The sequence below is a fragment of the Pleurodeles waltl genome, chromosome 1_2 (assembly GCF_031143425.1).
Source record: "Pleurodeles waltl isolate 20211129_DDA chromosome 1_2, aPleWal1.hap1.20221129, whole genome shotgun sequence".
Classification (NCBI taxonomy): Eukaryota; Metazoa; Chordata; class Amphibia; order Caudata; family Salamandridae; genus Pleurodeles; species Pleurodeles waltl.
In genome coordinates, this window is record NC_090437.1 from 301,004,628 (window position 1) to 301,292,985 (window position 288,358).

The following is a 288,358-nucleotide window of genomic DNA, read 5'->3' on the forward strand; positions in this document are numbered from 1 at the left end:
GGTTCAGCAAGCAGATTTAAAGCCTCGCTTTGGATTTATCTTGATGCTGCTGCCCTCTAGTAATGTTATATGGCAACTGCAGCATAATCACAGGATTGAGAAAGGGGCAGTCCTATGCAAATAATCTCCTCCCATGATTACTTCTCTGAGCTTCTGTAGTGGTACGATGATAGGATCTTCAACAAATGGTCTTCAGCAGATTTCTAAAGTTGCCAAATTGTCTTAGGCTAAGGATTGTTCCAGTCGAAGGCCTTCAGATAAGGACCCCACCCTCACTTAGCAGTGTCCAGATTTACCTGCAGTAATGCTCTATACAGAACATGGGCGTTTGTGGGCTTACTGTAAAGGTTGCATGCTTAAACCGGGATGTCTAATGTCCCAGTCCTGGTCTCATTGTCAGAGGCACAGCATAACATAGCATGCCAGACATGGCCATGCAGTGCCATGCCAAGCCAACTGCCCCTTCCCCACGCTTGCTGCATCATGCATTTTCAAGGCATAGTCAATCAGAGGCCTGACTTTGTCTTTTTCTATCACTTCAAAATTCAACATGCTACCTTCTGACTGCAGCTTATAAGGGCTCTTTCACCTGCACAACATTTTACCCTGCATTAAATCAAAACCATTCAACCTATTTTATTATCTGCATGGCACCTTCCTCACATAATACAGCTCAATTCTGGCCCCCCTTAGGCCATATTTGTGCTCTCCAGAACACCAATTTGAAGAAAAAACGAATTCATTCATAAATGAAGATAAGACCTTGCTCCTATTTAAACTACTTGAGCAAAAAGAGGGAGGTGGCAGGTGGGGGTGGCAAGATTTGTAAATGTGCCCAACTAATGCAATCAAATAATGAGTTAAATTGTTCCGGTATTTTTTTAAGTAAAAATAACCTTTTTACGTGCAAAAAATCAAATACTTGATTTTTTTCAATCTAAAGATACTTTAAAGGCTGTGGCTGGATTCAAACCCCTGTCCATGAGTATCTTCCTGCACCAAAGGCACTAGACTTTGCCACTGAGCTAGAGGCCCTTGATGGGCTTCACTTGTGCAAGAGACCCTATCAGCATCTGACAGGCCTTGGTGTCATTGCTAATGGCTTCCCCTGCACAGGACACATCAGAGCCATGATATAGCGAAGATTTGACAAGTTAGAGATAGGGAAGCCCGTCTGGTCCAGTGGGTAAGTTCCTGCCTTCCACCCAGACAAGCAGGGTTCGATTCCCATGCCTGGCAGATGTGACACTCAATTTCTCAGCAAGCAACTGTGAGTTAACCCCTTTTTTCTTGTAGTTTACCTTCCAAATCCTGCAACACCTTCACCACAAATACAGTCCAATCATTCCTCGATACTCATTCACTCAGTCATTCCACTTCTCCATTCTACAGGCTCAACAAAAACCAACAAGAACAAGAGCTGGTTCAGCAAGCAGATTTAAAGCCTCGCTTTGGATTTATCTTGATGCTGCTGCTCTCTAGTAATGTTATATGGCAACTGCAGCATAATCACAGGATTGAGAAAGGGGCAGTCCTATGCAAATAATCTCCTCCCATGATTACTTCTCTGAGCTTCTGTAGTGGTACGATGATAGGATCTTCAACAAATGGTCTTCAGCAGATTTCTAAAGTTGCCAAATTGTCTTAGGCTAAGGATTGTTCCAGTCGAAGGCCTTCAGATAAGGACCCCACCCTCACTTAGCAGTGTCCAGATTTACCTGCAGTAATGCTCTATACAGAACATGGGCGTTCGTGGGCTTACTGTAAAGGTTGCATGCTTAAACCGGGATGTCTAATGTCCCAGTCCTGGTCTCATTGTCAGAGGCACAGCATAACATAGCATGCCAGACATGGCCATGCAGTGCCATGCCAAGCCAACTGCCCCTTCCCCACGCTTGCTGCATCATGCATTTTCAAGGCATAGTCAATCAGAGGCCTGACTTTGTCTTTTTCTATCACTTCAAAATTCAACATGCTACCTTCTGACTGCAGCTAATAAGGGCTCTTTCACCTGCACAACATTTTACCCTTCATTAAATCAAAACCATTCAACCTATTTTATTATCTGCATGGCACCTTCCTCACATAATACAGCTCAATTCTGGCCCCCCTTAGGCCATATTTGTGCTCTCCAGAACACCAATTTGAAGAAAAAACGAATTCATTCATAAATGAAGATAAGACCTTGCTCCTATTTAAACTACTTGAGCAAAAAGAGGGAGGTGGCAGGTGGGGGTAGCAAGATTTGTAAATGTGCCCAACTAATGCAATCAAATAATGAGTTAAATTGTTCCTGTATTTTTTTAAAGTAAAAATAATCTTTTTACAAAGAAGAAATCAAATACTTGATTTTTTTCAATCTAAAGATACTTTAAAGGCTGTGGCTGGATTCAAACCCCTGTCCAAGAGTATCTTCCTGCACCAAAGGTACTAGACTTTGCCACTGAGCTAGATGCCCTTGATGGTCTTCAGTTGTGCAAGAGACCCTATCAGCATCTGACAGGCCTTGGTGTCATTGCTAATGGCTTCCCCTGCACAGGACACATCAGAGCCATGATATAGGGAAGATTTGACAAGTTAGAGATAGGGAAGCCCGTCTGGTCCAGTGGGTAAGTTCCTGCCTTCCACCCAGACAAGCAGGGTTCGATTCCCATGCCTGGCAGATGACACACTCAATCTCTCAGCAAGCATCTGTGAGTTAACCCCTTTTTTCTTGTAGTTTCCCTTCCAAATCCTGCTACACCTTCAACACAAATACAGTCCAATCATTCCTCGATACTCATTCACTCAGTCATTCCACTTCTCCATTCTACAGGCTCAACAAAAACGAACAAGAACAAGAGCTAGTTCAGCAAGCAGATTTAAAGCCTCGCTTTGGATTTATCTTGATGCTGCTGCCCTCTAGTAATGTTATATGGCAACTGCAGCATAATCACAGGATTGAGAAAGGGGCAGTCCTATGCAAATAATCTCCTCCCATGATTACTTCTCTGAGCTTCTGTAGTGGTACGATGATAGGATCTTCAACAAATGGTCTTCAGCAGATTTCTAAAGTTGCCAAATTGTCTTAGGCTAAGGATTGTTCCAGTCGAAGGCCTTCAGATAAGGACCCCACCCTCACTTAGCAGTGTCCAGATTTACCTGCAGTAATGCTCTATACAGAACATGGGCATTCGTGGGCTTACTGTAAAGGTTGCATGCTTAAACCGGGATGTCTAAAGTCCCAGTCCTGGTCTCATTGTCAGAGGCACAGCATAACATAGCATGCCAGACATGGCCATGCAGTGCCATGCCAAGCCAACTGCCCCTTCCCCACGCTTGCTGCATCATGCATTTTCAAGGCATAGTCAATCAGAGGCCTGACTTTGTCTTTTTCTATCACTTCAAAATTCAACATGCTACCTTCTGACTGCAGCTAATAAGCGTTCTTTCACCTGCACAACATTTTACCCTGCATTAAATCAAAACCATTCAACCTATTTTATTATCTGCATGGCACCTTCCTCACATAATACAGCTCAATTCTGGCCCACCTTAGGCCATATTTGTGCTCTCCAGAACACCAATTTGAAGAAAAACCGAATTCATTCATAAATGAAGATAAGACCTTGCTCCTATTTAAACTACTTGAGCAAAAAGAGGGAGGTGGCAGGTGGGGGTGGCAAGATTTTTAAATGTGCCCAACTAATGCAATCAAAAAATTATTTAAATTGTTCCTGTATTTTTTTTAAGTAAAAATAATCTTTTTACGTGCAAAAAATCAAATACTTGATTTCTTTCAATCTAAAGATACTTTAAAGGCTGTGGCTGGATTCAAACCCCTGTCCATGAGTATCTTCCTGCACCAAAGGTACTAGACTTTGCCACTGAGCTAGAGGCCCTTGATGGTCTTTAGTTGTGCAAGAGACCCTATCAGCATCTGATAGGCCTTGGTGTCATTGCTAATGGCTTCCCCTGCACAGGACACATCAGAGCCATGATATAGGGAAGATTTGACAAGTTAGAGATAGGGAAGCCCGTCTGGTCCAGTGGGTAAGTTCCTGCCTTCCACCCAGACAAGCAGGGTTCGATTCCCATGCCTGGCAGATGACACACTCAATCTCTCAGCAAGCATCTGTGAGTTAACCCCTTTTTTCTTGTAGTTTCCCTTCCAAATCCTGCTACACCTTCAACACAAATACAGTCCAATCATTCCTCGATACTCATTCACTCAGTCATTCCACTTCTCCATTCTACAGGCTCAACAAAAACGAACAAGAACAAGAGCTAGTTCAGCAAGCAGATTTAAAGCCTCGCTTTGGATTTATCTTGATGCTGCTGCCCTCTAGTAATGTTATATGGCAACTGCAGCATAATCACAGGATTGAGAAAGGGGCAGTCCTATGCAAATAATCTCCTCCCATGATTACTTCTCTGAGCTTCTGTAGTGGTACGATGATAGGATCTTCAACAAATGGTCTTCAGCAGATTTCTAAAGTTGCCAAATTGTCTTAGGCTAAGGATTGTTCCAGTCGAAGGCCTTCAGATAAGGACCCCACCCTCACTTAGCAGTGTCCAGATTTACCTGCAGTAATGCTCTATACAGAACATGGGCATTCGTGGGCTTACTGTAAAGGTTGCATGCTTAAACCGGGATGTCTAAAGTCCCAGTCCTGGTCTCATTGTCAGAGGCACAGCATAACATAGCATGCCAGACATGGCCATGCAGTGCCATGCCAAGCCAACTGCCCCTTCCCCACGCTTGCTGCATCATGCATTTTCAAGGCATAGTCAATCAGAGGCCTGACTTTGTCTTTTTCTATCACTTCAAAATTCAACATGCTACCTTCTGACTGCAGCTAATAAGGGCTCTTTCACCTGCACAACATTTTACCCTTCATTAAATCAAAACCATTCAACCTATTTTATTATCTGCATGGCACCTTCCTCACATAATACAGCTCAATTCTGGCCCCCCTTAGGCCATATTTGTGCTCTCCAGAACACCAATTTGAAGAAAAAACGAATTCATTCATAAATGAAGATAAGACCTTGCTCCTATTTAAACTACTTGAGCAAAAAGAGGGAGGTGGCAGGTGGGGGTAGCAAGATTTGTAAATGTGCCCAACTAATGCAATCAAATAATGAGTTAAATTGTTCCTGTATTTTTTTAAAGTAAAAATAATCTTTTTACAAAGAAGAAATCAAATACTTGATTTTTTTCAATCTAAAGATACTTTAAAGGCTGTGGCTGGATTCAAACCCCTGTCCAAGAGTATCTTCCTGCACCAAAGGTACTAGACTTTGCCACTGAGCTAGATGCCCTTGATGGTCTTCAGTTGTGCAAGAGACCCTATCAGCATCTGACAGGCCTTGGTGTCATTGCTAATGGCTTCCCCTGCACAGGACACATCAGAGCCATGATATAGGGAAGATTTGACAAGTTAGAGATAGGGAAGCCCGTCTGGTCCAGTGGGTAAGTTCCTGCCTTCCACCCAGACAAGCAGGGTTCGATTCCCATGCCTGGCAGATGACACACTCAATCTCTCAGCAAGCATCTGTGAGTTAACCCCTTTTTTCTTGTAGTTTCCCTTCCAAATCCTGCTACACCTTCAACACAAATACAGTCCAATCATTCCTCGATACTCATTCACTCAGTCATTCCACTTCTCCATTCTACAGGCTCAACAAAAACGAACAAGAACAAGAGCTAGTTCAGCAAGCAGATTTAAAGCCTCGCTTTGGATTTATCTTGATGCTGCTGCCCTCTAGTAATGTTATATGGCAACTGCAGCATAATCACAGGATTGAGAAAGGGGCAGTCCTATGCAAATAATCTCCTCCCATGATTACTTCTCTGAGCTTCTGTAGTGGTACGATGATAGGATCTTCAACAAATGGTCTTCAGCAGATTTCTAAAGTTGCCAAATTGTCTTAGGCTAAGGATTGTTCCAGTCGAAGGCCTTCAGATAAGGACCCCACCCTCACTTAGCAGTGTCCAGATTTACCTGCAGTAATGCTCTATACAGAACATGGGCATTCGTGGGCTTACTGTAAAGGTTGCATGCTTAAACCGGGATGTCTAAAGTCCCAGTCCTGGTCTCATTGTCAGAGGCACAGCATAACATAGCATGCCAGACATGGCCATGCAGTGCCATGCCAAGCCAACTGCCCCTTCCCCACGCTTGCTGCATCATGCATTTTCAAGGCATAGTCAATCAGAGGCCTGACTTTGTCTTTTTCTATCACTTTAAAATTCAACATGCTACCTTCTGACTGCAGCTAATAAGCGTTCTTTCACCTGCACAACATTTTACCCTGCATTAAATCAAAACCATTCAACCTATTTTATTATCTGCATGGCACCTTCCTCACATAATACAGCTCAATTCTGGCCCACCTTAGGCCATATTTGTGCTCTCCAGAACACCAATTTGAAGAAAAAACGAATTCATTCATAAATGAAGATAAGACCTTGCTCCTATTTAAACTACTTGAGCAAAAAGAGGGAGGTGGCAGGTGGGGGTGGCAAGATTTTTAAATGTGCCCAACTAATGCAATCAAAAAATGATTTAAATTGTTCCTGTATTTTTTTTATGTAAAAATAATCTTTTTACGTGCAAAAAATCAAATACTTGATTTCTTTCAATCTAAAGATACTTTAAAGGCTGTGGCTGGATTCAAACCCCTGTCCATGAGTATCTTCCTGCACCAAAGGCACTAGACTTTGCCACTGAGCTAGAGGCCCTTGATGGGTTTCACTTGTGCAAGAGACCCTATCAGCATCTGACAGGCCGTGGTGTCATTGCTAATGGCTTCCCCTGCACAGGACACATCAGAGCCATGATAAAGGGAAGATTTGACAAATTAGAGATAGGGAAGCCCGTCTGGTCCAGTGGGTAAGTTCCTGCCTTCCACCCAGACAAGCAGGGTTCGATTCCCATGCCTGGCAGATGACACACTCAATTTCTCAGCAAGCAACTGTGAGTTACCCCCTTTTTTCTTGTAGTTTACCTTCCAAATCCTGCAACACCTTCACCACAAATACAGCCCAATCATTCCTCGATACTCATTCACTCAGTCATTCCACTTCTCCATTCTACAGGCTCAACAAAAACCAACAAGAACAAGAGCTGGTTCAGCAAGCAGATTTAAAGCCTCTCTTTGGATTTATCTTGATGCTGCTGCCCTCTAGTAATGTTATATGGCAACTGCAGCATAATCACAGGATTGAGAAAGGGGCAGTCCTATGCAAATAATCTCCTCCCATGATTACTTCTCTGAGCTTCTGTAGTGGTACGATGATAGGATCTTCAACAAATGGTCTTCAGCAGATTTCTAAAGTTGCCAAATTGTCTTAGGCTAAGGATTGTTCCAGTCGAAGGCCTTCAGATAAGGACCCCACCCTCACTTAGCAGTGTCCAGATTTACCTGCAGTAATGCTCTATACAGAACATGGGCGTTCGTGGGCTTACTGTAAAGGTTGCATGCTTAAACCGGGATGTCTAAAGTCCCAGTCCTGGTCTCATTGTCAGAGGCACAGCATAACATGGCATGCCAGACATGGCCATGCAGTGCCATGCCAAACCACCTGCCCCTTCCCCACGCTTGCTGCATCATGCATTTTCAAGGCATAGTCAATCAGAGGCCTGACTTTGTCTTTTTCTATCACTTCAAAATTCAACATGCTACCTTCTGACTGCAGCTAATAAGGGCTCTTTCACCTACACAACATTTTACCCTGCATTAAATCAAAACCATTCAACCTATTTTATTATCTGCATGGCACCTTCCTCACATAATACAGCTCAATTCTGGCCCCCCTTAGGCCATATTTGTGCTCTCCAGAACACCAATTTGAAGAAAAAACGAATTCATTCATAAATGAAGATAAGACCTTGCTCCTATTTAAACTACTTGAGCAAAAAGAGGGAGGTGGCAGGTGGGGGTGGCAAGATTTGTAAATGTGCCCAACTAATGCAATCAAATAATGAGTTAAATTGTTCCGGTATTTTTTTAAAGTAAAAATAACCTTTTTACGTGCAAAAAATCAAATACTTGATTTTTTTCAATCTAAAGATACTTTAAAGGCTGTGGCTGGATTCAAACCCCTGTCCATGAGTATCTTCCTGCACCAAAGGCACTAGACTTTGCCACTGAGCTAGAGGCCCTTGATGGGCTTCACTTGTGCAAGAGACCCTATCAGCATCTGACAGGCCTTGGTGTCATTGCTAATGGCTTCCCCTGCACAGGACACATCAGAGCCATGATATAGGGAAGATTTGACAAGTTAGAGATAGGGAATCCCGTCTGGTCCAGTGGGTAAGTTCCTGCTTTCCACCCAGACAAGCAGGGTTCGATTCCCATGCCTGGCAGATGACACACTCAATCTCTCAGCAAGCATCTGTGAGTTAACCCCTTTTTTCTTGTAGTTTCCCTTCCAAATCCTGCAACACCTTCAACACAAATACAGTCCAATCATTCCTCGATACTCATTCACTCAGTCATTCCACTTCTCCATTCTACAGGCTCAACAAAAACCAACAAGAACAAGAGCTGGTTCAGCAAGCAGATTTAAAGCCTCGCTTTGGATTTATCTTGATGCTGCTGCCCTCTAGTAATGTTATATGGCAACTGCAGCATAATCACAGGATTGAGAAAGGGGCAGTCCTATGCAAATAATCTCCTCCCATGATTACTTCTCTGAGCTTCTGTAGTGGTACGATGATAGGATCTTCAACAAATGGTCTTCAGCAGATTTCTAAAGTTGCCAAATTGTCTTAGGCTAAGGATTGTTCCAGTCGAAGGCCTTCAGATAAGGACCCCACCCTCACTTAGCAGTGTCCAGATTTACCTGCAGTAATGCTCTATACAGAACATGGGCGTTCGTGGGCTTACTGTAAAGGTTGCATGCTTAAACCGGGATGTCTAATGTCCCAGTCCTGGTCTCATTGTCAGAGGCACAGCATAACATAGCATGCCAGACATGGCCATGCAGTGCCATGCCAAGCCAACTGCCCCTTCCCCACGCTTGCTGCATCATGCATTTTCAAGGCATAGTCAATCAGAGGCCTGACTTTGTCTTTTTCTATCACTTCAAAATTCAACATGCTACCTTCTGACTGCAGCTAATAAGGGCTCTTTCACCTGCACAACATTTTACCCTTCATTAAATCAAAACCATTCAACCTATTTTATTATCTGCATGGCACCTTCCTCACATAATACAGCTCAATTCTGGCCCCCCTTAGGCCATATTTGTGCTCTCCAGAACACCAATTTGAAGAAAAAACGAATTCATTCATAAATGAAGATAAGACCTTGCTCCTATTTAAACTACTTGAGCAAAAAGAGGGAGGTGGCAGGTGGGGGTGGCAAGATTTGTAAATGTGCCCAACTAATGCAATCAAATAATGAGTTAAATTGTTCCTGTATTTTTTTAAAGTAAAAATAATCTTTTTACGTGCAAAAAATCAAATACTTGATTTTTTTCAATCTAAAGATACTTTAAAGGCTGTGGCTGGATTCAAACCCCTGTCCATGAGTATCTTCCTGCACCAAAGGCACTAGACTTTGCCACTGAGCTAGAGGCCCTTGATGGGCTTCACTTGTGCAAGAGACCCTATCAGCATCTGACAGGCCTTGGTGTCATTGCTAATGGCTTCCCCTGCACAGGACACATCAGAGCCATGATATAGGGAAGATTTGACAAGTTAGAGCTAGGGAAGCCCGTCTGGTCCAGTGGGTAAGTTCCTGCTTTCCACCCAGACAAGCAGGGTTCAATTCCCATGCCTGGCAGATGACACACTCAATCTCTCAGCAAGCATCTGTGAGTTAACCCCTTTTTTCTTGTAGTTTCCCTTCCAAATCCTGCAACACCTTCAACACAAATACAGTCCAATCATTCCTCGATACTCATTCACTCAGTCATTCCACTTCTCCATTCTACAGGCTCAACAAAAACGAACAAGAACAGGAGCTAGTTCAGCAAGCAGATTTAAAGCCTCGCTTTGGATTTATCTTGATGCTGCTGCCCTCTAGTAATGTTATATGGCAACTGCAGCATAATCACAGGATTGAGAAAGGGGCAGTCCTATGCAAATAATCTCCTCCCATGATTACTTCTCTGAGCTTCTGTAGTGGTACGATGATAGGATCTTCAACAAATGGTCTTCAGCAGATTTCTAAAGTTGCCAAATTGTCTTAGGCTAAGGATTGTTCCAGTCGAAGGCCTTCAGATAAGGACCCCACCCTCACTTAGCAGTGTCCAGATTTACTTGCAGTAATGCTCTATACAGAACATGGGCATTCGTGGGCTTACTGTAAAGGTTGCATGCTTAAACCGGGATGTCTAAAGTCCCAGTCCTGGTCTCATTGTCAGAGGCACAGCATAACATAGCATGCCAGACATGGCCATGCAGTGCCATGCCAAGCCAACTGCCCCTTCCCCACGCTTGCTGCATCATGCATTTTCAAGGCATAGTCAATCAGAGGCCTGACTTTGTCTTTTTCTATCACTTCAAAATTCAACATGCTACCTTCTGACTGCAGCTAATAAGCGTTCTTTCACCTGCACAACATTTTACCCTGCATTAAATCAAAACCATTCAACCTATTTTATTATCTGCATGGCACCTTCCTCACATAATACAGCTCAATTCTGGCCCACCTTAGGCCATATTTGTGCTCTCCAGAACACCAATTTGAAGAAAAAACGAATTCATTCATAAATGAAGATAAGACCTTGCTCCTATTTAAACTACTTGAGCAAAAAGAGGGAGGTGGCAGGTGGGGGTGGCAAGATTTTTAAATGTGCCCAACTAATGCAATCAAAAAATGATTTAAATTGTTCCTGTATTTTTTTTAAGTAAAAATAATCTTTTTACGTGCAATAAATCAAATACTTGATTTTTTTCAATCTAAAGATACTTTAAAGGCTGTGGCTGGATTCAAACCCCTGTCCATGAGTATCTTCCTGCACCAAAGGCACTAGACTTTGCCACTGAGCTAGAGGCCCTTGATGGGCTTCACTTGTGCAAGAGACCCTATCAGCATCTGACAGGCCTTGGTGTCATTGCTAATGGCTTCCCCTGCACAGGACACATCAGAGCCATGATATAGGGAAGATTTGACAAGTTAGAGATAGGGAAGCCCTTTTGGTCCAGTGGGTAAGTTCCTGCCTTCCACCCAGACAAGCAGGGTTCGATTCCCATGCCTGGCAGATGACACACTCAATTTCTCAGCAAGCAACTGTGAGTTAACCCCTTTTTTCTTGTAGTTTACCTTCCAAATCCTGCAACACCTTCACCACAAATACAGTCCAATCATTCCTCGATACTCATTCACTCAGTCATTCCACTTCTCCATTCTACAGGCTCAACAAAAACCAACAAGAACAAGAGCTGGTTCAGCAAGCAGATTTAAAGCCTCGCTTTGGATTTATCTTGATGCTGCTGCCCTCTAGTAATGTTATATGGCAACTGCAGCATAATCACAGGATTGAGAAAGGGGCAGTCCTATGCAAATAATCTCCTCCCATGATTACTTCTCTGAGCTTCTGTAGTGGTACGATGATAGGATCTTCAACAAATGGTCTTCAGCAGATTTCTAAAGTTGCCAAATTGTCTTAGGCTAAGGATTGTTCCAGTCGAAGGCCTTCAGATAAGGACCCCACCCTCACTTAGCAGTGTCCAGATTTACCTGCAGTAATGCTCTATACAGAACATGGGCGTTCGTGGGCTTACTGTAAAGGTTGCATGCTTAAACCGGGATGTCTAATGTCCCAGTCCTGGTCTCATTGTCAGAGGCACAGCATAACATAGCATGCCAGACATGGCCATGCAGTGCCATGCCAAGCCAACTGCCCCTTCCCCACGCTTGCTGCATCATGCATTTTCAAGGCATAGTCAATCAGAGGCCTGACTTTGTCTTTTTCTATCACTTCAAAATTCAACATGCTACCTTCTGACTGCAGCTTATAAGGGCTCTTTCACCTGCACAACATTTTACCCTGCATTAAATCAAAACCATTCAACCTATTTTATTATCTGCATGGCACCTTCCTCACATAATACAGCTCAATTCTGGCCCCCCTTAGGCCATATTTGTGCTCTCCAGAACACCAATTTGAAGAAAAAACGAATTCATTCATAAATGAAGATAAGACCTTGCTCCTATTTAAACTACTTGAGCAAAAAGAGGGAGGTGGCAGGTGGGGGTGGCAAGATTTGTAAATGAGCCCAACTAATGCAATCAAATAATGAGTTAAATTGTTCCGGTATTTTTTTAAGTAAAAATAACCTTTTTACGTGCAAAAAATCAAATACTTGATTTTTTTCAATCTAAAGATACTTTAAAGGCTGTGGCTGGATTCAAACCCCTGTCCATGAGTATCTTCCTGCACCAAAGGCACTAGACTTTGCCACTGAGCTAGAGGCCCTTGATGGGCTTCACTTGTGCAAGAGACCCTATCAGCATCTGACAGGCCTTGGTGTCATTGCTAATGGCTTCCCCTGCACAGGACACATCAGAGCCATGATATAGCGAAGATTTGACAAGTTAGAGATAGGGAAGCCCGTCTGGTCCAGTGGGTAAGTTCCTGCCTTCCACCCAGACAAGCAGGGTTCGATTCCCATGCCTGGCAGATGTGACACTCAATTTCTCAGCAAGCAACTGTGAGTTAACCCCTTTTTTCTTGTAGTTTACCTTCCAAATCCTGCAACACCTTCACCACAAATACAGTCCAATCATTCCTCGATACTCATTCACTCAGTCATTCCACTTCTCCATTCTACAGGCTCAACAAAAACCAACAAGAACAAGAGCTGGTTCAGCAAGCAGATTTAAAGCCTCGCTTTGGATTTATCTTGATGCTGCTGCCCTCTAGTAATGTTATATGGCAACTGCAGCATAATCACAGGATTGAGAAAGGGGCAGTCCTATGCAAATAATCTCCTCCCATGATTACTTCTCTGAGCTTCTGTAGTGGTACGATGATAGGATCTTCAACAAATGGTCTTCAGCAGATTTCTAAAGTTGCCAAATTGTCTTAGGCTAAGGATTGTTCCAGTCGAAGGCCTTCAGATAAGGACCCCACCCTCACTTAGCAGTGTCCAGATTTACCTGCAGTAATGCTCTATACAGAACATGGGCGTTCGTGGGCTTACTGTAAAGGTTGCATGCTTAAACCGGGATGTCTAATGTCCCAGTCCTGGTCTCATTGTCAGAGGCACAGCATAACATAGCATGCCAGACATGGCCATGCAGTGCCATGCCAAGCCAACTGCCCCTTCCCCACGCTTGCTGCATCATGCATTTTCAAGGCATAGTCAATCAGAGGCCTGACTTTGTCTTTTTCTATCACTTCAAAATTCAACATGCTACCTTCTGACTGCAGCTAATAAGGGCTCTTTCACCTGCACAACATTTTACCCTTCATTAAATCAAAACCATTCAACCTATTTTATTATCTGCATGGCACCTTCCTCACATAATACAGCTCAATTCTGGCCCCCCTTAGGCCATATTTGTGCTCTCCAGAACACCAATTTGAAGAAAAAACGAATTCATTCATAAATGAAGATAAGACCTTGCTCCTATTTAAACTACTTGAGCAAAAAGAGGGAGGTGGCAGGTGGGGGTAGCAAGATTTGTAAATGTGCCCAACTAATGCAATCAAATAATGAGTTAAATTGTTCCTGTATTTTTTTAAAGTAAAAATAATCTTTTTACAAAGAAGAAATCAAATACTTGATTTTTTTCAATCTAAAGATACTTTAAAGGCTGTGGCTGGATTCAAACCCCTGTCCAAGAGTATCTTCCTGCACCAAAGGTACTAGACTTTGCCACTGAGCTAGATGCCCTTGATGGTCTTCAGTTGTGCAAGAGACCCTATCAGCATCTGACAGGCCTTGGTGTCATTGCTAATGGCTTCCCCTGCACAGGACACATCAGAGCCATGATATAGGGAAGATTTGACAAGTTAGAGATAGGGAAGCCCGTCTGGTCCAGTGGGTAAGTTCCTGCCTTCCACCCAGACAAGCAGGGTTCGATTCCCATGCCTGGCAGATGACACACTCAATCTCTCAGCAAGCATCTGTGAGTTAACCCCTTTTTTCTTGTAGTTTCCCTTCCAAATCCTGCTACACCTTCAACACAAATACAGTCCAATCATTCCTCGATACTCATTCACTCAGTCATTCCACTTCTCCATTCTACAGGCTCAACAAAAACGAACAAGAACAAGAGCTAGTTCAGCAAGCAGATTTAAAGCCTCGCTTTGGATTTATCTTGATGCTGCTGCCCTCTAGTAATGTTATATGGCAACTGCAGCATAATCACAGGATTGAGAAAGGGGCAGTCCTATGCAAATAATCTCCTCCCATGATTACTTCTCTGAGCTTCTGTAGTGGTACGATGATAGGATCTTCAACAAATGGTCTTCAGCAGATTTCTAAAGTTGCCAAATTGTCTTAGGCTAAGGATTGTTCCAGTCGAAGGCCTTCAGATAAGGACCCCACCCTCACTTAGCAGTGTCCAGATTTACCTGCAGTAATGCTCTATACAGAACATGGGCATTCGTGGGCTTACTGTAAAGGTTGCATGCTTAAACCGGGATGTCTAAAGTCCCAGTCCTGGTCTCATTGTCAGAGGCACAGCATAACATAGCATGCCAGACATGGCCATGCAGTGCCATGCCAAGCCAACTGCCCCTTCCCCACGCTTGCTGCATCATGCATTTTCAAGGCATAGTCAATCAGAGGCCTGACTTTGTCTTTTTCTATCACTTCAAAATTCAACATGCTACCTTCTGACTGCAGCTAATAAGCGTTCTTTCACCTGCACAACATTTTACCCTGCATTAAATCAAAACCATTCAACCTATTTTATTATCTGCATGGCACCTTCCTCACATAATACAGCTCAATTCTGGCCCACCTTAGGCCATATTTGTGCTCTCCAGAACACCAATTTGAAGAAAAACCGAATTCATTCATAAATGAAGATAAGACCTTGCTCCTATTTAAACTACTTGAGCAAAAAGAGGGAGGTGGCAGGTGGGGGTGGCAAGATTTTTAAATGTGCCCAACTAATGCAATCAAAAAATTATTTAAATTGTTCCTGTATTTTTTTTAAGTAAAAATAATCTTTTTACGTGCAAAAAATCAAACACTTGATTTCTTTCAATCTAAAGATACTTTAAAGGCTGTGGCTGGATTCAAACCCCTGTCCATGAGTATCTTCCTGCACCAAAGGTACTAGACTTTGCCACTGAGCTAGAGGCCCTTGATGGTCTTTAGTTGTGCAAGAGACCCTATCAGCATCTGATAGGCCTTGGTGTCATTGCTAATGGCTTCCCCTGCACAGGACACATCAGAGCCATGATATAGGGAAGATTTGACAAGTTAGAGATAGGGAAGCCCGTCTGGTCCAGTGGGTAAGTTCCTGCCTTCCACCCAGACAAGCAGGGTTCGATTCCCATGCCTGGCAGATGACACACTCAATCTCTCAGCAAGCATCTGTGAGTTAACCCCTTTTTTCTTGTAGTTTCCCTTCCAAATCCTGCTACACCTTCAACACAAATACAGTCCAATCATTCCTCGATACTCATTCACTCAGTCATTCCACTTCTCCATTCTACAGGCTCAACAAAAACGAACAAGAACAAGAGCTAGTTCAGCAAGCAGATTTAAAGCCTCGCTTTGGATTTATCTTGATGCTGCTGCCCTCTAGTAATGTTATATGGCAACTGCAGCATAATCACAGGATTGAGAAAGGGGCAGTCCTATGCAAATAATCTCCTCCCATGATTACTTCTCTGAGCTTCTGTAGTGGTACGATGATAGGATCTTCAACAAATGGTCTTCAGCAGATTTCTAAAGTTGCCAAATTGTCTTAGGCTAAGGATTGTTCCAGTCGAAGGCCTTCAGATAAGGACCCCACCCTCACTTAGCAGTGTCCAGATTTACCTGCAGTAATGCTCTATACAGAACATGGGCATTCGTGGGCTTACTGTAAAGGTTGCATGCTTAAACCGGGATGTCTAAAGTCCCAGTCCTGGTCTCATTGTCAGAGGCACAGCATAACATAGCATGCCAGACATGGCCATGCAGTGCCATGCCAAGCCAACTGCCCCTTCCCCACGCTTGCTGCATCATGCATTTTCAAGGCATAGTCAATCAGAGGCCTGACTTTGTCTTTTTCTATCACTTTAAAATTCAACATGCTACCTTCTGACTGCAGCTAATAAGCGTTCTTTCACCTGCACAACATTTTACCCTGCATTAAATCAAAACCATTCAACCTATTTTATTATCTGCATGGCACCTTCCTCACATAATACAGCTCAATTCTGGCCCACCTTAGGCCATATTTGTGCTCTCCAGAACACCAATTTGAAGAAAAAACGAATTCATTCATAAATGAAGATAAGACCTTGCTCCTATTTAAACTACTTGAGCAAAAAGAGGGAGGTGGCAGGTGGGGGTGGCAAGATTTTTAAATGTGCCCAACTAATGCAATCAAAAAATGATTTAAATTGTTCCTGTATTTTTTTTAAGTAAAAATAATCTTTTTACGTGCAAAAAATCAAATACTTGATTTCTTTCAATCTAAAGATACTTTAAAGGCTGTGGCTGGATTCAAACCCCTGTCCATGAGTATCTTCCTGCACCAAAGGCACTAGACTTTGCCACTGAGCTAGAGGCCCTTGATGGGTTTCACTTGTGCAAGAGACCCTATCAGCATCTGACAGGCCGTGGTGTCATTGCTAATGGCTTCCCCTGCACAGGACACATCAGAGCCATGATAAAGGGAAGATTTGACAAATTAGAGATAGGGAAGCCCGTCTGGTCCAGTGGGTAAGTTCCTGCCTTCCACCCAGACAAGCAGGGTTCGATTCCCATGCCTGGCAGATGACACACTCAATTTCTCAGCAAGCAACTGTGAGTTACCCCCTTTTTTCTTGTAGTTTACCTTCCAAATCCTGCAACACCTTCACCACAAATACAGCCCAATCATTCCTCGATACTCATTCACTCAGTCATTCCACTTCTCCATTCTACAGGCTCAACAAAAACCAACAAGAACAAGAGCTGGTTCAGCAAGCAGATTTAAAGCCTCTCTTTGGATTTATCTTGATGCTGCTGCCCTCTAGTAATGTTATATGGCAACTGCAGCATAATCACAGGATTGAGAAAGGGGCAGTCCTATGCAAATAATCTCCTCCCATGATTACTTCTCTGAGCTTCTGTAGTGGTACGATGATAGGATCTTCAACAAATGGTCTTCAGCAGATTTCTAAAGTTGCCAAATTGTCTTAGGCTAAGGATTGTTCCAGTCGAAGGCCTTCAGATAAGGACCCCACCCTCACTTAGCAGTGTCCAGATTTACCTGCAGTAATGCTCTATACAGAACATGGGCGTTCGTGGGCTTACTGTAAAGGTTGCATGCTTAAACCGGGATGTCTAAAGTCCCAGTCCTGGTCTCATTGTCAGAGGCACAGCATAACATGGCATGCCAGACATGGCCATGCAGTGCCATGCCAAACCACCTGCCCCTTCCCCACGCTTGCTGCATCATGCATTTTCAAGGCATAGTCAATCAGAGGCCTGACTTTGTCTTTTTCTATCACTTCAAAATTCAACATGCTACCTTCTGACTGCAGCTAATAAGGGCTCTTTCACCTACACAACATTTTACCCTGCATTAAATCAAAACCATTCAACCTATTTTATTATCTGCATGGCACCTTCCTCACATAATACAGCTCAATTCTGGCCCCCCTTAGGCCATATTTGTGCTCTCCAGAACACCAATTTGAAGAAAAAACGAATTCATTCATAAATGAAGATAAGACCTTGCTCCTATTTAAACTACTTGAGCAAAAAGAGGGAGGTGGCAGGTGGGGGTGGCAAGATTTGTAAATGTGCCCAACTAATGCAATCAAATAATGAGTTAAATTGTTCCGGTATTTTTTTAAAGTAAAAATAACCTTTTTACGTGCAAAAAATCAAATACTTGATTTTTTTCAATCTAAAGATACTTTAAAGGCTGTGGCTGGATTCAAACCCCTGTCCATGAGTATCTTCCTGCACCAAAGGCACTAGACTTTGCCACTGAGCTAGAGGCCCTTGATGGGCTTCACTTGTGCAAGAGACCCTATCAGCATCTGACAGGCCTTGGTGTCATTGCTAATGGCTTCCCCTGCACAGGACACATCAGAGCCATGATATAGGGAAGATTTGACAAGTTAGAGATAGGGAAGCCCGTCTGGTCCAGTGGGTAAGTTCCTGCCTTCCACCCAGACAAGCAGGGTTCGATTCCCATGCCTGGCAGATGTGACACTCAATTTCTCAGCAAGCAACTGTGAGTTAACCCCTTTTTTCTTGTAGTTTACCTTCCAAATCCTGCAACACCTTCACCACAAATACAGTCCAATCATTCCTCGATACTCATTCACTCAGTCATTCCACTTCTCCATTCTACAGGCTCAACAAAAACCAACAAGAACAAGAGCTGGTTCAGCAAGCAGATTTAAAGCCTCGCTTTGGATTTATCTTGATGCTGCTGCCCTCTAGTAATGTTATATGGCAACTGCAGCATAATCACAGGATTGAGAAAGGGGCAGTCCTATGCAAATAATCTCCTCCCATGATTACTTCTCTGAGCTTCTGTAGTGGTACGATGATAGGATCTTCAACAAATGGTCTTCAGCAGATTTCTAAAGTTGCCAAATTGTCTTAGGCTAAGGATTGTTCCAGTCGAAGGCCTTCAGATAAGGACCCCACCCTCACTTAGCAGTGTCCAGATTTACCTGCAGTAATGCTCTATACAGAACATGGGCGTTCGTGGGCTTACTGTAAAGGTTGCATGCTTAAACCGGGATGTCTAATGTCCCAGTCCTGGTCTCATTGTCAGAGGCACAGCATAACATAGCATGCCAGACATGGCCATGCAGTGCCATGCCAAGCCAACTGCCCCTTCCCCACGCTTGCTGCATCATGCATTTTCAAGGCATAGTCAATCAGAGGCCTGACTTTGTCTTTTTCTATCACTTCAAAATTCAACATGCTACCTTCTGACTGCAGCTAATAAGGGCTCTTTCACCTGCACAACATTTTACCCTTCATTAAATCAAAACCATTCAACCTATTTTATTATCTGCATGGCACCTTCCTCACATAATACAGCTCAATTCTGGCCCCCCTTAGGCCATATTTGTGCTCTCCAGAACACCAATTTGAAGAAAAAACGAATTCATTCATAAATGAAGATAAGACCTTGCTCCTATTTAAACTACTTGAGCAAAAAGAGGGAGGTGGCAGGTGGGGGTGGCAAGATTTGTAAATGTGCCCAACTAATGCAATCAAATAATGAGTTAAATTGTTCCTGTATTTTTTTAAAGTAAAAATAATCTTTTTACGTGCAAGAAATCAAATACTTGATTTTTTTCAATCTAAAGATACTTTAAAGGCTGTGGCTGGATTCAAACCCCTGTCCAAGAGTATCTTCCTGCACCAAAGGTACTAGACTTTGCCACTGAGCTAGATGCCCTTGATGGTCTTCAGTTGTGCAAGAGACCCTATCAGCATCTGACAGGCCTTGGTGTCATTGCTAATGGCTTCCCCTGCACAGGACACATCAGAGCCATGATATAGGGAAGATTTGACAAGTTAGAGATAGGGAAGCCCGTCTGGTCCAGTGGGTAAGTTCCTGCCTTCCACCCAGACAAGCAGGGTTCGATTCCCATGCCTGGCAGATGACACACTCAATCTCTCAGCAAGCATCTGTGAGTTAACCCCTTTTTTCTTGTAGTTTCCCTTCCAAATCCTGCTACACCTTCAACACAAATACAGTCCAATCATTCCTCGATACTCATTCACTCAGTCATTCCACTTCTCCATTCTACAGGCTCAACAAAAACGAACAAGAACAAGAGCTAGTTCAGCAAGCAGATTTAAAGCCTCGCTTTGGATTTATCTTGATGCTGCTGCCCTCTAGTAATGTTATATGGCAACTGCAGCATAATCACAGGATTGAGAAAGGGGCAGTCCTATGCAAATAATCTCCTCCCATGATTACTTCTCTGAGCTTCTGTAGTGGTACGATGATAGGATCTTCAACAAATGGTCTTCAGCAGATTTCTAAAGTTGCCAAATTGTCTTAGGCTAAGGATTGTTCCAGTCGAAGGCCTTCAGATAAGGACCCCACCCTCACTTAGCAGTGTCCAGATTTACCTGCAGTAATGCTCTATACAGAACATGGGCGTTCGTGGGCTTACTGTAAAGGTTGCATGCTTAAACCGGGATGTCTAAAGTCCCAGTCCTGGTCTCATTGTCAGAGGCACAGTATAACATAGCATGCCAGACATGGCCATGCAGTGCCATGCCAAACCAACTGCCCCTTCCCCACGCTTGCTGCATCATGTATTTTCAAGGCATAGTCAATCAGAGGCCTGACTTTGTCTTTTTCTATCACTTCAAAATTCAACATGCTACCTTCTGACTGCAGCTAATAAGGGCTCTTTCACCTGCACAACATTTTACCCTGCATTAAATCAAAACCATTCAACCTATTTTATTATCTGCATGGCACCTTCCTCACATAATACAGCTCAATTCTGGCCCCCCTTAGGCCATATTTGTGCTCTCCAGAACACCAATTTGAAGAAAAAACGAATTAATTCATAAATGAAGATAAGACCTTGCTCCTATTTAAACTACTTGAGCAAAAAGAGGGAGGTGGCAGGTGGGGGTGGCAAGATTTGTAAATGTGCCCAACTAATGCAATCAAATAATGAGTTAAATTGTTCCTGTATTTTTTTAAAGTAAAAATAATCTTTTTACGTGCACAAAATCAAATACTTGATTTTTTGCAATCTAAAGATACTTTAAAGGCTGTGGCTGGATTCAAACCCCTGTCCATGAGTATCTTCCTGCACCAAAGGCACTAGACTTTGCCACTGAGCTAGAGGCCCTTGATGGGCTTCATTTGTGCAAGAGACCCTATCAACATCTGACAGGCCTTGGTGTCATTGCTAATGGCTTCCCCTGCACAGGACACATCAGAGCCATGATATAGGGAAGATTTGACAAGTTAGAGATAGGGAAGCCCTTTTGGTCCAGTGGGTAAGTTCCTGCCTTCCACCCAGACAAGCAGGGTTCGATTCCCATGCCTGGCAGATGACACACTCAATTTCTCAGCAAGCAACTGTGAGTTAACCCCTTTTTTCTTGTAGTTTACCTTCCAAATCCTGCAACACCTTCACCACAAATACAGTCCAATCATTCCTCGATACTCATTCACTCAGTCATTCCACTTCTCCATTCTACAGGCTTAACAAAAACCAACAAGAACAAGAGCTGGTTCAGCAAGCAGATTTAAAGCCTCGCTTTGGATTTATCTTGATGCTGCTACCCTCTAGTAATGTTATATGGCAACTGCAGCATAATCACAGGATTGAGAAAGGGGCAGTCCTATGCAAATAATCTCCTCCCATGATTACTTCTCTGAGCTTCTGTAGTGGTACGATGATAGGATCTTCAACAAATGGTCTTCAGCAGATTTCTAAAGTTGCCAAATTGTCTTAGGCTAAGGATTGTTCCAGTCGAAGGCCTTCAGATAAGGACCCCACCCTCACTTAGCAGTGTCCAGATTTACCTGCAGTAATGCTCTATACAGAACATGGGCGTTCGTGGGCTTACTGTAAAGGTTGCATGCTTAAACCGGGATGTCTAATGTCCCAGTCCTGGTCTCATTGTCAGAGGCACAGCATAACATAGCATGCCAGACATGGCCATGCAGTGCCATGCCAAGCCAACTGCCCCTTCCCCACGCTTGCTGCATCATGCATTTTCAAGGCATAGTCAATCAGAGGCCTGACTTTGTCTTTTTCTATCACTTCAAAATTCAACATGCTACCTTCTGACTGCAGCTAATAAGGGCTCTTTCACCTGCACAACATTTTACCCTGCATTACATCAAAACCATTCAACCTATTTTATTATCTGCATGGCACCTTCCTCACATAATACAGCTCAATTCTGGCCCCCCTTAGGCCATATTTGTGCTCTCCAGAACACCAATTTGAAGAAAAAACGAATTCATTCATAAATGAAGATAAGACCTTGCTCCTATTTAAACTACTTGAGCAAAAAGAGGGAGGTGGCAGGTGGGGGTGGCAAGATTTGTAAATGTGCCCAACTAATGCAATCAAATAATGAGTTAAATTGTTCCGGTATTTTTTTTAAGTAAAAATAATCTTTTTACGTGCAAAAAATCAAATACTTGATTTTTTTCAATCTAAAGATACTTTAAAGGCTGTGGCTGGATTCAAACCCATGTCCATGAGTATCTTCCTGCACCAAAGGCACTAGACTTTGCCACTGAGCTAGAGGCCCTTGATGGGCTTCACTTGTGCAAGAGACCCTATCAGCATCTGACAGGCCTTGGTGTCATTGCTAATGGCTTCCCCTGCACAGGACACATCAGAGCCATGATATAGGGAAGATTTGACAAGTTAGAGATAGGGAAGCCCGTCTGGTCCAGTGGGTAAGTTCCTGCTTTCCACCCAGACAAGCAGGGTTCGATTCCCATGCCTGGCAGATGACACACTCAATCTCTCAGCAAGCATCTGTGAGTTAACCCCTTTTTTCTTGTAGTTTCCCTTCCAAATCCTGCAACACCTTCAACACAAATACAGTCCAATCATTCCTCGATACTCATTCACTCAGTCATTCCACTTCTCCATTCTACAGGCTCAACAAAAACGAACAAGAACAAGAGCTAGTTCAGCAAGCAGATTTAAAGCCTCGCTTTGGATTTATCTTGATGCTGCTGCCCTCTAGTAATGTTATATGGCAACTGCAGCATAATCACAGGATTGAGAAAGGGGCAGTCCTATGCAAATAATCTCCTCCCATGATTACTTCTCTGAGCTTCTGTAGTGGTACGATGATAGGATCTTCAACAAATGGTCTTCAGCAGATTTCTAAAGTTGCCAAATTGTCTTAGGCTAAGGATTGTTCCAGTCGAAGGCCTTCAGATAAGGACCCCACCCTCACTTAGCAGTGTCCAGATTTACTTGCAGTAATGCTCTATACAGAACATGGGCATTCGTGGGCTTACTGTAAAGGTTGCATGCTTAAACCGGGATGTCTAAAGTCCCAGTCCTGGTCTCATTGTCAGAGGCACAGCATAACATAGCATGCCAGACATGGCCATGCAGTGCAATGCCAAGCCAACTGCCCCTTCCCCACGCTTGCTGCATCATGCATTTTCAAGGCATAGTCAATCAGAGGCCTGACTTTGTCTTTTTCTATCACTTCAAAATTCAACATGCTACCTTCTGACTGCAGCTAATAAGCGTTCTTTCACCTGCACAACATTTTACCCTGCATTAAATCAAAACCATTCAACCTATTTTATTATCTGCATGGCACCTTCCTCACATAATACAGCTCAATTCTGGCCCCCCTTAGGCCATATTTGTGCTCTCCAGAACACCAATTTGAAGAAAAAACGAATTCATTCATAAATGAAGATAAGACCTTGCTCCTATTTAAACTACTTGAGCAAAAAGAGGGAGGTGGCAGGTGGGGGTGGCAAGATTTTTAAATGTGCCCAACTAATGCAATCAAAAAATGATTTAAATTGTTCCTGTATTTTTTTTAAGTAGAAATAATCTTTTTACGTGCAAAAAATCAAATACTTGATTTTTTTCAATCGAAAGATACTTTAAAGGCTGTGGCTGGATTCAAACCCCTGTCCATGAGTATCTTCCTGCACCAAAGGCACTAGACTTTGCCACTGAGCTAGAGGCCCTTGATGGGCTTCACTTGTGCAAGAGACCCTATCAGCATCTGACAGGCCGTGGTGTCATTGCTAATGGCTTCCCCTGCACAGGACACATCAGAGCCATGATAAAGGGAAGATTTGACAAATTAGAGATAGGGAAGCCCGTCTGGTCCAGTGGGTAAGTTCCTGCCTTCCACCCAGACAAGCAGGGTTCGATTCCCATGCTTGGCAGATGACACTCTCAATTTCTCAGCAAGCAACTGTGAGTTAACCCCTTTTTTCTTGTAGTTTACCTTCCAAATCCTGCAACACCTTCACCACAAATACAGCCCAATCATTCCTCGATACTCATTCACTCAGTCATTCCACTTCTCCATTCTACAGGCTCAACAAAAACCAACAAGAACAAGAGCTGGTTCAGCAAGCAGATTTAAAGCCTCTCTTTGGATTTATCTTGATGCTGCTGCCCTCTAGTAATGTTATATGGCAACTGCAGCATAATCACAGGATTGAGAAAGGGGCAGTCCTATGCAAATAATCTCCTCCCATGATTACTTCTCTGAGCTTCTGTAGTGGTACGATGATAGGATCTTCAACAAATGGTCTTCAGCAGATTTCTAAAGTTGCCAAATTGTCTTAGGCTAAGGATTGTTCCAGTCGAAGGCCTTCAGATAAGGACCCCACCCTCACTTAGCAGTGTCCAGATTTACCTGCAGTAATGCTCTATACAGAACATGGGCGTTCGTGGGCTTACTGTAAAGGTTGCATGCTTAAACCGGGATGTCTAAAGTCCCAGTCCTGGTCTCATTGTCAGAGGCACAGCATAACATGGCATGCCAGACATGGCCATGCAGTGCCATGCCAAACCAACTGCCCCTTCCCCACGCTTGCTGCATCATGCATTTTCAAGGCATAGTCAATCAGAGGCCTGACTTTGTCTTTTTCTATCACTTCAAAATTCAACATGCTACCTTCTGACTGCAGCTAATAAGGGCTCTTTCACCTACACAACATTTTACCCTGCATTAAATCAAAACCATTCAACCTATTTTATTATCTGCATGGCACCTTCCTCACATAATACAGCTCAATTCTGGCCCCCCTTAGGCCATATTTGTGCTCTCCAGAACACCAATTTGAAGAAAAAACGAATTCATTCATAAATGAAGATAAGACCTTGCTCCTATTTAAACTACTTGAGCAAAAAGAGGGAGGTGGCAGGTGGGGGTGGCAAGATTTGTAAATGTGCCCAACTAATGCAATCAAATAATGAGTTAAATTGTTCCGGTATTTTTTTTAAGTAAAAATAATCTTTTTACGTGCAAAAAATCAAATACTTGATTTTTTTCAATCTAAAGATACTTTAAAGGCTGTGGCTGGATTCAAACCCCTGTCCATGAGTATCTTCCTGCACCAAAGGCACTAGACTTTGCCACTGAGCTAGAGGCCCTTGATGGGCTTCACTTGTGCAAGAGACCCTATCAGCATCTGACAGGCCTTGGTGTCATTGCTAATGGCTTCCCCTGCACAGGACACATCAGAGCCATGATATAGGGAAGATTTGACAAGTTAGAGATAGGGAAGCCCTTTTGGTCCAGTGGGTAAGTTCCTGCCTTCCACCCAGACAAGCAGGGTTCGATTCCCATGCCTGGCAGATGACACACTCAATTTCTCAGCAAGCAACTGTGAGTTAACCCCTTTTTTCTTGTAGTTTACCTTCCAAATCCTGCAACACCTTCACCACAAATACAGTCCAATCATTCCTCGATACTCATTCACTCAGTCATTCCACTTCTCCATTCTACAGGCTCAACAAAAACCAACAAGAACAAGAGCTGGTTCAGCAAGCAGATTTAAAGCCTCGCTTTGGATTTATCTTGATGCTGCTGCCCTCTAGTAATGTTATATGGCAACTGCAGCATAATCACAGGATTGAGAAAGGGGCAGTCCTATGCAAATAATCTCCTCCCATGATTACTTCTCTGAGCTTCTGTAGTGGTACGATGATAGGATCTTCAACAAATGGTCTTCAGCAGATTTCTAAAGTTGCCAAATTGTCTTAGGCTAAGGATTGTTCCAGTCGAAGGCCTTCAGATAAGGACCCCACCCTCACTTAGCAGTGTCCAGATTTACCTGCAGTAATGCTCTATACAGAACATGGGCGTTCGTGGGCTTACTGTAAAGGTTGCATGATTAAACCGGGATGTCTAATGTCCCAGTCCTGGTCTCATTGTCAGAGGCACAGCATAACATAGCATGCCAGACATGGCCATGCAGTGCCATGCCAAGCCAACTGCCCCTTCCCCACGCTTGCTGCATCATGCATTTTCAAGGCATAGTCAATCAGAGGCCTGACTTTGTCTTTTTCTATCACTTCAAAATTCAACATGCTACCTTCTGACTGCAGCTAATAAGGGCTCTTTCACCTGCACAACATTTTACCCTGCATTACATCAAAACCATTCAACCTATTTTATTATCTGCATGGCACCTTCCTCACATAATACAGCTCAATTCTGGCCCCCCTTAGGCCATATTTGTGCTCTCCAGAACACCAATTTGAAGAAAAAACGAATTCATTCATAAATGAAGATAAGACCTTGCTCCTATTTAAACTACTTGAGCAAAAAGAGGGAGGTGGCAGGTGGGGGTGGCAAGATTTGTAAATGTGCCCAACTAATGCAATCAAATAATGAGTTAAATTGTTCCGGTATTTTTTTTAAGTAAAAATAATCTTTTTACGTGCAAAAAATCAAATACTTGATTTTTTTCAATCTAAAGATACTTTAAAGGCTGTGGCTGGATTCAAACCCCTGTCCATGAGTATCTTCCTGCACCAAAGGCACTAGACTTTGCCACTGAGCTAGAGGCCCTTGATGGGCTTCACTTGTGCAAGAGACCCTATCAGCATCTGAGAGGCCTTGGTGTCATTGCTAATGGCTTCCCCTGCACAGGACACATCAGAGCCATGATATAGGGAAGATTTGACAAGTTAGAGATAGGGAAGCCCGTCTGGTCCAGTGGGTAAGTTCCTGCTTTCCACCCAGACAAGCAGGGTTCGATTCCCATGCCTGGCAGATGACACACTCAATCTCTCAGCAAGCATCTGTGAGTTAACCCCTTTTTTCTTGTAGTTTCCCTTCCAAATCCTGCAACACCTTCAACACAAATACAGTCCAATCATTCCTCGATACTCATTCACTCAGTCATTCCACTTCTCCATTCTACAGGCTCAACAAAAACGAACAAGAACAAGAGCTAGTTCAGCAAGCAGATTTAAAGCCTCGCTTTGGATTTATCTTGATGCTGCTGCCCTCTAGTAATGTTATATGGCAACTGCAGCATAATCACAGGATTGAGAAAGGGGCAGTCCTATGCAAATAATCTCCTCCCATGATTACTTCTCTGAGCTTCTGTAGTGGTACGATGATAGGATCTTCAACAAATGGTCTTCAGCAGATTTCTAAAGTTGCCAAATTGTCTTAGGCTAAGGATTGTTCCAGTCGAAGGCCTTCAGATAAGGACCCCACCCTCACTTAGCAGTGTCCAGATTTACTTGCAGTAATGCTCTATACAGAACATGGGCATTCGTGGGCTTACTGTAAAGGTTGCATGCTTAAACCGGGATGTCTAAAGTCCCAGTCCTGGTCTCATTGTCAGAGGCACAGCATAACATAGCATGCCAGACATGGCCATGCAGTGCCATGCCAAGCCAACTGCCCCTTCCCCACGCTTGCTGCATCATGCATTTTCAAGGCATAGTCAATCAGAGGCCTGACTTTGTCTTTTTCTATCACTTCAAAATTCAACATGCTACCTTCTGACTGCAGCTAATAAGCGTTCTTTCACCTGCACAACATTTTACCCTGCATTAAATCAAAACCATTCAACCTATTTTATTATCTGCATGGCACCTTCCTCACATAATACAGCTCAATTCTGGCCCCCCTTAGGCCATATTTGTGCTCTCCAGAACACCAATTTGAAGAAAAAACGAATTCATTCATAAATGAAGATAAGACCTTGCTCCTATTTAAACTACTTGAGCAAAAAGAGGGAGGTGGCAGGTGGGGGTGGCAAGATTTTTAAATGTGCCCAACTAATGCAATCAAAAAATGATTTAAATTGTTCCTGTATTTTTTTTAAGTAAAAATAATCTTTTTACGTGCAAAAAATCAAATACTTGATTTTTTTCAATCTAAAGATACTTTAAAGGCTGTGGCTGGATTCAAACCCCTGTCCATGAGTATCTTCCTGCACCAAAGGAACTAGACTTTGCCACTGAGCTAGAGGCCCTTGATGGGCTTCACTTGTGCAAGAGACCCTATCAGCATCTGACAGGCCGTGGTGTCATTGCTAATGGCTTCCCCTGCACAGGACACATCAGAGCCATGATAAAGGGAAGATTTGACAAATTAGAGATAGGGAAGCCCGTCTGGTCCAGTGGGTAAGTTCCTGCCTTCCACCCAGACAAGCAGGGTTCGATTCCCATGCCTGGCAGATGACACACTCAATTTCTCAGCAAGCAACTGTGAGTTACCCCCTTTTTTCTTGTAGTTTACCTTCCAAATCCTGCAACACCTTCACCACAAATACAGCACAATCATTCCTCGATACTCATTCACTCAGTCATTCCACTTCTCCATTCTACAGGCTCAACAAAAACCAACAAGAACAAGAGCTGGTTCAGCAAGCAGATTTAAAGCCTCTCTTTGGATTTATCTTGATGCTGCTGCCCTCTAGTAATGTTATATGGCAACTGCAGCATAATCACAGGATTGAGAAAGGGGCAGTCCTATGCAAATAATCTCCTCCCATGATTACTTCTCTGAGCTTCTGTAGTGGTACGATGATAGGATCTTCAACAAATGGTCTTCAGCAGATTTCTAAAGTTGCCAAATTGTCTTAGGCTAAGGATTGTTCCAGTCGAAGGCCTTCAGATAAGGACCCCACCCTCACTTAGCAGTGTCCAGATTTACCTGCAGTAATGCTCTATACAGAACATGGGCGTTCGTGGGCTTACTGTAAAGGTTGCATGCTTAAACCGGGATGTCTAATGTCCCAGTCCTGGTCTCATTGTCAGAGGCACAGCATAACATAGCATGCCAGACATGGCCATGCAGTGCCATGCCAAGCCAACTGCCCCTTCCCCACGCTTGCTGCATCATGCATTTTCAAGGCATAGTCAATCAGAGGCCTGACTTTGTCTTTTTCTATCACTTCAAAATTCAACATGCTACCTTCTGACTGCAGCTAATAAGGGCTCTTTCACCTGCACAACATTTTACCCTGCATTACATCAAAACCATTCAACCTATTTTATTATCTGCATGGCACCTTCCTCACATAATACAGCTCAATTCTGGCCCCCCTTAGGCCATATTTGTGCTCTCCAGAACACCAATTTGAAGAAAAAACGAATTCATTCATAAATGAAGATAAGACCTTGCTCCTATTTAAACTACTTGAGCAAAAAGAGGGAGGTGGCAGGTGGGGGTGGCAAGATTTGTAAATGTGCCCAACTAATGCAATCAAATAATGAGTTAAATTGTTCCGGTATTTTTTTTAAGTAAAAATAATCTTTTTACGTGCAAAAAATCAAATACTTGATTTTTTTCAATCTAAAGATACTTTAAAGGCTGTGGCTGGATTCAAACCCCTGTCCATGAGTATCTTCCTGCACCAAAGGCACTAGACTTTGCCACTGAGCTAGAGGCCCTTGATGGGCTTCACTTGTGCAAGAGACCCTATCAGCATCTGAGAGGCCTTGGTGTCATTGCTAATGGCTTCCCCTGCACAGGACACATCAGAGCCATGATATAGGGAAGATTTGACAAGTTAGAGATAGGGAAGCCCGTCTGGTCCAGTGGGTAAGTTCCTGCTTTCCACCCAGACAAGCAGGGTTCGATTCCCATGCCTGGCAGATGACACACTCAATCTCTCAGCAAGCATCTGTGAGTTAACCCCTTTTTTCTTGTAGTTTCCCTTCCAAATCCTGCAACACCTTCAACACAAATACAGTCCAATCATTCCTCGATACTCATTCACTCAGTCATTCCACTTCTCCATTCTACAGGCTCAACAAAAACGAACAAGAACAAGAGCTAGTTCAGCAAGCAGATTTAAAGCCTCGCTTTGGATTTATCTTGATGCTGCTGCCCTCTAGTAATGTTATATGGCAACTGCAGCATAATCACAGGATTGAGAAAGGGGCAGTCCTATGCAAATAATCTCCTCCCATGATTACTTCTCTGAGCTTCTGTAGTGGTACGATGATAGGATCTTCAACAAATGGTCTTCAGCAGATTTCTAAAGTTGCCAAATTGTCTTAGGCTAAGGATTGTTCCAGTCGAAGGCCTTCAGATAAGGACCCCACCCTCACTTAGCAGTGTCCAGATTTACTTGCAGTAATGCTCTATACAGAACATGGGCATTCGTGGGCTTACTGTAAAGGTTGCATGCTTAAACCGGGATGTCTAAAGTCCCAGTCCTGGTCTCATTGTCAGAGGCACAGCATAACATAGCATGCCAGACATGGCCATGCAGTGCCATGCCAAGCCAACTGCCCCTTCCCCACGCTTGCTGCATCATGCATTTTCAAGGCATAGTCAATCAGAGGCCTGACTTTGTCTTTTTCTATCACTTCAAAATTCAACATGCTACCTTCTGACTGCAGCTAATAAGCGTTCTTTCACCTGCACAACATTTTACCCTGCATTAAATCAAAACCATTCAACCTATTTTATTATCTGCATGGCACCTTCCTCACATAATACAGCTCAATTCTGGCCCCCCTTAGGCCATATTTGTGCTCTCCAGAACACCAATTTGAAGAAAAAACGAATTCATTCATAAATGAAGATAAGACCTTGCTCCTATTTAAACTACTTGAGCAAAAAGAGGGAGGTGGCAGGTGGGGGTGGCAAGATTTTTAAATGTGCCCAACTAATGCAATCAAAAAATGATTTAAATTGTTCCTGTATTTTTTTTAAGTAAAAATAATCTTTTTACGTGCAAAAAATCAAATACTTGATTTTTTTCAATCTAAAGATACTTTAAAGGCTGTGGCTGGATTCAAACCCCTGTCCATGAGTATCTTCCTGCACCAAAGGAACTAGACTTTGCCACTGAGCTAGAGGCCCTTGATGGGCTTCACTTGTGCAAGAGACCCTATCAGCATCTGACAGGCCGTGGTGTCATTGCTAATGGCTTCCCCTGCACAGGACACATCAGAGCCATGATAAAGGGAAGATTTGACAAATTAGAGATAGGGAAGCCCGTCTGGTCCAGTGGGTAAGTTCCTGCCTTCCACCCAGACAAGCAGGGTTCGATTCCCATGCCTGGCAGATGACACACTCAATTTCTCAGCAAGCAACTGTGAGTTACCCCCTTTTTTCTTGTAGTTTACCTTCCAAATCCTGCAACACCTTCACCACAAATACAGCACAATCATTCCTCGATACTCATTCACTCAGTCATTCCACTTCTCCATTCTACAGGCTCAACAAAAACCAACAAGAACAAGAGCTGGTTCAGCAAGCAGATTTAAAGCCTCTCTTTGGATTTATCTTGATGCTGCTGCCCTCTAGTAATGTTATATGGCAACTGCAGCATAATCACAGGATTGAGAAAGGGGCAGTCCTATGCAAATAATCTCCTCCCATGATTACTTCTCTGAGCTTCTGTAGTGGTACGATGATAGGATCTTCAACAAATGGTCTTCAGCAGATTTCTAAAGTTGCCAAATTGTCTTAGGCTAAGGATTGTTCCAGTCGAAGGCCTTCAGATAAGGACCCCACCCTCACTTAGCAGTGTCCAGATTTACCTGCAGTAATGCTCTATACAGAACATGGGCGTTCGTGGGCTTACTGTAAAGGTTGCATGCTTAAACCGGGATGTCTAATGTCCCAGTCCTGGTCTCATTGTCAGAGGCACAGCATAACATAGCATGCCAGACATGGCCATGCAGTGCCATGCCAAGCCAACTGCCCCTTCCCCACGCTTGCTGCATCATGCATTTTCAAGGCATAGTCAATCAGAGGCCTGACTTTGTCTTTTTCTATCACTTCAAAATTCAACATGCTACCTTCTGACTGCAGCTAATAAGGGCTCTTTCACCTGCACAACATTTTACCCTGCATTACATCAAAACCATTCAACCTATTTTATTATCTGCATGGCACCTTCCTCACATAATACAGCTCAATTCTGGCCCCCCTTAGGCCATATTTGTGCTCTCCAGAACACCAATTTGAAGAAAAAACGAATTCATTCATAAATGAAGATAAGACCTTGCTCCTATTTAAACTACTTGAGCAAAAAGAGGGAGGTGGCAGGTGGGGGTGGCAAGATTTGTAAATGTGCCCAACTAATGCAATCAAATAATGAGTTAAATTGTTCCTGTATTTTTTTTAAGTAAAAATAATCTTTTTACGTGCAAAAAATCAAATACTTGATTTTTTTCAATCTAAAGATACTTTAAAGGCTGTGGCTGGATTCAAACCCCTGTCCATGAGTATCTTCCTGCACCAAAGGCACTAGACTTTGCCACTGAGCTAGAGGCCCTTGATGGGCTTCACTTGTGCAAGAGACCCTATCAGCATCTGACAGGCCTTGGTGTCATTGCTAATGGCTTCCCCTGCACAGGACACATCAGAGCCATGATATAGGGAAGATTTGACAAGTTAGAGATAGGGAAGCCCGTCTGGTCCAGTGGGTAAGTTCCTGCTTTCCACCCAGACAAGCAGGGTTCGATTCCCATGCCTGGCAGATGACACACTCAATCTCTCAGCAAGCATCTGTGAGTTAACCCCTTTTTTCTTGTAGTTTCCCTTCCAAATCCTGCAACCCCTTCAACACAAATACAGTCCAATCATTCCTCGATACTCATTCACTCAGTCATTCCACTTCTCCATTCTACAGGCTCAACAAAAACGAACAAGAACAAGAGCTAGTTCAGCAAGCAGATTTAAAGCCTCGCTTTGGATTTATCTTGATGCTGCTGCCCTCTAGTAATGTTATATGGCAACTGCAGCATAATCACAGGATTGAGAATGGGGCAGTCCTATGCAAATAATCTCCTCCCATGATTACTTCTCTGAGCTTCTATAGTGGTACGATGATAGGATCTTCAACAAATGGTCTTCAGCAGATTTCTAAAGTTGCCAAATTGTCTTAGGCTAAGGATTGTTCCAGTCGAAGGCCTTCAGATAAGGACCCCACCCTCACTTAGCAGTGTCCAGATTTACTTGCAGTAATGCTCTATACAGAACATGGGCATTCGTGGGCTTACTGTAAAGGTTGCATGCTTAAACCGGGATGTCTAAAGTCCCAGTCCTGGTCTCATTGTCAGAGGCACAGCATAACATAGCATGCCAGACATGGCCATGCAGTGCCATGCCAAGCCAACTGCCCCTTCCCCACGCTTGCTGCATCATGCATTTTCAAGGCATAGTCAATCAGAGGCCTGACTTTGTCTTTTTCTATCACTTCAAAATTCAACATGCTACCTTCTGACTGCAGCTAATAAGCGTTCTTTCACCTGCACAACATTTTACCCTGCATTAAATCAAAACCATTCAACCTATTTTATTATCTGCATGGCACCTTCCTCACATAATACAGCTCAATTCTGGCCCCCCTTAGGCCATATTTGTGCTCTCCAGAACACCAATTTGAAGAAAAAACGAATTCATTCATAAATGAAGATAAGACCTTGCTCCTATTTAAACTACTTGAGCAAAAAGAGGGAGGTGGCAGGTGGGGGTGGCAAGATTTTTAAATGTGCCCAACTAATGCAATCAAAAAATGATTTAAATTGTTCCTGTATTTTTTTTAAGTAAAAATAATCTTTTTACGTGCAAAAAATCAAATACTTGATTTTTTTCAATCTAAAGATACTTTAAAGGCTGTGGCTGGATTCAAACCCCTGTCCATGAGTATCTTCCTGCACCAAAGGCACTAGACTTTGCCACTGAGCTAGAGGCCCTTGATGGGCTTCACTTGTGCAAGAGACCCTATCAGCATCTGACAGGCCGTGGTGTCATTGCTAATGGCTTCCCCTGCACAGGACACATCAGAGCCATGATAAAGGGAAGATTTGACAAATTAGAGATAGGGAAGCCCGTCTGGTCCAGTGGGTAAGTTCCTGCCTTCCACCCAGACAAGCAGGGTTCGATTCCCATGCCTGGCAGATGACACACTCAATTTCTCAGCAAGCAACTGTGAGTTACCCTCTTTTTTCTTGTAGTTTACCTTCCAAATCCTGCAACACCTTCACCACAAATACAGCCCAATCATTCCTCGATACTCATTCACTCAGTCATTCCACTTCTCCATTCTACAGGCTCAACAAAAACCAACAAGAACAAGAGCTGGTTCAGCAAGCAGATTTAAAGCCTCTCTTTGGATTTATCTTGATGCTGCTGCCCTCTAGTAATGTTATATGGCAACTGCAGCATAATCACAGGATTGAGAAAGGGGCAGTCCTATGCAAATAATCTCCTCCCATGATTACTTCTCTGAGCTTCTGTAGTGGTACGATGATAGGATCTTCAACAAATGGTCTTCAGCAGATTTCTAAAGTTGCCAAATTGTCTTAGGCTAAGGATTGTTCCAGTCGAAGGCCTTCAGATAAGGACCCCACCCTCACTTAGCAGTGTCCAGATTTACCTGCAGTAATGCTCTATACAGAACATGGGCGTTCGTGGGCTTACTGTAAAGGTTGCATGCTTAAACCGGGATGTCTAAAGTCCCAGTCCTGGTCTCATTGTCAGAGGCACAGTATAACATAGCATGCCAGACATGGCCATGCAGTGCCATGCCAAACCAACTGCCCCTTCCCCACGCTTGCTGCATCATGTATTTTCAAGGCATAGTCAATCAGAGGCCTGACTTTGTCTTTTTCTATCACTTCAAAATTCAACATGCTACCTTCTGACTGCAGCTAATAAGGGCTCTTTCACCTGCACAACATTTTACCCTGCATTAAATCAAAACCATTCAACCTATTTTATTATCTGCATGGCACCTTCCTCACATAATACAGCTCAATTCTGGCCCCCCTTAGGCCATATTTGTGCTCTCCAGAACACCAATTTGAAGAAAAAACGAATTCATTCATAAATGAAGATAAGACCTTGCTCCTATTTAAACTACTTGAGCAAAAAGAGGGAGGTGGCAGGTGGGGGTGGCAAGATTTGTAAATGTGCCCAACTAATGCAATCAAATAATGAGTTAAATTGTTCCTGTATTTTTTTAAAGTAAAAATAATCTTTTTACGTGCAAAAAATCAAATACTTGATTTTTTGCAATCTACAGATACTTTAAATGCTGAGGCTGGATTCAAACCCCTGTCCATGAGTATCTTCCTGCACCAAAGGCACTAGACTTTGCCACTGAGCTAGAGGCCCTTGATGGGCTTCACTTGTGCAAGAGACCCTATCAACATCTGGCAAGCCGTGGTGTCATTGCTAATGGCTTCCCCTGCACAGGACACATCAGAGCCATGATATAGGGAAGATTTGACAAGTTAGAGATAGGGAAGCCCATCTGGTCCAGTGGGTAAGTTCCTGCCTTCCACCCAGACAAGCAGGGTTCGATTCCCATGCCTGGCAGATGACACACTCAATTTCTCAGCAAGCAACTGTGAGTTAACCCCTTTTTTCTTGTAGTTTACCTTCCAAATCCTGCAACACCTTCACCACAAATACAGTCCAATCATTCCTCGATACTCATTCACTCAGTCATTCCACTTCTCCATTCTACAGGCTCAACAAAAACCAACAAGAACAAGAGCTGGTTCAGCAAGCAGATTTAAAGCCTCGCTTTGGATTTATCTTGATGCTGCTGCCCTCTAGTAATGTTATATGGCAACTGCAGCATAATCACAGGATTGAGAAAGGGGCAGTCCTATGCAAATAATCTCCTCCCATGATTACTTCTCTGAGCTTCTGTAGTGGTACGATGATAGGATCTTCAACAAATGGTCTTCAGCAGATTTCTAAAGTTGCCAAATTGTCTTAGGCTAAGGATTGTTCCAGTCGAAGGCCTTCAGATAAGGACCCCACCCTCACTTAGCAGTGTCCAGATTTACCTGCAGTAATGCTCTATACAGAACATGGGCGTTCGTGGGCTTACTGTAAAGGTTGCATGCTTAAACCGGGATGTCTAATGTCCCAGTCCTGGTCTCATTGTCAGAGGCACAGCATAACATAGCATGCCAGACATGGCCATGCAGTGCCATGCCAAGCCAACTGCCCCTTCCCCACGCTTGCTGCATCAAGCATTTTCAAGGCATAGTCAATCAGAGGCCTGACTTTGTCTTTTTCTATCACTTCAAAATTCAACATGCTACCTTCTGACTGCAGCTTATAAGGGCTCTTTCACCTGCACAACATTTTACCCTGCATTAAATCAAAACCATTCAACCTATTTTATTATCTGCATGGCACCTTCCTCACATAATACAGCTCAATTCTGGCCCCCCTTAGGCCATATTTGTGCTCTCCAGAACACCAATTTGAAGAAAAAACGAATTCATTCATAAATGAAGATAAGACCTTGCTCCTATTTAAACTACTTGAGCAAAAAGAGAGAGGTGGCAGGTGGGGGTGGCAAGATTTGTAAATGTGCCCAACTAATGCAATCAAATAATGAGTTAAATTGTTCCTGTATTTTTTTTAATTAAAAATAATCTTTTTACGTGCAAAAAATCAAATACTTGATTTTTTTCAATCTAAAGATACTTTAAAGGCTGTGGCTGGATTCAAACCCCTGTCCATGAGTATCTTCCTGCACCAAAGGCACTAGACTTTGCCACTGAGCTAGAGGCCCTTGATGGGCTTCACTTGTGCAAGAGACCCTATCAGCATCTGACAGGCCGTGGTGTCATTGCTAATGGCTTCCCCTGCACAGGACACATCAGAGCCATGATAAAGGGAAGATTTGACAAATTAGAGATAGGGAAGCCCGTCTGGTCCAGTGGGTAAGTTCCTGCCTTCCACCCAGACAAGCAGGGTTCGATTCCCATGCCTGGCAGATGACACACTCAATTTCTCAGCAAGCAAATGTGAGTTAACCCCTTTTTTCTTGTAGTTTACCTTCCAAATCCTGCAACACCTTCACCACAAATACAGTCCAATCATTCCTCGATACTCATTCACTCAGTCATTCCACTTCTCCATTCTACAGGCTCAACAAAAACCAACAAGAACAAGAGCTGGTTCAGCAAGCAGATTTAAAGCCTCTCTTTGGATTTATCTTGATTCTGCTGCCCTCTAGTAATGTTATATGGCAACTGCAGCATAATCACAGGATTGAGAAAGGGGCAGTCCTATGCAAATAATCTCCTCCCATGATTACTTCTCTGAGCTTCTGTAGTGGTACGATGATAGGATCTTCAACAAATGGTCTTCAGCAGATTTCTAAAGTTGCCAAATTGTCTTAGGCTAAGGATTGTTCCAGTCGAAGGCCTTCAGATAAGGACCCCACCCTCACTTAGCAGTGTCCAGATTTACCTGCAGTAATGCTCTATACAGAACATGGGCGTTCGTGGGCTTACTGTAAAGGTTGCATGCTTAAACCGGGATGTCTAAAGTCCCAGTCCTGGTCTCATTGTCAGAGGCACAGTATAACATAGCATGCCAGACATGGCCATGCAGTGCCATGCCAAACCAACTGCCCCTTCCCCACGCTTGCTGCATCATGTATTTTCAAGGCATAGTCAATCAGAGGCCTGACTTTGTCTTTTTCTATCACTTCAAAATTCAACATGCTACCTTCTGACTGCAGCTAATAAGGGCTCTTTCACCTGCACAACATTTTACCCTGCATTAAATCAAAACCATTCAACCTATTTTATTATCTGCATGGCACCTTCCTCACATAATACAGCTCAATTCTGGCCCCCCTTAGGCCATATTTGTGCTCTCCAGAACACCAATTTGAAGAAAAAACGAATTCATTCATAAATGAAGATAAGACCTTGCTCCTATTTAAACTACTTGAGCAAAAAGAGGGAGGTGGCAGGTGGGGGTGGCAAGATTTGTAAATGTGCCCAACTAATGCAATCAAATAATGAGTTAAATTGTTCCTGTATTTTTTTAAAGTAAAAATAATCTTTTTACGTGCAAAAAATCAAATACTTGATTTTTTGCAATCTACAGATACTTTAAATGCTGAGGCTGGATTCAAACCCCTGTCCATGAGTATCTTCCTGCACCAAAGGCACTAGACTTTGCCACTGAGCTAGAGGCCCTTGATGGGCTTCACTTGTGCAAGAGACCCTATCAACATCTGGCAAGCCGTGGTGTCATTGCTAATGGCTTCCCCTGCACAGGACACATCAGAGCCATGATATAGGGAAGATTTGACAAGTTAGAGATAGGGAAGCCCATCTGGTCCAGTGGGTAAGTTCCTGCCTTCCACCCAGACAAGCAGGGTTCGATTCCCATGCCTGGCAGATGACACACTCAATTTCTCAGCAAGCAACTGTGAGTTAACCCCTTTTTTCTTGTAGTTTACCTTCCAAATCCTGCAACACCTTCACCACAAATACAGTCCAATCATTCCTCGATACTCATTCACTCAGTCATTCCACTTCTCCATTCTACAGGCTCAACAAAAACCAACAAGAACAAGAGCTGGTTCAGCAAGCAGATTTAAAGCCTCGCTTTGGATTTATCTTGATGCTGCTGCCCTCTAGTAATGTTATATGGCAACTGCAGCATAATCACAGGATTGAGAAAGGGGCAGTCCTATGCAAATAATCTCCTCCCATGATTACTTCTCTGAGCTTCTGTAGTGGTACGATGATAGGATCTTCAACAAATGGTCTTCAGCAGATTTCTAAAGTTGCCAAATTGTCTTAGGCTAAGGATTGTTCCAGTCGAAGGCCTTCAGATAAGGACCCCACCCTCACTTAGCAGTGTCCAGATTTACCTGCAGTAATGCTCTATACAGAACATGGGCGTTCGTGGGCTTACTGTAAAGGTTGCATGCTTAAACCGGGATGTCTAATGTCCCAGTCCTGGTCTCATTGTCAGAGGCACAGCATAACATAGCATGCCAGACATGGCCATGCAGTGCCATGCCAAGCCAACTGCCCCTTCCCCACGCTTGCTGCATCAAGCATTTTCAAGGCATAGTCAATCAGAGGCCTGACTTTGTCTTTTTCTATCACTTCAAAATTCAACATGCTACCTTCTGACTGCAGCTTATAAGGGCTCTTTCACCTGCACAACATTTTACCCTGCATTAAATCAAAACCATTCAACCTATTTTATTATCTGCATGGCACCTTCCTCACATAATACAGCTCAATTCTGGCCCCCCTTAGGCCATATTTGTGCTCTCCAGAACACCAATTTGAAGAAAAAACGAATTCATTCATAAATGAAGATAAGACCTTGCTCCTATTTAAACTACTTGAGCAAAAAGAGGGAGGTGGCAGGTGGGGGTGGCAAGATTTGTAAATGTGCCCAACTAATGCAATCAAATAATGAGTTAAATTGTTCCGGTATTTTTTTTAAGTAAAAATAATCTTTTTACGTGCAAAAAATCAAATACTTGATTTTTTTCAATCTAAAGATACTTTAAAGGCTGTGGCTGGATTCAAACCCCTGTCCATGAGTATCTTCCTGCACCAAAGGCACTAGACTTTGCCACTGAGCTAGAGGCCCTTGATGGGCTTCACTTGTGCAAGAGACCCTATCAGCATCTGACAGGCCTTGGTGTCATTGCTAATGGCTTCCCCTGCACAGGACACATCAGAGCCATGATATAGCGAAGATTTGACAAGTTAGAGATAGGGAAACCCGTCTGGTCCAGTGGGTAAGTTCCTGCCTTCCACCCAGACAAGCAGGGTTCGATTCCCATGCCTGGCAGATGACACATTCAATTTCTCAGCAAGCAACTGTGAGTTAACCCCTTTTTTCTTGTAGTTTACCTTCCAAATCCTGCAACACCTTCACCACAAATACAGTCCAATCATTCCTCGATACTCATTCACTCAGTCATTCCACTTCTCCATTCTACAGGCTCAACAAAAACCAACAAGAACAAGAGCTGGTTCAGCAAGCAGATTTAAAGCCTCTCTTTGGATTTATCTTGATGCTGCTGCCCTCTAGTAATGTTATATGGCAACTGCAGCATAATCACAGGATTGAGAAAGGGGCAGTCCTATGCAAATAATCTCCTCCCATGATTACTTCTCTGAGCTTCTGTAGTGGTACGATGATAGGATCTTCAACAAATGGTCTTCAGCAGATTTCTAAAGTTGCCAAATTGACTTAGGCTAAGGATTGTTCCAGTCGAAGGCCTTCAGATAAGGACCCCACCCTCACTTAGCAGTGTCCAGATTTACCTGCAGTAATGCTCTATACAGAACATGGGCGTTCGTGGGCTTACTGTAAAGGTTGCATGCTTAAACCGGGATGTCTAAAGTCCCAGTCCTGGTCTCATTGTCAGAGGCACAGTATAACATAGCATGCCAGACATGGCCATGCAGTGCCATGCCAAACCAACTGCCCCTTCCCCACGCTTGCTGCATCATGTATTTTCAAGGCATAGTCAATCAGAGGCCTGACTTTGTCTTTTTCTATCACTTCAAAATTCAACATGCTACCTTCTGACTGCAGCTAATAAGCGTTCTTTCACCTGCACAACATTTTACCCTGCATTAAATCAAAACCATTCAACCTATTTTATTATCTGCATGGCAACTTCCTCACATAATACAGCTCAATTCTGGCCCCCCTTAGGCCATATTTGTGCTCTCCAGAACACCAATTTGAAGAAAAAACGAATTCATTCATAAATGAAGATAAGACCTTGCTCCTATTTAAACTACTTGAGCAAAAAGAGGGAGGTGGCAGGTGGGGGTGGCAAGATTTTTAAATGTGCCCAACTAATGCAATCAAAAAATGATTTAAATTGTTCCTGTATTTTTTTTAAGTAAAAATAATCTTTTTACGTGCAAAAAATCAAATACTTGATTTTTTTCAATCTAAAGATACTTTAAAGGCTGTGGCTGGATTCAAACCCCTGTCCATGAGTATCTTCCTGCACCAAAGGCACTAGACTTTGCCACTGAGCTAGAGGCCCTTGATGGGCTTCACTTGTGCAAGAGACCCTATCAGCATCTGACAGGCCGTGGTGTCATTGCTAATGGCTTCCCCTGCACAGGACACATCAGAGCCATGATAAAGGGAAGATTTGACAAATTAGAGATAGGGAAGCCCGTCTGGTCCAGTGGGTAAGTTCCTGCCTTCCACCCAGACAAGCAGGGTTCGATTCCCATGCCTGGCAGATGACACACTCAATTTCTCAGCAAGCAACTGTGAGTTACCCCCTTTTTTCTTGTAGTTTACCTTCCAAATCCTGCAACACCTTCACCACAAATACAGCCCAATCATTCCTCGATACTCATTCACTCAGTCATTCCACTTCTCCATTCTACAGGCTCAACAAAAACCAACAAGAACAAGAGCTGGTTCAGCAAGCAGATTTAAAGCCTCTCTTTGGATTTATCTTGATGCTGCTGCCCTCTAGTAATGTTATATGGCAACTGCAGCATAATCACAGGATTGAGAAAGGGGCAGTCCTATGCAAATAATCTCCTCCCATGATTACTTCTCTGAGCTTCTGTAGTGGTACGATGATAGGATCTTCAACAAATGGTCTTCAGCAGATTTCTAAAGTTGCCAAATTGTCTTAGGCTAAGGATTGTTCCAGTCGAAGGCCTTCAGATAAGGACCCCACCCTCACTTAGCAGTGTCCAGATTTACCTGCAGTAATGCTCTATACAGAACATGGGCGTTCGTGGGCTTACTGTAAAGGTTGCATGCTTAAACCGGGATGTCTAATGTCCCAGTCCTGGTCTCATTGTCAGAGGCACAGCATAACATAGCATGCCAGACATTGCCATGCCAAGCCAACTGCCCCTTCCCCACGCTTGCTGCATCATGCATTTTCAAGGCATAGTCAATCAGAGGCCTGACTTTGTCTTTTTCTATCACTTCAAAATTCAACATGCTACCTTCTGACTGCAGCTAATAAGGGCTCTTTCACCTGCACAACATTTTACCCTGCATTACATCAAAACCATTCAACCTATTTTATTATCTGCATGGCACCTTCCTCACATAATACAGCTCAATTCTGGCCCCCCTTAGGCCATATTTGTGCTCTCCAGAACACCAATTTGAAGAAAAAACGAATTCATTCATAAATGAAGATAAGACCTTGCTCCTATTTAAACTACTTGAGCAAAAAGAGGGAGGTGGCAGGTGGGGGTGGCAAGATTTGTAAATGTGCCCAACTAATGCAATCAAATAATGAGTTAAATTGTTCCGGTATTTTTTTTAAGTAAAAATAATCTTTTTACGTGCAAAAAATCAAATACTTGATTTTTTTCAATCTAAAGATACTTTAAAGGCTGTGGCTGGATTCAAACCCCTGTCCATGAGTATCTTCCTGCACCAAAGGCACTAGACTTTGCCACTGAGCTAGAGGCCCTTGATGGGCTTCACTTGTGCAAGAGACCCTATCAGCATCTGACAGGCCTTGGTGTCATTGCTAATGGCTTCCCCTGCACAGGACACATCAGAGCCATGATATAGGGAACATTTGACAAGTTAGAGATAGGGAAGCCCGTCTGGTCCAGTGGGTAAGTTCCTGCTTTCCACCCAGACAAGCAGGGTTCGATTCCCATGCCTGGCAGATGACACACTCAATCTCTCAGCAAGCATCTGTGAGTTAACCCCTTTTTTCTTGTAGTTTCCCTTCCAAATCCTGCAACACCTTCAACACAAATACAGTCCAATCATTCCTCGATACTCATTCACTCAGTCATTCCACTTCTCCATTCTACAGGCTCAACAAAAACGAACAAGAACAAGAGCTAGTTCAGCAAGCAGATTTAAAGCCTCGCTTTGGATTTATCTTGATGCTGCTGCCCTCTAGTAATGTTATATGGCAACTGCAGCATAATCACAGGATTGAGAAAGGGGCAGTCCTATGCAAATAATCTCCTCCCATGATTACTTCTCTGATCTTCTGTAGTGGTACGATGATAGGATCTTCAACAAATGGTCTTCAGCAGATTTCTAAAGTTGCCAAATTGTCTTAGGCTAAGGATTGTTCCAGTCGAAGGCCTTCAGATAAGGACCCCACCCTCACTTAGCAGTGTCCAGATTTACTTGCAGTAATGCTCTATACAGAACATGGGCATTCGTGGGCTTACTGTAAAGGTTGCATGCTTAAACCGGGATGTCTAAAGTCCCAGTCCTGGTCTCATTGTCAGAGGCACAGCATAACATAGCATGCCAGACATGGCCATGCAGTGCCATGCCAAGCCAACTGCCCCTTCCCCACGCTTGCTGCATCATGCATTTTCAAGGCATAGTCAATCAGAGGCCTGACTTTGTCTTTTTCTATCACTTCAAAATTCAACATGCTACCTTCTGACTGCAGCTAATAAGCGTTCTTTCACCTGCACAACATTTTACCCTGCATTAAATCAAAACCATTCAACCTATTTTATTATCTGCATGGCACCTTCCTCACATAATACAGCTCAATTCTGGCCCCCCTTAGGCCATATTTGTGCTCTCCAGAACACCAATTTGAAGAAAAAACGAATTCATTCATAAATGAAGATAAGACCTTGCTCCTATTTAAACTACTTGAGCAAAAAGAGGGAGGTGGCAGGTGGGGGTGGCAAGATTTTTAAATGTGCCCAACTAATGCAATCAAAAAATGATTTAAATTGTTCCTGTATTTTTTTTAAGTAAAAATAATCTTTTTACGTGCAAAAAATCAAATACTTGATTTTTTTCAATCTAAAGATACTTTAAAGGCTGTGGCTGGATTCAAACCCCTGTCCATGAGTATCTTCCTGCACCAAAGGCACTAGACTTTGCCACTGAGCTAGAGGCCCTTGATGGGCTTCACTTGTGCAAGAGACCCTATCAGCATCTGACAGGCCTTGGTGTCATTGCTAATGGCTTCCCCTGCACAGGACACATCAGAGCCATGATATAGCGAAGATTTGACAAGTTAGAGATAGGGAAACCCGTCTGGTCCAGTGGGTAAGTTCCTGCCTTCCACCCAGACAAGCAGGGTTCGATTCCCATGCCTGGCAGATGACACATTCAATTTCTCAGCAAGCAACTGTGAGTTAACCCCTTTTTTCTTGTAGTTTACCTTCCAAATCCTGCATCACCTTCACCACAAATACAGTCCAATCATTCCTCGATACTCATTCACTCAGTCATTCCACTTCTCCATTCTACAGGCTCAACAAAAACCAACAAGAACAAGAGCTGGTTCAGCAAGCAGATTTAAAGCCTCTCTTTGGATTTATCTTGATGCTGCTGCCCTCTAGTAATGTTATATGGCAACTGCAGCATAATCACAGGATTGAGAAAGGGGCAGTCCTATGCAAATAATCTCCTCCCATGATTACTTCTCTGAGCTTCTGTAGTGGTACGATGATAGGATCTTCAACAAATGGTCTTCAGCAGATTTCTAAAGTTGCCAAATTGACTTAGGCTAAGGATTGTTCCAGTCGAAGGCCTTCAGATAAGGACCCCACCCTCACTTAGCAGTGTCCAGATTTACCTGCAGTAATGCTCTATACAGAACATGGGCGTTCGTGGGCTTACTGTAAAGGTTGCATGCTTAAACCGGGATGTCTAAAGTCCCAGTCCTGGTCTCATTGTCAGAGGCACAGTATAACATAGCATGCCAGACATGGCCATGCAGTGCCATGCCAAACCAACTGCCCCTTCCCCACGCTTGCTGCATCATGTATTTTCAAGGCATAGTCAATCAGAGGCCTGACTTTGTCTTTTTCTATCACTTCAAAATTCAACATGCTACCTTCTGACTGCAGCTAATAAGGGCTCTTTCACCTGCACAACATTTTACCCTGCATTAAATCAAAACCATTCAACCTATTTTATTATCTGCATGGCACCTTCCTCACATAATACAGCTCAATTCTGGCCCCCCTTAGGCCATATTTGTGCTCTCCAGAACACCAATTTGAAGAAAAAACGAATTCATTCATAAATGAAGATAAGACCTTGCTCCTATTTAAACTACTTGAGCAAAAAGAGGGAGGTGGCAGGTGGGGGTGGCAAGATTTGTAAATGTGCCCAACTAATGCAATCAAATAATGAGTTAAATTGTTCCTGTATTTTTTTAAAGTAAAAATAATCTTTTTACGTGCAAAAAATCAAATCCTTGATTTTTTGCAATCTAAAGATACTTTAAAGGCTGTGGCTGGATTCAAACCCCTGTCCTTGAGTATCTTCCTGCACCAAAGGCACTAGACTTTGCCACTGAGCTAGAGGCCCTTGATGGGCTTCACTTGTGCAAGAGACCCTATCAACATCTGACAGGCCTTGGTGTCATTGCTAATGGCTTCCCCTGCACAGGACACATCAGAGCCATGATATAGGGAAGATTTGACAAGTTAGAGATAGGGAAGCCCTTTTGGTCCAGTGGGTAAGTTCCTGCCTTCCACCCAGACAAGCAGGGTTCGATTCCCATGCCTGGCAGATGACACACTCAATTTCTCAGCAAGCAACTGTGAGTTAACCCCTTTTTTCTTGTAGTTTACCTTCCAAATCCTGCAACACCTTCACCACAAATACAGTCCAATCATTCCTCGATACTCATTCACTCAGTCATTCCACTTCTCCATTCTACAGGCTCAACAAAAACCAACAAGAACAAGAGCTGGTTCAGCAAGCAGATTTAAAGCCTTGCTTTGGATTTATCTTGATGCTGCTGCCCTCTAGTAATGTTATATGGCAACTGCAGCATAATCACAGGATTGAGAAAGGGGCAGTCATATGCAAATAATCTCCTCCCATGATTACTTCTCTGAGCTTCTGTAGTGGTACGATGATAGGATCTTCAACAAATGGTCTTCAGCAGATTTCTAAAGTTGCCAAATTGTCTTAGGCTAAGGATTGTTCCAGTCGAAGGCCTTCAGATAAGGACCCCACCCTCACTTAGCAGTGTCCAGATTTACCTGCAGTAATGCTCTATACAGAACATGGACGTTCGTGGGCTTACTGTAAAGGTTGCATGCTTAAACCGGGATGTCTAATGTCCCAGTCCTGGTCTCATTGTCAGAGGCACAGCATAACATAGCATGCCAGACATGGCCATGCAGTGCCATGCCAAGCCAACTGCCCCTTCCCCACGCTTGCTGCATCATGCATTTTCAAGGCATAGTCAATCAGAGGCCTGACTTTGTCTTTTTCTATCACTTCAAAATTCAACATGCTACCTTCTGACTGCAGCTAATAAGGGCTCTTTCACCTGCACAACATTTTACCCTGCATTACATCAAAACCATTCAACCTATTTTATTATCTGCATGGCACCTTCCTCACATAATACAGCTCAATTCTGGCCCCCCTTAGGCCATATTTGTGCTCTCCAGAACACCAATTTGAAGAAAAAACGAATTCATTCATAAATGAAGATAAGACCTTGCTCCTATTTAAACTACTTGAGCAAAAAGAGGGAGGTGGCAGGTGGGGGTGGCAAGATTTGTAAATGTGCCCAACTAATGCAATCAAATAATGAGTTAAATTGTTCCGGTATTTTTTTTAAGTAAAAATAATCTTTTTACGTGCAAAAAATCAAATACTTGATTTTTTTCAATCTAAAGATACTTTAAAGGCTGTGGCTGGATTCAAACCCCTGTCCATGAGTATCTTCCTGCACCAAAGGCACTAGACTTTGCCACTGAGCTAGAGGCCCTTGATGGGCTTCACTTGTGCAAGAGACCCTATCAGCATCTGACAGGCCTTGGTGTCATTGCTAATGGCTTCCCCTGCACAGGACACATCAGAGCCATGATATAGGGAAGATTTGACAAGTTAGAGATAGGGAAGCCCGTCTGGTCCAGTGGGTAAGTTCCTGCTTTCCACCCAGACAAGCAGGGTTCGATTCCCATGCCTGGCAGATGACACACTCAATCTCTCAGCAAGCATCTGTGAGTTAACCCCTTTTTTCTTGTAGTTTCCCTTCCAAATCCTGCAACACCTTCAACACAAATACAGTCCAATCATTCCTCGATACTCATTCACTCAGTCATTCCACTTCTCCATTCTACAGGCTCAACAAAAACGAACAAGAACAAGAGCTAGTTCAGCAAGCAGATTTAAAGCCTCGCTTTGGATTTATCTTGATGCTGCTGCCCTCTAGTAATGTTATATGGCAACTGCAGCATAATCACAGGATTGAGAAAGGGGCAGTCCTATGCAAATAATCTCCTCCCATGATTACTTCTCTGAGCTTCTGAAGTGGTACGATGATAGGATCTTCAACAAATGGTCTTCAGCAGATTTCTAAAGTTGCCAAATTGTCTTAGGCTAAGGATTGTTCCAGTCGAAGGCCTTCAGATAAGGACCCCACCCTCACTTAGCAGTGTCCAGATTAACTTGCAGTAATGCTCTATACAGAACATGGGCATTCGTGGGCTTACTGTAAAGGTTGCATGCTTAAACCGGGATGTCTAAAGTCCCAGTCCTGGTCTCATTGTCAGAGGCACAGCATAACGTAGCATGCCAGACATGTCCATGCAGTGCCATGCCAAGCCAACTGCCCCTTCCCCACGCTTGCTGCATCATGCATTTTCAAGGCATAGTCAATCAGAGGCCTGACTTTGTCTTTTTCTATCACTTCAAAATTCAACATGCTACCTTCTGACTGCAGCTAATAAGCGTTCTTTCACCTGCACAACATTTTACCCTGCATTAAATCAAAACCATTCAACCTATTTTATTATCTGCATGGCAACTTCCTCACATAATACAGCTCAATTCTGGCCCCCCTTAGGCCATATTTGTGCTCTCCAGAACACCAATTTGAAGAAAAAACGAATTCATTCATAAATGAAGATAAGACCTTGCTCCTATTTAAACTACTTGAGCAAAAAGAGGGAGGTGGCAGGTGGGGGTGGCAAGATTTTTAAATGTGCCCAACTAATGCAATCAAAAAATGATTTAAATTGTTCCTGTATTTTTTTTAAGTAAAAATAATCTTTTTACGTGCAAAAAATCAAATACTTGATTTTTTTCAATCTAAAGATACTTTAAAGGCTGTGGCTGGATTCAAACCCCTGTCCATGAGTATCTTCCTGCACCAAAGGCACTAGACTTTGCCACTGAGCTAGAGGCCCTTGATGGGCTTCACTTGTGCAAGAGACCCTATCAGCATCTGACAGGCCGTGGTGTCATTGCTAATGGCTTCCCCTGCACAGGACACATCAGAGCCATGATAAAGGGAAGATTTGACAAATTAGAGATAGGGAAGCCCGTCTGGTCCAGTGGGTAAGTTCCTGCCTTCCACCCAGACAAGCAGGGTTCGATTCCCATGCCTGGCAGATGACACACTCAATTTCTCAGCAAGCAACTGTGAGTTACCCCCTTTTTTCTTGTAGTTTACCTTCCAAATCCTGCAACACCTTCACCACAAATACAGCCCAATCATTCCTCGATACTCATTCACTCAGTCATTCCACTTCTCCATTCTACAGGCTCAACAAAAACCAACAAGAACAAGAGCTGGTTCAGCAAGCAGATTTAAAGCCTCTCTTTGGATTTATCTTGATGCTGCTGCCCTCTAGTAATGTTATATGGCAACTGCAGCATAATCACAGGATTGAGAAAGGGGCAGTCCTATGCAAATAATCTCCTCCCATGATTACTTCTCTGAGCTTCTGTAGTGGTACGATGATAGGATCTTCAACAAATGGTCTTCAGCAGATTTCTAAAGTTGCCAAATTGTCTTAGGCTAAGGATTGTTCCAGTCGAAGGCCTTCAGATAAGGACCCCACCCTCACTTAGCAGTGTCCAGATTTACCTGCAGTAATGCTCTATACAGAACATGGGCGTTCGTGGGCTTACTGTAAAGGTTGCATGCTTAAACCGGGATGTCTAATGTCCCAGTCCTGGTCTCATTGTCAGAGGCACAGCATAACATAGCATGCCAGACATTGCCATGCCAAGCCAACTGCCCCTTCCCCACGCTTGCTGCATCATGCATTTTCAAGGCATAGTCAATCAGAGGCCTGACTTTGTCTTTTTCTATCACTTCAAAATTCAACATGCTACCTTCTGACTGCAGCTAATAAGGGCTCTTTCACCTGCACAACATTTTACCCTGCATTACATCAAAACCATTCAACCTATTTTATTATCTGCATGGCACCTTCCTCACATAATACAGCTCAATTCTGGCCCCCCTTAGGCCATATTTGTGCTCTCCAGAACACCAATTTGAAGAAAAAACGAATTAATTCATAAATGAAGATAAGACCTTGCTCCTATTTAAACTACTTGAGCAAAAAGAGGGAGGTGGCAGGTGGGGGTGGCAAGATTTGTAAATGTGCCCAACTAATGCAATCAAATAATGAGTTAAATTGTTCCGGTATTTTTTTTAAGTAAAAATAATCTTTTTACGTGCAAAAAATCAAATACTTGATTTTTTTCAATCTAAAGATACTTTAAAGGCTGTGGCTGGATTCAAACCCCTGTCCATGAGTATCTTCCTGCACCAAAGGCACTAGACTTTGCCACTGAGCTAGAGGCCCTTGATGGGCTTCACTTGTGCAAGAGACCCTATCAGCATCTGACAGGCCTTGGTGTCATTGCTAATGGCTTCCCCTGCACAGGACACATCAGAGCCATGATATAGGGAAGATTTGACAAGTTAGAGATAGGGAAGCCCGTCTGGTCCAGTGGGTAAGTTCCTGCTTTCCACCCAGACAAGCAGGGTTCGATTCCCATGCCTGGCAGATGACACACTCAATCTCTCAGCAAGCATCTGTGAGTTAACCCCTTTTTTCTTGTAGTTTCCCTTCCAAATCCTGCAACACCTTCAACACAAATACAGTCCAATCATTCCTCGATACTCATTCACTCAGTCATTCCACTTCTCCATTCTACAGGCTCAACAAAAACGAACAAGAACAAGAGCTAGTTCAGCAAGCAGATTTAAAGCCTCGCTTTGGATTTATCTTGATGCTGCTGCCCTCTAGTAATGTTATATGGCAACTGCAGCATAATCACAGGATTGAGAAAGGGGCAGTCCTATGCAAATAATCTCCTCCCATGATTACTTCTCTGATCTTCTGTAGTGGTACGATGATAGGATCTTCAACAAATGGTCTTCAGCAGATTTCTAAAGTTGCCAAATTGTCTTAGGCTAAGGATTGTTCCAGTCGAAGGCCTTCAGATAAGGACCCCACCCTCACTTAGCAGTGTCCAGATTTACTTGCAGTAATGCTCTATACAGAACATGGGCATTCGTGGGCTTACTGTAAAGGTTGCATGCTTAAACCGGGATGTCTAAAGTCCCAGTCCTGGTCTCATTGTCAGAGGCACAGCATAACATAGCATGCCAGACATGGCCATGCAGTGCCATGCCAAGCCAACTGCCCCTTCCCCACGCTTGCTGCATCATGCATTTTCAAGGCATAGTCAATCAGAGGCCTGACTTTGTCTTTTTCTATCACTTCAAAATTCAACATGCTACCTTCTGACTGCAGCTAATAAGCGTTCTTTCACCTGCACAACATTTTACCCTGCATTAAATCAAAACCATTCAACCTATTTTATTATCTGCATGGCACCTTCCTCACATAATACAGCTCAATTCTGGCCCCCCTTAGGCCATATTTGTGCTCTCCAGAACACCAATTTGAAGAAAAAACGAATTCATTCATAAATGAAGATAAGACCTTGCTCCTATTTAAACTACTTGAGCAAAAAGAGGGAGGTGGCAGGTGGGGGTGGCAAGATTTTTAAATGTGCCCAACTAATGCAATCAAAAAATGATTTAAATTGTTCCTGTATTTTTTTTAAGTAAAAATAATCTTTTTACGTGCAAAAAATCAAATACTTGATTTTTTTCAATCTAAAGATACTTTAAAGGCTGTGGCTGGATTCAAACCCCTGTCCATGAGTATCTTCCTGCACCAAAGGCACTAGACTTTGCCACTGAGCTAGAGGCCCTTGATGGGCTTCACTTGTGCAAGAGACCCTATCAGCATCTGACAGGCCGTGGTGTCATTGCTAATGGCTTCCCCTGCACAGGACACATCAGAGCCATGATAAAGGGAAGATTTGACAAATTAGAGATAGGGAAGCCCGTCTGGTCCAGTGGGTAAGTTCCTGCCTTCCACCCAGACAAGCAGGGTTCGATTCCCATGCCTGGCAGATGACACACTCAATTTCTCAGCAAGCAACTGTGAGTTACCCCCTTTTTTCTTGTAGTTTACCTTCCAAATCCTGCAACACCTTCACCACAAATACAGCCCAATCATTCCTCGATACTCATTCACTCAGTCATTCCACTTCTCCATTCTACAGGCTCAACAAAAACCAACAAGAACAAGAGCTGGTTCAGCAAGCAGATTTAAAGCCTCTCTTTGGATTTATCTTGATGCTGCTGCCCTCTAGTAATGTTATATGGCAACTGCAGCATAATCACAGGATTGAGAAAGGGGCAGTCCTATGCAAATAATCTCCTCCCATGATTACTTCTCTGAGCTTCTGTAGTGGTACGATGATAGGATCTTCAACAAATGGTCTTCAGCAGATTTCTAAAGTTGCCAAATTGTCTTAGGCTAAGGATTGTTCCAGTCGAAAGCCTTCAGATAAGGACCCCACCCTCACTTAGCAGTGTCCAGATTTACCTGCAGTAATGCTCTATACAGAACATGGGCGTTCGTGGGCTTACTGTAAAGGTTGCATGCTTAAACCGGGATGTCTAAAGTCCCAGTCCTGGTCTCATTGTCAGTGGCACAGCATAACATGGCATGCCAGACATGGCCATGCAGTGCCATGCCAAACCAACTGCCCCTTCCCCACGCTTGCTGCATCATGCATTTTCAAGGCATAGTCAATCAGAGGCCTGACTTTGTCTTTTTCTATCACTTCAAAATTCAACATGCTACCTTCTGACTGCAGCTAATAAGGGCTCTTTCACCTACACAACATTTTACCCTGCATTAAATCAAAACCATTCAACCTATTTTATTATCTGCATGGCACCTTCCTCACATAATACAGCTCAATTCTGGCCCCCCTTAGGCCATATTTGTGCTCTCCAGAACACCAATTTGAAGAAAAAACGAATTCATTCATAAATGAAGATAAGACCTTGCTCCTATTTAAACTACTTGAACAAAAAGAGAGAGGTGGCAGGTGGGGGTGGCAAGATTTGTAAATGTGCCCAACTAATGCAATCAAATAATGAGTTAAATTGTTCCTGTATTTTTTTAAAGTAAAAATAATCTTTTTACGTGCAAAAAATCAAATACTTGATTTTTTTCAATCTAAAGATACTTTAAAGGCTGTGGCTGGATTCAAACCCCTGTCCATGAGTATCTTCCAGCACCAAAGGCACTAGACTTTGCCACTGAGCTAGAGGCCCTTGATGGGCTTCACTTGTGCAAGAGACCCTATCAGCATCTGACAGGCCGTGGTGTCATTGCTAATGGCTTCCCCTGCACAGGACACATCAGAGCCATGATAAAGGGAAGATTTGACAAATTAGAGATAGGGAAGCCCGTCTGGTCCAGTGGGTAAGTTCCTGCCTTCCACCCAGACAAGCAGGGTTCGATTCCCATGCCTGGCAGATGACACACTCAATTTCTCAGCAAGCAAATGTGAGTTAACCCCTTTTTTCTTGTAGTTTACCTTCCAAATCCTGCAACACCTTCACCACAAATACAGTCCAATCATTCCTCGATACTCATTCACTCAGTCATTCCACTTCTCCATTCTACAGGCTCAACAAAAACCAACAAGAACAAGAGCTGGTTCAGCAAGCAGATTTAAAGCCTCTCTTTGGATTTATCTTGATTCTGCTGCCCTCTAGTAATGTTATATGGCAACTGCAGCATAATCACAGGATTGAGAAAGGGGCAGTCCTATGCAAATAATCTCCTCCCATGATTACTTCTCTGAGCTTCTGTAGTGGTACGATGATAGGATCTTCAACAAATGGTCTTCAGCAGATTTCTAAAGTTGCCAAATTGTCTTAGGCTAAGGATTGTTCCAGTCGAAGGCCTTCAGATAAGGACCCCACCCTCACTTAGCAGTGTCCAGATTTACCTGCAGTAATGCTCTATACAGAACATGGGCGTTCGTGGGCTTACTGTAAAGGTTGCATGCTTAAACCGGGATGTCTAAAGTCCCAGTCCTGGTCTCATTGTCAGAGGCACAGTATAACATAGCATGCCAGACATGGCCATGCAGTGCCATGCCAAACCAACTGCCCCTTCCCCACGCTTGCTGCATCATGTATTTTCAAGGCATAGTCAATCAGAGGCCTGACTTTGTCTTTTTCTATCACTTCAAAATTCAACATGCTACCTTCTGACTGCAGCTAATAAGGGCTCTTTCACCTGCACAACATTTTACCCTGCATTAAATCAAAACCATTCAACCTATTTTATTATCTGCATGGCACCTTCCTCACATAATACAGCTCAATTCTGGCCCCCCTTAGGCCATATTTGTGCTCTCCAGAACACCAATTTGAAGAAAAAACGAATTCATTCATAAATGAAGATAAGACCTTGCTCCTATTTAAACTACTTGAGCAAAAAGAGGGAGGTGGCAGGTGGGGGTGGCAAGATTTGTAAATGTGCCCAACTAATGCAATCAAATAATGAGTTAAATTGTTCCTGTATTTTTTTAAAGTAAAAATAATCTTTTTACGTGCAAAAAATCAAATACTTGATTTTTTGCAATCTACAGATACTTTAAATGCTGAGGCTGGATTCAAACCCCTGTCCATGAGTATCTTCCAGCACCAAAGGCACTAGACTTTGCCACTGAGCTAGAGGCCCTTGATGGGCTTCACTTGTGCAAGAGACCCTATCAACATCTGGCAAGCCTTGGTGTCATTGCTAATGGCTTCCCCTGCACAGGACACATCAGAGCCATGATATAGGGAAGATTTGACAAGTTAGAGATAGGGAAGCCTGTCTGGTCCAGTGGGTAAGTTCCTGCCTTCCACCCAGACAAGCAGGGTTCGATTCCCATGCCTGGCAGATGACACACTCAATTTCTCAGCAAGCAACTGTGAGTTAACCCCTTTTTTCTTGTAGTTTACCTTCCAAATCCTGCAACACCTTCACCACAAATACAGTCCAATCATTCCTCGATACTCATTCACTCAGTCATTCCACTTCTCCATTCTACAGGCTCAACAAAAACCAACAAGAACAAGAGCTGGTTCAGCAAGCAGATTTAAAGCCTCGCTTTGGATTTATCTTGATGCTGCTGCCCTCTAGTAATGTTATATGGCAACTGCAGCATAATCACAGGATTGAGAAAGGGGCAGTCCTATGCAAATAATCTCCTCCCATGATTACTTCTCTGAGCTTCTGTAGTGGTACGATGATAGGATCTTCAACAAATGGTCTTCAGCAGATTTCTAAAGTTGCCAAATTGTCTTAGGCTAAGGATTGTTCCAGTCGAAGGCCTTCAGATAAGGACCCCACCCTCACTTAGCAGTGTCCAGATTTACCTGCAGTAATGCTCTATACAGAACATGGGCGTTCGTGGGCTTACTGTAAAGGTTGCATGCTTAAACCGGGATGTCTAATGTCCCAGTCCTGGTCTCATTGTCAGAGGCACAGCATAACATAGCATGCCAGACATTGCCATGCAGTGCCATGCCAAGCCAACTGCCCCTTCCCCACGCTTGCTGCATCATGCATTTTCAAGGCATAGTCAATCAGAGGCCTGACTTTGTCTTTTTCTATCACTTCAAAATTCAACATGCTACCTTCTGACTGCAGCTTATAAGGGCTCTTTCACCTGCACAACATTTTACCCTGCATTAAATCAAAACCATTCAACCTATTTTATTATCTGCATGGCACCTTCCTCACATAATACAGCTCAATTCTGGCCCCCCTTAGGCCATATTTGTGCTCTCCAGAACACCAATTTGAAGAAAAAACGAATTCATTCATAAATGAAGATAAGACCTTGCTCCTATTTAAACTACTTGAGCAAAAAGAGGGAGGTGGCAGGTGGGGGTGGCAAGATTTGTAAATGTGCCCAACTAATGCAATCAAATAATGAGTTAAATTGTTCCGGTATTTTTTTTAAGTAAAAATAATCTTTTTACGTGCAAAAAATCAAATACTTGATTTTTTTCAATCTAAAGTTACTTTAAAGGCTGTGGCTGGATTCAAACCCCTGTCCATGAGTATCTTCCTGCACCAAAGGCACTAGACTTTGCCACTGAGCTAGAGGCCCTTGATGGGCTTCACTTGTGCAAGAGACCCTATCAGCATCTGACAGGCCTTGGTGTCATTGCTAATGGCTTCCCCTGCACAGGACACATCAGAGCCATGATATAGCGAAGATTTGACAAGTTAGAGATAAGGAAACCCGTCTCGTCCAGTGGGTAAGTTCCTGCCTTCCACCCAGACAAGCAGGGTTCGATTCCCATGCCTGGCAGATGACACATTCAATTTCTCAGCAAGCAACTGTGAGTTAACCCCTTTTTTCTTGTAGTTTACCTTCCAAATCCTGCAACACCTTCACCACAAATACAGTCCAATCATTCCTCGATACTCATTCACTCAGTCATTCCACTTCTCCATTCTACAGGCTCAACAAAAACCAACAAGAACAAGAGCTGGTTCAGCAAGCAGATTTAAAGCCTCTCTTTGGATTTATCTTGATGCTGCTGCCCTCTAGTAATGTTATATGGCAACTGCAGCATAATCACAGGATTGAGAAAGGGGCAGTCCTATGCAAATAATCTCCTCCCATGATTACTTCTCTGAGCTTCTGTAGTGGTACGATGATAGGATCTTCAACAAATGGTCTTCAGCAGATTTCTAAAGTTGCCAAATTGACTTAGGCTAAGGATTGTTCCAGTCGAAGGCCTTCAGATAAGGACCCCACCCTCACTTAGCAGTGTCCAGATTTACCTGCAGTAATGCTCTATACAGAACATGGGCGTTCGTGGGCTTACTGTAAAGGTTGCATGCTTAAACCGGGATGTCTAAAGTCCCAGTCCTGGTCTCATTGTCAGAGGCACAGTATAACATAGCATGCCAGACATGGCCATGCAGTGCCATGCCAAACCAACTGCCCCTTCCCCACGCTTGCTGCATCATGTATTTTCAAGGCATAGTCAATCAGAGGCCTGACTTTGTCTTTTTCTATCACTTCAAAATTCAACATGCTACCTTCTGACTGCAGCTAATAAGGGCTCTTTCACCTGCACAACATTTTACCCTGCATTAAATCAAAACCATTCAACCTATTTTATTATCTGCATGGCACCTTCCTCACATAATACAGCTCAATTCTGGCCCCCCTTAGGCCATATTTGTGCTCTCCAGAACACCAATTTGAAGAAAAAACGAATTAATTCATAAATGAAGATAAGACCTTGCTCCTATTTAAACTACTTGAGCAAAAAGAGGGAGGTGGCAGGTGGGGGTGGCAAGATTTGTAAATGTGCCCAACTAATGCAATCAAATAATGAGTTAAATTGTTCCTGTATTTTTTTAAAGTAAAAATAATCTTTTTACGTGCAAAAAATCAAATACTTGATTTTTTGCAATCTAAAGATACTTTAAAGGCTGTGGCCGGATTCAAACCCCTGTCCATGAGTATCTTCCTGCACCAAAGGCACTAGACTTTGCCACTGAGCTAGAGGCCCTTGATGGGCTTCACTTGTGCAAGAGACCCTATCAACATCTGACAGGCCTTGGTGTCATTGCTAATGGCTTCCCCTGCACAGGACACATCAGAGCCATGATATAGGGAAGATTTGACAAGTTAGAGATAGGGAAGCCCTTTTGGTCCAGTGGGTAAGTTCCTGCCTTCCACCCAGACAAGCAGGGTTCGATTCCCATGCCTGGCAGATGACACACTCAATTTCTCAGCAAGCAACTGTGAGTTAACCCCTTTTTTCTTGTAGTTTACCTTCCAAATCCTGCAACACCTTCACCACAAATACAGTCCAATCATTCCTCGATACTCATTCACTCAGTTATTCCACTTCTCCATTCTACAGGCTCAACAAAAACCAACAAGAACAAGAGCTGGTTCAGCAAGCAGATTTAAAGCCTCGCTTTGGATTTATCTTGATGCTGCTGCCCTCTAGTAATGTTATATGGCAACTGCAGCATAATCACAGGATTGAGAAAGGGGCAGTCCTATGCAAATAATCTCCTCCCATGATTACTTCTCTGAGCTTCTGTAGTGGTACGATGATAGGATCTTCAACAAATGGTCTTCAGCAGATTTCTAAAGTTGCCAAATTGTCTTAGGCTAAGGATTGTTCCAGTCGAAGGCCTTCAGATAAGGACCCCACCCTCACTTAGCAGTGTCCAGATTTACCTGCAGTAATGCTCTATACAGAACATGGGCGTTCGTGGGCTTACTGTAAAGGTTGCATGCTTAAACCGGGATGTCTAATGTCCCAGTCCTGGTCTCATTGTCAGAGGCACAGCATAACATAGCATGCCAGACATGGCCATGCAGTGCCATGCCAAGCCAACTGCCCCTTCCCCACGCTTGCTGCATCATGCATTTTCAAGGCATAGTCAATCAGAGGCCTGACTTTGTCTTTTTCTATCACTTCAAAATTCAACATGCTACCTTCTGACTGCAGCTAATAAGGGCTCTTTCACCTGCACAACATTTTACCCTGCATTACATCAAAACCATTCAACCTATTTTATTACCTGCATGGCACCTTCCTCACATAATACAGCTCAATTCTGGCCCCCCTTAGGCCATATTTGTGCTCTCCAGAACACCAATTTGAAGAAAAAACGAATTCATTCATAAATGAAGATAAGACCTTGCTCCTATTTAAACTACTTGAGCAAAAAGAGGGAGGTGGCAGGTGGGGGTGGCAAGATTTGTAAATGTGCCCAACTAATGCAATCAAATAATGAGTTAAATTGTTCCGGTATTTTTTTTAAGTAAAAATAATCTTTTTACGTGCAAAAAATCAAATACTTGATTTTTTTCAATCTAAAGATACTTTAAAGGCTGTGGCTGGATTCCAACCCCTGTCCATGAGTATCTTCCTGCACCAAAGGCACTAGACTTTGCCACTGAGCTAGAGGCCCTTGATGGGCTTCACTTGTGCAAGAGACCCTATCAGCATCTGACAGGCCGTGGTGTCATTGCTAATGGCTTCCCCTGCACAGGACACATCAGAGCCATGATAAAGGGAAGATTTGACAAATTAGAGATAGGGAAGCCCGTCTGGTCCAGTGGGTAAGTTCCTGCCTTCCACCCAGACAAGCAGGGTTCGATTCCCATGCCTGGCAGATGACACACTAATTTTCTCAGCAAGCAACTGTGAGTTACCCCCTTTTTTCTTGTAGTTTACCTTCCAAATCCTGCAACACCTTCACCACAAATACAGCCCAATCATTCCTCGATACTCATTCACTCAGTCATTCCACTTCTCCATTCTACAGGCTCAACAAAAACCAACAAGAACAAGAGCTGGTTCAGCAAGCAGATTTAAAGCCTCTCTTTGGATTTATCTTGATGCTGCTGCCCTCTAGTAATGTTATATGGCAACTGCAGCATAATCACAGGATTGAGAAAGGGGCAGTCCTATGCAAATAATCTCCTCCCATGATTACTTCTCTGAGCTTCTGTAGTGGTACGATGATAGGATCTTCAACAAATGGTCTTCAGCAGATTTCTAAAGTTGCCAAATTGTCTTAGGCTAAGGATTGTTCCAGTCGAAGGCCTTCAGATAAGGACCCCACCCTCACTTAGCAGTGTCCAGATTTACCTGCAGTAATGCTCTATACAGAACATGGGCGTTCGTGGGCTTACTGTAAAGGTTGCATGCTTAAACCGGGATGTCTAATGTCCCAGTCCTGGTCTCATTGTCAGAGGCACAGCATAACATAGCATGCCAGACATGGCCATGCAGTGCTATGCCAAGCCAACTGCCCCTTCCCCACGCTTGCTGCATCATGCATTTTCAAGGCATAGTCAATCAGAGGCCTGACTTTGTCTTTTTCTATCACTTCAAAATTCAACATGCTACCTTCTGACTGCAGCTAATAAGGGCTCTTTCACCTGCACAACATTTTACCCTGCATTACATCAAAACCATTCAACCTATTTTATTATCTGCATGGCACCCTCCTCACATAATACAGCTCAATTCTGGCCCCCCTTAGGCCATATTTGTGCTCTCCAGAACACCAATTTGAAGAAAAAACGAATTCATTCATAAATGAAGATAAGACCTTGCTCCTATTTAAACTACTTGAGCAAAAAGAGGGAGGTGGCAGGTGGGGGTGGCAAGATTTGTAAATGTGCCCAACTAATGCAATCAAATAATGAGTTAAATTGTTCCGGTATTTTTTTTAAGTAAAAATAATCTTTTTACGTGCAAAAAATCAAATACTTGATTTTTTTCAATCTAAAGATACTTTAAAGGCTGTGGCTGGATTCAAACCCCTGTCCATGAGTATCTTCCTGCACCAAAGGCACTAGACTTTGCCACTGAGCTAGAGGCCCTTGATGGGCTTCACTTGTGCAAGAGACCCTATCAGCATCTGACAGGCCTTGGTGTCATTGCTAATGGCTTCCCCTGCACAGGACACATCAGAGCCATGATATAGGGAAGATTTGACAAGTTAGAGATAGGGAAGCCCGTCTGGTCCAGTGGGTAAGTTCCTGCCTTCCACCCAGACAAGCAGGGTTCGATTCCCATGCCTGGCAGATGACACACTCAATTTCTCAGCAAGCAACTGTGAGTTACCCGCTTTTTTCTTGTAGTTTACCTTCCAAATCCTGCAACACCTTCACCACAAATACAGCCCAATCATTCCTCGATACTCATTCACTCAGTCATTCCACTTCTCCATTCTACAGGCTCAACAAAAACCAACAAGAACAAGAGCTGGTTCAGCAAGCAGATTTAAAGCCTCTCTTTGGATTTATCTTGATGCTGCTGCCCTCTAGTAATGTTATATGGCAACTGCAGCATAATCACAGGATTGAGAAAGGGGCAGTCCTATGCAAATAATCTCCTCCCATGATTACTTCTCTGAGCTTCTGTAGTGGTACGATGATAGGATCTTCAACAAATGGTCTTCAGCAGATTTCTAAAGTTGCCAAATTGTCTTAGGCTAAGGATTGTTCCAGTCGAAGGCCTTCAGATAAGGACCCCACCCTCACTTAGCAGTGTCCAGATTTACCTGCAGTAATGCTCTATACAGAACATGGGCGTTCGTGGGCTTACTGTAAAGGTTGCATGCTTAAACCGGGATGTCTAATGTCCCAGTCCTGGTCTCATTGTCAGAGGCACAGCATAACATAGCATGCCAGACATGGCCATGCAGTGCCATGCCAAGCCAACTGCCCCTTCCCCACGCTTGCTGCATCATGCATTTTCAAGGCATAGTCAATCAGAGGCCTGACTTTGTCTTTTTCTATCACTTCAAAATTCAACATGCTACCTTCTGACTGCAGCTAATAAGGGCTCTTTCACCTGCACAACATTTTACCCTGCATTACATCAAAACCATTCAACCTATTTTATTATCTGCATGGCACCTTCCTCACATAATACAGCTCAATTCTGGCCCCCCTTAGGCCATATTTGTGCTCTCCAGAACACCAATTTGAAGAAAAAACGAATTCATTCATAAATGAAGATAAGACCTTGCTCCTATTTAAACTACTTGAGCAAAAAGAGGGAGGTGGCAGGTGGGGGTGGCAAGATTTGTAAATGTGCCCAACTAATGCAATCAAATAATGAGTTAAATTGTTCCGGTATTTTTTTTAAGTAAAAATAATCTTTTTACGTGCAAAAAATCAAATACTTGATTTTTTTCAATCTAAAGATACTTTAAAGGCTGTGGCTGGATTCAAACCCCTGTCCATGAGTATCTTCCTGCACCAAAGGCACTAGACTTTGCCACTGAGCTAGAGGCCCTTGATGGGCTTCACTTGTGCAAGAGACCCTATCAGCATCTGACAGGCCTTGGTGTCATTGCTAATGGCTTCCCCTGCACAGGACACATCAGAGCCATGATATAGGGAAGATTTGACAAGTTAGAGATAGGGAAGCCCGTCTGGTCCAGTGGGTAAGTTCCTGCTTTCCACCCAGACAAGCAGGGTTCGATTCCCATGCCTGGCAGATGACACACTCAATCTCTCAGCAAGCATCTGTGAGTTAACCCCTTTTTTCTTGTAGTTTCCCTTCCAAATCCTGCAACACCTTCAACACAAATACAGTCCAATCATTCCTCGATACTCATTCACTCAGTCATTCCACTTCTCCATTCTACAGGCTCAACAAAAACGAACAAGAACAAGAGCTAGTTCAGCAAGCAGATTTAAAGCCTCGCTTTGGATTTATCTTGATGCTGCTGCCCTCTAGTAATGTTATATGGCAACTGCAGCATAATCACAGGATTGAGAAAGGGGCAGTCCTATGCAAATAATCTCCTCCCATGATTACTTCTCTGAGCTTCTGTAGTGGTACGATGATAGGATCTTCAACAAATGGTCTTCAGCAGATTTCTAAAGTTGCCAAATTGTCTTAGGCTAAGGATTGTTCCAGTCGAAGGCCTTCAGATAAGGACCCCACCCTCACTTAGCAGTGTCCAGATTTACTTGCAGTAATGCTCTATACAGAACATGGGCATTCGTGGGCTTACTGTAAAGGTTGCATGCTTAAACCGGGATGTCTAAAGTCCCAGTCCTGGTCTCATTGTCAGAGGCACAGCATAACATAGCATGCCAGACATGGCCATGCAGTGCCATGCCAAGCCAACTGCCCCTTCCCCACGCTTGCTGCATCATGCATTTTCAAGGCATAGTCAATCAGAGGCCTGACTTTGTCTTTTTCTATCACTTCAAAATTCAACATGCTACCTTCTGACTGCAGCTAATAAGCGTTCTTTCACCTGCACAACATTTTACCCTGCATTAAATCAAAACCATTCAACCTATTTTATTATCTGCATGGCACCTTCCTCACATAATACAGCTCAATTCTGGCCCCCCTTAGGCCATATTTGTGCTCTCCAGAACACCAATTTGAAGAAAAAACGAATTCATTCATAAATGAAGATAAGACCTTGCTCCTATTTAAACTACTTGAGCAAAAAGAGGGAGGTGGCAGGTGGGGGTGGCAAGATTTTTAAATGTGCCCAACTAATGCAATCAAAAAATGATTTAAATTGTTCCTGTATTTTTTTTAAGTAAAAATAATCTTTTTACGTGCAAAAAATCAAATCCTTGATTTTTTGCAATCTAAAGATACTTTAAAGGCTGTGGCTGGATTCAAACCCCTGTCCATGAGTATCTTCCTGCACCAAAGGCACTAGACTTTGCCACTGAGCTAGAGGCCCTTGATGGGCTTCACTTGTGCAAGAGACCCTATCAGCATCTGACAGGCCGTGGTGTCATTGCTAATGGCTTCCCCTGCACAGGACACATCAGAGCCATGATAAAGGGAAGATTTGACAAATTAGAGATAGGGAAGCCCGGCTGGTCCAGTGGGTAAGTTCCTGCCTTCCACCCAGACAAGCAGGGTTCGATTCCCATGCCTGGCAGATGACACACTCAATTTCTCAGCAAGCAACTGTGAGTTACCCCCTTTTTTCTTGAAGTTTACCTTCCAAATCCTGCAACACCTTCACCACAAATACAGCCCAATCATTCCTCGATACTCATTCACTCAGTCATTCCACTTCTCCATTCTACAGGCTCAACAAAAACCAACAAGAACAAGAGCTGGTTCAGCAAGCAGATTTAAAGCCTCTCTTTGGATTTATCTTGATGCTGCTGCCCTCTAGTAATGTTATATGGCAACTGCAGCATAATCACAGGATTGAGAAAGGGGCAGTCCTATGCAAATAATCTCCTCCCATGATTACTTCTCTGAGCTTCTGTAGTGGTACGATGATAGGATCTTCAACAAATGGTCTTCAGCAGATTTCTAAAGTTGCCAAATTGTCTTAGGCTAAGGATTGTTCCAGTTGAAGGCCTTCAGATAAGGACCCCACCCTCACTTAGCAGTGTCCAGATTTACCTGCAGTAATGCTCTATACAGAACATGGGCGTTCGTGGGCTTACTGTAAAGGTTGCATGCTTAAACCGGGATGTCTAATGTCCCAGTCCTGGTCTCATTGTCAGAGGCACAGCATAACATAGCATGCCAGACATGGCCATGCAGTGCCATGCCAAGCCAACTGCCCCTTCCCCACGCTTGCTGCATCATGCATTTTCAAGGCATAGTCAATCAGAGGCCTGACTTTGTCTTTTTCTATCACTTCAAAATTCAACATGCTACCTTCTGACTGCAGCTAATAAGGGCTCTTTCACCTGCACAACATTTTACCCTGCATTACATCAAAACCATTCAACCTATTTTATTATCTGCATGGCACCTTCCTCACATAATACAGATCAATTCTGGCCCCCCTTAGGCCATATTTGTGCTCTCCAGAACACCAATTTGAAGAAAAAACGAATTCATTCATAAATGAAGATAAGACCTTGCTCCTATTTAAACTACTTGAGCAAAAAGAGGGAGGTGGCAGGTGGGGGTGGCAAGATTTGTAAATGTGCCCAACTAATGCAATCAAATAATGAGTTAAATTGTTCCGGTATTTTTTTTAAGTAAAAATAATCTTTTTACGTGCAAAAAATCAAATACTTGATTTTTTTCAAACTAAAGATACTTTAAAGGCTGTGGCTGGATTCAAACCCCTGTCCATGAGTATCTTCCTGCACCAAAGGCACTAGACTTTGCCACTGAGCTAGAGGCCCTTGATGGGCTTCACTTGTGCAAGAGACCCTATCAGCATCTGACAGGCCTTGGTGTCATTGCTAATGGCTTCCCCTGCACAGGACACATCAGAGCCATGATATAGGGAAGATTTGACAAGTTAGAGATAGGGAAGCCCGTCTGGTCCAGTGGGTAAGTTCCTGCTTTCCACCCAGACAAGCAGGGTTCGATTCCCATGCCTGGCAGATGACACACTCAATCTCTCAGCAAGCATCTGTGAGTTAACCCCTTTTTTCTTGTAGTTTCCCTTCCAAATCCTGCAACACCTTCAACACAAATACAGTCCAATCATTCCTCGATACTCATTCACTCAGTCATTCCACTTCTCCATTCTACAGGCTCAACAAAAACGAACAAGAACAAGAGCTAGTTCAGCAAGCAGATTTAAAGCCTCGCTTTGGATTTATCTTGATGCTGCTGCCCTCTAGTAATGTTATATGGCAACTGCAGCATAATCACAGGATTGAGAAAGGGGCAGTCCTATGCAAATAATCTCCTCCCATGATTACTTCTCTGAGCTTCTGTAGTGGTACGATGATAGGATCTTCAACAAATGGTCTTCAGCAGATTTCTAAAGTTGCCAAATTGTCTTAGGCTAAGGATTGTTCCAGTCGAAGGCCTTCAGATAAGGACCCCACCCTCACTTAGCAGTGTCCAGATTTACTTGCAGTAATGCTCTATACAGAACATGGGCATTCGTGGGCTTACTGTAAAGGTTGCATGCTTAAACCGGGATGTCTAAAGTCCCAGTCCTGGTCTCATTGTCAGAGGCACAGCATAACATAGCATGCCAGACATGGCCATGCAGTGCCATGCCAAGCCAACTGCCCCTTCCCCACGCTTGCTGCATCATGCATTTTCAAGGCATAGTCAATCAGAGGCCTGACTTTGTCTTTTTCTATCACTTCAAAATTCAACATGCTACCTTCTGACTGCAGCTAATAAGCGTTCTTTCACCTGCACAACATTTTACCCTGCATTAAATCAAAACCATTCAACCTATTTTATTATCTGCATGGCACCTTCCTCACATAATACAGCTCAATTCTGGCCCCCCTTAGGCCATATTTGTGCTCTCCAGAACACCAATTTGAAGAAAAAACGAATTCATTCATAAATGAAGATAAGACCTTGCTCCTATTTAAACTACTTGAGCAAAAAGAGGGAGGTGGCAGGTGGGGGTGGCAAGATTTTTAAATGTGCCCAACTAATGCAATCAAAAAATGATTTAAATTGTTCCTGTATTTTTTTTAAGTAAAAATAATCTTTTTACGTGCAAAAAATCAAATACTTGATTTTTTTCAATCTAAAGATACTTTAAAGGCTGTGGCTGGATTCAAACCCCTGTCCATGAGTATCTTCCTGCACCAAAGGCACTAGACTTTGCCACTGAGCTAGAGGCCCTTGATGGGCTTCACTTGTGCAAGAGACCCTATCAGCATCTGACAGGCCGTGGTGTCATTGCTAATGGCTTCCCCTGCACAGGACACATCAGAGCCATGATAAAGGGAAGATTTGACAAATTAGAGATAGGGAAGCCCGTCTGGTCCAGTGGGTAAGTTCCTGCCTTCCACCCAGACAAGCAGGGTTCGATTCCCATGCCTGGCAGATGACACACTCAATTTCTCAGCAAGCAACTGTGAGTTACCCCCTTTTTTCTTGTAGTTTACCTTCCAAATCCTGCAACACCTTCACCACAAATACAGCCCAATCATTCCTCGATACTCATTCACTCAGTCATTCCACTTCTCCATTCTACAGGCTCAACAAAAACCAACAAGAACAAGAGCTGGTTCAGCAAGCAGATTTAAAGCCTCTCTTTGGATTTATCTTGATGCTGCTGCCCTCTAGTAATGTTATATGGCAACTGCAGCATAATCACAGGATTGAGAAAGGGGCAGTCCTATGCAAATAATCTCCTCCCATGATTACTTCTCTGAGCTTCTGTAGTGGTACGATGATAGGATCTTCAACAAATGGTCTTCAGCAGATTTCTAAAGTTGCCAAATTGTCTTAGGCTAAGGATTGTTCCAGTCGAAGGCCTTCAGATAAGGACCCCACCCTCACTTAGCAGTGTCCAGATTTACCTGCAGTAATGCTCTATACAGAACATGGGCGTTCGTGGGCTTACTGTAAAGGTTGCATGCTTAAACCGGGATGTCTAATGTCCCAGTCCTGGTCTCATTGTCAGAGGCACAGCATAACATAGCATGCCAGACATGGCCATGCAGTGCCATGCCAAGCCAACTGCCCCTTCCCCACGCTTGCTGCATCATGCATTTTCAAGGCATAGTCAATCAGAGGCCTGACTTTGTCTTTTTCTATCACTTCAAAATTCAACATGCTACCTTCTGACTGCAGCTAATAAGGGCTCTTTCACCTGCACAACATTTTACCCTGCATTACATCAAAACCATTCAACCTATTTTATTATCTGCATGGCACCTTCCTCACATAATACAGCTCAATTCTGGCCCCCCTTAGGCCATATTTGTGCTCTCCAGAACACCAATTTGAAGAAAAAACGAATTCATTCATAAATGAAGATAAGACCTTGCTCCTATTTAAACTACTTGAGCAAAAAGAGGGAGGTGGCAGGTGGGGGTGGCAAGATTTGTAAATGTGCCCAACTAATGCAATCAAATAATGAGTTAAATTGTTCCGGTATTTTTTTTAAGTAAAAATAATCTTTTTACGTGCAAAAAATCAAATACTTGATTTTTTGCAATCTAAAGATACTTTAAAGGCTGTGGCTGGATTCAAACCCCTGTCCATGAGTATCTTCCTGCACCAAAGGCACTAGACTTTGCCACTGAGCTAGAGGCCCTTGATGGGCTTCACTTGTGCAAGAGACCCTATCAGCATCTGACAGGCCTTGGTGTCATTGCTAATGGCTTCCCCTGCACAGGACACATCAGAGCCATGATATAGGGAAGATTTGACAAGTTAGAGATAGGGAAGCCCGTCTGGTCCAGTGGGTAAGTTCCTGCTTTCCACCCAGACAAGCAGGGTTCGATTCCCATGCCTGGCAGATGACACACTCAATCTCTCAGCAAGCATCTGTGAGTTAACCCCTTTTTTCTTGTAGTTTCCCTTCCAAATCCTGCAACACCTTCAACACAAATACAGTCCAATCATTCCTCGATACTCATTCACTCAGTCATTCCACTTCTCCATTCTACAGGCTCAACAAAAACGAACAAGAACAAGAGCTAGTTCAGCAAGCAGATTTAAAGCCTCGCTTTGGATTTATCTTGATGCTGCTGCCCTCTAGTAATGTTATATGGCAACTGCAGCATAATCACAGGATTGAGAAAGGGGCAGTCCTATGCAAATAATCTCCTCCCATGATTACTTCTCTGAGCTTCTGTAGTGGTACGATGATAGGATCTTCAACAAATGGTCTTCAGCAGATTTCTAAAGTTGCCAAATTGTCTTAGGCTAAGGATTGTTCCAGTCGAAGGCCTTCAGATAAGGACCCCACCCTCACTTAGCAGTGTCCAGATTTACTTGCAGTAATGCTCTATACAGAACATGGGCATTCGTGGGCTTACTGTAAAGGTTGCATGCTTAAACCGGGATGTCTAAAGTCCCAGTCCTGGTCTCATTGTCAGAGGCACAGCATAACGTAGCATGCCAGACATGGCCATGCAGTGCCATGCCAAGCCAACTGCCCCTTCCCCACGCTTGCTGCATCATGCATTTTCAAGGCATAGTCAATCAGAGGCCTGACTTTGTCTTTTTCTATCACTTCAAAATTCAACATGCTACCTTCTGACTGCAGCTAATAAGCGTTCTTTCACCTGCACAACATTTTACCCTGCATTAAATCAAAACCATTCAACCTATTTTATTATCTGCATGGCAACTTCCTCACATAATACAGCTCAATTCTGGCCCCCCTTAGGCCATATTTGTGCTCTCCAGAACACCAATTTGAAGAAAAAACGAATTCATTCATAAATGAAGATAAGACCTTGCTCCTATTTAAACTACTTGAGCAAAAAGAGGGAGGTGGCAGGTGGGGGTGGCAAGATTTTTAAATGTGCCCAACTAATGCAATCAAAAAATGATTTAAATTGTTCCTGTATTTTTTTTAAGTAAAAATAATCTTTTTACGTGCAAAAAATCAAATACTTGATTTTTTTCAATCTAAAGATACTTTAAAGGCTGTGGCTGGATTCAAACCCCTGTCCATGAGTATCTTCCTGCACCAAAGGCACTAGACTTTGCCACTGAGCTAGAGGCCCTTGATGGGCTTCACTTGTGCAAGAGACCCTATCAGCATCTGACAGGCCGTGGTGTCATTGCTAATGGCTTCCCCTGCACAGGACACATCAGAGCCATGATAAAGGGAAGATTTGACAAATTAGAGATAGGGAAGCCCGTCTGGTCCAGTGGGTAAGTTCCTGCCTTCCACCCAGACAAGCAGGGTTCGATTCCCATGCCTGGCAGATGACACACTCAATTTCTCAGCAAGCAACTGTGAGTTACCCCCTTTTTTCTTGTAGTTTACCTTCCAAATCCTGCAACACCTTCACCACAAATACAGCCCAATCATTCCTCGATACTCATTCACTCAGTCATTCCACTTCTCCATTCTACAGGCTCAACAAAAACCAACAAGAACAAGAGCTGGTTCAGCAAGCAGATTTAAAGCCTCTCTTTGGATTTATCTTGATGCTGCTGCCCTCTAGTAATGTTATATGGCAACTGCAGCATAATCACAGGATTGAGAAAGGGGCAGTCCTATGCAAATAATCTCCTCCCATGATTACTTCTCTGAGCTTCTGTAGTGGTACGATGATAGGATCTTCAACAAATGGTCTTCAGCAGATTTCTAAAGTTGCCAAATTGTCTTAGGCTAAGGATTGTTCCAGTCGAAGGCCTTCAGATAAGGACCCCACCCTCACTTAGCAGTGTCCAGATTTACCTGCAGTAATGCTCTATACAGAACATGGGCGTTCGTGGGCTTACTGTAAAGGTTGCATGCTTAAACCGGGATGTCTAATGTCCCAGTCCTGGTCTCATTGTCAGAGGCACAGCATAACATAGCATGCCAGACATTGCCATGCCAAGCCAACTGCCCCTTCCCCACGCTTGCTGCATCATGCATTTTCAAGGCATAGTCAATCAGAGGCCTGACTTTGTCTTTTTCTATCACTTCAAAATTCAACATGCTACCTTCTGACTGCAGCTAATAAGGGCTCTTTCACCTGCACAACATTTTACCCTGCATTACATCAAAACCATTCAACCTATTTTATTATCTGCATGGCACCTTCCTCACATAATACAGCTCAATTCTGGCCCCCCTTAGGCCATATTTGTGCTCTCCAGAACACCAATTTGAAGAAAAAACGAATTCATTCATAAATGAAGATAAGACCTTGCTCCTATTTAAACTACTTGAGCAAAAAGAGGGAGGTGGCAGGTGGGGGTGGCAAGATTTGTAAATGTGCCCAACTAATGCAATCAAATAATGAGTTAAATTGTTCCGGTATTTTTTTTAAGTAAAAATAATCTTTTTACGTGCAAAAAATCAAATACTTGATTTTTTTCAATCTAAAGATACTTTAAAGGCTGTGGCTGGATTCAAACCCCTGTCCATGAGTATCTTCCTGCACCAAAGGCACTAGACTTTGCCACTGAGCTAGAGGCCCTTGATGGGCTTCACTTGTGCAAGAGACCCTATCAGCATCTGACAGGCCTTGGTGTCATTGCTAATGGCTTCCCCTGCACAGGACACATCAGAGCCATGATATAGGGAAGATTTGACAAGTTAGAGATAGGGAAGCCCGTCTGGTCCAGTGGGTAAGTTCCTGCTTTCCACCCAGACAAGCAGGGTTCGATTCCCATGCCTGGCAGATGACACACTCAATCTCTCAGCAAGCATCTGTGAGTTAACCCCTTTTTTCTTGTAGTTTCCCTTCCAAATCCTGCAACACCTTCAACACAAATACAGTCCAATCATTCCTCGATACTCATTCACTCAGTCATTCCACTTCTCCATTCTACAGGCTCAACAAAAACGAACAAGAACAAGAGCTAGTTCAGCAAGCAGATTTAAAGCCTCGCTTTGGATTTATCTTGATGCTGCTGCCCTCTAGTAATGTTATATGGCAACTGCAGCATAATCACAGGATTGAGAAAGGGGCAGTCCTATGCAAATAATCTCCTCCCATGATTACTTCTCTGATCTTCTGTAGTGGTACGATGATAGGATCTTCAACAAATGGTCTTCAGCAGATTTCTAAAGTTGCCAAATTGTCTTAGGCTAAGGATTGTTCCAGTCGAAGGCCTTCAGATAAGGACCCCACCCTCACTTAGCAGTGTCCAGATTTACTTGCAGTAATGCTCTATACAGAACATGGGCATTCGTGGGCTTACTGTAAAGGTTGCATGCTTAAACCGGGATGTCTAAAGTCCCAGTCCTGGTCTCATTGTCAGAGGCACAGCATAACATAGCATGCCAGACATGGCCATGCAGTGCCATGCCAAGCCAACTGCCCCTTCCCCACGCTTGCTGCATCATGCATTTTCAAGGCATAGTCAATCAGAGGCCTGACTTTGTCTTTTTCTATCACTTCAAAATTCAACATGCTACCTTCTGACTGCAGCTAATAAGCGTTCTTTCACCTGCACAACATTTTACCCTGCATTAAATCAAAACCATTCAACCTATTTTATTATCTGCATGGCACCTTCCTCACATAATACAGCTCAATTCTGGCCCCCCTTAGGCCATATTTGTGCTCTCCAGAACACCAATTTGAAGAAAAAACGAATTCATTCATAAATGAAGATAAGACCTTGCTCCTATTTAAACTACTTGAGCAAAAAGAGGGAGGTGGCAGGTGGGGGTGGCAAGATTTTTAAATGTGCCCAACTAATGCAATCAAAAAATGATTTAAATTGTTCCTGTATTTTTTTTAAGTAAAAATAATCTTTTTACGTGCAAAAAATCAAATACTTGATTTTTTTCAATCTAAAGATACTTTAAAGGCTGTGGCTGGATTCAAACCCCTGTCCATGAGTATCTTCCTGCACCAAAGGCACTAGACTTTGCCACTGAGCTAGAGGCCCTTGATGGGCTTCACTTGTGCAAGAGACCCTATCAGCATCTGACAGGCCGTGGTGTCATTGCTAATGGCTTCCCCTGCACAGGACACATCAGAGCCATGATAAAGGGAAGATTTGACAAATTAGAGATAGGGAAGCCCGTCTGGTCCAGTGGGTAAGTTCCTGCCTTCCACCCAGACAAGCACGGTTCGATTCCCATGCCTGGCAGATGACACACTCAATTTCTCAGCAAGCAACTGTGAGTTACCCCCTTTTTTCTTGTAGTTTACCTTCCAAATCCTGCAACACCTTCACCACAAATACAGCCCAATCATTCCTCGATACTCATTCACTCAGTCATTCCACTTCTCCATTCTACAGGCTCAACAAAAACCAACAAGAACAAGAGCTGGTTCAGCAAGCAGATTTAAAGCCTCTCTTTGGATTTATCTTGATGCTGCTGCCCTCTAGTAATGTTATATGGCAACTGCAGCATAATCACAGGATTGAGAAAGGGGCAGTCCTATGCAAATAATCTCCTCCCATGATTACTTCTCTGAGCTTCTGTAGTGGTACGATGATAGGATCTTCAACAAATGGTCTTCAGCAGATTTCTAAAGTTGCCAAATTGTCTTAGGCTAAGGATTGTTCCAGTCGAAAGCCTTCAGATAAGGACCCCACCCTCACTTAGCAGTGTCCAGATTTACCTGCAGTAATGCTCTATACAGAACATGGGCGTTCGTGGGCTTACTGTAAAGGTTGCATGCTTAAACCGGGATGTCTAAAGTCCCAGTCCTGGTCTCATTGTCAGTGGCACAGCATAACATGGCATGCCAGACATGGCCATGCAGTGCCATGCCAAACCAACTGCCCCTTCCCCACGCTTGCTGCATCATGCATTTTCAAGGCATAGTCAATCAGAGGCCTGACTTTGTCTTTTTCTATCACTTCAAAATTCAACATGCTACCTTCTGACTGCAGCTAATAAGGGCTCTTTCACCTACACAACATTTTACCCTGCATTAAATCAAAACCATTCAACCTATTTTATTATCTGCATGGCACCTTCCTCACATAATACAGCTCAATTCTGGCCCCCCTTAGGCCATATTTGTGCTCTCCAGAACACCAATTTGAAGAAAAAACGAATTCATTCATAAATGAAGATAAGACCTTGCTCCTATTTAAACTACTTGAACAAAAAGAGAGAGGTGGCAGGTGGGGGTGGCAAGATTTGTAAATGTGCCCAACTAATGCAATCAAATAATGAGTTAAATTGTTCCTGTATTTTTTTAAAGTAAAAATAATCTTTTTACGTGCAAAAAATCAAATACTTGATTTTTTTCAATCTAAAGATACTTTAAAGGCTGTGGCTGGATTCAAACCCCTGTCCATGAGTATCTTCCAGCACCAAAGGCACTAGACTTTGCCACTGAGCTAGAGGCCCTTGATGGGATTCACTTGTGCAAGAGACCCTATCAGCATCTGACAGGCCGTGGTGTCATTGCTAATGGCTTCCCCTGCACAGGACACATCAGAGCCATGATAAAGGGAAGATTTGACAAATTAGAGATAGGGAAGCCCGTCTGGTCCAGTGGGTAAGTTCCTGCCTTCCACCCAGACAAGCAGGGTTCGATTCCCATGCCTGGCAGATGACACACTCAATTTCTCAGCAAGCAAATGTGAGTTAACCCCTTTTTTCTTGTAGTTTACCTTCCAAATCCTGCAACACCTTCACCACAAATACAGTCCAATCATTCCTCGATACTCATTCACTCAGTCATTCCACTTCTCCATTCTACAGGCTCAACAAAAACCAACAAGAACAAGAGCTGGTTCAGCAAGCAGATTTAAAGCCTCTCTTTGGATTTATCTTGATTCTGCTGCCCTCTAGTAATGTTATATGGCAACTGCAGCATACTCACAGGATTGAGAAAGGGGCAGTCCTATGCAAATAATCTCCTCCCATGATTACTTCTCTGAGCTTCTGTAGTGGTACGATGATAGGATCTTCAACAAATGGTCTTCAGCAGATTTCTAAAGTTGCCAAATTGTCTTAGGCTAAGGATTGTTCCAGTCGAAGGCCTTCAGATAAGGACCCCACCCTCACTTAGCAGTGTCCAGATTTACCTGCAGTAATGCTCTATACAGAACATGGGCGTTCGTGGGCTTACTGTAAAGGTTGCATGCTTAAACCGGGATGTCTAAAGTCCCAGTCCTGGTCTCATTGTCAGAGGCACAGTATAACATAGCATGCCAGACATGGCCATGCAGTGCCATGCCAAACCAACTGCCCCTTCCCCACGCTTGCTGCATCATGTATTTTCAAGGCATAGTCAATCAGAGGCCTGACTTTGTCTTTTTCTATCACTTCAAAATTCAACATGCTACCTTCTGACTGCAGCTAATAAGGGCTCTTTCACCTGCACAACATTTTACCCTGCATTAAATCAAAACCATTCAACCTATTTTATTATCTGCATGGCACCTTCCTCACATAATACAGCTCAATTCTGGCCCCCCTTAGGCCATATTTGTGCTCTCCAGAACACCAATTTGAAGAAAAAACGAATTCATTCATAAATGAAGATAAGACCTTGCTCCTATTTAAACTACTTGAGCAAAAAGAGGGAGGTGGCAGGTGGGGGTGGCAAGATTTGTAAATGTGCCCAACTAATGCAATCAAATAATGAGTTAAATTGTTCCTGTATTTTTTTAAAGTAAAAATAATCTTTTTACGTGCAAAAAATCAAATACTTGATTTTTTGCAATCTACAGATACTTTAAATGCTGAGGCTGGATTCAAACCCCTGTCCATGAGTATCTTCCAGCACCAAAGGCACTAGACTTTGCCACTGAGCTAGAGGCCCTTGATGGGCTTCACTTGTGCAAGAGACCCTATCAACATCTGGCAAGCCTTGGTGTCATTGCTAATGGCTTCCCCTGCACAGGACACATCAGAGCCATGATATAGGGAAGATTTGACAAGTTAGAGATAGGGAAGCCTGTCTGGTCCAGTGGGTAAGTTCCTGCCTTCCACCCAGACAAGCAGGGTTCGATTCCCATGCCTGGCAGATGACACACTCAATTTCTCAGCAAGCAACTGTGAGTTAACCCCTTTTTTCTTGTAGTTTACCTTCCAAATCCTGCAACACCTTCACCACAAATACAGTCCAATCATTCCTCGATACTCATTCACTCAGTCATTCCACTTCTCCATTCTACAGGCTCAACAAAAACCAACAAGAACAAGAGCTGGTTCAGCAAGCAGATTTAAAGCCTCGCTTTGGATTTATCTTGATGCTGCTGCCCTCTAGTAATGTTATATGGCAACTGCAGCATAATCACAGGATTGAGAAAGGGGCAGTCCTATGCAAATAATCTCCTCCCATGATTACTTCTCTGAGCTTCTGTAGTGGTACGATGATAGGATCTTCAACAAATGGTCTTCAGCAGATTTCTAAAGTTGCCAAATTGTCTTAGGCTAAGGATTGTTCCAGTCGAAGGCCTTCAGATAAGGACCCCACCCTCACTTAGCAGTGTCCAGATTTACCTGCAGTAATGCTCTATACAGAACATGGGCGTTCGTGGGCTTACTGTAAAGGTTGCATGCTTAAACCGGGATGTCTAATGTCCCAGTCCTGGTCTCATTGTCAGAGGCACAGCATAACATAGCATGCCAGACATGGCCATGCAGTGCCATGCCAAGCCAACTGCCCCTTCCCCACGCTTGCTGCATCATGCATTTTCAAGGCATAGTCAATCAGAGGCCTGACTTTGTCTTTTTCTATCACTTCAAAATTCAACATGCTACCTTCTGACTGCAGCTTATAAGGGCTCTTTCACCTGCACAACATTTTACCCTGCATTAAATCAAAACCATTCAACCTATTTTATTATCTGCATGGCACCTTCCTCACATAATACAGCTCAATTCTGGCCCCCCTTAGGCCATATTTGTGCTCTCCAGAACACCAATTTGAAGAAAAAACGAATTCATTCATAAATGAAGATAAGACCTTGCTCCTATTTAAACTACTTGAGCAAAAAGAGGGAGGTGGCAGGTGGGGGTGGCAAGATTTGTAAATGTGCCCAACTAATGCAATCAAATAATGAGTTAAATTGTTCCGGTATTTTTTTTAAGTAAAAATAATCTTTTTACGTGCAAAAAATCAAATACTTGATTTTTTTCAATCTAAAGATACTTTAAAGGCTGTGGCTGGATTCAAACCCCTGTCCATGAGTATCTTCCTGCACCAAAGGCACTAGACTTTGCCACTGAGCTAGAGGCCCTTGATGGGCTTCACTTGTGCAAGAGACCCTATCAGCATCTGACAGGCCTTGGTGTCATTGCTAATGGCTTCCCCTGCACAGGACACATCAGAGCCATGATATAGCGAAGATTTGACAAGTTAGAGATAAGGAAACCCGTCTCGTCCAGTGGGTAAGTTCCTGCCTTCCACCCAGACAAGCAGGGTTCGATTCCCATGCCTGGCAGATGACACATTCAATTTCTCAGCAAGCAACTGTGAGTTAACCCCTTTTTTCTTGTAGTTTACCTTCCAAATCCTGCAACACCTTCACCACAAATACAGTCCAATCATTCCTCGATACTCATTCACTCAGTCATTCCACTTCTCCATTCTACAGGCTCAACAAAAACCAACAAGAACAAGAGCTGGTTCAGCAAGCAGATTTAAAGCCTCTCTTTGGATTTATCTTGATGCTGCTGCCCTCTAGTAATGTTATATGGCAACTGCAGCATAATCACAGGATTGAGAAAGGGGCAGTCCTATGCAAATAATCTCCTCCCATGATTACTTCTCTGAGCTTCTGTAGTGGTACGATGATAGGATCTTCAACAAATGGTCTTCAGCAGATTTCTAAAGTTGCCAAATTGACTTAGGCTAAGGATTGTTCCAGTCGAAGGCCTTCAGATAAGGACCCCACCCTCACTTAGCAGTGTCCAGATTTACCTGCAGTAATGCTCTATACAGAACATGGGCGTTCGTGGGCTTACTGTAAAGGTTGCATGCTTAAACCGGGATGTCTAAAGTCCCAGTCCTGGTCTCATTGTCAGAGGCACAGTATAACATAGCATGCCAGACATGGCCATGCAGTGCCATGCCAAACCAACTGCCCCTTCCCCACGCTTGCTGCATCATGTATTTTCAAGGCATAGTCAATCAGAGGCCTGACTTTGTCTTTTTCTATCACTTCAAAATTCAACATGCTACCTTCTGACTGCAGCTAATAAGGGCTCTTTCACCTGCACAACATTTTACCCTGCATTAAATCAAAACCATTCAACCTATTTTATTATCTGCATGGCACCTTCCTCACATAATACAGCTCAATTCTGGCCCCCCTTAGGCCATATTTGTGCTCTCCAGAACACCAATTTGAAGAAAAAACGAATTAATTCATAAATGAAGATAAGACCTTGCTCCTATTTAAACTACTTGAGCAAAAAGAGGGAGGTGGCAGGTGGGGGTGGCAAGATTTGTAAATGTGCCCAACTAATGCAATCAAATAATGAGTTAAATTGTTCCTGTATTTTTTTAAAGTAAAAATAATCTTTTTACGTGCAAAAAATCAAATACTTGATTTTTTGCAATCTAAAGATACTTTAAAGGCTGTGGCCGGATTCAAACCCCTGTCCATGAGTATCTTCCTGCACCAAAGGCACTAGACTTTGCCACTGAGCTAGAGGCCCTTGATGGGCTTCACTTGTGCAAGAGACCCTATCAACATCTGACAGGCCTTGGTGTCATTGCTAATGGCTTCCCCTGCACAGGACACATCAGAGCCATGATATAGGGAAGATTTGACAAGTTAGAGATAGGGAAGCCCTTTTGGTCCAGTGGGTAAGTTCCTGCCTTCCACCCAGACAAGCAGGGTTCGATTCCCATGCCTGGCAGATGACACACTCAATTTCTCAGCAAGCAACTGTGAGTTAACCCCTTTTTTCTTGTAGTTTACCTTCCAAATCCTGCAACACCTTCACCACAAATACAGTCCAATCATTCCTCGATACTCATTCACTCAGTTATTCCACTTCTCCATTCTACAGGCTCAACAAAAACCAACAAGAACAAGAGCTGGTTCAGCAAGCAGATTTAAAGCCTCGCTTTGGATTTATCTTGATGCTGCTGCCCTCTAGTAATGTTATATGGCAACTGCAGCATAATCACAGGATTGAGAAAGGGGCAGTCCTATGCAAATAATCTCCTCCCATGATTACTTCTCTGAGCTTCTGTAGTGGTACGATGATAGGATCTTCAACAAATGGTCTTCAGCAGATTTCTAAAGTTGCCAAATTGTCTTAGGCTAAGGATTGTTCCAGTCGAAGGCCTTCAGATAAGGACCCCACCCTCACTTAGCAGTGTCCAGATTTACCTGCAGTAATGCTCTATACAGAACATGGGCGTTCGTGGGCTTACTGTAAAGGTTGCATGCTTAAACCGGGATGTCTAATGTCCCAGTCCTGGTCTCATTGTCAGAGGCACAGCATAACATAGCATGCCAGACATGGCCATGCAGTGCCATGCCAAGCCAACTGCCCCTTCCCCACGCTTGCTGCATCATGCATTTTCAAGGCATAGTCAATCAGAGGCCTGACTTTGTCTTTTTCTATCACTTCAAAATTCAACATGCTACCTTCTGACTGCAGCTAATAAGGGCTCTTTCACCTGCACAACATTTTACCCTGCATTACATCAAAACCATTCAACCTATTTTATTACCTGCATGGCACCTTCCTCACATAATACAGCTCAATTCTGGCCCCCCTTAGGCCATATTTGTGCTCTCCAGAACACCAATTTGAAGAAAAAACGAATTCATTCATAAATGAAGATAAGACCTTGCTCCTATTTAAACTACTTGAGCAAAAAGAGGGAGGTGGCAGGTGGGGGTGGCAAGATTTGTAAATGTGCCCAACTAATGCAATCAAATAATGAGTTAAATTGTTCCGGTATTTTTTTTAAGTAAAAATAATCTTTTTACGTGCAAAAAATCAAATACTTGATTTTTTTCAATCTAAAGATACTTTAAAGGCTGTGGCTGGATTCCAACCCCTGTCCATGAGTATCTTCCTGCACCAAAGGCACTAGACTTTGCCACTGAGCTAGAGGCCCTTGATGGGCTTCACTTGTGCAAGAGACCCTATCAGCATCTGACAGGCCGTGGTGTCATTGCTAATGGCTTCCCCTGCACAGGACACATCAGAGCCATGATAAAGGGAAGATTTGACAAATTAGAGATAGGGAAGCCCGTCTGGTCCAGTGGGTAAGTTCCTGCCTTCCACCCAGACAAGCAGGGTTCGATTCCCATGCCTGGCAGATGACACACTCATTTTCTCAGCAAGCAACTGTGAGTTACCCCCTTTTTTCTTGTAGTTTACCTTCCAAATCCTGCAACACCTTCACCACAAATACAGCCCAATCATTCCTCGATACTCATTCACTCAGTCATTCCACTTCTCCATTCTACAGGCTCAACAAAAACCAACAAGAACAAGAGCTGGTTCAGCAAGCAGATTTAAAGCCTCTCTTTGGATTTATCTTGATGCTGCTGCCCTCTAGTAATGTTATATGGCAACTGCAGCATAATCACAGGATTGAGAAAGGGGCAGTCCTATGCAAATAATCTCCTCCCATGATTACTTCTCTGAGCTTCTGTAGTGGTACGATGATAGGATCTTCAACAAATGGTCTTCAGCAGATTTCTAAAGTTGCCAAATTGTCTTAGGCTAAGGATTGTTCCAGTCGAAGGCCTTCAGATAAGGACCCCACCCTCACTTAGCAGTGTCCAGATTTACCTGCAGTAATGCTCTATACAGAACATGGGCGTTCGTGGGCTTACTGTAAAGGTTGCATGCTTAAACCGGGATGTCTAATGTCCCAGTCCTGGTCTCATTGTCAGAGGCACAGCATAACATAGCATGCCAGACATGGCCATGCAGTGCCATGCCAAGCCAACTGCCCCTTCCCCACGCTTGCTGCATCATGCATTTTCAAGGCATAGTCAATCAGAGGCCTGACTTTGTCTTTTTCTATCACTTCAAAATTCAACATGCTACCTTCTGACTGCAGCTAATAAGGGCTCTTTCACCTGCACAACATTTTACCCTGCATTACATCAAAACCATTCAACCTATTTTATTATCTGCATGGCACCTTCCTCACATAATACAGCTCAATTCTGGCCCCCCTTAGGCCATATTTGTGCTCTCCAGAACACCAATTTGAAGAAAAAACGAATTCATTCATAAATGAAGATAAGACCTTGCTCCTATTTAAACTACTTGAGCAAAAAGAGGGAGGTGGCAGGTGGGGGTGGCAAGATTTGTAAATGTGCCCAACTAATGCAATCAAATAATGAGTTAAATTGTTCCGGTATTTTTTTTAAGTAAAAATAATCTTTTTACGTGCAAAAAATCAAATACTTGATTTTTTTCAATCTAAAGATACTTTAAAGGCTGTGGCTGGATTCAAACCCCTGTCCATGAGTATCTTCCTGCACCAAAGGCACTAGACTTTGCCACTGAGCTAGAGGCCCTTGATGGGCTTCACTTGTGCAAGAGACCCTATCAGCATCTGACAGGCCTTGGTGTCATTGCTAATGGCTTCCCCTGCACAGGACACATCAGAGCCATGATATAGGGAAGATTTGACAAGTTAGAGATAGGGAAGCCTGTCTGGTCCAGTGGGTAAGTTCCTGCCTTCCACCCAGACAAGCAGGGTTCGATTCCCATGCCTGGCAGATGACACACTCAATTTCTCAGCAAGCAACTGTGAGTTACCCCCTTTTTTCTTGTAGTTTACCTTCCAAATCCTGCAACACCTTCACCACAAATACAGCCCAATCATTCCTCGATACTCATTCACTCAGTCATTCCACTTCTCCATTCTACAGGCTCAACAAAAACCAACAAGAACAAGAGCTGGTTCAGCAAGCAGATTTAAAGCCTCTCTTTGGATTTATCTTGATGCTGCTGCCCTCTAGTAATGTTATATGGCAACTGCAGCATAATCACAGGATTGAGAAAGGGGCAGTCCTATGCAAATAATCTCCTCCCATGATTACTTCTCTGAGCTTCTGTAGTGGTACGATGATAGGATCTTCAACAAATGGTCTTCAGCAGATTTCTAAAGTTGCCAAATTGTCTTAGGCTAAGGATTGTTCCAGTCGAAGGCCTTCAGATAAGGACCCCACCCTCACTTAGCAGTGTCCAGATTTACCTGCAGTAATGCTCTATACAGAACATGGGCGTTCGTGGGCTTACTGTAAAGGTTGCATGCTTAAACCGGGATGTCTAATGTCCCAGTCCTGGTCTCATTGTCAGAGGCACAGCATAACATAGCATGCCAGACATGGCCATGCAGTGCCATGCCAAGCCAACTGCCCCTTCCCCACGCTTGCTGCATCATGCATTTTCAAGGCATAGTCAATCAGAGGCCTGACTTTGTCTTTTTCTATCACTTCAAAATTCAACATGCTACCTTCTGACTGCAGCTAATAAGGGCTCTTTCACCTGCACAACATTTTACCCTGCATTACATCAAAACCATTCAACCTATTTTATTATCTGCATGGCACCTTCCTCACATAATACAGCTCAATTCTGGCCCCCCTTAGGCCATATTTGTGCTCTCCAGAACACCAATTTGAAGAAAAAACGAATTCATTCATAAATGAAGATAAGACCTTGCTCCTATTTAAACTACTTGAGCAAAAAGAGGGAGGTGGCAGGTGGAGGTGGCAAGATTTGTAAATGTGCCCAACTAATGCAATCAAATAATGAGTTAAATTGTTCCGGTATTTTTTTTAAGTAAAAATAATCTTTTTACGTGCAAAAAATCAAATACTTGATTTTTTTCAATCTAAAGATACTTTAAAGGCTGTGGCTGGATTCAAACCCCTGTCCATGAGTATCTTCCTGCACCAAAGGCACTAGACTTTGCCACTGAGCTAGAGGCCCTTGATGGGCTTCACTTGTGCAAGAGACCCTATCAGCATCTGACAGGCCTTGGTGTCATTGCTAATGGCTTCCCCTGCACAGGACACATCAGAGCCATGATATAGGGAAGATTTGACAAGTTAGAGATAGGGAAGCCCGTCTGGTCCAGTGGGTAAGTTCCTGCCTTCCACCCAGACAAGCAGGGTTCGATTCCCATGCCTGGCAGATGACACACTCAATTTCTCAGCAAGCAACTGTGAGTTACCCCCTTTTTTCTTGTAGTTTACCTTCCAAATCCTGCAACACCTTCACCACAAATACAGCCCAATCATTCCTCGATACTCATTCACTCAGTCATTCCACTTCTCCATTCTACAGGCTCAACAAAAACCAACAAGAACAAGAGCTGGTTCAGCAAGCAGATTTAAACCCTCTCTTTGGATTTATCTTGATGCTGCTGCCCTCTAGTAATGTTATATGGCAACTGCAGTATAATCACAGGATTGAGAAAGGGGCAGTCCTATGCAAATAATCTCCTCCCATGATTACTTCTCTGAGCTTCTGTAGTGGTACGATGATAGGATCTTCAACAAATGGTCTTCAGCAGATTTCTAAAGTTGCCAAATTGTCTTAGGCTAAGGATTGTTCCAGTCGAAGGCCTTCAGATAAGGACCCCACCCTCACTTAGCAGTGTCCAGATTTACCTGCAGTAATGCTCTATACAGAACATGGGCGTTCGTGGGCTTACTGTAAAGGTTGCATGCTTAAACCGGGATGTCTAATGTCCCAGTCCTGGTCTCATTGTCAGAGGCACAGCATAACATAGCATGCCAGACATGGCCATGCAGTGCCATGCCAAGCCAACTGCCCCTTCCCCACGCTTGCTGCATCATGCATTTTCAAGGCATAGTCAATCAGAGGCCTGACTTTGTCTTTTTCTATCACTTCAAAATTCAACATGCTACCTTCTGACTGCAGCTAATAAGGGCTCTTTCACCTGCACAACATTTTACCCTGCATTACATCAAAACCATTCAACCTATTTTATTATCTGCATGGCACCTTCCTCACATAATACAGCTCAATTCTGGCCCCCCTTAGGCCATATTTGTGCTCTCCAGAACACCAATTTGAAGAAAAAACGAATTCATTCATAAATGAAGATAAGACCTTGCTCCTATTTAAACTACTTGAGCAAAAAGAGGGAGGTGGCAGGTGGGGGTGGCAAGATTTGTAAATGTGCCCAACTAATGCAATCAAATAATGAGTTAAATTGTTCCGGTATTTTTTTTAAGTAAAAATAATCTTTTTACGTGCAAAAAATCAAATACTTGATTTTTTTCAATCTAAAGATACTTTAAAGGCTGTGGCTGGATTCAAACCCCTGTCCATGAGTATCTTCCTGCACCAAAGGCACTAGACTTTGCCACTGAGCTAGAGGCCCTTGATGGGCTTCACTTGTGCAAGAGACCCTATCAGCATCTGACAGGCCTTGGTGTCATTGCTAATGGCTTCCCCTGCACAGGACACATCAGAGCCATGATATAGGGAAGATTTGACAAGTTAGAGATAGGGAAGCCCGTCTGGTCCAGTGGGTAAGTTCCTGCTTTCCACCCAGACAAGCAGGGTTCGATTCCCATGCCTGGCAGATGACACACTCAATCTCTCAGCAAGCATCTGTGAGTTAACCCCTTTTTTCTTGTAGTTTCCCTTCCAAATCCTGCAACACCTTCAACACAAATACAGTCCAATCATTCCTCGATACTCATTCACTCAGTCATTCCACTTCTCCATTCTACAGGCTCAACAAAAACGAACAAGAACAAGAGCTAGTTCAGCAAGCAGATTTAAAGCCTCGCTTTGGATTTATCTTGATGCTGCTGCCCTCTAGTAATGTTATATGGCAACTGCAGCATAATCACAGGATTGAGAAAGGGGCAGTCCTATGCAAATAATCTCCTCCCATGATTACTTCTCTGAGCTTCTGTAGTGGTACGATGATAGGATCTTCAACAAATGGTCTTCAGCAGATTTCTAAAGTTGCCAAATTGTCTTAGGCTAAGGATTGTTCCAGTCGAAGGCCTTCAGATAAGGACCCCACCCTCACTTAGCAGTGTCCAGATTTACTTGCAGTAATGCTCTATACAGAACATGGGCATTCGTGGGCTTACTGTAAAGGTTGCATGCTTAAACCGGGATGTCTAAAGTCCCAGTCCTGGTCTCATTGTCAGAGGCACAGCATAACATAGCATGCCAGACATGGCCATGCAGTGCCATGCCAAGCCAACTGCCCCTTCCCCACGCTTGCTGCATCATGCATTTTCAAGGCATAGTCAATCAGAGGCCTGACTTTGTCTTTTTCTATCACTTCAAAATTCAACATGCTACCTTCTGACTGCAGCTAATAAGCGTTCTTTCACCTGCACAACATTTTACCCTGCATTAAATCAAAACCATTCAACCTATTTTATTATCTGCATGGCACCTTCCTCACATAATACAGCTCAATTCTGGCCCCCCTTAGGCCATATTTGTGCTCTCCAGAACACCAATTTGAAGAAAAAACGAATTCATTCATAAATGAAGATAAGACCTTGCTCCTATTTAAACTACTTGAGCAAAAAGAGGGAGGTGGCAGGTGGGGGTGGCAAGATTTTTAAATGTGCCCAACTAATGCAATCAAAAAATGATTTAAATTGTTCCTGTATTTTTTTTAAGTAAAAATAATCTTTTTACGTGCAAAAAATCAAATACTTGATTTTTTTCAATCTAAAGATACTTTAAAGGCTGTGGCTGGATTCAAACCCCTGTCCATGAGTATCTTCCTGCACCAAAGGCACTAGACTTTGCCACTGAGCTAGAGGCCCTTGATGGGCTTCACTTGTGCAAGAGACCCTATCAGCATCTGACAGGCCGTGGTGTCATTGCTAATGGCTTCCCCTGCACAGGACACATCAGAGCCATGATAAAGGGAAGATTTGACAAATTAGAGATAGGGAAGCCCGTCTGGTCCAGTGGGTAAGTTCCTGCCTTCCACCCAGACAAGCAGGGTTCGATTCCCATGCCTGGCAGATGACACACTCAATTTCTCAGCAAGCAACTGTGAGTTACCCCCTTTTTTCTTGTAGTTTACCTTCCAAATCCTGCAACACCTTCACCACAAATACAGCCCAATCATTCCTCGATACTCATTCACTCAGTCATTCCACTTCTCCATTCTACAGGCTCAACAAAAACCAACAAGAACAAGAGCTGGTTCAGCAAGCAGATTTAAAGCCTCTCTTTGGATTTATCTTGATGCTGCTGCCCTCTAGTAATGTTATATGGCAACTGCAGCATAATCACAGGATTGAGAAAGGGGCAGTCCTATGCAAATAATCTCCTCCCATGATTACTTCTCTGAGCTTCTGTAGTGGTACGATGATAGGATCTTCAACAAATGGTCTTCAGCAGATTTCTAAAGTTGCCAAATTGTCTTAGGCTAAGGATTGTTCCAGTTGAAGGCCTTCAGATAAGGACCCCACCCTCACTTAGCAGTGTCCAGATTTACCTGCAGTAATGCTCTATACAGAACATGGGCGTTCGTGGGCTTACTGTAAAGGTTGCATGCTTAAACCGGGATGTCTAATGTCCCAGTCCTGGTCTCATTGTCAGAGGCACAGCATAACATAGCATGCCAGACATGGCCATGCAGTGCCATGCCAAGCCAACTGCCCCTTCCCCACGCTTGCTGCATCATGCATTTTCAAGGCATAGTCAATCAGAGGCCTGACTTTGTCTTTTTCTATCACTTCAAAATTCAACATGCTACCTTCTGACTGCAGCTAATAAGGGCTCTTTCACCTGCACAACATTTTACCCTGCATTACATCAAAACCATTCAACCTATTTTATTATCTGCATGGCACCTTCCTCACATAATACAGATCAATTCTGGCCCCCCTTAGGCCATATTTGTGCTCTCCAGAACACCAATTTGAAGAAAAAACGAATTCATTCATAAATGAAGATAAGACCTTGCTCCTATTTAAACTACTTGAGCAAAAAGAGGGAGGTGGCAGGTGGGGGTGGCAAGATTTGTAAATGTGCCCAACTAATGCAATCAAATAATGAGTTAAATTGTTCCGGTATTTTTTTTAAGTAAAAATAATCTTTTTACGTGCAAAAAATCAAATACTTGATTTTTTTCAAACTAAAGATACTTTAAAGGCTGTGGCTGGATTCAAACCCCTGTCCATGAGTATCTTCCTGCACCAAAGGCACTAGACTTTGCCACTGAGCTAGAGGCCCTTGATGGGCTTCACTTGTGCAAGAGACCCTATCAGCATCTGACAGGCCGTGGTGTCATTGCTAATGGCTTCCCCTGCACAGGACACATCAGAGCCATGATAAAGGGAAGATTTGACAAATTAGAGATAGGGAAGCCCGTCTGGTCCAGTGGGTAAGTTCCTGCCTTCCACCCAGACAAGCAGGGTTCGATTCCCATGCCTGGCAGATGACACACTCATTTTCTCAGCAAGCAACTGTGAGTTACCCCCTTTTTTCTTGTAGTTTACCTTCCAAATCCTGCAACACCTTCACCACAAATACAGCCCAATCATTCCTCGATACTCATTCACTCAGTCATTCCACTTCTCCATTCTACAGGCTCAACAAAAACCAACAAGAACAAGAGCTGGTTCAGCAAGCAGATTTAAAGCCTCTCTTTGGATTTATCTTGATGCTGCTGCCCTCTAGTAATGTTATATGGCAACTGCAGCATAATCACAGGATTGAGAAAGGGGCAGTCCTATGCAAATAATCTCCTCCCATGATTACTTCTCTGAGCTTCTGTAGTGGTACGATGATAGGATCTTCAACAAATGGTCTTCAGCAGATTTCTAAAGTTGCCAAATTGTCTTAGGCTAAGGATTGTTCCAGTCGAAGGCCTTCAGATAAGGACCCCACCCTCACTTAGCAGTGTCCAGATTTACCTGCAGTAATGCTCTATACAGAACATGGGCGTTCGTGGGCTTACTGTAAAGGTTGCATGCTTAAACCGGGATGTCTAATGTCCCAGTCCTGGTCTCATTGTCAGAGGCACAGCATAACATAGCATGCCAGACATGGCCATGCAGTGCCATGCCAAGCCAACTGCCCCTTCCCCACGCTTGCTGCATCATGCATTTTCAAGGCATAGTCAATCAGAGGCCTGACTTTGTCTTTTTCTATCACTTCAAAATTCAACATGCTACCTTCTGACTGCAGCTAATAAGGGCTCTTTCACCTGCACAACATTTTACCCTGCATTACATCAAAACCATTCAACCTATTTTATTATCTGCATGGCACCTTCCTCACATAATACAGCTCAATTCTGGCCCCCCTTAGGCCATATTTGTGCTCTCCAGAACACCAATTTGAAGAAAAAACGAATTCATTCATAAATGAAGATAAGACCTTGCTCCTATTTAAACTACTTGAGCAAAAAGAGGGAGGTGGCAGGTGGGGGTGGCAAGATTTGTAAATGTGCCCAACTAATGCAATCAAATAATGAGTTAAATTGTTCCGGTATTTTTTTTAAGTAAAAATAATCTTTTTACGTGCAAAAAATCAAATACTTGATTTTTTTCAATCTAAAGATACTTTAAAGGCTGTGGCTGGATTCAAACCCCTGTCCATGAGTATCTTCCTGCACCAAAGGCACTAGACTTTGCCACTGAGCTAGAGGCCCTTGATGGGCTTCACTTGTGCAAGAGACCCTATCAGCATCTGACAGGCCTTGGTGTCATTGCTAATGGCTTCCCCTGCACAGGACACATCAGAGCCATGATATAGGGAAGATTTGACAAGTTAGAGATAGGGAAGCCCGTCTGGTCCAGTGGGTAAGTTCCTGCCTTCCACCCAGACAAGCAGGGTTCGATTCCCATGCCTGGCAGATGACACACTCAATTTCTCAGCAAGCAACTGTGAGTTACCCCCTTTTTTCTTGTAGTTTACCTTCCAAATCCTGCAACACCTTCACCACAAATACAGCCCAATCATTCCTCGATACTCATTCACTCAGTCATTCCACTTCTCCATTCTACAGGCTCAACAAAAACCAACAAGAACAAGAGCTGGTTCAGCAAGCAGATTTAAAGCCTCTCTTTGGATTTATCTTGATGCTGCTGCCCTCTAGTAATGTTATATGGCAACTGCAGCATAATCACAGGATTGAGAAAGGGGCAGTCCTATGCAAATAATCTCCTCCCATGATTACTTCTCTGAGCTTCTGTAGTGGTACGATGATAGGATCTTCAACAAATGGTCTTCAGCAGATTTCTAAAGTTGCCAAATTGTCTTAGGCTAAGGATTGTTCCAGTCGAAGGCCTTCAGATAAGGACCCCACCCTCACTTAGCAGTGTCCAGATTTACCTGCAGTAATGCTCTATACAGAACATGGGCGTTCGTGGGCTTACTGTAAAGGTTGCATGCTTAAACCGGGATGTCTAATGTCCCAGTCCTGGTCTCATTGTCAGAGGCACAGCATAACATAGCATGCCAGACATGGCCATGCAGTGCCATGCCAAGCCAACTGCCCCTTCCCCACGCTTGCTGCATCATGCATTTTCAAGGCATAGTCAATCAGAGGCCTGACTTTGTCTTTTTCTATCACTTCAAAATTCAACATGCTACCTTCTGACTGCAGCTAATAAGGGCTCTTTCACCTGCACAACATTTTACCCTGCATTACATCAAAACCATTCAACCTATTTTATTATCTGCATGGCACCTTCCTCACATAATACAGCTCAATTCTGGCCCCCCTTAGGCCATATTTGTGCTCTCCAGAACACCAATTTGAAGAAAAAACGAATTCATTCATAAATGAAGATAAGACCTTGCTCCTATTTAAACTACTTGAGCAAAAAGAGGGAGGTGGCAGGTGGGGGTGGCAAGATTTGTAAATGTGCCCAACTAATGCAATCAAATAATGAGTTAAATTGTTCCGGTATTTTTTTTAAGTAAAAATAATCTTTTTACGTGCAAAAAATCAAATACTTGATTTTTTTCAATCTAAAGATACTTTAAAGGCTGTGGCTGGATTCAAACCCCTGTCCATGAGTATCTTCCTGCACCAAAGGCACTAGACTTTGCCACTGAGCTAGAGGCCCTTGATGGGCTTCACTTGTGCAAGAGACCCTATCAGCATCTGACAGGCCTTGGTGTCATTGCTAATGGCTTCCCCTGCACAGGACACATCAGAGCCATGATATAGGGAAGATTTGACAAGTTAGAGATAGGGAAGCCCGTCTGGTCCAGTGGGTAAGTTCCTGCCTTCCACCCAGACAAGCAGGGTTCGATTCCCATGCCTGGCAGATGACACACTCAATTTCTCAGCAAGCAACTGTGAGTTACCCCCTTTTTTCTTGTAGTTTACCTTCCAAATCCTGCAACACCTTCACCACAAATACAGCCCAATCATTCCTCGATACTCATTCACTCAGTCATTCCACTTCTCCATTCTACAGGCTCAACAAAAACCAACAAGAACAAGAGCTGGTTCAGCAAGCAGATTTAAACCCTCTCTTTGGATTTATCTTGATGCTGCTGCCCTCTAGTAATGTTATATGGCAACTGCAGCATAATCACAGGATTGAGAAAGGGGCAGTCCTATGCAAATAATCTCCTCCCATGATTACTTCTCTGAGCTTCTGTAGTGGTACGATGATAGGATCTTCAACAAATGGTCTTCAGCAGATTTCTAAAGTTGCCAAATTGTCTTAGGCTAAGGATTGTTCCAGTCGAAGGCCTTCAGATAAGGACCCCACCCTCACTTAGCAGTGTCCAGATTTACCTGCAGTAATGCTCTATACAGAACATGGGCGTTCGTGGGCTTACTGTAAAGGTTGCATGCTTAAACCGGGATGTCTAATGTCCCAGTCCTGGTCTCATTGTCAGAGGCACAGCATAACATAGCATGCCAGACATGGCCATGCAGTGCCATGCCAAGCCAACTGCCCCTTCCCCACGCTTGCTGCATCATGCATTTTCAAGGCATAGTCAATCAGAGGCCTGACTTTGTCTTTTTCTATCACTTCAAAATTCAACATGCTACCTTCTGACTGCAGCTAATAAGGGCTCTTTCACCTGCACAACATTTTACCCTGCATTACATCAAAACCATTCAACCTATTTTATTATCTGCATGGCACCTTCCTCACATAATACAGCTCAATTCTGGCCCCCCTTAGGCCATATTTGTGCTCTCCAGAACACCAATTTGAAGAAAAAACGAATTCATTCATAAATGAAGATAAGACCTTGCTCCTATTTAAACTACTTGAGCAAAAAGAGGGAGGTGGCAGGTGGGGGTGGCAAGATTTGTAAATGTGCCCAACTAATGCAATCAAATAATGAGTTAAATTGTTCCGGTATTTTTTTTAAGTAAAAATAATCTTTTTACGTGCAAAAAATCAAATACTTGATTTTTTTCAATCTAAAGATACTTTAAAGGCTGTGGCTGGATTCAAACCCCTGTCCATGAGTATCTTCCTGCACCAAAGGCACTAGACTTTGCCACTGAGCTAGAGGCCCTTGATGGGCTTCACTTGTGCAAGAGACCCTATCAGCATCTGACAGGCCTTGGTGTCATTGCTAATGGCTTCCCCTGCACAGGACACATCAGAGCCATGATATAGGGAAGATTTGACAAGTTAGAGATAGGGAAGCCCGTCTGGTCCAGTGGGTAAGTTCCTGCTTTCCACCCAGACAAGCAGGGTTCGATTCCCATGCCTGGCAGATGACACACTCAATCTCTCAGCAAGCATCTGTGAGTTAACCCCTTTTTTCTTGTAGTTTCCCTTCCAAATCCTGCAACACCTTCAACACAAATACAGTCCAATCATTCCTCGATACTCATTCACTCAGTCATTCCACTTCTCCATTCTACAGGCTCAACAAAAACGAACAAGAACAAGAGCTAGTTCAGCAAGCAGATTTAAAGCCTCGCTTTGGATTTATCTTGATGCTGCTGCCCTCTAGTAATGTTATATGGCAACTGCAGCATAATCACAGGATTGAGAAAGGGGCAGTCCTATGCAAATAATCTCCTCCCATGATTACTTCTCTGAGCTTCTGTAGTGGTACGATGATAGGATCTTCAACAAATGGTCTTCAGCAGATTTCTAAAGTTGCCAAATTGTCTTAGGCTAAGGATTGTTCCAGTCGAAGGCCTTCAGATAAGGACCCCACCCTCACTTAGCAGTGTCCAGATTTACTTGCAGTAATGCTCTATACAGAACATGGGCATTCGTGGGCTTACTGTAAAGGTTGCATGCTTAAACCGGGATGTCTAAAGTCCCAGTCCTGGTCTCATTGTCAGAGGCACAGCATAACATAGCATGCCAGACATGGCCATGCAGTGCCATGCCAAGCCAACTGCCCCTTCCCCACGCTTGCTGCATCATGCATTTTCAAGGCATAGTCAATCAGAGGCCTGACTTTGTCTTTTTCTATCACTTCAAAATTCAACATGCTACCTTCTGACTGCAGCTAATAAGCGTTCTTTCACCTGCACAACATTTTACCCTGCATTAAATCAAAACCATTCAACCTATTTTATTATCTGCATGGCACCTTCCTCACATAATACAGCTCAATTCTGGCCCCCCTTAGGCCATATTTGTGCTCTCCAGAACACCAATTTGAAGAAAAAACGAATTCATTCATAAATGAAGATAAGACCTTGCTCCTATTTAAACTACTTGAGCAAAAAGAGGGAGGTGGCAGGTGGGGGTGGCAAGATTTTTAAATGTGCCCAACTAATGCAATCAAAAAATGATTTAAATTGTTCCTGTATTTTTTTTAAGTAAAAATAATCTTTTTACGTGCAAAAAATCAAATACTTGATTTTTTTCAATCTAAAGATACTTTAAAGGCTGTGGCTGGATTCAAACCCCTGTCCATGAGTATCTTCCTGCACCAAAGGCACTAGACTTTGCCACTGAGCTAGAGGCCCTTGATGGGCTTCACTTGTGCAAGAGACCCTATCAGCATCTGACAGGCCGTGGTGTCATTGCTAATGGCTTCCCCTGCACAGGACACATCAGAGCTATGATAAAGGGAAGATTTGACAAATTAGAGATAGGGAAGCCCGTCTGGTCCAGTGGGTAAGTTCCTGCCTTCCACCCAGACAAGCAGGGTTCGATTCCCATGCCTGGCAGATGACACACTCAATTTCTCAGCAAGCAACTGTGAGTTACCCCCTTTTTTCTTGTAGTTTACCTTCCAAATCCTGCAACACCTTCACCACAAATACAGCCCAATCATTCCTCGATACTCATTCACTCAGTCATTCCACTTCTCCATTCTACAGGCTCAACAAAAACCAACAAGAACAAGAGCTGGTTCAGCAAGCAGATTTAAAGCCTCTCTTTGGATTTATCTTGATGCTGCTGCCCTCTAGTAATGTTATATGGCAACTGCAGCATAATCACAGGATTGAGAAAGGGGCAGTCCTATGCAAATAATCTCCTCCCATGATTACTTCTCTGAGCTTCTGTAGTGGTACGATGATAGGATCTTCAACAAATGGTCTTCAGCAGATTTCTAAAGTTGCCAAATTGTCTTAGGCTAAGGATTGTTCCAGTTGAAGGCCTTCAGATAAGGACCCCACCCTCACTTAGCAGTGTCCAGATTTACCTGCAGTAATGCTCTATACAGAACATGGGCGTTCGTGGGCTTACTGTAAAGGTTGCATGCTTAAACCGGGATGTCTAATGTCCCAGTCCTGGTCTCATTGTCAGAGGCACAGCATAACATAGCATGCCAGACATGGCCATGCAGTGCCATGCCAAGCCAACTGCCCCTTCCCCACGCTTGCTGCATCATGCATTTTCAAGGCATAGTCAATCAGAGGCCTGACTTTGTCTTTTTCTATCACTTCAAAATTCAACATGCTACCTTCTGACTGCAGCTAATAAGGGCTCTTTCACCTGCACAACATTTTACCCTGCATTACATCAAAACCATTCAACCTATTTTATTATCTGCATGGCACCTTCCTCACATAATACAGATCAATTCTGGCCCCCCTTAGGCCATATTTGTGCTCTCCAGAACACCAATTTGAAGAAAAAACGAATTCATTCATAAATGAAGATAAGACCTTGCTCCTATTTAAACTACTTGAGCAAAAAGAGGGAGGTGGCAGGTGGGGGTGGCAAGATTTGTAAATGTGCCCAACTAATGCAATCAAATAATGAGTTAAATTGTTCCGGTATTTTTTTTAAGTAAAAATAATCTTTTTACGTGCAAAAAATCAAATACTTGATTTTTTTCAAACTAAAGATACTTTAAAGGCTGTGGCTGGATTCAAACCCCTGTCCATGAGTATCTTCCTGCACCAAAGGCACTAGACTTTGCCACTGAGCTAGAGGCCCTTGATGGGCTTCACTTGTGCAAGAGACCCTATCAGCATCTGACAGGCCTTGGTGTCATTGCTAATGGCTTCCCCTGCACAGGACACATCAGAGCCATGATATAGGGAAGATTTGACAAGTTAGAGATAGGGAAGCCCGTCTGGTCCAGTGGGTAAGTTCCTGCTTTCCACCCAGACAAGCAGGGTTCGATTCCCATGCCTGGCAGATGACACACTCAATCTCTCAGCAAGCATCTGTGAGTTAACCCCTTTTTTCTTGTAGTTTCCCTTCCAAATCCTGCAACACCTTCAACACAAATACAGTCCAATCATTCCTCGATACTCATTCACTCAGTCATTCCACTTCTCCATTCTACAGGCTCAACAAAAACGAACAAGAACAAGAGCTAGTTCAGCAAGCAGATTTAAAGCCTCGCTTTGGATTTATCTTGATGCTGCTGCCCTCTAGTAATGTTATATGGCAACTGCAGCATAATCACAGGATTGAGAAAGGGGCAGTCCTATGCAAATAATCTCCTCCCATGATTACTTCTCTGAGCTTCTGTAGTGGTACGATGATAGGATCTTCAACAAATGGTCTTCAGCAGATTTCTAAAGTTGCCAAATTGTCTTAGGCTAAGGATTGTTCCAGTCGAAGGCCTTCAGATAAGGACCCCACCCTCACTTAGCAGTGTCCAGATTTACTTGCAGTAATGCTCTATACAGAACATGGGCATTCGTGGGCTTACTGTAAAGGTTGCATGCTTAAACCGGGATGTCTAAAGTCCCAGTCCTGGTCTCATTGTCAGAGGCACAGCATAACATAGCATGCCAGACATGGCCATGCAGTGCCATGCCAAGCCAACTGCCCCTTCCCCACGCTTGCTGCATCATGCATTTTCAAGGCATAGTCAATCAGAGGCCTGACTTTGTCTTTTTCTATCACTTCAAAATTCAACATGCTACCTTCTGACTGCAGCTAATAAGCGTTCTTTCACCTGCACAACATTTTACCCTGCATTAAATCAAAACCATTCAACCTATTTTATTATCTGCATGGCACCTTCCTCACATAATACAGCTCAATTCTGGCCCCCCTTAGGCCATATTTGTGCTCTCCAGAACACCAATTTGAAGAAAAAACGAATTCATTCATAAATGAAGATAAGACCTTGCTCCTATTTAAACTACTTGAGCAAAAAGAGGGAGGTGGCAGGTGGGGGTGGCAAGATTTTTAAATGTGCCCAACTAATGCAATCAAAAAATGATTTAAATTGTTCCTGTATTTTTTTTAAGTAAAAATAATCTTTTTACGTGCAAAAAATCAAATACTTGATTTTTTTCAATCTAAAGATACTTTAAAGGCTGTGGCTGGATTCAAACCCCTGTCCATGAGTATCTTCCTGCACCAAAGGCACTAGACTTTGCCACTGAGCTAGAGGCCCTTGATGGGCTTCACTTGTGCAAGAGACCCTATCAGCATCTGACAGGCCGTGGTGTCATTGCTAATGGCTTCCCCTGCACAGGACACATCAGAGCCATGATAAAGGGAAGATTTGACAAATTAGAGATAGGGAAGCCCGTCTGGTCCAGTGGGTAAGTTCCTGCCTTCCACCCAGACAAGCAGGGTTCGATTCCCATGCCTGGCAGATGACACACTCAATTTCTCAGCAAGCAACTGTGAGTTACCCCCTTTTTTCTTGTAGTTTACCTTCCAAATCCTGCAACACCTTCACCACAAATACAGCCCAATCATTCCTCGATACTCATTCACTCAGTCATTCCACTTCTCCATTCTACAGGCTCAACAAAAACCAACAAGAACAAGAGCTGGTTCAGCAAGCAGATTTAAAGCCTCTCTTTGGATTTATCTTGATGCTGCTGCCCTCTAGTAATGTTATATGGCAACTGCAGCATAATCACAGGATTGAGAAAGGGGCAGTCCTATGCAAATAATCTCCTCCCATGATTACTTCTCTGAGCTTCTGTAGTGGTACGATGATAGGATCTTCAACAAATGGTCTTCAGCAGATTTCTAAAGTTGCCAAATTGTCTTAGGCTAAGGATTGTTCCAGTCGAAGGCCTTCAGATAAGGACCCCACCCTCACTTAGCAGTGTCCAGATTTACCTGCAGTAATGCTCTATACAGAACATGGGCGTTCGTGGGCTTACTGTAAAGGTTGCATGCTTAAACCGGGATGTCTAATGTCCCAGTCCTGGTCTCATTGTCAGAGGCACAGCATAACATAGCATGCCAGACATGGCCATGCAGTGCCATGCCAAGCCAACTGCCCCTTCCCCACGCTTGCTGCATCATGCATTTTCAAGGCATAGTCAATCAGAGGCCTGACTTTGTCTTTTTCTATCACTTCAAAATTCAACATGCTACCTTCTGACTGCAGCTAATAAGGGCTCTTTCACCTGCACAACATTTTACCCTGCATTACATCAAAACCATTCAACCTATTTTATTATCTGCATGGCACCTTCCTCACATAATACAGCTCAATTCTGGCCCCCCTTAGGCCATATTTGTGCTCTCCAGAACACCAATTTGAAGAAAAAACGAATTCATTCATAAATGAAGATAAGACCTTGCTCCTATTTAAACTACTTGAGCAAAAAGAGGGAGGTGGCAGGTGGGGGTGGCAAGATTTGTAAATGTGCCCAACTAATGCAATCAAATAATGAGTTAAATTGTTCCGGTATTTTTTTTAAGTAAAAATAATCTTTTTACGTGCAAAAAATCAAATACTTGATTTTTTTCAATCTAAAGATACTTTAAAGGCTGTGGCTGGATTCAAACCCCTGTCCATGAGTATCTTCCTGCACCAAAGGCACTAGACTTTGCCACTGAGCTAGAGGCCCTTGATGGGCTTCACTTGTGCAAGAGACCCTATCAGCATCTGACAGGCCTTGGTGTCATTGCTAATGGCTTCCCCTGCACAGGACACATCAGAGCCATGATATAGGGAAGATTTGACAAGTTAGAGATAGGGAAGCCCGTCTGGTCCAGTGGGTAAGTTCCTGCCTTCCACCCAGACAAGCAGGGTTCGATTCCCATGCCTGGCAGATGACACACTCAATTTCTCAGCAAGCAACTGTGAGTTACCCCCTTTTTTCTTGTAGTTTACCTTCCAAATCCTGCAACACCTTCACCACAAATACAGCCCAATCATTCCTCGATACTCATTCACTCAGTCATTCCACTTCTCCATTCTACAGGCTCAACAAAAACCAACAAGAACAAGAGCTGGTTCAGCAAGCAGATTTAAAGCCTCTCTTTGGATTTATCTTGATGCTGCTGCCCTCTAGTAATGTTATATGGCAACTGCAGCATAATCACAGGATTGAGAAAGGGGCAGTCCTATGCAAATAATCTCCTCCCATGATTACTTCTCTGAGCTTCTGTAGTGGTACGATGATAGGATCTTCAACAAATGGTCTTCAGCAGATTTCTAAAGTTGCCAAATTGTCTTAGGCTAAGGATTGTTCCAGTCGAAGGCCTTCAGATAAGGACCCCACCCTCACTTAGCAGTGTCCAGATTTACCTGCAGTAATGCTCTATACAGAACATGGGCGTTCGTGGGCTTACTGTAAAGGTTGCATGCTTAAACCGGGATGTCTAATGTCCCAGTCCTGGTCTCATTGTCAGAGGCACAGCATAACATAGCATGCCAGACATGGCCATGCAGTGCCATGCCAAGCCAACTGCCCCTTCCCCACGCTTGCTGCATCATGCATTTTCAAGGCATAGTCAATCAGAGGCCTGACTTTGTCTTTTTCTATCACTTCAAAATTCAACATGCTACCTTCTGACTGCAGCTAATAAGGGCTCTTTCACCTGCACAACATTTTACCCTGCATTACATCAAAACCATTCAACCTATTTTATTATCTGCATGGCACCTTCCTCACATAATACAGCTCAATTCTGGCCCCCCTTAGGCCATATTTGTGCTCTCCAGAACACCAATTTGAAGAAAAAACGAATTCATTCATAAATGAAGATAAGACCTTGCTCCTATTTAAACTACTTGAGCAAAAAGAGGGAGGTGGCAGGTGGGGGTGGCAAGATTTGTAAATGTGCCCAACTAATGCAATCAAATAATGAGTTAAATTGTTCCGGTATTTTTTTTAAGTAAAAATAATCTTTTTACGTGCAAAAAATCAAATACTTGATTTTTTTCAATCTAAAGATACTTTAAAGGCTGTGGCTGGATTCAAACCCCTGTCCATGAGTATCTTCCTGCACCAAAGGCACTAGACTTTGCCACTGAGCTAGAGGCCCTTGATGGGCTTCACTTGTGCAAGAGACCCTATCAGCATCTGACAGGCCTTGGTGTCATTGCTAATGGCTTCCCCTGCACAGGACACATCAGAGCCATGATATAGGGAAGATTTGACAAGTTAGAGATAGGGAAGCCCGTCTGGTCCAGTGGGTAAGTTCCTGCTTTCCACCCAGACAAGCAGGGTTCGATTCCCATGCCTGGCAGATGACACACTCAATCTCTCAGCAAGCATCTGTGAGTTAACCCCTTTTTTCTTGTAGTTTCCCTTCCAAATCCTGCAACACCTTCAACACAAATACAGTCCAATCATTCCTCGATACTCATTCACTCAGTCATTCCACTTCTCCATTCTACAGGCTCAACAAAAACCAACAAGAACAAGAGCTAGTTCAGCAAGCAGATTTAAAGCCTCGCTTTGGATTTATCTTGATGCTGCTGCCCTCTAGTAATGTTATATGGCAACTGCAGCATAATCACAGGATTGAGAAAGGGGCAGTCCTATGCAAATAATCTCCTCCCATGATTACTTCTCTGAGCTTCTGTAGTGGTACGATGATAGGATCTTCAACAAATGGTCTTCAGCAGATTTCTAAAGTTGCCAAATTGTCTTAGGCTAAGGATTGTTCCAGTCGAAGGCCTTCAGATAAGGACCCCACCCTCACTTAGCAGTGTCCAGATTTACTTGCAGTAATGCTCTATACAGAACATGGGCATTCGTGGGCTTACTGTAAAGGTTGCATGCTTAAACCGGGATGTCTAAAGTCCCAGTCCTGGTCTCATTGTCAGAGGCACAGCATAACATAGCATGCCAGACATGGCCATGCAGTGCCATGCCAAGCCAACTGCCCCTTCCCCACGCTTGCTGCATCATGCATTTTCAAGGCATAGTCAATCAGAGGCCTGACTTTGTCTTTTTCTATCACTTCAAAATTCAACATGCTACCTTCTGACTGCAGCTAATAAGCGTTCTTTCACCTGCACAACATTTTACCCTGCATTAAATCAAAACCATTCAACCTATTTTATTATCTGCATGGCACCTTCCTCACATAATACAGCTCAATTCTGGCCCCCCTTAGGCCATATTTGTGCTCTCCAGAACACCAATTTGAAGAAAAAACGAATTCATTCATAAATGAAGATAAGACCTTGCTCCTATTTAAACTACTTGAGCAAAAAGAGGGAGGTGGCAGGTGGGGGTGGCAAGATTTTTAAATGTGCCCAACTAATGCAATCAAAAAATGATTTAAATTGTTCCTGTATTTTTTTTAAGTAAAAATAATCTTTTTACGTGCAAAAAATCAAATACTTGATTTTTTTCAATCTAAAGATACTTTAAAGGCTGTGGCTGGATTCAAACCCCTGTCCATGAGTATCTTCCTGCACCAAAGGCACTAGACTTTGCCACTGAGCTAGAGGCCCTTGATGGGCTTCACTTGTGCAAGAGACCCTATCAGCATCTGACAGGCCGTGGTGTCATTGCTAATGGCTTCCCCTGCACAGGACACATCAGAGCCATGATAAAGGGAAGATTTGACAAATTAGAGATAGGGAAGCCCGTCTGGTCCAGTGGGTAAGTTCCTGCCTTCCACCCAGACAAGCAGGGTTCGATTCCCATGCCTGGCAGATGACACACTCAATTTCTCAGCAAGCAACTGTGAGTTACCCCCTTTTTTCTTCTAGTTTACCTTCCAAATCCTGCAACACCTTCACCACAAATACAGCCCAATCATTCCTCGATACTCATTCACTCAGTCATTCCACTTCTCCATTCTACAGGCTCAACAAAAACCAACAAGAACAAGAGCTGGTTCAGCAAGCAGATTTAAAGCCTCTCTTTGGATTTATCTTGATGCTGCTGCCCTCTAGTAATGTTATATGGCAACTGCAGCATAATCACAGGATTGAGAAAGGGGCAGTCCTATGCAAATAATCTCCTCCCATGATTACTTCTCTGAGCTTCTGTAGTGGTACGATGATAGGATCTTCAACAAATGGTCTTCAGCAGATTTCTAAAGTTGCCAAATTGTCTTAGGCTAAGGATTGTTCCAGTTGAAGGCCTTCAGATAAGGACCCCACCCTCACTTAGCAGTGTCCAGATTTACCTGCAGTAATGCTCTATACAGAACATGGGCGTTCGTGGGCTTACTGTAAAGGTTGCATGCTTAAACCGGGATGTCTAATGTCCCAGTCCTGGTCTCATTGTCAGAGGCACAGCATAACATAGCATGCCAGACATGGCCATGCAGTGCCATGCCAAGCCAACTGCCCCTTCCCCACGCTTGCTGCATCATGCATTTTCAAGGCATAGTCAATCAGAGGCCTGACTTTGTCTTTTTCTATCACTTCAAAATTCAACATGCTACCTTCTGACTGCAGCTAATAAGGGCTCTTTCACCTGCACAACATTTTACCCTGCATTACATCAAAACCATTCAACCTATTTTATTATCTGCATGGCACCTTCCTCACATAATACAGATCAATTCTGGCCCCCCTTAGGCCATATTTGTGCTCTCCAGAACACCAATTTGAAGAAAAAACGAATTCATTCATAAATGAAGATAAGACCTTGCTCCTATTTAAACTACTTGAGCAAAAAGAGGGAGGTGGCAGGTGGGGGTGGCAAGATTTGTAAATGTGCCCAACTAATGCAATCAAATAATGAGTTAAATTGTTCCGGTATTTTTTTTAAGTAAAAATAATCTTTTTACGTGCAAAAAATCAAATACTTGATTTTTTTCAAACTAAAGATACTTTAAAGGCTGTGGCTGGATTCAAACCCCTGTCCATGAGTATCTTCCTGCACCAAAGGCACTAGACTTTGCCACTGAGCTAGAGGCCCTTGATGGGCTTCACTTGTGCAAGAGACCCTATCAGCATCTGACAGGCCTTGGTGTCATTGCTAATGGCTTCCCCTGCACAGGACACATCAGAGCCATGATATAGGGAAGATTTGACAAGTTAGAGATAGGGAAGCCCGTCTGGTCCAGTGGGTAAGTTCCTGCTTTCCACCCAGACAAGCAGGGTTCGATTCCCATGCCTGGCAGATGACACACTCAATCTCTCAGCAAGCATCTGTGAGTTAACCCCTTTTTTCTTGTAGTTTCCCTTCCAAATCCTGCAACACCTTCAACACAAATACAGTCCAATCATTCCTCGATACTCATTCACTCAGTCATTCCACTTCTCCATTCTACAGGCTCAACAAAAACGAACAAGAACAAGAGCTAGTTCAGCAAGCAGATTTAAAGCCTCGCTTTGGATTTATCTTGATGCTGCTGCCCTCTAGTAATGTTATATGGCAACTGCAGCATAATCACAGGATTGAGAAAGGGGCAGTCCTATGCAAATAATCTCCTCCCATGATTACTTCTCTGAGCTTCTGTAGTGGTACGATGATAGGATCTTCAACAAATGGTCTTCAGCAGATTTCTAAAGTTGCCAAATTGTCTTAGGCTAAGGATTGTTCCAGTCGAAGGCCTTCAGATAAGGACCCCACCCTCACTTAGCAGTGTCCAGATTTACTTGCAGTAATGCTCTATACAGAACATGGGCATTCGTGGGCTTACTGTAAAGGTTGCATGCTTAAACCGGGATGTCTAAAGTCCCAGTCCTGGTCTCATTGTCAGAGGCACAGCATAACATAGCATGCCAGACATGGCCATGCAGTGCCATGCCAAGCCAACTGCCCCTTCCCCACGCTTGCTGCATCATGCATTTTCAAGGCATAGTCAATCAGAGGCCTGACTTTGTCTTTTTCTATCACTTCAAAATTCAACATGCTACCTTCTGACTGCAGCTAATAAGCGTTCTTTCACCTGCACAACATTTTACCCTGCATTAAATCAAAACCATTCAACCTATTTTATTATCTGCATGGCACCTTCCTCACATAATACAGCTCAATTCTGGCCCCCCTTAGGCCATATTTGTGCTCTCCAGAACACCAATTTGAAGAAAAAACGAATTCATTCATAAATGAAGATAAGACCTTGCTCCTATTTAAACTACTTGAGCAAAAAGAGGGAGGTGGCAGGTGGGGGTGGCAAGATTTTTAAATGTGCCCAACTAATGCAATCAAAAAATGATTTAAATTGTTCCTGTATTTTTTTTAAGTAAAAATAATCTTTTTACGTGCAAAAAATCAAATACTTGATTTTTTTCAATCTAAAGATACTTTAAAGGCTGTGGCTGGATTCAAACCCCTGTCCATGAGTATCTTCCTGCACCAAAGGCACTAGACTTTGCCACTGAGCTAGAGGCCCTTGATGGGCTTCACTTGTGCAAGAGACCCTATCAGCATCTGACAGGCCGTGGTGTCATTGCTAATGGCTTCCCCTGCACAGGACACATCAGAGCCATGATAAAGGGAAGATTTGACAAATTAGAGATAGGGAAGCCCGTCTGGTCCAGTGGGTAAGTTCCTGCCTTCCACCCAGACAAGCAGGGTTCGATTCCCATGCCTGGCAGATGACACACTCAATTTCTCAGCAAGCAACTGTGAGTTACCCCCTTTTTTCTTGTAGTTTACCTTCCAAATCCTGCAACACCTTCACCACAAATACAGCCCAATCATTCCTCGATACTCATTCACTCAGTCATTCCACTTCTCCATTCTACAGGCTCAACAAAAACCAACAAGAACAAGAGCTGGTTCAGCAAGCAGATTTAAAGCCTCTCTTTGGATTTATCTTGATGCTGCTGCCCTCTAGTAATGTTATATGGCAACTGCAGCATAATCACAGGATTGAGAAAGGGGCAGTCCTATGCAAATAATCTCCTCCCATGATTACTTCTCTGAGCTTCTGTAGTGGTACGATGATAGGATCTTCAACAAATGGTCTTCAGCAGATTTCTAAAGTTGCCAAATTGTCTTAGGCTAAGGATTGTTCCAGTCGAAGGCCTTCAGATAAGGACCCCACCCTCACTTAGCAGTGTCCAGATTTACCTGCAGTAATGCTCTATACAGAACATGGGCGTTCGTGGGCTTACTGTAAAGGTTGCATGCTTAAACCGGGATGTCTAATGTCCCAGTCCTGGTCTCATTGTCAGAGGCACAGCATAACATAGCATGCCAGACATGGCCATGCAGTGCCATGCCAAGCCAACTGCCCCTTCCCCACGCTTGCTGCATCATGCATTTTCAAGGCATAGTCAATCAGAGGCCTGACTTTGTCTTTTTCTATCACTTCAAAATTCAACATGCTACCTTCTGACTGCAGCTAATAAGGGCTCTTTCACCTGCACAACATTTTACCCTGCATTACATCAAAACCATTCAACCTATTTTATTATCTGCATGGCACCTTCCTCACATAATACAGCTCAATTCTGGCCCCCCTTAGGCCATATTTGTGCTCTCCAGAACACCAATTTGAAGAAAAAACGAATTCATTCATAAATGAAGATAAGACCTTGCTCCTATTTAAACTACTTGAGCAAAAAGAGGGAGGTGGCAGGTGGGGGTGGCAAGATTTGTAAATGTGCCCAACTAATGCAATCAAATAATGAGTTAAATTGTTCCGGTATTTTTTTTAAGTAAAAATAATCTTTTTACGTGCAAAAAATCAAATACTTGATTTTTTTCAATCTAAAGATACTTTAAAGGCTGTGGCTGGATTCAAACCCCTGTCCATGAGTATCTTCCTGCACCAAAGGCACTAGACTTTGCCACTGAGCTAGAGGCCCTTGATGGGCTTCACTTGTGCAAGAGACCCTATCAGCATCTGACAGGCCTTGGTGTCATTGCTAATGGCTGCCCCTGCACAGGACACATCAGAGCGATGATATAGGGAAGATTTGACAAGTTAGAGATAGGGAAGCCCGTCTGGTCCAGTGGGTAAGTTCCTGCTTTCCACCCAGACAAGCAGGGTTCGAGTCCCATGCCTGGCAGATGACACACTCAATCTCTCAGCAAGCATCTGTGAGTTAACCCCTTTTTTCTTGTAGTTTCCCTTCCAAATCCTGCAACACCTTCAACACAAATACAGTCCAATCATTCCTCGATACTCATTCACTCAGTCATTCCACTTCTCCATTCTACAGGCTCAACAAAAACGAACAAGAACAAGAGCTAGTTCAGCAAGCAGATTTAAAGCCTCGCTTTGGATTTATCTTGATGCTGCTGCCCTCTAGTAATGTTATATGGCAACTGCAGCATAATCACAGGATTGAGAAAGGGGCAGTCCTATGCAAATAATCTCCTCCCATGATTACTTCTCTGAGCTTCTGTAGTGGTACGATGATAGGATCTTCAACAAATGGTCTTCAGCAGATTTCTAAAGTTGCCAAATTGTCTTAGGCTAAGGATTGTTCCAGTCGAAGGCCTTCAGATAAGGACCCCACCCTCACTTAGCAGTGTCCAGATTTACTTGCAGTAATGCTCTATACAGAACATGGGCATTCGTGGGCTTACTGTAAAGGTTGCATGCTTAAACCGGGATGTCTAAAGTCCCAGTCCTGGTCTCATTGTCAGAGGCACAGCATAACATAGCATGCCAGACATGGCCATGCAGTGCCATGCCAAGCCAACTGCCCCTTCCCCACGCTTGCTGCATCATGCATTTTCAAGGCATAGTCAATCAGAGGCCTGACTTTGTCTTTTTCTATCACTTCAAAATTCAACATGCTACCTTCTGACTGCAGCTAATAAGCGTTCTTTCACCTGCACAACATTTTACCCTGCATTAAATCAAAACCATTCAACCTATTTTATTATCTGCATGGCACCTTCCTCACATAATACAGCTCAATTCTGGCCCCCCTTAGGCCATATTTGTGCTCTCCAGAACACCAATTTGAAGAAAAAACGAATTCATTCATAAATGAAGATAAGACCTTGCTCCTATTTAAACTACTTGAGCAAAAAGAGGGAGGTGGCAGGTGGGGGTGGCAAGATTTTTAAATGTGCCCAACTAATGCAATCAAAAAATGATTTAAATTGTTCCTGTATTTTTTTTAAGTAAAAATAATCTTTTTACGTGCAAAAAATCAAATACTTGATTTTTTTCAATCTAAAGATACTTTAAAGGCTGTGGCTGGATTCAAACCCCTGTCCATGAGTATCGTCCTGCACCAAAGGCACTAGACTTTGCCACTGAGCTAGAGGCCCTTGATGGGCTTCACTTGTGCAAGAGACCCTATCAGCATCTGACAGGCCGTGGTGTCATTGCTAATGGCTTCCCCTGCACAGGACACATCAGAGCCATGATATAGGGAAGATTTGACAAGTTAGAGATAGGGAAGCCCGTCTGGTCCAGTGGGTAAGTTCCTGCTTTCCACCCAGACAAGCAGGGTTCGATTCCCATGCCTGGCAGATGACACACTCAATCTCTCAGCAAGCATCTGTGAGTTAACCCCTTTTTTCTTGTAGTTTCCCTTCCAAATCCTGCAACACCTTCAACACAAATACAGTCCAATCATTCCTCGATACTCATTCACTCAGTCATTCCACTTCTCCATTCTACAGGCTCAACAAAAACGAACAAGAACAAGAGCTAGTTCAGCAAGCAGATTTAAAGCCTCGCTTTGGATTTATCTTGATGCTGCTGCCCTCTAGTAATGTTATATGGCAACTGCAGCATAATCACAGGATTGAGAAAGGGGCAGTCCTATGCAAATAATCTCCTCCCATGATTACTTCTCTGAGCTTCTGTAGTGGTACGATGATAGGATCTTCAACAAATGGTCTTCAGCAGATTTCTAAAGTTGCCAAATTGTCTTAGGCTAAGGATTGTTCCAGTCGAAGGCCTTCAGATAAGGACCCCACCCTCACTTAGCAGTGTCCAGATTTACTTGCAGTAATGCTCTATACAGAACATGGGCATTCGTGGGCTTACTGTAAAGGTTGCATGCTTAAACCGGGATGTCTAAAGTCCCAGTCCTGGTCTCATTGTCAGAGGCACAGCATAACATAGCATGCCAGACATGGCCATGCAGTGCCATGCCAAGCCAACTGCCCCTTCCCCACGCTTGCTGCATCATGCATTTTCAAGGCATAGTCAATCAGAGGCCTGACTTTGTCTTTTTCTATCACTTCAAAATTCAACATGCTACCTTCTGACTGCAGCTAATAAGCGTTCTTTCACCTGCACAACATTTTACCCTGCATTAAATCAAAACCATTCAACCTATTTTATTATCTGCATGGCACCTTCCTCACATAATACAGCTCAATTCTGGCCCCCCTTAGGCCATATTTGTGCTCTCCAGAACACCAATTTGAAGAAAAAACGAATTCATTCATAAATGAAGATAAGACCTTGCTCCTATTTAAACTACTTGAGCAAAAAGAGGGAGGTGGCAGGTGGGGGTGGCAAGATTTTTAAATGTGCCCAACTAATGCAATCAAAAAATGATTTAAATTGTTCCTGTATTTTTTTTAAGTAAAAATAATCTTTTTACGTGCAAAAAATCTAATACTTGATTTTTTTCAATCTAAAGATACTTTAAAGGCTGTGGCTGGATTCAAACCCCTGTCCATGAGTATCTTCCTGCACCAAAGGCACTAGACTTTGCCACTGAGCTAGAGGCCCTTGATGGGCTTCACTTGTGCAAGAGACCCTATCAGCATCTGACAGGCCGTGGTGTCATTGCTAATGGCTTCCCCTGCACAGGACACATCAGAGCCATGATAAAGGGAAGATTTGACAAATTAGAGATAGGGAAGCCCGTCTGGTCCAGTGGGTAAGTTCCTGCCTTCCACCCAGACAAGCAGGGTTCGATTCCCATGCCTGGCAGATGACACACTCAATTTCTCAGCAAGCAACTGTGAGTTACCCCCTTTTTTCTTGTAGTTTACCTTCCAAATCCTGCAACACCTTCACCACAAATACAGCCCAATCATTCCTCGATACTCATTCACTCAGTCATTCCACTTCTCCATTCTACAGGCTCAACAAAAACCAACAAGAACAAGAGCTGGTTCAGCAAGCAGATTTAAAGCCTCTCTTTGGATTTATCTTGATGCTGCTGCCCTCTAGTAATGTTATATGGCAACTGCAGCATAATCACAGGATTGAGAAAGGGGCAGTCCTATGCAAATAATCTCCTCCCATGATTACTTCTCTGAGCTTCTGTAGTGGTACGATGATAGGATCTTCAACAAATGGTCTTCAGCAGATTTCTAAAGTTGCCAAATTGTCTTAGGCTAAGGATTGTTCCAGTCGAAGGCCTTCAGATAAGGACCCCACCCTCACTTAGCAGTGTCCAGATTTACCTGCAGTAATGCTCTATACAGAACATGGGCGTTCGTGGGCTTACTGTAAAGGTTGCATGCTTAAACCGGGATGTCTAAAGTCCCAGTCCTGGTCTCATTGTCAGAGGCACAGCATAACATGGCATGCCAGACATGGCCATGCAGTGCCATGCCAAACCAACTGCCCCTTCCCCACGCTTGCTGCATCATGCATTTTCAAGGCATAGTCAATCAGAGGCCTGACTTTGTCTTTTTCTATCACTTCAAAATTCAACATGCTACCTTCTGACTGCAGCTAATAAGGGCTCTTTCACCTACACAACATTTTACCCTGCATTAAATCAAAACCATTCAACCTATTTTATTATCTGCATGGCACCTTCCTCACATAATACAGCTCAATTCTGGCCCCCCTTAGGCCATATTTGTGCTCTCCAGAACACCAATTTGAAGAAAAAACGAATTCATTCATAAATGAAGATAAGACCTTGCTCCTATTTAAACTACTTGAGCAAAAAGAGAGAGGTGGCAGGTGGGGGTGGCAAGATTTGTAAATGTGCCCAACTAATGCAATCAAATAATGAGTTAAATTGTTCCTGTATTTTTTTTAAGTAAAAATAATCTTTTTACGTGCAAAAAATCAAATACTTGATTTTTTTCAATCTAAAGATACTTTAAAGGCTGTGGCTGGATTCAAACCCCTGTCCATGAGTATCTTCCTGCACCAAAGGCACTAGACTTTGCAACTGAGCTAGAGGCCCTTGATGGGCTTCACTTGTGCAAGAGACCCTATCAGCATTTGACAGGCCGTGGTGTCATTGCTAATGGCTTCCCCTGCACAGGACACATCAGAGCCATGATAAAGGGAAGATTTGACAAATTAGAGAAAGGGAAGCCTGTCTGGTCCAGTGGGTAAGTTCCTGCCTTCCACCCAGACAAGCAGGGTTCGATTCCCATGCCTGGCAGATGACACACTCAATTTCTCAGCAAGCAACTGTGAGTTAACCCCTTTTTTCTTGTAGTTTACCTTCCAAATCCTGCAACACCTTCACCACAAATACAGTCCAATCATTCCTCGATACTCATTCACTCAGTCATTCCACTTCTCCATTCTACAGGCTCAACAAAAACCAACAAGAACAAGAGCTGGTTCAGCAAGCAGATTTAAAGCCTCTCTTTGGATTTATCTTGATGCTGCTGCCCTCTAGTAATGTTATATGGCAACTGCAGCATAATCACAGGATTGAGAAAGGGGCAGTCCTATGCAAATAATCTCCTCCCATGATTACTTCTCTGAGCTTCTGTAGTGGTACGATGATAGGATCTTCAACAAATGGTCTTCAGCAGATTTCTAAAGTTGCCAAATTGTCTTAGGCTAAGGATTGTTCCAGTCGAAGGCCTTCAGATAAGGACCCCACCCTCACTTAGCAGTGTCCAGATTTACCTGCAGTAATGCTCTATACAGAACATGGGCGTTCGTGGGCTTACTGTAAAGGTTGCATGCTTAAACCGGGATGTCTAAAGTCCCAGTCCTGGTCTCATTGTCAGAGGCACAGTATAACATAGCATGCCACACATGGCTATGCAGTGCCATGCCAAACCAACTGCCCCTTCCCCACGCTTGCTGCATCATGTATTTTCAAGGCATAGTCAATCAGAGGCCTGACTTTGTCTTTTTCTATCACTTCAAAATTCAACATGCTACCTTCTGACTGCAGCTAATAAGGGCTCTTTCACCTGCACAACATTTTACCCTGCATTAAATCAAAACCATTCAACCTATTTTATTATCTGCATGGCACCTTCCTCACATAATACAGCTCAATTCTGGCCCCCCTTAGGCCATATTTGTGCTCTCCAGAACACCAATTTGAAGAAAAAACGAATTCATTCATAAATGAAGATAAGACCTTGCTCCTATTTAAACTACTTGAGCAAAAAGAGGGAGGTGGCAGGTGGGGGTGGCAAGATTTGTAAATGTGCCCAACTAATGCAATCAAATAATGAGTTAAATTGTTCCTGTATTTTTTTTAAGTAAATATAATCTTTTTACGTGCAAAAAATCAAATACTTGATTTTTTGCAATCTACAGATACTTTAAATGCTGAGGCTGGATTCAAACCCCTGTCCATGAGTATCTTCCTGCACCAAAGGCACTAGACTTTGCCACTGAGCTAGAGGCCCTTGATGGGCTTCACTTGTGCAAGAGACCCTATCAACATCTGACAGGCCTTGGTGTCATTGCTAATGGCTTCCCCTGCACAGGACACATCCGAGCCATGATATAGGGAAGATTTGACAAGTTAGAGATAGGGAAGCCCATCTGGTCCAGTGGGTACGTTCCTGCCTTCCACCCAGACAAGCAGGGTTCGATTCCCATGCCTGGCAGATGACACACTCAATTTCTCAGCAAGCAACTGTGAGTTACCCCCTTTTTTCTTGTAGTTTACCTTCCAAATCCTGCAACACCTTCACCACAAATACAGCCCAATCATTCCTCGATACTCATTCACTCAGTCATTCCACTTCTCCATTCTACAGGCTCAACAAAAACCAACAAGAACAAGAGCTGGTTCAGCAAGCAGATTTAAAGCCTCTCTTTGGATTTATCTTGATGCTGCTGCCCTCTAGTAATGTTATATGGCAACTGCAGCATAATCACAGGATTGAGAAAGGGGCAGTCCTATGCAAATAATCTCCTCCCATGATTACTTCTCTGAGCTTCTGTAGTGGTACGATGATAGGATCTTCAACAAATGGTCTTCAGCAGATTTCTAAAGTTGCCAAATTGTCTTAGGCTAAGGATTGTTCCAGTCGAAGGCCTTCAGATAAGGACCCCACCCTCACTTAGCAGTGTCCAGATTTACCTGCAGTAATGCTCTATACAGAACATGGGCGTTCGTGGGCTTACTGTAAAGGTTGCATGCTTAAACCGGGATGTCTAATGTCCCAGTCCTGGTCTCATTGTCAGAGGCACAGCATAACATAGCATGCCAGACATGGCCATGCAGTGCCATGCCGAACCAACTGCCCCTTCCCCACGCTTGCTGCATCATGCATTTTCAAGGCATAGTCAATCAGAGGCCTGACTTTGTCTTTTTCTATCACTTCAAAATTCAACATGCTACCTTCTGACTGCAGCTAATAAGGGCTCTTTCACCTGCACAACATTTTACCCTGCATTACATCAAAACCATTCAACCTATTTTATTATCTGCATGGCACCTTCCTCACATAATACAGCTCAATTCTGGCCCCCCTTAGGCCATATTTGTGCTCTCCAGAACACCAATTTGAAGAAAAAACGAATTCATTCATAAATGAAGATAAGACCTTGCTCCTATTTAAACTACTTGAGCAAAAAGAGGGAGGTGGCAGGTGGGGGTGGCAAGATTTGTAAATGTGCCCAACTAATGCAATCAAATAATGAGTTAAATTGTTCCGGTATTTTTTTTAAGTAAAAATAATCTTTTTACGTGCAAAAAATCAAATACTTGATTTTTTTCAATCTAAAGATACTTTAAAGGCTGTGGCTGGATTCAAACCCCTGTCCATGAGTATCTTCCTGCACCAAAGGCACTAGACTTTGCCACTGAGCTAGAGGCCCTTGATGGGCTTCACTTGTGCAAGAGACCCTATCAGCATCTGACAGGCCTTGGTGTCATTGCTAATGGCTGCCCCTGCACAGGACACATCAGAGCGATGATATAGGGAAGATTTGACAAGTTAGAGATAGGGAAGCCCGTCTGGTCCAGTGGGTAAGTTCCTGCTTTCCACCCAGACAAGCAGGGTTCGAGTCCCATGCCTGGCAGATGACACACTCAATCTCTCAGCAAGCATCTGTGAGTTAACCCCTTTTTTCTTGTAGTTTCCCTTCCAAATCCTGCAACACCTTCAACACAAATACAGTCCAATCATTCCTCGATACTCATTCACTCAGTCATTCCACTTCTCCATTCTACAGGCTCAACAAAAACGAACAAGAACAAGAGCTAGTTCAGCAAGCAGATTTAAAGCCTCGCTTTGGATTTATCTTGATGCTGCTGCCCTCTAGTAATGTTATATGGCAACTGCAGCATAATCACAGGATTGAGAAAGGGGCAGTCCTATGCAAATAATCTCCTCCCATGATTACTTCTCTGAGCTTCTGTAGTGGTACGATGATAGGATCTTCAACAAATGGTCTTCAGCAGATTTCTAAAGTTGCCAAATTGTCTTAGGCTAAGGATTGTTCCAGTCGAAGGCCTTCAGATAAGGACCCCACCCTCACTTAGCAGTGTCCAGATTTACTTGCAGTAATGCTCTATACAGAACATGGGCATTCGTGGGCTTACTGTAAAGGTTGCATGCTTAAACCGGGATGTCTAAAGTCCCAGTCCTGGTCTCATTGTCAGAGGCACAGCATAACATAGCATGCCAGACATGGCCATGCAGTGCCATGCCAAGCCAACTGCCCCTTCCCCACGCTTGCTGCATCATGCATTTTCAAGGCATAGTCAATCAGAGGCCTGACTTTGTCTTTTTCTATCACTTCAAAATTCAACATGCTACCTTCTGACTGCAGCTAATAAGCGTTCTTTCACCTGCACAACATTTTACCCTGCATTAAATCAAAACCATTCAACCTATTTTATTATCTGCATGGCACCTTCCTCACATAATACAGCTCAATTCTGGCCCCCCTTAGGCCATATTTGTGCTCTCCAGAACACCAATTTGAAGAAAAAACGAATTCATTCATAAATGAAGATAAGACCTTGCTCCTATTTAAACTACTTGAGCAAAAAGAGGGAGGTGGCAGGTGGGGGTGGCAAGATTTTTAAATGTGCCCAACTAATGCAATCAAAAAATGATTTAAATTGTTCCTGTATTTTTTTTAAGTAAAAATAATCTTTTTACGTGCAAAAAATCAAATACTTGATTTTTTTCAATCTAAAGATACTTTAAAGGCTGTGGCTGGATTCAAACCCCTGTCCATGAGTATCGTCCTGCACCAAAGGCACTAGACTTTGCCACTGAGCTAGAGGCCCTTGATGGGCTTCACTTGTGCAAGAGACCCTATCAGCATCTGACAGGCCGTGGTGTCATTGCTAATGGCTTCCCCTGCACAGGACACATCAGAGCCATGATATAGGGAAGATTTGACAAGTTAGAGATAGGGAAGCCCGTCTGGTCCAGTGGGTAAGTTCCTGCTTTCCACCCAGACAAGCAGGGTTCGATTCCCATGCCTGGCAGATGACACACTCAATCTCTCAGCAAGCATCTGTGAGTTAACCCCTTTTTTCTTGTAGTTTCCCTTCCAAATCCTGCAACACCTTCAACACAAATACAGTCCAATCATTCCTCGATACTCATTCACTCAGTCATTCCACTTCTCCATTCTACAGGCTCAACAAAAACGAACAAGAACAAGAGCTAGTTCAGCAAGCAGATTTAAAGCCTCGCTTTGGATTTATCTTGATGCTGCTGCCCTCTAGTAATGTTATATGGCAACTGCAGCATAATCACAGGATTGAGAAAGGGGCAGTCCTATGCAAATAATCTCCTCCCATGATTACTTCTCTGAGCTTCTGTAGTGGTACGATGATAGGATCTTCAACAAATGGTCTTCAGCAGATTTCTAAAGTTGCCAAATTGTCTTAGGCTAAGGATTGTTCCAGTCGAAGGCCTTCAGATAAGGACCCCACCCTCACTTAGCAGTGTCCAGATTTACTTGCAGTAATGCTCTATACAGAACATGGGCATTCGTGGGCTTACTGTAAAGGTTGCATGCTTAAACCGGGATGTCTAAAGTCCCAGTCCTGGTCTCATTGTCAGAGGCACAGCATAACATAGCATGCCAGACATGGCCATGCAGTGCCATGCCAAGCCAACTGCCCCTTCCCCACGCTTGCTGCATCATGCATTTTCAAGGCATAGTCAATCAGAGGCCTGACTTTGTCTTTTTCTATCACTTCAAAATTCAACATGCTACCTTCTGACTGCAGCTAATAAGCGTTCTTTCACCTGCACAACATTTTACCCTGCATTAAATCAAAACCATTCAACCTATTTTATTATCTGCATGGCACCTTCCTCACATAATACAGCTCAATTCTGGCCCCCCTTAGGCCATATTTGTGCTCTCCAGAACACCAATTTGAAGAAAAAACGAATTCATTCATAAATGAAGATAAGACCTTGCTCCTATTTAAACTACTTGAGCAAAAAGAGGGAGGTGGCAGGTGGGGGTGGCAAGATTTTTAAATGTGCCCAACTAATGCAATCAAAAAATGATTTAAATTGTTCCTGTATTTTTTTTAAGTAAAAATAATCTTTTTACGTGCAAAAAATCTAATACTTGATTTTTTTCAATCTAAAGATACTTTAAAGGCTGTGGCTGGATTCAAACCCCTGTCCATGAGTATCTTCCTGCACCAAAGGCACTAGACTTTGCCACTGAGCTAGAGGCCCTTGATGGGCTTCACTTGTGCAAGAGACCCTATCAGCATCTGACAGGCCGTGGTGTCATTGCTAATGGCTTCCCCTGCACAGGACACATCAGAGCCATGATAAAGGGAAGATTTGACAAATTAGAGATAGGGAAGCCCGTCTGGTCCAGTGGGTAAGTTCCTGCCTTCCACCCAGACAAGCAGGGTTCGATTCCCATGCCTGGCAGATGACACACTCAATTTCTCAGCAAGCAACTGTGAGTTACCCCCTTTTTTCTTGTAGTTTACCTTCCAAATCCTGCAACACCTTCACCACAAATACAGCCCAATCATTCCTCGATACTCATTCACTCAGTCATTCCACTTCTCCATTCTACAGGCTCAACAAAAACCAACAAGAACAAGAGCTGGTTCAGCAAGCAGATTTAAAGCCTCTCTTTGGATTTATCTTGATGCTGCTGCCCTCTAGTAATGTTATATGGCAACTGCAGCATAATCACAGGATTGAGAAAGGGGCAGTCCTATGCAAATAATCTCCTCCCATGATTACTTCTCTGAGCTTCTGTAGTGGTACGATGATAGGATCTTCAACAAATGGTCTTCAGCAGATTTCTAAAGTTGCCAAATTGTCTTAGGCTAAGGATTGTTCCAGTCGAAGGCCTTCAGATAAGGACCCCACCCTCACTTAGCAGTGTCCAGATTTACCTGCAGTAATGCTCTATACAGAACATGGGCGTTCGTGGGCTTACTGTAAAGGTTGCATGCTTAAACCGGGATGTCTAAAGTCCCAGTCCTGGTCTCATTGTCAGAGGCACAGCATAACATGGCATGCCAGACATGGCCATGCAGTGCCATGCCAAACCAACTGCCCCTTCCCCACGCTTGCTGCATCATGCATTTTCAAGGCATAGTCAATCAGAGGCCTGACTTTGTCTTTTTCTATCACTTCAAAATTCAACATGCTACCTTCTGACTGCAGCTAATAAGGGCTCTTTCACCTACACAACATTTTACCCTGCATTAAATCAAAACCATTCAACCTATTTTATTATCTGCATGGCACCTTCCTCACATAATACAGCTCAATTCTGGCCCCCCTTAGGCCATATTTGTGCTCTCCAGAACACCAATTTGAAGAAAAAACGAATTCATTCATAAATGAAGATAAGACCTTGCTCCTATTTAAACTACTTGAGCAAAAAGAGAGAGGTGGCAGGTGGGGGTGGCAAGATTTGTAAATGTGCCCAACTAATGCAATCAAATAATGAGTTAAATTGTTCCTGTATTTTTTTTAAGTAAAAATAATCTTTTTACGTGCAAAAAATCAAATACTTGATTTTTTTCAATCTAAAGATACTTTAAAGGCTGTGGCTGGATTCAAACCCCTGTCCATGAGTATCTTCCTGCACCAAAGGCACTAGACTTTGCAACTGAGCTAGAGGCCCTTGATGGGCTTCACTTGTGCAAGAGACCCTATCAGCATTTGACAGGCCGTGGTGTCATTGCTAATGGCTTCCCCTGCACAGGACACATCAGAGCCATGATAAAGGGAAGATTTGACAAATTAGAGAAAGGGAAGCCTGTCTGGTCCAGTGGGTAAGTTCCTGCCTTCCACCCAGACAAGCAGGGTTCGATTCCCATGCCTGGCAGATGACACACTCAATTTCTCAGCAAGCAACTGTGAGTTAACCCCTTTTTTCTTGTAGTTTACCTTCCAAATCCTGCAACACCTTCACCACAAATACAGTCCAATCATTCCTCGATACTCATTCACTCAGTCATTCCACTTCTCCATTCTACAGGCTCAACAAAAACCAACAAGAACAAGAGCTGGTTCAGCAAGCAGATTTAAAGCCTCTCTTTGGATTTATCTTGATGCTGCTGCCCTCTAGTAATGTTATATGGCAACTGCAGCATAATCACAGGATTGAGAAAGGGGCAGTCCTATGCAAATAATCTCCTCCCATGATTACTTCTCTGAGCTTCTGTAGTGGTACGATGATAGGATCTTCAACAAATGGTCTTCAGCAGATTTCTAAAGTTGCCAAATTGTCTTAGGCTAAGGATTGTTCCAGTCGAAGGCCTTCAGATAAGGACCCCACCCTCACTTAGCAGTGTCCAGATTTACCTGCAGTAATGCTCTATACAGAACATGGGCGTTCGTGGGCTTACTGTAAAGGTTGCATGCTTAAACCGGGATGTCTAAAGTCCCAGTCCTGGTCTCATTGTCAGAGGCACAGTATAACATAGCATGCCACACATGGCTATGCAGTGCCATGCCAAACCAACTGCCCCTTCCCCACGCTTGCTGCATCATGTATTTTCAAGGCATAGTCAATCAGAGGCCTGACTTTGTCTTTTTCTATCACTTCAAAATTCAACATGCTACCTTCTGACTGCAGCTAATAAGGGCTCTTTCACCTGCACAACATTTTACCCTGCATTAAATCAAAACCATTCAACCTATTTTATTATCTGCATGGCACCTTCCTCACATAATACAGCTCAATTCTGGCCCCCCTTAGGCCATATTTGTGCTCTCCAGAACACCAATTTGAAGAAAAAACGAATTCATTCATAAATGAAGATAAGACCTTGCTCCTATTTAAACTACTTGAGCAAAAAGAGGGAGGTGGCAGGTGGGGGTGGCAAGATTTGTAAATGTGCCCAACTAATGCAATCAAATAATGAGTTAAATTGTTCCTGTATTTTTTTTAAGTAAATATAATCTTTTTACGTGCAAAAAATCAAATACTTGATTTTTTGCAATCTACAGATACTTTAAATGCTGAGGCTGGATTCAAACCCCTGTCCATGAGTATCTTCCTGCACCAAAGGCACTAGACTTTGCCACTGAGCTAGAGGCCCTTGATGGGCTTCACTTGTGCAAGAGACCCTATCAACATCTGACAGGCCTTGGTGTCATTGCTAATGGCTTCCCCTGCACAGGACACATCCGAGCCATGATATAGGGAAGATTTGACAAGTTAGAGATAGGGAAGCCCATCTGGTCCAGTGGGTACGTTCCTGCCTTCCACCCAGACAAGCAGGGTTCGATTCCCATGCCTGGCAGATGACACACTCAATTTCTCAGCAAGCAACTGTGAGTTAACCCCTTTTTTCTTGTAGTTTACCTTCCAAATCCTGCAACACCTTCACCACAAATACAGTCCAATCATTCCTCGATACTCATTCACTCAGTCATTCCACTTCTTCATTCTACAGGCTCAACAAAAACCAACAAGAACAAGAGCTGGTTCAGCAAGCAGATTTAAAGCCTCGCTTTGGATTTATCTTGATGCTGCTGCCCTCTAGTAATGTTATATGGCAACTGCAGCATAATCACAGGATTGAGAAAGGGGCAGTCCTATGCAAATAATCTCCTCCCATGATTACTTCTCTGAGCTTCTGTAGTGGTACGATGATAGGATCTTCAACAAATGGTCTTCAGCAGATTTCTAAAGTTGCCAAATTGTCTTAGGCTAAGGATTGTTCCAGTCGAAGGCCTTCAGATAAGGACCCCACCCTCACTTAGCAGTGTCCAGATTTACCTGCCGTAATGCTCTATACAGAACATGGGCGTTCGTGGGCTTACTGTAAAGGTTGCATGCTTAAACCGGGATGTCTAAAGGCCCAGTCCTGGTCTCATTGTCAGAGGCACAGTATAACATAGCATGCCAGACATGGCCATGCAGTGCCATGCCGAACCAACTGCCCTTTCCCCAAGCTTGCTGCATCATGTATTTTAAAGGCATAGTCAATCAGAGGCCTGACTTTGTCTTTTTCTATCTCTTCAAAATTCAACATGCTACCTTCTGACTGCAGCTAATAAGGGCTCTTTCACCTGCACAACATTTTACCCTGCATTAAATCAAAACCATTCAACCTATTTTATTATCTGCATGGCACCTTCCTCACAAAATACAGCTCAATTCTGGCCCCCCTTAGGCCATATTTGTGCTCTCCAGAACACCAATTTGAAGAAAAAACGAATTCATTCATAAATGAAGATAAGACCTTGCTCTTTTTTAAACTACTTGAGCAAAAAGAGGAAGGTGGCAGGTGGGGGTGGCAAGATTTGTAAATGTGCCCAACTAATGCAATCAAATAATGAGTTAAATTGTTCCTGTATTTTTTTTAAGTAAAAATAATCTTTTTACGTGCAAGAAATCAAATACTTGATTTTTTTCAATCTAAAGATACTTTAAAGGCTGTGGCTGGATTCAAACCCCTGTCCATGAGTATCTTCCTGCACCAAAGGTACTAGACTTTGCCACTGAGCTAGAGGCCCTTGATGGTCTTCAGTTGTGCAAGAGACCCTATCAGCATCTGACAGGCCTTGGTGTCATTGCTAATGGCTTCCCCTGCACAGGACACATCAGAGCCATGATATAGGGAAGATTTGACAAGTTAGAGATAGGGAAGCCCGTCTGGTCCAGTGGGTAAGTTCCTGCCTTCCACCCAGACAAGCAGGGTTCGATTCCCATGCCTGGCAGATGACACACTCAATTTCTCAGCAAGCAACTGTGAGTTAACCCCTTTTTTCTTGTAGTTTACCTTCCAAATCCTGCAACACCTTCACCACAAATACAGTCCAATCATTCCTCGATACTCATTCACTCAGTCATTCCACTTCTCCATTCTACAGGCTCAACAAAAACCAACAAGAACAAGAGCTGGTTCAGCAAGCAGATTTAAAGCCTCTCTTTGGATTTATCTTGATGCTGCTGCCCTCTAGTAATGTTATATGGCAACTGCAGCATAATCACAGGATTGAGAAAGGGGCAGTCCTATGCAAATAATCTCCTCCCATGATTACTTCTCTGAGCTTCTGTAGTGGTACGATGATAGGATCTTCAACAAATGGTCTTCAGCAGATTTCTAAAGTTGCCAAATTGTCTTAGGCTAAGGATTGTTCCAGTCGAAGGCCTTCAGATAAGGACCCCACCCTCACTTAGCAGTGTCCAGATTTACCTGCAGTAATGCTCTATACAGAACATGGGCGTTCGTGGGCTTACTGTAAAGGTTGCATGCTTAAACCGGGATGTCTAAAGTCCCAGTCCTGGTCTCATTGTCAGAGGCACAGTATAACATAGCATGCCAGACATGGCTATGCAGTGCCATGCCAAACCAACTGCCCCTTCCCCACGCTTGCTGCATCATGTATTTTCAAGGCATAGTCAATCAGAGGCCTGACTTTGTCTTTTTCTATCACTTCAAAATTCAACATGCTACCTTCTGACTGCAGCTAATAAGGGCTCTTTCACCTGCACAACATTTTACCCTGCATTAAATCAAAACCATTCAACCTATTTTATTATCTGCATGGCACCTTCCTCACATAATACAGCTCAATTCTGGCCCCCCTTAGGCCATATTTGTGCTCTCCAGAACACCAATTTGAAGAAAAAACGAATTCATTCATAAATGAAGATAAGACCTTGCTCCTATTTAAACTACTTGAGCAAAAAGAGGGAGGTGGCAGGTGGGGGTGGCAAGATTTGTAAATGTGCCCAACTAATGCAATCAAATAATGAGTTAAATTGTTCCTGTATTTTTTTTAAGTAAAAATAATCTTTTTACGTGCAAAAAATCAAATACTTGATTTTTTGCAATCTACAGATACTTTAAATGCTGAGGCTGGATTCAAACCCCTGTCCATGAGTATCTTCCTGAACCAAAGGCACTAGACTTTGCCACTGAGCTAGAGGCCCTTGATGGGCTTCACTTGTGCAAGAGACCCTATCAACATCTGACAGGCCTTGGTGTCATTGCTAATGGCTTCCCCTGCACAGGACACATCCGAGCCATGATATAGGGAAGATTTGACAAGTTAGAGATAGGGAAGCCCATCTGGTCCAGTGGGTACGTTCTTGCCTTCCACCCAGACAAGCAGGGTTCGATTCCCATGCCTGGCAGATGACACATTCAATTTCTCAGCAAGCAACTGTGAGTTAACCCCTTTTTTCTTGTAGTTTACCTTCCAAATCCTGCAACACCTTCACCACAAATACAGTCCAATCATTCCTCGATACTCATTCACTCAGTCATTCCACTTCTTCATTCTACAGGCTCAACAAAAACCAACAAGAACAAGAGCTGGTTCAGCAAGCAGATTTAAAGCCTCGCTTTGGATTTATCTTGATGCTGCTGCCCTCTAGTAATGTTATATGGCAACTGCAGCATAATCACAGGATTGAGAAAGGGGCAGTCCTATGCAAATAATCTCCTCCCATGATTACTTCTCTGAGCTTCTGTAGTGGTACGATGATAGGATCTTCAACAAATGGTCTTCAGCAGATTTCTAAAGTTGCCAAATTGTCTTAGGCTAAGGATTGTTCCAGTCGAAGGCCTTCAGATAAGGACCCCACCCTCACTTAGCAGTGTCCAGATTTACCTGCCGTAATGCTCTATACAGAACATGGGCGTTCGTGGGCTTACTGTAAAGGTTGCATGCTTAAACCGGGATGTCTAAAGGCCCAGTCCTGGTCTCATTGTCAGAGGCACAGTATAACATAGCATGCCAGACATGGCCATGCAGTGCCATGCCGAACCAACTGCCCCTTCCCCAAGCTTGCTGCATCATGTATTTTAAAGGCATAGTCAATCAGAGGCCTGACTTTGTCTTTTTCTATCACTTCAAAATTCAACATGCTACCTTCTGACTGCAGCTAATAAGGGCTCTTTCACCTGCACAACATTTTACCCTGCATTAAATCAAAACCATTCAACCTATTTTATTATCTGCATGGCACCTTCCTCACATAATACAGCTCAATTCTGGCCCCCCTTAGGCCATATTTGTGCTCTCCAGAACACCAATTTGAAGAAAAAACGAATTCATTCATAAATGAAGATAAGACCTTGCTCTTTTTTAAACTACTTGAGCAAAAAGAGGAAGGTGGCAGGTGGGGGTGGCAAGATTTGTAAATGTGCCCAACTAATGCAATCAAATAATGAGTTAAATTGTTCCTGTATTTTTTTTAAGTAAAAATAATCTTTTTACGTGCAAGAAATCAAATACTTGATTTTTTTCAATCTAAAGATACTTTAAAGGCTGTGGCTGGATTCAAACCCCTGTCCATGAGTATCTTCCTGCACCAAAGGTACTAGACTTTGCCACTGAGCTAGAGGCCCTTGATGGTCTTCAGTTGTGCAAGAGACCCTATCAGCATCTGACAGGCCTTGGTGTCATTGCTAATGGCTTCCCCTGCACAGGACACATCAGAGCCATGATATAGGGAAGATTTGACAAGTTAGAGATAGGGAAGCCCGTCTGGTCCAGTGGGTAAGTTCCTGCTTTCCACCCAGACAAGCAGGGTTCAATTCCCATGCCTGGCAGATGACACACTCAATTTCTCAGCAAGCATCTGTGAGTTAACCCCTTTTTTCTTGTAGTTTACCTTCCAAATCCTGCAACACCTTCACCACTAATACAGTCCAATCATTCCTCGATACTCATTCACTCAGTCATTCCACTTCTCCATTCTACAGGCTCAACAAAAACGAACAAGAACAAGAGCTAGTTCAGCAAGCAGATTTAAAGCCTCGCTTTGGATTTATCTTGATGCTGCTGCCCTCTAGTAATGTTATATGGCAACTGCAGCATAATCACAGGATTGAGAAAGGGGCAGTCCTATGCAAATAATCTCCTCCCATGATTACTTCTCTGAGCTTCTGTAGTGGTACGATGATAGGATCTTCAACAAATGGTCTTCAGCAGATTTCTAAAGTTGCCAAATTGTCTTAGGCTAAGGATTGTTCCAGTCGAAGGCCTTCAGATAAGGACCCCACCCTCACTTAGCAGTGTCCAGATTTACTTGCAGTAATGCTCTATACAGAACATGGGCATTCGTGGGCTTACTGTAAAGGTTGCATGCTTAAACCGGGATGTCTAAAGTCCCAGTCCTGGTCTCATTGTCAGAGGCACAGCATAACATAGCATGCCAGACATGGCCATGCAGTGCCATGCCAAGCCAACTGCCCCTTCCCCACGCTTGCTGCATCATGCATTTTCAAGGCATAGTCAATCAGAGGCCTGACTTTGTCTTTTTCTATCACTTCAAAATTCAACATGCTACCTTCTGACTGCAGCTAATAAGGGTTCTTTCACCTGCACAACATTTTACCCTGCATTAAATCAAAACCATTCTACCTATTTTATTATCTGCATGGCACCTTCCTCACATAATACAGCTCAATTCTGGCCCCCCTTAGGCCATATTTGTGCTCTCCAGAACACCAATTTGAAGAAAAAACGAATTCATTCATAAATGAAGATAAGACCTTGCTCCTATTTAAACTACTTGAGCAAAAAGAGGGAGGTGGCAGGTGGGGGTGGCAAGATTTTTAAATGTGCCCAACTAATGCAATCAAAAAATGATTTAAATTGTTCCTGTATTTTTTTTAAGTAAAAATAATCTTTTTACGTGCAAAAAATCAAATACTTGATTTTTTTCAATCTAAAGATACTTTAAAGGCTGTGGCTGGATTCAAACCCCTGTCCATGAGTATCTTCCTGCACCAAAGGCACTAGACTTTGCCACTGAGCTAGAGGCCCTTGATGGGCTTCACTTGTGCAAGACACCCTATCAGCATCTGACAGGCCTTGGTGTCATTGCTAATGGCTTCCCCTGCACAGGACACATCAGAGCCATGATATAGGGAAGATTTGACAAGTTAGAGATAGGGAAGCCTGTCTGGTCCAGTGGGTAAGTTCCTGCCTTCCACCCAGACAAGCAGGGTTCAATTCCCATGCCTGGCAGATGACACACTCAATTTCTCAGCAAGCATCTGTGAGTTAACCCCTTTTTTCTTGTAGTTTACCTTCCAAATCCTGCAACACCTTCACCACAAATACAGTCCAATCATTCCTCGATACTCATTCACTCAGTCATTCCACTTCTCCATTCTACAGGCCCAACAAAAACCAACAAGAACAAGAGCTGGTTCAGCAAGCAGATTTAAAGCCTCTCTTTGGATTTATCTTGATGCTGCTGCCCTCTAGTAATGTTATATGGCAACTGCAGCATAATCACAGGATTGAGAAAGGGGCAGTCCTATGCAAATAATCTCCTCCCATGATTACTTCTCTGAGCTTCTGTAGTGGTACGATGATAGGATCTTCAACAAATGGTCTTCAGCAGATTTCTAAAGTTGCCAAATTGTCTTAGGCTAAGGATTGTTCCAGTCGAAGGCCTTCAGATAAGGACCCCACCCTCACTTAGCAGTGTCCAGATTTACCTGCAGTAATGCTCTATACAGAACTTGGGCGTTCGTGGGCTTACTGTAAAGGTTGCATGCTTAAACCGGGATGTCTAAAGTCCCAGTCCTGGTCTCATTGTCAGAGGCACAGCATAACATAGCATGCCAGACATGGCCATGCAGTGCCATGCCAAACCAACTGCCCCTTCCCCACGCTTGCTGCATCATGCATTTTCAAGGCATTGTCAATCAGAGGCCTGACTTTGTCTTTTTCTATCACTTCAAAATTCAACATGCTACCTTCTGACTGCAGCTAATAAGGGCTCTTTCACCTGCTCAACATTTTACCCTGCATTAAATCAAAACCATTCAACCTATTTTATTATCTGCATGGCACCTTCCTCACATAATACAGCTCAATTCTGGCCCCCCTTAGGCCATATTTGTGCTCTCCAGAACACCAATTTGAAGAAAAAACGAATTCATTCATAAATGAAGATAAGACCTTCCTCCTATTTAAACTACTTGAGCAAAAAGAGGGAGGTGGCAGGTGGGGGTGGCAAGATTTGTAAATGTGCCCAACTAATGCAATCAAATAATGAGTTAAATTGTTCCTGTATTTTTTTAAAGTAAAAATAATCTTTTTACGTGCAAAAAATCAAATACTTGATTTTTTTCAATCTAAAGATACTTTAAAGGCTGTGGCTGGATTCAAACCCCTGTCCATGAGTATCTTGTAGCACCAAAGGCACTAGACTTTGCCACTGAGCTAGAGGCCCTTGATGGGCTGCACTTGTGCAAGAGACCCTATCAACATCTGACAGGCCTTGGTGGCATTGCTAATGGCTTCCCCTGCACAGGACACATCAGAGCCATGATATAGGGAAGATTTGACAAGTTAGAGATAGGGAAGCCCATCTGGTCCAGTGGGTAAGTTCCTGCCTTCCACCCAGACAAGCAGGGTTCGATTCCCATGCCTGGCAGATGACACACTCAATTTCTCAGCAAGCAACTGTGAGTTAACCCCTTTTTTCTTGTAGTTTACCTTCCAAATCCCGCAACACCTTCACCACAAATACAGTCCAATCATTCCTCGATACTCATTCACTCAGTCATTCCACTTCTCCATTCTACAGGCTCAACAAAAACCAACAAGAACAAGAGCTAGTTCAGCAAGCAGATTTAAAGCCTCGCTTTGGATTTATCTTGATGCTGCTGCCCTCTAGTAATGTTATATGGCAACTGCAGCATAATCACAGGATTGAGAAAGGGGCAGTCCTATGCAAATAATCTCCTCCCATGATTACTTCTCTGAGCTTCTGTAGTGGTACGATGATAGGATCTTCAACAAATGGTCTTCAGCAGATTTCTAAAGTTGCCAAATTGTCTTAGGCTAAGGATTGTTCCAGTCGAAGGCCTTCAGATAAGGACCCCACCCTCACTTAGCAGTGTCCAGATTTACCTGCAGTAATGCTCTATACAGAACATGGGCGTTCGTGGGCTTACTGTAAAGGTTGCATGCTTAAACCGGGATGTCTAATGTCCCAGTCCTGGTCTCATTGTCAGAGGCACAGCATAACATAGCATGCCAGACATGGCCATGCAGTGCCATGCCAAGCCACCTGCCCCTTCCCCACGCTTGCTGCATCATGCATTTTCAAGGCATAGTCAATCAGAGGCCTGACTTTGTCTTTTTCTATCACTTCAAAATTCAACATGCTACCTTCTGACTGCAGCTAATAAGGGCTCTTTCACCTGCACAACATTTTACCCAGCATTACATCAAAACCATTCAACCTATTTTATTATCTGCATGGCACCTTCCTCACATAATACAGTTCAATTCTGGCCCCCCTTAGGCCATATTTGTGCTCTCCAGAACACCAATTTGAAGAAAAAACTAATTCATTCATAAATGAAGATAAGACCTTGCTCCTATTTAAACTACTTGAGCAAAAAGAGGGAGGTGGCAGGTGGGGGTGGCAAGATTTGTAAATGTGCCCAACTAATGCAATCAAATAATGAGTTAAATTGTTCCTGTATTTTTTTTAAGTAAAAATAATCTTTTTACGTGCAAAAAATCAAATACTTGATTTTTTTCAATCTAAAGATACTTTAAAGGCTGTGGCTGGATTCAAACCCCTGTCCATGAGTATCTTCCTGCACCAAAGGAACTAGACTTTGCCACTGAGCTAGAGGCCCTTGATGGGTTTCACTTGTGCAAGAGACCCTATCAGCATCTGACAGGCCTTGGTGTCATTGCTAATGGCTTCCCCTGCACAGGACACATCAGAGCCATGATATAGCGAAGATTTGACAAGTTAGAGATAGGGAAGCCTGTCTGGTCCAGTGGGTAAGTTCCTGCCTTCCACCCAGACAAGCAGGGTTCGATTCCCATGCCTGGCAGATGACACATTCAATTTCTCAGCAAGCAACTGTGAGTTAACCCCTTTTTTCTTCTAGTTTACCTTCCAAATCCTGCAACACCTTCACCACAAATACAGTCCAATCATTCCTCGATACTCATTCACTCAGTCATTCCACTTCTCCATTCAACAGGCTCAACAAAAACCAACAAGAACAAGAGCTGGTTCAGCAAGCAGATTTAAAGCCTCTCTTTGGATTTATCTTGATGCTGCTGCCCTCTAGTAATGTTATATGGCAACTGCAGCATAATCACAGGATTGAGAAAGGGGCAGTCCTATGCAAATAATCTCCTCCCATGATTACTTCTCTAAGCTTCTGTAGTGGTACGATGATAGGATCTTCAACAAATGGTCTTCAGCAGATTTCTAAAGTTGCCAAATTGTCTTAGGCTAATGATTGTTCCAGTCGAAGACCTTCAGATAAGGACCCCACCCTCACTTAGCAGTGTCCAGATTTACCTGCAGTAATGCTCTATACAGAACATGGGCGTTCGTGGGCTTACTGTAAAGGTTGCATGCTTAAACCGGGATGTCTAAAGTCCCAGTCCTGGTCTCATTGTCAGAGGCACAGTATAACATAGCATGCCAGACATGGCCATGCAGTGCCATGCCGAACCAACTGCCCCTTCCCCACGCTTGCTGCATCATGTATTTTCAAGGCATAGTCAATCAGAGGCCTGACTTTGTCTTTTTCTATCACTTCAAAATTCAACATGCTACCTTCTGACTGCAGCTAATAAGGGCTCTTTCACCTGCACAACATTTTACCCTGCATTAAATCAAAACCATTCAACCTATTTTATTATCTGCACGGCACCTTCCTCACATAATACAGCTCAATTCTGGCCCCCCTTAGGCCATATTTGTGCTCTCCAGAACACCAATTTGAAGAAAAAACGAATTCATTCATAAATGAAGATAAGACCTTGCTCCTATTTAAACTACTTGAGCAAAAAGAGGGAGGTGGCAGGTGGGGGTGGCAAGATTTGTAAATGTGCCCAACTAATGCAATCAAATAATGAGTTAAATTGTTCCTGTATTTTTTTTAAGTAAAAATAATCTTTTTACGTGCAAGAAATCAAATACTTGATTTTTTTCAATCTAAAGATACTTTAAAGGCTGTGGCTGGATTCAAACCCCTGTCCATGAGTATCTTCCTGCACCAAAGGTACTAGACTTTGCCACTGAGCTAGAGGCCCTTGATGGTCTTCAGTTGTGCAAGAGACCCTATCAGCATCTGACAGGCCTTGGTGTCATTGCTAATGGCTTCCCCTGCACAGGACACATCAGAGCCATGATATAGGGAAGATTTGACAAGTTAGAGATAGGGAAGCCTGTCTGGTCCAGTGGGTAGGTTCCTGCCTTCCACCCAGACAAGCAGGGTTCGATTCCCATGCCTGGCAGATGACACACTCAATCTCTCAGCAAGCATCTGTGAGTTAACCCCTTTTTTCTTGTAGTTTCCCTTCCAAATCCTGCAACACCTTCAACACAAATTCAGTCCAATCATTCCTCGATACTCATTCACTCAGTCATTCCACTTCTCCATTCTACAGGCTCAACAAAAACGAACAAGAACAAGAGCTAGTTCAGCAAGCAGATTTAAAGCCTCGCTTTGGATTTATCTTGATGCTGCTGCCCTCTAGTAATGTTATATGGCAACTGCAGCATAATCACAGGATTGAGAAAGGGGCAGTCCTATGCAAATAATCTCCTCCCATGATTACTTCTCTGAGCTTCTGTAGTGGTACGATGATAGGATCTTCAACAAATGGTCTTCAGCAGATTTCTAAAGTTGCCAAATTGTCTTAGGCTAAGGATTGTTCCAGTCGAAGGCCTTCAGATAAGGACCCCACCCTCATTTAGCAGTGTCCAGATTTACTTGCAGTAATGCTCTATACAGAACATGGGCATTCGTGGGCTTACTGTAAAGGTTGCATGCTTAAACCGGGATGTCTAAAGTCCCAGTCCTGGTCTCATTGTCAGAGGCACAGCATAACATAGCATGCCAGACATGGCCATGCAGTGCCATGCCAAGCCAACTGCCCCTTCCCCACGCTTGCTGCATCATGCATTTTCAAGGCATAGTCAATCAGAGGCCTGACTTTGTCTTTTTCTATCACTTCAAAATTCAACATGCTACCTTCTGACTGCAGCTAATAAGGTTTCTTTCACCTGCACAACATTTTACCCTGCATTAAATCAAAACCATTCAACCTATTTTATTATCTGCATGGCACCTTCCTCACATAATACAGCTCAATTCTGGCCCCCCTTAGGCCATATTTGTGCTCTCCAGAACACCAATTTGAAGAAAAAACGAATTCATTCATAAATGAAGATAAGACCTTCCTCCTATTTAAACTACTTGAGCAAAAAGAGGGAGGTGGCAGGTGGGGGTGGCAAGATTTTTAAATGTGCCCAACTAATGCAATCAAAAAATGATTTAAATTGTTCCTGTATTTTTTTTAAGTAAAAATAATCTTTTTACGTGCAAAAAATCAAATACTTGATTTTTTTCAATCTAAAGATACTTTAAAGGCTGTGGCTGGATTCAAACCCCTGTCCATGAGTATCTTCCTGCACCAAAGGCACTAGACTTTGCCACTGAGCTAGAGGCCCTTGATGGGCTGCATTTGTGCAAGAGACCCTATCAACATCTGACAGGCCTTGGTGGCATTGCTAATGGCTTCCCCTGCACAGGACACATCAGAGCCATGATATAGGGAAGATTTGACAAGTTAGAGATAGGGAAGCCCATCTGGTCCAGTGGGTAAGTTCCTGCCTTCCACCCAGACAAGCAGGGTTCAATTCCCATGCCTGGCAGATGACACACTCAATTTCTCAGCAAGCAACTGTGAGTTAACCCCTTTTTTCTTGTAGTTTACCTTCCAAATCCTGCAACACCTTCACCACAAATACAGTCCAATCATTCCTCGATACTCATTCACTCAGTCATTCCACTTCTCCATTCTACAGGCTCAACAAAAACCAACAAGAACAAGAGCTAGTTCAGCAAGCAGATTTAAAGCCTCGCTTTGGATTTATCTTGATGCTGCTGCCCTCTAGTCATGTTATATGGCAACTGCAGCATAATCACAGGATTGAGAAAGGGGCAGTCCTATGCAAATAATCTCCTCCCATGATTACTTCTCTGAGCTTCTGTAGTGGTACGATGATAGGATCTTCAACAAATGGTCTTCAGCAGATTTCTAAAGTTGCCAAATTGTCTTAGGCTAAGGATTGTTCCAGTCGAAGACCTTCAGATAAGGACCCCACCCTCACTTAGCAGTGTCCAGATTTACCTGCAGTAATGCTCTATACAGAACATGGGCGTTCGTGGGCTTACTGTAAAGGTTGCATGCTTAAACCGGGATGTCGAAAGTCCCAGTCCCAGTCCTGGTCTCATTGTCAGAGGCACAGTATAACATAGCATGCCAGACATGGCCATGCAGTGCCATGCCAAACCAACTGCCCCTTCCCCACGCTTGCTGCATCATGTATTTTAAAGGCATAGTCAATCAGAGGCCTGACTTTGTCTTTTTCTATCACTTCAAAATTCAACATGCTACCTTCTGACTGCAGCTAATAAGGGCTCTTTCACCTGCACAACATTTTACCCTGCATTAAATCAAAACCATTCAACCTGTTTTATTATCTGCATGGCACCTTCCTCACATAATACAGCTCAATTCTGGCCCCCCTTAGGCCATATTTGTGCTCTCCAGAACACCAATTTGAAGAAAAAACGAATTCATTCATAAATGAAGATAAGACCTTGCTCCTATTTAAACTACTTGAGCAAAAAGAGGGAGGTGGCAGGTGGGGGTGGCAAGATTTGTAAATGTGCCCAACTAATGCAATCAAATAATGAGTTAAATTGTTCCTGTATTTTTTTTAAGTAAAAATAATCTTTTTACGTGCAAGAAATCAAATACTTGATTTTTTTCAATCTAAAGATACTTTAAAGGCTGTGGCTGGATTCAAACCCCTGTCCATGAGAATATTCCTGCACCAAAGGTACTAGACTTTGCCACTGAGCTAGAGGCCCTTGATGGTCTACAGTTGTGCAAGAGACCCTATCAGCATCTGACAGGCCTTGGTGTCATTGCTAATGGCTTCCCCTGCACAGGACGCATCAGCGCCATGATATAGGGAAGATTTGACAAGTTAGAGATAGGGAAGCCCGTCTGGTCCAGTGGGTAAGTTCCTGCCTTCCACCCAGACAGGCAGGGTTCGATTCCCATGCCTGGCAGATGACACACTCAATCTCTCAGCAAGCATCTGTGAGTTAACCCCTTTTTTCTTGTAGTTTCCCTTCCAAATCCTGCAACACCTTCAACACAAATACAGTCCAATCATTCCTCGATACTCATTCACTCAGTCATTCCACTTCTCCATTCTACAGGCTCAACAAAAACCAACAAGAACAAGAGCTAGTTCAGCAAGCAGATTTAAAGCCTCGCTTTGGATGTATCTTGATGCTGCTGCCCTCTAGTAATGTTATATGGCAACTGCAGCATAATCACAGGATTGAGAAAGGGGCAGTCCTATGCAAATAATCTCCTCCCATGATTACTTCTCTGAGCTTCTGTAGTGGTACGATGATAGGATCTTCAACAAATGGTCTTCAGCAGATTTCTAAAGTTGCCAAATTGTCTTAGGCTAAGGATTGTTCCAGTCGAAGGCCTTCAGATAAGGACCCCACCCTCACTTAGCAGTGTCCAATTTTACCTGCAGTAATGCTCTTTACAGAACATGGGCGTTCGTGGGCTTACTGTAAAGGTTGCATGCTTAAACCGGGATGTCTAATGTCCCAGTCCTGGTCTCATTGTCAGAGGCACAGCATAACATAGCATGCCAGACATGGCCATGCAGTGCCATGCCAAGCCAACTGCCCCTTCCCCACGCTTGCTGCATCATGCATTTTCAAGGCATAGTCAATCAGAGGCCTGACTTTGTCTTTTTCTATCACTTCAAAATTCAACATGCTACCTTCTGACTGCAGCTAATAAGGGCTCTTTCACCTGCACAACATTTTACCCTGCATTACATCAAAACCATTCAACCTATTTTATTATCTGCATGGCACCTTCCTCACATAATACAGCTCAATTCTGGCCCCCCTTAGGCCATATTTGTGCTCTCCAGAACACCAATTTGAAGAAAAAACGAATTCATTCATAAATGAAGATAAGACCTTGCTCCTATTTAAACTACTTGAGCAAAAAGAGGGAGGTGGCAGGTGGGGGTGGCAAGATTTGTAAATGTGCCCAACTAATGCAATCAAATAATGAGTTAAATTGTTCCTGTATTTTTTTTAAGTAAAAATAATCTTTTTACGTGCAAAAAATCAAATACTTGATTTTTTTCAATCTAAAGATACTTTAAAGGCTGTGGCTGGATTCAAACCCCTGTCCATGAGTATCTTCCTGCACCAAAGGCACTAGACTTTGCCACTGAGCTAGAGGCCCTTGATGGGCTTCACTTGTGCAAGAGACCCTATCAGCATCTGACAGGCCTTGGTGTGATTGCTAATGGCTTCCCCTGCACAGGACACATCAGAGCCATGATATAGCGAAGATTTGACAAGTTAGAGATAGGGAAGCCCGTCTGGTCCAGTGGGTAAGTTCCTGCCTTCCACCCAGACAAGCAGGGTTCGATTCCCATGCCTGGCAGATGACACACTCAATTTCTCAGCAAGCAACTGTGAGTTAACCCCTTTTTTCTTGTAGTTTACCTTCCAAATCCTGCAACAACTTCACCACAAATACAGTCCAATCATTCCTCGATACTCATTCACTCAGTCATTCCACTTCTCCATTCTACAGGCTCAACAAAAACCAACAAGAACAAGAGCTGGTTCAGCAAGCAGATTTAAAGCCTCTCTTTGGATTTATCTTGATGCTGCTGCCCTCTAGTAATGTTATATGGCAACTGCAGCATAATCACAGGATTGAGAAAGGGGCAGTCCTATGCAAATAATCTCCTCCCATGATTACTTCTCTGAGCTTCTGTAGTGGTACGATGATAGGATCTTCAACAAATGGTCTTCAGCAGATTTCTAAAGTTGCCAAATTGTCTTAGGCTAAGGATTGTTCCAGTCGAAGGCCTTCAGATAAGGACCCCACCCTCACTTAGCAGTGTCCAGATTTACCTGCAGTAATGCTCTATACAGAACATGGGCGTTCGTGGGCTTACTGTAAAGGTTGCATGCTTAAACCGGGATGTCGAAAGTCCCAGTCCTGGTCTCATTGTCAGAGGCACAGTATAACATAGCATGCCAGACATGGCCATGCAGTGCCATGCCAAACCAACTGCCCCTTCCCCACGCTTGCTGCATCATGTATTTTCAAGGCATAGTCAATCAGAGGCCTGACTTTGTCTTTTTCTATCACTTCAAAATTCAACATGCTACCTTCTGACTGCAGCTAATAAGGGCTCTTTCACCTGCACAACATTTTACCCTGCATTAAATCAAAACCATTCAACCTATTTTATTATCTGCATGGCACCTTCCTCACATAATACAGCTCAATTCTGGCCCCCCTTAGGCCATATTTGTGCTCTCCAGAACACCAATTTGAAGAAAAAACGAATTCATTCATAAATGAAGATAAGACCTTGCTCCTATTTAAACTACTTGAGCAAAAAGAGGGAGGTGGCAGGTGGGGGTGGCAAGATTTGTAAATGTGCCCAACTAATGCAATCAAATAATGAGTTAAATTGTTCCTGTATTTTTTTTAAGTAAAAATAATCTTTTTACGTGCAAGAAATCAAATACTTGATTTTTTTCAATCTAAAGATACTTTAAAGGCTGTGGCTGGATTCAAACCCCTGTCCATGAGTATCTTCCTGCACCAAAGGTACTAGACTTTGCCACTGAGCTAGAGGCCCTTGATGGTCTTCAGTTGTGCAAGAGACCCTATCAGCATCTGACAGGCCTTGGTGTCATTGCTAATGGCTTCCCCTGCACAGGACACATCAGCGCCATGATATAGGGAAGATTTGACAAGTTAGAGCAAGGGAAGCCCGTCTGGTCCAGTGGGTAAGTTCCTGCCTTCCACCCAGACAGGCAGGGTTCGATTCCCATGCCTGGCAGATGACACACTCAATCTCTCAGCAAGCATCTGTGAGTTAACCCCTTTTTTCTTGTAGTTTCCCTTCCAAATCCTGCAACACCTTCAACACAAATACAGTCCAATCATTCCTCGATACTCATTCACTCAGTCATTCCACTTCTCCATTCTACAGGCTCAACAAAAACGAACAAGAACAAGAGCTAGTTCAGCAAGCAGATTTAAAGCCTCGCTTTGGATTTATCTTGATGCTGCTGCCCTCTAGTAATGTTATATGGCAACTGCAGCATAATCACAGGATTGAGAAAGGGGCAGTCCTATGCAAATAATCTCCTCCCATGATTACTTCTCTGAGCTTCTGTAGTGGTACGATGATAGGATCTTCAACAAATGGTCTTCAGCAGATTTCTAAAGTTGCCAAATTGTCTTAGGCTAAGGATTGTTCCAGTCGAAGGCCTTCAGATAAGGACCCCACCCTCACATAGCAGTGTCCAGATTTACCTGCAGTAATGCTCTATACAGAACATGGGCGTTTGTGGACGTTCGTGGGCTTACTGTAAAGGTTGCATGCTTAAACCGGGATGTCTAAAGTCCCAGTCCTGGTCTCATTGTCAGAGGCACAGCATAACATGGCATGCCAGACATGGCCATGCAGTGCCATGCCAAACCAACTGCCCCTTCCCCACGCTTGCTGCATCATGCATTTTCAAGGCATAGTCAATCAGAGGCCTGACTTTGTCTTTTTCTATCTCTTCAAAATTCAACATGCTACCTTCTGACTGCAGCTAATAAGGGCTCTTTCACCTACACAACATTTTACCCTGCATTAAATCAAAACCATTCAACCTATTTTATTATCTGCATGGCACCTTCCTCACATAATACAGCTCAATTCTGGCCCCCCTTGGGCCATATTTGTGCTCTCCAGAACACCAATTTGAAGAAAAAACGAATTCATTCATAAATGAAGATAAGACCTTGCTCCTATTTAAACTACTTGAGCAAAAAGAGGGAGGTGGCAGGTGGGGGTGGCAAGATTTTTAAATGTGCCCAACTAATGCAATCAAAAAATGATTTAAATTGTTCCTGTATTTTTTTTAAGTAAAAATAATCTTTTTACGTGCAAAAAATCAAATACTTGATTTTTTTCAATCTAAAGATACTTTAAAGGCTGTGGCTGGATTCAAACCCCTGTCCATGAGTATCTTCCTGCACCAAAGGCACTAGACTTTGCCACTGAGCTAGAGGCCCTTGATGGGCTTCACTTGTGCAAGAGACCCTATCAGCATCTGACAGGCCGTGGTGTCATTGCTAATGGCTTCCCCTGCACAGGACACATCAGAGCCATGATAAAGGGAAGATTTGACAAATTAGAGATAGGGAAGCCCGTCTGGTCCAGTGGGTAAGTTCCTGCCTTCCACCCAGACAAGCAGGGTTCAATTCCCATGCCTGGCAGATGACACACTCAATTTCTCAGCAAGCAACTGTGAGTTAACCCCTTTTTTCTTGTAGTTTACCTTCCAAATCCTGCAACACCTTCACCACAAATACAGTCCAATCATTCCTCGATACTCATTCACTCAGTCATTCCACTTCTCCATTCTACAGGCTCAACAAAAACCAACAAGAACAAGAGCTGGTTCAGCAAGCAGATTTAAAGCCTCTCTTTGGATTTATCTTGATGCTGCTGCCCTCTAGTAATGTTATATGGCAACTGCAGCATAATCACAGGATTGAGAAAGGGGCAGTCCTATGCAAATAATCTCCTCCCATGATTACTTCTCTGAGCTTCTGTAGTGGTACGATGATAGGATCTTCAACAAATGGTCTTCAGCAGATTTCTAAAGTTGCCAAATTGTCTTAGGCTAAGGATTGTTCCAGTCGAAGGCCTTCAGATAAGGACCCCACCCTCACTTAGCAGTGTCCAGATTTACCTGCAGTAATGCTCTATACAGAACTTGGGCGTTCGTGGGCTTACTGTAAAGGTTGCATGCTTAAACCGGGATGTCTAAAGTCCCAGTCCTGGTCTCATTGTTAGAGGCACAGCATAACATAGCATGCCAGACATGGCCATGCAGTGCCATGCCAAACCAACTGCCCCTTCCCCACGCTTGCTGCATCATGCATTTTCAAGGCATAGTCAATCAGAGGCCTGACTTTGTCTTTTTCTATCACTTCAAAATTCAACATGCTACCTTCTGACTGCAGCTAATAAGGGCTCTTTCACCTGCTCAACATTTTACCCTGCATTAAATCAAAACCATTCAACCTATTTTATTATCTGCATGGCACCTTCCTCACATAATACAGCTCAATTCTGGCCCCCCTTAGGCCATATTTGTGCTCTCCAGAACACCAATTTGAAGAAAAAACGAATTCATTCATAAATGAAGATAAGACCTTGCTCCTATTTAAACTACTTGAGCAAAAAGAGGGAGGTGGCAGGTGGGGGTGGCAAGATTTGTAAATGTGCCCAACTAATGCAATCAAATAATGAGTTAAATTGTTCCTGTATTTTTTTAAAGTAAAAATAATCTTTTTACGTGCAAAAAATCAAATACTTGATTTTTTTCAATCTAAAGATACTTTAAAGGCTGTGGCTGGATTCAAACCCCTGTCCATGAGTATCTTCCTGCACCAAAGGCACTAGACTTTGCCACTGAGCTAGAGGCCCTTGATGGGCTGTATTTGTGCAAGAGACCCTATCAACATCTGACAGGCCTTGGTGGCATTGCTAATGGCTTCCCCTGCACAGGACACATCAGAGCCATGATATAGGGAAGATATGACAAGTTAGAGACAGGGAAGCCCATCTGGTCCAGTGGGTAAGTTCCTGCCTTCCACCCAGACAAGCAGGGTTCGATTCCCATGCCTGGCAGATGACACACTCAATTTCTCAGCAAGCAACTGTGAGTTAACCCCTTTTTTCTTGTAGTTTACCTTCCAAATCCTGCAACACCTTCACCACAAATACAGTCCAATCATTCCTCGATACTCATTCACTCAGTCATTCCACTTCTCCATTCTACAGGCTCAACAAAAATGAACAAGAACAAGAGCTAGTTCAGCAAGCAGATTTAAAGCCTCGCTTTGGATTTATCTTGATGCTGCTGCCCTCTAGTAATGTTATATGGCAACTGCAGCATAATCACAGGATTGAGAAAGGGGCAGTCCTATGCAAATAATCTCCTCCCATGATTACTTCTCTGAGCTTCTGTAGTGGTACGATGATAGGATCTTCAACAAATGGTCTTCAGCAGATTTCTAAAGTTGCCAAATTGTCTTAGGCTAAGGATTGTTCCAGTCGAAGGCCTTCAGATAAGGACCCCACCCTCACTTAGCAGTGTCCAGATTTACTTGCAGTAATGCTCTATACAGAACATGGGCATTCGTGGGCTTACTGTAAAGGTTGCATGCTTAAACCGGGATGTCTAAAGTCCCAGTCCTGGTCTCATTGTCAGAGGCACAGCATAACATAGCATGCCAGACATGGCCATGCAGTGCCATGCCAAGCCAACTGCCCCTTCCCCACGCTTGCTGCATCATGCATTTTCAAGGCATAGTCAATCAGAGGCCTGACTTTGTCTTTTTCTATCACTTCAAAATTCAACATGCTACCTTCTGACTGCAGCTAATAAGGTTTCTTTCACCTGCACAACATTTTACCCTGCATTAAATCAAAACCATTCAACCTATTTTATTATCTGCATGGCACCTTCCTCACATAATACAGCTCAATTCTGGCCCCCCTTAGGCCATATTTGTGCTCTCCAGAACACCAATTTGAAGAAAAAACGAATTCATTCATAAATGAAGATAAGACCTTGCTCCTATTTAAACTACTTGAGCAAAAAGAGGGAGGTGGCAGGTGGGGGTGGCAAGATTTGTAAATGTGCCCAACTAATGCAATCAAATAATGAGTTAAATTGTTCCTGTATTTTTTTTAAGTAAAAATAATCTTTTTACGTGCAAAAAATCAAATACTTGATTTTTTGCAATCTACAGATACTTTAAATGCTGAGGCTGGATTCAAACCCCTGTCCATGAGTATCTTCCTGAACCAAAGGCACTAGACTTTGCCACTGAGCTAGAGGCCCTTGATGGGCTTCACTTGTGCAAGAGACCCTATCAACATCTGACAGGCCTTGGTGTCATTGCTAATGGCTTCCCCTGCACAGGACACATCCGAGCCATGATATAGGGAAGATTTGACAAGTTAGAGATAGGGAAGCCCATCTGGTCCAGTGGGTACGTTCCTGCCTTCCACCCAGACAAGCAGGGTTCGATTCCCATGCCTGGCAGATGACACATTCAATTTCTCAGCAAGCAACTGTGAGTTAACCCCTTTTTTCTTGTAGTTTACCTTCCAAATCCTGCAACACCTTCACCACAAATACAGTCCAATCATTCCTCGATACTCATTCACTCAGTCATTCCACTTCTTCATTCTACAGGCTCAACAAAAACCAACAAGAACAAGAGCTGGTTCAGCAAGCAGATTTAAAGCCTCGCTTTGGATTTATCTTGATGCTGCTGCCCTCTAGTAATGTTATATGGCAACTGCAGCATAATCACAGGATTGAGAAAGGGGCAGTCCTATGCAAATAATCTCCTCCCATGATTACTTCTCTGAGCTTCTGTAGTGGTACGATGATAGGATCTTCAACAAATGGTCTTCAGCAGATTTCTAAAGTTGCCAAATTGTCTTAGGCTAAGGATTGTTCCAGTCGAAGGCCTTCAGATAAGGACCCCACCCTCACTTAGCAGTGTCCAGATTTACCTGCCGTAATGCTCTATACAGAACATGGGCGTTCGTGGGCTTACTGTAAAGGTTGCATGCTTAAACCGGGATGTCTAAAGGCCCAGTCCTGGTCTCATTGTCAGAGGCACAGTATAACATAGCATGCCAGACATGGCCATGCAGTGCCATGCCGAACCAACTGCCCCTTCCCCAAGCTTGCTGCATCATGTATTTTAAAGGCATAGTCAATCAGAGGCCTGACTTTGTCTTTTTCTATCACTTCAAAATTCAACATGCTACCTTCTGACTGCAGCTAATAAGGGCTCTTTCACCTGCACAACATTTTACCCTGCATTAAATCAAAACCATTCAACCTATTTTATTATCTGCATGGCACCTTCCTCACATAATACAGCTCAATTCTGGCCCCCCTTAGGCCATATTTGTGCTCTCCAGAACACCAATTTGAAGAAAAAACGAATTCATTCATAAATGAAGATAAGACCTTGCTCTTTTTTAAACTACTTGAGCAAAAAGAGGAAGGTGGCAGGTGGGGGTGGCAAGATTTGTAAATGTGCCCAACTAATGCAATCAAATAATGAGTTAAATTGTTCCTGTATTTTTTTTAAGTAAAAATAATCTTTTTACGTGCAAGAAATCAAATACTTGATTTTTTTCAATCTAAAGATACTTTAAAGGCTGTGGCTGGATTCAAACCCCTGTCCATGAGTATCTTCCTGCACCAAAGGTACTAGACTTTGCCACTGAGCTAGAGGCCCTTGATGGTCTTCAGTTGTGCAAGAGACCCTATCAGCATCTGACAGGCCTTGGTGTCATTGCTAATGGCTTCCCCTGCACAGGACACATCAGAGCCATGATATAGGGAAGATTTGACAAGTTAGAGATAGGGAAGCCCGTCTGGTCCAGTGGGTAAGTTCCTGCCTTCCACCCAGACAAGCAGGGTTCAATTCCCATGCCTGGCAGATGACACACTCAATTTCTCAGCAAGCATCTGTGAGTTAACCCCTTTTTTCTTGTAGTTTACCTTCCAAATCCTGCAACACCTTCACCACTAATACAGTCCAATCATTCCTCGATACTCATTCACTCAGTCATTCCACTTCTCCATTCTACAGGCTCAACAAAAACGAACAAGAACAAGAGCTAGTTCAGCAAGCAGATTTAAAGCCTCGCTTTGGATTTATCTTGATGCTGCTGCCCTCTAGTAATGTTATATGGCAACTGCAGCATAATCACAGGATTGAGAAAGGGGCAGTCCTATGCAAATAATCTCCTCCCATGATTACTTCTCTGAGCTTCTGTAGTGGTACGATGATAGGATCTTCAACAAATGGTCTTCAGCAGATTTCTAAAGTTGCCAAATTGTCTTAGGCTAAGGATTGTTCCAGTCGAAGGCCTTCAGATAAGGACCCCACCCTCACTTAGCAGTGTCCAGATTTACTTGCAGTAATGCTCTATACAGAACATGGGCATTCGTGGGCTTACTGTAAAGGTTGCATGCTTAAACCGGGATGTCTAAAGTCCCAGTCCTGGTCTCATTGTCAGAGGCACAGCATAACATAGCATGCCAGACATGGCCATGCAGTGCCATGCCAAGCCAACTGCCCCTTCCCCACGCTTGCTGCATCATGCATTTTCAAGGCATAGTCAATCAGAGGCCTGACTTTGTCTTTTTCTATCACTTCAAAATTCAACATGCTACCTTCTGACTGCAGCTAATAAGGGTTCTTTCACCTGCACAACATTTTACCCTGCATTAAATCAAAACCATTCTACCTATTTTATTATCTGCATGGCACCTTCCTCACATAATACAGCTCAATTCTGGCCCCCCTTAGGCCATATTTGTGCTCTCCAGAACACCAATTTGAAGAAAAAACGAATTCATTCATAAATGAAGATAAGACCTTGCTCCTATTTAAACTACTTGAGCAAAAAGAGGGAGGTGGCAGGTGGGGGTGGCAAGATTTTTAAATGTGCCCAACTAATGCAATCAAAAAATGATTTAAATTGTTCCTGTATTTTTTTTAAGTAAAAATAATCTTTTTACGTGCAAAAAATCAAATACTTGATTTTTTTCAATCTAAAGATACTTTAAAGGCTGTGGCTGGATTCAAACCCCTGTCCATGAGTATCTTCCTGCACCAAAGGCACTAGACTTTGCCACTGAGCTAGAGGCCCTTGATGGGCTTCACTTGTGCAAGACACCCTATCAGCATCTGACAGGCCTTGGTGTCATTGCTAATGGCTTCCCCTGCACAGGACACATCAGAGCCATGATATAGGGAAGATTTGACAAGTTAGAGATAGGGAAGCCTGTCTGGTCCAGTGGGTAAGTTCCTGCCTTCCACCCAGACAAGCAGGGTTCAATTCCCATGCCTGGCAGATGACACACTCAATTTCTCAGCAAGCATCTGTGAGTTAACCCCTTTTTTCTTGTAGTTTACCTTCCAAATCCTGCAACACCTTCACCACAAATACAGTCCAATCATTCCTCGATACTCATTCACTCAGTCATTCCACTTCTCCATTCTACAGGCCCAACAAAAACCAACAAGAACAAGAGCTGGTTCAGCAAGCAGATTTAAAGCCTCTCTTTGGATTTATCTTGATGCTGCTGCCCTCTAGTAATGTTATATGGCAACTGCAGCATAATCACAGGATTGAGAAAGGGGCAGTCCTATGCAAATAATCTCCTCCCATGATTACTTCTCTGAGCTTCTGTAGTGGTACGATGATAGGATCTTCAACAAATGGTCTTCAGCAGATTTCTAAAGTTGCCAAATTGTCTTAGGCTAAGGATTGTTCCAGTCGAAGGCCTTCAGATAAGGACCCCACCCTCACTTAGCAGTGTCCAGATTTACCTGCAGTAATGCTCTATACAGAACTTGGGCGTTCGTGGGCTTACTGTAAAGGTTGCATGCTTAAACCGGGATGTCTAAAGTCCCAGTCCTGGTCTCATTGTCAGAGGCACAGCATAACATACCATGCCAGACATGGCCATGCAGTGCCATGCCAAACCAACTGCCCCTTCCCCACGCTTGCTGCATCATGCATTTTCAAGGCATTGTCAATCAGAGGCCTGACTTTGTCTTTTTCTATCACTTCAAAATTCAACATGCTACCTTCTGACTGCAGCTAATAAGGGCTCTTTCACCTGCTCAACATTTTACCCTGCATTAAATCAAAACCATTCAACCTATTTTATTATCTGCATGGCACCTTCCTCACATAATACAGCTCAATTCTGGCCCCCCTTAGGCCATATTTGTGCTCTCCAGAACACCAATTTGAAGAAAAAACGAATTCATTCATAAATGAAGATAAGACCTTCCTCCTATTTAAACTACTTGAGCAAAAAGAGGGAGGTGGCAGGTGGGGGTGGCAAGATTTGTAAATGTGCCCAACTAATGCAATCAAATAATGAGTTAAATTGTTCCTGTATTTTTTTAAAGTAAAAATAATCTTTTTACGTGCAAAAAATCAAATACTTGATTTTTTTCAATCTAAAGATACTTTAAAGGCTGTGGCTGGATTCAAACCCCTGTCCATGAGTATCTTGTAGCACCAAAGGCACTAGACTTTGCCACTGAGCTAGAGGCCCTTGATGGGCTGCACTTGTGCAAGAGACCCTATCAACATCTGACAGGCCTTGGTGGCATTGCTAATGGCTTCCCCTGCACAGGACACATCAGAGCCATGATATAGGGAAGATTTGACAAGTTAGAGATAGGGAAGCCCATCTGGTCCAGTGGGTAAGTTCCTGCCTTCCACCCAGACAAGCAGGGTTCGATTCCCATGCCTGGCAGATGACACACTCAATTTCTCAGCAAGCAACTGTGAGTTAACCCCTTTTTTCTTGTAGTTTACCTTCCAAATCCCGCAACACCTTCACCACAAATACAGTCCAATCATTCCTCGATACTCATTCACTCAGTCATTCCACTTCTCCATTCTACAGGCTCAACAAAAACCAACAAGAACAAGAGCTAGTTCAGCAAGCAGATTTAAAGCCTCGCTTTGGATTTATCTTGATGCTGCTGCCCTCTAGTAATGTTATATGGCAACTGCAGCATAATCACAGGATTGAGAAAGGGGCAGTCCTATGCAAATAATCTCCTCCCATGATTACTTCTCTGAGCTTCTGTAGTGGTACGATGATAGGATCTTCAACAAATGGTCTTCAGCAGATTTCTAAAGTTGCCAAATTGTCTTAGGCTAAGGATTGTTCCAGTCGAAGGCCTTCAGATAAGGACCCCACCCTCACTTAGCAGTGTCCAGATTTACCTGCAGTAATGCTCTATACAGAACATGGGCGTTCGTGGGCTTACTGTAAAGGTTGCATGCTTAAACCGGGATGTCTAATGTCCCAGTCCTGGTCTCATTGTCAGAGGCACAGCATAACATAGCATGCCAGACATGGCCATGCAGTGCCATGCCAAGCCACCTGCCCCTTCCCCACGCTTGCTGCATCATGCATTTTCAAGGCATAGTCAATTAGAGGCCTGACTTTGTCTTTTTCTATCACTTCAAAATTCAACATGCTACCTTCTGACTGCAGCTAATAAGGGCTCTTTCACCTGCACAACATTTTACCCAGCATTACATCAAAACCATTCAACCTATTTTATTATCTGCATGGCACCTTCCTCACATAATACAGTTCAATTCTGGCCCCCCTTAGGCCATATTTGTGCTCTCCAGAACACCAATTTGAAGAAAAAACTAATTCATTCATAAATGAAGATAAGACCTTGCTCCTATTTAAACTACTTGAGCAAAAAGAGGGAGGTGGCAGGTGGGGGTGGCAAGATTTGTAAATGTGCCCAACTAATGCAATCAAATAATGAGTTAAATTGTTCCTGTATTTTTTTTAAGTAAAAATAATCTTTTTACGTGCAAAAAATCAAATACTTGATTTTTTTCAATCTAAAGATACTTTAAAGGCTGTGGCTGGATTCAAACCCCTGTCCATGAGTATCTTCCTGCACCAAAGGCACTAGACTTTGCCACTGAGCTAGAGGCCCTTGATGGGCTGCATTTGTGCAAGAGACCCTATCAACATCTGACAGGCCTTGGTGGCATTGCTAATGGCTTCCCCTGCACAGGACACATCAGAGCCATGATATAGGGAAGATTTGACAAATTAGAGATAGGGAAGCCCATCTGGTCCAGTGGGTAAGTTCCTGCCTTCCACCCAGACAAGCAGGGTTCAATTCCCATGCCTGGCAGATGACACACTCAATTTCTCAGCAAGCAACTGTGAGTTAACCCCTTTTTTCTTGTAGTTTACCTTCCAAATCCTGCAACACCTTCACCACAAATACAGTCCAATCATTCCTCGATACTCATTCACTCAGTCATTCCACTTCTCCATTCTACAGGCTCAACAAAAACCAACAAGAACAAGAGCTAGTTCAGCAAGCAGATTTAAAGCCTCGCTTTGGATTTATCTTGATGCTGCTGCCCTCTAGTCATGTTATATGGCAACTGCAGCATAATCACAGGATTGAGAAAGGGGCAGTCCTATGCAAATAATCTCCTCCCATGATTACTTCTCTGAGCTTCTGTAGTGGTACGATGATAGGATCTTCAACAAATGGTCTTCAGCAGATTTCTAAAGTTGCCAAATTGTCTTAGGCTAAGGATTGTTCCAGTCGAAGACCTTCAGATAAGGACCCCACCCTCACTTAGCAGTGTCCAGATTTACCTGCAGTAATGCTCTATACAGAACATGGGCGTTCGTGGGCTTACTGTAAAGGTTGCATGCTTAAACCGGGATGTCGAAAGTCCCAGTCCCAGTCCTGGTCTCATTGTCAGAGGCACAGTATAACATAGCATGCCAGACATGGCCATGCAGTGCCATGCCAAACCAACTGCCCCTTCCCCACGCTTGCTGCATCATGTATTTTAAAGGCATAGTCAATCAGAGGCCTGACTTTGTCTTTTTCTATCACTTCAAAATTCAACATGCTACCTTCTGACTGCAGCTAATAAGGGCTCTTTCACCTGCACAACATTTTACCCTGCATTAAATCAAAACCATTCAACCTGTTTTATTATCTGCATGGCACCTTCCTCACATAATACAGCTCAATTCTGGCCCCCCTTAGGCCATATTTGTGCTCTCCAGAACACCAATTTGAAGAAAAAACGAATTCATTCATAAATGAAGATAAGACCTTGCTCCTATTTAAACTACTTGAGCAAAAAGAGGGAGGTGGCAGGTGGGGGTGGCAAGATTTGTAAATGTGCCCAACTAATGCAATCAAATAATGAGTTAAATTGTTCCTGTATTTTTTTTAAGTAAAAATAATCTTTTTACGTGCAAGAAATCAAATACTTGATTTTTTTCAATCTAAAGATACTTTAAAGGCTGTGGCTGGATTCAAACCCCTGTCCATGAGAATATTCCTGCACCAAAGGTACTAGACCTTGCCACTGAGCTAGAGGCCCTTGATGGTCTACAGTTGTGCAAGAGACCCTATCAGCATCTGACAGGCCTTGGTGTCATTGCTAATGGCTTCCCCTGCACAGGACGCATCAGCGCCATGATATAGGGAAGATTTGACAAGTTAGAGATAGGGAAGCCCGTCTGGTCCAGTGGGTAAGTTCCTGCCTTCCACCCAGACAGGCAGGGTTCGATTCCCATGCCTGGCAGATGACACACTCAATCTCTCAGCAAGCATCTGTGAGTTAACCCCTTTTTTCTTGTAGTTTCCCTTCCAAATCCTGCAACACCTTCAACACAAATACAGTCCAATCATTCCTCGATACTCATTCACTCAGTCATTCCACTTCTCCATTCTACAGGCTCAACAAAAACCAACAAGAACAAGAGCTAGTTCAGCAAGCAGATTTAAAGCCTCGCTTTGGATTTATCTTGATGCTGCTGCCCTCTAGTAATGTTATATGGCAACTGCAGCATAATCACAGGATTGAGAAAGGGGCAGTCCTATGCAAATAATCTCCTCCCATGATTACTTCTCTGAGCTTCTGTAGTGGTACGATGATAGGATCTTCAACAAATGGTCTTCAGCAGATTTCTAAAGTTGCCAAATTGTCTTAGGCTAAGGATTGTTCCAGTCGAAGGCCTTCAGATAAGGACCCCACCCTCACTTAGCAGTGTCCAATTTTACCTGCAGTAATGCTCTTTACAGAACATGGGCGTTCGTGGGCTTACTGTAAAGGTTGCATGCTTAAACCGGGATGTCTAATGTCCCAGTCCTGGTCTCATTGTCAGAGGCACAGCATAACATAGCATGCCAGACATGGCCATGCAGTGCCATGCCAAGCCAACTGCCCCTTCCCCACGCTTGCTGCATCATGCATTTTCAAGGCATAGTCAATCAGAGGCCTGACTTTGTCTTTTTCTATCACTTCAAAATTGAACATGCTACCTTCTGACTGCAGCTAATAAGGGCTCTTTCACCTGCACAACATTTTACCCTGCATTACATCAAAACCATTCAACCTATTTTATTATCTGCATGGCACCTTCCTCACATAATACAGCTCAATTCTGGCCCCCCTTAGGCCATATTTGTGCTCTCCAGAACACCAATTTGAAGAAAAAACGAATTCATTCATAAATGAAGATAAGACCTTGCTCCTATTTAAACTACTTGAGCAAAAAGAGGGAGGTGGCAGGTGGGGGTGGCAAGATTTGTAAATGTGCCCAACTAATGCAATCAAATAATGAGTTAAATTGTTCCTGTATTTTTTTTAAGTAAAAATAATCTTTTTACGTGCAAAAAATCAAATACTTGATTTTTTTCAATCTAAAGATACTTTAAAGGCTGTGGCTGGATTCAAACCCCTGTCCATGAGTATCTTCCTGCACCAAAGGCACTAGACTTTGCCACTGAGCTAGAGGCCCTTGATGGGCTTCACTTGTGCAAGAGACCCTATCAGCATCTGACAGGCCTTGGTGTGATTGCTAATGGCTTCCCCTGCACAGGACACATCAGAGCCATGATATAGCGAAGATTTGACAAGTTAGAGATAGGGAAGCCCGTCTGGTCCAGTGGGTAAGTTCCTGCCTTCCACCCAGACAAGCAGGGTTCGATTCCCATGCCTGGCAGATGACACACTCAATTTCTCAGCAAGCAACTGTGAGTTAACCCCTTTTTTCTTGTAGTTTACCTTCCAAATCCTGCAACACCTTCACCACAAATACAGTCCAATCATTCCTCGATACTCATTCACTCAGTCATTCCACTTCTCCATTCTACAGGCTCAACAAAAACCAACAAGAACAAGAGCTGGTTCAGCAAGCAGATTTAAAGCCTCTCTTTGGATTTATCTTGATGCTGCTGCCCTCTAGTAATGTTATATGGCAACTGCAGCATAATCACAGGATTGAGAAAGGGGCAGTCCTATGCAAATAATCTCCTCCCATGATTACTTCTCTGAGCTTCTGTAGTGGTACGATGATAGGATCTTCAACAAATGGTCTTCAGCAGATTTCTAAAGTTGCCAAATTGTCTTAGGCTAAGGATTGTTCCAGTCGAAGGCCTTCAGATAAGGACCCCACCCTCACTTAGCAGTGTCCAGATTTACCTGCCGTAATGCTCTATACAGAACATGGGCGTTCGTGGGCTTACTGTAAAGGTTGCATGCTTAAACCGGGATGTCTAAAGGCCCAGTCCTGGTCTCATTGTCAGAGGCACAGTATAACATAGCATGCCAGACATGGCCATGCAGTGCCATGCCGAACCAACTGCCCCTTCCCCAAGCTTGCTGCATCATGTATTTTAAAGGCATAGTCAATCAGAGGCCTGACTTTGTCTTTTTCTATCACTTCAAAATTCAACATGCTACCTTCTGACTGCAGCTAATAAGGGCTCTTTCACCTGCACAACATTTTACCCTGCATTAAATCAAAACCATTCAACCTATTTTATTATCTGCATGGCACCTTCCTCACATAATACAGCTCAATTCTGGCCCCCCTTAGGCCATATTTGTGCTCTCCAGAACACCAATTTGAAGAAAAAACGAATTCATTCATAAATGAAGATAAGACCTTGCTCTTTTTTAAACTACTTGAGCAAAAAGAGGAAGGTGGCAGGTGGGGGTGGCAAGATTTGTAAATGTGCCCAACTAATGCAATCAAATAATGAGTTAAATTGTTCCTGTATTTTTTTTAAGTAAAAATAATCTTTTTACGTGCAAGAAATCAAATACTTGATTTTTTTCAATCTAAAGATACTTTAAAGGCTGTGGCTGGATTCAAACCCCTGTCCATGAGTATCTTCCTGCACCAAAGGTACTAGACTTTGCCACTGAGCTAGAGGCCCTTGATGGTCTTCAGTTGTGCAAGAGACCCTATCAGCATCTGACAGGCCTTGGTGTCATTGCTAATGGCTTCCCCTGCACAGGACACATCAGAGCCATGATATAGGGAAGATTTGACAAGTTAGAGATAGGGAAGCCCGTCTGGTCCAGTGGGTAAGTTCCTGCCTTCCACCCAGACAAGCAGGGTTCAATTCCCATGCCTGGCAGATGACACACTCAATTTCTCAGCAAGCATCTGTGAGTTAACCCCTTTTTTCTTGTAGTTTACCTTCCAAATCCTGCAACACCTTCACCACTAATACAGTCCAATCATTCCTCGATACTCATTCACTCAGTCATTCCACTTCTCCATTCTACAGGCTCAACAAAAACGAACAAGAACAAGAGCTAGTTCAGCAAGCAGATTTAAAGCCTCGCTTTGGATTTATCTTGATGCTGCTGCCCTCTAGTAATGTTATATGGCAACTGCAGCATAATCACAGGATTGAGAAAGGGGCAGTCCTATGCAAATAATCTCCTCCCATGATTACTTCTCTGAGCTTCTGTAGTGGTACGATGATAGGATCTTCAACAAATGGTCTTCAGCAGATTTCTAAAGTTGCCAAATTGTCTTAGGCTAAGGATTGTTCCAGTCGAAGGCCTTCAGATAAGGACCCCACCCTCACTTAGCAGTGTCCAGATTTACTTGCAGTAATGCTCTATACAGAACATGGGCATTCGTGGGCTTACTGTAAAGGTTGCATGCTTAAACCGGGATGTCTAAAGTCCCAGTCCTGGTCTCATTGTCAGAGGCACAGCATAACATAGCATGCCAGACATGGCCATGCAGTGCCATGCCAAGCCAACTGCCCCTTCCCCACGCTTGCTGCATCATGCATTTTCAAGGCATAGTCAATCAGAGGCCTGACTTTGTCTTTTTCTATCACTTCAAAATTCAACATGCTACCTTCTGACTGCAGCTAATAAGGGTTCTTTCACCTGCACAACATTTTACCCTGCATTAAATCAAAACCATTCTACCTATTTTATTATCTGCATGGCACCTTCCTCACATAATACAGCTCAATTCTGGCCCCCCTTAGGCCATATTTGTGCTCTCCAGAACACCAATTTGAAGAAAAAACGAATTCATTCATAAATGAAGATAAGACCTTGCTCCTATTTAAACTACTTGAGCAAAAAGAGGGAGGTGGCAGGTGGGGGTGGCAAGATTTTTAAATGTGCCCAACTAATGCAATCAAAAAATGATTTAAATTGTTCCTGTATTTTTTTTAAGTAAAAATAATCTTTTTACGTGCAAAAAATCAAATACTTGATTTTTTTCAATCTAAAGATACTTTAAAGGCTGTGGCTGGATTCAAACCCCTGTCCATGAGTATCTTCCTGCACCAAAGGCACTAGACTTTGCCACTGAGCTAGAGGCCCTTGATGGGCTTCACTTGTGCAAGACACCCTATCAGCATCTGACAGGCCTTGGTGTCATTGCTAATGGCTTCCCCTGCACAGGACACATCAGAGCCATGATATAGGGAAGATTTGACAAGTTAGAGATAGGGAAGCCTGTCTGGTCCAGTGGGTAAGTTCCTGCCTTCCACCCAGACAAGCAGGGTTCAATTCCCATGCCTGGCAGATGACACACTCAATTTCTCAGCAAGCATCTGTGAGTTAACCCCTTTTTTCTTGTAGTTTACCTTCCAAATCCTGCAACACCTTCACCACAAATACAGTCCAATCATTCCTCGATACTCATTCACTCAGTCATTCCACTTCTCCATTCTACAGGCCCAACAAAAACCAACAAGAACAAGAGCTGGTTCAGCAAGCAGATTTAAAGCCTCTCTTTGGATTTATCTTGATGCTGCTGCCCTCTAGTAATGTTATATGGCAACTGCAGCATAATCACAGGATTGAGAAAGGGGCAGTCCTATGCAAATAATCTCCTCCCATGATTACTTCTCTGAGCTTCTGTAGTGGTACGATGATAGGATCTTCAACAAATGGTCTTCAGCAGATTTCTAAAGTTGCCAAATTGTCTTAGGCTAAGGATTGTTCCAGTCGAAGGCCTTCAGATAAGGACCCCACCCTCACTTAGCAGTGTCCAGATTTACCTGCAGTAATGCTCTATACAGAACTTGGGCGTTCGTGGGCTTACTGTAAAGGTTGCATGCTTAAACCGGGATGTCTAAAGTCCCAGTCCTGGTCTCATTGTCAGAGGCACAGCATAACATAGCATGCCAGACATGGCCATGCAGTGCCATGCCAAACCAACTGCCCCTTCCCCACGCTTGCTGCATCATGCATTTTCAAGGCATTGTCAATCAGAGGCCTGACTTTGTCTTTTTCTATCACTTCAAAATTCAACATGCTACCTTCTGACTGCAGCTAATAAGGGCTCTTTCACCTGCTCAACATTTTACCCTGCATTAAATCAAAACCATTCAACCTATTTTATTATCTGCATGGCACCTTCCTCACATAATACAGCTCAATTCTGGCCCCCCTTAGGCCATATTTGTGCTCTCCAGAACACCAATTTGAAGAAAAAACGAATTCATTCATAAATGAAGATAAGACCTTCCTCCTATTTAAACTACTTGAGCAAAAAGAGGGAGGTGGCAGGTGGGGGTGGCAAGATTTGTAAATGTGCCCAACTAATGCAATCAAATAATGAGTTAAATTGTTCCTGTATTTTTTTAAAGTAAAAATAATCTTTTTACGTGCAAAAAATCAAATACTTGATTTTTTTCAATCTAAAGATACTTTAAAGGCTGTGGCTGGATTCAAACCCCTGTCCATGAGTATCTTGTAGCACCAAAGGCACTAGACTTTGCCACTGAGCTAGAGGCCCTTGATGGGCTGCACTTGTGCAAGAGACCCTATCAACATCTGACAGGCCTTGGTGGCATTGCTAATGGCTTCCCCTGCACAGGACACATCAGAGCCATGATATAGGGAAGATTTGACAAGTTAGAGATAGGGAAGCCCATCTGGTCCAGTGGGTAAGTTCCTGCCTTCCACCCAGACAAGCAGGGTTCGATTCCCATGCCTGGCAGATGACACACTCAATTTCTCAGCAAGCAACTGTGAGTTAACCCCTTTTTTCTTGTAGTTTACCTTCCAAATCCCGCAACACCTTCACCACAAATACAGTCCAATCATTCCTCGATACTCATTCACTCAGTCATTCCACTTCTCCATTCTACAGGCTCAACAAAAACCAACAAGAACAAGAGCTAGTTCAGCAAGCAGATTTAAAGCCTCGCTTTGGATTTATCTTGATGCTGCTGCCCTCTAGTAATGTTATATTGCAACTGCAGCATAATCACAGGATTGAGAAAGGGGCAGTCCTATGCAAATAATCTCCTCCCATGATTACTTCTCTGAGCTTCTGTAGTGGTACGATGATAGGATCTTCAACAAATGGTCTTCAGCAGATTTCTAAAGTTGCCAAATTGTCTTAGGCTAAGGATTGTTCCAGTCGAAGGCCTTCAGATAAGGACCCCACCCTCACTTAGCAGTGTCCAGATTTACCTGCAGTAATGCTCTATACAGAACATGGGCGTTCGTGGGCTTACTGTAAAGGTTGCATGCTTAAACCGGGATGTCTAATGTCCCAGTCCTGGTCTCATTGTCAGAGGCACAGCATAACATAGCATGCCAGACATGGCCATGCAGTGCCATGCCAAGCCACCTGCCCCTTCCCCACGCTTGCTGCATCATGCATTTTCAAGGCATAGTCAATTAGAGGCCTGACTTTGTCTTTTTCTATCACTTCAAAATTCAACATGCTACCTTCTGACTGCAGCTAATAAGGGCTCTTTCACCTGCACAACATTTTACCCAGCATTACATCAAAACCATTCAACCTATTTTATTATCTGCATGGCACCTTCCTCACATAATACAGTTCAATTCTGGCCCCCCTTAGGCCATATTTGTGCTCTCCAGAACACCAATTTGAAGAAAAAACTAATTCATTCATAAATGAAGATAAGACCTTGCTCCTATTTAAACTACTTGAGCAAAAAGAGGGAGGTGGCAGGTGGGGGTGGCAAGATTTGTAAATGTGCCCAACTAATGCAATCAAATAATGAGTTAAATTGTTCCTGTATTTTTTTTAAGTAAAAATAATCTTTTTACGTGCAAAAAATCAAATACTTGATTTTTTTCAATCTAAAGATACTTTAAAGGCTGTGGCTGGATTCAAACCCCTGTCCATGAGTATCTTCCTGCACCAAAGGAACTAGACTTTGCCACTGAGCTAGAGGCCCTTGATGGGTTTCACTTGTGCAAGAGACCCTATCAGCATCTGACAGGCCTTGGTGTCATTGCTAATGGCTTCCCCTGCACAGGACACATCAGAGCCATGATATAGCGAAGATTTGACAAGTTAGAGATAGGGAAGCCTGTCTGGTCTAGTGGGTAAGTTCCTGCCTTCCACCCAGACAAGCAGGGTTCGATTCCCATGCCTGGCAGATGACACATTCAATTTCTCAGCAAGCAACTGTGAGTTAACCCCTTTTTTCTTCTAGTTTACCTTCCAAATCCTGCAACACCTTCACCACAAATACAGTCCAATCATTCCTCGATACTCATTCACTCAGTCATTCCACTTCTCCATTCTACAGGCTCAACAAAAACCAACAAGAACAAGAGCTGGTTCAGCAAGCAGATTTAAAGCCTCTCTTTGGATTTATCTTGATGCTGCTGCCCTCTAGTAATGTTATATGGCAACTGCAGCATAATCACAGGATTGAGAAAGGGGCAGTCCTATGCAAATAATCTCCTCCCATGATTACTTCTCTAAGCTTCTGTAGTGGTACGATGATAGGATCTTCAACAAATGGTCTTCAGCAGATTTCTAAAGTTGCCAAATTGTCTTAGGCTAAGGATTGTTCCAGTCGAAGACCTTCAGATAAGGACCCCACCCTCACTTAGCAGTGTCCAGATTTACCTGCAGTAATGCTCTATACAGAACATGGGCGTTCGTGGGCTTACTGTAAAGGTTGCATGCTTAAACCGGGATGTCTAAAGTCCCAGTCCTGGTCTCATTGTCAGAGGCACAGTATAACATAGCATGCCAGACATGGCCATGCAGTGCCATGCCGAACCAACTGCCCCTTCCCCACGCTTGCTGCATCATGTATTTTCAAGGCATAGTCAATCAGAGGCCTGACTTTGTCTTTTTCTATCACTTCAAAATTCAACATGCTACCTTCTGACTGCAGCTAATAAGGGCTCTTTCACCTGCACAACATTTTACCCTGCATTAAATCAAAACCATTCAACCTATTTTATTATCTGCACGGCACCTTCCTCACATAATACAGCTCAATTCTGGCCCCCCTTAGGCCATATTTGTGCTCTCCAGAACACCAATTTGAAGAAAAAACGAATTCATTCATAAATGAAGATAAGACCTTGCTCCTATTTAAACTACTTGAGCAAAAAGAGGGAGGTGGCAGGTGGGGGTGGCAAGATTTGTAAATGTGCCCAACTAATGCAATCAAATAATGAGTTAAATTGTTCCTGTATTTTTTTTAAGTAAAAATAATCTTTTTACGAGCAAGAAATCAAATACTTGATTTTTTTCAATCTAAAGATACTTTAAAGGCTGTGGCTGGATTCAAACCCCTGTCCATGAGTATCTTCCTGCACCAAAGGTACTAGACTTTGCCACTGAGCTAGAGGCCCTTGATGGTCTTCAGTTGTGCAAGAGACCCTATCAGCATCTGACAGGCCTTGGTGTCATTGCTAATGGCTTCCCCTGCACAGGACACATCAGAGCCATGATATAGGGAAGATTTGACAAGTTAGAGATAGGGAAGCCTGTCTGGTCCAGTGGGTAGGTTCCTGCCTTCCACCCAGACAAGCAGGGTTCGATTCCCATGCCTGGCAGATGACACACTCAATCTCTCAGCAAGCATCTGTGAGTTAACCCCTTTTTTCTTGTAGTTTCCCTTCCAAATCCTGCAACACCTTCAACACAAATACAGTCCAATCATTCCTCGATACTCATTCACTCAGTCATTCCACTTCTCCATTCTACAGGCTCAACAAAAACGAACAAGAACAAGAGCTAGTTCAGCAAGCAGATTTAAAGCCTCGCTTTGGATTTATCTTGATGCTGCTGCCCTCTAGTAATGTTATATGGCAACTGCAGCATAATCACAGGATTGAGAAAGGGGCAGTCCTATGCAAATAATCTCCTCCCATGATTACTTCTCTGAGCTTCTGTAGTGGTACGATGATAGGATCTTCAACAAATGGTCTTCAGCAGATTTCTAAAGTTGCCAAATTGTCTTAGGCTAAGGATTGTTCCAGTCGAAGGCCTTCAGATAAGGACCCCACCCTCACTTAGCAGTGTCCAGATTTACTTGCAGTAATGCTCTATACAGAACATGGGCATTCGTGGGCTTACTGTAAAGGTTGCATGCTTAAACCGGGATGTCTAAAGTCCCAGTCCTGGTCTCATTGTCAGAGGCACAGCATAACATAGCATGCCAGACATGGCCATGCAGTGCCATGCCAAGCCAACTGCCCTTTCCCCACGCTTGCTGCATCATGCATTTTCAAGGCATAGTCAATCAGAGGCCTGACTTTGTCTTTTTCTATCACTTCAAAATTCAACATGCTACCTTCTGACTGCAGCTAATAAGGTTTCTTTCACCTGCACAACATTTTACCCTGCATTAAATCAAAACCATTCAACCTATTTTATTATCTGCATGGCACCTTCCTCACATAATACAGCTCAATTCTGGCCCCCCTTAGGCCATATTTGTGCTCTCCAGAACACCAATTTGAAGAAAAAACGAATTCATTCATAAATGAAGATAAGACCTTCCTCCTATTTAAACTACTTGAGCAAAAAGAGGGAGGTGGCAGGTGGGGGTGGCAAGATTTTTAAATGTGCCCAACTAATGCAATCAAAAAATGATTTAAATTGTTCCTGTATTTTTTTTAAGTAAAAATAATCTTTTTACGTGCAAAAAATCAAATACTTGATTTTTTTCAATCTAAAGATACTTTAAAGGCTGTGGCTGGATTCAAACCCCTGTCCATGAGTATCTTCCTGCACCAAAGGCACTAGACTTTGCCACTGAGCTAGAGGCCCTTGATGGGCTGCATTTGTGCAAGAGACCCTATCAACATCTGACAGGCCTTGGTGGCATTGCTAATGGCTTCCCCTGCACAGGACACATCAGAGCCATGATATAGGGAAGATTTGACAAATTAGAGATAGGGAAGCCCATCTGGTCCAGTGGGTAAGTTCCTGCCTTCCACCCAGACAAGCAGGGTTCAATTCCCATGCCTGGCAGATGACACACTCAATTTCTCAGCAAGCAACTGTGAGTTAACCCCTTTTTTCTTGTAGTTTACCTTCCAAATCCTGCAACACCTTCACCACAAATACAGTCCAATCATTCCTCGATACTCATTCACTCAGTCATTCCACTTCTCCATTCTACAGGCTCAACAAAAACCAACAAGAACAAGAGCTAGTTCAGCAAGCAGATTTAAAGCCTCGCTTTGGATTTATCTTGATGCTGCTGCCCTCTAGTCATGTTATATGGCAACTGCAGCATAATCACAGGATTGAGAAAGGGGCAGTCCTATGCAAATAATCTCCTCCCATGATTACTTCTCTGAGCTTCTGTAGTGGTACGATGATAGGATCTTCAACAAATGGTCTTCAGCAGATTTCTAAAGTTGCCAAATTGTCTTAGGCTAAGGATTGTTCCAGTCGAAGACCTTCAGATAAGGACCCCACCCTCACTTAGCAGTGTCCAGATTTACCTGCAGTAATGCTCTATACAGAACATGGGCGTTCGTGGGCTTACTGTAAAGGTTGCATGCTTAAACCGGGATGTCGAAAGTCCCAGTCCCAGTCCTGGTCTCATTGTCAGAGGCACAGTATAACATAGCATGCCAGACATGGCCATGCAGTGCCATGCCAAACCAACTGCCCCTTCCCCACGCTTGCTGCATCATGTATTTTAAAGGCATAGTCAATCAGAGGCCTGACTTTGTCTTTTTCTATCACTTCAAAATTCAACATGCTACCTTCTGACTGCAGCTAATAAGGGCTCTTTCACCTGCACAACATTTTACCCTGCATTAAATCAAAACCATTCAACCTGTTTTATTATCTGCATGGCACCTTCCTCACATAATACAGCTCAATTCTGGCCCCCCTTAGGCCATATTTGTGCTCTCCAGAACACCAATTTGAAGAAAAAACGAATTCATTCATAAATGAAGATAAGACCTTGCTCCTATTTAAACTACTTGAGCAAAAAGAGGGAGGTGGCAGGTGGGGGTGGCAAGATTTGTAAATGTGCCCAACTAATGCAATCAAATAATGAGTTAAATTGTTCCTGTATTTTTTTTAAGTAAAAATAATCTTTTTACGTGCAAGAAATCAAATACTTGATTTTTTTCAATCTAAAGATACTTTAAAGGCTGTGGCTGGATTCAAACCCCTGTCCATGAGAATATTCCTGCACCAAAGGTACTAGACCTTGCCACTGAGCTAGAGGCCCTTGATGGTCTACAGTTGTGCAAGAGACCCTATCAGCATCTGACAGGCCTTGGTGTCATTGCTAATGGCTTCCCCTGCACAGGACGCATCAGCGCCATGATATAGGGAAGATTTGACAAGTTAGAGATAGGGAAGCCCGTCTGGTCCAGTGGGTAAGTTCCTGCCTTCCACCCAGACAGGCAGGGTTCGATTCCCATGCCTGGCAGATGACACACTCAATCTCTCAGCAAGCATCTGTGAGTTAACCCCTTTTTTCTTGTAGTTTCCCTTCCAAATCCTGCAACACCTTCAACACAAATACAGTCCAATCATTCCTCGATACTCATTCACTCAGTCATTCCACTTCTCCATTCTACAGGCTCAACAAAAACCAACAAGAACAAGAGCTAGTTCAGCAAGCAGATTTAAAGCCTCGCTTTGGATTTATCTTGATGCTGCTGCCCTCTAGTAATGTTATATGGCAACTGCAGCATAATCACAGGATTGAGAAAGGGGCAGTCCTATGCAAATAATCTCCTCCCATGATTACTTCTCTGAGCTTCTGTAGTGGTACGATGATAGGATCTTCAACAAATGGTCTTCAGCAGATTTCTAAAGTTGCCAAATTGTCTTAGGCTAAGGATTGTTCCAGTCGAAGGCCTTCAGATAAGGACCCCACCCTCACTTAGCAGTGTCCAATTTTACCTGCAGTAATGCTCTTTACAGAACATGGGCGTTCGTGGGCTTACTGTAAAGGTTGCATGCTTAAACCGGGATGTCTAATGTCCCAGTCCTGGTCTCATTGTCAGAGGCACAGCATAACATAGCATGCCAGACATGGCCATGCAGTGCCATGCCAAGCCAACTGCCCCTTCCCCACGCTTGCTGCATCATGCATTTTCAAGGCATAGTCAATCAGAGGCCTGACTTTGTCTTTTTCTATCACTTCAAAATTCAACATGCTACCTTCTGACTGCAGCTAATAAGGGCTCTTTCACCTGCACAACATTTTACCCTGCATTACATCAAAACCATTCAACCTATTTTATTATCTGCATGGCACCTTCCTCACATAATACAGCTCAATTCTGGCCCCCCTTAGGCCATATTTGTGCTCTCCAGAACACCAATTTGAAGAAAAAACGAATTCATTCATAAATGAAGATAAGACCTTGCTCCTATTTAAACTACTTGAGCAAAAAGAGGGAGGTGGCAGGTGGGGGTGGCAAGATTTGTAAATGTGCCCAACTAATGCAATCAAATAATGAGTTAAATTGTTCCTGTATTTTTTTTAAGTAAAAATAATCTTTTTACGTGCAAAAAATCAAATACTTGATTTTTTTCAATCTAAAGATACTTTAAAGGCTGTGGCTGGATTCAAACCCCTGTCCATGAGTATCTTCCTGCACCAAAGGCACTAGACTTTGCCACTGAGCTAGAGGCCCTTGATGGGCTTCACTTGTGCAAGAGACCCTATCAGCATCTGACAGGCCTTGGTGTGATTGCTAATGGCTTCCCCTGCACAGGACACATCAGAGCCATGATATAGCGAAGATTTGACAAGTTAGAGATAGGGAAGCCCGTCTGGTCCAGTGGGTAAGTTCCTGCCTTCCACCCAGACAAGCAGGGTTCGATTCCCATGCCTGGCAGATGACACACTCAATTTCTCAGCAAGCAACTGTGAGTTAACCCCTTTTTTCTTGTAGTTTACCTTCCAAATCCTGCAACACCTTCACCACAAATACAGTCCAATCATTCCTCGATACTCATTCACTCAGTCATTCCACTTCTCCATTCTACAGGCTCAACAAAAACCAACAAGAACAAGAGCTGGTTCAGCAAGCAGATTTAAAGCCTCTCTTTGGATTTATCTTGATGCTGCTGCCCTCTAGTAATGTTATATGGCAACTGCAGCATAATCACAGGATTGAGAAAGGGGCAGTCCTATGCAAATAATCTCCTCCCATGATTACTTCTCTGAGCTTCTGTAGTGGTACGATGATAGGATCTTCAACAAATGGTCTTCAGCAGATTTCTAAAGTTGCCAAATTGTCTTAGGCTAAGGATTGTTCCAGTCGAAGGCCTTCAGATAAGGACCCCACCCTCACTTAGCAGTGTCCAGATTTACCTGCAGTAATGCTCTATACAGAACATGGGCGTTCGTGGGCTTACTGTAAAGGTTGCATGCTTAAACCGGGATGTCGAAAGTCCCAGTCCTGGTCTCATTGTCAGAGGCACAGTATAACATAGCATGCCAGACATGGCCATGCAGTGCCATGCCAAACCAACTGCCCCTTCCCCACGCTTGCTGCATCATGTATTTTCAAGGCATAGTCAATCAGAGGCCTGACTTTGTCTTTTTCTATCACTTCAAAATTCAACATGCTACCTTCTGACTGCAGCTAATAAGGGCTCTTTCACCTGCACAACATTTTACCCTGCATTAAATCAAAACCATTCAACCTATTTTATTATCTGCATGGCACCTTCCTCACATAATACAGCTCAATTCTGGCCCCCCTTAGGCCATATTTGTGCTCTCCAGAACACCAATTTGAAGAAAAAACGAATTCATTCATAAATGAAGATAAGACCTTGCTCCTATTTAAACTACTTGAGCAAAAAGAGGGAGGTGGCAGGTGGGGGTGGCAAGATTTGTAAATGTGCCCAACTAATGCAATCAAATAATGAGTTAAATTGTTCCTGTATTTTTTTTAAGTAAAAATAATCTTTTTACGTGCAAGAAATCAAATACTTAATTTTTTTCAATCTAAAGATACTTTAAAGGCTGTGGCTGGATTCAAACCCCTGTCCATGAGTATCTTCCTGCACCAAAGGTACTAGACTTTGCCACTGAGCTAGAGGCCCTTGATGGTCTTCAGTTGTGCAAGAGACCCTATCAGCATCTGACAGGCCTTGGTGTCATTGCTAATGGCTTCCCCTGCACAGGACACATCAGCGCCATGATATAGGGAAGATTTGACAAGTTAGAGCAAGGGAAGCCCGTCTGGTCCAGTGGGTAAGTTCCTGCCTTCCACCCAGACAGGCAGGGTTCGATTCCCATGCCTGGCAGATGACACACTCAATCTCTCAGCAAGCATCTGTGAGTTAACCCCTTTTTTCTTGTAGTTTCCCTTCCAAATCCTGCAACACCTTCAACACAAATACAGTCCAATCATTCCTCGATACTCATTCACTCAGTCATTCCACTTCTCCATTCTACAGGCTCAACAAAAACGAACAAGAACAAGAGCTAGTTCAGCAAGCAGATTTAAAGCCTCGCTTTGGATTTATCTTGATGCTGCTGCCCTCTAGTAATGTTATATGGCAACTGCAGCATAATCACAGGATTGAGAAAGGGGCAGTCCTATGCAAATAATCTCCTCCCATGATTACTTCTCTGAGCTTCTGTAGTGGTACGATGATAGGATCTTCAACAAATGGTCTTCAGCAGATTTCTAAAGTTGCCAAATTGTCTTAGGCTAAGGATTGTTCCAGTCGAAGGCCTTCAGATAAGGACCCCACCCTCACATAGCAGTGTCCAGATTTACCTGCAGTAATGCTCTATACAGAACATGGGCGTTTGTGGACGTTCGTGGGCTTACTGTAAAGGTTGCATGCTTAAACCGGGATGTCTAAAGTCCCAGTCCTGGTCTCATTGTCAGAGGCACAGCATAACATGGCATGCCAGACATGGCCATGCAGTGCCATGCCAAACCAACTGCCCCTTCCCCACGCTTGCTGCATCATGCATTTTCAAGGCATAGTCAATCAGAGGCCTGACTTTGTCTTTTTCTATCTCTTCAAAATTCAACATGCTACCTTCTGACTGCAGCTAATAAGGGCTCTTTCACCTACACAACATTTTACCCTGCATTAAATCAAAACCATTCAACCTATTTTATTATCTGCATGGCACCTTCCTCACATAATACAGCTCAATTCTGGCCCCCCTTAGGCCATATTTGTGCTCTCCAGAACACCAATTTGAAGAAAAAACGAATTCATTCATAAATGAAGATAAGACCTTGCTCCTATTTAAACTACTTGAGCAAAAAGAGGGAGGTGGCAGGTGGGGGTGGCAAGATTTTTAAATGTGCCCAACTAATGCAATCAAAAAATGATTTAAATTGTTCCTGTATTTTTTTTAAGTAAAAATAATCTTTTTACGTGCAAAAAATCAAATACTTGATTTTTTTCAATCTAAAGATACTTTAAAGGCTGTGGCTGGATTCAAACCCCTGTCCATGAGTATCTTCCTGCACCAAAGGCACTAGACTTTGCCACTGAGCTAGAGGCCCTTGATGGGCTTCACTTGTGCAAGAGACCCTATCAGCATCTGACAGGCCGTGGTGTCATTGCTAATGGCTTCCCCTGCACAGGACACATCAGAGCCATGATAAAGGGAAGATTTGACAAATTAGAGATAGGGAAGCCCGTCTGGTCCAGTGGGTAAGTTCCTGCCTTCCACCCAGACAAGCAGGGTTCAATTCCCATGCCTGGCAGATGACACACTCAATTTCTCAGCAAGCAACTGTGAGTTAACCCCTTTTTTCTTGTAGTTTACCTTCCAAATCCTGCAACACCTTCACCACAAATACAGTCCAATCATTCCTCGATACTCATTCACTCAGTCATTCCACTTCTCCATTCTACAGGCTCAACAAAAACCAACAAGAACAAGAGCTGGTTCAGCAAGCAGATTTAAAGCCTCTCTTTGGATTTATCTTGATGCTGCTGCCCTCTAGTAATGTTATATGGCAACTGCAGCATAATCACAGGATTGAGAAAGGGGCAGTCCTATGCAAATAATCTCCTCCCATGATTACTTCTCTGAGCTTCTGTAGTGGTACGATGATAGGATCTTCAACAAATGGTCTTCAGCAGATTTCTAAAGTTGCCAAATTGTCTTAGGCTAAGGATTGTTCCAGTCGAAGGCCTTCAGATAAGGACCCCACCCTCACTTAGCAGTGTCCAGATTTACCTGCAGTAATGCTCTATACAGAACTTGGGCGTTCGTGGGCTTACTGTAAAGGTTGCATGCTTAAACCGGGATGTCTAAAGTCCCAGTCCTGGTCTCATTGTTAGAGGCACAGCATAACATAGCATGCCAGACATGGCCATGCAGTGCCATGCCAAACCAACTGCCCCTTCCCCACGCTTGCTGCATCATGCATTTTCAAGGCATAGTCAATCAGAGGCCTGACTTTGTCTTTTTCTATCACTTCAAAATTCAACATGCTACCTTCTGACTGCAGCTAATAAGGGCTCTTTCACCTGCTCAACATTTTACCCTGCATTAAATCAAAACCATTCAACCTATTTTATTATCTGCATGGCACCTTCCTCACATAATACAGCTCAATTCTGGCCCCCCTTAGGCCATATTTGTGCTCTCCAGAACACCAATTTGAAGAAAAAACGAATTCATTCATAAATGAAGATAAGACCTTGCTCCTATTTAAACTACTTGAGCAAAAAGAGGGAGGTGGCAGGTGGGGGTGGCAAGATTTGTAAATGTGCCCAACTAATGCAATCAAATAATGAGTTAAATTGTTCCTGTATTTTTTTAAAGTAAAAATAATCTTTTTACGTGCAAAAAATCAAATACTTGATTTTTTTCAATCTAAAGATACTTTAAAGGCTGTGGCTGGATTCAAACCCCTGTCCATGAGTATCTTCCTGCACCAAAGGCACTAGACTTTGCCACTGAGCTAGAGGCCCTTGATGGGCCGTATTTGTGCAAGAGACCCTATCAACATCTGACAGGCCTTGGTGGCATTGCTAATGGCTTCCCCTGCACAGGACACATCAGAGCCATGATATAGGGAAGATATGACAAGTTAGAGACAGGGAAGCCCATCTGGTCCAGTGGGTAAGTTCCTGCCTTCCACCCAGACAAGCAGGGTTCGATTCCCATGCCTGGCAGATGACACACTCAATTTCTCAGCAAGCAACTGTGAGTTAACCCCTTTTTTCTTGTAGTTTACCTTCCAAATCCTGCAACACCTTCACCACAAATACAGTCCAATCATTCCTCGATACTCATTCACTCAGTCATTCCACTTCTCCATTCTACAGGCTCAACAAAAATGAACAAGAACAAGAGCTAGTTCAGCAAGCAGATTTAAAGCCTCGCTTTGGATTTATCTTGATGCTGCTGCCCTCTAGTAATGTTATATGGCAACTGCAGCATAATCACAGGATTGAGAAAGGGGCAGTCCTATGCAAATAATCTCCTCCCATGATTACTTCTCTGAGCTTCTGTAGTGGTACGATGATAGGATCTTCAACAAATGGTCTTCAGCAGATTTCTAAAGTTGCCAAATTGTCTTAGGCTAAGGATTGTTCCAGTCGAAGGCCTTCAGATAAGGACCCCACCCTCACTTAGCAGTGTCCAGATTTACTTGCAGTAATGCTCTATACAGAACATGGGCATTCGTGGGCTTACTGTAAAGGTTGCATGCTTAAACCGGGATGTCTAAAGTCCCAGTCCTGGTCTCATTGTCAGAGGCACAGCATAACATAGCATGCCAGACATGGCCATGAGTGCCATGCCAAGCCAACTGCCCCTTCCCCACGCTTGCTGCATCATGCATTTTCAAGGCATAGTCAATCAGAGGCCTGACTTTGTCTTTTTCTATCACTTCAAAATTCAACATGCTACCTTCTGACTGCAGCTAATAAGGTTTCTTTCACCTGCACAACATTTTACCCTGCATTAAATCAAAACCATTCAACCTATTTTATTATCTGCATGGCACCTTCCTCACATAATACAGCTCAATTCTGGCCCCCCTTAGGCCATATTTGTGCTCTCCAGAACACCAATTTGAAGAAAAAACGAATTCATTCATAAATGAAGATAAGACCTTGCTCTTTTTTAAACTACTTGAGCAAAAAGAGGAAGGTGGCAGGTGGGGGTGGCAAGATTTGTAAATGTGCCCAACTAATGCAATCAAATAATGAGTTAAATTGTTCCTGTATTTTTTTTAAGTAAAAATAATCTTTTTACGTGCAAGAAATCAAATACTTGATTTTTTTCAATCTAAAGATACTTTAAAGGCTGTGGCTGGATTCAAACCCCTGTCCATGAGTATCTTCCTGCACCAAAGGTACTAGACTTTGCCACTGAGCTAGAGGCCCTTGATGGTCTTCAGTTGTGCAAGAGACCCTATCAGCATCTGACAGGCCTTGGTGTCATTGCTAATGGCTTCCCCTGCACAGGACACATCAGAGCCATGATATAGGGAAGATTTGACAAGTTAGAGATAGGGAAGCCCGTCTGGTCCAGTGGGTAAGTTCCTGCCTTCCACCCAGACAAGCAGGGTTCAATTCCCATGCCTGGCAGATGACACACTCAATTTCTCAGCAAGCATCTGTGAGTTAACCCCTTTTTTCTTGTAGTTTACCTTCCAAATCCTGCAACACCTTCACCACTAATACAGTCCAATCATTCCTCGATACTCATTCACTCAGTCATTCCACTTCTCCATTCTACAGGCTCAACAAAAACGAACAAGAACAAGAGCTAGTTCAGCAAGCAGATTTAAAGCCTCGCTTTGGATTTATCTTGATGCTGCTGCCCTCTAGTAATGTTATATGGCAACTGCAGCATAATCACAGGATTGAGAAAGGGGCAGTCCTATGCAAATAATCTCCTCCCATGATTACTTCTCTGAGCTTCTGTAGTGGTACGATGATAGGATCTTCAACAAATGGTCTTCAGCAGATTTCTAAAGTTGCCAAATTGTCTTAGGCTAAGGATTGTTCCAGTCGAAGGCCTTCAGATAAGGACCCCACCCTCACTTAGCAGTGTCCAGATTTACTTGCAGTAATGCTCTATACAGAACATGGGCATTCGTGGGCTTACTGTAAAGGTTGCATGCTTAAACCGGGATGTCTAAAGTCCCAGTCCTGGTCTCATTGTCAGAGGCACAGCATAACATAGCATGCCAGACATGGCCATGCAGTGCCATGCCAAGCCAACTGCCCCTTCCCCACGCTTGCTGCATCATGCATTTTCAAGGCATAGTCAATCAGAGGCCTGACTTTGTCTTTTTCTATCACTTCAAAATTCAACATGCTACCTTCTGACTGCAGCTAATAAGGGTTCTTTCACCTGCACAACATTTTACCCTGCATTAAATCAAAACCATTCTACCTATTTTATTATCTGCATGGCACCTTCCTCACATAATACAGCTCAATTCTGGCCCCCCTTAGGCCATATTTGTGCTCTCCAGAACACCAATTTGAAGAAAAAACGAATTCATTCATAAATGAAGATAAGACCTTGCTCCTATTTAAACTACTTGAGCAAAAAGAGGGAGGTGGCAGGTGGGGGTGGCAAGATTTTTAAATGTGCCCAACTAATGCAATCAAAAAATGATTTAAATTGTTCCTGTATTTTTTTTAAGTAAAAATAATCTTTTTACGTGCAAAAAATCAAATACTTGATTTTTTTCAATCTAAAGATACTTTAAAGGCTGTGGCTGGATTCAAACCCCTGTCCATGAGTATCTTCCTGCACCAAAGGCACTAGACTTTGCCACTGAGCTAGAGGCCCTTGATGGGCTTCACTTGTGCAAGACACCCTATCAGCATCTGACAGGCCTTGGTGTCATTGCTAATGGCTTCCCCTGCACAGGACACATCAGAGCCATGATATAGGGAAGATTTGACAAGTTAGAGATAGGGAAGCCTGTCTGGTCCAGTGGGTAAGTTCCTGCCTTCCACCCAGACAAGCAGGGTTCAATTCCCATGCCTGGCAGATGACACACTCAATTTCTCAGCAAGCATCTGTGAGTTAACCCCTTTTTTCTTGTAGTTTACCTTCCAAATCCTGCAACACCTTCACCACAAATACAGTCCAATCATTCCTCGATACTCATTCACTCAGTCATTCCACTTCTCCATTCTACAGGCCCAACAAAAACCAACAAGAACAAGAGCTGGTTCAGCAAGCAGATTTAAAGCCTCTCTTTGGATTTATCTTGATGCTGCTGCCCTCTAGTAATGTTATATGGCAACTGCAGCATAATCACAGGATTGAGAAAGGGGCAGTCCTATGCAAATAATCTCCTCCCATGATTACTTCTCTGAGCTTCTGTAGTGGTACGATGATAGGATCTTCAACAAATGGTCTTCAGCAGATTTCTAAAGTTGCCAAATTGTCTTAGGCTAAGGATTGTTCCAGTCGAAGGCCTTCAGATAAGGACCCCACCCTCACTTAGCAGTGTCCAGATTTACCTGCAGTAATGCTCTATACAGAACTTGGGCGTTCGTGGGCTTACTGTAAAGGTTGCATGCTTAAACCGGGATGTCTAAAGTCCCAGTCCTGGTCTCATTGTCAGAGGCACAGCATAACATAGCATGCCAGACATGGCCATGCAGTGCCATGCCAAACCAACTGCCCCTTCCCCACGCTTGCTGCATCATGCATTTTCAAGGCATTGTCAATCAGAGGCCTGACTTTGTCTTTTTCTATCACTTCAAAATTCAACATGCTACCTTCTGACTGCAGCTAATAAGGGCTCTTTCACCTGCTCAACATTTTACCCTGCATTAAATCAAAACCATTCAACCTATTTTATTATCTGCATGGCACCTTCCTCACATAATACAGCTCAATTCTGGCCCCCCTTAGGCCATATTTGTGCTCTCCAGAACACCAATTTGAAGAAAAAACGAATTCATTCATAAATGAAGATAAGACCTTCCTCCTATTTAAACTACTTGAGCAAAAAGAGGGAGGTGGCAGGTGGGGGTGGCAAGATTTGTAAATGTGCCCAACTAATGCAATCAAATAATGAGTTAAATTGTTCCTGTATTTTTTTAAAGTAAAAATAATCTTTTTACGTGCAAAAAATCAAATACTTGATTTTTTTCAATCTAAAGATACTTTAAAGGCTGTGGCTGGATTCAAACCCCTGTCCATGAGTATCTTGTAGCACCAAAGGCACTAGACTTTGCCACTGAGCTAGAGGCCCTTGATGGGCTGCACTTGTGCAAGAGACCCTATCAACATCTGACAGGCCTTGGTGGCATTGCTAATGGCTTCCCCTGCACAGGACACATCAGAGCCATGATATAGGGAAGATTTGACAAGTTAGAGATAGGGAAGCCCATCTGGTCCAGTGGGTAAGTTCCTGCCTTCCACCCAGACAAGCAGGGTTCGATTCCCATGCCTGGCAGATGACACACTCAATTTCTCAGCAAGCAACTGTGAGTTAACCCCTTTTTTCTTGTAGTTTACCTTCCAAATCCCGCAACACCTTCACCACAAATACAGTCCAATCATTCCTCGATACTCATTCACTCAGTCATTCCACTTCTCCATTCTACAGGCTCAACAAAAACCAACAAGAACAAGAGCTAGTTCAGCAAGCAGATTTAAAGCCTCGCTTTGGATTTATCTTGATGCTGCTGCCCTCTAGTAATGTTATATGGCAACTGCAGCATAATCACAGGATTGAGAAAGGGGCAGTCCTATGCAAATAATCTCCTCCCATGATTACTTCTCTGAGCTTCTGTAGTGGTACGATGATAGGATCTTCAACAAATGGTCTTCAGCAGATTTCTAAAGTTGCCAAATTGTCTTAGGCTAAGGATTGTTCCAGTCGAAGGCCTTCAGATAAGGACCCCACCCTCACTTAGCAGTGTCCAGATTTACCTGCAGTAATGCTCTATACAGAACATGGGCGTTCGTGGGCTTACTGTAAAGGTTGCATGCTTAAACCGGGATGTCTAATGTCCCAGTCCTGGTCTCATTGTCAGAGGCACAGCATAACATAGCATGCCAGACATGGCCATGCAGTGCCATGCCAAGCCACCTGCCCCTTCCCCACGCTTGCTGCATCATGCATTTTCAAGGCATAGTCAATCAGAGGCCTGACTTTGTCTTTTTCTATCACTTCAAAATTCAACATGCTACCTTCTGACTGCAGCTAATAAGGGCTCTTTCACCTGCACAACATTTTACCCAGCATTACATCAAAACCATTCAACCTATTTTATTATCTGCATGGCACCTTCCTCACATAATACAGTTCAATTCTGGCCCCCCTTAGGCCATATTTGTGCTCTCCAGAACACCAATTTGAAGAAAAAACTAATTCATTCATAAATGAAGATAAGACCTTGCTCCTATTTAAACTACTTGAGCAAAAAGAGGGAGGTGGCAGGTGGGGGTGGCAAGATTTGTAAATGTGCCCAACTAATGCAATCAAATAATGAGTTAAATTGTTCCTGTATTTTTTTTAAGTAAAAATAATCTTTTTACGTGCAAAAAATCAAATACTTGATTTTTTTCAATCTAAAGATACTTTAAAGGCTGTGGCTGGATTCAAACCCCTGTCCATGAGTATCTTCCTGCACCAAAGGAACTAGACTTTGCCACTGAGCTAGAGGCCCTTGATGGGTTTCACTTGTGCAAGAGACCCTATCAGCATCTGACAGGCCTTGGTGTCATTGCTAATGGCTTCCCCTGCACAGGACACATCAGAGCCATGATATAGCGAAGATTTGACAAGTTAGAGATAGGGAAGCCTGTCTGGTCCAGTGGGTAAGTTCCTGCCTTCCACCCAGACAAGCAGGGTTCGATTCCCATGCCTGGCAGATGACACATTCAATTTCTCAGCAAGCAACTGTGAGTTAACCCCTTTTTTCTTCTAGTTTACCTTCCAAATCCTGCAACACCTTCACCACAAATACAGTCCAATCATTCCTCGATACTCATTCACTCAGTCATTCCACTTCTCCATTCTACAGGCTCAACAAAAACCAACAAGAACAAGAGCTGGTTCAGCAAGCAGATTTAAAGCCTCTCTTTGGATTTATCTTGATGCTGCTGCCCTCTAGTAATGTTATATGGCAACTGCAGCATAATCACAGGATTGAGAAAGGGGCAGTCCTATGCAAATAATCTCCTCCCATGATTACTTCTCTAAGCTTCTGTAGTGGTACGATGATAGGATCTTCAACAAATGGTCTTCAGCAGATTTCTAAAGTTGCCAAATTGTCTTAGGCTAAGGATTGTTCCAGTCGAAGACCTTCAGATAAGGACCCCACCCTCACTTAGCAGTGTCCAGATTTACCTGCAGTAATGCTCTATACAGAACATGGGCGTTCGTGGGCTTACTGTAAAGGTTGCATGCTTAAACCGGGATGTCTAAAGTCCCAGTCCTGGTCTCATTGTCAGAGGCACAGTATAACATAGCATGCCAGACATGGCCATGCAGTGCCATGCCGAACCAACTGCCCCTTCCCCACGCTTGCTGCATCATGTATTTTCAAGGCATAGTCAATCAGAGGCCTGACTTTGTCTTTTTCTATCACTTCAAAATTCAACATGCTACCTTCTGACTGCAGCTAATAAGGGCTCTTTCACCTGCACAACATTTTACCCTGCATTAAATCAAAACCATTCAACCTATTTTATTATCTGCACGGCACCTTCCTCACATAATACAGCTCAATTCTGGCCCCCCTTAGGCCATATTTGTGCTCTCCAGAACACCAATTTGAAGAAAAAACGAATTCATTCATAAATGAAGATAAGACCTTGCTCCTATTTAAACTACTTGAGCAAAAAGAGGGAGGTGGCAGGTGGGGGTGGCAAGATTTGTAAATGTGCCCAACTAATGCAATCAAATAATGAGTTAAATTGTTCCTGTATTTTTTTTAAGTAAAAATAATCTTTTTACGTGCAAGAAATCAAATACTTGATTTTTTTCAATCTAAAGATACTTTAAAGGCTGTGGCTGGATTCAAACTCCTGTCCATGAGTATCTTCCTGCACCAAAGGTACTAGACTTTGCCACTGAGCTAGAGGCCCTTGATGGTCTTCAGTTGTGCAAGAGACCCTATCAGCATCTGACAGGCCTTGGTGTCATTGCTAATGGCTTCCCCTGCACAGGACACATCAGAGCCATGATATAGGGAAGATTTGACAAGTTAGAGATAGGGAAGCCTGTCTGGTCCAGTGGGTAGGTTCCTGCCTTCCACCCAGACAAGCAGGGTTCGATTCCCATGCCTGGCAGATGACACACTCAATCTCTCAGCAAGCATCTGTGAGTTAACCCCTTTTTTCTTGTAGTTTCCCTTCCAAATCCTGCAACACCTTCAACACAAATACAGTCCAATCATTCCTCGATACTCATTCACTCAGTCATTCCACTTCTCCATTCTACAGGCTCAACAAAAACGAACAAGAACAAGAGCTAGTTCAGCAAGCAGATTTAAAGCCTCGCTTTGGATTTATCTTGATGCTGCTGCCCTCTAGTAATGTTATATGGCAACTGCAGCATAATCACAGGATTGAGAAAGGGGCAGTCCTATGCAAATAATCTCCTCCCATGATTACTTCTCTGAGCTTCTGTAGTGGTACGATGATAGGATCTTCAACAAATGGTCTTCAGCAGATTTCTAAAGTTGCCAAATTGTCTTAGGCTAAGGATTGTTCCAGTCGAAGGCCTTCAGATAAGGACCCCACCCTCACTTAGCAGTGTCCAGATTTACTTGCAGTAATGCTCTATACAGAACATGGGCATTCGTGGGCTTACTGTAAAGGTTGCATGCTTAAACCGGGATGTCTAAAGTCCCAGTCCTGGTCTCATTGTCAGAGGCACAGCATAACATAGCATGCCAGACATGGCCATGCAGTGCCATGCCAAGCCAACTGCCCCTTCCCCACGCTTGCTGCATCATGCATTTTCAAGGCATAGTCAATCAGAGGCCTGACTTTGTCTTTTTCTATCACTTCAAAATTCAACATGCTACCTTCTGACTGCAGCTAATAAGGTTTCTTTCACCTGCACAACATTTTACCCTGCATTAAATCAAAACCATTCAACCTATTTTATTATCTGCATGGCACCTTCCTCACATAATACAGCTCAATTCTGGCCCCCCTTAGGCCATATTTGTGCTCTCCAGAACACCAATTTGAAGAAAAAACGAATTCATTCATAAATGAAGATAAGACCTTCCTCCTATTTAAACTACTTGAGCAAAAAGAGGGAGGTGGCAGGTGGGGGTGGCAAGATTTTTAAATGTGCCCAACTAATGCAATCAAAAAATGATTTAAATTGTTCCTGTATTTTTTTTAAGTAAAAATAATCTTTTTACGTGCAAAAAATCAAATACTTGATTTTTTTCAATCTAAAGATACTTTAAAGGCTGTGGCTGGATTCAAACCCCTGTCCATGAGTATCTTCCTGCACCAAAGGCACTAGACTTTGCCACTGAGCTAGAGGCCCTTGATGGGCTGCATTTGTGCAAGAGACCCTATCAACATCTGACAGGCCTTGGTGGCATTGCTAATGGCTTCCCCTGCACAGGACACATCAGAGCCATGATATAGGGAAGATTTGACAAATTAGAGATAGGGAAGCCCATCTGGTCCAGTGGGTAAGTTCCTGCCTTCCACCCAGACAAGCAGGGTTCAATTCCCATGCCTGGCAGATGACACACTCAATTTCTCAGCAAGCAACTGTGAGTTAACCCCTTTTTTCTTGTAGTTTACCTTCCAAATCCTGCAACACCTTCACCACAAATACAGTCCAATCATTCCTCGATACTCATTCACTCAGTCATTCCACTTCTCCATTCTACAGGCTCAACAAAAACCAACAAGAACAAGAGCTAGTTCAGCAAGCAGATTTAAAGCCTCGCTTTGGATTTATCTTGATGCTGCTGCCCTCTAGTCATGTTATATGGCAACTGCAGCATAATCACAGGATTGAGAAAGGGGCAGTCCTATGCAAATAATCTCCTCCCATGATTACTTCTCTGAGCTTCTGTAGTGGTACGATGATAGGATCTTCAACAAATGGTCTTCAGCAGATTTCTAAAGTTGCCAAATTGTCTTAGGCTAAGGATTGTTCCAGTCGAAGACCTTCAGATAAGGACCCCACCCTCACTTAGCAGTGTCCAGATTTACCTGCAGTAATGCTCTATACAGAACATGGGCGTTCGTGGGCTTACTGTAAAGGTTGCATGCTTAAACCGGGATGTCGAAAGTCCCAGTCCCAGTCCTGGTCTCATTGTCAGAGGCACAGTATAACATAGCATGCCAGACATGGCCATGCAGTGCCATGCCAAACCAACTGCCCCTTCCCCACGCTTGCTGCATCATGTATTTTAAAGGCATAGTCAATCAGAGGCCTGACTTTGTCTTTTTCTATCACTTCAAAATTCAACATGCTACCTTCTGACTGCAGCTAATAAGGGCTCTTTCACCTGCACAACATTTTACCCTGCATTAAATCAAAACCATTCAACCTGTTTTATTATCTGCATGGCACCTTCCTCACATAATACAGCTCAATTCTGGCCCCCCTTAGGCCATATTTGTGCTCTCCAGAACACCAATTTGAAGAAAAAACGAATTCATTCATAAATGAAGATAAGACCTTGCTCCTATTTAAACTACTTGAGCAAAAAGAGGGAGGTGGCAGGTGGGGGTGGCAAGATTTGTAAATGTGCCCAACTAATGCAATCAAATAATGAGTTAAATTGTTCCTGTATTTTTTTTAAGTAAAAATAATCTTTTTACGTGCAAGAAATCAAATACTTGATTTTTTTCAATCTAAAGATACTTTAAAGGCTGTGGCTGGATTCAAACCCCTGTCCATGAGAATATTCCTGCACCAAAGGTACTAGACTTTGCCACTGAGCTAGAGGCCCTTGATGGTCTACAGTTGTGCAAGAGACCCTATCAGCATCTGACAGGCCTTGGTGTCATTGCTAATGGCTTCCCCTGCACAGGACGCATCAGCGCCATGATATAGGGAAGATTTGACAAGTTAGAGATAGGGAAGCCCGTCTGGTCCAGTGGGTAAGTTCCTGCCTTCCACCCAGACAGGCAGGGTTCGATTCCCATGCCTGGCAGATGACACACTCAATCTCTCAGCAAGCATCTGTGAGTTAACCCCTTTTTTCTTGTAGTTTCCCTTCCAAATCCTGCAACACCTTCAACACAAATACAGTCCAATCATTCCTCGATACTCATTCACTCAGTCATTCCACTTCTCCATTCTACAGGCTCAACAAAAACCAACAAGAACAAGAGCTAGTTCAGCAAGCAGATTTAAAGCCTCGCTTTGGATTTATCTTGATGCTGCTGCCCTCTAGTAATGTTATATGGCAACTGCAGCATAATCACAGGATTGAGAAAGGGGCAGTCCTATGCAAATAATCTCCTCCCATGATTACTTCTCTGAGCTTCTGTAGTGGTACGATGATAGGATCTTCAACAAATGGTCTTCAGCAGATTTCTAAAGTTGCCAAATTGTCTTAGGCTAAGGATTGTTCCAGTCGAAGGCCTTCAGATAAGGACCCCACCCTCACTTAGCAGTGTCCAATTTTACCTGCAGTAATGCTCTTTACAGAACATGGGCGTTCGTGGGCTTACTGTAAAGGTTGCATGCTTAAACCGGGATGTCTAATGTCCCAGTCCTGGTCTCATTGTCAGAGGCACAGCATAACATAGCATGCCAGACATGGCCATGCAGTGCCATGCCAAGCCAACTGCCCCTTCCCCACGCTTGCTGCATCATGCATTTTCAAGGCATAGTCAATCAGAGGCCTGACTTTGTCTTTTTCTATCACTTCAAAATTCAACATGCTACCTTCTGACTGCAGCTAATAAGGGCTCTTTCACCTGCACAACATTTTACCCTGCATTACATCAAAACCATTCAACCTATTTTATTATCTGCATGGCACCTTCCTCACATAATACAGCTCAATTCTGGCCCCCCTTAGGCCATATTTGTGCTCTCCAGAACACCAATTTGAAGAAAAAACGAATTCATTCATAAATGAAGATAAGACCTTGCTCCTATTTAAACTACTTGAGCAAAAAGAGGGAGGTGGCAGGTGGGGGTGGCAAGATTTGTAAATGTGCCCAACTAATGCAATCAAATAATGAGTTAAATTGTTCCTGTATTTTTTTTAAGTAAAAATAATCTTTTTACGTGCAAAAAATCAAATACTTGATTTTTTTCAATCTAAAGATACTTTAAAGGCTGTGGCTGGATTCAAACCCCTGTCCATGAGTATCTTCCTGCACCAAAGGCACTAGACTTTGCCACTGAGCTAGAGGCCCTTGATGGGCTTCACTTGTGCAAGAGACCCTATCAGCATCTGACAGGCCTTGGTGTGATTGCTAATGGCTTCCCCTGCACAGGACACATCAGAGCCATGATATAGCGAAGATTTGACAAGTTAGAGATAGGGAAGCCCGTCTGGTCCAGTGGGTAAGTTCCTGCCTTCCACCCAGACAAGCAGGGTTCGATTCCCATGCCTGGCAGATGACACACTCAATTTCTCAGCAAGCAACTGTGAGTTAACCCCTTTTTTCTTGTAGTTTACCTTCCAAATCCTGCAACACCTTCACCACAAATACAGTCCAATCATTCCTCGATACTCATTCACTCAGTCATTCCACTTCTCCATTCTACAGGCTCAACAAAAACCAACAAGAACAAGAGCTGGTTCAGCAAGCAGATTTAAAGCCTCTCTTTGGATTTATCTTGATGCTGCTGCCCTCTAGTAATGTTATATGGCAACTGCAGCATAATCACAGGATTGAGAAAGGGGCAGTCCTATGCAAATAATCTCCTCCCATGATTACTTCTCTGAGCTTCTGTAGTGGTACGATGATAGGATCTTCAACAAATGGTCTTCAGCAGATTTCTAAAGTTGCCAAATTGTCTTAGGCTAAGGATTGTTCCAGTCGAAGGCCTTCAGATAAGGACCCCACCCTCACTTAGCAGTGTCCAGATTTACCTGCAGTAATGCTCTATACAGAACATGGGCGTTCGTGGGCTTACTGTAAAGGTTGCATGCTTAAACCGGGATGTCGAAAGTCCCAGTCCTGGTCTCATTGTCAGAGGCACAGTATAACATAGCATGCCAGACATGGCCATGCAGTGCCATGCCAAACCAACTTCCCCTTCCCCACGCTTGCTGCATCATGTATTTTCAAGGCATAGTCAATCAGAGGCCTGACTTTGTCTTTTTCTATCACTTCAAAATTCAACATGCTACCTTCTGACTGCAGCTAATAAGGGCTCTTTCACCTGCACAACATTTTACCCTGCATTAAATCAAAACCATTCAACCTATTTTATTATCTGCATGGCACCTTCCTCACATAATACAGCTCAATTCTGGCCCCCCTTAGGCCATATTTGTGCTCTCCAGAACACCAATTTGAAGAAAAAACGAATTCATTCATAAATGAAGATAAGACCTTGCTCCTATTTAAACTACTTGAGCAAAAAGAGGGAGGTGGCAGGTGGGGGTGGCAAGATTTGTAAATGTGCCCAACTAATGCAATCAAATAATGAGTTAAATTGTTCCTGTATTTTTTTTAAGTAAAAATAATCTTTTTACGTGCAAGAAATCAAATACTTGATTTTTTTCAATCTAAAGATACTTTAAAGGCTGTGGCTGGATTCAAACCCCTGTCCATGAGTATCTTCCTGCACCAAAGGTACTAGACTTTGCCACTGAGCTAGAGGCCCTTGATGGTCTTCAGTTGTGCAAGAGACCCTATCAGCATCTGACAGGCCTTGGTGTCATTGCTAATGGCTTCCCCTGCACAGGACACATCAGCGCCATGATATAGGGAAGATTTGACAAGTTAGAGCAAGGGAAGCCCGTCTGGTCCAGTGGGTAAGTTCCTGCCTTCCACCCAGACAGGCAGGGTTCGATTCCCATGCCTGGCAGATGACACACTCAATCTCTCAGCAAGCATCTGTGAGTTAACCCCTTTTTTCTTGTAGTTTCCCTTCCAAATCCTGCAACACCTTCAACACAAATACAGTCCAATCATTCCTCGATACTCATTCACTCAGTCATTCCACTTCTCCATTCTACAGGCTCAACAAAAACGAACAAGAACAAGAGCTAGTTCAGCAAGCAGATTTAAAGCCTCGCTTTGGATTTATCTTGATGCTGCTGCCCTCTAGTAATGTTATATGGCAACTGCAGCATAATCACAGGATTGAGAAAGGGGCAGTCCTATGCAAATAATCTCCTCCCATGATTACTTCTCTGAGCTTCTGTAGTGGTACGATGATAGGATCTTCAACAAATGGTCTTCAGCAGATTTCTAAAGTTGCCAAATTGTCTTAGGCTAAGGATTGTTCCAGTCGAAGGCCTTCAGATAAGGACCCCACCCTCACATAGCAGTGTCCAGATTTACCTGCAGTAATGCTCTATACAGAACATGGGCGTTTGTGGACGTTCGTGGGCTTACTGTAAAGGTTGCATGCTTAAACCGGGATGTCTAAAGTCCCAGTCCTGGTCTCATTGTCAGAGGCACAGCATAACATGGCATGCCAGACATGGCCATGCAGTGCCATGCCAAACCAACTGCCCCTTCCCCACGCTTGCTGCATCATGCATTTTCAAGGCATAGTCAATCAGAGGCCTGACTTTGTCTTTTTCTATCTCTTCAAAATTCAACATGCTACCTTCTGACTGCAGCTAATAAGGGCTCTTTCACCTACACAACATTTTACCCTGCATTAAATCAAAACCATTCAACCTATTTTATTATCTGCATGGCACCTTCCTCACATAATACAGCTCAATTCTGGCCCCCCTTAGGCCATATTTGTGCTCTCCAGAACACCAATTTGAAGAAAAAACGAATTCATTCATAAATGAAGATAAGACCTTGCTCCTATTTAAACTACTTGAGCAAAAAGAGGGAGGTGGCAGGTGGGGGTGGCAAGATTTTTAAATGTGCCCAACTAATGCAATCAAAAAATGATTTAAATTGTTCCTGTATTTTTTTTAAGTAAAAATAATCTTTTTACGTGCAAAAAATCAAATACTTGATTTTTTTCAATCTAAAGATACTTTAAAGGCTGTGGCTGGATTCAAACCCCTGTCCATGAGTATCTTCCTGCACCAAAGGCACTAGACTTTGCCACTGAGCTAGAGGCCCTTGATGGGCTTCACTTGTGCAAGAGACCCTATCAGCATCTGACAGGCCGTGGTGTCATTGCTAATGGCTTCCCCTGCACAGGACACATCAGAGCCATGATAAAGGGAAGATTTGACAAATTAGAGATAGGGAAGCCCGTCTGGTCCAGTGGGTAAGTTCCTGCCTTCCACCCAGACAAGCAGGGTTCAATTCCCATGCCTGGCAGATGACACACTCAATTTCTCAGCAAGCAACTGTGAGTTAACCCCTTTTTTCTTGTAGTTTACCTTCCAAATCCTGCAACACCTTCACCACAAATACAGTCCAATCATTCCTCGATACTCATTCACTCAGTCATTCCACTTCTCCATTCTACAGGCTCAACAAAAACCAACAAGAACAAGAGCTGGTTCAGCAAGCAGATTTAAAGCCTCTCTTTGGATTTATCTTGATGCTGCTGCCCTCTAGTAATGTTATATGGCAACTGCAGCATAATCACAGGATTGAGAAAGGGGCAGTCCTATGCAAATAATCTCCTCCCATGATTACTTCTCTGAGCTTCTGTAGTGGTACGATGATAGGATCTTCAACAAATGGTCTTCAGCAGATTTCTAAAGTTGCCAAATTGTCTTAGGCTAAGGATTGTTCCAGTCGAAGGCCTTCAGATAAGGACCCCACCCTCACTTAGCAGTGTCCAGATTTACCTGCAGTAATGCTCTATACAGAACTTGGGCGTTCGTGGGCTTACTGTAAAGGTTGCATGCTTAAACCGGGATGTCTAAAGTCCCAGTCCTGGTCTCATTGTTAGAGGCACAGCATAACATAGCATGCCAGACATGGCCATGCAGTGCCATGCCAAACCAACTGCCCCTTCCCCACGCTTGCTGCATCATGCATTTTCAAGGCATAGTCAATCAGAGGCCTGACTTTGTCTTTTTCTATCACTTCAAAATTCAACATGCTACCTTCTGACTGCAGCTAATAAGGGCTCTTTCACCTGCTCAACATTTTACCCTGCATTAAATCAAAACCATTCAACCTATTTTATTATCTGCATGGCACCTTCCTCACATAATACAGCTCAATTCTGGCCCCCCTTAGGCCATATTTGTGCTCTCCAGAACACCAATTTGAAGAAAAAACGAATTCATTCATAAATGAAGATAAGACCTTGCTCCTATTTAAACTACTTGAGCAAAAAGAGGGAGGTGGCAGGTGGGGGTGGCAAGATTTGTAAATGTGCCCAACTAATGCAATCAAATAATGAGTTAAATTGTTCCTGTATTTTTTTAAAGTAAAAATAATCTTTTTACGTGCAAAAAATCAAATACTTGATTTTTTTCAATCTAAAGATACTTTAAAGGCTGTGGCTGGATTCAAACCCCTGTCCATGAGTATCTTCCTGCACCAAAGGCACTAGACTTTGCCACTGAGCTAGAGGCCCTTGATGGGCCGTATTTGTGCAAGAGACCCTATCAACATCTGACAGGCCTTGGTGGCATTGCTAATGGCTTCCCCTGCACAGGACACATCAGAGCCATGATATAGGGAAGATATGACAAGTTAGAGACAGGGAAGCCCATCTGGTCCAGTGGGTAAGTTCCTGCCTTCCACCCAGACAAGCAGGGTTCGATTCCCATGCCTGGCAGATGACACACTCAATTTCTCAGCAAGCAACTGTGAGTTAACCCCTTTTTTCTTGTAGTTTACCTTCCAAATCCTGCAACACCTTCACCACAAATACAGTCCAATCATTCCTCGATACTCATTCACTCAGTCATTCCACTTCTCCATTCTACAGGCTCAACAAAAATGAACAAGAACAAGAGCTAGTTCAGCAAGCAGATTTAAAGCCTCGCTTTGGATTTATCTTGATGCTGCTGCCCTCTAGTAATGTTATATGGCAACTGCAGCATAATCACAGGATTGAGAAAGGGGCAGTCCTATGCAAATAATCTCCTCCCATGATTACTTCTCTGAGCTTCTGTAGTGGTACGATGATAGGATCTTCAACAAATGGTCTTCAGCAGATTTCTAAAGTTGCCAAATTGTCTTAGGCTAAGGATTGTTCCAGTCGAAGGCCTTCAGATAAGGACCCCACCCTCACTTAGCAGTGTCCAGATTTACTTGCAGTAATGCTCTATACAGAACATGGGCATTCGTGGGCTTACTGTAAAGGTTGCATGCTTAAACCGGGATGTCTAAAGTCCCAGTCCTGGTCTCATTGTCAGAGGCACAGCATAACATAGCATGCCAGACATGGCCATGAGTGCCATGCCAAGCCAACTGCCCCTTCCCCACGCTTGCTGCATCATGCATTTTCAAGGCATAGTCAATCAGAGGCCTGACTTTGTCTTTTTCTATCACTTCAAAATTCAACATGCTACCTTCTGACTGCAGCTAATAAGGTTTCTTTCACCTGCACAACATTTTACCCTGCATTAAATCAAAACCATTCAACCTATTTTATTATCTGCATGGCACCTTCCTCACATAATACAGCTCAATTCTGGCCCCCCTTAGGCCATATTTGTGCTCTCCAGAACACCAATTTGAAGAAAAAACGAATTCATTCATAAATGAAGATAAGACCTTCCTCCTATTTAAACTACTTGAGCAAAAAGAGGGAGGTGGCAGGTGGGGGTGGCAAGATTTTTAAATGTGCCCAACTAATGCAATCAAAAAATGATTTAAATTGTTCCTGTATTTTTTTTAAGTAAAAATAATCTTTTTACGTGCAAAAAATCAAATACTTGATTTCTTTCAATCTAAAGATACTTTAAAGGCTGTGGCTGGATTCAAACCCCTGTCCATGAGTATCTTCCTGCACCAAAGGCACTAGACTTTGCCACTGAGCTAGAGGCCCTTGATGGGCTGCATTTGTGCAAGAGACCCTATCAACATCTGACAGGCCTTGGTGGCATTGCTAATGGCTTCCCCTGCACAGGACACATCAGAGCCATGATATAGGGAAGATTTGACAAGTTAGAGATAGGGAAGCCCATCTGGTCCAGTGGGTAAGTTCCTGCCTTCCACCCAGACAAGCAGGGTTCAATTCCCATGCCTGGCAGATGACACACTCAATTTCTCAGCAAGCAACTGTGAGTTAACCCCTTTTTTCTTGTAGTTTACCTTCCAAATCCTGCAACACCTTCACCACAAATACAGTCCAATCATTCCTCGATACTCATTCACTCAGTCATTCCACTTCTCCATTCTACAGGCTCAACAAAAACCAACAAGAACAAGAGCTAGTTCAGCAAGCAGATTTAAAGCCTCGCTTTGGATTTATCTTGATGCTGCTGCCCTCTAGTCATGTTATATGGCAACTGCAGCATAATCACAGGATTGAGAAAGGGGCAGTCCTATGCAAATAATCTCCTCCCATGATTACTTCTCTGAGCTTCTGTAGTGGTACGATGATAGGATCTTCAACAAATGGTCTTCAGCAGATTTCTAAAGTTGCCAAATTGTCTTAGGCTAAGGATTGTTCCAGTCGAAGGCCTTCAGATAAGGACCCCACCCTCACTTAGCAGTGTCCAGATTTACCTGCAGTAATGCTCTATACAGAACATGGGCGTTCGTGGGCTTACTGTAAAGGTTGCATGCTTAAACCGGGATGTCTAATGTCCCAGTCCTGGTCTCATTGTCAGAGGCACAGCATAACATAGCATGCCAGACATGGCCATGCAGTGCCATGCCAAGCCAACTGCCCCTTCCCCACGCTTGCTGCATCATGCATTTTCAAGGCATAGTCAATCAGAGGCCTGACTTTGTCTTTTTCTATCACTTCAAAATTCAACATGCTACCTTCTGACTGCAGCTAATAAGGGCTCTTTCACCTGCACAACATTTTACCCTGCATTACATCAAAACCATTCAACCTATTTTATTATCTGCATGGCACCTTCCTCACATAATACAGCTCAATTCTGGCCCCCCTTAGGCCATATTTGTGCTCTCCAGAACACCAATTTGAAGAAAAAACAAATTCATTCATAAATGAAGATAAGACCTTGCTCCTATTTAAACTACTTGAGCAAAAAGAGGGAGGTGGCAGGTGGGGGTGGCAAGATTTGTAAATGTGCCCAACTAATGCAATCAAATAATGAGTTAAATTGTTCCTGTATTTTTTTTAAGTAAAAATAATCTTTTTACGTGCAAAAAATCAAATACTTGATTTTTTTCAATCTAAAGATACTTTAAAGGCTGTGGCTGGATTCAAACCCCTGTCCATGAGTATCTTCCTGCACCAAAGGCACTAGACTTTGCCACTGAGCTAGAGGCCCTTGATGGGCTTCATTTGTGCAAGAGACCCTATCAGCATCTGACAGGCCTTGGTGTCATTGCTAATGGCTTCCCCTGCACAGGACACATCAGAGCCATGATATAGCGAAGATTTGACAAGTTAGAGATAGGGAAGCCCGTCTGGTCCAGTGGGTAAGTTCCTGCCTTCCACCCAGACAAGCAGGGTTCGATTCCCATGCCTGGCAGATGACACACTCAATTTCTCAGCAAGCAACTGTGAGTTAACCCCTTTTTTCTTGTAGTTTACCTTCCAAATCCTGCAACACCTTCACCACAAATACAGTCCAATCATTCCTCGATACTCATTCACTCAGTCATTCCACTTCTCCATTCTACAGGCTCAACAAAAACCAACAAGAACAAGAGCTGGTTCAGCAAGCAGATTTAAAGCCTCTCTTTGGATTTATCTTGATGCTGCTGCCCTCTAGTAATGTTATATGGCAACTGCAGCATAATCACAGGATTGAGAAAGGGGCAGTCCTATGCAAATAATCTCCTCCCATGATTACTTCTCTGAGCTTCTGTAGTGGTACGATGATAGGATCTTCAACAAATGGTCTTCAGCAGATTTCTAAAGTTGCCAAATTGTCTTAGGCTAAGGATTGTTCCAGTCGAAGGCCTTCAGATAAGGACCCCACCCTCACTTAGCAGTGTCCAGATTTACCTGCAGTAATGCTCTATACAGAACATGGGCGTTCGTGGGCTTACTGTAAAGGTTGCATGCTTAAACCGGGATGTCGAAAGTCCCAGTCCCAGTCCTGGTCTCATTGTCAGAGGCACAGTATAACATAGCATGCCAGACATGGCCATGCAGTGCCATGCCAAACCAACTGCCCCTTCCCCACGCTTGCTGCATCATGTATTTTAAAGGCATAGTCAATCAGAGGCCTGACTTTGTCTTTTTCTATCACTTCAAAATTCAACATGCTACCTTCTGACTGCAGCTAATAAGGGCTCTTTCACCTGCACAACATTTTACCCTGCATTAAATCAAAACCATTCAACCTGTTTTATTATCTGCATGGCACCTTCCTCACATAATACAGCTCAATTCTGGCCCCCCTTAGGCCATATTTGTGCTCTCCAGAACACCAATTTGAAGAAAAAACGAATTCATTCATAAATGAAGATAAGACCTTGCTCCTATTTAAACTACTTGAGCAAAAAGAGGGAGGTGGCAGGTGGGGGTGGCAAGATTTGTAAATGTGCCCAACTAATGCAATCAAATAATGAGTTAAATTGTTCCTGTATTTTTTTTAAGTAAAAATAATCTTTTTACGTGCAAGAAATCAAATACTTTATTTTTTTCAATCTAAAGATACTTTAAAGGCTGTGGCTGGATTCAAACCCCTGTCCATGAGTATCTTCCTGCACCAAAGGTACTAGACTTTGCCACTGAGCTAGAGGCCCTTGATGGTCTTCAGTTGTGCAAGAGACCCTATCAGCATCTGACAGGCCTTGGTGTCATTGCTAATGGCTTCCCCTGCACAGGACACATCAGCGCCATGATATAGGGAAGATTTGACAAGTTAGAGATAGGGAAGCCCGTCTGGTCCAGTGGGTAAGTTCCTGCCTTCCACCCAGACAGGCATGGTTCGATTCCCATGCCTGGCAGATGACACACTCAATCTCTCAGCAAGCATCTGTGAGTTAACCCCTTTTTTCTTGTAGTTTCCCTTCCAAATCCTGCAACACCTTCAACACAAATACAGTCCAATCATTCCTCGATACTCATTCACTCAGTCATTCCACTTCTCCATTCTACAGGCTCAACAAAAACCAACAAGAACAAGAGCTAGTTCAGCAAGCAGATTTAAAGCCTCGCTTTGGATTTATCTTGATGCTGCTGCCCTCTAGTAATGTTATATGGCAACTGCAGCATAATCACAGGATTGAGAAAGGGGCAGTCCTATGCAAATAATCTCCTCCCATGATTACTTCTCTGAGCTTCTGTAGTGGTACGATGATAGGATCTTCAACAAATGGTCTTCAGCAGATTTCTAAAGTTGCCAAATTGTCTTAGGCTAAGGATTGTTCCAGTCGAAGGCCTTCAGATAAGGACCCCACCCTCACTTAGCAGTGTCCAGATTTACCTGCAGTAATGCTCTTTACAGAACATGGGCGTTCGTGGGCTTACTGTAAAGGTTGCATGCTTAAACCGGGATGTCTAATGTCCCAGTCCTGGTCTCATTGTCAGAGGCACAGCATAACATAGCATGCCAGACATGGCCATGCAGTGCCATGCCAAGCCAACTGCCCCTTCCCCACGCTTGCTGCATCATGCATTTTCAAGGCATAGTCAATCAGAGGCCTGACTTTGTCTTTTTCTATCACTTCAAAATTCAACATGCTACCTTCTGACTGCAGCTAATAAGGGCTCTTTCACCTGCACAACATTTTACCCTGCATTACATCAAAACCATTCAACCTATTTTATTATCTGCATGGCACCTTCCTCACATAATACAGCTCAATTCTGGCCCCCCTTAGGCCATATTTGTGCTCTCCAGAACACCAATTTGAAGAAAAAACGAATTCATTCATAAATGAAGATAAGACCTTGCTCCTATTTAAACTACTTGAGCAAAAAGAGGGAGGTGGCAGGTGGGGGTGGCAAGATTTGTAAATGTGCCCAACTAATGCAATCAAATAATGAGTTAAATTGTTCCTGTATTTTTTTTAAGTAAAAATAATCTTTTTACGTGCAAAAAATCAAATACTTGATTTTTTTCAATCTAAAGATACTTTAAAGGCTGTGGCTGGATTCAAACCCCTGTCCATGAGTATCTTCCTGCACCAAAGGCACTAGACTTTGCCACTGAGCTAGAGGCCCTTGATGGGCTTCATTTGTGCAAGAGACCCTATCAGCATCTGACAGGCCTTGGTGTCATTGCTAATGGCTTCCCCTGCACAGGACACATCAGAGCCATGATATAGCGAAGATTTGACAAGTTAGAGATAGGGAAGCCCGTCTGGTCCAGTGGGTAAGTTCCTGCCTTCCACCCAGACAAGCAGGGTTCGATTCCCATGCCTGGCAGATGACACACTCAATTTCTCAGCAAGCAACTGTGAGTTACCCCCTTTTTTCTTGTAGTTTACCTTCCAAATCCTGCAACACCTTCACCACAAATACAGCCCAATCATTCCTCGATACTCATTCTCTCAGTCATTCCACTTCTCCATTCTACAGGCTCAACAAAAACCAACAAGAACAAGAGCTGGTTCAGCAAGCAGATTTAAAGCCTCTCTTTGGATTTATCTTGATGCTGCTGCCCTCTAGTAATGTTATATGGCAACTGCAGCATAATCACAGGATTGAGAAAGGGGCAGTCCTATGCAAATTATCTCCTCCCATGATTACTTCTCTGAGCTTCTGTAGTGGTACGATGATAGGATCTTCAACAAATGGTCTTCAGCAGATTTCTAAAGTTGCCAAATTGTCTTAGGCTAAGGATTGTTCCAGTCGAAGGCCTTCAGATAAGGACCCCACCCTCACTTAGCAGTGTCCAGATTTACCTGCAGTAATGCTCTATACAGAACATGGGCGTTCGTGGGCTTACTGTAAAGGTTGCATGCTTAAACCGGGATGTCTAAAGTCCCAGTCCTGGTCTCATTGTCAGAGGCACAGCATAACATGGCATGCCAGACATGGCCATGCAGTGCCATGCCAAACCAACTGCACCTTCCCCACACTTGCTGCATCATGCATTTTCAAGGCATAGTCAATCAGAGGCCTGACTTTGTCTTTTTCTATCACTTCAAAATTCAACATGCTACCTTCTGACTGCAGCTAATAAGGGCTCTTTCACCTACACAACATTTTACCCTGCATTAAATCAAAACCATTCAACCTATTTTATTATCTGCATGGCACCTTCCTCACATAATACAGCTCAATTCTGGCCCCCCTTAGGCCATATTTGTGCTCTCCAGAACACCAATTTGAAGAAAAAACGAATTCATTCATAAATGAAGATAAGACCTTGCTCCTATTTAAACTACTTGAGCTAAAAGAGGGAGGTGGCAGGTGGGGGTGGCAAGATTTGTAAATGTGCCCAACTAATGCAATCAAATAATGAGTTAAATTGTTCCTGTATTTTTTTTAAGTAAAAATAATCTTTTTACGTGCAAAAAATCAAATACTTGATTTTTTTCAATCTAAAGATATTTTAAAGGCTGTGGCTGGATTCAAACCCCTGTCCATGAGTATCTTCCTGCACCAAAGGCACTAGACTTTGCAACTGAGCTAGAGGCCCTTGATGGGCTTCACTTGTGCAAGAGACCCTATCAGCATTTGACAGGCCGTGGTGTCATTGCTAATGGCTTCCCCTGCACAGGACACATCAGAGCCATGATAAAGGGAAGATTTGACAAATTAGAGTAAGGGAAGCCTGTCTGGTCCAGTGGGTAAGTTCCTGCCTTCCACCCAGACAAGCAGGGTTCGATTCCCATGCCTGGCAGATGACACACTCAATTTCTCAGCAAGCAACTGTGAGTTAACCCCTTTTTTCTTGTAGTTTACCTTCCAAATCCTGCAACACCTTCACCACAAATACAGTCCAATCATTCCTCGATACTCATTCACTCAGTCATTCCACTTCTCCATTCTACAGGCTCAACAAAAACCAACAAGAACAAGAGCTGGTTCAGCAAGCAGATTTAAAGCCTCTCTTTGGATTTATCTTGATGCTGCTGCCCTCTAGTAATGTTATATGGCAACTGCAGCATAATCACAGGATTGAGAAAGGGGCAGTCCTATGCAAATAATCTCCTCCCATGATTACTTCTCTGAGCTTCTGTAGTGGTACGATGATAGGATCTTCAACAAATGGTCTTCAGCAGATTTCTAAAGTTGCCAAATTGTCTTAGGCTAAGGATTGTTCCAGTCGAAGGCCTTCAGATAAGGACCCCACCCTCACTTAGCAGTGTCCAGATTTACCTGCAGTAATGCTCTATACAGAACATGGGCGTTCGTGGGCTTACTGTAAAGGTTGCATGCTTAAACCGGGATGTCGAAAGTCCCAGTCCTGGTCTCATTGTCAGAGGCACAGTATAACATAGCATGCCAGACATGGCCATGCAGTGCCATGCCAAACCAACTGCCCCTTCCCCACGCTTGCTGCATCATGTATTTTCAAGGCATAGTCAATCAGAGGCCTGACTTTGTCTTTTTCTATCACTTCAAAATTCAACATGCTACCTTCTGACTGCAGCTAATAAGGGCTCTTTCACCTGCACAACATTTTACCCTGCATTAAATCAAAACCATTCAACCTATTTTATTATCTGCATGGCACCTTCCTCACATAATACAGCTAAATTCTGGCCCCCCTTAGGCCATATTTGTGCTCTCCAGAACACCAATTTGAAGAAAAAACGAATTCATTCATAAATGAAGATAAGACCTTGCTCCTATTTAAACTACTTGAGCAAAAAGAGGGAGGTGGCAGGTGGGGGTGGCAAGATTTGTAAATGTGCCCAACTAATGCAATCAAATAATGAGTTAAATTGTTCCTGTATTTTTTTTAAGTAAAAATAATCTTTTTACGTGCAAGAAATCAAATACTTGATTTTTTTCAATCTAAAGATACTTTAAAGGCTGTGGCTGGATTCAAACCCCTGTCCATGAGTATCTTCCTGCACCAAAGGTACTAGACTTTGCCACTGAGCTAGAGGCCCTTGATGGTCTTCAGTTGTGCAAGAGACCCTATCAGCATCTGACAGGCCTTGGTGTCATTGCTAATGGCTTCCCCTGCACAGGACACATCAGCGCCATGATATAGGGAAGATTTGACAAGTTAGAGCTAGGGAAGCCCGTCTGGTCCAGTGGGTAAGTTCCTGCCTTCCACCCAGACAGGCAGGGTTCGATTCCCATGCCTGGCAGATGACACACTCAATCTCTCAGCAAGCATCTGTGAGTTAACCCCTTTTTTCTTGTAGTTTCCCTTCCAAATCCTGCAACACCTTCAACACAAATACAGTCCAATCATTTCTCGATACTCATTCACTCAGTCATTCCACTTCTCCATTCTACAGGCTCAACAAAAACGAACAAGAACAAGAGCTAGTTCAGCAAGCAGATTTAAAGCCTCGCTTTGGATTTATCTTGATGCTGCTGCCCTCTAGTAATGTTATATGGCAACTGCAGCATAATCACAGGATTGAGAAAGGGGCAGTCCTATGCAAATAATCTCCTCCCATGATTACTTCTCTGAGCTTCTGTAGTGGTACGATGATAGGATCTTCAACAAATGGTCTTCAGCAGATTTCTAAAGTTGCCAAATTGTCTTAGGCTAAGGATTGTTCCAGTCGAAGGCCTTCAGATAAGGACCCCACCCTCACATAGCAGTGTCCAGATTTACCTGCAGTAATGCTCTATACAGAACATGGGCGTTTGTGGGCGTTCGTGGGCTTACTGTAAAGGTTGCATGCTTAAACCGGGATGTCTAAAGTCCCAGTCCTGGTCTCATTGTCAGAGGCACAGCATAACATGGCATGCCAGACATGGCCATGCAGTGCCATGCCAAACCAACTGCCCCTTCCCCACGCTTGCTGCATCATGCATTTTCAAGGCATAGTCAATCAGAGGCCTGACTTTGTCTTTTTCTATCACTTCAAAATTCAACATGCTACCTTCTGACTGCAGCTAATAAGGGCTCTTTCACCTACACAACATTTTACCCTGCATTAAATCAAAACCATTCAACCTATTTTATTATCTGCATGGCACCTTCCTCACATAATACAGCTCAATTCTGGCCCCCCTTAGGCCATATTTGTGCTCTCCAGAACACCAATTTGAAGAAAAAACGAATTCATTCATAAATGAAGATAAGACCTTGCTCCTATTTAAACTACTTGAGCAAAAAGAGGGAGGTGGCAGGTGGGGGTGGCAAGATTTTTAAATGTGCCCAACTAATGCAATCAAAAAATGATTTAAATCGTTCCTGTATTTTTTTTAAGTAAAAATAATCTTTTTACGTGCAAAAAATCAAATACTTGATTTTTTTCAATCTAAATATACTTTAAAGGCTGTGGCTGGATTCAAACCCCTGTCCATGAGTATCTTCCTGCACCAAAGGCACTAGACTTTGCCACTGAGCTAGAGGCCCTTGATGGGCTTCACTTGTGCAAGAGACCCTATCAGCATCTGACAAGCCGTGGTGTCATTGCTAATGGCTTCCCCTGCACAGGACACATCAGAGCCATGATAAAGGGAAGATTTGACAAATTAGCGATAGGGAAGCCTGTCTGGTCCAGTGGGTAAGTTCCTGCCTTCCACCCAGACAAGCAGGGTTCAATTCCCATGCCTGGCAGATGACACACTCAATTTCTCAGCAAGCAACTGTGAGTTAACCCCTTTTTTCTTGTAGTTTACCTTCCAAATCCTGCAACACCTTCACCACAAATACAGTCCAATCATTCCTCGATACTCATTCACTCAGTCATTCCACTTCTCCATTCTACAGGCTCAACAAAAACCAACAAGAACAAGAGCTGGTTCAGCAAGCAGATTTAAAGCCTCTCTTTGGATTTATCTTGATGCTGCTGCCCTCTAGTAATGTTATATGGCAACTGCAGCATAATCACAGGATTGAGAAAGGGGCAGTCCTATGCAAATAATCTCCTCCCATGATTACTTCTCTGAGCTTCTGTAGTGGTACGATGATAGGATCTTCAACAAATGGTCTTCAGCAGATTTCTAAAGTTGCCAAATTGTCTTAGGCTAAGGATTGTTCCAGTCGAAGGCCTTCAGATAAGGACCCCACCCTCACTTAGCAGTGTCCAGATTTACCTGCAGTAATGCTCTATACAGAACTTGGGCGTTCGTGGGCTTACTGTAAAGGTTGCATGCTTAAACCGGGATGTCTAAAGTCCCAGTCCTGGTCTCATTGTCAGAGGCACAGCATAACATAGCATGCCAGACATGGCCATGCAGTGCCATGCCAAACCAACTGCCCCTTCCCCACGCTTGCTGCATCATGCATTTTCAAGGCATAGTCAATCAGAGGCCTGACTTTGTCTTTTTCTATCACTTCAAAATTCAACATGCTACCTTCTGACTGCAGCTAATAAGGGCTCTTTCACCTGCTCAACATTTTACCCTGCATTAAATCAAAACCATTCAACCTATTTTATTATCTGCATGGCACCTTCCTCACATAATACAGCTCAATTCTGGCCCCCCTTAGGCCATATTTGTGCTCTCCAGAACACCAATTTGAAGAAAAAACGAATTCATTCATAAATGAAGATAAGACCTTGCTCCTATTTAAACTACTTGAGCAAAAAGAGGGAGGTGGCAGGTGGGGGTGGCAAGATTTGTAAATGTGCCCAACTAATGCAATCAAATAATGAGTTAAATTGTTCCTGTATTTTTTTTAAGTAAAAATAATCTTTTTACGTGCAAGAAATCAAATACTTGATTTTTTTCAATCTAAAGATACTTTAAAGGCTGTGGCTGGATTCAAACCCCTGTCCATGAGTATCTTCCGGCACCAAAGGTACTAGACTTTGCCACTGAGCTAGAGGCCCTTGATGGTCTTCAGTTGTGCAAGAGACCCTATCAGCATCTGACAGGCCTTGGTGTCATTGCTAATGGCTTCCCCTGCACAGGACACATCAGCGCCATGATATAGGGAAGATTTGACAAGTTAGAGCAAGGGAAGCCCGTCTGGTCCAGTGGGTAAGTTCCTGCCTTCCACCCAGACAGGCAGGGTTCGATTCCCATGCCTGGCAGATGACACACTCAATCTCTCAGCAAGCATCTGTGAGTTAACCCCTTTTTTCTTGTAGTTTCCCTTCCAAATCCTGCAACACCTTCAACACAAATACAGTCCAATCATTCCTCGATACTCATTCACTCAGTCATTCCACTTCTCCATTCTACAGGCTCAACAAAAACGAACAAGAACAAGAGCTAGTTCAGCAAGCAGATTTAAAGCCTCGCTTTGGATTTATCTTGATGCTGCTGCCCTCTAGTAATGTTATATGGCAACTGCAGCATAATCACAGGATTGAGAAAGGGGCAGTCCTATGCAAATAATCTCCTCCCATGATTACTTCTCTGAGCTTCTGTAGTGGTACGATGATAGGATCTTCAACAAATGGTCTTCAGCAGATTTCTAAAGTTGCCAAATTGTCTTAGGCTAAGGATTGTTCCAGTCGAAGGCCTTCAGATAAGGACCCCACCCTCACATAGCAGTGTCCAGATTTACCTGCAGTAATGCTCTATACAGAACATGGGCGTTTGTGGACGTTCGTGGGCTTACTGTAAAGGTTGCATGCTTAAACCGGGATGTCTAAAGTCCCAGTCCTGGTCTCATTGTCAGAGGCACAGCATAACATGGCATGCCAGACATGGCCATGCAGTGCCATGCCAAACCAACTGCCCCTTCCCCACGCTTGCTGCATCATGCATTTTCAAGGCATAGTCAATCAGAGGCCTGACTTTGTCTTTTTCTATCACTTCAAAATTCAACATGCTACCTTCTGACTGCAGCTAATAAGGGCTCTTTCACCTACACAACATTTTACCCTGCATTAAATCAAAACCATTCAACCTATTTTATTATCTGCATGGCACCTTCCTCACATAATACAGCTCAATTCTGGCCCCCCTTAGGCCATATTTGTGCTCTCCAGAACACCAATTTGAAGAAAAAACGAATTCATTCATAAATGAAGATAAGACCTTGCTCCTATTTAAACTACTTGAGCAAAAAGAGGGAGGTGGCAGGTGGGGGTGGCAAGATTTTTAAATGTGCCCAACTAATGCAATCAAAAAATGATTTAAATTGTTCCTGTATTTTTTTTAAGTAAAAATAATCTTTTTACGTGCAAAAAATCAAATACTTGATTTTTTTCAATCTAAAGATACTTTAAAGGCTGTGGCTGGATTCAAACCCCTGTCCATGAGTATCTTCCTGCACCAAAGGCACTAGACTTTGCCACTGAGCTAGAGGCCCTTGATGGGCTTCACTTGTGCAAGAGACCCTATCAGCATCTGACAGGCCGTGGTGTCATTGCTAATGGCTTCCCCTGCACAGGACACATCAGAGCCATGATAAAGGGAAGATTTGACAAATTAGAGATAGGGAAGCCCGTCTGGTCCAGTGGGTAAGTTCCTGCCTTCCACCCAGACAAGCAGGGTTCAATTCCCATGCCTGGCAGATGACACACTCAATTTCTCAGCAAGCAACTGTGAGTTAACCCCTTTTTTCTTGTAGTTTACCTTCCAAATCCTGCAACACCTTCACCACAAATACAGTCCAATCATTCCTCGATACTCATTCACTCAGTCATTCCACTTCTCCATTCTACAGGCTCAACAAAAACCAACAAGAACAAGAGCTGGTTCAGCAAGCAGATTTAAAGCCTCTCTTTGGATTTATCTTGATGCTGCTGCCCTCTAGTAATGTTATATGGCAACTGCAGCATAATCACAGGATTGAGAAAGGGGCAGTCCTATGCAAATAATCTCCTCCCATGATTACTTCTCTGAGCTTCTGTAGTGGTACGATGATAGGATCTTCAACAAATGGTCTTCAGCAGATTTCTAAAGTTGCCAAATTGTCTTAGGCTAAGGATTGTTCCAGTCGAAGGCCTTCAGATAAGGACCCCACCCTCACTTAGCAGTGTCCAGATTTACCTGCAGTAATGCTCTATACAGAACTTGGGCGTTCGTGGGCTTACTGTAAAGGTTGCATGCTTAAACCGGGATGTCTAAAGTCCCAGTCCTGGTCTCATTGTCAGAGGCACAGCATAACATAGCATGCCAGACATGGCCATGCAGTGCCATGCCAAACCAACTGCCCCTTCCCCACGCTTGCTGCATCATGCATTTTCAAGGCATAGTCAATCAGAGGCCTGACTTTGTCTTTTTCTATCACTTCAAAATTCAACATGCTACCTTCTGACTGCAGCTAATAAGGGCTCTTTCACCTGCTCAACATTTTACCCTGCATTAAATCAAAACCATTCAACCTATTTTATTATCTGCATGGCACCTTCCTCACATAATACAGCTCAATTCTGGCCCCCCTTAGGCCATATTTGTGCTCTCCAGAACACCAATTTGAAGAAAAAACGAATTCATTCATAAATGAAGATAAGACCTTGCTCCTATTTAAACTACTTGAGCAAAAAGAGGGAGGTGGCAGGTGGGGGTGGCAAGATTTGTAAATGTGCCCAACTAATGCAATCAAATAATGAGTTAAATTGTTCCTGTATTTTTTTAAAGTAAAAATAATCTTTTTACGTGCAAAAAATCAAATACTTGATTTTTTTCAATCTAAAGATACTTTAAAGGCTGTGGCTGGATTCAAACCCCTGTCCATGAGTATCTTCCTGCACCAAAGGCACTAGACTTTGCCACTGAGCTAGAGGCCCTTGATGGGCTGTATTTGTGCAAGAGACCCTATCAACATCTGACAGGCCTTGGTGGCATTGCTAATGGCTTCCCCTGCACAGGACACATCAGAGCCATGATATAGGGAAGATATGACAAGTTAGAGACAGGGAAGCCCATCTGGTCCAGTGGGTAAGTTCCTGCCTTCCACCCAGACAAGCAGGGTTCGATTCCCATGCCTGGCAGATGACACACTCAATTTCTCAGCAAGCAACTGTGAGTTAACCCCTTTTTTCTTGTAGTTTACCTTCCAAATCCTGCAACACCTTCACCACAAATACAGTCCAATCATTCCTCGATACTCATTCACTCAGTCATTCCACTTCTCCATTCTACAGGCTCAACAAAAATGAACAAGAACAAGAGCTAGTTCAGCAAGCAGATTTAAAGCCTCGCTTTGGATTTATCTTGATGCTGCTGCCCTCTAGTAATGTTATATGGCAACTGCAGCATAATCACAGGATTGAGAAAGGGGCAGTCCTATGCAAATAATCTCCTCCCATGATTACTTCTCTGAGCTTCTGTAGTGGTACCATGATAGGATCTTCAACAAATGGTCTTCAGCAGATTTCTAAAGTTGCCAAATTGTCTTAGGCTAAGGATTGTTCCAGTCGAAGGCCTTCAGATAAGGACCCCACCCTCACTTAGCAGTGTCCAGATTTACTTGCAGTAATGCTCTATACAGAACATGGGCATTCGTGGGCTTACTGTAAAGGTTGCATGCTTAAACCGGGATGTCTAAAGTCCCAGTCCTGGTCTCATTGTCAGAGGCACAGCATAACATAGCATGCCAGACATGGCCATGCAGTGCCATGCCAAGCCAACTGCCCCTTCCCCACGCTTGCTGCATCATGCATTTTCAAGGCATAGTCAATCAGAGGCCTGACTTTGTCTTTTTCTATCACTTCAAAATTCAACATGCTACCTTCTGACTGCAGCTAATAAGGTTTCTTTCACCTGCACAACATTTTACCCTGCATTAAATCAAAACCATTCAACCTATTTTATTATCTGCATGGCACCTTCCTCACATAATACAGCTCAATTCTGGCCCCCCTTAGGCCATATTTGTGCTCTCCAGAACACCAATTTGAAGAAAAAACGAATTCATTCATAAATGAAGATAAGACCTTCCTCCTATTTAAACTACTTGAGCAAAAAGAGGGAGGTGGCAGGTGGGGGTGGCAAGATTTTTAAATGTGCCCAACTAATGCAATCAAAAAATGATTTAAATTGTTCCTGTATTTTTTTTAAGTAAAAATAATCTTTTTACGTGCAAAAAATCAAATACTTGATTTCTTTCAATCTAAAGATACTTTAAAGGCTGTGGCTGGATTCAAACCCCTGTCCATGAGTATCTTCCTGCACCAAAGGCACTAGACTTTGCCACTGAGCTAGAGGCCCTTGATGGGCTGCATTTGTGCAAGAGACCCTATCAACATCTGACAGGCCTTGGTGGCATTGCTAATGGCTTCCCCTGCACAGGACACATCAGAGCCATGATATAGGGAAGATTTGACAAGTTAGAGATAGGGAAGCCCATCTGGTCCAGTGGGTAAGTTCCTGCCTTCCACCCAGACAAGCAGGGTTCAATTCCCATGTCTGGCAGATGAGACACTCAATTTCTCAGCAAGCAACTGTGAGTTAACCCCTTTTTTCTTGTAGTTTACCTTCCAAATCCTGCAACACCTTCACCACAAATACAGTCCAATCATTCCTCGATACTCATTCACTCAGTCATTCCACTTCTCCATTCTACAGGCTCAACAAAAACCAACAAGAACAAGAGCTAGTTCAGCAAGCAGATTTAAAGCCTCGCTTTGGATTTATCTTGATGCTGCTGCCCTCTAGTCATGTTATATGGCAACTGCAGCATAATCACAGGATTGAGAAAGGGGCAGTCCTATGCAAATAATCTCCTCCCATGATTACTTCTCTGAGCTTCTGTAGTGGTACGATGATAGGATCTTCAACAAATGGTCTTCAGCAGATTTCTAAAGTTGCCAAATTGTCTTAGGCTAAGGATTGTTCCAGTCGAAGGCCTTCAGATAAGGACCCCACCCTCACTTAGCAGTGTCCAGATTTACCTGCAGTAATGCTCTATACAGAACATGGGCGTTCGTGGGCTTACTGTAAAGGTTGCATGCTTAAACCGGGATGTCTAATGTCCCAGTCCTGGTCTCATTGTCAGAGGCACAGCATAACATAGCATGCCAGACATGGCCATGCAGTGCCATGCCAAGCCAACTGCCCCTTCCCCACGCTTGCTGCATCATGCATTTTCAAGGCATAGTCAATCAGAGGCCTGACTTTGTCTTTTTCTATCACTTCAAAATTCAACATGCTACCTTCTGACTGCAGCTAATAAGGGCTCTTTCACCTGCACAACATTTTACCCTGCATTACATCAAAACCATTCAACCTATTTTATTATCTGCATGGCACCTTCCTCACATAATACAGCTCAATTCTGGCCCCCCTTAGGCCATATTTGTGCTCTCCAGAACACCAATTTGAAGAAAAAACAAATTCATTCATAAATGAAGATAAGACCTTGCTCCTATTTAAACTACTTGAGCAAAAAGAGGGAGGTGGCAGGTGGGGGTGGCAAGATTTGTAAATGTGCCCAACTAATGCAATCAAATAATGAGTTAAATTGTTCCTGTATTTTTTTTAAGTAAAAATAATCTTTTTACGTGCAAAAAATCAAATACTTGATTTTTTTCAATCTAAAGATACTTTAAAGGCTGTGGCTGGATTCAAACCCCTGTCCATGAGTATCTTCCTGCACCAAAGGCACTAGACTTTGCCACTGAGCTAGAGGCCCTTGATGGGCTTCATTTGTGCAAGAGACCCTATCAGCATCTGACAGGCCTTGGTGTCATTGCTAATGGCTTCCCCTGCACAGGACACATCAGAGCCATGATATAGCGAAGATTTGACAAGTTAGAGAAAGGGAAGCCCGTCTGGTCCAGTGGGTAAGTTCCTGCCTTCCACCCAGACAAGCAGGGTTCGATTCCCATGCCTGGCAGATGACACACTCAATTTCTCAGCAAGCAACTGTGAGTTAACCCCTTTTTTCTTGTAGTTTACCTTCCAAATCCTGCAACACCTTCACCACAAATACAGTCCAATCATTCCTCGATACTCATTCACTCAGTCATTCCACTTCTCCATTCTACAGGCTCAACAAAAACCAACAAGAACAAGAGCTGGTTCAGCAAGCAGATTTAAAGCCTCTCTTTGGATTTATCTTGATGCTGCTGCCCTCTAGTAATGTTATATGGCAACTGCAGCATAATCACAGGATTGAGAAAGGGGCAGTCCTATGCAAATAATCTCCTCCCATGATTACTTCTCTGAGCTTCTGTAGTGGTACGATGATAGGATCTTCAACAAATGGTCTTCAGCAGATTTCTAAAGTTGCCAAATTGTCTTAGGCTAAGGATTGTTCCAGTCGAAGGCCTTCAGATAAGGACCCCACCCTCACTTAGCAGTGTCCAGATTTACCTGCAGTAATGCTCTATACAGAACATGGGCGTTCGTGGGCTTACTGTAAAGGTTGCATGCTTAAACCGGGATGTCGAAAGTCCCAGTCCCAGTCCTGGTCTCATTGTCAGAGGCACAGTATAACATAGCATGCCAGACATGGCCATGCAGTGCCATGCCAAACCAACTGCCCCTTCCCCACGCTTGCTGCATCATGTATTTTAAAGGCATAGTCAATCAGAGGCCTGACTTTGTCTTTTTCTATCACTTCAAAATTCAACATGCTACCTTCTGACTGCAGCTAATAAGGGCTCTTTCACCTGCACAACATTTTACCCTGCATTAAATCAAAACCATTCAACCTGTTTTATTATCTGCATGGCACCTTCCTCACATAATACAGCTCAATTCTGGCCCCCCTTAGGCCATATTTGTGCTCTCCAGAACACCAATTTGAAGAAAAAACGAATTCATTCATAAATGAAGATAAGACCTTGCTCCTATTTAAACTACTTGAGCAAAAAGAGGGAGGTGGCAGGTGGGGGTGGCAAGATTTGTAAATGTGCCCAACTAATGCAATCAAATAATGAGTTAAATTGTTCCTGTATTTTTTTTAAGTAAAAATAATCTTTTTACGTGCAAGAAATCAAATTCTTGATTTTTTTCAATCTAAAGATACTTTAAAGGCTGTGGCTGGATTCAAACCCCTGTCCATGAGTATCTTCCTGCACCAAAGGTACTAGACTTTGTCACTGAGCTAGAGGCCCTTGATGGTCTTCAGTTGTGCAAGAGACCCTATCAGCATCTGACAGGCCTTGGTGTCATTGCTAATGGCTTCCCCTGCACAGGACACATCAGCGCCATGATATAGGGAAGATTTGACAAGTTAGAGATAGGGAAGCCCGTCTGGTCCAGTGGGTAAGTTCCTGCCTTCCACCCAGACAGGCAGGGTTCGATTCCCATGCCTGGCAGATGACACACTCAATCTCTCAGCAAGCATCTGTGAGTTTACCCCTTTTTTCTTGTAGTTTCCCTTCCAAATCCTGCAACACCTTCAACACAAATACAGTCCAATCATTCCTCAATACTCATTCACTCAGTCATTCCACTTCTCCATTCTACAGGCTCAACAAAAACCAACAAGAACAAGAGCTAGTTCAGCAAGCAGATTTAAAGCCTCGCTTTGGATTTATCTTGATGCTGCTGCCCTCTAGTAATGTTATATGGCAACTGCAGCATAATCACAGGATTGAGAAAGGGGCAGTCCTATGCAAATAATCTCCTCCCATGATTACTTCTCTGAGCTTCTGTAGTGGTACGATGATAGGATCTTCAACAAATGGTCTTCAGCAGATTTCTAAAGTTGCCAAATTGTCTTAGGCTAAGGATTGTTCCAGTCGAAGGCCTTCAGATAAGGACCCCACCCTCACTTAGCAGTGTCCAGATTTACCTGCAGTAATGCTCTTTACAGAACATGGGCGTTCGTGGGCTTACTGTAAAGGTTGCATGCTTAAACCGGGATGTCTAATGTCCCAGTCCTGGTCTCATTGTCAGAGGCACAGCATAACATAGCATGCCAGACATGGCCATGCAGTGCCATGCCAAGCCAACTGCCCCTTCCCCACGCTTGCTGCATCATGCATTTTCAAGGCATAGTCAATCAGAGGCCTGACTTTGTCTTTTTCTATCACTTCAAAATTCAACATGCTACCTTCTGACTGCAGCTAATAAGGGCTCTTTCACCTGCACAACATTTTACCCTGCATTACATCAAAACCATTCAACCTATTTTATTATCTGCATGGTACCTTCCTCACATAATACAGCTCAATTCTGGCCCCCCTTAGGCCATATTTGTGCTCTCCAGAACACCAATTTGAAGAAAAAACGAATTCATTCATAAATGAAGATAAGACCTTGCTCCTATTTAAACTACTTGAGCAAAAAGAGGGAGGTGGCAGGTGGGGGTGGCAAGATTTGTAAATGTGCCCAACTAATGCAATCAAATAATGAGTTAAATTGTTCCTGTATTTTTTTTAAGTAAAAATAATCTTTTTACGTGCAAAAAATCAAATACTTGATTTTTTTCAATCTAAAGATACTTTAAAGGCTGTGGCTGGATTCAAACCCCTGTCCATGAGTATCTTCCTGCACCAAAGGCACTAGACTTTGCCACTGAGCTAGAGGCCCTTGATGGGCTTCACTTGTGCAAGAGACCCTATCAGCATCTGACAGGCCTTGGTGTCATTGCTAATGGCTTCCCCTGCACAGGACACATCAGAGCCATGATATAGCGAAGATTTGACAAGTTAGAGATAGGGAAGCCCGTCTGGTCCAGTGGGTAAGTTCCTGCCTTCCACCCAGACAAGCAGGGTTCGATTCCCATGCCTGGCAGATGACACACTCAATTTCTCAGCAAGCAACTGTGAGTTAACCCCTTTTTTCTTGTAGTTTACCTTCCAAATCCTGCAACACCTTCACCACAAATACAGTCCAATCATTCCTCGATACTCATTCACTCAGTCATTCCACTTCTCCATTCTACAGGCTCAACAAAAACCAACAAGAACAAGAGCTGGTTCAGCAAGCAGATTTCAAGCCTCTCTTTGGATTTATCTTGATGCTGCTGCCCTCTAGTAATGTTATATGGCAACTGCAGCATAATCACAGGATTGAGAAAGGGGCAGTCCTATGCAAATAATCTCCTCCCATGATTACTTCTCTGAGCTTCTGTAGTGGTACGATGATAGGATCTTCAACAAATGGTCTTCAGCAGATTTCTAAAGTTGCCAAATTGTCTTAGGCTAAGGATTGTTCCAGTCGAAGGCCTTCAGATAAGGACCCCACCCTCACTTAGCAGTGTCCAGATTTACCTGCAGTAATGCTCTATACAGAACATGGGCGTTCGTGGGCTTACTGTAAAGGTTGCATGCTTAAACCGGGATGTCGAAAGTCCCAGTCCTGGTCTCATTGTCAGAGGCACAGTATAACATAGCATGCCAGACATGGCCATGCAGTGCCATGCCAAACCAACTGCCCCTTCCCCACGCTTGCTGCATCATGTATTTTCAAGGCATAGTCAATCAGAGGCCTGACTTTGTCTTTTTCTATCACTTCAAAATTCAACATGCTACCTTCTGACTGCAGCTAATAAGGGCTCTTTCACCTGCACAACATTTTACCCTGCATTAAATCAAAACCATTCAACCTATTTTATTATCTGCATGGCACCTTCCTCACATAATACAGCTCAATTCTGGCCCCCCTTAGGCCATATTTGTGCTCTCCAGAACACCAATTTGAAGAAAAAACGAATTCATTCATAAATGAAGATAAGACCTTGCTCCTATTTAAACTACTTGAGCAAAAAGAGGGAGGTGGCAGGTGGGGGTGGCAAGATTTGTAAATGTGCCCAACTAATGCAATCAAATAATGAGTTAAATTGTTCCTGTATTTTTTTTAAGTAAAAATAATCTTTTTACGTGCAAGAAATCAAATACTTGATTTTTTTCAATCTAAAGATACTTTAAAGGCTGTGGCTGGATTCAAACCCCTGTCCATGAGTATCTTCCTGCACCAAAGGTACTAGACTTTGCCACTAAGCTAGAGGCCCTTGATGGTCTTCAGTTGTGCAAGAGACCCTATCAGCATCTGACAGGCCTTGGTGTCATTGCTAATGGCTTCCCCTGCACAGGACACATCAGCGCCATGATATAGGGAAGATTTGACAAGTTAGAGCTAGGGAAGCCCGTCTGGTCCAGTGGGTAAGTTCCTGCCTTCCACCCAGACAGGCAGGGTTCGATTCCCATGCCTGGCAGATGACACACTCAATCTCTCAGCAAGCATCTGTGAGTTAACCCCTTTTTTCTTGTAGTTTCCCTTCCAAATCCTGCAACACCTTCAACACAAATACAGTCCAATCATTCCTCGATACTCATTCACTCAGTCATTCCACTTCTCCATTCTACAGGCTCAACAAAAACGAACAAGAACAAGAGCTAGTTCAGCAAGCAGATTTAAAGCCTCGCTTTGGATTTATCTTGATGCTGCTGCCCTCTAGTAATGTTATATGGCAACTGCAGCATAATCACAGGATTGAGAAAGGGGCAGTCCTATGCAAATAATCTCCTCCCATGATTACTTCTCTGAGCTTCTGTAGTGGTACGATGATAGGATCTTCAACAAATGGTCTTCAGCAGATTTCTAAAGTTGCCAAATTGTCTTAGGCTAAGGATTGTTCCAGTCGAAGGCCTTCAGATAAGGACCCCACCCTCACATAGCAGTGTCCAGATTTACCTGCAGTAATGCTCTATACAGAACATGGGCGTTTGTGGGCGTTCGTGGGCTTACTGTAAAGGTTGCATGCTTAAACCGGGATGTCTAAAGTCCCAGTCCTGGTCTCATTGTCAGAGGCACAGCATAACATGGCATGCCAGACATGGCCATGCAGTGCCATGCCAAACCAACTGCCCCTTCCCCACGCTTGCTGCATCATGCATTTTCAAGGCATAGTCAATCAGAGGCCTGACTTTGTCTTTTTCTATCACTTCAAAATTCAACATGCTACCTTCTGACTGCAGCTAATAAGGGCTCTTTCACCTACACAACATTTTACCCTGCATTAAATCAAAACCATTCAACCTATTTTATTATCTGCATGGCACCTTCCTCACATAATACAGCTCAATTCTGGCCCCCCTTAGGCCATATTTGTGCTCTCCAGAACACCAATTTGAAGAAAAAACGAATTCATTCATAAATGAAGATAAGACCTTGCTCCTATTTAAACTACTTGAGCAAAAAGAGGGAGGTGGCAGGTGGGGGTGGCAAGATTTTTAAATGTGCCCAACTAATGCAATCAAAAAATGATTTAAATCGTTCCTGTATTTTTTTTAAGTAAAAATAATCTTTTTACGTGCAAAAAATCAAATTCTTGATTTTTTTCAATCTAAAGATACTTTAAAGGCTGTGGCTGGATTCAAACCCCTGTCCATGAGTATCTTCCTGCACCAAAGGCACTAGACTTTGCCACTGAGCTAGAGGCCCTTGATGGGCTTCACTTGTGCAAGAGACCCTATCAGCATCTAACAGGCCGTGGTGTCATTGCTAATGGCTTCCCCTGCACAGGACACATCAGAGCCATGATAAAGGGAAGATTTGACAAATTAGCGATAGGGAAGCCCGTCTGGTCCAGTGGGTAAGTTCCTGCCTTCCACCCAGACAAGCAGGGTTCAATTCCCATGCCTGGCAGATGACACACTCAATTTCTCAGCAAGCAACTGTGAGTTAACCCCTTTTTTCTTGTAGTTTACCTTCCAAATCCTGCAACACCTTCACCACAAATACAGTCCAATCATTCCTCGATACTCATTCACTCAGTCATTCCACTTCTCCATTCTACAGGCTCAACAAAAACCAACAAGAACAAGAGCTGGTTCAGCAAGCAGATTTAAAGCCTCTCTTTGGATTTATCTTGATGCTGCTGCCCTCTAGTAATGTTATATGGCAACTGCAGCATAATCACAGGATTGAAAAAGGGGCAGTCCTATGCAAATAATCTCCTCCCATGATTACTTCTCTGAGCTTCTGTAGTGGTACGATGATAGGATCTTCAACAAATGGTCTTCAGCAGATTTCTAAAGTTGCCAAATTGTCTTAGGCTAAGGATTGTTCCAGTCGAAGGCCTTCAGATAAGGACCCCACCCTCACTTAGCAGTGTCCAGATTTACCTGCAGTAATGCTCTATACAGAACTTGGGCGTTCGTGGGCTTACTGTAAAGGTTGCATGCTTAAACCGGGATGTCTAAAGTCCCAGTCCTGGTCTCATTGTCAGAGGCACAGCATAACATAGCATGCAGACATGGCCATGCAGTGCCATGCCAAACCAACTGCCCCTTCCCCACGCTTGCTGCATCATGCATTTTCAAGGCATAGTCAATCAGAGGCCTGACTTTGTCTTTTTCTATCACTTCAAAATTCAACATGCTACCTTCTGACTGCAGCTAATAAGGGCTCTTTCACCTGCTCAACATTTTACCCTGCATTAAATCAAAACCATTCAACCTATTTTATTATCTGCATGGCACCTTCCTCACATAATACAGCTCAATTCTGGCCCCCCTTAGGCCATATTTGTGCTCTCCAGAACACCAATTTGAAGAAAAAACGAATTCATTCATAAATGAAGATAAGACCTTGCTCCTATTTAAACTACTTGAGCAAAAAGAGGGAGGTGGCAGGTGGGGGTGGCAAGATTTGTAAATGTGCCCAACTAATGCAATCAAATAATGAGTTAAATTGTTCCTGTATTTTTTTTAAGTAAAAATAATCTTTTTACGTGCAAAAAATCAAATACTTGATTTTTTTCAATCTAAAGATACTTTAAAGGCTGTGGCTGGATTCAAACCCCTGTCCATGAGTATCTTCCTGCACCAAAGGCACTAGACTTTGCCACTGAGCTAGAGGCCCTTGATGGGCTGCACTTGTGCAAGAGACCCTATCAACATCTGACAGGCCTTGGTGGCATTGCTAATGGCTTCCCCTGCACAGGACACATCAGAGCCATGATATAGGGAAGATTTGACAAGTTAGAGACAGGGAAGCCCATCTGGTCCAGTGGGTAAGTTCCTGCCTTCCACCCAGACAAGCAGGGTTCGATTCCCATGCCTGGCAGATGACACACTCAATTTCTCAGCAAGCAACTGTGAGTTAACCCCTTTTTTCTTGTAGTTTACCTTCCAAATCCTGCAACACCTTCACCACAAATACAGTCCAATCATTCCTCGATACTCATTCACTCAGTCATTCCACTTCTCCATTCTACAGGCTCAACAAAAATGAACAAGAACAAGAGCTAGTTCAGCAAGCAGATTTAAAGCCTCGCTTTGGATTTATCTTGATGCTGCTGCCCTCTAGTAATGTTATATGGCAACTGCAGCATAATCACAGGATTGAGAAAGGGGCAGTCCTATGCAAATAATCTCATCCCATGATTACTTCTCTGAGCTTCTGTAGTGGTACGATGATAGGATCTTCAACAAATGGTCTTCAGCAGATTTCTAAAGTTGCCAAATTGTCTTAGGCTAAGGATTGTTCCAGTCGAAGGCCTTCAGATAAGGACCCCACCCTCACTTAGCAGTGTCCAGATTTACTTGCAGTAATGCTCTATACAAAACATGGGCATTCGTGGGCTTACTGTAAAGGTTGCATGCTTAAACCGGGATGTCTAAAGTCCCAGTCCTGGTCTCATTGTCAGAGGCACAGCATAACATAGCATGCCAGACATGGCCATGCAGTGCCATGCCAAGCCAACTGCCCCTTCCCCACGCTTGCTGCATCATGCATTTTCAAGGCATAGTCAATCAGAGGCCTGACTTTGTCTTTTTCTATCACTTCAAAATTCAACATGCTACCTTCTGACTGCAGCTAATAAGGTTTCTTTCACCTGCACAACATTTTACCCTGCATTAAATCAAAACCATTCAACCTATTTTATTATCTGCATGGCACCTTCCTCACATAATACAGCTCAATTCTGGCCCCCCTTAGGCCATATTTGTGCTCTCCAGAACACCAATTTGAAGAAAAAACGAATTCATTCATAAATGAAGATAAGACCTTCCTCCTATTTAAACTACTTGAGCAAAAAGAGGGAGGTGGCAGGTGGGGGTGGCAAGATTTTTAAATGTGCCCAACTAATGCAATCAAAAAATGATTTAAATTGTTCCTGTATTTTTTTTAAGTAAAAATAATCTTTTTACGTGCAAAAAATCAAATACTTGATGTTTTCCAATCTAAAGATACTTTAAAGGCTGTGGCTGGATTCAAACCCCTGTCCATGAGTATCTTCCTGCACCAAAGGCACTAGACTTTGCCACTGAGCTAGAGGCCCTTGATGGGCTGCATTTGTGCAAGAGACCCTATCAACATCTGACAGGCCTTGGTGGCATTGCTAATGGCTTCCCCTGCACAGGACACATCAGAGCCATGATATAGGGAAGATTTGACAAGTTAGAGATAGGGAAGCCCATCTGGTCCAGTGGGTAAGTTCCTGCCTTCCACCCAGACAAGCAGGGTTCAATTCCCATGCCTGGCAGATGACACACTCAATTTCTCAGCAAGCAACTGTGAGTTAACCCCTTTTTTCTTGTAGTTTACCTTCCAAATCCTGCAACACCTTCACCACAAATACAGTCCAATCATTCCTCGATACTCATTCACTCAGTCATTCCACTTCTCCATTCTACAGGCTCAACAAAAACCAACAAGAACAAGAGCTAGTTCAGCAAGCAGATTTAAAGCCTCGCTTTGGATTTATCTTGATGCTGCTGCCCTCTAGTCATGTTATATGGCAACTGCAGCATAATCACAGGATTGAGAAAGGGGCAGTCCTATGCAAATAATCTCCTCCCATGATTACTTCTCTGAGCTTCTGTAGTGGTACGATGATAGGATCTTCAACAAATGGTCTTCAGCAGATTTCTAAAGTTGCCAAATTGTCTTAGGCTAAGGATTGTTCCAGTCGAAGGCCTTCAGATAAGGACCCCACCCTCACTTAGCAGTGTCCAGATTTACCTGCAGTAATGCTCTATACAGAACATGGGCGTTCGTGGGCTTACTGTAAAGGTTGCATGCTTAAACCGGGATGTCTAATGTCCCAGTCCTGGTCTCATTGTCAGAGGCACAGCATAACATAGCATGCCAGACATGGCCATGCAGTGCCATGCCAAGCCAACTGCCCCTTCCCCACGCTTGCTGCATCATGCATTTTCAAGGCATAGTCAATCAGAGGCCTGACTTTGTCTTTTTCTATCACTTCAAAATTCAACATGCTACCTTCTGACTGCAGCTAATAAGGGCTCTTTCACCTGCACAACATTTTACCCTGCATTACATCAAAACCATTCAACCTATTTTATTATCTGCATGGCACCTTCCTCACATAATACAGCTCAATTCTGGCCCCCCTTAGGCCATATTTGTGCTCTCCAGAACACCAATTTGAAGAAAAAACAAATTCATTCATAAATGAAGATAAGACCTTGCTCCTATTTAAACTACTTGAGCAAAAAGAGGGAGGTGGCAGGTGGGGGTGGCAAGATTTGTAAATGTGCCCAACTAATGCAATCAAATAATGAGTTAAATTGTTCCTGTATTTTTTTTAAGTAAAAATAATCTTTTTACGTGCAAAAAATCAAATACTTGATTTTTTTCAATCTAAAGATACTTTAAAGGCTGTGGCTGGATTCAAACCCCTGTCCATGAGTATCTTCCTGCACCAAAGGCACTAGACTTTGCCACTGAGCTAGAGGCCCTTGATGGGCTTCATTTGTGCAAGAGACCCTATCAGCATCTGACAGGCCTTGGTGTCATTGCTAAAGGCTTCCCCTGCACAGGACACATCAGAGCCATGATATAGCGAAGATTTGACAAGTTAGAGATAGAGAAGCCCGTCTGGTCCAGTGGGTAAGTTCCTGCCTTCCACCCAGACAAGCAGGGTTCGATTCCCATGCCTGGCAGATGACACACTCAATTTCTCAGCAAGCAACTGTGAGTTAACCCCTTTTTTCTTGTAGTTTACCTTCCAAATCCTGCAACACCTTCACCACAAATACAGTCCAATCATTCCTCGATACTCATTCACTCAGTCATTCCACTTCTCCATTCTCCAGGCTCAACAAAAACCAACAAGAACAAGAGCTGGTTCAGCAAGCAGATTTAAAGCCTCTCTTTGGATTTATCTTGATGCTGCTGCCCTCTAGTAATGTTATATGGCAACTGCAGCATAATTACAGGATTGAGAAAGGGGCAGTCCTATGCAAATAATCTCCTCCCATGATTACTTCTCTGAGCTTCTGTAGTGGTACGATGATAGGATCTTCAACAAATGGTCTTCAGCAGATTTCTAAAGTTGCCAAATTGTCTTAGGCTAAGGATTGTTCCAGTCGAAGGCCTTCAGATAAGGACCCCACCCTCACTTAGCAGTGTCCAGATTTACCTGCAGTAATGCTCTATACAGAACATGGGCGTTCGTGGGCTTACTGTAAAGGTTGCATGCTTAAACCGGGATGTCGAAAGTCCCAGTCCCAGTCCTGGTCTCATTGTCAGAGGCACAGTATAACATAGCATGCCAGACATGGCCATGCAGTGCCATGCCAAACCAACTGCCCCTTCCCCACGCTTGCTGCATCATGTATTTTAAAGGCATAGTCAATCAGAGGCCTGACTTTGTCTTTTTCTATCACTTCAAAATTCAACATGCTACCTTCTGACTGCAGCTAATAAGGGCTCTTTCACCTGCACAACATTTTACCCTGCATTAAATCAAAACCATTCAGCCTGTTTTATTATCTGCATGGCACCTTCCTCACATAATACAGCTCAATTCTGGCCCCCCTTAGGCCATATTTGTGCTCTCCAGAACACCAATTTGAAGAAAAAACGAATTCATTCATAAATGAAGATAAGACCTTGCTCCTATTTAAACTACTTGAGCAAAAAGAGGGAGGTGGCAGGTGGGGGTGGCAAGATTTGTAAATGTGCCCAACTAATGCAATCAAATAATGAGTTAAATTGTTCCTGTATTTTTTTTAAGTAAAAATAATCTTTTTACGTGCAAGAAATCAAATACTTGATTTTTTTCAATCTAAAGATACTTTAAAGGCTGTGGCTGGATTCAAACCCCTGTCCATGAGTATCTTCCTGCACCAAAGGTACTAGACTTTGCCACTGAGCTAGAGGCCCTTGATGGTCTTCAGTTGTGCAAGAGACCCTATCAGCATCTGACAGGCCTTGGTGTCATTGCTAATGGCTTCCCCTGCACAGGACACATCAGCGCCATGATATAGGGAAGATTTGACAAGTTAGAGATAGGCAAGCCCGTCTGGTCCAGTGGGTAAGTTCCTGCCTTCCACCCAGACAGGCAGGGTTCGATTCCCATGCCTGGCAGATGACACACTCAATCTCTCAGCAAGCATCTGTGAGTTAACCCCTTTTTTCTTGTAGTTTCACTTCCAAATCCTGCAACACCTTCAACACAAATACAGTCCAATCATTCCTCGATACTCATTCACTCAGTCATTCCACTTCTCCATTCTACAGGCTCAACAAAAACCAACAAGAACAAGAGCTAGTTCAGCAAGCAGATTTAAAGCCTCGCTTTGGATTTATGTTGATGCTGCTGCCCTCTAGTAATGTTATATGGCAACTGCAGCATAATCACAGGATTGAGAAAGGGGCAGTCCTATGCAAATAATCTCCTCCCATGATTACTTCTCTGAGCTTCTGTAGTGGTACGATGATAGGATCTTCAACAAATGGTCTTCAGCAGATTTCTAAAGTTGCCAAATTGTCTTAGGCTAAGGATTGTTCCAGTCGAAGGCCTTCAGATAAGGACCCCACCCTCACTTAGCAGTGTCCAATTTTACCTGCAGTAATGCTCTTTACAGAACATGGGCGTTCGTGGGCTTACTGTAAAGGTTGCATGCTTAAACCGGGATGTCTAATGTCCCAGTCCTGGTCTCATTGTCAGAGGCACAGCATAACATAGCATGCCAGACATGGCCATGCAGTGCCATGCCAAGCCAACTGCCCCTTCCCCACGCTTGCTGCATCATGACTTTTCAAGGCATAGTCAATCAGAGGCCTGACTTTGTCTTTTTCTATCACTTCAAAATTCAACATGCTACCTTCTGACTGCAGCTAATAAGGGCTCTTTCACCTGCACAACATTTTACCCTGCATTACATCAAAACCATTCAACCTATTTTATTATCTGCATGGCACCTTCCTCACATAATACAGCTCAATTCTGGCCCCCCTTAGGCCATATTTGTGCTCTCCAGAACACCAATTTGAAGAAAAAACGAATTCATTCATAAATGAAGATAAGACCTTGCTCCTATTTAAACTACTTGAGCAAAAAGAGGGAGGTGGCAAGATTTGTAAATGTGCCCAACTAATGCAATCAAATAATGAGTTAAATTGTTCCTGTATTTTTTTTAAGTAAAAATAATCTTTTTACGTGCAAAAAATCAAATACTTGATTTTTTTCAATCTAAAGGCTGTGGCTGGATTCAAACCCCTGTCCATGAGTATCTTCCTGCACCAAAGGCACTAGACTTTGCCACTGAGCTAGAGGCCCTTGATGGGCTTCACTTGTGCAAGAGACCCTATCAGCATCTGACAGGCCTTGGTGTCATTGCTAATGGCTTCCCCTGCACAGGACACATCAGAACCATGATATAGCGAAGATTTGACAAGTTAGAGATAGGGAAGCCCATCTGGTCCAGTGGGTAAGTTCCTGCCTTCCACCCAGACAAGCAGGGTTCGATTCCCATGCCTGGCAGATGACACACTCAATTTCTCAGCAAGCAACTGTGAGTTAACCCCTTTTTTCTTGTAGTTTACCTTCCAAATCCTGCAACACCTTCACCACAAATACAGTCCAATCATTCCTCGATACTCATTCACTCAGTCATTCCACTTCTCCATTCTACAGGCTCAACAAAAACCAACAAGAACAAGAGCTGGTTCAGCAAGCAGATTTAAAGCCTCTCTTTGGATTTATCTTGATGCTGCTGCCCTCTAGTAATGTTATATGGCAACTGCAGCATAATCACAGGATTGAGAAAGGGGCAGTCCTATGCAAATAATCTCCTCCCATGATTACTTCTCTGAGCTTCTGTAGTGGTACGATGATAGGATCTTCAACAAATGGTCTTCAGCAGATTTCTAAAGTTGCCAAATTGTCTTAGGCTAAGGATTGTTCCAGTCGAAGGCCTTCAGATAAGGACCCCACCCTCACTTAGCAGTGTCCAAATTTACCTGCAGTAATGCTCTATACAGAACATGGGCGTTCGTGGGCTTACTGTAAAGGTTGCATGCTTAAACCGGGATGTCGAAAGTCCCAGTCCTGGTCTCATTGTCAGAGGCACAGAATAACATAGCATGCCAGACATGGCCATGCAGTGCCATGCCAAACCAACTGCCCCTTCCCCACGCTTGCTGCATCATGTATTTTCAAGGCATAGTCAATCAGAGGCCTGACTTTGTCTTTTTCTATCACTTCAAAATTCAACATGCTACCTTCTGACTGCAGCTAATAAGGGCTCTTTCACCTGCACAACATTTTACCCTGCATTAAATCAAAACCATTCAACCTATTTTATTATCTGCATGGCACCTTCCTCACATAATACAGCTCAATTCTGCCCCCCCTTAGGCCATATTTGTGCTCTCCAGAACACCAATTTGAAGAAAAAACGAATTCATTCATAAATGAAGATAAGACCTTGCTCCTATGTAAACTACTTGAGCAAAAAGAGGGAGGTGGCAGGTGGGGGTGGCAAGATTTGTAAATGTGCCCAACTAATGCAATCAAATAATGAGTTAAATTGTTCCTGTATTTTTTTTAAGTAAAAATAATCTTTTTACGTGCAAGAAATCAAATACTTGATTTTTTTCAATCTAAAGATACTTTAAAGGCTGTGGCTGGATTCAAACCCCTGTCCATGAGTATCTTCCTGCACCAAAGGTACTAGACTTTGCCACTGAGCTAGAGGCCCTTGATGGTCTTCAGTTGTGCAAGAGACCCTATCAGCATCTGACAGGCCTTGGTGTCATTGCTAATGGCTTCCCCTGCACAGGACACATCAGCGCCATGATATAGGGAAGATTTGACAAGTTAGAGATAGGGAATCCCGTCTGGTCCAGTGGGTAAGTTCCTGCCTTCCACCCAGACAGGCAGGGTTTGATTCCCATGCCTGGCAGATGACACACTCAATCTCTCAGCAAGCATCTGTGAGTTAACCCCTTTTTTCTTGTAGTTTCCCTTCCAAATCCTGCAACACCTTCAACACAAATACAGTCCAATCATTCCTCGATACTCATTCACTCAGTCATTCCACTTCTCCATTCTACAGGCTCAACAAAAACCAACAAGAACAAGAGCTAGTTCAGCAAGCAGATTTAAAGCCTCGCTTTGGATTTATCTTGATGCTGCTGCCCTCTAGTAATGTTATATGGCAACTGCAGCATAATCACAGGATTGAGAAAGGGGCAGTCCTATGCAAATAATCTCCTCCCATGATTACTTCTCTGAGCTTCTGTAGTGGTACGATGATAGGATCTTCAACAAATGGTCTTCAGCAGATTTCTAAAGTTGCCAAATTGTCTTAGGCTAAGGATTGTTCCAGTCGAAGGCCTTCAGATAAGGACCCCACCCTCACTTAGCAGTGTCCAGATTTACCTGCAGTAATGCTCTATACAGAACATGGGCGTTCGTGGGCTTACTGTAAAGGTTGCATGCTTAAACCGGGATGTCTAAAGTCCCAGTCTCATTGTCAGAGGCACAGCATAACATGGCATGCCAGACATGGCCATGCAGTGCCATGCCAAACCAACTGCCCCTTCCCCACGCTTGCTGCATCATGCATTTTCAAGGCATAGTCAATCAGAGGCCTGACTTTGTCTTTTTCTATCACTTCAAAATTCAACATGCTACCTTCTGACTGCAGCTAATAAGGGCTCTTTCACCTACACAACATTTTACCCTGCATTAAATCAAAACCATTCAACCTATTTTATTATCTGCATGGCACCTTCCTCACATAATACAGCTCAATTCTGGCCCCCCTTAGGCCATATTTGTGCTCTCCAGAACACCAATTTGAAGAAAAAACGAATTCATTCATAAATGAAGATAAGACCTTGCTCCTATTTAAACTACTTGAGCAAAAAGAGGGAGGTGGCAGGTGGGGGTGGCAAGATTTTTAAATGTGCCCAACTAATGCAATCAAAAAATGATTTAAATTGTTCCTGTATTTTTTTTAAGTAAAAATAATCTTTTTACGTGCAAAAAATCAAATACTTGATTTTTTTCAATCTAAAGATACTTTAAAGGCTGTGGCTGGATTCAAACCCCTGTCCATGAGTATCTTCCTGCACCAAAGGCACTAGACTTTGCCACTGAGCTAGAGGCCCTTGATGGGCTTCACTTGTGCAAGAGACCCTATCAGCATCTAACAGGCCGTTGTGTCATTGCTAATGGCTTCCCCTGCACAGGACACATCAGAACCATGATAAAGGGAAGATTTGACAAATTAGAGATAGGGAAGCCCGTCTGGTCCAGTGGGTAAGTTCCTGCCTTCCACCCAGACAAGCAGGGTTCAATTCCCATGCCTGGCAGATGACACACTCAATTTCTCAGCAAGCAACTGTGAGTTAACCCCTTTTTTCTTGTAGTTTACCTTCCAAATCCTGCAACACCTTCACCACAAATACAGTCCAATCATTCCTCGATACTCATTCACTCAGTCATTCCACTTCTCTATTCTACAGGCTCCACAAAAACCAACAAGAACAAGAGCTGGTTCAGCAAGCAGATTTAAAGCCTCTCTTTGGATTTATCTTGATGCTGCTGCCCTCTAGTAATGTTATATGGCAACTGCAGCATAATCACAGGATTGAGAAAGGGGCAGTCCTATGCAAATAATCTCCTCCCATGATTACTTCTCTGAGCTTCTGTAGTGGTACGATGATAGGATCTTCAACAAATGGTCTTCAGCAGATTTCTAAAGTTGCCAAATTGTCTTAGGCTAAGGATTGTTCCAGTCGAAGGCCTTCAGATAAGGACCCCACCCTCACTTAGCAGTGTCCAGATTTACCTGCAGTAATGCTCTATACAGAACTTGGGCGTTCGTGGGCTTACTGTAAAGGTTGCATGCTTAAACCGGGATGTCTAAAGTCCCAGTCCTGGTCTCATTGTCAGAGGCACAGCATAACATAGCATGCCAGACATGGCCATGCAGTGCCATGCCGTGCCATGCCAAACCAACTGCCCCTTCCCCACGCTTGCTGCATCATGCATTTTCAAGGCATAGTCAATCAGAGGCCTGACTTTGTCTTTTTCTATCACTTCAAAATTCAACATGCTACCTTCTGACTGCAGCTAATAAGGGCTCTTTCACCTGCTCAACATTTTACCCTGCATTTAATCAAAACCATTCAACCTATTTTATTATCTGCATGGCACCTTCCTCACATAATACAGCTCAATTCTGGCCCCCATTAGGCCATATTTGTGCTCTCCAGAACACCAATTTGAAGAAAAAACGAATTCATTCATAAATGAAGATAAGACCTTGCTCCTATTTAAACTACTTGAGCAAAAAGAGGGAGGTGGCAGGTGGGGGTGGCAAGATTTGTAAATGTGCCCAACTAATGCAATCAAATAATGAGTTAAATTGTTCCTGTATTTTTTTAAAGTAAAAATAATCTTTTTACGTGCAAAAAATCAAATACTTGATTTTTTTCAATCTAAAGATACTTTAAAGGCTGTGGCTGGATTCAAACCCCTGTCCATGAGTATCTTCCTGCACCAAAGGCACTAGACTTTGCCACTGAGCTAGAGGCCCTTGATGGGCTGCACTTGTGCAAGAGACCCTATCAACATCTGACAGGCCTTGGTGGCATTGCTAATGGCTTCCCCTGCACAGGACACATCAGAGCCATGATATAGGGAAGATTTGACAAGTTAGAGATAGGGAAGCCCATCTGGTCCAGTGGGTAAGTTCCTGCCTTCCACCCAGACAAGCAGGGTTCGATTCCCATGCCTGGCAGATGACACACTCAATTTATCAGCAAGCAACTGTGAGTTAACCCCTTTTTTCTTGTAGTTTACCTTCCAAATCCTGCAACACCTTCACCACAAATACAGTCCAATCATTCCTCGATACTCATTCACTCAGTCATTCCACTTCTCCATTCTACAGGCTCAACAAAAACCAACAAGAACAAGAGCTAGTTCAGCAAGCAGATTTAAAGCCTCGCTTTGGATTTATCTTGATGCTGCTGCCCTCTAGTAATGTTATATGGCAACTGCAGCATAATCACAGGATTGAGAAAGGGGCAGTCCTATGCAAATAATCTCCTCCCATGATTACTTCTCTGAGCTTCTGTAGTGGTACGATGATAGGACCTTCAACAAATGGTCTTCAGCAGATTTCTAAAGTTGCCAAATTGTCTTAGGCTAAGGATTGTTCCAGTCGAAGGCCTTCAGATAAGGACCCCACCCTCACTTAGCAGTGTCCAAATTTACCTGCAGTAATGCTCTATACAGAACATGGGCGTTCGTGGGCTTACTGTAAAGGTTGCATGCTTAAACCGGGATGTCGAAAGTCCCAGTCCTGGTCTCATTGTCAGAGGCACAGTATAACATAGCATGCCAGACATGGCCATGCAGTGCCATGCCAAACCAACTGCCCCTTCCCCACGCTTGCTGCATCATGTATTTTCAAGGCATAGTCAATCAGAGGCCTGACTTTGTCTTTTTCTATCACTTCAAAATTCAACATGCTACCTTCTGACTGCAGCTAATAAGGGCTCTTTCACCTGCACAACATTTTACCCTGCATTAAATCAAAACCATTCAACCTATTTTATTATCTGCATGGCACCTTCCTCACATAATACAGCTCAATTCTGGCCCCCCTTAGGCCATATTTGTGCTCTCCAGAACACCAATTTGAAGAAAAAACGAATTCATTCATAAATGAAGATAAGACCTTGCTCCTATTTAAACTACTTGAGCAAAAAGAGGGAGGTGGCAGGTGGGGGTGGCAAGATTTGTAAATGTGCCCAACTAATGCAATCAAATAATGAGTTAAATTGTTCCTGTATTTTTTTTAAGTAAAAATAATCTTTTTACGTGCAAGAAATCAAATACTTGATTTTTTTCAATCTAAAGATACTTTAAAGGCTGTGGCTGGATTCAAACCCCTGTCCATAAGTATCTTCCTGCACCAAAGGCACTAGACTTTGCCACTGAGCTAGAGGCCCTTGATGGGCTGCACTTCTGCAAGAGACCCTATCAACATCTGACAGGCCTTGGTGGCATTGCTAATGGCTTCCCCTGCACAGGACACATCAGAGCCATGATATAGGGAAGATTTGACAAGTTAGAGATAGGGAAGCCCATCTGGTCCAGTTGGTAAGTTCCTGCCTTCCACCCAGACAAGCAGGGTTCGATTCCCATGCCTGGCAGATGACACACTCAATTTCTCAGCAAGCAACTGTGAGTTAACCCCTTTTTTCTTGTAATTTACCTTCCAAATCCCGCAACACCTTCACCACAAATACAGTCCAATCATTCCTCGATACTCATTCACTCAGTCATTCCACTTCTCCATTCTACAGGCTCAACAAAAACCAACAAGAACAAGAGCTAGTTCAGCAAGCAGATTTAAAGCCTCGCTTTGGATTTATCTTGATGCTGCTGCCCTCTAGTAATGTTATATGGCAACTGCAGCATAATCACAGGATTGAGAAAGGGGCAGTCCTATGCAAATAATCTCCTCCCATGATTACTTCTCTGAGCTTCTGTAGTGGTACGATGATAGGATCTTCAACAAATGGTCTTCAGCAGATTTCTAAAGTTGCCAAATTGTCTTAGGCTAAGGATTGTTCCAGTCGAAGGCCTTCAGATAAGGACCCCACCCTTACTTAGCAGTGTCCAGATTTACCTGCAGTAATGCTCTATACAGAACATGGGCGTTCGTGGGCTTACTGTAAAGGTTGCATGCTTAAACCGGGATGTCTAATGTCCCAGTCCTGGTCTCATTGTCAGAGGCACAGCATAACATAGCATGCCAGACATGGCCATGCAGTGCCATGCCAAACCAACTGCCCCTTCCCCACGCTTGCTGCATCATGCATTTTCAAGGCATAGTCAATCAGAGGCCTGACTTTGTCTTTTTCTATCACTTCAAAATTCAACATGCTACCTTCTGACTGCAGCTAATAAGGGCTCTTTCACCTGCTCAACATTTTACCCTGCATTAAATCAAAACCATTCAACCTATTTTATTATCTGCATGGCACCTTCCTCACATAATACAGCTCAATTCTGGCCCCCCTTAGGCCATATTTGTGCTCTCCAGAACACCAATTTGAAGAAAAAAATGAATTCATTCATAAATGAAGATAAGACCTTGCTCCTATTTAAACTACTTGAGCAAAAAGAGGGAGGTGGCAGGTGGGGGTGGCAAGATTTGTAAATGTGCCCAACTAATGCAATCAAATAATGAGTTAAATTGTTCCTGTATTTTTTTAAAGTAAAAATAATCTTTTTACGTGCAAAAAATCAAATACTTGATTTTTTTCAATCTAAAGATACTTTAAAGGCTGTGGCTGGATTCAAACCCCTGTCCATGAGTATCTTCCTGCACCAAAGGCACTAGACTTTGCCACTGAGCTAGAGGCCCTTGATGGGCTGCACTTGTGCAAGAGACCCTATCAACATCTGACAGGCCTTGGTGGCATTGCTAATGGCTTCCCCTGCACAGGACACATCAGAGCCATGATATAGGGAAGATTTGACAAGTTAGAGATAGGGAAGCCCATCTGGTCCAGTGGGTAAGTTCCACCCAGACAAGCAGAGTTCGATTCCCATGCCTGGCAGATGACACACTCAATTTCTCAGCAAGCAACTGTGAGTTAACCCCTTTTTTCTTGTAGTTTACCTTCCAAATCCTGCAACACCTTCACCACAAATACAGTCCAATCATTCCTCGATACTCATTCACTCAGTCATTCCACTTCTCCATTCTACAGGCTCAACAAAAACCAACAAGAACAAGAGCTGGTTCAGCAAGCAGATTTAAAGCCTCTCTTTGGATTTATCTTGATGCTGCTGCCCTCTAGTAATGTTATATGGCAACTGCAGCATAATCACAGGATTGAGAAAGGGGCAGTCCTATGCAAATAATCTCCTCCCATGATTACTTCTCTGAGCTTCTGTAGTGGTACGATGATAGGATCTTCAACAAATGGTCTTCAGCAGATTTCTAAAGTTGCCAAATTGTCTTAGGCTAAGGATTGTTCCAGTCGAAGGCCTTCAGATAAGGACCCCACCCTCACTTAGCAGTGTCCAGATTTACCTGCAGTAATGCTCTATACAGAACATGGGCGTTCGTGGGCTTACTGTAAAGGTTGCATGCTTAAACCGGGATGTCGAAAGTCCCAGTCCTGGTCTCATTGTCAGAGGCACAGTATAACATAGCATGCCAGACATGGCCATGCAGTGCCATGCCGAACCAACTGCCCCTTCCCCACGCTTGCTGCATCATGTATTTTCAAGGCATAGTCAATCAGAGGCCTGACTTTGTCTTTTTCTATCACTTCAAAATTCAACATGCTACCTTCTGACTGCAGCTAATAAGGCCTCTTTCACCTGCACAACATTTTACCCTGCATTAAATTAAAACCATTCAACCTATTTTATTATCTGCATGGCACCTTCCTCACATAATACAGCTCAATTCTGGCCCCCCTTAGGCCATATTTGTGCTCTCCAGAACACCAATTTGAAGAAAAAACGAATTCATTCATAAATGAAGATAAGACCTTGCTCCTATTTAAACTACTTGAGCAAAAAGAGGGAGGTGGCAGGTGGGGGTGGCAAGATTTGTAAATGTGCCCAACTAATGCAATCAAATAATGAGTTAAATTGTTCCTGTATTTTTTTTAAGTAAAAATAATCTTTTTACGTGCAAGAAATCAAATACTTGATTTTTTTCAATCTAAAGATACTTTAAAGGCTGTGGCTGGATTCAAACCCCTGTCCATGAGTATCTTCCTGCACCAAAGGTACTAGACTTTGCCACTGAGCTAGAGGCCCTTGATGGTCTTCAGTTGTGCAAGAGACCCTATCAGCATCTGACAGGCCTTGGTGTCATTGCTAATGGCTTCCCCTGCACAGGACACATCAGCGCCATGATATAGGGAAGATTTGACAAGTTAGAGCAAGGGAAGCCCGTCTGGTCCAGTGGGTAAGTTCCTGCCTTCCACCCAGACAGGCAGGGTTCGATTCCCATGCCTGGCAGATGACACACTCAATCTCTCCGCAAGCATCTGTGAGTTAACCCCTTTTTTCTTGTAGTTTACCTTCCAAATCCTGCAACACCTTCAACACAAATACAGTCCAATCATTCCTCGATACTCATTCACTCAGTCATTCCACTTCTCCATTCTACAGGCTCAACAAAAACGAACAAGAACAAGAGCTAGTTCAGCAAGCAGATTTAAAGCCTCGCTTTGGATTTATCTTGATGCTGCTGCCCTCTAGTAATGTTATATGGCAACTGCAGCATAATCACAGGATTGAGAAAGGGGCAGTCCTATGCAAATAATCTCCTCCCATGATTACTTCTCTGAGCTTCTGAGGTGGTAGGATGATAGGATCTTCAACAAATGGTCTTCAGCAGATTTCTAAAGTTGCCAAATTGTCTTAGGCTAAGGATTGTTCCAGTCGAAGGCCTTCAGATAAGGACCCCACCCTCACTTAGCAGTGTCCAGATTTACCTGCAGTAATGCTCTATACAGAACATGGGCGTTCGTGGGCTTACTGTAAAGGTTGCATGCTTAAACCGGGATGTCGAAAGTCCCAGTCCTGGTCTCATTGTCAGAGGCACAGCATAACATAGCATGCCAGACATGGCCATGCAGTGCCATGCCAAACCAACTGCCCCTTCCCCACGCTTGCTGCATCATGCATTTTCAAGGCATAGTCAATCAGAGGCCTGACTTTGTCTTTTTCTATCACTTCAAAATTCAACATGCTACCTTCTGACTGCAGCTAATAAGGGCTCTTTCACCTGCTCAACATTTTACCCTGCATTAAATCAAAACCATTCAACCTATTTTATTATCTGCATGGCACCTTCCTCACATAATACAGCTCAATTCTGGCCCCCCTTAGGCCATATTTGTGCTCTCCAGAACACCAATTTGAAGAAAAAAATGAATTCATTCATAAATGAAGATAAGACCTTGCTCCTATTTAAACTACTTGAGCAAAAAGAGGGAGGTGGCAGGTGGGGGTGGCAAGATTTGTAAATGTGCCCAACTAATGCAATCAAATAATGAGTTAAATTGTTCCTGTATTTTTTTTAATTAAAAATAATCTTTTTACGTGCAAGAAATCAAATACTTGATTTTTTTCAATCTAAAGATACTTTAAAGGCTGTGGCTGGATTCAAACCCCTGTCCATGAGTATCTTCCTGCACCAAAGGCACTAGACTTTGCCACTGAGCTAGAGGCCCTTGATGGGCTGCACTTGTGCAAGAGACCCTATGAACATCTGACAGGCCTTGGTGGCATTGCTAATGGCTTCCCCTGCACAGGACACATCAGAGCCATGATATAGGGAAGATTTGACAAGTTAGAGATAGGGAAGCCCATCTGGTCCAGTGGGTAAGTTCCTGCCTTCCACCCAGACAGGCAGGGTTCGATTCCCATGCCTGGCAGATGACACACTCAATTTCTCAGCAAGCAACTGTGAGTTAACCCCTTTTTTCTTGTAGTTTACCTTCCAAATCCTGCAACACCTTCACCACAAATACAGTCCAATCATTCCTCGATACTCATTCACTCAGTCATTCCACTTCTCCATTCTACAGGCTCAACAAAAACCAACAAGAACAAGAGCTAGTTCAGCAAGCAGATTTAAAGCCTCTCTTTGGATTTATCTTGATGCTGCTGCCCTCTAGTAATGTTATATGGCAACTGCAGCATAATCACAGGATTGAGAAAGGGGCAGTCCTATGCAAATAATCTCCTCCCATGATTACTTCTCTGAGCTTCTGTAGTGGTACGATGATAGGATCTTCAACAAATGGTCTTCAGCAGATTTCTAAAGTTGCCAAATTGTCTTAGGCTAAGGATTGTTCCAGTCGAAGGCCTTCAGATAAGGACCCCACCCTCACTTAGCAGTGTCCAGATTTACCTGCAGTAATGCTCTATACAGAACATGGGCGTTCGTGGGCTTACTGTAAAGGTTGCATGCTTAAACCGGGATGTCGAAAGTCCCAGTCCTGGTCTCATTGTCAGAGGCACAGCATAACATAGCATGCCAGACATGGCCATGCAGTGCCATGCCAAACCAACTGCCCCTTCCCCACGCTTGCTGCATCATGCATTTTCAAGGCATAGTCAATCAGAGGCCTGACTTTGTCTTTTTCTATCACTTCAAAATTCAACATGCTACCTTCTGACTGCAGCTAATAAGGGCTCTTTCACCTGCTCAACATTTTACCCTGCATTAAATCAAAACCATTCAACCTATTTTATTATCTGCATGACACCTTCCTCACATAATACAGCTCAATTCTGGCCCCCCTTAGGCCATATTTGTGCTCTCCAGAACACCAATTTGAAGAAAAAAATGAATTCATTCATAAATGAAGATAAGACCTTGCTCCTATTTAAACTACTTGAGCAAAAAGAGGGAGGTGGCAGGTGGGGGTGGCAAGATTTGTAAATGTGCCCAACTAATGCAATCAAATAATGAGTTAAATTGTTCCTGTATTTTTTTTAAGTAAAAATAATCTTTTTACGTGCAAGAAATCAAATACTTGATTTTTTTCAATCTAAAGATACTTTAAAGGCTGTGGCTGGATTCAAACCCCTGTCCATGAGTATCTTCCTGCACCAAAGGCACTAGACTTTGCCACTGAGCTAGAGGCCCTTGATGGGCTGCACTTGTGCAAGAGACCCTATCAACATCTGACAGGCCTTGGTGGCATTGCTAATGGCTTCCCCTGCACAGGACACATCAGAGCCATGATATAGGGAAGATTTGACAAGTTAGAGATAGGGAAGCCCATCTGGTCCAGTGGGTAAGTTCCTGCCTTCCACCCAGACAGGCAGGGTTCGATTCCCATGCCTGGCAGATGACACACTCAATTTCTCAGCAAGCAACTGTGAGTTAACCCCTTTTTTCTTGTAGTTTACCTTCCAAATCCTGCAACACCTTCACCACAAATACAGTCCAATCATTCCTCGATACTCATTCACTCAGTCATTCCACTTCTCCATTCTACAGGCTCAACAAAAACCAACAAGAACAAGAGCTAGTTCAGCAAGCAGATTTAAAGCCTCGCTTTGGATTTATCTTGATGCTGCTGCCCTCTAGTAATGTTATATGGCAACTGCAGCATAATCACAGGATTGAGAAAGGGGCAGTCCTATGCAAATAATCTCCTCCCATGATTACTTCTCTGAGCTTCTGTAGTGGTACGATGATAGGATCTTCAACAAATGGTCTTCAGCAGATTTCTAAAGTTGCCAAATTGTCTTAGGCTAAGGATTGTTCCAGTCGAAGGCCTTCAGATAAGGACCCCACCCTCACTTAGCAGTGTCCAGATTTACCTGCAGTAATGCTCTATACAGAACATGGGCATTCGTGGGCTTACTGTAAAGGTTGCATGCTTAAACCGGGATGTCTAATGTCCCAGTCCTGGTCTCATTGTCAGAGGCACAGCATAACATAGCATGCCAGACATGGCCATGCAGTGCCATGCCAAGCCAACTGCCCCTTCCCCACACTTGCTGCATCATGCATTTTCAAGGCATAGTCAATCAGAGGCCTGACTTTGTCTTTTTCTATCACTTCAAAATTCAACATGCTACCTTCTGACTGCAGCTAATAAGGGCTCTTTCACCTGCACAACATTTTACCCTGCATTACATCAAAACCATTCAAACTATTTTATTATCTGCATGGCACCTTCCTCACATAATACAGCTCAATTCTGGCCCCCCTTAGGCCATATTTGTGCTCTCCAGAACACCAATTTGAAGAAAAAACGAATTCATTCATAAATGAAGATAAGACCTTGCTCCTATTTAAACTACTTGAGCAAAAAGAGGGAGGTGGCAGGTGGGGGTGGCAAGATTTGTAAATGTGCCCAACTAATGCAATCAAATAATGAGTTAAATTGTTCCTGTATGTTTTTTAAGTAAAAATAATCTTTTTACGTGCAAAAAATCAAATGCTTGATTTTTTTCAATCTAAAGATACTTTAAAGGCTGTGGCTGGATTCAAACCCCTGTCCATGAGTATCTTCCTGCACCAAAGGCACTAGACTTTGCCACTGAGCTAGAGGCCCTTGATGGGCTTCACTTGTGCAAGAGACCCTATCAGCATCTGACAGGCCTTGGTGTCATTGCTAATGGCTTCCCCTGCACAGGACACATCAGAGCCATGATATAGCGAAGATTTGACAAGTTAGAGATAGGGAAGCCCGTCTGGTCCAGTGGGTAAGTTCCACCCAGACAAGCAGGGTTCGATTCCCATGCCTGGCAGATGACACACTCAATTTCTCAGCAAGCAACTGTGAGTTAACCCCTTTTTTCTTGTAGTTTACCTTCCAAATCCTGCAACACCTTCACCACAAATACAGTCCAATCATTCCTCGATACTCATTCACTCAGTCATTCCACTTCTCCATTCTACAGGCTCAACAAAAACCAACAAGAACAAGAGCTGGTTCAGCAAGCAGATTTAAAGCCTCTCTTTGGATTTATCTTGATGCTGCTGCCCTCTAGTAATGTTATATGGCAACTGCAGCATAATCATAGGATTGAGAAAGGGGCAGTCCTATGCAAATAATCTCCTCCCATGATTACTTCTCTGAGCTTCTGTAGTGGTACGATGATAGGATCTTCAACAAATGGTCTTCAGCAGATTTCTAAAGTTGCCAAATTGTCTTAGGCTAAGGATTGTTCCAGTCGAAGGCCTTCAGATAAGGACCCCACCCTCACTTAGCAGTGTCCAGATTTACCTGCAGTAATGCTCTATACAGAACATGGGCGTTCGTGGGCTTACTGTAAAGGTTGCATGCTTAAACCGGGATGTCGAAAGTCCCAGTCCTGGTCTCATTGTCAGAGGCACAGTATAACATAGCATGCCAGACATGGCCATGCAGTGCCATGCCAAACCAACTGCCCCTTCCCCACGCTTGCTGCATCATGTATTTTCAAGGCATAGTCAATCAGAGGCCTGACTTTGTCTTTTTCTATCACTTCAAAATTCAACATGCTACCTTCTGACTGCAGCTAATAAGGGCTCTTTCACCTGCACAACATTTTACCCTGCATTAAATCAAAACCATTCAACCTATTTTATTATCTGCATGGCACCTTCCTCACATAATACAGCTCAATTCTGCCCCCCTTAGGCCATATTTGTGCTCTCCAGAACACCAATTTGAAGAAAAAACGAATTCATTCATAAATGAAGATAAGACCTTGCTCCTATTTAAACTACTTGAGCAAAAAGAGGGAGGTGGCAGGTGGGGGTGGCAAGATTTGTAAATGTGCCCAACTAATGCAATCAAATAATGAGTTAAATTGTTCCTGTATTTTTTTTAAGTAAAAATAATCTTTTTACGTGCAAGAAATCAAATACTTGATTTTTTTCAATCTAAAGATACTTTAAAGGCTGTGGCTGGATTCAAACCCCTGTCCATGAGTATCTTCCTGCACCAAAGGTACTAGACTTTGCCACTGAGCTAGAGGCCCTTGATGGTCTTCAGTTGTGCAAGAGACCCTATCAGCATCTGACAGGCCTTGGTGTCATTGCTAATGGCTTCCCCTGCACAGGACACATCAGCGCCATGATATAGGGAAGATTTGACAAGTTAGAGATAGGGAAGCCCGTCTGGTCCAGTGGGTAAGTTCCTGCCTTCCACCCAGACAGGCAGGGTTCGATTCCCATGCCTGGCAGATGACACACTCAATCTCTCAGCAAGCATCTGTGAGTTAACCCCTTTTTTCTTGTAGTTTCCCTTCCAAATCCTGCAACACCTTCAACACAAATACAGTCCAATCATTCCTCGATACTCATTCACTCAGTCATTCCACTTCTCCATTCTACAGGCTCAACAAAAACGAACAAGAACAAGAGCTAGTTCAGCAAGCAGATTTAAAGCCTCGCTTTGGATTTATCTTGATGCTGCTGCCCTCTAGTAATGTTATATGGCAACTGCAGCATAATCACAGGATTGAGAAAGGGGCAGTCCTATGCAAATAATCTCCTCCCATGATTACTTCTCTGAGCTTCTGTAGTGGTACGATGATAGGATCTTCAACAAATGGTCTTCAGCAGATTTCTAAAGTTGCCAAATTGTCTTAGGCTAAGGATTGTTCCAGTCGAAGGCCTTCAGATAAGGACCCCACCCTCACTTAGCAGTGTCCAGATTTACCTGCAGTAATGCTCTAGTCAGAACATGGGCGTTCGTGGGCTTACTGTAAAGGTTGCATGCTTAAACCGGGATGTCTAATGTCCCAGTCCTGGTCTCATTGTCAGAGGCACAGCATAACATAGCATGCCAGACATGGCCATGCAGTGCCATGCCAAGCCAACTGCCCCTTCCCCACGCTTGCTGCATCATGCATTTTCAAGGCATAGTCAATCAGAGGCCTGACTTTGTCTTTTTCTATCACTTCAAAATTCAACATGCTACCTTCTGACTGCAGCTAATAAGGGCTCTTTCACCTGCACAACATTTTACCCTGCATTAAATCAAAACCATTCAACCTATTTTATTATCTGCATGGCACCTTCCTCACATAATACAGCTCAATTCTGGCCCCCCTTAGGCCATATTTGTGCTCTCCAGAACACCAATTTGAAGAAAAAACGAATTCATTCATAAATGAAGATAAGACCTTGCTCCTATTTAAACTACTTGAGCAAAAAGAGGGAGGTGGCAGGTGGGGGTGGCAAGATTTGTAAATGTGCCCAACTAATGCAATCAAATAATGAGTTAAATTGTTCCGTATTTTTTTTAAGTAAAAATAATCTTTTTACGTGCAAAAAATCAAATACTTGATTTTTTTCAATCTAAAGATACTTTAAAGGCTGTGGCTGGATTCAAACCCCTGTCCATGAGTATCTTCCTGCACCAAAGGCACTAGACTTTGCCACTGAGCTAGAGGCCCTTGATGGGCTTCACTTGTGCAAGAGACCCTATCAGCATCTGACAGGCCTTGGTGTCATTGCTAATGGCTTCCCGTGCACAGGACACATCAGAGCCATGATATAGGGAAGATTTGACAAGTTAGAGATAGGGAAGCCCGTCTGGTCCAGTGGGTAAGTTCCTGCCTTCCACCCAGACAAGCAGGGTTCGATTCCCATGCCTGGCAGATGACACATTCAATTTCTCAGCAAGCAACTGTGAGTTAACCCCTTTTTTCTTGTAGTTTACCTTCCAAATCCTGCAACACCTTCACCACAAATACAGTCCAATCATTCCTCGATACTCATTCACTCAGTCATTCCACTTCTCCATTCTACAGGCTCAACAAAAACCAACAAGAACAAGAGCTGGTTCAGCAAGCAGATTTAAAGCCTCTCTTTGGATTTATCTTGATGCTGCTGCCCTCTAGTAATGTTATATGGCAACTGCAGCATAATCACAGGATTGAGAAAGGGGCAGTCCTATGCAAATAATCTCCTCCCATGATTACTTCTCTGAGCTTCTGTAGTGGTACGATGATAGGATCTTCAACAAATGGTCTTCAGCAGATTTCTAAAGTTGCCAAATTGTCTTAGGCTAAGGATTGTTCCAGTCGAAGGCCTTCAGATAAGGACCCCACCCTCACTTAGCAGTGTCCAGATTTACCTGCAGTAATGCTCTATACAGAACATGGGCGTTTGTGGGCTTACTGTAAAGGTTGCATGCTTAAACCGGGATGTCGAAAGTCCCAGTCCTGGTCTCATTGTCAGAGGCACAGTATAACATAGCATGCCAGACATGGCCATGCAGTGCCATGCCGAACCAACTGCCCCTTCCCCACGCTTGCTGCATCATGTATTTTCAAGGCATAGTCAATCAGAGGCCTGACTTTGTCTTTTTCTATCACTTCAAAATTCAACATGCTACCTTCTGACTGCAGCTAATAAGGCCTCTTTCACCTGCACAACATTTTACCCTGCATTAAATCAAAACCATTCAACCTATTTTATTATCTGCATGGCACCTTCCTCACATAATACAGCTCAATTCTGGCCCCCCTTAGGCCATATTTGTGCTCTCCAGAACACCAATTTGAAGAAAAAACGAATTCATTCATAAATGAAGATAAGACCTTGCTCCTATTTAAACTACTTGAGCAAAAAGAGGGAGGTGGCAGGTGGGGGTGGCAAGATTTGTAAATGTGCCCAACTAATGCAATCAAATAATGAGTTAAATTGTTCCTGTATTTTTTTTAAGTAAAAATAATCTTTTTACGTGCAAGAAATCAAATACTTGATTTTTTTCAATCTAAAGATACTTTAAAGGCTGTGGCTGGATTCAAACCCCTGTCCATGAGTATCTTCCTGCACCAAAGGTACTAGACTTTGCCACTGAGCTAGAGGCCCTTGATGGTCTTCAGTTGTGCAAGAGACCCTATCAGCATCTGAAAGGCCTTGGTGTCATTGCTAATGGCTTCCCCTGCACAGGACACATCAGCGCCATGATATAGGGAAGATTTGACAAGTTAGAGATAGGGAAGCCCGTCTGGTCCAGTGGGTAAGTTCCTGCCTTCCACCCAGACAGGCAGGTTTCGATTCCCATGCCTGGCAGATGACACACTCAATCTCTCCGCAAGCATCTGTGAGTTAACCCCTTTTTTCTTGTAGTTTCCCTTCCAAATCCTGCAACACCTTCAACACAAATACAGTCCAATCATTCCTCGATACTCATTCACTCAGTCATTCCACTTCTCCATTCTACAGGCTCAACAAAAACGAACAAGAACAAGAGCTAGTTCAGCAAGCAGATTTAAAGCCTCGCTTTGGATTTATCTTGATGCTGCTGCCCTCTAGTAATGTTATATGGCAACTGCAGCATAATCACAGGATTGAGAAAGGGGCAGTCCTATGCAAATAATCTCCTCCCATGATTACTTCTCTGAGCTTCTGTAGTGGTACGATGATAGGATCTTCAACAAATGGTCTTCAGCAGATTTCTAAAGTTGCCAAATTGTCTTAGGCTAAGGATTGTTCCAGTCGAAGGCCTTCAGATAAGGACCCCACCCTCACTTAGCAGTGTCCAGATTTACCTGCAGTAATGCTCTATACAGAACATGGGCGTTCGTGGGCTTACTGTAAAGGTTGCATGCTTAAACCGGGATGTCTAATGTCCCCGTCCTGGTCTCATTGTCAGAGGCACAGCATAACATAGCATGCCAGACATGGCCATGCAGTGCCATGCCAAGCCAACTGCCCCTTCCCCATGCTTGCTGCATCATGCATTTTCAAGGCATAGTCAATCAGAGGCCTGACTTTGTCTTTTTCTATCACTTCAAAATTCAACATGCTACCTTCTGACTGCAGCTAATAAGGGCTCTTTCACCTGCACAACATTTTACCCTGCATTAAATCAAAACCATTCAACCTATTTTATTATCTGCATGGCACCTTCCTCACATAATACAGCTCAATTCTGGCCCCCCTTAGGCCATATTTGTGCTCTCCAGAACACCAATTTGAAGAAAAAACGAATTCATTCATAAATGAAGATAAGACCTTGCTCCTATTTAAACTACTTGAGCAAAAAGAGGGAGGTGGCAGGTGGGGGTGGCAAGATTTGTAAATGTGCCTAACTAATGCAATCAAATAATGAGTTAAATTGTTCCGGTATTTTTTTTAAGTAAAAATAATCTTTTTACGTGCAAAAAATCAAATACTTGATTTTTTTCAATCTAAAGATACTTTAAAGGCTGTGGCTGGATTCAAACCCCTGTCCATGAGTATCTTCCTGCACCAAAGGCACTAGACTTTGCCACTGAGCTAGATGCCCTTGATGGGCTTCACTTGTGCAAGAGACCCTATCAGCATCTGACAGGCCTTGGTGTCATTGCTAATGGCTTCCCCTGCACAGGACACATCAGAGCCATGATATAGCGAAGATTTGACAAGTTAGAGATAGGGAAGCCCGTCTGGTCCAGTGGGTAAGTTCCTGCCTTCCACCCAGACAAGCAGGGTTCGATTCCCATGCCTGGCAGATGACACATTCAATTTCTCAGCAAGCAACTGTGAGTTAACCCCTTTTTTCTTGTAGTTTACCTTCCAAATCCTGCAACACCTTCACCACAAATACAGTCCAATCATTCCTCGATACTCATTCACTCAGTCATTCCACTTCTCCATTCTACAGGCTCAACAAAAACCAACAAGAACAAGAGCTGGTTCTGCAAGCAGATTTAAAGCCTCTCTTTGGATTTATCTTGATGCTGCTGCCCTCTAGTAATGTTATATGGCAACTGCAGCATAATCACAGGATTGAGAAAGGGGCAGTCCTATGCAAATAATCTCCTCCCATGATAACTTCTCTGAGCTTCTGTAGTGGTACGATGATAGGATCTTCAACAAATGGTCTTCAGCAGATTTCTAAAGTTGCCAAATTGTCTTAGGCTAAGGATTGTTCCAGTCGAAGGCCTTCAGATAAGGACCCCACCCTCACTTAGCAGTGTCCAGATTTACCTGCAGTAATGCTCTATACAGAACATGGGCGTTCGTGGGCTTACTGTAAAGGTTGCATGCTTAAACCGGGATGTCGAAAGTCCCAGTCCTGGTCTCATTGTCAGAGGCACAGTATAACATAGCATGCCAGACATGGCCATGCAGTGCCATGCCATGCCAAGCCAACTGCCCCTTCCCCACGCTTGCTGCATCATGCATTTTCAAGGCATAGTCAATCAGAGGCCTGACTTTGTCTTTTTCTATCACTTCAAAATTCAACATGCTACCTTCTGACTGCAGCTAATAAGGGCTCTTTCACCTGCACAACATTTTACCCTGCATTAAATCAAAACCATTCAACCTATTTTATTATCTGCATGGCACCTTCCTCACATAATACAGCTCAATTCTGCCCCCCCTTAGGCCATATTTGTGCTCTCCAGAACACCAATTTGAAGAAAAAACGAATTCATTCATAAATGAAGATAAGACCTTGCTCCTATTTAAACTACTTGAGCAAAAAGAGGGAGGTGGCAGGTGGGGGTGGCAAGATTTGTAAATGTGCCCAACTAATGCAATCAAATAATGAGTTAAATTGTTCCTGTATTTTTTTTAAGTAAAAATAATCTTTTTACGTGCAAGAAATCAAATACTTGATTTTTTTCAATCTAAAGATACTTTAAAGGCTGTGGCTGGATTCAAACCCCTGTCCATGACTATCTTCCTGCACCAAAGGTACTAGACTTTGCCACTGAGCTAGAGGCCCTTGATGGTCTTCAGTTGTGCAAGAGACCCTATCAGCATCTGACAGGCCTTGGTGTCATTGCTAATGGCTTCCCCTGCACAGGACACATCAGCGCCATGATATAGGGAAGATTTGACAAGTTAGAGATAGGGAAGCCCGTCTGGTCCAGTGGGTAAGTTCCTGCCTTCCACCCAGACAGGCAGGGTTCGATTCCCATGCCTGGCAGATGACACACTCAATCTCTCAGCAAGCATCTGTGAGTTAACCCCTTTTTTCTTGTAGTTTCCCTTCCAAATCCTGCAACACCTTCAACACAAATACAGTCCAATCATTCCTCGATACTCATTCACTCAGTCATTCCACTTCTCCATTCTACAGGCTCAACAAAAACCAACAAGAACAAGAGCTAGTTCAGCAAGCAGATTTAAAGCCTCGCTTTGGATTTATCTTGATGCTGCTGCCCTCTAGTAATGTTATATGGCAACTGCAGCATAATCACAGGATTGAGAAAGGGGCAGTCCTATGCAAATAATCTCCTCCCATGATTACTTCTCTGAGCTTCTGTAGTGGTACGATGATAGGATCTTCAACAAATGGTCCTCAGCAGATTTCTAAAGTTGCCAAATTGTCTTAGGCTAAGGATTGTTCCAGTCGAAGGCCTTCAGATAAGGACCCCACCCTCACTTAGCAGTGTCCAGATTTACCTGCAGTAATGCTCTATACAGAACATGGGCGTTCGTGGGCTTACTGTAAAGGTTGCATGCTTAAACCGGGATGTCTAATGTCCCAGTCCTGGTCTCATTGTCAGAGGCACAGCATAACATAGCATGCCAGACATGGCCATGCAGTGCCATGCCAAGCCAACTGCCCCTTCCCCACGCTTGCTGCATCATGCATTTTCAAGGCATAGTCAATCAGAGGCCTGACTTTGTCTTTTTCTATCACTTCAAAATTCAACATGCTACCTTCTGACTGCAGCTAATAAGGGCTCTTTCACCTGCACAACATTTTACCCTGCATTAAATCAAAACCATTCAACCTATTTTATTATCTGCATGGCACCTTCCTCACATAATACAGCTCAATTCTGGCCCCCCTTAGGCCATATTTGTGCTCTCCAGAACACCAATTTGAAGAAAAAACGAATTCATTCATAAATGAAGATAAGACCTTGCTCCTATTTAAACTACTTGAGCAAAAAGAGGGAGGTGGCAGGTGGGGGTGGCAAGATTTGTAAATGTGCCCAACTAATGCAATCAAATAATGAGTTAAATTGTTCCGGTATTTTTTTTAAGTAAAAATAATCTTTTTACGTGCAAAAAATCAAATACTTGATTTTTTTCAATCTAAAGATACTTTAAAGGCTGTGGCTGGATTCAAACCCCTGTCCATGAGTATCTTCCTGCACAAAAGGCACTAGACTTTGCCACTGAGCTAGAGGCCCTTGATGGGCTTCACTTGTGCAAGAGACCCTATCAGCATCTGACAGGCCTTGGTGTCATTGCTAATGGCTTCCCCTGCACAGGACACATCAGAGCCATGATATAGCGAAGATTTGACAAGTTAGAGATAGGGAAGCCCGTCTGGTCCAGTGGGTAAGTTCCTGCCTTCCACCCAGACAAGCAGGGTTCGATTCCCATGCCTGGCAGATGACACATTCAATTTCTCAGCAAGCAACTGTGAGTTAACCCCTTTTTTCTTGTAGTTTACCTTCCAAATCCTGCAACACCTTCACCACAAATACAGTCCAATCATTCCTCGATACTCATTCACTCAGTCATTCCACTTCTCCATTCTACAGGCTCAACAAAAACCAACAAGAACAAGAGCTGGTTCAGCAAGCAGATTTAAAGCCTCTCTTTGGATTTATCTTGATGCTGCTGCCCTCTAGTAATTTTATATGGCAACTGCAGCATAATCACAGGATTGAGAAAGGGGCAGTCCTATGCAAATAATCTCCTCCCATGATTACTTCTCTGAGCTTCTGTAGTGGTACGATGATAGGATCTTCAACAAATGGTCTTCAGCAGATTTCTAAAGTTGCCAAATTGTCTTAGGCTAAGGATTGTTCCAGTCGAAGGCCTTCAGATAGGGACCCCACCCTCACTTAGCAGTGTCCAGATTTACCTGCAGTAATGCTCTATACAGAACTTGGGCGTTCGTGGGCTTACTGTAAAGGTTGCATGCTTAAACCGGGATGTCTAAAGTCCCAGTCCTGGTCTCATTGTCAGAGGCACAGCATAACATAGCATGCCAGACATGGCCATGCAGTGCCATGCCAAACCAACTGCCCCTTCCCCACGCTTGCTGCATCATGCATTTTCAAGGCATAGTCAATCAGAGGCCTGACTTTGTCTTTTTCTATCACTTCAAAATTCAACATGCTACCTTCTGACTGCAGCTAATAAGGGCTCTTTCACCTGCTCAACATTTTACCCTGCATTAAATCAAAACCATTCAACCTATTTTATTATCTGCATGGCACCTTCCTCACATAATACAGCTCAATTCTGGCCCCCCTTAGGCCATATTTGTGCTCTCCAGAACACCAATTTGAAGAAAAAACGAATTCATTCATAAATGAAGATAAGACCTTGCTCCTATTTAAACTACTTGAGCAAAAAGAGGGAGGTGGCAGGTGGGGGTGGCAAGATTTGTAAATGTGCCCAACTAATGCAATCAAATAATGAGTTAAATTGTTCCTGTATTTTTTTTAAGTAAAAATAATCTTTTTACGTGCAAAAAATCAAATACTTGATTTTTTTCAATCTAAAGATACTTTAAAGGCTGTGGCTGGATTCAAACCCCTGTCCATGAGTATCTTCCTGCACCAAAGGCACTAGACTTTGCCACTGAGCTAGAGGCCCTTGATGGGCTGCACTTGTGCAAGAGACCCTATCAACATCTGACAGGCCTTGGTGGCATTGCTAATGGCTTCCCCTGCACAGGACACATCAGAGCCATGATATAGGGAAGATTTGACAAGTTAGAGATAGGGAAGCCCATCTGGTCCAGTGGGTAAGTTCCTGCCTTCCACCCAGACAAGCAGGGTTCGATTCCCATGCCTGGCAGATAACACACTCAATTTCTCAGCAAGCAACTGTGAGTTAACCCCTTTTTTCTTGTAGTTTACCTTCCAAATCCTGCAACACCTTCACCACAAATACAGTCCAATCATTCCTCGATACTCATTCACTCAGTCATTCCACTTCTCCATTCTACAGGCTCAACAATAACCAACAAGAACAAGAGCTAGTTCAGCAAGCAGATTTAAAGCCTCGCTTTGGATTTATCTTGATGCTGCTGCCCTCTAGTAATGTTATATGGCAACTGCAGCATAATCACAGGATTGAGAAAGGGGCAGTCCTATGCAAATAATCTCCTCCCATGATTACTTCTCTGAGCTTCTGTAGTGGTACGATGATAGGATCTTCAACAAATGGTCTTCAGCAGATTTCTAAAGTTGCCAAATTGTCTTAGGCTAAGGATTGTTCCAGTCGAAGGCCTTCAGATAAGGACCCCATCCTCACTTAGCAGTGTCCAGATTTACCTGCAGTAATGCTCTATACAGAACATGGGCGTTCGTGGGCTTACTGTAAAGGTTGCATGCTTAAACCGGGATGTCTAATGTCCCAGTCCTGGTCTCATTGTCAGAGGCACAGCATAACATAGCATGCCAGACATGGCCATGCAGTGCCATGCCAAGCCAACTGCCCCTTCCCCACGCTTGCTGCATCATGCATTTTCAAGGCATAGTCAATCAGAGGCCTGACTTTGTCTTTTTCTATCACTTCAAAATTCAACATGCTACCTTCTGACTGCAGCTAATAAGGGCTCTTTCACCTGCACAACATTTTACCCTGCATTACATCAAAACCATTCAACCTATTTTATTATCTGCATGGCACCTTCCTCACATAATACAGCTCAATTCTGGCCCCCCTTAGGCCATATTTGTGCTCTCCAGAACACCAATTTGAAGAAAAAACGAATTCATTCATAAATGAAGATAAGACCTTGCTCCTATTTAAACTACTTGAGCAAAAAGAGGGAGGTGGCAGGTGGGGGTGGCAAGATTTGTAAATGTGCCCAACTAATGCAATCAAATAATGAGTTAAATTGTTCCTGTATTTTTTTTAAGTAAAAATAATCTTTTTACGTGCAAGAAATCAAATACTTGATTTTTTTCAATCTAAAGATACTTTAAAGGCTGTGGCTGGATTCAAACCCCTGTCCATGAGTATCTTCCTGCACCAAAGGTACTAGACTTTGCCACTGAGCTAGAGGCCCTTGATGGTCTTCAGTTGTGCAAGAGACCCTATCAGCATCTGACAGGCCTTGGTGTCATTGCTAATGGCTTCCCCTGCACAGGACACATCAGCGCCATGATATAGGGAAGATTTGACAAGTTAGAGATAGGGAAGCCCGTCTGGTCCAGTGGGTAAGTTCCTGCCTTCCACCCAGACAGGCAGGGTTCGATTCCCATGCCTGGCAGATGACACACTCAATCTCTCAGCAAGCATCTGTGAGTTAACCCCTTTTTTCTTGTAGTTTCCCTTCCAAATCCTGCAACACCTTCAACACAAATACAGTCCAATCATTCCTCGATACTCATTCACTCAGTCATTCCACTTCTCCATTCTACAGGCTCAACAAAAACCAACAAGAACAAGAGCTAGTTCAGCAAGCAGATTTAAAGCCTCGCTTTGGATTTATCTTGATGCTGCTGCCCTCTAGTAATGTTATATGGCAACTGCAGCATAATCACAGGATTGAGAAAGGGGCAGTCCTATGCAAATAATCTCCTCCCATGATTACTTCTCTGAGCTTCTGTAGTGGTACGATGATAGGATCTTCAACAAATGGTCTTCAGCAGATTTCTAAAGTTGCCAAATTGTCTTAGGCTAAGGATTGTTCCAGTCGAAGGCCTTCAGATAAGGACCCCACCCTCACTTAGCAGTGTCCAGATTTACCTGCAGTAATGCTCTATACAGAACATGGGCGTTCGTGGGCTTACTGTAAAGGTTGCATGCTTAAACCGGGATGTCGAAAGTCCCAGTCCTGGTCTCATTGTCAGAGGCACAGTATAACATAGCATGCCAGACATGGCCATGCAGTGCCATGCCGAACCAACTGCCCCTTCCCCACGCTTGCTGCATCATGTATTTTCAAGGCATAGTCAATCAGAGGCCTGACTTTGTCTTTTTCTATCACTTCAAAATTCAACATGCTACCTTCTGACTGCAGCTAATAAGGGCTCTTTCACCTGCACAACATTTTACCCTGCATTAAATCAAAACCATTCAACCTATTTTATTATCTGCATGGCACCTTCCTCACATAATACAGCTCAATTCTGGCCCCCCTTAGGCCATATTTGTGCTCTCCAGAACACCAATTTGAAGAAAAAACGAATTCATTCATAAATGAAGATAAGACCTTGCTCCTATTTAAACTACTTGAGCAAAAAGAGGGAGGTGGCAGGTGGGGGTGGCAAGATTTGTAAATGTGCCCAACTAATGCAATCAAATAATGAGTTAAATTGTTCCTGTATTTTTTTTAAGTAAAAATAATCTTTTTACGTGCAAGAAATCAAATACTTGATTTTTTTCAATCTAAAGATACTTTAAAGGCTGTGGCTGGATTCAAACCCCTGTCCATGAGTATCTTCCTGCACCAAAGGTACTAGACTTTGCCACTGAGCTAGAGGCCCTTGATGGTCTTCAGTTGTGCAAGAGACCCTATCAGCATCTGACAGGCCTTGGTGTCATTGCTAATGGCTTCCCCTGCACAGGACACATCAGCGCCATGATATAGGGAAGATTTGACAAGTTAGAGATAGGGAAGCCCGTCTGGTCCAGTGGGTAAGTTCCTGCCTTCCACCCAGACAGGCAGGGTTCGATTCCCATGCCTGGCAGATGACACACTCAATCTCTCAGCAAGCATCTGTGAGTTAACCCCTTTTTTCTTGTAGTTTCCCTTCCAAATCCTGCAACACCTTCAACACAAATACAGTCCAATCATTCCTCGATACTCATTCACTCAGTCATTCCACTTCTCCATTCTACAGGCTCAACAAAAACGAACAAGAACAAGAGCTAGTTCAGCAAGCAGATTTAAAGCCTCGCTTTGGATTTATCTTGATGCTGCTGCCCTCTAGTAATGTTATATGGCAACTGCAGCATAATCACAGGATTGAGAAAGGGGCAGTCCTATGCAAATAATCTCCTCCCATGATTACTTCTCTGAGCTTCTGAGGTGGTAGGATGATAGGATCTTCAACAAATGGTCTTCAGCAGATTTCTAAAGTTGCCAAATTGTCTTAGGCTAAGGATTGTTCCAGTCGAAGGCCTTCAGATAAGGACCCCACCCTCACTTAGCAGTGTCCAGATTTACCTGCAGTAATGCTCTATACAGAACATGGGCGTTCGTGGGCTTACTGTAAAGGTTGCATGCTTAAACCGGGATGTCTAATGTCCCAGTCCTGGTCTCATTGTCAGAGGCACAGCATAACATAGCATGCCAGACATGGCCATGCAGTGCCATGCCATGCCAAGCCAACTGCCCCTTCCCCACGCTTGCTGCATCATGCATTTTCAAGGCATAGTCAATCAGAGGCCTGACTTTGTCTTTTTCTATCACTTCAAAATTCAACATGCTACCTTCTGACTGCAGCTAATAAGGGCTCTTTCACCTGCACAACATTTTACCCTGCATTAAATCAAAACCATTCAACCTATTTTATTATCTGCATGGCACCTTCCTCACATAATACAGCTCAATTCTGGCCCCCCTTAGGCCATATTTGTGCTCTCCAGAACACCAATTTGAAGAAAAAACGAATTCATTCATAAATGAAGATAAGACCTTGCTCCTATTTAAACTACTTGAGCAAAAAGAGGGAGGTGGCAGGTGGGGGTGGCAAGATTTGTAAATGTGCCCAACTAATGCAATCAAATAATGAGTTAAATTGTTCCGGTATTTTTTTTAAGTAAAAATAATCTTTTTACGTGCAAAAAATCAAATACTTGATTTTTTTCAATCTAAAGATACTTTAAAGGCTGTGGCTGGATTCAAACCCCTGTCCATGAGTATCTTCCTGCACCAAAGGCACTAGACTTTGCCACTGAGCTAGAGGCCCTTGATGGTCTTCAGTTGTGCAAGAGACCCTATCAGCATCTGACAGGCCTTGGTGTCATTGCTAATGGCTTCCCCTGCACAGGACACATCAGCGCCATGATATAGGGAAGATTTGACAAGTTAGAGATAGGGAAGCCTGTCTGGTCCAGTGGGTAAGTTCCTGCCTTCCACCCAGACATGCAGGGTTCGATTCCCATGCCTGGCAGATGACACACTCTATCTCTCAGCAAGCATCTGTGAGTTAACCCCTTTTTTCTTGTAGTTTCCCTTCCAAATCCTGCAACACCTTCAACACAAATACAGTCCAATCATTCCTCGATACTCATTCACTCAGTCATTCCACTTCTCCATTCTACAGGCTCAACAAAAACGAACAAGAACAAGAGCTAGTTCAGCAAGCAGATTTAAAGCCTCGCTTTGGATTTATCTTGATGCTGCTGCCCTCTAGTAATGTTATATGGCAACTGCAGCATAATCACAGGATTGAGAAAGGGGCAGTCCTATGCAAATAATCTCCTCCCATGATTACTTCTCTGAGCTTCTGTAGTGGTACGATGATAGGATCTTCAACAAATGGTCTTCAGCAGATTTCTAAAGTTGCCAAATTGTCTTAGGCTAAGGATTGTTCCAGTCGAAGGCCTTCAGATAAGGACCCCACCCTCACTTAGCAGTGTCCAGATTTACTTGCAGTAATGCTCTATACAGAACTTGGGCGTTCGTGGGCTTACTGTAAAGGTTGCATGCTTAAACCGGGATGTCTAAAGTCCCAGTCCTGGTCTCATTGTCAGAGGCACAGCATAACATAGCATGCCAGACATGGCCATGCAGTGCCATGCCAAACCAACTGCCCCTTCCCCACGCTTGCTGCATCATGCATTTTCAAGGCATAGTCAATCAGAGGCCTGACTTTGTCTTTTTCTATCACTTCAAAATTCAACATGCTACCTTCTGACTGCAGCTAATAAGGGCTCTTTCACCTGCTCAACATTTTACCCTGCATTAAATCAAAACCATTCAACCTATTTTATTAACTGCATGGCACCTTCCTCACATAATACAGCTCAATTCTGGCCCCCCTTAGGCCATATTTGTGATCTCCAGAACACCAATTTGAAGAAAAAACGAATTCATTCATAAATGAAGATAAGACCTTGCTCCTATTTAAACTACTTGAGCAAAAAGAGGGAGGTGGCAGGTGGGGGTGGCAAGATTTGTAAATGTGCCCAACTAATGCAATCAAATAATGAGTTAAATTGTTCCTGTATTTTTTTAAAGTAAAAATAATCTTTTTACGTGCAAAAAATCAAATACTTGATTTTTTTCAATCTAAAGATACTTTAAAGGCTGTGGCTGGATTCAAACCCCTGTCCATGAGTATCTTCCTGCACCAAAGGCACTAGACTTTGCCACTGAGCTAGAGGCCCTTGATGGGCTGCACTTGTGCAAGAGACCCTTTCAACATCTGACAGGCCTTGGTGGCATTGCTAATGGCTTCCCCTGCACAGGACACATCAGAGCCATGATATAGGGAAGATTTGACAAGTTAGAGATAGGGAAGCCTGTCTGGTCCAGTGGGTAAGTTCCTGCCTTCCACCCAGACAAGCAGGGTTCGATTCCCATGCCTGGCAGATGACACACTCAATTTCTCAGCAAGCAACTGTGAGTTAACCCCTTTTTTCTTGTAGTTTCCCTTCCAAATCCTGCAACACCTTCACCACAAATACAGTCCAATCATTCCTCGATACTCATTCACTCAGTCATTCCACTTCTCCATTCTACAGGCTCAACAAAAACCAACAAGAACAAGAGCTAGTTCAGCAAGCAGATATAAAGCCTCGCTTTGGATTTATCTTGATGCTGCTGCCCTCTAGTAATGTTATATGGCAACTGCAGCATAATCACAGGATTGAGAAAGGGGCAGTCCTATGCAAATAATCTCCTAACATGATTACTTCTCTGAGCTTCTGTAGTGGTACGATGATAGGATCTTCAACAAATGGTCTTCAGCAGATTTCTAAAGTTGCCAAATTGTCTTAGGCTAAGGATTGTTCCAGTCGAAGGCCTTCAGATAAGGACCCCACCCTCACTTAGCAGTGTCCAGATTTACCTGCAGTAATGCTCTATACAGAACATGGGCGTTTGTGGGCGTTCGTGGGCTTACTGTAAAGGTTGCATGCTTAAACCGGGATGTCTAAAGTCCCAGTCCTGGTCTCATTGTCAGAGGCACAGCATAACATGGCATGCCAGACATGGCCATGCAGTGCCATGCCAAACCAACTGCCCCTTCCCCATGCTTGCTGCATCATGCATTTTCAAGGCATAGTCAATCAGAGGCCTGACTTTGTCTTTTTCTATCACTTCAAAATTCAACATGCTACCTTCTGACTGCAGCTAATAAGGGCTCTTTCACCTACACAACATTTTACCCTGCATTAAATCAAAACCATTCAACCTATTTTATTATCTGCATGGCACCTTCCTCACATAATACAGCTCAATTCTGGCCCCCCTTAGGCCATATTTGTGCTCTCCAGAACACCAATTTGAAGAAAAAACGAATTCATTCATAAATGAAGATAAGACCTTGCTCCTATTTAAACTACTTGAGCAAAAAGAGGGAGGTGGCAGGTGGGGGTGGCAAGATTTTTAAATGTGCCCAACTAATGCAATCAAAAAATGATTTAAATTGTTCCTGTATTTTTTTTAAGTAAAAATAATCTTTTTACGTGCAAAAAATCAAATACTTGATTTTTTTCAATCTAAAGATACTTTAAAGGCTGTGGCTGGATTCAAACCCCTGTCCATGAGTATCTTCCTGAACCAAAGGCACTAGACTTTGCCACTGAGCTAGAGGCCCTTGATGGGCTTCACTTGTGCAAGAGACCCTATCAGCATCTGACAGGCCGTGGTGTCATTGCTAATGGCTTCCCCTGCACAGGACACATCAGAGCCATGATAAAGGGAAGATTTGACAAATTAGAGATAGGGAAGCCCGTCTGGTCCAGTGGGTAAGTTCCTGCCTTCCACCCAGACAAGCAGGGTTCAATTCCCATGCCTGGCAGATGACACACTCAATTTCTCAGCAAGCAACTGTGAGTTAACCCCTTTTTTCTTGTAGTTTACCTTCCAAATCCTGCAACACCTTCACCACAAATACAGTCCAATCATTCCTCGATACTCATTCACTCAGTCATTCCACTTCTCCATTCTACAGGCTCAACAAAAACCAACAAGAACAAGAGCTGGTTCAGCAAGCAGATTTAAAGCCTCTCTTTGGATTTATCTTGATGCTGCTGCCCTCTAGTAATGTTATATGGCAACTGCAGCATAATCACAGGATTGAGAAAGGGGCAGTCCTATGCAAATAATCTCCTCCCATGATTACTTCTCTGAGCTTCTGTAGTGGTACGATGATAGGATCTTCAACAAATGGTCTTCAGCAGATTTCTAAAGTTGCCAAATTGTCTTAGGCTAAGGATTGTTCCAGTCGAAGGCCTTCAGATAAGGACCCCACCCTCACTTAGCAGTGTCCAGATTTACCTGCAGTAATGCTCTATACAGAACTTGGGCGTTCGTGGGCTTACTGTAAAGGTTGCATGCTTAAACCGGGATGTCTAAAGTCCCAGTCCTGGTCTCATTGTCAGAGGCACAGCATAACATAGCATGCCAGACATGGCCATGCAGTGCCATGCCAAACCAACTGCCCCTTCCCCACGCTTGCTGCATCATGCATTTTCAAGGCATAGTCAATCAGAGGCCTGACTTTGTCTTTTTCTATCACTTCAAAATTCAACATGCTACCTTCTGACTGCAGCTAATAAGGGCTCTTTCACCTGCTCAACATTTTACCCTGCATTAAATCAAAACCATTCAACCTATTTTATTATCTGCATGGCACCTTCCTCACATAATACAGCTCAATTCTGGCCCCCCTTAGGCCATATTTGTGCTCTCCAGAACACCAATTTGAAGAAAAAACGAATTCATTCATAAATGAAGATAAGACCTTGCTCCTATTTAAACTACTTGAGCAAAAAGAGGGAAGTGGCAGGTGGGGGTGGCAAGATTTGTAAATGTGCCCAACTAATGCAATCAAATAATGAGTTAAATTGTTCCTGTATTTTTTTAAAGTAAAAATAATCTTTTTACGTGCAAAAAATCAAATACTTGATTTTTTTCAATCTAAAGATACTTTAAAGGCTGTGGCTGGATTCAAACCCCTGTCCATGAGTATCTTCCTGCACCAAAGGCACTAGACTTTGCCACTGAGCTAGAGGCCCTTGATGGGCTGCACTTGTGCAAGAGACCCTATCAACATCTGACAGGCCTTGGTGGCATTGCTAATGGCTTCCCCTGCACAGGACACATCAGAGCCATGATATAGGGAAGATTTGACAAGTTAGAGATAGGGAAGCCCATCTGGTCCAGTGGGTAAGTTCCTGCCTTCCACCCAGACAAGCAGGGTTCGATTCCCATGCCTGGCAGATGACACACTCAATTTCTCAGCAAGCAACTGTGAGTTAACCCCTTTTTTCTTGTAGTTTACCTTCCAAATCCTGCAACACCTTCACCACAAATACAGTCCAATCATTCCTCGATACTCATTCACTCAGTCATTCCACTTCTCCATTCTACAGGCTCAACAAAAACCAACAAGAACAAGAGCTAGTTCAGCAAGCAGATTTAAAGCCTCGCTTTGGATTTATCTTGATGCTGCTGCCCTCTAGTAATGTTATATGGCAACTGCAGCATAATCACAGGATTGAGAAAGGGGCAGTCCTATGCAAATAATCTCCTCCCATGATTACTTCTCTGAGCTTCTGTAGTGGTACGATGATAGGATCTTCAACAAATGGTCTTCAGCAGATTTCTAAAGTTGCCAAATTGTCTTAGGCTAAGGATTGTTCCAGTCGAAGGCCTTCAGATAAGGACCCCACCCTCACTTAGCAGTGTCCAGATTTACCTGCAGTAATGCTCTATACAGAACATGGGCGTTCGTGGGCTTACTGTAAAGGTTGCATGCTTAAACCGGGATGTCTAATGTCCCAGTTCTGGTCTCATTGTCAGAGGCACAGCATAACATAGCATGCCAGACATGGCCATGCAGTGCCATGCCAAGCCAACTGCCCCTTCCCCACGCTTGCTGCATCATGCATTTTCAAGGCATAGTCAATCAGAGGCCTGACTTTGTCTTTTTCTATCACTTCAAAATTCAACATGCTACCTTCTGACTGCAGCTAATAAGGGCTCTTTCACCTGCACAACATTTTACCCTGCATTACATCAAAACCATTCAACCTATTTTATTATCTGCATGGCACCTTCCTCACATAATACAGCTCAATTCTGGCCCCCCTTAGGCCATATTTGTGCTCTCCAGAACACCAATTTGAAGAAAAAACGAATTCATTCATAAATGAAGATAAGACCTTGCTCCTATTTAAACTACTTGAGCAAAAAGAGGGAGGTGGCAGGTGGGGGTGGCAAGATTTGTAAATGTGCCCAACTAATGCAATCAAATAATGAGTTAAATTGTTCCTGTATTTTTTTTAAGTAAAAATAATCTTTTTACGTGCAAAAAATCAAATACTTGATTTTTTTCAATCTAAAGATACTTTAAAGGCTGTGGCTGGATTCAAACCCCTGTCCATGAGTATCTTCCTGCACCAAAGGCACTAGACTTTGCCACTGAGCTAGAGGCCCTTGATGGGCTTCACTTGTGCAAGAGACCCTATCAGCATCTGACAGGCCTTGGTGTCATTGCTAATGGCTTTCAATGCACAGGACACATCAGAGCCATGATATAGCGAAGATTTGACAAGTTAGAGATAGGGAAGCCCGTCTGGTCCAGTGGGTAAGTTCCTCCCTTCCACCCAGACAAGCACGGTTCGATTCCCATGCCTGGCAGATGACACACTCAATTTCTCAGCAAGCAACTGTGAGTTAACCCCTTTTTTCTTGTAGTTTACCTTCCAAATCCTGCAACACCTTCACCACAAATACAGTCCAATCATTCCTCGATACTCATTCACTCAGTCATTCCACTTCTCCATTCTACAGGCTCAACAAAAACCAACAAGAACAAGAGCTGGTTCAGCAAGCAGATTTAAAGCCTCTCTTTGGATTTATCTTGATGCTGCTGCCCTCTAGTAATGTTATATGGCAACTGCAGCATAATCACAGGATTGAGAAAGGGGCAGTCCTATGCAAATAATCTCCTCCCATGATTACTTCTCTGAGCTTCTGTAGTGGTACGATGATAGGATCTTCAACAAATGGTCTTCAGCAGATTTCTAAAGTTGCCAAATTGTCTTAGGCTAAGGATTGTTCCAGTCGAAGGCCTTCAGATAAGGACCCCACCCTCACTTAGCAGTGTCCAGATTTACCTGCAGTAATGCTTTATACAGAACATGGGCGTTCGTGGGCTTACTGTAAAGGTTGCATGCTTAAACCGGGATGTCGAAAGTCCCAGTCCTGGTCTCATTGTCAGAGGCACAGTATAACATAGCATGCCAGACATGGCCATGCAGTGCCATGCCAAACCAACTGCCCCTTCCCCACGCTTGCTGCATCATGTATTTTCAAGGCATAGTCAATCAGAGGCCTGACTTTGTCTTTTTCTATCACTTCAAAATTCAACATGCTACCTTCTGACTGCAGCTAATAAGGGCTCTTTCACCTGCACAACATTTTACCCTGCATTAAATCAAAACCATTCAACCTATTTTATTATCTGCATGGCACCTTCCTCACATAATACAGCTCAATTCTGGCCCCCCTTAGGCCATATTTGTGCTCTCCAGAACACCAATTTGAAGAAAAAACGAATTCATTCATAAATGAAGATAAGACCTTGCTCCTATTTAAACTACTTGAGCAAAAAGAGGGAGGTGGCAGGTGGGGGTGGCAAGATTTGTAAATGTGCCCAACTAATGCAATCAAATAATGAGTTAAATTGTTCCTGTATTTTTTTTAAGTAAAAATAATCTTTTTACGTGCAAGAAATCAAATACTTGATTTTTTTCAATCTAAAGATACTTTAAAGGCTGTGGCTGGATTCAAACCCCTGTCCATGAGTATCTTCCTGCACCAAAGGTACTAGACTTTGCCACTGAGCTAGAGGCCCTTGATGGTCTTCAGTTGTGCATGAGACACTATCAGCATCTGAGAGGCCTTGGTGTCATTGCTAATGGCTTCCCCTGCACAGGACACATCAGCGCCATGATATAGGGAAGATTTGACAAGTTAGAGATAGGGAAGCCCGTCTGGTCCAGTGGGTAAGTTCCTGCCTTCCACCCAGACAGGCAGGGTTCGATTCCCATGCCTGGCAGATGACACACTCAATCTCTCAGCAAGCATCTGTGAGTTAACCCCTTTTTTCTTGTAGTTTCCCTTCCAAATCCTGCAACACCTTCAACACAAATACAGTCCAATCATTCCTCGATACTCATTCACTCAGTCATTCCACTTCTCCATTCTACAGGCTCAACAAAAACCAACAAGAACAAGAGCTAGTTCAGCAAGCAGATTTAAAGCCTCGCTTTGGATTTATCTTGATGCTGCTGCCCTCTAGTAATGTTATATGGCAACTGCAGCATAATCACAGGATTGAGAAAGGGGCAGTCCTATGCAAATAATCTCCTCCCATGATTACTTCTCTGAGCTTCTGTAGTGGTACGATGATAGGATCTTCAACAAATGGTCTTCAGCAGATTTCTAAAGTTGCCAAATTGTCTTAGGCTAAGGATTGTTCCAGTCGAAGGCCTTCAGATAAGGACCCCACCCTCACTTAGCAGTGTCCAGATTTACCTGCAGTAATGCTCTATACAGAACATGGGCGTTCGTGGGCTTACTGTAAAGGTTGCATGCTTAAACCGGGATGTCGAAAGTCCCAGTCCTGGTCTCATTGTCAGAGGCACAGTATAACATAGCATGCCAGACATGGCCATGCAGTGCCATGCCGAACCAACTGCCCCTTCCCCACGCTTGCTGCATCATGTATTTTCAAGGCATAGTCAATCAGAGGCCTGACTTTGTCTTTTTCTATCACTTCAAAATTCAACATGCTACCTTCTGACTGCAGCTAATAAGGGCTCTTTCACCTGCACAACATTTTACCCTGCATTAAATCAAAACCATTCAACCTATTTTATTATCTGCATGGCACCTTCCTCACATAATACAGCTCAATTCTGGCCCCCCTTAGGCCATATTTGTGCTCTCCAGAACACCAATTTGAAGAAAAAACGAATTCATTCATAAATGAAGATAAGACCTTGCTCCTATTTAAACTACTTGAGCAAAAAGAGGGAGGTGGCAGGTGGGGGTGGCAAGATTTGTAAATGTGCCCAACTAATGCAATCAAATAATGAGTTAAATTGTTCCTGTATTTTTTTTAAGTAAAAATAATCTTTTTACGTGCAAGAAATCAAATACTTGATTTTTTTCAATCTAAAGATACTTTAAAGGCTGTGGCTGGATTCAAACCCCTGTCCATGAGTATCTTCCTGCACCAAAGGTACTAGACTTTGCCACTGAGCTAGAGGCCCTTGATGGTCTTCAGTTGTGCAAGAGACCCTATCAGCATCTGACAGGCCTTGGTGTCATTGCTAATGGCTTCCCCTGCACAGGACACATCAGCGCCATGATATAGGGAAGATTTGACAAGTTAGAGATAGGGAAGCCCGTCTGGTCCAGTGGGTAAGTTCCTGCCTTCCACCCAGACAGGCAGGGTTCGATTCCCATGCCTGGCAGATGACACACTCAATCTCTCAGCAAGCATCTGTGAGTTAACCCCTTTTTTCTTGAAGTTTCCCTTCCAAATCCTGCAACACCTTCAACACAAATACAGTCCAATCATTCCTCGATACTCATTCACTCAGTCATTCCACTTCTCCATTCTACAGGCTCAACAAAAACCAACAAGAACAAGAGCTAGTTCAGCAAGCAGATTTAAAGCCTCGCTTTGGATTTATCTTGATGCTGCTGCCCTCTAGTAATGTTATATGGCAACTGCAGCATAATCACAGGATTGAGAAAGGGGCAGTCCTATGCAAATAATCTCCTCCCATGATTACTTCTCTGAGCTTCTGTAGTGGTACGATGATAGGATCTTCAACAAATGGTCTTCAGCAGATTTCTAAAGTTGCCAAATTGTCTTAGGCTAAGGATTGTTCCAGTCGAAGGCCTTCAGATAAGGACCCCACCCTCACTTAGCAGTGTCCAGATTTACCTGCAGTAATGCTCTATACAGAACATGGGCGTTCGTGGGCTTACTGTAAAGGTTGCATGCTTAAACCGGGATGTCTAATGTCCCAGTCCTGGTCTCATTGTCAGAGGCATAGCATAACATAGCATGCCAGACATGGCCATGCAGTGCCATGCCAAGCCAACTGCCCCTTCCCCACGCTTGCTGCATCATGCATTTTCAAGGCATAGTCAATCAGAGGCCTGACTTTGTCTTTTTCTATCACTTCAAAATTCAACATGCTACCTTCTGACTGCAGCTAATAAGGGCTCTTTCACCTGCACAACATTTTACCCTGCATTAAATCAAAACCATTCAACCTATTTTATTATCTGCATGGCACCTTCCTCACATAATACAGCTCAATTCTGGCCCCCCTTAGGCCATATTTGTGCTCTCCAGAACACCAATTTGAAGAAAAAACGAATTCATTCATAAATGAAGATAAGACCTTGCTCCTATTTAAACTACATGAGCAAAAAGAGGGAGGTGGCAGGTGGGGGTGGCAAGATTTGTAAATGTGCCCAACTAATGCAATCAAATAATGAGTTAAATTGTTCCGGTATTTTTTTTAAGTAAAAATAATCTTTTTACGTGCAAAAAATCAAATACTTGATTTTTTTCAATCTAAAGATACTTTAAAGGCTGTGGCTGGATTCAAAACCCTGTCCATGAGTATCTTCCTGCACCAAAGGCACTAGACTTTGCCACTGAGCTAGAGGCCTTTGATGGGCTTCACTTGTGCAAGAGACCCTATCAGCATCTGACAGGCCTTGGTGTCATTGCTAATGGCTTCCCCTGCACAGGACACATCAGAGCCATGATATAGCGAAGATTTGACAAGTTAGAGATAGGGAAGCCCGTCTGGTCCAGTGGGTAAGTTCCTGCCTTCCACCCAGACAAGCAGGGTTCGATTCCCATGCCTGGCAGATGACACATTAAATTTCTCAGCAAGCAACTGTGAGTTAACCCCTTTTTTCTTGTAGTTTACCTTCCAAATCCTGCAACACCTTCAACACAAATACAGTCCAATCATTCCTCGATACTCATTCACTCAGTCATTCCACTTCTCCATTCTACAGGCTCAACAAAAACCAACAAGAACAAGAGCTGGTTCAGCAAGCAGATTTAAAGCCTCTCTTTGGATTTATCTTGATGCTGCTGCCCTCTAGTAATGTTATATGGCAACTGCAGCATAATCACAGGATTGAGAAAGGGGCAGTCCTATGCAAATAATCTCCTCCCATGATTACTTCTCTGAGCTTCTGTAGTGGTACGATGATAGGATCTTCAACAAATGGTCTTCAGCAGATTTCTAAAGTTGCCAAATTGTCTTAGGCTAAGGATTGGTCCAGTCGAAGGCCTTCAGATAAGGACCCCACCCTCACTTAGCAGTGTCCAGATTTACCTGCAGTAATGCTCTATACAGAACATGGGCGTTTGTGGGCTTACTGTAAAGGTTGCATGCTTAAACCGGGATGTCGAAAGTCCCAGTTCTGGTCTCATTGTCAGAGGCACAGTATAACATAGCATGCCAGACATGGCCATGCAGTGCCATGCCAAACCAACTGCCCCTTCCCCACGCTTGCTGCATCATGTATTTTCAAGGCATAGTCAATCAGAGGCCTGACTTTGTCTTTTTCTATCACTTCAAAATTCAACATGCTACCTTCTGACTGCAGCTAATAAGGGCTCTTTCACCTGCACAACATTTTACCCTGCATTAAATCAAAACCATTCAACCTATTTTATTATCTGCATGGCACCTTCCTCACATAATACAGCTCAATTCTGGCCCCCCTTAGGCCATATTTGTGCTCTCCAGAACACCAATTTGAAGAAAAAAAGAATTCATTCATAAATGAAGATAAGACCTTGCTCCTATTTAAACTACTTGAGCAAAAAGAGGGAGGTGGCAGGTGGGGGTGGCAAGATTTGTAAATGTGCCCAACTAATGCAATCAAATAATGAGTTAAATTGTTCCTGTATTTTTTTTAAGTAAAAATAATCTTTTTACGTGCAAGAAATCAAATACTTGATTTTTTTCAATCTAAAGATACTTTAAAGGCTGTGGCTGGATTCAAACCCCTGTCCATGAGTATCTTCCTGCACCAAAGGTACTAGACTTTGCCACTGAGCTAGAGGCCCTTGATGGTCTTCAGTTGTGCAAGAGACCCTATCAGCATCTGACAGGCCTTGGTGTCATTGCTAATGGCTTCCCCTGCACAGGACACATCAGCGCCATGATATAGGGAAGATTTGACAAGTTAGAGATAGGGAAGCCCGTCTGGTCCAGTGGGTAAGTTCCTGCCTTCCACCCAGACAGGCAGGGTTCGATTCCCATGCCTGGCAGGTGACACACTCAATCTCTCAGCAAGCATCTGTGAGTTAACCCCTTTTTTCTTGTAGTTTCCCTTCCAAATCCTGCAACACCTTCAACACAAATACAGTCCAATCATTCCTCGATACTCATTCACTCAGTCATTCCACTTCTCCATTCTACAGGCTCAACAAAAACGAACAAGAACAAGAGCTAGTTCAGCAAGCAGATTTAAAGCCTCGCTTTGGATTTATCTTGATGCTGCTGCCCTCTAGTAATGTTATATGGCAACTGCAGCATAATCACAGGATTGAGAAAGGGGCAGTCCTATGCAAATAATCTCCTCCCATGATTACTTCTCTGAGCTTCTGAGGTGGTAGGATGATAGGATCTTCAACAAATGGTCTTCAGCAGATTTCTAAAGTTGCCAAATTGTCTTAGGCTAAGGATTGTTCCAGTCGAAGGCCTTCAGATAAGGACCCCACCCTCACTTAGCAGTGTCCAGATTTACCTGCAGTAATGCTCTATACAGAACATGGGCGTTCGTGGGCTTACTGTAAAGGTTGCATGCTTAAACCGGGATGTCTAATGTCCCAGTCCTGGTCTCATTGTCAGAGGCACAGCATAACATAGCATGCCAGACATGGCCATGCAGTGCCATGCCAAGCCAACTGCCCCTTCCCCACGCTTGCTGCATCATGTATTTTCAAGGCATAGTCAATCAGAGGCCTGACTTTGTCTTTTTCTATCACTTCAAAATTCAACATGCTACCTTCTGACTGCAGCTAATAAGGGCTCTTTCACCTGCACAACATTTTACCCTGCATTAAATCAAAACCATTCAACCTATTTTATTATCTGCATGGCACCTTCCTCACATAATACAGCTCAATTCTGGCCCCCCTTAGGCCATATTTGTGCTCTCCAGAACACCAATTTGAAGAAAAAACGAATTCATTCATAAATGAAGATAAGACCTTGCTCCTATTTAAACTACTTGAGCAAAAAGAGGGAGGTGGCAGGTGGGGGTGGCAAGATTTGTAAATGTGCCCAACTAATGCAATCAAATAATGAGTTAAATTGTTCCTGTATTTTTTTTAAGTAAAAATAATCTTTTTACGTGCAAGAAATCAAATACTTGATTTTTTTCAATCTAAAGATACTTTAAAGGCTGTGGCTGGATTCAAACCCCTGTCCATGAGTATCTTCCTGCACCAAAGGTACTAGACTTTGCCACTGAGCTAGAGGCCCTTGATGGTCTTCAGTTGTGCAAGAGACCCTATCAGCATCTGACAGGCCTTGGTGTCATTGCTAATGGCTTCCCCTGCACAGGACACATCAGCGCCATGATATAGGGAAGATTTGACAAGTTAGAGATAGGGAAGCCCGTCTGGTCCAGTGGGTAAGTTCCTGCCTTCCACCCAGACAGGCAGGGTTCGATTCCCATGCCTGGCAGATGACACACTCAATCTCTCAGCAAGCATCTGTGAGTTAACCCCTTTTTTCTTGTAGTTTCCCTTCCAAATCCTGCAACACCTTCAACACAAATACAGTCCAATCATTCCTCGATACTCATTCACTCAGTCATTCCACTTCTCCATTCTACAGGCTCAACAAAAACCAACAAGAACAAGAGCTAGTTCAGCAAGCAGATTTAAAGCCTCGCTTTGGATTTATCTTGATGCTGCTGCCCTCTAGTAATGTTATATGGCAACTGCAGCATAATCACAGGATTGAGAAAGGGACAGTCCTATGCAAATAATCTCCTCCCATGATTACTTCTCTGAGCTTCTGTAGTGGTACGATGATAGGATCTTCAACAAATGGTCTTCAGCAGATTTCTAAAGTTGCCAAATTGTCTTAGGCTAAGGATTGTTCCAGTCGAAGGCCTTCAGATAAGGACCCCACCCTCACTTAGCAGTGTCCAGATTTACCTGCAGTAATGCTCTATACAGAACATGGGCGTTCGTGGGCTTACTGTAAAGGTTGCATGCTTAAACCGGGATGTCTAATGTCCCAGTCCTGGTCTCATTGTCAGAGGCACAGCATAACATAGCATGCCAGACATGGCCATGCAGTGCCATGCCAAGCCAACTGCCCCTTCCCCACGCTTGCTGCATCATGCATTTTCAAGGCATAGTCAATCAGAGGCCTGACTTTCTCTTTTTCTATCACTTCAAAATTCAACATGCTACCTTCTGACTGCAGCTAATAAGGGCTCTTTCACCTGCACAACATTTTACCCTGCATTAAATCAAAACCATTCAACCTATTTTATTATCTGCATGGCACCTTCCTCACATAATACAGCTCAATTCTGGCCCCCCTTAGGCCATATTTGTGCTCTCCAGAACACCAATTTGAAGAAAAAACGAATTCATTCATAAATGAAGATAAGACCTTGCTCCTATTTAAACTACTTGAGCAAAAAGAGGGAGGTGGCAGGTGGGGGTGGCAAGATTTGTAAATGTGCCCAACTAATGCAATCAAATAATGAGTTAAATTGTTCCTGTATTTTTTTTAAGTAAAAATAATCTTTTTACGTGCAAGAAATCAAATACTTGATTTTTTTCAATCTAAAGATACTTTAAAGGCTGTGGCTGGATTCAAACCCCTGTCCATGAGTATCTTCCTGCACCAAAGGTACTAGACTTTGCCACTGAGCTAGAGGCCCTTGATGGTCTTCAGTTGTGCAAGAGACCCTATCAGCATCTGACAGGCCTTGGTGTCATTGCTAATGGCTTCCCCTGCACAGGACACATCAGCGCCATGATATAGGGAAGATTTGACAAGTTAGAGATAGGGAAGCCCGTCTGGTCCAGTGGGTAAGTTCCTGCCTTCCACCCAGACAGGCAGGGTTCGATTCCCATGCCTGGCAGATGACACACTCAATCTCTCAGCAAGCATCTGTGAGTTAACCCCTTTTTTCTTGTAGTTTCCCTTCCAAATCCTGCAACACCTTCAACACAAATACAGTCCAATCATTCCTCGATACTCATTCACTCAGTCATTCCACTTCTCCATTCTACAGGCTCAACAAAAACGAACAAGAACAAGAGCTAGTTCAGCAAGCAGATTTAAAGCCTCGCTTTGGATTTATCTTGATGCTGCTGCCCTCTAGTAATGTTATATGGCAACTGCAGCATAATCACAGGATTGAGAAAGGGGCAGTCCTATGCAAATAATCTCCTCCCATGATTACTTCTCTGAGCTTCTGTAGTGGTACGATGATAGGATCTTCAACAAATGGTCTTCAGCAGATTTCTAAAGTTGCCAAATTGTCTTAGGCTAAGGATTGTTCCAGTCGAAGGCCTTCAGATAAGGACCCCACCCTCACTTAGCAGTGTCCAGATTTACTTGCAGTAATGCTCTATACAGAACATGGGCATTCGTGGGCTTACTGTAAAGGTTGCATGCTTAAACCGGGATGTCTAAAGTCTCAGTCCTGGTCTCATTGTCAGAGGCACAGCATAACATAGCATGCCAGACATGGCCATGCAGTGCCATGCCAAGCCAACTGCCCCTTCCCCACGCTTGCTGCATCATGCATTTTCAAGGCATAGTCAATCAGAGGCCTGACTTTGTCTTTTTCTATCACTTCAAAATTCAACATGCTACCTTCTGACTGCAGCTAATAAGGGTTCTTTCACCTGCACAACATTTTACCCTGCATTAAATCAAAACCATTCAACCTATTTTATTATCTGCATGGCACCTTCCTCACATAATACAGCTCAATTCTGGCCCCCCTTAGGCCATATTTGTGCTCTCCAGAACACCAATTTGAAGAAAAAACGAATTCATTCATAAATGAAGATAAGACCTTGCTCCTATTTAAACTACTTGAGCAAAAAGAGGGAGGTGGCAGGTAGGGGTGGCAAGATTTTTAAATGTGCCCAACTAATGCAATCAAAAAATGATTTAAATTGTTCCTGTATTTTTTTTAAGTAAAAATAATCTTTTTACGTGCAAAAAATCAAATACTTGATTTTTTTCAATCTAAAGATACTTTAAAGGCTGTGGCTGGATTCAAACCCCTGTCCATGAGTATCTTCCTGCACCAAAGGCACTAGACTTTGCCACTGAGCTAGAGGCCCTTGATGGGCTTCACTTGTGCAAGACACCCTATCAGCATCTGACAGGCCTTGGTGTCATTGCTAATGGCTTCCCCTGCACAGGACACATCAGAGCCATGATATAGGGAAGATTTGACAAGTTAGAGATAGGGAAGCCTGTCTGGTCCAGTGGGTAAGTTCCTGCCTTCCACCCAGACAAGCAGGGTTCAATTCCCATGCCTGGCAGATGACACACTCAATTTCTCAGCAAGCATCTGTGAGTTAACCCCTTTTTTCTTGTAGTTTACCTTCCAAATCCTGCAACACCTTCACCACAAATACAGTCCAATCATTCCTCGATACTCATTCACTCAGTCATTCCACTTCTCCATTCTACAGGCCCAACAAAAACCAACAAGAACAAGAGCTGGTTCAGCAAGCAGATTTAAAGTCTCTCTTTGGATTTATCTTGATGCTGCTGCCCTCTAGTAATGTTATATGGCAACTGCAGCATAATCACAGGATTGAGAAAGGGGCAGTCCTATGCAAATAATCTCCTCCCATGATTACTTCTCTGAGCTTCTGTAGTGGTACGATGATAGGATCTTCAACAAATGGTCTTCAGCAGATTTCTAAAGTTGCCAAATTGTCTTAGGCTAAGGATTGTTCCAGTCGAAGGCCTTCAGATAAGGACCCCACCCTCACTTAGCAGTGTCCAGATTTACCTGCAGTAATGCTCTATACAGAACTTGGGCGTTCGTGGGCTTACTGTAAAGGTTGCATGCTTAAACCGGGATGTCTAAAGTCCCAGTCCTGGTCTCATTGTCAGAGGCACAGCATAACATAGCATGCCAGACATGGCCATGCAGTGCCATGCCAAACCAACTGCCCCTTCCCCAGGCTTGCTGCATCATGCATTTTCAAGGCATAGTCAATCAGAGGCCTGACTTTGTCTTTTTCTATCACTTCAAAATTCAACATGCTACCTTCTGACTGCAGCTAATAAGGGCTCTTTCACCTGCTCAACATTTTACCCTGCATTAAATCAAAACCATTCAACCTATTTTATTATCTGCATGGCACCTTTCTCACATAATACAGCTCAATTCTGGCCCCCCTTAGGCCATATTTGTGCTCTCCAGAACACCAATTTGAAGAAAAAACGAATTCATTCATAAATGAAGATAAGACCTTGCTCCTATTTAAACTACTTGAGCAAAAAGAGGGAGGTGGCAGGTGGGGGTGGCAAGATTTGTAAATGTGCCCAACTAATGCAATCAAATAATGAGTTAAATTGTTCCTGTATTTTTTTTAAGTAAAAATAATCTTTTTACGTGCAAAAAATCAAATACTTGATTTTTTTCAATCTAAAGATACTTTAAAGGCTGTGGCTGGATTCAAACCCCTGTCCATGAGTATCTTCCTGCACCAAAGGCACTAGACTTTGCCACTGAGCTAGAGGCCCTTGATGGGCTTCACTTGTGCAAGAGACCCTATCAGCATCTGACAGGCCTTGGTGTCATTGCTAATGGCTTCCCCTGCACAGGACACATCAGAGCCATGATATAGCGAAGATTTGACAAGTTAGAGATAGGGAAGCCCGTCTGGTCCAGTGGGTAAGTTCCTGCCTTCCGCCCAGACAAGCAGGGTTCGATTCCCATGCCTGGCAGATGGCACACTCAATTTCTCAGCAAGCAACTGTGAGTTAACCCCTTTTTTCTTGTAGTTTACCTTCCAAATCCTGCAACACCTTCACCACAAATACAGTCCAATCATTCCTCGATACTCATTCACTCAGTCATTCCACTTCTCCATTCTACAGGCTCAACAAAAACCAACAAGAACAAGAGCTGGTTCAGCAAGCAGATTTAAAGCCTCTCTTTGGATTTATCTTGATGCTGCTGCCCTCTAGTAATGTTATATGGCAACTGCAGCATAATCACAGGATTGAGAAAGGGGCAGTCCTATGCAAATAATCTCCTCCCATGATTACTTCTCTGAGCTTCTGTAGTGGTACGATGATAGGATCTTCAACAAATGGTCTTCAGCAGATTTCTAAAGTTGCCAAATTGTCTTAGGCTAAGGATTGTTCCAGTCGAAGGCCTTCAGATAAGGACCCCACCCTCACTTAGCAGTGTCCAGATTTACCTGCAGTAATGCTCTATACAGAACATGGGCGTTCGTGGGCTTACTGTAAAGGTTGCATGCTTAAACCGGGATGTCGAAAGTCCCAGTCCTGGTCTCATTGTCAGAGGCACAGTATAACATAGCATGCCAGACATGGCCATGCAGTGCCATGCCAAGCCAACTGCCCCTTCCCCACGCTTGCTGCATCATGTATTTTCAAGGCATAGTCAATCAGAGGCCTGACTTTGTCTTTTTCTATCACTTCAAAATTCAACATGCTACCTTCTGACTGCAGCTAATAAGGGCTCTTTCACCTGCACAACATTTTACCCTGCATTAAATCAAAACCATTCAACCTATTTTATTATCTGCATGGCACCTTCCTCACATAATACAGCTCAATTCTGGCCCCCCTTAGGCCATATTTGTGCTCTCCAGAACACCAATTTGAAGAAAAAACGAATTCATTCATAAATGAAGATAAGACCTTGCTCCTATTTAAACTACTTGAGCAAAAAGAGGGAGGTGGCAGGTGGGGGTGGCAAGATTTGTAAATGTGCCCAACTAATGCAATCAAATAATGAGTTAAATTGTTCCTGTATTTTTTTTAAGTAAAAATAATCTTTTTACGTGCAAGAAATCAAATACTTGATTTTTTTCAATCTAAAGATACTTTAAAGGCTGTGGCTGGATTCAAACCCCTGTCCATGAGTATCTTCCTGCACCAAAGGTACTAGACTTTGCCACTGAGCTAGAGGCCCTTGATGGTCTTCAGTTGTGCAAGAGACCCTATCAGCATCTGACAGGCCTTGGTGTCATTGCTAATGGCTTCCCCTGCACAGGACACATCAGCGCCATGATATAGGGAAGATTTGACAAGTTAGAGATAGGGAAGCCCGTCTGGTCCAGTGGGTAAGTTCCTGCCTTCCACCCAGACAGGCAGGGTTCGATTCCCATGCCTGGCAGATGACACACTCAATCTCTCAGCAAGCATCTGTGAGTTAACCCCTTTTTTCTTGTAGTTTCCCTTCCAAATCCTGCAACACCTTCAACACAAATACAGTCCAATCATTCCTCGATACTCATTCACTCAGTCATTCCACTTCTCCATTCTACAGGCTCAACAAAAACCAATAAGAACAAGAGCTAGTTCAGCAAGCAGATTTAAAGCCTCGCTTTGGATTTATCTTGATGCTGCTGCCCTCTAGTAATGTTATATGGCAACTGCAGCATAATCACAGGATTGAGAAAGGGACAGTCCTATGCAAATAATCTCCTCCCATGATTACTTCTCTGAGCTTCTGTAGTGGTACGATGATAGGATCTTCAACAAATGGTCTTCAGCAGATTTCTAAAGTTGCCAAATTGTCTTAGGCTAAGGATTGTTCCAGTCGAAGGCCTTCAGATAAGGATCCCACCCTCACTTAGCAGTGTCCAGATTTACCTGCAGTAATGCTCTATACAGAACATGGGCGTTCGTGGGCTTACTGTAAAGGTTGCATGCTTAAACCGGGATGTCTAATGTCCCAGTCCTGGTCTCATTGTCAGAGGCACAGCATAACATAGCATGCCAGACATGGCCATGCAGTGCCATGCCAAGCCAACTGCCCCTTCCCCACGCTTGCTGCATCATGCATTTTCAAGGCATAGTCAATCAGAGGCCTGACTTTCTCTTTTTCTATCACTTCAAAATTCAACATGCTACCTTCTGACTGCAGCTAATAAGGGCTCTTTCACCTGCACAACATTTTACCCTGCATTAAATCAAAACCATTCAACCTATTTTATTATCTGCATGGCACCTTCCTCACATAATACAGCTCAATTCTGGCCCCCCTTAGGCCATATTTGTGCTCTCCAGAACACCAATTTGAAGAAAAAACGAATTCATTCATAAATGAAGATAAGACCTTGCTCCTATTTAAACTACTTGAGCAAAAAGAGGGAGGTGGCAGGTGGGGGTGGCAAGATTTGTAAATGTGCCCAACTAATGCAATCAAATAATGAGTTAAATTGTTCCTGTATTTTTTTTAAGTAAAAATAATCTTTTTACGTGCAAGAAATCAAATACTTGATTTTTTTCAATCTAAAGATACTTTAAAGGCTGTGGCTGGATTCAAACCCCTGTCCATGAGTATCTTCCTGCACCAAAGGTACTAGACTTTGCCACTGAGCTAGAGGCCCTTGATGGTCTTCAGTTGTGCAAGAGACCCTATCAGCATCTGACAGGCCTTGGTGTCATTGCTAATGGCTTCCCCTGCACAGGACACATCAGCGCCATGATATAGGGAAGATTTGACAAGTTAGAGATAGGGAAGCCCGTCTGGTCCAGTGGGTAAGTTCCTGCCTTCCACCCAGACAGGCAGGGTTCGATTCCCATGCCTGGCAGATGACACACTCAATCTCTCAGCAAGCATCTGTGAGTTAACCCCTTTTTTCTTGTAGTTTCCCTTCCAAATCCTGCAACACCTTCAACACAAATACAGTCCAATCATTCCTCGATACTCATTCACTCAGTCATTCCACTTCTCCATTCTACAGGCTCAACAAAAACCAACAAGAACAAGAGCTAGTTCAGCAAGCAGATTTAAAGCCTCGCTTTGGATTTATCTTGATGCTGCTGCCCTCTAGTAATGTTATATGGCAACTGCAGCATAATCACAGGATTGAGAAAGGGGCAGTCCTATGCAAATAATCTCCTCCCATGATTACTTCTCTGAGCTTCTGTAGTGGTACGATGATAGGATCTTCAACAAATGGTCTTCAGCAGATTTCTAAAGTTGCCAAATTGTCTTAGGCTAAGGATTGTTCCAGTCGAAGGCCTTCAGATAAGGACCCCACCCTCACTTAGCAGTGTCCAGATTTACTTGCAGTAATGCTCTATACAGAACATGGGCATTCGTGGGCTTACTGTAAAGGTTGCATGCTTAAACCGGGATGTCTAAAGTCCCAGTCCTGGTCTCATTGTCAGAGGCACAGCATAACATAGCATGCCAGACATGGCCATGCAGTGCCATGCCAAGCCAACTGCCCCTTCCCCACGCTTGCTGCATCATGCATTTTCAAGGCATAGTCAATCAGAGGCCTGACTTTGTCTTTTTCTATCACTTCAAAATTCAACATACTACCTTCTGACTGCAGCTAATAAGGGTTCTTTCACCTGCACAACATTTTACCCTGCATTAAATCAAAACCATTCAACCTATTTTATTATCTGCATGGCACCTTCCTCACATAATACAGCTCAATTCTGGCCCCCCTTAGGCCATATTTGTGCTCTCCAGAACACCAATTTGAAGAAAAAACGAATTCATTCATAAATGAAGATAAGACCTTGCTCCTATTTAAACTACTTGAGCAAAAAGAGGGAGGTGGCAGGTAGGGGTGGCAAGATTTTTAAATGTGCCCAACTAATGCAATCAAAAAATGATTTAAATTGTTCCTGTATTTTTTTTAAGTAAAAATAATCTTTTTACGTGCAAAAAATCAAATACTTGATTTTTTTCAATCTAAAGATACTTTAAAGGCTGTGGCTGGATTCAAACCCCTGTCCATGAGTATCTTCCTGCACCAAAGGCACTAGACTTTGCCACTGAGCTAGAGGCCCTTGATGGGCTTCACTTGTGCAAGACACCCTATCAGCATCTGACAGGCCTTGGTGTCATTGCTAATGGCTTCCCCTGCACAGGACACATCAGAGCCATGATATAGGGAAGATTTGACAAGTTAGAGATAGGGAAGCCTGTCTGGTCCAGTGGGTAAGTTCCTGCCTTCCACCCAGACAAGCAGGGTTCAATTCCCATGCCTGGCAGATGACACACTCAATTTCTCAGCAAGCATCTGTGAGTTAACCCCTTTTTTCTTGTAGTTTACCTTCCAAATCCTGCAACACCTTCACCACAAATACAGTCCAATCATTCCTCGATACTCATTCACTCAGTCATTCCACTTCTCCATTCTACAGGCCCAACAAAAACCAACAAGAACAAGAGCTGGTTCAGCAAGCAGATTTAAAGCCTCTCTTTGGATTTATCTTGATGCTGCTGCCCTCTAGTAATGTTATATGGCAACTGCAGCATAATCACAGGATTGAGAAAGGGGCAGTCCTATGCAAATAATCTCCTCCCATGATTACTTCTCTGAGCTTCTGTAGTGGTACGATGATAGGATCTTCAACAAATGGTCTTCAGCAGATTTCTAAAGTTGCCAAATTGTCTTAGGCTAAGGATTGTTCCAGTCGAAGGCCTTCAGATAAGGACCCCACCCTCACTTAGCAGTGTCCAGATTTACCTGCAGTAATGCTCTATACAGAACTTGGGCGTTCGTGGGCTTACTGTAAAGGTTGCATGCTTAAACCGGGATGTCTAAAGTCCCAGTCCTGGTCTCATTGTCAGAGGCACAGCATAACATAGCATGCCAGACATGGCCATGCAGTGCCATGCCAAACCAACTGCCCCTTCCCCAGGCTTGCTGCATCATGCATTTTCAAGGCATAGTCAATCAGAGGCCTGACTTTGTCTTTTTCTATCACTTCAAAATTCAACATGCTACCTTCTGACTGCAGCTAATAAGGGCTCTTTCACCTGCTCAACATTTTACCCTGCATTAAATCAAAACCATTCAACCTATTTTATTATCTGCATGGCACCTTTCTCACATAATACAGCTCAATTCTGGCCCCCCTTAGGCCATATTTGTGCTCTCCAGAACACCAATTTGAAGAAAAAACGAATTCATTCATAAATGAAGATAAGACCTTGCTCCTATTTAAACTACTTGAGCAAAAAGAGGGAGGTGGCAGGTGGGGGTGGCAAGATTTGTAAATGTGCCCAACTAATGCAATCAAATAATGAGTTAAATTGTTCCTGTATTTTTTTTAAGTAAAAATAATCTTTTTACGTGCAAAAAATCAAATACTTGATTTTTTTCAATCTAAAGATACTTTAAAGGCTGTGGCTGGATTCAAACCCCTGTCCATGAGTATCTTCCTGCACCAAAGGCACTAGACTTTGCCACTGAGCTAGAGGCCCTTGATGGGCTTCACTTGTGCAAGAGACCCTATCAGCATCTGACAGGCCTTGGTGTAATTGCTAATGGCTTCCCCTGCACAGGACACATCAGAGCCATGATATAGCGAAGATTTGACAAGTTAGAGATAGGGAAGCCCGTCTGGTCCAGTGGGTAAGTTCCTGCCTTCCGCCCAGACAAGCAGGGTTCGATTCCCATGCCTGGCAGATGACACACTCAATTTCTCAGCAAGCAACTGTGAGTTAACCCCTTTTTTCTTGTAGTTTACCTTCCAAATCCTGCAACACCTTCACCACAAATACAGTCCAATCATTCCTCGATACTCATTCACTCAGTCATTCCACTTCTCCATTCTACAGGCTCAACAAAAACCAACAAGAACAAGAGCTGGTTCAGCAAGCAGATTTAAAGCCTCTCTTTGGATTTATCTTGATGCTGCTGCCCTCTAGTAATGTTATATGGCAACTGCAGCATAATCACAGGATTGAGAAAGGGGCAGTCCTATGCAAATAATCTCCTCCCATGATTACTTCTCTGAGCTTCTGTAGTGGTACGATGATAGGATCTTCAACAAATGGTCTTCAGCAGATTTCTAAAGTTGCCAAATTGTCTTAGGCTAAGGATTGTTCCAGTCGAAGGCCTTCAGATAAGGACCCCACCCTCACTTAGCAGTGTCCAGATTTACCTGCAGTAATGCTCTATACAGAACATGGGCGTTCGTGGGCTTACTGTAAAGGTTGCATGCTTAAACCGGGATGTCGAAAGTCCCAGTCCTGGTCTCATTGTCAGAGGCACAGTATAACATAGCATGCCAGACATGGCCATGCAGTGCCATGCCAAACCAACTGCCTCTTCCCCACGCTTGCTGCATCATGTATTTTCAAGGCATAGTCAATCAGAGGCCTGACTTTGTCTTTTTCTATCACTTCAAAATTCAACATGCTACTTTCTGACTGCAGCTAATAAGGGCTCTTTCACCTGCACAACATTTTACCCTGCATTAAATCAAAACCATTCAACCTATTTTATTATCTGCATGGCACCTTCCTCACATAATACAGCTCAATTCTGGCCCCCCTTAGGCCATATTTGTGCTCTCCAGAACACCAATTTGAAGAAAAAACGAATTCATTCATAAATGAAGATAAGACCTTGCTCCTATTTAAACTACTTGAGCAAAAAGAGGGAGGTGGCAGGTGGGGGTGGCAAGATTTGTAAATGTGCCCAACTAATGCAATCAAATAATGAGTTAAATTGTTCCTGTATTTTTTTTAAGTAAAAATAATCTTTTTACGTGCAAGAAATCAAATACTTGATTTTTTTCAATCTAAAGATACTTTAAAGGCTGTGGCTGGATTCAAACCCCTGTCCATGAGTATCTTCCTGCACCAAAGGTACTAGACTTTGCCACTGAGCTAGAGGCCCTTGATGGTCTTCAGTTGTGCAAGAGACCCTATCAGCATCTGACAGGCCTTGGTGTCATTGCTAATGGCTTCCCCTGCACAGGACACATCAGCGCCATGATATAGGGAAGATTTGACAAGTTAGAGATAGGGAAGCCCGTCTGGTCCAGTGGGTAAGTTCCTGCCTTCCACCCAGACAGGCAGGGTTCGATTCCCATGCCTGGCAGATGACACACTCAATCTCTCAGCAAGCATCTGTGAGTTAACCCCTTTTTTCTTGTAGTTTCCCTTCCAAATCCTGCAACACCTTCAACACAAATACAGTCCAATCATTCCTCGATACTCATTCACTCAGTCATTCCACTTCTCCATTCTACAGGCTCAACAAAAACCAACAAGAACAAGAGCTAGTTCAGCAAGCAGATTTAAAGCCTCGCTTTGGATTTATCTTGATGCTGCTGCCCTCTAGTAATGTTATATGGCAACTGCAGCATAATCACAGGATTGAGAAAGGGGCAGTCCTATGCAAATAATCTCCTCCCATGATTACTTCTCTGAGCTTCTGTAGTGGTACGATGATAGGATCTTCAACAAATGGTCTTCAGCAGATTTCTAAAGTTGCCAAATTGTCTTAGGCTAAGGATTGTTCCAGTCAAAGGCCTTCAGATAAGGACCCCACCCTCACTTAGCAGTGTCCAGATTTACCTGCAGTAATGCTCTATACAGAACATGGGCGTTTGTGGGCTTACTGTAAAGGTTGCATGCTTAAACCGGGATGTCTAATGTCCCAGTCCTGGTCTCATTGTCAGAGGCATAGCATAACATAGCATGCCAGACATGGCCATGCAGTGCCATGCCAAGCCAACTGCCCCTTCCCCACGCTTGCTGCATCATGCATTTTCAAGGCATAGTCAATCAGAGGCCTGACTTTGTCTTTTTCTATCACTTCAAAATTCAACATGCTACCTTCTGACTGCAGCTAATAAGGGCTCTTTCACCGGCACAACATTTTACCCTGCATTAAATCAAAACCATTCAACCTATTTTATTATCTGCATGGCACCTTCCTCACATAATACAGCTCAATTCTGGCCCCCCTTAGGCCATATTTGTGCTCTCCAGAACACCAATTTGAAGAAAAAACGAATTCATTCATAAATGAAGATAAGACCTTGCTCCTATTTAAACTACTTGAGCAAAAAGAGGGAGGTGGCAGGTGGGGGTGGCAAGATTTGTAAATGTGCCCAACTAATGCAATCAAATAATGAGTTAAATTGTTCCGGTATTTTTTTTAAGTAAAAATAATCTTTTTACGTGCAAAAAATCAAATACTTGATTTTTTTCAATCTAAAGATACTTTAAAGGCTGTGGCTGGATTCAAAACCCTGTCCATGAGTATCTTCCTGCACCAAAGGCACTAGACTTTGCCACTGAGCTAGAGGCCTTTGATGGGCTTCATTTGTGCAAGAGACCCTATCAGCATCTGACAGGCCTTGGTGTCATTGCTAATGGCTTCCCCTAAACAAGACACATCAGAGCCATGATATAGCGAAGATTTGACAAGTTAGAGATAGGGAAGCCCGTCTGGTCCAGTGGGTAAGTTCCTGCCTTCCACCCAGACAAGCAGGGTTCGATTCCCATGCCTGGCAGATGACACATTAAATTTCTCAGCAAGCAACTGTGAGTTAACCCCTTTTTTCTTGTAGTTTACCTTCCAAATCCTGCAACACCTTCACCACAAATACAGTCCAATCATTCCTCGATACTCATTCACTCAGTCATTCCACTTCTCCATTCTACAGGCTCAACAAAAACCAACATGAACAAGAGCTGGTTCAGCAAGCAGATTTAAAGCCTCTCTTTGGATTTATCTTGATGCTGCTGCCCTCTAGTAATGTTATATGGCAACTGCAGCATAATCACAGGATTGAGAAAGGGGCAGTCCTATGCAAATAATCTCCTCCCATGATTACTTCTCTGAGCTTCTGTAGTGGTACGATGATAGGATCTTCAACAAATGGTCTTCAGCAGATTTCTAAAGTTGCCAAATTGTCTTAGGCTAAGGATTGGTCCAGTCGAAGGCCTTCAGATAAGGACCCCACCCTCACTTAGCAGTGTCCAGATTTACCTGCAGTAATGCTCTATACAGAACATGGGCGTTTGTGGGCTTACTGTAAAGGTTGCATGCTTAAACCGGGATGTCGAAAGTCCCAGTTCTGGTCTCATTGTCAGAGGCACAGTATAACATAGCATGCCAGACATGGCCATGCAGTGCCATGCCAAACCAACTGCCCCTTCCCCACGCTTGCTGCATCATGTATTTTCAAGGCATAGTCAATCAGAGGCCTGACTTTGTCTTTTTCTATCACTTCAAAATTCAACATGCTACCTTCTGACTGCAGCTAATAAGGGCTCTTTCACCTGCACAACATTTTACCCTGCATTAAATCAAAACCATTCAACCTATTTTATTATCTGCATGGCACCTTCCTCACATAATACAGCTCAATTCTGGCCCCCCTTAGGCCATATTTGTGCTCTCCAGAACACCAATTTGAAGAAAAAACGAATTCATTCATAAATGAAGATAAGACCTTGCTCCTATTTAAACTACTTGAGCAAAAAGAGGGAGGTGGCAGGTGGGGGTGGCAAGATTTGTAAATGTGCCCAACTAATGCAATCAAATAATGAGTTAAATTGTTCCTGTATTTTTTTTAAGTAAAAATAATCTTTTTACGTGCAAGAAATCAAATACTTGATTTTTTTCAATCTAAAGATACTTTAAAGGCTGTGGCTGGATTCAAACCCCTGTCCATGAGTATCTTCCTGCACCAAAGGTACTAGACTTTGCCACTGAGCTAGAGGCCCTTGATGGTCTTCAGTTGTGCAAGAGACCCTATCAGCATCTGACAGGCCTTGGTGTCATTGCTAATGGCTTCCCCTGCACAGGACACATCAGCGCCATGATATAGGGAAGATTTGACAAGTTAGAGATAGGGAAGCCCGTCTGGTCCAGTGGGTAAGTTCCTGCCTTCTACCCAGACAGGCAGGGTTCGATTCCCATGCCTGGCAGATGACACACTCAATCTCTCAGCAAGCATCTGTGAGTTAACCCCTTTTTTCTTGTAGTTTCCCTTCCAAATCCTGCAACACCTTCAACACAAATACAGTCCAATCATTCCTCGATACTCATTCACTCAGTCATTCCACTTCTCCATTCTACAGGCTCAACAAAAACGAACAAGAACAAGAGCTAGTTCAGCAAGCAGATTTAAAGCCTCGCTTTGGATTTATCTTGATGCTGCTGCCCTCTAGTAATGTTATATGGCAACTGCAGCATAATCACAGGATTGAGAAAGGGGCAGTCCTATGCAAATAATCTCCTCCCATGATTACTTCTCTGAGCTTCTGAGGTGGTAGGATGATAGGATCTTCAACAAATGGTCTTCAGCAGATTTCTAAAGTTGCCAAATTGTCTTAGGCTAAGGATTGTTCCAGTCGAAGGCCTTCAGATAAGGACCCCACCCTCACTTAGCAGTGTCCAGATTTACCTGCAGTAATGCTCTATACAGAACATGGGCGTTCGTGGGCTTACTGTAAAGGTTGCATGCTTAAACCGGGATGTCTAATGTCCCAGTCCTGGTCTCATTGTCAGAGGCACATCATAACATAGCATGCCAGACATGGCCATGCAGTGCCATGCCAAGCCAACTGCCCCTTCCCCACGCTTGCTGCATCATGTATTTTCAAGGCATAGTCAATCAGAGGCCTGACTTTGTCTTTTTCTATCACTTCAAAATTCAACATGCTACCTTCTGACTGCAGCTAATAAGGGCTCTTTCACCTGCACAACATTTTACCCTGCATTAAATCAAAACCATTCAACCTATTTTATTATCTGCATGGCACCTTCCTCACATAATACAGCTCAATTCTGGCCCCCCTTAGGCCATATTTGTGCTCTCCAGAACACCAATTTGAAGAAAAAACGAATTCATTCATAAATGAAGATAAGACCTTGCTCCTATTTAAACTACTTGAGCAAAAAGAGGGAGGTGGCAGGTGGGGGTGGCAAGATTTGTAAATGTGCCCAACTAATGCAATCAAATAATGAGTTAAATTGTTCCTGTATTTTTTTTAAGTAAAAATAATCTTTTTACGTGCAAGAAATCAAATACTTGATTTTTTTCAATCTAAAGATACTGTAAAGGCTGTGGCTGGATTCAAACCCCTGTCCATGAGTATCTTCCTGCACCAAAGGTACTAGACTTTGCCACTGAGCTAGAGGCCCTTGATGGTCTTCAGTTGTGCAAGAGACCCTATCAGCATCTGACAGGCCTTGGTGTCATTGCTAATGGCTTCCCCTGCACAGGACACATCAGCGCCATGATATAGGGAAGATTTGACAAGTTAGAGATAGGGAAGCCCGTCTGGTCCAGTGGGTAAGTTCCTGCCTTCCACCCAGACAGGCAGGGTTCGATTCCCATGCCTGGCAGATGACACACTCAATCTCTCAGCAAGCATCTGTGAGTTAACCCCTTTTTTCTTGTAGTTTCCCTTCCAAATCCTGCAACACCTTCCACACAAATACAGTCCAATCATTCCTCGATACTCATTAACTCAGTCATTCCACTTCTCCATTCTACAGGCTCAACAAAAACGAACAAGAACAAGAGCTAGTTCAGCAAGCAGATTTAAAGCCTCGCTTTGGATTTATCTTGATGCTGCTGCCCTCTAGTAATGTTATATGGCAACTGCAGCATAATCACAGGATTGAGAAAGGGGCAGTCCTATGCAAATAATCTCCTCCCATGATTACTTCTCTGAGCTTCTGTAGTGGTACGATGATAGGATCTTCAACAAATGGTCTTCAGCAGATTTCTAAAGTTGCCAAATTGTCTTAGGCTAAGGATTGTTCCAGTCGAAGGCCTTCAGATAAGGACCCCACCCTCACTTAGCAGTGTCCAGATTTACTTGCAGTAATGCTCTATACAGAACATGGGCATTCGTGGGCTTACTGTAAAGGTTGCATGCTTAAACCGGGATGTCTAAAGTCCCAGTCCTGGTCTCATTGTCAGAGGCACAGCATAACATAGCATGCCAGACATGGCCATGCAGTGCCATGCCAAGCCAACTGCCCCTTCCCCACGCTTGCTGCATCATGCATTTTCAAGGCATAGTCAATCAGAGGCCTGACTTTGTCTTTTTCTATCACTTCAAAATTCAACATGCTACCTTCTGACTGCAGCTAATAAGGGTTCTTTCACCTGCACAACATTTTACCCTGCATTAAATCAAAACCATTCAACCTATTTTATTATCTGCATGGCACCTTCCTCACATAATACAGCTCAATTCTGGCCCCCCTTAGGCCATATTTGTGCTCTCCAGAACACCAATTTGAAGAAAAAACGAATTCATTCATAAATGAAGATAAGACCTTGCTCCTATTTAAACTACTTGAGCAAAAAGAGGGAGGTGGCAGGTAGGGGTGGCAAGATTTTTAAATGTGCCCAACTAATGCAATCAAAAAATGATTTAAATTGTTCCTGTATTTTTTTTAAGTAAAAATAATCTTTTTACGTGCAAAAAATCAAATACTTGATTTTTTTCAATCTAAAGATACTTTAAAGGCTGTGGCTGGATTCAAACCCCTGTCCATGAGTATCTTCCTGCACCAAAGGCACTAGACTTTGCCACTGAGCTAGAGGCCCTTGATGGGCTGCACTTGTGCAAGAGACCCTATCAACATCTGACAGGCCTTGGTGGCATTGCTAATGGCTTCCCCTGCACAGGACACATCAGAGCCATGATGTAGGGAAGATTTGACAAGTTAGAGATAGGGAAGCCCATCTGGTCCAGTGGGTAAGTTCCTGCCTTCCACCCAGACAAGCAGGGTTCGATTCACATGCCTGGCAGATGACACACTCAATTTCTCAGCAAGCAACTGTGAGTTAACCCCTTTTTTCTTGTAGTTTACCTTCCAAATCCTGCAACACCTTCACCACAAATACAGTCCAATCATTCCTCGATACTCATTCACTCAGTCATTCCACTTCTCCATTCTACAGGCTCAACAAAAACCAACAAGAACAAGAGCTAGTTCAGCAAGCAGATTTAAAGCCTCGCTTTGGATTTATCTTGATGCTGCTGCCCTCTAGTAATGTTATATGGCAACTGCAGCATAATCACAGGATTGAGAAAGGGGCAGTCCTATGAAAATAATCTCCTCCCATGATTACTTCTCTGAGCTTCTGTAGTGGTACGATGATACGATCTTCAACAAATGGTCTTCAGCAGATTTCTAAAGTTGCCAAATTGTCTTAGGCTAAGGATTGTTCCAGTCGAAGGCCTTCAGATAAGGACCCCACCCTCACTTAGCAGTGTCCAGATTTACCTGCAGTAATGCTCTATACAGAACATGGGCGTTCGTGGGCTTACTGTAAAGGTTGCATGCTTAATCCGGGATGTCTAATGTCCCAGTCCTGGTCTCATTGTCAGAGGCACAGCATAACATAGCATGCCAGACATGGCCATGCAGTGCCATGCCAAGCCAACTGCCCCTTCCCCACGCTTGCTGCATCATGCATTTTCAAGGCATAGTCAATCAGAGGCCTGACTTTGTCTTTTTCTATCACTTCAAAATTCAACATGCTACCTTCTGACTGCAGCTAATAAGGGCTCTTTCACCTGCACAACATTTTACCCTGCATTACATCAAAACCATTCAACCTATTTTATTATCTGCATGGCACCTTCCTCACATAATACAGCTCAATTCTGGCCCCTCTTAGGCCATATTTGTGCTCTCCAGAACACCAATTTGAAGAAAAAACGAATTCATTCATAAATGAAGATAAGACCTTGCTCCTATTTAAACTACTTGAGCAAAAAGAGGGAGGTGGCAGGTGGGGGTGGCAAGATTTGTAAATGTGCCCAACTAATGCAATCAAATAATGAGTTAAATTGTTCCTGTATTTTTTTTAAGTAAAAATAATCTTTTTACGTGCAAAAAATCAAATACTTGATTTTTATCAATCTAAAGATACTTTAAAGGCTGTGGCTGGATTCAAACCCCTGTCCATGAGTATCTTCCTGCACCAAAGGCACTAGACTTTGCCACTGAGCTAGAGGCCCTTGATGGGCTTCACTTGTGCAAGAGACCCTATCAGCATCTGACAGGCCTTGGTGTCATTGCTAATGGCTTCCCCTGCACAGGACACATCAGAGCCATGATATAGCGAAGATTTGACAAGTTAGAGATAGGGAAGCCTGTCTGGTCCAGTGGGTAAGTTCCTGCCTTCCACCCAGACAAGCAGGGTTCGATTCCCATGCCTGGCAGATGACACACTCAATTTCTCAGCAAGCAACTGTGAGTTAACCCCTTTTTTCTTGTAGTTTACCTTCCAAATCCTGCAACACCTTCACCACAAATACAGTCCAATCATTCCTCGATACTCATTCACTCAGTCATTCCACTTCTCCATTCTACAGGCTCAACAAAAACCAACAAGAACAAGAGCTGGTTCAGCAAGCAGATTTAAAGCCTCTCTTTGGATTTATCTTGATGCTGCTGCCCTCTAGTAATGTTATATGGCAACTGCAGCATAATCACAGGATTGAGAAAGGGGCAGTCCTATGCAAATAATCTCCTCCCATGATTACTTCTCTGAGCTTCTGTAGTGGTACGGTGATAGGATCTTCAACAAATGGTCTTCAGCAGATTTCTAAAGTTGCCAAATTGTCTTAGGCTAAGGATTGTTCCAGTCGAAGGCCTTCAGATAAGGACCCCACCCTCACTTAGCAGTGTCCAGATTTACCTGCAGTAATGCTCTATACAGAACATGGGCGTTCGTGGGCTTACTGTAAAGGTTGCATGCTTAAACCGGGATGTCGAAAGTCCCAGTCCTGGTCTCATTGTCAGAGGCACAGTATAACATAGCATGCTAGACATGGCCATGCAGTGCCATGCCAAACCAACTGCCCCTTCCCCACGCTTGCTGCATCATGCATTTTCAAGGCATAGTCAATCAGAGGCCTGACTTTGTCTTTTTCTATCACTTCAAAATTCAACATGCTACCTTCTGACTGCAGCTAATAAGGGCTCTTTCACCTACACAACATTTTACCCTGCATTAAATCAAAACCATTCAACCTATTTTATTATCTGCATGGCACCTTCCTCACATAATACAGCTCAATTCTGGCCCCCCTTAGGCCATATTTGTGCTCTCCAGAACACCAATTTGAAGAAAAAACGAATTCATTCATAAATGAAGATAAGACCTTGCTCCTATTTAAACTACTTGAGCAAAAAGAGGGAGGTGGCAGGTGGGGGTGGCAAGATTTTTAAATGTGCCCAACTAATGCAATCAAAAAATGATTTAAATTGTTCCTGTATTTTTTTTAAGTAAAAATAATCTTTTTACGTGCAAGAAATCAAATACTTGATTTTTTTCAATCTAAAGATACTTTAAAGGCTGTGGCTGGATTCAAACCCCTGTCCATGAGTATCTTCCTGCACCAAAGGCACTAGACTTTGCCACTGAGCTAGAGGCCCTTGATGGGCTTCATTTGTGCAAGAGACCCTATCAGCATCTGACAGGCCGTGGTGTCATTACTAATGGCTTCCCCTGCACAGGACACATCAGAGCCATGATATAGGGAAGATTTGACAAGTTAGAGATAGGGAAGCCCGTCTGGTCCAGTGGGTAAGTTCCTGCCTTCCACCCAGACAGGCAGGGTTCGATTCCCATGCCTGGCAGATGACACACTCAATCTCTCAGCAAGCATCTGTGAGTTAACCCCTTTTTTCTTGTAGTTTCCCTTCCAAATCCTGCAACACCTTCAACACAAATACAGTCCAATCATTCCTCGATACTCATTCACTCAGTCATTCCACTTCTCCATTCTACAGGCTCAACAAAAACCAACAAGAACAAGAGCTAGTTCAGCAAGCAGATTTAAAGCCTCGCTTTGGATTTATCTTGATGCTGCTGCCCTCTAGTAATGTTATATGGCAACTGCAGCATAATCACAGGATTGAGAAAGGGGCAGTCCTATGCAAATAATCTCCTCCCATGATTACTTCTCTGAGCTTCTGTAGTGGTACGATGATAGGATCTTCAACAAATGGTCTTCAGCAGATTTCTAAAGTTGCCAAATTGTCTTAGGCTAAGGATTGTTCCAGTCGAAGGCCTTCAGATAAGGACCCCACCCTCACTTAGCAGTGTCCAGATTTACCTGCAGTAATGCTCTATACAGAACTTGGGCGTTCGTGGGCTTACTGTAAAGGTTGCATGCTTAAACCGGGATGTCTAATGTCCCAGTCCTGGTCTCATTGTCAGAGGCACAGCATAACATAGCATGCCAGACATGGCCATGCAGTGCCATGCCAAGCCAACTGCCCCTTCCCCACGCTTGCTGCATCATGCATTTTCAAGGCATAGTCAATCAGAGGCCTGACTTTGTCTTTTTCTATCACTTCAAAATTCAACATGCTACCTTCTGACTGCAGCTAATAAGGGCTCTTTCACCTGCACAACATTTTACCCTGCATTACATCAAAACCATTCAACCTATTTTATTATCTGCATGGCACCTTCCTCACATAATACAGCTCAATTCTGGCCCCCCTTAGGCCATATTTGTGCTCTCCAGAACACCAATTTGAAGAAAAAACGAATTCATTCATAAATGAAGATAAGACCTTGCTCCTATTTAAACTACTTGAGCAAAAAGAGGGAGGTGGCAGGTGGGGGTGGCAAGATTTGTAAATGTGCCCAACTAATGCAATCAAATAATGAGTTAAATTGTTCCTGTATTTTTTTTAAGTAAAAATAATCTTTTTACGTGCAAAAAATCAAATACTTGATTTTTATCAATCTAAAGATACTTTAAAGGCTGTGGCTGGATTCAAACCCCTGTCCATGAGTATCTTCCTGCACCAAAGGCACTAGACTTTGCCACTGAGCTAGAGGCCCTTGATGGGCTTCACTTGTGCAAGAGACCCTATCAGCATCTGACAGGCCTCGGTGTCATTGCTAATGGCTTCCCCTGCACAGGACACATCAGAGCCATGATATAGCGAAGATTTGACAAGTTAGAGATAGGGAAGCCCGTCTGGTCCAGTGGGTAAGTTCCTGCCTTCCACCCAGACAAGCAGGGTTCGATTCCCATGCCTGGCAGATGACACACTCAATTTCTCAGCAAGCAACTGTGAGTTAACCCCTTTTTTCTTGTAGTTTACCTTCCAAATCCTGCAACACCTTCACCACAAATACAGTCCAATCATTCCTCGATACTCATTCACTCAGTCATTCCACTTCTCCATTCTACAGGCTCAACAAAAACCAACAAGAACAAGAGCTGGTTCAGCAAGCAGATTTAAAGCCTCTCTTTGGATTTATCTTGATGCTGCTGCCCTCTAGTAATGTTATATGGCAACTGCAGCATAATCACAGGATTGAGAAAGGGGCAGTCCTATGCAAATAATCTCCTCCCATGATTACTTCTCTGAGCTTCTGTAGTGGTACGATGATAGGATCTTCAACAAATGGTCTTCAGCAGATTTCTAAAGTTGCCAAATTGTCTTAGGCTAAGGATTGTTCCAGTCGAAGGCCTTCAGATAAGGACCCCACCCTCACTTAGCAGTGTCCAGATTTACCTGCAGTAATGCTCTATACAGAACATGGGCGTTCGTGGGCTTACTGTAAAGGTTGCATGCTTAAACCGGGATGTCGAAAGTCCCAGTCCTGGTCTCATTGTCAGAGGCACAGTATAACATAGCATGCTAGACATGGCCATGCAGTGCCATGCCAAACCAACTGCCCCTTCCCCACGCTTGCTGCATCATGCATTTTCAAGGCATAGTCAATCAGAGGCCTGACTTTGTCTTTTTCTATCACTTCAAAATTCAACATGCTACCTTCTGACTGCAGCTAATAAGGGCTCTTTCACCTACACAACATTTTACCCTGCATTAAATCAAAACCATTCAACCTATTTTATTATCTGCATGGCACCTTCCTTACATAATACAGCTCAATTCTGGCCCCCCTTAGGCCATATTTGTGCTCTCCAGAACACCAATTTGAAGAAAAAACGAATTCATTCATAAATGAAGATAAGACCTTGCTCCTATTTAAACTACTTGAGCAAAAAGAGGGAGGTGGCAGGTGGGGGTGGCAAGATTTGTAAATGTGCCCAACTAATGCAATCAAATAATGAGTTAAATTGTTCCTGTATTTTTTTTAAGTAAAAATAATCTTTTTACGTGCAAGAAATCAAATACTTGATTTTTTTCAATCTAAAGATACTTTAAAGGCTGTGGCTGGATTCAAACCCCTGTCCATGAGTATCTTCCTGCACCAAAGGTACTAGACTTTGCCACTGAGCTAGAGGCCCTTGATGGTCTTCAGTTGTGCAAGAGACCCTATCAGCATCTGACAGGCCTTGGTGTCATTGCTAATGGCTTCCCCTGCACAGGACACATCAGCGCCATGATATAGGGAAGATTTGACAAGTTAGAGATAGGGAAGCCCGTCTGGTCCAGTGGGTAAGTTCCTGCCTTCCACCCAGACAGGCAGGGTTCGATTCCCATGCCTGGCAGATGACACACTCAATCTCTCAGCAAGCATCTGTGAGTTAACCCCTTTTTTCTTGTAGTTTCCCTTCCAAATCCTGCAACACCTTCAACACAAATACAGTCCAATCATTCCTCGATACTCATTCACTCAGTCATTCCACTTCTCCATTCTACAGGCTCAACAAAAACCAACAAGAACAAGAGCTAGTTCAGCAAGCAGATTTAAAGCCTCGCTTTGGATTTATCTTGATGCTGCTGCCCTCTAGTAATGTTATATGGCAACTGCAGCATAATCACAGGATTGAGAAAGGGGCAGTCCTATGCAAATAATCTCCTCCCATGATTACTTCTCTGAGCTTCTGTAGTGGTACGATGATAGGATCTTCAACAAATGGTCTTCAGCAGATTTCTAAAGTTGCCAAATTGTCTTAGGCTAAGGATTGTTCCAGTCGAAGGCCTTCAGATAAGGACCCCACCCTCACTTAGCAGTGTCCAGATTTACTTGCAGTAATGCTCTATACAGAACATGGGCATTCGTGGGCTTACTGTAAAGGTTGCATGCTTAAACCGGGATGTCTAAAGTCCCAGTCCTGGTCTCATTGTCAGAGGCACAGCATAACATAGCATGCCAGACATGGCCATGCAGTGCCATGCCAAGCCAACTGCCCCTTCCCCACGCTTGCTGCATCATGCATTTTCAAGGCATAGTCAATCAGAGGCCTGACTTTGTCTTTTTCTATCACTTCAAAATTCAACATGCTACCTTCTGACTGCAGCTAATAAGGGTTCTTTCACCTGCACAACATTTTACCCTGCATTAAATCAAAACCATTCAACCTATTTTATTATCTGCATGGCACCTTCCTCACATAATACAGCTCAATTCTGGCCCCCCTTAGGCCATATTTGTGCTCTCCAGAACACCAATTTGAAGAAAAAACGAATTCATTCATAAATGAAGATAAGACCTTGCTCCTATTTAAACTACTTGAGCAAAAAGAGGGAGGTGGCAGGTAGGGGTGGCAAGATTTTTAAATGTGCCCAACTAATGCAATCAAAAAATGATTTAAATTGTTCCTGTATTTTTTTTAAGTAAAAATAATCTTTTTACGTGCAAAAAATCAAATACTTGATTTTTTTCAATCTAAAGATACTTTAAAGGCTGTGGCTGGATTCAAACCCCTGTCCATGAGTATCTTCCTGCACCAAAGGCACTAGACTTTGCCACTGAGCTAGAGGCCCTTGATGGGCTTCACTTGTGCAAGACACCCTATCAGCATCTGACAGGCCTTGGTGTCATTGCTAATGGCTTCCCCTGCACAGGACACATCAGAGCCATGATATAGGGAAGATTTGACAAGTTAGAGATAGGGAAGCCTGTCTGGTCCAGTGGGTAAGTTCCTGCCTTCCACCCAGACAAGCAGGGTTCAATTCCCATGCCTGGCAGATGACACACTCAATTTCTCAGCAAGCATCTGTGAGTTAACCCCTTTTTTCTTGTAGTTTACCTTCCAAATCCTGCAACACCTTCACCACAAATACAGTCCAATCATTCCTCGATACTCATTCACTCAGTCATTCCACTTCTCCATTCTACAGGCCCAACAAAAACCAACAAGAACAAGAGCTGGTTCAGCAAGCAGATTTAAAGCCTCTCTTTGGATTTATCTTGATGCTGCTGCCCTCTAGTAATGTTATATGGCAACTGCAGCATAATCACAGGATTGAGAAAGGGGCAGTCCTATGCAAATAATCTCCTCCCATGATTACTTCTCTGAGCTTCTGTAGTGGTACGATGATAGGATCTTCAACAAATGGTCTTCAGCAGATTTCTAAAGTTGCCAAATTGTCTTAGGCTAAGGATTGTTCCAGTCGAAGGCCTTCAGATAAGGACCCCACCCTCACTTAGCAGTGTCCAGATTTACCTGCAGTAATGCTCTATACAGAACTTGGGCGTTCGTGGGCTTACTGTAAAGGTTGCATGCTTAAACCGGGATGTCTAAAGTCCCAGTCCTGGTCTCATTGTCAGAGGCACAGCATAACATAGCATGCCAGACATGGCCATGCAGTGCCATGCCAAACCAACTGCCCCTTCCCCAGGCTTGCTGCATCATGCATTTTCAAGGCATAGTCAATCAGAGGCCTGACTTTGTCTTTTTCTATCACTTCAAAATTCAACATGCTACCTTCTGACTGCAGCTAATAAGGGCTCTTTCACCTGCTCAACATTTTACCCTGCATTAAATCAAAACCATTCAACCTATTTTATTATCTGCATGGCACCTTTCTCACATAATACAGCTCAATTCTGGCCCCCCTTAGGCCATATTTGTGCTCTCCAGAACACCAATTTGAAGAAAAAACGAATTCATTCATAAATGAAGATAAGACCTTGCTCCTATTTAAACTACTTGAGCAAAAAGAGGGAGGTGGCAGGTGGGGGTGGCAAGATTTGTAAATGTGCCCAACTAATGCAATCAAATAATGAGTTAAATTGTTCCTGTATTTTTTTTAAGTAAAAATAATCTTTTTACGTGCAAAAAATCAAATACTTGATTTTTTTCAATCTAAAGATACTTTAAAGGCTGTGGCTGGATTCAAACCCCTGTCCATGAGTATCTTCCTGCACCAAAGGCACTAGACTTTGCCACTGAGCTAGAGGCCCTTGATGGGCTTCACTTGTGCAAGAGACCCTATCAGCATCTGACAGGCCTTGGTGTAATTGCTAATGGCTTCCCCTGCACAGGACACATCAGAGCCATGATATAGGGAAGATTTGACAAGTTAGAGATAGGGAAGCCCGTCTGGTCCAGTGGGTAAGTTCCTGCCTTCCGCCCAGACAAGCAGGGTTCGATTCCCATGCCTGGCAGATGACACACTCAATTTCTCAGCAAGCAACTGTGAGTTAACCCCTTTTTTCTTGTAGTTTACCTTCCAAATCCTGCAACACCTTCACCACAAATACAGTCCAATCATTCCTCGATACTCATTCACTCAGTCATTCCACTTCTCCATTCTACAGGCTCAACAAAAACCAACAAGAACAAGAGCTGGTTCAGCAAGCAGATTTAAAGCCTCTCTTTGGATTTATCTTGATGCTGCTGCCCTCTAGTAATGTTATATGGCAACTGCAGCATAATCACAGGATTGAGAAAGGGGCAGTCCTATGCAAATAATCTCCTCCCATGATTACTTCTCTGAGCTTCTGTAGTGGTACGATGATAGGATCTTCAACAAATGGTCTTCAGCAGATTTCTAAAGTTGCCAAATTGTCTTAGGCTAAGGATTGTTCCAGTCGAAGGCCTTCAGATAAGGACCCCACCCTCACTTAGCAGTGTCCAGATTTACCTGCAGTAATGCTCTATACAGAACATGGGCGTTCGTGGGCTTACTGTAAAGGTTGCATGCTTAAACCGGGATGTCGAAAGTCCCAGTCCTGGTCTCATTGTCAGAGGCACAGTATAACATAGCATGCCAGACATGGCCATGCAGTGCCATGCCAAACCAACTGCCTCTTCCCCACGCTTGCTGCATCATGTATTTTCAAGGCATAGTCAATCAGAGGCCTGACTTTGTCTTTTTCTATCACTTCAAAATTCAACATGCTACTTTCTGACTGCAGCTAATAAGGGCTCTTTCACCTGCACAACATTTTACCCTGCATTAAATCAAAACCATTCAACCTATTTTATTATCTGCATGGCACCTTCCTCACATAATACAGCTCAATTCTGGCCCCCCTTAGGCCATATTTGTGCTCTCCAGAACACCAATTTGAAGAAAAAACGAATTCATTCATAAATGAAGATAAGACCTTGCTCCTATTTAAACTACTTGAGCAAAAAGAGGGAGGTGGCAGGTGGGGGTGGCAAGATTTGTAAATGTGCCCAACTAATGCAATCAAATAATGAGTTAAATTGTTCCTGTATTTTTTTTAAGTAAAAATAATCTTTTTACGTGCAAGAAATCAAATACTTGATTTTTTTCAATCTAAAGATACTTTAAAGGCTGTGGCTGGATTCAAACCCCTGTCCATGAGTATCTTCCTGCACCAAAGGTACTAGACTTTGCCACTGAGCTAGAGGCCCTTGATGGTCTTCAGTTGTGCAAGAGACCCTATCAGCATCTGACAGGCCTTGGTGTCATTGCTAATGGCTTCCCCTGCACAGGACACATCAGCGCCATGATATAGGGAAGATTTGACAAGTTAGAGATAGGGAAGCCCGTCTGGTCCAGTGGGTAAGTTCCTGCCTTCCACCCAGACAGGCAGGGTTCGATTCCCATGCCTGGCAGATGACACACTCAATCTCTCAGCAAGCATCTGTGAGTTAACCCCTTTTTTCTTGTAGTTTCCCTTCCAAATCCTGCAACACCTTCAACACAAATACAGTCCAATCATTCCTCGATACTCATTCACTCAGTCATTCCACTTCTCCATTCTACAGGCTCAACAAAAACCAACAAGAACAAGAGCTAGTTCAGCAAGCAGATTTAAAGCCTCGCTTTGGATTTATCTTGATGCTGCTGCCCTCTAGTAATGTTATATGGCAACTGCAGCATAATCACAGGATTGAGAAAGGGGCAGTCCTATGCAAATAATCTCCTCCCATGATTACTTCTCTGAGCTTCTGTAGTGGTACGATGATAGGATCTTCAACAAATGGTCTTCAGCAGATTTCTAAAGTTGCCAAATTGTCTTAGGCTAAGGATTGTTCCAGTCAAAGGCCTTCAGATAAGGACCCCACCCTCACTTAGCAGTGTCCAGATTTACCTGCAGTAATGCTCTATACAGAACATGGGCGTTTGTGGGCTTACTGTAAAGGTTGCATGCTTAAACCGGGATGTCTAATGTCCCAGTCCTGGTCTCATTGTCAGAGGCATAGCATAACATAGCATGCCAGACATGGCCATGCAGTGCCATGCCAAGCCAACTGCCCCTTCCCCACGCTTGCTGCATCATGCATTTTCAAGGCATAGTCAATCAGAGGCCTGACTTTGTCTTTTTCTATCACTTCAAAATTCAACATGCTACCTTCTGACTGCAGCTAATAAGGGCTCTTTCACCGGCACAACATTTTACCCTGCATTAAATCAAAACCATTCAACCTATTTTATTATCTGCATGGCACCTTCCTCACATAATACAGCTCAATTCTGGCCCCCCTTAGGCCATATTTGTGCTCTCCAGAACACCAATTTGAAGAAAAAACGAATTCATTCATAAATGAAGATAAGACCTTGCTCCTATTTAAACTACTTGAGCAAAAAGAGGGAGGTGGCAGGTGGGGGTGGCAAGATTTGTAAATGTGCCCAACTAATGCAATCAAATAATGAGTTAAATTGTTCCGGTATTTTTTTTAAGTAAAAATAATCTTTTTACGTGCAAAAAATCAAATACTTGATTTTTTTCAATCTAAAGATACTTTAAAGGCTGTGGCTGGATTCAAAACCCTGTCCATGAGTATCTTCCTGCACCAAAGGCACTAGACTTTGCCACTGAGCTAGAGGCCTTTGATGGGCTTCATTTGTGCAAGAGACCCTATCAGCATCTGACAGGCCTTGGTGTCATTGCTAATGGCTTCCCCTAAACAAGACACATCAGAGCCATGATATAGCGAAGATTTGACAAGTTAGAGATAGGGAAGCCCGTCTGGTCCAGTGGGTAAGTTCCTGCCTTCCACCCAGACAAGCAGGGTTCGATTCCCATGCCTGGCAGATGACACATTAAATTTCTCAGCAAGCAACTGTGAGTTAACCCCTTTTTTCTTGTAGTTTACCTTCCAAATCCTGCAACACCTTCACCACAAATACAGTCCAATCATTCCTCGATACTCATTCACTCAGTCATTCCACTTCTCCATTCTACAGGCTCAACAAAAACCAACATGAACAAGAGCTGGTTCAGCAAGCAGATTTAAAGCCTCTCTTTGGATTTATCTTGATGCTGCTGCCCTCTAGTAATGTTATATGGCAACTGCAGCATAATCACAGGATTGAGAAAGGGGCAGTCCTATGCAAATAATCTCCTCCCATGATTACTTCTCTGAGCTTCTGTAGTGGTACGATGATAGGATCTTCAACAAATGGTCTTCAGCGGATTTCTAAAGTTGCCAAATTGTCTTAGGCTAAGGATTGGTCCAGTCGAAGGCCTTCAGATAAGGACCCCACCCTCACTTAGCAGTGTCCAGATTTACCTGCAGTAATGCTCTATACAGAACATGGGCGTTTGTGGGCTTACTGTAAAGGTTGCATGCTTAAACCGGGATGTCGAAAGTCCCAGTTCTGGTCTCATTGTCAGAGGCACAGTATAACATAGCATGCCAGACATGGCCATGCAGTGCCATGCCAAACCAACTGCCCCTTCCCCACGCTTGCTGCATCATGTATTTTCAAGGCATAGTCAATCAGAGGCCTGACTTTGTCTTTTTCTATCACTTCAAAATTCAACATGCTACCTTCTGACTGCAGCTAATAAGGGCTCTTTCACCTGCACAACATTTTACCCTGCATTAAATCAAAACCATTCAACCTATTTTATTATCTGCATGGCACCTTCCTCACATAATACAGCTCAATTCTGGCCCCCCTTAGGCCATATTTGTGCTCTCCAGAACACCAATTTGAAGAAAAAACGAATTCATTCATAAATGAAGATAAGACCTTGCTCCTATTTAAACTACTTGAGCAAAAAGAGGGAGGTGGCAGGTGGGGGTGGCAAGATTTGTAAATGTGCCCAACTAATGCAATCAAATAATGAGTTAAATTGTTCCTGTATTTTTTTTAAGTAAAAATAATCTTTTTACGTGCAAGAAATCAAATACTTGATTTTTTTCAATCTAAAGATACTTTAAAGGCTGTGGCTGGATTCAAACCCCTGTCCATGAGTATCTTCCTGCACCAAAGGTACTAGACTTTGCCACTGAGCTAGAGGCCCTTGATGGTCTTCAGTTGTGCAAGAGACCCTATCAGCATCTGACAGGCCTTGGTGTCATTGCTAATGGCTTCCCCTGCACAGGACACATCAGCGCCATGATATAGGGAAGATTTGACAAGTTAGAGATAGGGAAGCCCGTCTGGTCCAGTGGGTAAGTTCCTGCCTTCCACCCAGACAGGCAGGGTTCGATTCCCATGCCTGGCAGATGACACACTCAATCTCTCAGCAAGCATCTGTGAGTTAACCCCTTTTTTCTTGTAGTTTCCCTTCCAAATCCTGCAACACCTTCAACACAAATACAGTCCAATCATTCCTCGATACTCATTCACTCAGTCATTCCACTTCTCCATTCTACAGGCTCAACAAAAACGAACAAGAACAAGAGCTAGTTCAGCAAGCAGATTTAAAGCCTCGCTTTGGATTTATCTTGATGCTGCTGCCCTCTAGTAATGTTATATGGCAACTGCAGCATAATCACAGGATTGAGAAAGGGGCAGTCCTATGCAAATAATCTCCTCCCATGATTACTTCTCTGAGCTTCTGAGGTGGTAGGATGATAGGATCTTCAACAAATGGTCTTCAGCAGATTTCTAAAGTTGCCAAATTGTCTTAGGCTAAGGATTGTTCCAGTCGAAGGCCTTCAGATAAGGACCCCACCCTCACTTAGCAGTGTCCAGATTTACCTGCAGTAATGCTCTATACAGAACATGGGCGTTCGTGGGCTTACTGTAAAGGTTGCATGCTTAAACCGGGATGTCTAATGTCCCAGTCCTGGTCTCATTGTCAGAGGCACATCATAACATAGCATGCCAGACATGGCCATGCAGTGCCATGCCAAGCCAACTGCCCCTTCCCCACGCTTGCTGCATCATGTATTTTCAAGGCATAGTCAATCAGAGGCCTGACTTTGTCTTTTTCTATCACTTCAAAATTCAACATGCTACCTTCTGACTGCAGCTAATAAGGGCTCTTTCACCTGCACAACATTTTACCCTGCATTAAATCAAAACCATTCAACCTATTTTATTATCTGCATGGCACCTTCCTCACATAATACAGCTCAATTCTGGCCCCCCTTAGGCCATATTTGTGCTCTCCAGAACACCAATTTGAAGAAAAAACGAATTCATTCATAAATGAAGATAAGACCTTGCTCCTATTTAAACTACTTGAGCAAAAAGAGGGAGGTGGCAGGTGGGGGTGGCAAGATTTGTAAATGTGCCCAACTAATGCAATCAAATAATGAGTTAAATTGTTCCTGTATTTTTTTTAAGTAAAAATAATCTTTTTACGTGCAAGAAATCAAATACTTGATTTTTTTCAATCTAAAGATACTGTAAAGGCTGTGGCTGGATTCAAACCCCTGTCCATGAGTATCTTCCTGCACCAAAGGTACTAGACTTTGCCACTGAGCTAGAGGCCCTTGATGGTCTTCAGTTGTGCAAGAGACCCTATCAGCATCTGACAGGCCTTGGTGTCATTGCTAATGGCTTCCCCTGCACAGGACACATCAGCGCCATGATATAGGGAAGATTTGACAAGTTAGAGATAGGGAAGCCCGTCTGGTCCAGTGGGTAAGTTCCTGCCTTCCACCCAGACAGGCAGGGTTCGATTCCCATGCCTGGCAGATGACACACTCAATCTCTCAGCAAGCATCTGTGAGTTAACCCCTTTTTTCTTGTAGTTTCCCTTCCAAATCCTGCAACACCTTCCACACAAATACAGTCCAATCATTCCTCGATACTCATTAACTCAGTCATTCCACTTCTCCATTCTACAGGCTCAACAAAAACGAACAAGAACAAGAGCTAGTTCAGCAAGCAGATTTAAAGCCTCGCTTTGGATTTATCTTGATGCTGCTGCCCTCTAGTAATGTTATATGGCAACTGCAGCATAATCACAGGATTGAGAAAGGGGCAGTCCTATGCAAATAATCTCCTCCCATGATTACTTCTCTGAGCTTCTGTAGTGGTACGATGATAGGATCTTCAACAAATGGTCTTCAGCAGATTTCTAAAGTTGCCAAATTGTCTTAGGCTAAGGATTGTTCCAGTCGAAGGCCTTCAGATAAGGACCCCACCCTCACTTAGCAGTGTCCAGATTTACTTGCAGTAATGCTCTATACAGAACATGGGCATTCGTGGGCTTACTGTAAAGGTTGCATGCTTAAACCGGGATGTCTAAAGTCCCAGTCCTGGTCTCATTGTCAGAGGCACAGCATAACATAGCATGCCAGACATGGCCATGCAGTGCCATGCCAAGCCAACTGCCCCTTCCCCACGCTTGCTGCATCATGCATTTTCAAGGCATAGTCAATCAGAGGCCTGACTTTGTCTTTTTCTATCACTTCAAAATTCAACATGCTACCTTCTGACTGCAGCTAATAAGGGTTCTTTCACCTGCACAACATTTTACCCTGCATTAAATCAAAACCATTCAACCTATTTTATTATCTGCATGGCACCTTCCTCACATAATACAGCTCAATTCTGGCCCCCCTTAGGCCATATTTGTGCTCTCCAGAACACCAATTTGAAGAAAAAACGAATTCATTCATAAATGAAGATAAGACCTTGCTCCTATTTAAACTACTTGAGCAAAAAGAGGGAGGTGGCAGGTAGGGGTGGCAAGATTTTTAAATGTGCCCAACTAATGCAATCAAAAAATGATTTAAATTGTTCCTGTATTTTTTTTAAGTAAAAATAATCTTTTTACGTGCAAAAAATCAAATACTTGATTTTTTTCAATCTAAAGATACTTTAAAGGCTGTGGCTGGATTCAAACCCCTGTCCATGAGTATCTTCCTGCACCAAAGGCACTAGACTTTGCCACTGAGCTAGAGGCCCTTGATGGGCTGCACTTGTGCAAGAGACCCTATCAACATCTGACAGGCCTTGGTGGCATTGCTAATGGCTTCCCCTGCACAGGACACATCAGAGCCATGATATAGGGAAGATTTGACAAGTTAGAGATAGGGAAGCCCATCTGGTCCAGTGGGTAAGTTCCTGCCTTCCACCCAGACAAGCAGGGTTCGATTCACATGCCTGGCAGATGACACACTCAATTTCTCAGCAAGCAACTGTGAGTTAACCCCTTTTTTCTTGTAGTTTACCTTCCAAATCCTGCAACACCTTCACCACAAATACAGTCCAATCATTCCTCGATACTCATTCACTCAGTCATTCCACTTCTCCATTCTACAGGCTCAACAAAAACCAACAAGAACAAGAGCTAGTTCAGCAAGCAGATTTAAAGCCTCGCTTTGGATTTATCTTGATGCTGCTGCCCTCTAGTAATGTTATATGGCAACTGCAGCATAATCACAGGATTGAGAAAGGGGCAGTCCTATGAAAATAATCTCCTCCCATGATTACTTCTCTGAGCTTCTGTAGTGGTACGATGATACGATCTTCAACAAATGGTCTTCAGCAGATTTCTAAAGTTGCCAAATTGTCTTAGGCTAAGGATTGTTCCAGTCGAAGGCCTTCAGATAAGGACCCCACCCTCACTTAGCAGTGTCCAGATTTACCTGCAGTAATGCTCTATACAGAACATGGGCGTTCGTGGGCTTACTGTAAAGGTTGCATGCTTAATCCGGGATGTCTAATGTCCCAGTCCTGGTCTCATTGTCAGAGGCACAGCATAACATAGCATGCCAGACATGGCCATGCAGTGCCATGCCAAGCCAACTGCCCCTTCCCCACGCTTGCTGCATCATGCATTTTCAAGGCATAGTCAATCAGAGGCCTGACTTTGTCTTTTTCTATCACTTCAAAATTCAACATGCTACCTTCTGACTGCAGCTAATAAGGGCTCTTTCACCTGCACAACATTTTACCCTGCATTACATCAAAACCATTCAACCTATTTTATTATCTGCATGGCACCTTCCTCACATAATACAGCTCAATTCTGGCCCCTCTTAGGCCATATTTGTGCTCTCCAGAACACCAATTTGAAGAAAAAACGAATTCATTCATAAATGAAGATAAGACCTTGCTCCTATTTAAACTACTTGAGCAAAAAGAGGGAGGTGGCAGGTGGGGGTGGCAAGATTTGTAAATGTGCCCAACTAATGCAATCAAATAATGAGTTAAATTGTTCCTGTATTTTTTTTAAGTAAAAATAATCTTTTTACGTGCAAAAAATCAAATACTTGATTTTTATCAATCTAAAGATACTTTAAAGGCTGTGGCTGGATTCAAACCCCTGTCCATGAGTATCTTCCTGCACCAAAGGCACTAGACTTTGCCACTGAGCTAGAGGCCCTTGATGGGCTTCACTTGTGCAAGAGACCCTATCAGCATCTGACAGGCCTTGGTGTCATTGCTAATGGCTTCCCCTGCACAGGACACATCAGAGCCATGATATAGCGAAGATTTGACAAGTTAGAGATAGGGAAGCCTGTCTGGTCCAGTGGGTAAGTTCCTGCCTTCCACCCAGACAAGCAGGGTTCGATTCCCATGCCTGGCAGATGACACACTCAATTTCTCAGCAAGCAACTGTGAGTTAACCCCTTTTTTCTTGTAGTTTACCTTCCAAATCCTGCAACACCTTCACCACAAATACAGTCCAATCATTCCTCGATACTCATTCACTCAGTCATTCCACTTCTCCATTCTACAGGCTCAACAAAAACCAACAAGAACAAGAGCTGGTTCAGCAAGCAGATTTAAAGCCTCTCTTTGGATTTATCTTGATGCTGCTGCCCTCTAGTAATGTTATATGGCAACTGCAGCATAATCACAGGATTGAGAAAGGGGCAGTCCTATGCAAATAATCTCCTCCCATGATTACTTCTCTGAGCTTCTGTAGTGGTACGGTGATAGGATCTTCAACAAATGGTCTTCAGCAGATTTCTAAAGTTGCCAAATTGTCTTAGGCTAAGGATTGTTCCAGTCGAAGGCCTTCAGATAAGGACCCCACCCTCACTTAGCAGTGTCCAGATTTACCTGCAGTAATGCTCTATACAGAACATGGGCGTTCGTGGGCTTACTGTAAAGGTTGCATGCTTAAACCGGGATGTCGAAAGTCCCAGTCCTGGTCTCATTGTCAGAGGCACAGTATAACATAGCATGCTAGACATGGCCATGCAGTGCCATGCCAAACCAACTGCCCCTTCCCCACGCTTGCTGCATCATGCATTTTCAAGGCATAGTCAATCAGAGGCCTGACTTTGTCTTTTTCTATCACTTCAAAATTCAACATGCTACCTTCTGACTGCAGCTAATAAGGGCTCTTTCACCTACACAACATTTTACCCTGCATTAAATCAAAACCATTCAACCTATTTTATTATCTGCATGGCACCTTCCTCACATAATACAGCTCAATTCTGGCCCCCCTTAGGCCATATTTGTGCTCTCCAGAACACCAATTTGAAGAAAAAACGAATTCATTCATAAATGAAGATAAGACCTTGCTCCTATTTAAACTACTTGAGCAAAAAGAGGGAGGTGGCAGGTGGGGGTGGCAAGATTTTTAAATGTGCCCAACTAATGCAATCAAAAAATGATTTAAATTGTTCCTGTATTTTTTTTAAGTAAAAATAATCTTTTTACGTGCAAGAAATCAAATACTTGATTTTTTTCAATCTAAAGATACTTTAAAGGCTGTGGCTGGATTCAAACCCCTGTCCATGAGTATCTTCCTGCACCAAAGGCACTAGACTTTGCCACTGAGCTAGAGGCCCTTGATGGGCTTCATTTGTGCAAGAGACCCTATCAGCATCTGACAGGCCGTGGTGTCATTACTAATGGCTTCCCCTGCACAGGACACATCAGAGCCATGATATAGGGAAGATTTGACAAGTTAGAGATAGGGAAGCCCGTCTGGTCCAGTGGGTAAGTTCCTGCCTTCCACCCAGACAGGCAGGGTTCGATTCCCATGCCTGGCAGATGACACACTCAATCTCTCAGCAAGCATCTGTGAGTTAACCCCTTTTTTCTTGTAGTTTCCCTTCCAAATCCTGCAACACCTTCAACACAAATACAGTCCAATCATTCCTCGATACTCATTCACTCAGTCATTCCACTTCTCCATTCTACAGGCTCAACAAAAACCAACAAGAACAAGAGCTAGTTCAGCAAGCAGATTTAAAGCCTCGCTTTGGATTTATCTTGATGCTGCTGCCCTCTAGTAATGTTATATGGCAACTGCAGCATAATCACAGGATTGAGAAAGGGGCAGTCCTATGCAAATAATCTCCTCCCATGATTACTTCTCTGAGCTTCTGTAGTGGTACGATGATAGGATCTTCAACAAATGGTCTTCAGCAGATTTCTAAAGTTGCCAAATTGTCTTAGGCTAAGGATTGTTCCAGTCGAAGGCCTTCAGATAAGGACCCCACCCTCACTTAGCAGTGTCCAGATTTACCTGCAGTAATGCTCTATACAGAACTTGGGCGTTCGTGGGCTTACTGTAAAGGTTGCATGCTTAAACCGGGATGTCTAATGTCCCAGTCCTGGTCTCATTGTCAGAGGCACAGCATAACATAGCATGCCAGACATGGCCATGCAGTGCCATGCCAAGCCAACTGCCCCTTCCCCACGCTTGCTGCATCATGCATTTTCAAGGCATAGTCAATCAGAGGCCTGACTTTGTCTTTTTCTATCACTTCAAAATTCAACATGCTACCTTCTGACTGCAGCTAATAAGGGCTCTTTCACCTGCACAACATTTTACCCTGCATTACATCAAAACCATTCAACCTATTTTATTATCTGCATGGCACCTTCCTCACATAATACAGCTCAATTCTGGCCCCCCTTAGGCCATATTTGTGCTCTCCAGAACACCAATTTGAAGAAAAAACGAATTCATTCATAAATGAAGATAAGACCTTGCTCCTATTTAAACTACTTGAGCAAAAAGAGGGAGGTGGCAGGTGGGGGTGGCAAGATTTGTAAATGTGCCCAACTAATGCAATCAAATAATGAGTTAAATTGTTCCTGTATTTTTTTTAAGTAAAAATAATCTTTTTACGTGCAAGAAATCAAATACTTGATTTTTTTCAATCTAAAGATACTGTAAAGGCTGTGGCTGGATTCAAACCCCTGTCCATGAGTATCTTCCTGCACCAAAGGTACTAGACTTTGCCACTGAGCTAGAGGCCCTTGATGGTCTTCAGTTGTGCAAGAGACCCTATCAGCATCTGACAGGCCTTGGTGTCATTGCTAATGGCTTCCCCTGCACAGGACACATCAGCGCCATGATATAGGGAAGATTTGACAAGTTAGAGATAGGGAAGCCCGTCTGGTCCAGTGGGTAAGTTCCTGCCTTCCACCCAGACAGGCAGGGTTCGATTCCCATGCCTGGCAGATGACACACTCAATCTCTCAGCAAGCATCTGTGAGTTAACCCCTTTTTTCTTGTAGTTTCCCTTCCAAATCCTGCAACACCTTCCACACAAATACAGTCCAATCATTCCTCGATACTCATTAACTCAGTCATTCCACTTCTCCATTCTACAGGCTCAACAAAAACGAACAAGAACAAGAGCTAGTTCAGCAAGCAGATTTAAAGCCTCGCTTTGGATTTATCTTGATGCTGCTGCCCTCTAGTAATGTTATATGGCAACTGCAGCATAATCACAGGATTGAGAAAGGGGCAGTCCTATGCAAATAATCTCCTCCCATGATTACTTCTCTGAGCTTCTGTAGTGGTACGATGATAGGATCTTCAACAAATGGTCTTCAGCAGATTTCTAAAGTTGCCAAATTGTCTTAGGCTAAGGATTGTTCCAGTCGAAGGCCTTCAGATAAGGACCCCACCCTCACTTAGCAGTGTCCAGATTTACTTGCAGTAATGCTCTATACAGAACATGGGCATTCGTGGGCTTACTGTAAAGGTTGCATGCTTAAACCGGGATGTCTAAAGTCCCAGTCCTGGTCTCATTGTCAGAGGCACAGCATAACATAGCATGCCAGACATGGCCATGCAGTGCCATGCCAAGCCAACTGCCCCTTCCCCACGCTTGCTGCATCATGCATTTTCAAGGCATAGTCAATCAGAGGCCTGACTTTGTCTTTTTCTATCACTTCAAAATTCAACATGCTACCTTCTGACTGCAGCTAATAAGGGTTCTTTCACCTGCACAACATTTTACCCTGCATTAAATCAAAACCATTCAACCTATTTTATTATCTGCATGGCACCTTCCTCACATAATACAGCTCAATTCTGGCCCCCCTTAGGCCATATTTGTGCTCTCCAGAACACCAATTTGAAGAAAAAACGAATTCATTCATAAATGAAGATAAGACCTTGCTCCTATTTAAACTACTTGAGCAAAAAGAGGGAGGTGGCAGGTAGGGGTGGCAAGATTTTTAAATGTGCCCAACTAATGCAATCAAAAAATGATTTAAATTGTTCCTGTATTTTTTTTAAGTAAAAATAATCTTTTTACGTGCAAAAAATCAAATACTTGATTTTTTTCAATCTAAAGATACTTTAAAGGCTGTGGCTGGATTCAAACCCCTGTCCATGAGTATCTTCCTGCACCAAAGGCACTAGACTTTGCCACTGAGCTAGAGGCCCTTGATGGGCTGCACTTGTGCAAGAGACCCTATCAACATCTGACAGGCCTTGGTGGCATTGCTAATGGCTTCCCCTGCACAGGACACATCAGAGCCATGATATAGGGAAGATTTGACAAGTTAGAGATAGGGAAGCCCATCTGGTCCAGTGGGTAAGTTCCTGCCTTCCACCCAGACAAGCAGGGTTCGATTCACATGCCTGGCAGATGACACACTCAATTTCTCAGCAAGCAACTGTGAGTTAACCCCTTTTTTCTTGTAGTTTACCTTCCAAATCCTGCAACACCTTCACCACAAATACAGTCCAATCATTCCTCGATACTCATTCACTCAGTCATTCCACTTCTCCATTCTACAGGCTCAACAAAAACCAACAAGAACAAGAGCTAGTTCAGCAAGCAGATTTAAAGCCTCGCTTTGGATTTATCTTGATGCTGCTGCCCTCTAGTAATGTTATATGGCAACTGCAGCATAATCACAGGATTGAGAAAGGGGCAGTCCTATGAAAATAATCTCCTCCCATGATTACTTCTCTGAGCTTCTGTAGTGGTACGATGATACGATCTTCAACAAATGGTCTTCAGCAGATTTCTAAAGTTGCCAAATTGTCTTAGGCTAAGGATTGTTCCAGTCGAAGGCCTTCAGATAAGGACCCCACCCTCACTTAGCAGTGTCCAGATTTACCTGCAGTAATGCTCTATACAGAACATGGGCGTTCGTGGGCTTACTGTAAAGGTTGCATGCTTAATCCGGGATGTCTAATGTCCCAGTCCTGGTCTCATTGTCAGAGGCACAGCATAACATAGCATGCCAGACATGGCCATGCAGTGCCATGCCAAGCCAACTGCCCCTTCCCCACGCTTGCTGCATCATGCATTTTCAAGGCATAGTCAATCAGAGGCCTGACTTTGTCTTTTTCTATCACTTCAAAATTCAACATGCTACCTTCTGACTGCAGCTAATAAGGGCTCTTTCACCTGCACAACATTTTACCCTGCATTACATCAAAACCATTCAACCTATTTTATTATCTGCATGGCACCTTCCTCACATAATACAGCTCAATTCTGGCCCCTCTTAGGCCATATTTGTGCTCTCCAGAACACCAATTTGAAGAAAAAACGAATTCATTCATAAATGAAGATAAGACCTTGCTCCTATTTAAACTACTTGAGCAAAAAGAGGGAGGTGGCAGGTGGGGGTGGCAAGATTTGTAAATGTGCCCAACTAATGCAATCAAATAATGAGTTAAATTGTTCCTGTATTTTTTTTAAGTAAAAATAATCTTTTTACGTGCAAAAAATCAAATACTTGATTTTTATCAATCTAAAGATACTTTAAAGGCTGTGGCTGGATTCAAACCCCTGTCCATGAGTATCTTCCTGCACCAAAGGCACTAGACTTTGCCACTGAGCTAGAGGCCCTTGATGGGCTTCACTTGTGCAAGAGACCCTATCAGCATCTGACAGGCCTTGGTGTCATTGCTAATGGCTTCCCCTGCACAGGACACATCAGAGCCATGATATAGCGAAGATTTGACAAGTTAGAGATAGGGAAGCCTGTCTGGTCCAGTGGGTAAGTTCCTGCCTTCCACCCAGACAAGCAGGGTTCGATTCCCATGCCTGGCAGATGACACACTCAATTTCTCAGCAAGCAACTGTGAGTTAACCCCTTTTTTCTTGTAGTTTACCTTCCAAATCCTGCAACACCTTCACCACAAATACAGTCCAATCATTCCTCGATACTCATTCACTCAGTCATTCCACTTCTCCATTCTACAGGCTCAACAAAAACCAACAAGAACAAGAGCTGGTTCAGCAAGCAGATTTAAAGCCTCTCTTTGGATTTATCTTGATGCTGCTGCCCTCTAGTAATGTTATATGGCAACTGCAGCATAATCACAGGATTGAGAAAGGGGCAGTCCTATGCAAATAATCTCCTCCCATGATTACTTCTCTGAGCTTCTGTAGTGGTACGGTGATAGGATCTTCAACAAATGGTCTTCAGCAGATTTCTAAAGTTGCCAAATTGTCTTAGGCTAAGGATTGTTCCAGTCGAAGGCCTTCAGATAAGGACCCCACCCTCACTTAGCAGTGTCCAGATTTACCTGCAGTAATGCTCTATACAGAACATGGGCGTTCGTGGGCTTACTGTAAAGGTTGCATGCTTAAACCGGGATGTCGAAAGTCCCAGTCCTGGTCTCATTGTCAGAGGCACAGTATAACATAGCATGCTAGACATGGCCATGCAGTGCCATGCCAAACCAACTGCCCCTTCCCCACGCTTGCTGCATCATGCATTTTCAAGGCATAGTCAATCAGAGGCCTGACTTTGTCTTTTTCTATCACTTCAAAATTCAACATGCTACCTTCTGACTGCAGCTAATAAGGGCTCTTTCACCTACACAACATTTTACCCTGCATTAAATCAAAACCATTCAACCTATTTTATTATCTGCATGGCACCTTCCTCACATAATACAGCTCAATTCTGGCCCCCCTTAGGCCATATTTGTGCTCTCCAGAACACCAATTTGAAGAAAAAACGAATTCATTCATAAATGAAGATAAGACCTTGCTCCTATTTAAACTACTTGAGCAAAAAGAGGGAGGTGGCAGGTGGGGGTGGCAAGATTTTTAAATGTGCCCAACTAATGCAATCAAAAAATGATTTAAATTGTTCCTGTATTTTTTTTAAGTAAAAATAATCTTTTTACGTGCAAGAAATCAAATACTTGATTTTTTTCAATCTAAAGATACTTTAAAGGCTGTGGCTGGATTCAAACCCCTGTCCATGAGTATCTTCCTGCACCAAAGGCACTAGACTTTGCCACTGAGCTAGAGGCCCTTGATGGGCTTCATTTGTGCAAGAGACCCTATCAGCATCTGACAGGCCGTGGTGTCATTACTAATGGCTTCCCCTGCACAGGACACATCAGAGCCATGATATAGGGAAGATTTGACAAGTTAGAGATAGGGAAGCCCGTCTGGTCCAGTGGGTAAGTTCCTGCCTTCCACCCAGACAGGCAGGGTTCGATTCCCATGCCTGGCAGATGACACACTCAATCTCTCAGCAAGCATCTGTGAGTTAACCCCTTTTTTCTTGTAGTTTCCCTTCCAAATCCTGCAACACCTTCAACACAAATACAGTCCAATCATTCCTCGATACTCATTCACTCAGTCATTCCACTTCTCCATTCTACAGGCTCAACAAAAACCAACAAGAACAAGAGCTAGTTCAGCAAGCAGATTTAAAGCCTCGCTTTGGATTTATCTTGATGCTGCTGCCCTCTAGTAATGTTATATGGCAACTGCAGCATAATCACAGGATTGAGAAAGGGGCAGTCCTATGCAAATAATCTCCTCCCATGATTACTTCTCTGAGCTTCTGTAGTGGTACGATGATAGGATCTTCAACAAATGGTCTTCAGCAGATTTCTAAAGTTGCCAAATTGTCTTAGGCTAAGGATTGTTCCAGTCGAAGGCCTTCAGATAAGGACCCCACCCTCACTTAGCAGTGTCCAGATTTACCTGCAGTAATGCTCTATACAGAACTTGGGCGTTCGTGGGCTTACTGTAAAGGTTGCATGCTTAAACCGGGATGTCTAATGTCCCAGTCCTGGTCTCATTGTCAGAGGCACAGCATAACATAGCATGCCAGACATGGCCATGCAGTGCCATGCCAAGCCAACTGCCCCTTCCCCACGCTTGCTGCATCATGCATTTTCAAGGCATAGTCAATCAGAGGCCTGACTTTGTCTTTTTCTATCACTTCAAAATTCAACATGCTACCTTCTGACTGCAGCTAATAAGGGCTCTTTCACCTGCACAACATTTTACCCTGCATTACATCAAAACCATTCAACCTATTTTATTATCTGCATGGCACCTTCCTCACATAATACAGCTCAATTCTGGCCCCCCTTAGGCCATATTTGTGCTCTCCAGAACACCAATTTGAAGAAAAAACGAATTCATTCATAAATGAAGATAAGACCTTGCTCCTATTTAAACTACTTGAGCAAAAAGAGGGAGGTGGCAGGTGGGGGTGGCAAGATTTGTAAATGTGCCCAACTAATGCAATCAAATAATGAGTTAAATTGTTCCTGTATTTTTTTTAAGTAAAAATAATCTTTTTACGTGCAAAAAATCAAATACTTGATTTTTATCAATCTAAAGATACTTTAAAGGCTGTGGCTGGATTCAAACCCCTGTCCATGAGTATCTTCCTGCACCAAAGGCACTAGACTTTGCCACTGAGCTAGAGGCCCTTGATGGGCTTCACTTGTGCAAGAGACCCTATCAGCATCTGACAGGCCTCGGTGTCATTGCTAATGGCTTCCCCTGCACAGGACACATCAGAGCCATGATATAGCGAAGATTTGACAAGTTAGAGATAGGGAAGCCCGTCTGGTCCAGTGGGTAAGTTCCTGCCTTCCACCCAGACAAGCAGGGTTCGATTCCCATGCCTGGCAGATGACACACTCAATTTCTCAGCAAGCAACTGTGAGTTAACCCCTTTTTTCTTGTAGTTTACCTTCCAAATCCTGCAACACCTTCACCACAAATACAGTCCAATCATTCCTCGATACTCATTCACTCAGTCATTCCACTTCTCCATTCTACAGGCTCAACAAAAACCAACAAGAACAAGAGCTGGTTCAGCAAGCAGATTTAAAGCCTCTCTTTGGATTTATCTTGATGCTGCTGCCCTCTAGTAATGTTATATGGCAACTGCAGCATAATCACAGGATTGAGAAAGGGGCAGTCCTATGCAAATAATCTCCTCCCATGATTACTTCTCTGAGCTTCTGTAGTGGTACGATGATAGGATCTTCAACAAATGGTCTTCAGCAGATTTCTAAAGTTGCCAAATTGTCTTAGGCTAAGGATTGTTCCAGTCGAAGGCCTTCAGATAAGGACCCCACCCTCACTTAGCAGTGTCCAGATTTACCTGCAGTAATGCTCTATACAGAACATGGGCGTTCGTGGGCTTACTGTAAAGGTTGCATGCTTAAACCGGGATGTCGAAAGTCCCAGTCCTGGTCTCATTGTCAGAGGCACAGTATAACATAGCATGCTAGACATGGCCATGCAGTGCCATGCCAAACCAACTGCCCCTTCCCCACGCTTGCTGCATCATGCATTTTCAAGGCATAGTCAATCAGAGGCCTGACTTTGTCTTTTTCTATCACTTCAAAATTCAACATGCTACCTTCTGACTGCAGCTAATAAGGGCTCTTTCACCTACACAACATTTTACCCTGCATTAAATCAAAACCATTCAACCTATTTTATTATCTGCATGGCACCTTCCTTACATAATACAGCTCAATTCTGGCCCCCCTTAGGCCATATTTGTGCTCTCCAGAACACCAATTTGAAGAAAAAACGAATTCATTCATAAATGAAGATAAGACCTTGCTCCTATTTAAACTACTTGAGCAAAAAGAGGGAGGTGGCAGGTGGGGGTGGCAAGATTTTTAAATGTGCCCAACTAATGCAATCAAAAAATGAT